At 41.6% G+C, this 251,318-nt stretch overlaps 6 protein-coding genes, 2 long non-coding RNA genes and 1 pseudogene across 17 annotated transcripts; 4 read left to right on the plus strand and 5 right to left on the minus strand.

Moving 5' to 3' along the window:
- Positions 1 to 34,320: 34,320 nt before the first annotated feature.
- Positions 34,321 to 45,153, minus strand: ZDHHC19 (zinc finger DHHC-type palmitoyltransferase 19). 5 transcript variants are annotated; one of them, XM_049629485.1, is made up of 8 exons: positions 44,869 to 45,153; positions 44,358 to 44,429; positions 43,712 to 43,851; positions 42,737 to 42,909; positions 42,227 to 42,332; positions 35,710 to 35,795; positions 35,163 to 35,362; positions 34,321 to 34,550 (listed from the first exon to the last, which is right to left on the minus strand). In XM_049629485.1, the coding sequence occupies exons 1-8, from the start codon at positions 45,056 to 45,058 to the stop codon at positions 34,345 to 34,347; spliced, it is 1,173 nt and encodes a 390-aa protein (XP_049485442.1). In that variant the 5' UTR covers positions 45,059 to 45,153; the 3' UTR covers positions 34,321 to 34,344. The 5 variants fall into 5 exon arrangements, with proteins under 5 accessions (XP_049485442.1, XP_049485443.1, XP_049485444.1 ...); XM_049629486.1 differs by having other exon boundaries at positions 34,321 to 34,514; positions 44,358 to 44,479; positions 44,837 to 45,074; XM_049629487.1 differs by having other exon boundaries at positions 34,321 to 34,534; positions 44,358 to 44,479; positions 44,837 to 45,074.
- LOC125921818 (uncharacterized) lies at positions 45,154 to 47,978 on the plus strand. Of its 2 annotated transcripts, XR_007457504.1 has the most exons (4): positions 45,173 to 45,262; positions 45,465 to 45,583; positions 46,345 to 46,504; positions 46,791 to 47,978. It is a non-coding gene; the product is annotated as an uncharacterized LOC125921818 (long non-coding RNA). The 2 variants fall into 2 exon arrangements; XR_007457503.1 differs by lacking the exon at positions 46,791 to 47,978 and having other exon boundaries at positions 45,154 to 45,262; positions 46,345 to 46,590.
- A 6,970-nt stretch (positions 47,979 to 54,948) lies between these two features.
- On the plus strand, positions 54,949 to 75,359 carry SLC51A (solute carrier family 51 subunit alpha). The gene is made up of 9 exons (XM_049629184.1): positions 54,949 to 54,986; positions 55,588 to 55,682; positions 69,085 to 69,239; positions 70,167 to 70,240; positions 70,666 to 70,824; positions 71,380 to 71,491; positions 71,786 to 71,932; positions 74,249 to 74,354; positions 74,891 to 75,359. Exons 1-9 carry the CDS (start codon positions 54,949 to 54,951, stop codon positions 75,097 to 75,099), a joined length of 1,095 nt encoding a protein of 364 aa, XP_049485141.1. The 3' UTR covers positions 75,100 to 75,359.
- A 4,452-nt stretch (positions 75,360 to 79,811) lies between these two features.
- PCYT1A (phosphate cytidylyltransferase 1A, choline) lies at positions 79,812 to 123,241 on the minus strand. 3 transcript variants are annotated; one of them, XM_049629489.1, is made up of 9 exons: positions 123,083 to 123,241; positions 106,076 to 106,202; positions 93,070 to 93,169; positions 87,670 to 87,786; positions 86,475 to 86,626; positions 84,123 to 84,201; positions 83,252 to 83,394; positions 81,380 to 81,568; positions 79,812 to 80,513 (listed from the first exon to the last, which is right to left on the minus strand). In XM_049629489.1, exons 2-9 carry the CDS (start codon positions 106,190 to 106,192, stop codon positions 80,307 to 80,309), a joined length of 1,104 nt encoding a protein of 367 aa, XP_049485446.1. In that variant the 5' UTR covers positions 106,193 to 106,202; positions 123,083 to 123,241; the 3' UTR covers positions 79,812 to 80,306. The 3 variants fall into 3 exon arrangements, with proteins under 3 accessions (XP_049485446.1, XP_049485447.1, XP_049485448.1); XM_049629490.1 differs by having other exon boundaries at positions 122,795 to 123,241; XM_049629491.1 differs by lacking the exon at positions 123,083 to 123,241 and adding an exon at positions 122,312 to 122,788.
- A 1,967-nt stretch (positions 123,242 to 125,208) lies between these two features.
- Positions 125,209 to 144,949, minus strand: DYNLT2B (dynein light chain Tctex-type 2B). Its single transcript, XM_049629503.1, has 5 exons — positions 144,742 to 144,949; positions 141,757 to 141,890; positions 137,124 to 137,193; positions 127,146 to 127,209; positions 125,209 to 125,358 (listed from the first exon to the last, which is right to left on the minus strand). The coding sequence occupies exons 1-5, from the start codon at positions 144,858 to 144,860 to the stop codon at positions 125,311 to 125,313; spliced, it is 435 nt and encodes a 144-aa protein (XP_049485460.1). The 5' UTR covers positions 144,861 to 144,949; the 3' UTR covers positions 125,209 to 125,310.
- Positions 133,346 to 140,671, plus strand: LOC125921816 (60S ribosomal protein L21-like; annotated as a pseudogene).
- A 4,220-nt stretch (positions 144,950 to 149,169) lies between the features above and the next one.
- On the minus strand, positions 149,170 to 153,161 carry TM4SF19 (transmembrane 4 L six family member 19). 2 transcript variants are annotated; one of them, XM_049629496.1, is made up of 4 exons: positions 152,811 to 153,161; positions 152,196 to 152,273; positions 149,771 to 149,936; positions 149,170 to 149,511 (listed from the first exon to the last, which is right to left on the minus strand). In XM_049629496.1, the coding sequence occupies exons 1-4, from the start codon at positions 153,009 to 153,011 to the stop codon at positions 149,324 to 149,326; spliced, it is 633 nt and encodes a 210-aa protein (XP_049485453.1). In that variant the 5' UTR covers positions 153,012 to 153,161; the 3' UTR covers positions 149,170 to 149,323. The 2 variants fall into 2 exon arrangements, with proteins under 2 accessions (XP_049485453.1, XP_049485455.1); XM_049629498.1 differs by having other exon boundaries at positions 149,767 to 149,936.
- A 13,158-nt stretch (positions 153,162 to 166,319) lies between these two features.
- UBXN7 (UBX domain protein 7) lies at positions 166,320 to 226,396 on the minus strand. 2 transcript variants are annotated; one of them, XM_049629481.1, is made up of 11 exons: positions 226,256 to 226,396; positions 206,966 to 207,113; positions 202,915 to 202,982; positions 194,576 to 194,641; positions 190,945 to 191,057; positions 185,188 to 185,334; positions 183,817 to 183,907; positions 182,817 to 182,944; positions 176,281 to 176,674; positions 176,064 to 176,143; positions 166,320 to 174,724 (listed from the first exon to the last, which is right to left on the minus strand). In XM_049629481.1, exons 1-11 carry the CDS (start codon positions 226,326 to 226,328, stop codon positions 174,563 to 174,565), a joined length of 1,470 nt encoding a protein of 489 aa, XP_049485438.1. In that variant the 5' UTR covers positions 226,329 to 226,396; the 3' UTR covers positions 166,320 to 174,562. The 2 variants fall into 2 exon arrangements, with proteins under 2 accessions (XP_049485438.1, XP_049485439.1); XM_049629482.1 differs by lacking the exon at positions 194,576 to 194,641.
- Positions 226,397 to 226,427: 31 nt separating this feature from the next.
- Positions 226,428 to 226,967, plus strand: LOC125921817 (uncharacterized). The gene is made up of 2 exons (XR_007457502.1): positions 226,428 to 226,652; positions 226,738 to 226,967. It is a non-coding gene; the product is annotated as an uncharacterized LOC125921817 (long non-coding RNA).
- The last annotated feature ends 24,351 nt before the right edge of the window (positions 226,968 to 251,318 follow it).

Here is a 251,318-nt window from a genome sequence, read left to right on the forward strand (position 1 = left end):
GGCTTCCTGAAGGATTCAGACTAAACCTAAGAAAGAATTTTGCCATTGGGATTGGCAAAATATGAACATGTTACACAGAAGTTTCTTCAGTACCTATTTAAAGGATTATCTGTAATGAATAGTCAAGCCCAGACCAGAGGGGTAAACTCTGTGACTTCTGGAAGACTGTCCCACCGATAGTTCATGGTGTTCTGGGTAGATCCCAGGCCAGGACACCCCGGTGTCAATACCTAAGTATGCTCAACTGAGAACAAGGCCAAACTTCAAAAAAAGGTTTGAAGAATAAAGATGAGGAGCTAAGTTCACTGCGGCCCTACAGCTCCCCAGGGCAGGCCTGAGCAGAGGGAAGAAGGGGATGCAGTCAGCCATCAGGATGGCTGGAATGCATCTTATCCACAGAACCCAGAGAGGTGGGTGGGAGATAGAATCCCAGAAGCCAGCACAGACTATGCAAAGCAGCTGGCTCAGCCTCCTCATTTTATAGACAGAAGACTGAGAAGTGACTCACTTGCCCACAGTCACGTAGAGAAGGGGAAGATGATGAGGCTGATAGATCAGTGACAGCTAGTTCAAGGCCTGAAGGTCTTTCACGAACTTCAGGAGGACGAAGGTGAGCCTAACTCTGACGGCTGCTGGAGTGGGCTTGAGGGAGGATTTGAGAAGCCCCTGTATGCCAAGCCCTGGGTCTGGAGCCGAGCTTTAGCTACAGCCTACAGATAGGGAGGCCTCTAAGAAGTATGGAGGAAGAATGGCTAACAGGACTCAGACATGGACCTCCCAGGGCCAAACAAGGGACCCAAAGGGGTGGCGGACGTCTCCACCCCCACCATTCTTCCCAGGCTCGCAAGGTTACTGCCCAACCCTGCCAACCCCCCAGGAGCAAAGCCCAGCCTGCTCACCACTTGCCTAGCCATTAAATAGGCATCCATGGAGCCCACTTTGGGCTGTGTAGCCCCTCCCTCCCTTCCATTCATATGGCTCACAGGCTGGATCCCTTGCCACGGACACCATAAAAGCCTCCTTGGTCACGTTCACCTCGCTCCAAGTCACCCCCACATTCACCTGGATACCCACCACAGCCCCCTCACTGGTCCTCTGCCTCCTACTTTTGCTCCTGCTGTCCTCCTCCACTTAGCTAGCAGCCAGGGATTGCTAAAACACAATCTAGACATCTCACTCCCCTAAAAGCTAGGCGTGGCTCCCCAGAGCCTTCAAGATAAAGCACCGTCTCCTTAGGAGAGAACACAAGTCCTTCAGGAGCGGGTCTTTCCCATCCCAGCCTTGCATCTTACCCTCTGCTCTAGGCTCTGCTGTGTTGCTTCCAGAACCCACCAAAACTTTTCACACATCTGGCTTTTGCACGTACTTGGCCTGGGAGGCTCTTATACCTTCTGGTGCACCTCGGATATCTCCCACTCATCTTTCAAGTCTCCATCCAAAGCTACTGCTTCTGGGAAGCCCTCCCTGATCTCCTCAGGCAAAGGCTGGCATTTCTTCTCTTGAGCTCCTGCACAGCCCACACTTGCCTCTCCCAGTATTCACCACATTATGTGCTAATTACCCCTTTGCCTATTGTGGTAGGCAGCCTCTAGTTGGATGGCTCCCATGATCCCTGCCTCTTGGTATCTCTCCTGCGTCACGCCCTCCCCTTGAGTGTGGGCTGGGCTCAGTAACTTCCTTCCAACAACAAGAATAGGGCAGAAGTGAAGGGATATTACTTCTGAGATTGGTTACAAAAAGACTGTCTGTGGCTTCTGACCTGGCTGCCGACCCCCCTCCCCCAACCCAGAGCCCTCACTCTGGAGGAAGCAAATTGTCACTTGGAGTAGTTCCTTGGAGGGGCCCATGTGGCAGGGAACAGAGGTCCCTAGCCAATAGTCAGTAAGGACTTGAGGTGAGTCCACTGCAGTGTGAATGAGCCAGAAGCAGATTCTTCCTCAGTCAGGTCTCTGAGGTGACTGCAGTGCCTGTTGATACTTGGTTGGCTTTGTTGAGTTAGAGGCATCTGGCTAAGCTGTCCCCAGGTTCTTGACCCATAGAAACTGACATAACAAATGGTTGTTGTTTTAAGCTTCTAACTTTTGGGGAAATTTGATAACCAATAAACATCTTCTCCACTGGCCTTAGATCTCCTTGGGGACTGACTTATTCATCTCTGGATCTGCTAGGGCAACTCACTGGGGACAATGAAAAGAACGTACAAGTTTTGAGGATGCCAAAAAAAATTACTTAAAAAATAAATTAAATAAAGGTTACATAAGAACGTTTCCTGAATCAGAATGACATCAGCCTTCTCAACAGCAACTCTGGAAGTTAGAACACAACGGAACCAGATCTTCAGAATTCTAAGGAAAATGATATCCAATCCACAGCAATCGAGTGTGAGTGTGAAACATTTTCAGAAGAGATCTCAAAAATTTATCTTCTGCGCACCCATCCACTGTCTCAGGAAGCTACTCAAGGGTGTGCTCTGCCCAAACAACAGTGTAAACCAAGAAAGAAGAAGGAATGGGATTCAGGAGCTGAGAGCCAATAAAGCGAGGGGGAGGGACTGTCTAGCTGATGGTGAAGGAAAAGCCCCAGACAACAGCAGTGGCCAAGGCCTGGAGGGTGACTAGTCCAGACCACAGCAGATCAGAAGGCAGATGAAGGGATGCGTCTGTTCTGGAAGCAGCAACTGAGAGAACAGCTAACGTAATGAGCATATTGCCTAGAGATCTACACACAAATGAGGGGATGATTGAGGTTGGATTAATAATGGACATAAGGAACACTAAGCAAATGAAAAACGTAAGGTAATTATTAACTCCAGCAAAAACAAAATGTTGTACAGGAAAAAGTCATTATAGTATACTACATAAGCTGTGACTAGAGTTTACAAGGCCAAAAATATAAACAGTGAATGCTGATCTAAAGAAAATTACATCATAACTCATTTAGGAGGAAGGGGGGGATGGGAAGTGTGTTGTGCGATGGGGGCAGGGAGAGCAAAATGAACTACGTCCTAATCTTCCATAGTGATAAGTAGATAGACAAGGAATTAGCTGAAAAAGTTGAAAGTGGCTCTGAGGAGTTGGAAATGGGGTCTAAGTTGCAAGAGACAACTGTTTTTTCTTTTTTTGTTTTTTTAAATGTTTATTTTTGAGACAGAGACAGAAAGTATGAGCGGGGGAGGGGCAGAGAGGAGAGAGAGAGAGAGAAAGGATAGAGGATCCAAAACAGGCTCTGTGCTGAAAGCAGAAAGCTCGACACGAGGCTCGAACTCAGGAAACGAGATCATGACCTGAGCCGAAGTTGACGCTTAACTGACTGAGCCACCCAGTCGCCCCAAGACAACTGTTTTTCATAACAAGTCTTACGGAACTATTTAACTCGTTAAACTACATGTAAGTATAATGCTTTTAAAAGGTAAACCTAAAAGTCTACCACAATTTCTACATACAGACGATTTTCAATAAGTCTCAATCTTTACTATTCCCTCTGTATGATGTCTTCATCAGCCCACTACACTTGCAGGTAGGTATGTATTAGGACACTTGACCACAAATGACAAAGCCCCAACTCAAACTGGTGAACAGCTATTGTGTCCTGTCACAAATGGGCTTTAGTCTTGGCTGGATCCAGTGTTCACACGGCATCAGCAGAGATCTTTCTGTCTCCACTTCTTGGCTCTTATTTCCATGTCGACTTCATTCTCAAGCAGGCTCTTCTCACACCTTGGCAAGCTCGTCTCCAGCACCTCCAGGTTTCTAACCTACCAGCTTTGTGATCCTAACGGATGGAGACAGTCTCTGCCTGGTAGGTGCAAAAAACCACCTGGGATAGACACTCATTGATCTACTTGGGTCACATGCCCATCCCTGGACAGACTGCTACAGCCAAAGAGATAGAGCACTGGGATTGGCTAAGCCTGAGTCACATATCCGTGCCTAGACCCATGGACAAAGTGCGGGTGAAATGGTCTCACAAAGGTTATCTGGATGCTGTTACTAGAAAAAGAGAGGCTAGATGCTGCAAAACCAACAGTTGTGCTCTTGCCTGAAGACAGACACGGCTGCTTGCCTTCATCAGCAGAGGAGCTGCTGGTTAGGAACCTCCCAGAACACTACATAACTGGCCCATTCCCTCTGCTTCACATAAGCTGTTAAATTTTTAAGATATGTCCCGCATTCTCACATCTTCTTGTGTCTAGGGAAACAACCTAGGTCCTTTGATTTTCCTTGCTTGACAGTTTCTTTTTTTTTGTTTGTCTGTTTATTTTTGAGAGAGAGTGAGAGAGCAAGAGGGGGAAGGGCAGAGAGAGAAGGACGCCCAGAATCCCAAGCAGGTTCCAGACTCTGAGCTGTCAGCACAGAGCCCAACGTGGGACTTGAACACATGAACCTCGAGATCATGACCTGAGCTGAAGTTGGAGGCTTAACCGATTGATCCACCCAGGTGCCCCTGCGTGACGGTTTCTAGACTCCTCACCTTCCCAGCTCTCTTTCCCCGGATGCTGAGTAGTGTCAAAAAACTAAAATGTGGTACCCAGAGTTGAATGAAGCTCCAGATGTGGCCTGACCAGCCCAAATGCCCATGGGTTGCTTGTCTCATTTCTCCTGGTCAGTGGAGCACCTGAAGGTGCATTGGCTTTTTTTTAGTGACTGCAGTGCATTGTTCGCTCACATTCAGCTTCCACCAACACCTTTCTTTATATAAGCTGTCATTAAGCCAGGAGTTCCTCATTCTGCATTCATGCAGTTGGTTCTTTGAACCTAAATAAAGGAATTTGCCTTTGCTAAATTTCAACTTATAAAATTTGGCCCATTATTGCAGCTGGTTGAGGTGTTTTGAATATGGATCCTGTCTTCAGTATAAGCATCTTTCCAGGTTTTGCATAATCCACCTATTTGATTGGTAGACATACTCTTTATTTTCATCCAAGAGGATAATAAGATAAATTTGGGTCAAGGATAAAGCCCTCTGTCCTACTGCCCAAGTCCACATGCTATCCTGTGATGATGCAATCAGCTATGGAGCAACCAAGTTGTTTTAGCTTCCCAGGGTTTCCAGAACCATTACCACAAACTGGTGGCTTAAAACAACAGACATTCATTCTCTCACAGTTCTGGAGGCTAGAGGTCCTAAGGTGAGGTGTCAGGAGGGCCACGTTCCCTCCAAGGACTCTAGAGAAGAACCCTTCCTCGCCTCTTCTTAGCCTTTCTTGGTGGTCAGCAATCCTTGACATCCCTTGGCTTTAGCTGCATCTCTCCATCTTCACATGGCATTCTTCCCTCTGTGTGTGTTTTCTATGTGTTTCTATGTCCAGATTTCCCTCTTCTTAAACGGATACCAGTCATTGGACTTAGCCGGCACCCTGATCCAGTATGAGTTCATCCTAACTAGATTATATCTGCAAAGACTCTATTTCCAAATGAGGTCACATTCACAGGTACCAGGGGTGAGGACTTCCAACATATCTTTTTAGGGGACACAATTCAACCTACTATACAACTGGCATCAGATTTCATCTCCCTTATCTCTTTCTTGACCTCTAAGCTCTATAGAGCATCTCTATCAGAAGTTTTGCTGCAATCCAGACAGCCATGGGATTCCATGTACCCTAACCACATAAATCAGTCAACTTGATCTACTAACACAGTCTAGAGTGCTGGTTGCCACCTGGAGCTGTATGTGGCTGCCCTGTCCCTTTCTACTTTTCAGAGATTCTGATAGACTCTCCCCCTGGGGGAGGCCAGAATCTCCTGAGGGTGGTGGGGACAGGGTAGTTAGAGGAGGGAAGCCATAGAGGGGCATGGTTAAGAGTTTGGACTTTGGAATGAGACAGACCTACGACTTTGGGCTAGCTTACTCAATCTCTCTTGCATCCCATTTTCTTCACCTGTAAAATGTGAGTGATAAAACTTACCATAATGACATCCCAGGATAGAAGTGGCTATTGCCATTGTTGCTGCTGCTGCTGCTCCTGTGAGCTGCTTGGGAATCTGGGTGAATGTAGATCTGAATCCAGATCTTCAGTGTCCCCCGAGGCATGTTCCTTAATGCAGCTAAACCCTTTTCAGGCTTCCGCATCTGTAAAATTGAGAAACCTGACTCTCAGGCTGCTGTGAACTCTGTGTATACCCAGCATAGAGCCTGGGGCACAAAGCAGCTTAAATGTTTGCTTCTTCTCCTTCCCTTCTTCTCCTATAAACAAGGAAAGTAACGTTAGTCTGGCATGACCTATTCTCAGGAAACTCAGGGTGGCTCCTTTATAATCGCTCTGTTTTCTCTGTCTTCGGCGAGACACCCTGGATTTAATTTTGAGCCTGATTTTATGAAGACTCTAAATTGTTTTTAAAAACAAATGCTAACTATATATTTCTCCAGCAGGCCACTTAGTTCGTTAGGAAGCCCTCTTGAGTCACTATGTTTATTTTTATGCCCATTTTACCCAGGCAGTAAGTGAAGGCAAGGGTTAATAATGGCCCCATTGCCATGTAGTAACAAGGGATGATAGGAATGGAGAAGGGCTTTGATCCACACTTTCAAACTCCAAGTCTTATGCTTTGCCTTTACACACAAAAAATTAGATTTTTAAAAATAAGCCTGGGGCACCTAGGTGGCTCAACTGGTTAAGCATCTGACTTCAGCTCAGGTCACGATCTCACAATTTGCGAGTTCGAGCCCTGCATCGCGCTCTGTGCTGACAGCTCAGAGCCTGGAGCCTGGAGCCTGCTTTGGATTCTGTGTCTCCCTCTCATTCTGGCCCTCTCCTGCTCATGCTCTCTTTCTCTCTCAAAAATAATAAAATAAAAAATACATAAATAAAAATAAGCTCAATTACATATGTAAATTAATTTCCTAAAAAATAAATCAGAACAGGGACTTAGCTGGTTAAGTGTTCAACTCTTGGTTTCAGCTTAGGTCATGATCTCACGTTTCCTGAGTTCGAGGCCCATGTCAGGCTCTGTGCTGGCAGCGTGGAGCCTGCTTGGGATTCTCTTTCTTTCCATCTCTCCCTGCCCCTCCCCTGCTAGCATGCTCTCTCTGTCTCTCTCAAAAATAAATAAATAAACTTAAAAAAAATCAGAACATTACTGACATACATTCTTTGTCCATCACTTTCCATTAGAACTTGTTCTTGTCTCCACATCCCCAGGAGTAACTATTATTTATGAGTTTGATATGTATGCCCCAGAGCTTTAAAAAATATAGACATTTCCATTCCTTTATATATAAGTCTACACAAAATACACCGTATTGTGTTTGAGGGAGTATTTTCACAGAGATGGCATCATGTATGGTTTAGCATCTTGCATTTTTTACTCCACATTTTGAGAGATCTTCTGTTGAAACGCATAAATCCGGTCTGTTCCTTCGGTCCGCAGTATTCCACTCAAATGTGCCATGCTTGATCGACCCTTCCCTTGTTGGTAGCCCCGTGCCCTTGCCCCATTTCCCAGTGCTTCTGAGGGCTGGAAGCTTTGTGGACTAGGCCCTGAGCTACTTTCAGAAAGCCTCCTGGGCTCACAGACTTACTCAGCTGGGGAGTTCACTTTGAAAGCAGAGGCCACCGGCTGACCTTAACTGTCTGGGTTCAAGATCAAGGGCTTCCCCCAGGCCACCTGCCGCAGAAGCAGGAAGGCCCGGCAGAGCCCCAGGGGCTTGCTGCAACTTCAGTCCCTCCCTGCTGGGCCAGCCCTCCACAGTGCTGCTGGCCAACAGGACCTGCTAACAGTGTAAGATAAAAAGAGAAGTACAATAAACACGTAACTGATAACTCTAACTCGGCTGTTACTGAGTAAATGGCAGCAGTAAAACAATAAAAACAAACTAAGTGATTATAGTGCAAATACAAAAACAAAGAGAGATTAGACCCTTTTTGATGAGGCCTTGATCTAAATTAGGACTCACCAAGAACAGGGCCTGAGGTTGGTGCCAGGGAGCACCTCTCCTTGGGAGTACTTCCTCTCTCCTGCAAGAATTCATCCTTCCTCATGGAATCGAGTCTGGGGTCCTCCTGAGCTGTAGTCCTTGTTTAGGGCCCATCGTGGCGAACTCCCAGCCCAAACTTCTTCTGGTTTGGTAGCGACACATTTGGATCACCCGGGAAGATTTAAAACAAACAAACAAATAAGCAAACAATTTCCCAGTAGTTGGGGGTAAATCAATTCGTGGGTGGGGAGCTATGAATTAATACTACATTAATTTGTAGTTTTTGCTTATTTCCATGGTGTAAATACTGCCCCCATGGCCCATTTAAGTTGCTCAACTGCTTTACCAACTGGCTTGCAAATTCATTCATTCATTGTTCAAGATAGTGGCATCAATTTAGAACCCTTTGTAGCTTTTCTGCTTTCCAAGAATTTCCAGTATACACCGTGATCACGGAAAGATCAACCAAACAAACTTCAAGAAGTTATTTATGGCCAAATAATCTATAAAGCAACTCTCTGAAATCTCTTTCAGAAAGTTTATAGCAGAAAATATTCAGTGTGGGCTGCGGGCATGTTTTACTGTGTTTGACATGATACACAGGGGCTTCCATGAGGAAGTATTTCCAGGGCCTACCAAGAGCACAGGAGAGAAGGCAGTCCTCACTATGGGGAGGCGGACAAAAGAAGCAGCCACTGGCCACAGAAACCCTCCTCTGCACAACCTTAGAGTTCACAGGGAAGGAAGCTTCCAAGATTCTGAGAGGTAAAGCAACTTGCTCAAGGTCAAATGGCCAGGTCCCAATTCAGGACTTCTGAACCCAGAATTAGGCCCCTTTCCAAAACATACTAGGGCACTCTTCATGGAGTCTGAGACCTCGACTCAGGTCTGGAAGCTTTAAAGTTAGGGTATTCCCTCCCTTTGCCCGTTTCTTGACCCTGAACCACGCGCTGCAGGGGCTGACCTGGCAGATCCCAAGTTGATCCCACCTGAGCCATGAGTGCCCAAGGTGGGGAGGGGCCTGTGAGCCCACAGCCACCTGACACCCAGGAGAAAGCCTTAATTACCCATCTCTCAGCCACACCCGTGCAAGGCTTCCCAGGACAGGAGAGGTGCCTGTGGGGCAGGAGTAAGGGAAACCAGGAGAGCGTTCAGACCTTCTGCAAAGGTGAGGAGGCGCGCTAGTGTGGTTCCTAGGGCAGGCCTACACACAGGGAGCTGTTTCCTGAAGCCCAAGTCATATAACCCAGTAGAGGTGGGCAGGCAGTCATTCCTACAAAGATGAGGGGATTCCCCCACCACTTGCAGTGAGCTACGTCCCCAGGAGCTCCTTGGATCACCCTTTCAGTGGCAAAGCTACCGTTTCCCCACTTCCTGCACTGGGGAGGGTTGAGGACTCTCTTGTGGTCAGGGTCTGCTCAGCTAGAAGTGCGGCATAGTCTCAGTAAGAGTGAACTTAGGCGGAGAACAGTTGATTCCCTCAAGTATCATCTACTCTGGCCAGCTCTGGGCTTGCTGGAGTGGGGGTGGGGCTGGGGAGGTATCCCCAAATAGCCCTCAGGGTGGCTTGGGAGTCCTGGCCTCCAAGGTCAGCATTGCAACTGAGAATCCTGGAGAGGCCCTGCTCTATACCCTCCTTGGCATGTTTCCCTGATCAGACCAGCTGGGCATAGCTGGGAGGAGGAAAGGGCAGGCTCCCTGTGCGCTGGTGAGGGTATCTGCTCCCTGTGGCAACCTCTCCTGTCTCTAAAATTATATGTGGATTAAAAACACTCCATCTGGCAAGAGCAGATGGAATCGGGCAGAAGCATAGTCAGGACACTGGATTTCAGATCTGTGGCTCTGTGTATATCAGGAAGAAAAATATAAAAGACAAAAAGGCCAGGAGAGAGGTATATGATAAGGTGTGTGTGTGTATGTGGTGTTTATGTGCCACATGATGTGCGGAGGGGACACTGACTCAGTGTGGGTGCTAGGAAGCTGATTTTGTGAGGAGGAGCAGATTCATCAAAGGAAATGGGAAATTCAAGTCAGAGCAGATGAGGGAACTGGAAAGCAGAGCAAACTGGGAGCGGTCAGAGAAAGACAGCAATGCCCTCCAGTCTCCCAGAGCACAAAACATTCTAACAAGTCTGAATAAGGAGAGGAGAGGTCCAGCTACACCAGTTCCTCAAGGGCCTAAGGGCATCCCTCCTGCCCTGAGACACAGCTCGCAAGAGTGAGAGCAGAAGGCAGTGCCAGTCAAGGATATGGCTGCAAGCAGCAGAAAACCTGACGTGCAGGCGCTAGAACAAATAGGGGTTCTTTGTGTCCCATAATAAAATATCTGAAAGTGGGTGGGTATGGTGCTCAATAGTATCGGGGCTGGCATCTCTGTGGTTCTCTTGGCTTTTCCTGTGGAAATATGGTGACTGTGGTTTCAAATATCAGGATCCTTTTCAAAATAGGAAGAAAGAGAAGGGAACGGAGCCAGGCAACTTCCACTTGCGTCTCATTGCCCAGAACTGGTCACATGGTCACCCCCAGTCGCGAGGTAGGCTGGGGAAGCAGAGCGCAGTGTTGCCATGGCTTAGCCCTGCGGGCCACTCTGTTGCCCAGGCAAAATCGGGGTTCTGTTAGCAGGGAAGTAGGGGAAATGGACATTGGGAAGGCAACCAAGCCCAGAAGGGACACCCTGAATGGCAAACATGTTCGGTAGGGACTGAGTTAATATTCCAAAGTTGAGCTGAAGAACGCTTTGAGACCGGCAGTCCAAGACCCTTGATAACAATCCCTTCAATCATCACTCATTGTCTCATTTAACCTTCACAGCAACCACACGAGGTAAATGCTCTTATTTCTCCCATACTACAGGCAAGGAAGGAGAGTTTCATACATTGCACATCACACTTGGCAGGAATACACACCTGAGTCAAGATTTCACAGGCTCTAATACTCCTCAGCTTTTTTTGATCCTAAACTATTTGCTCCGTAGAGGAAGCTGTCCCTCCCTACTTCACTAAGTTACTGATCTCTGACCCTTCCCCAGGATCCAAACACCAGTAAAGAGGTTTTCGAAGTCAGACAGACCTGCATGCAGATTTTGATTCTTCTACTTGTCAGCGTGTGGCCTTGGGCAAGCTACTGCACTCTCTGGGCCTCCTAAACCTTGAGAAGTGGCAGGATTAAATAGACGGTGGGTTAGGGCACCCAGCACAATGCCTAGAGACGGCAGGTGTTTGATAGCATCGGTGCTCTGCTAGAGATACAGCAACGTGGAAGTTCAGCCATGGACCACCTCTGGTTTTGCATAAACCAAGGTCACGTTGTTTCCCACACACTTTCCTGACAAAATCTAACTCTTTGTAATCAGGGGTCTTCTATTTTGTTTTCCTTTGCCACTAAAAAGCTGACTCGGCTTCAAGTCCTCAGTCGTTACTTCAGCTAACACTTACCAAGCATCCCCCAAGTGCCAGGCATTCTGCTACTTGGGGGCCGGGTCCTTGCCCACTGGGAGTTTACGGTCTGTGTGCAGAATGCCACATGCAGGCAAGTAACTCCAAAACAAGGCAGGCCGTAGGGAGACATGTGCTATGATCATTCAAGATGCCGGGACTTGAGAGGTGGCAGGGGCTATCTGGGCGTGGTGTGGTCTTGTCATTCCTTCCCTAGGGAGCAGTTCTCCAGGGCTGCGGTGGAAGTGGTTCCACCAGCACCAGCTATGTAACTTGCAGGGCAACTTGTAAAAACAATTTCAACAACAGCAGAGCCTTAAACCAAATGTGGGGCCCTTTTGAGCACAGGGCCCTTTGTGACCATGCAGGCCACATGCCCATGCAGTCGGCCCTCAGTGCCACCATTCCATGACCCCCACGCTGGTCAGTCAGATCCTGCAGAGACAGCAGCTGCTGCCTCTGGGAAAGGTGGGCAAGGGCAGATCTTGTGGGAGATAGGCCAGCGGGCCTCCTCCAAGCTACTGACTGTGCGTCACAGCTCCTCACTTCTGCTTGAGACTCATTCCTGTCTGATGAGAGTCAGACTATGGGGGTGACGAGAGGTTTCCACAAGCTGGGATGGACAGCAATTTCCCCAGCGTGAGAAAGAGCTGCCCTGCGATGGTCTCAGGGTGGTTGACAATGTCCCGTCCCTCGCTATGTCTTCTGCCTCCCCCACAAACACCAGCAGAAGTTTCAGGGGCTAGGAAAAGGGATGTGAGCCACTGACACTAATAATCTCAGATTAAGGAAGCTCCAGGAACACTCTATTCCCAGAGACAGATGCCATGGACAGAAACTGAAATAGGACATATAATAAACTAGGCTATATATACAAGTATTTATTTGATGCCAACATAAAAGTGATATATCAAGTGACATCTTGGACTGGTTGGGCCCTCCGGAGGTCGAGAGCCTCCAGTTATTTCAAGGCAAATACAGAAAGTTCTGTGATGTGGAGCATCGCTGGGGCGTCAACCACCTGGGAGGCCGTGTCACAGGTCTGAAGACGCACAGAGCTGACACTGCCGCCTCTTTGTACTGCTCTGCTGCCCACTTATGACTTATTTTGACCTTCCTCAGGGTCCAAGAACAGATCCTTGTCAACACCCCAGTTTGGTTGAGGACCTCTATTTCTGTGCCCTGCCTTTGGGACAAGCTCTGACTGAGGGCAACCCAGCTCCACTCCTTTGGCTTCGGCCCCAGACACCAGGCCAGAAAGACATAGGCTAGGCGTGGGATTCTCCTGGCAGCAATGCCAGAAGCAAGGAAACCATAAGTGTGCTGTGGTTAACCCTGGCTTGCCAGGTCAGGCCTGAATTTGCCCCTTTAAAGCCCTCGGTTACAGAAAGGGTTAGAAACCCTCCTCTAGGAGCGCCAGGGTGGCTCAGTTGGTTAAGTGTCCAACTTCGGCTTAGGTCATGGTCTCACGGTTTATGGGTTCAAGCCCATGAGTTTAGGATATGCAGCCAGGTCCCTCCAGTGGCATCCTCATTGATGGGTCGCAGCCAAGATAGGTCTCCTGGCTGGTTCATAAGCCCCAGGGAAACTGAGGCTTTGTAATGAACCTCTGTGTATCCCATCTGTGTGCTAAGCCCAGGTATCAGCATCTGGCACTCAGAGGGTGCAGGCAGAATTTCAGCTTGGCTTGCCCTCTTTAAAAATGACAATTTTTCGGGGCACCTGGGTGGCTCAGTTGGTTAAGCGTCCGACTTTGGCTCAGGTCATGATCTTGCAGTTTATGAGTTTGAACCCTGCTTCTGGCTCTGAGCTATCAGCACTGGAGCCTGCTTCGGATTCTGTGTCTCCCTCTCTCTCTGCCCCTCCCCCACTTATCTCTCTCTCTCTCTCTCTCTCTCTCTCTCTCTCTCAAAGATAAATAAACATTTAAAAAATTAAATAGGTACAATTATATATGCTACGTTTTCACTTAATGTATTATAAGTATTTCCCCAAATCTCCCATAACATGATTTTTAATGGCTTCCTGATATTTAATCATATGGACATAACAAAATTTGTTCAACTAGTGTTCTATTTCTGAACATTCAGGTTGTTTGAACTTCAGTATTTTAAACAATACTGTGATAAACATCCTTATGTATATACTGTTGTCCACATTCCAAGTCATTTTCTTTAAAGAAAAAATATTTTTAATGTTTATTTATACTTGAGAGAGAGAGACAGTGCGTGAGCAGGGGACAGGCAGAGAGAGAGAGACGGAGACAGAATCCGAAGCAGGCTCCAGGCTCTGACCTGTCAGCACAGAGCCCGATGTGGGACTCAAACTCACGAACCATGTGATCATAACCTGAACTGAAGTCGGATGCTCAACCTACTGAGCCACCCACGTGCCCCCCTCCCCATCCCCAGTCATTTTCTTAGAATCATTTCCCAGAGGTGAAGTTCTTGAGAAACAGACGGAGTGTGTTGGGGCAGATGGCGCACACTCACCAGGCCTCCTCTGATAACCCTGTTTTGGCTGATGGGGCCAGGACTCACCCAGTGCTCACACTGTCCCTTCCAAGGCTCCTAAGACCCCAGGCTTTCTCTCCTATTCACTCCTGCTAGATTTGACTTGTGCGGGTGCTGGAGAACTAGATGCTCTGGGATTTAGGCAAAGTGAAACAGGGCTCCTCTGTCTCAGTGGGTTAACTTTGTAGGTTCAACCACCATCTTACAAAAAGTCCAGAATCTATTGTGGGAAGGGACTTAGAGATGGCCTCATTCAACCCTGTCATTTTATAGAGCAGAAAAATTAGGCACACAAGGAGGATAATATTCCCTTTCCTTGATGGATAAACTGAGCTAAAGCTGAACTTGGTCTATCACCCCAGGGAGGTTTAGGATCACAGCAGAGAGTAAATTCTCCAGCTCACTACATCAAGTGCCAGGTTCCAGAATAGCTGTGGGGTCAGCTGGGGCCATCTTCTGACAGCCTGAATGACAACTGTCTTATGACTGTTCAGGCAGAGCCGATAAAACTCTCTCCAGGACAGTGGCTCAGACTCTTATACAGTAAACTCAGAAAACCAGGTCTCACATTTATAATGCAGGCGCCCTTCTGTGGCAGGCTTGTGGGTGCGTGGTCTGCACCTGGACAAAGAGAGGCAGACAGGACCCAGACTTGCCCTGTGTGAGAAATGGAACAGGAAAGCACAGGGAAAGGATGCCACTTTGACTGAGCACCTGCTGTGTGCCAGGCCTGTGCTGGGCACCCACTTCATTGCCCCAGTCCTCAATACCACCCTCGGAGGTAGGCATTAGCTCCTTTTTGCAGATGAGTCTCGGAAAAGGTAAGGAACTTGACCAAAGGTCAAACTAATAGCAAATGCAGTCAGGATTCCAGCCCAGGTTGACCAATCAACAGCTGCGGTCTTTTGTTTTGTTTTTTTAATGGGCTCATTTATTTATTTGTTTTTAATTTTTTTTCTTAAATTAAAACTTTCTATGGAAGTACAGTTGACACACAATGTTACTTTTGTTTCAGGCACACAACATAGTCTTTTTTTTATACAATTAAATTTATTGGTAAAGATCATCTTTATAATTTTTTTAATTTAATTTTTTATTTTTTTAAATTTACATCCAAATTAGCATATAGTGCAACAATGATTTCAGGAGTAGATTCCTTAGTGCCCCTTACCCATTTAGCCCATCCCCCTCCCACAAGCCCTCCAGTAACCCTCGGTTTGTTCTCCATATTTATGAGTCTCTTCTGTTTTGTCCCCCTCCCTGTTTTTATATAATTTTTGTTTCCTTTCCCTTGTGTTCATCTGTTTTGTCTCTTAAAGTCCTCATATGAGTGAAGTCATATGATTTTTGTCCTTCACTGACTGACTAATTTCACTTAGCATAATACCCTCCAGTTCCATCCGCATAGTTGCAAATGGCAAGATTTCATTCTTTTTGATTGCTGAGTATATACATACCTCCAACGTATATATATAGCACATCTTCTTTATCCATTCATCCATCGATGGACATTTGGGCTCTTTCCATACTTTGGCTATTGTTGCTAGTGCTGCTCTAAACATGGGGGGGGCGGGGCATGTGTCCCTTCGAAACAGCACTCCTGTATCCCGTGGATAAATGCTTAGTAGTGCAATTGCTGGGTCGCAGGGTAGTTCTATTTTTAGTTTTTTGAGGAACCTCCATACTGTTTTCCAGAGTGCTGCACCAGCTTGCGTTCCCAACAACAGAGTCTTTTGACAGCCCTATAGGTTATGCTATGCTCGTCACAAGTATAGCTACCATCTGTCACCATACAACACTATTGCAATACCACTGGGTATACTCCCTATGCTTGTATGTTTCATCCTCATGATACATTCGTTCCATAACATCTGCAGTGTTCTTACCACAACACTCATTACTCATGAGGACCCTGAACACACTTCAGCACGTAATAATAAAAGAGAGACACATGAGGGCACCTGGGTGGCTCAGTTGGTTAAGTGTCCAACTCTCGATCTTGACTCAGGTCATGATCTCACGGTTCATGGGTTTGAGCGCCACATGGGGATCTGCACTGACAGTGCAGAGCCTGCGTGGGATTCTCTCTCATCCTCTCTCAAAATAAATAAATAAACTTAAGAAGAGAAAGAGAGACACACGCACAGTTATGTGCACGTTGGGAAACTGGTTTCATATCACAGTAAAAGGACAAATGAAAGGGAAGGTCAGTCAAGTGTGTTAAGAGGCAGCAGTGTGGTCTCCACTAGCTCCAAGCTCTGTGAATCACAGAATTCTGGTAGGAGTTGAGGGACCAACACGAAGGCCAGCATCCAAGGAGCCTAATGATAACCACAAGAAAAAGGCAGCCACGGTGGGGAAGGACGAAACATGGTGCTGGGGGCGGAGGGGGGGCAGGGACCTCAGTGCCACTCGTGGCTGAGCCAGGCCCGCTGTGTCAGCCTGGGGGAGCCACTTCACCTCTCTGAACACCTCAGTTCTTCATGTGTAAGCTGGGGAAATTTCCCTCACGCTCCTCCAGACAACACCCCATTTCAGTCCTTCCTTCTACAGCAAAATTCCTCCAAAGTGTTGTCTACACTTATCTCCAAGTCCTTTTTTTCTGATTCTATTTAAAAAATTGCACTTACTATGAATTATTTCTTAAATAAAAAAACCAACATGTATCGTATGTTACAAAGAATATTCAAACAAACCTATGCACCTGCTGGTCAGCTTAAGAAATGGGGAATACCAAGGCATCTGAAGCCCCAACATCTTTCTCTACTCCACCCCAGGGTAAGCACTATTCCAAACTTAGCATATGTTATTCCCTTCCTCTCCATTAAATTTAAAAAAAAAAAAATTTTTTTTTTTTTTTTGAGAGAGAAACACAGCTCAAGCTGAGGAGGGGCAGAGAAAGAGGGAGATACAGAAATTGAAGCAGGCTCAAGGCTCCAAGCTGTCAGCACAGAGCCCAACACAGGGCTCAAACTCATGAACCACGAGATCATGACCTGAGCTGAAGTCAGAAGCTTAACCGACTGAGCCACCCAGGTGCCCCTCCTCTCCATTAAACTTGTAAGTATTTATGTGTCCCTAAACTTTATATTATTATAATGCATTATATATTATTAAACATTTATATATTATTAAACATTATATGTATCCTGCTGCTTTTTTATTTGTTGTGGATTGAATTGTGTCTCCCCCCTGCCCAAAAAGAACTATTGTGAGCCCTACCCCAGAATGTGACCTTTTTTGGAGACAAGGGCTTCATAGAGGTAATCAAGTTAAAGTGAGGTCATTAGGGTGGGCCTTACTCCAACATGACTGTTGTCCTTATAAACAGGGGACTTTGGGACACAGAGACACATGCACACAGGGAGAATGCCCAGGAAGACTGGAGTTCTGCCACCACAAGCCAAGGAACGACCAGAAACTAGGAGAGCGCCCTGGGTCACCTCCTCCCCTGGTGTCTTCAGAGCCAGTGTGGGCCTGTCAGCACCTTGATCTTGGACTTCTAGCCTCCAGAACTGTGAGAGAATATGTTTCCGTTGTTTAAACTGCCCGGTCTGTGGTACTTTATTATGGCAGCCCCAGGAAATGAATACATCATTCAATACGATATTCTTGAAATGCACTTGTTAATGAATGAGTCTGAGGGCTCTTCCTTTCCTCTCCATGTTCTGTTATATGACATACCACAATGTACCCATTTACTTTGAAAAGCTATATGGCTTGCTTACAGGTTTTGTGACATTGCAAACGGTGGCTGCCGGAACCTCCTGCACGGTGTGCCCTACGGGGAAGTGCCACTTGGGTCTTGACTGAATAGCAGCAATCAGAGTGGTAACATACACCGCAAGATAATCCTGGCTGCTAAATCCTATCACAGTCCAGTGGGTGTAAAATGGTATTTCCTAGTGCCTTCAATTTGCACTCTCCCAATTCCTAATCAAGTTAAGCATCTTGTTATGTTTACTGACAATGTTTTCTCTTGCAAAACACCTGGTTGCATTTGTCTTTTTTTCTTATTTATTTCTAGGAGTTCTTCAGGTATTCTGGACTCTAATTCTGCACTATGCATTGCAAGTATCTTGTCTTATTTGGCACCTTTGTGCTTTATTTATGGTGTCTTCTGAGGAACAGAAGACTTTCGTTGTTTTCTTTTTAAAGAGGCTATTTTTAAGGACACTTTCAGGTTCACAACAAAAGTACAGATGAAAAGTACAGGGAGTTTTACACATTTACAGACCCTGCCACTGACCCCCCAACAGCCCCTACTGGAGTGATACATGTGTTACAATCGATTAACCTACATTGACACATCATTATCAGCTTTTCATTTTAGTGAAGTAGAATGTAGTCAACTTTTTCTTAACAGTTAGTGCTTTCAAGAAATTCTTTGTACCCCAAGGTCATAGAGGTATTCTCCTACACTCGCTGCTTAAGGCTCTATCTGCTGCCTGTCACGTCCATCGTGGACCTGGGGTTGATTCCTGAGAGTGCTGTGGGGCAGAGAGATCTGTAATGGGCAGGAGCACCCCGCCCGCTTTCTCACAGTGTTGCTGTGAAGGTCAGAACAGAAAATGTGAGTGAGAGGGCTCTGAGGGCTGCTGCCCTTGATTTGCTAAAGAATTGGTGGCACGTTAGGCTGCTGCCATCCTCCTTACGAGGCTGGAGGATTCGTGTGGTCTTTGCAAGAGAGCAAGTTCCAGTAAAACAGCTGGGGTTGGTCTCCCCTCCACCCACACTCCACACTGCATCTGCCACCTCACGTTAGCAAATGAGGTTGCAAATATGGCCTGAGTCATAGAGAAAAGATTAAATTACACTCAGGAAATCCTGCTCACCAATGTGCTGGAGTAATGAGATTCAGAAAGATGTCTGTCAATAGCAGCAAAAAGCAAGTGTGGGTGCCTTGCAGGGAGACTGCTGCACCTCCCCGACCAGTGGGCACCTCCAGCCCGGCTCCTGATCCATCTGGAGAGGCAACGATAGCTATAGATAGGCCTGTGATTAGAGACCCTTGCAGTCCTCCTGGAAGAGGCTGCAGAACCCGAGGAGGGGTGAGGCCAACTCCAGAGATGAAAGATTCAGGAGGAGGCAGATCCATGTGATGGAGGGCTGGTGGAGGTAGAGGGCTGAGAGCTGGAGGGAGGAGAGGAACAGGCCCACGAGGGAGCTGGCCATGCCAGACAGCAGAGGCCTGGCTGCTGGAGGAAGCTGACAAAATCAAGCACACCCTCTGGCCTGCAGAAGGTGGCATTGTTCGTGCTCCCTGAAGCACACCATGACAGAGCCGGAGCTGAGGCAGGGCCCTGGCCAGGTGCCTGCTACGTGGGCCTGTGACACTGGTCGGAAATCCCTAGTTCCAGGATGTCAGCACTGGGCTAGGGCTGGGAGGAGGGAGGGATATGAAGTAAGTGGTGACACTTACTAGACTGTACACTTTAAATATGTCCAGTTTAGTTGGCTGTGTCTCCAGAAAGCTGTTACAAATGACAAAACAGCATGGTGGTCATTTTTATTACACATGCATATTGACAGGCAGAAGAAAGACTGGAAGGCTGTTCTCCAAAATGTTAACAATGGTTACAGTTCTGGGTTGTGGGAATTAACAGGGAACTTCCATTTTCTTCTCTGTGTTTTCCTACACTTCACAAATTTTCCAACAGAGACATGTTTCAGTTTTGTGGTCAGCAGAAAAAAGTGTTTACTTCAAAATAAGAGCAATCTCTAGGTTGCAGGGATCTGGAGAAGACTGGCAGCAGGGGGGCCACAGGCTGGGTATGTGGCCGGTGCTCGGTGCCAGGAGCCAGCATAACTGAAGCAACCAGCCTCAGGGTGAAAAGCCAGCACTGGAGTGGGCTCTGGGGTCACACCTCAGCGCTGCCATTTGCTTGCTGAGTGGCCTAGAGCTAGGTGCTCGGCCATCTGGTGCCTGGGTTTCCCCAGCTGTGATATGGAGATGACTACAGAAGTTTCTGAAGGTGGCTGAGGGATTCAAGTGGCCCGTACAGGTGGCCCTAAGCAGGCTTCCCACAGCGCAGCAGAGACTGGGCGATGGCAGCTGCCATTCTCCCCCCCCCCCCCCCCTCGCCCCCCCCCCCACCCCCATATTAGCCTCAAGGTATTAAAAAGAATAAAAGGGACTTAAAAGCTTTTCTTCCTTCCTTCCTTCCTTCCTTTCTCTTCCTTCCTTTCTTTTCTTTCTCTTTCTCTCTTTCTTTATCCCTCCCTTTCTTTTTTTCTTTTCTTTCTTTCTTCCTTTCTTTCTCCCTCCCTCTCTCATCTTTCTTTCTTTCTCTTCCTTCCTTCCCCCCTTCCTTCCTTCCTCTTTCTTTCTTTCTTTTTCTTTCTTTCTTTCTTCTTTCCTTTTCTTTCTTCTTTCCTTTTCTTTCTTCTTTCTTTTTTTCTTTCTTTCTTTCTTTCTCTCTCTCTCCCTCCCTCTCTCTTTTCTTTTTCTTTCTTTCTTTCTTTCTTTCTTCTTTTTCTTTCTCTTTATCTTTCTTTCCTTCTTTCTTTCTTTTCTTTCTTTCTCTCTCTTTCTCCCTCCCTCCCTCCCTCACTCTCTCTTTCTTTCTTTCAGATAAAAATAAAGAGAGTTGAATAATCTCTGAAACCAAAAGCTAGTTCTGGAATGGAAGGTTTTTGAGGTTTCTCTTAACTGGTACCAGAAATCTTTATCTCTCAACCAACTGTAACCACCACTGTGCCCTCCTCCCACCCACCAACAAATGTGCCGCTCTGGCTCCACTTCTCCCTCCCCTGACCCTCTCTTGTGAATAACCAGTCGCTCCTCCTGGAGCTGCACTTCCAGGACACCTTACCCTGCCCTTCTTTTATTTGTTATTTGTTCTCTCCCCCCAAATACCCCTGGAGTAACCTGTGTCCTCCCCGCCCTCCAGGCCCAGGCCAATCTTTGGCTTGACATCCTTTTTAGGGGTCTGGAAGCTATCCTCAACTGCTTTGGCCTGGTACACTGGGCAGTTTACCGTGCTTCCCTGAGCCTCAGTTTCCTCATCTGTCTATTGGGGCTGATTACTCCTGCGCCGCCCCCAGCTCATGGGGGAACGTGCTCTGTAATGTATGCATTAAGCTTTGCACAACACAGGTGTGCCCACAGCCTCCTAGGAAGAGGAAGCCTTCCCTGACACTCTGCCCTCCACCCGAAGGTGGTTCCAGCCCCTGGGAACAGTCATGCGTTTCCTTGAGACCACCTTTCTATGGTCAGTCAGCTTCAAGTCTTACTGAAGGTGGCTTACAGCTGACTGGTCAGTTTTCCCAAGCAAGCACCCTCTCCTGCCTCTCAGGGGCTCCAAGGGCCTCGAGGCCAAGGCCATCTCATTCATCTTTCACCCCCTCCCCATTCCTTTTCACCCAACAGATCCGTTCCTCGCACAGCAGTAGGCTGTCATGGGTGCTCATTACCGGTTTGTTTTATTTGAACCTGAGTTTACATCTCTGGCAACTACAGCCACGACACATGGCCATTAAACTTTATGGTGACAACAGAACAAAGGCAGAGGGACAGGTCAGCAACATGTCACTCTGAGGGTGAGAGCACATCCTAGGAGTTTTTTAAGAGGCACCAGGGCAAAAGATCTGTGATGGCTGTCCAGGTAGGAAGGTCCCCGACCTGAGTCACAGTGTGTGTTGGGGGGGGGCTGTAGTAAGGACAGTGTCCGGTGTCTGGGTGGATGGGAGTGGATGCATTTGCAGAGTTTATAGCTGTCCTTTGACTCAAACTCTTCTCACCTACTATCATATCAAGCTTTAGAAGCCTGTTGGAGGCCAACTCTAGGCCAGACCAGTGGTTAAAAGGCCCTCAGGGTGTCTTACTTTGTTCCTCCTCCACATTCTGGGTTCTGGATTCTTGTGGTGCTCAGCCAGGCAGGTCTCTGCCTGCCTTTTTGTCTCTGCCTGGTTCTCCTTCTGGTTGTCTCCCCTCCCTAGTCCCCCCCAATCAGCCTCGCTATCTGTGCTGCCACAGGCATGAGGTCAGCCAGTCTGATGCAACCGTTTCTGGTGCGGGGACAAGCCCCTGCCTGGCACAGCTCACCAACACAGGGGCGAGCTCTGAACTGTCAGCCCCGAGCTCTGCCACCCTGGCTCAGTGTCCTGTGCAGGAGCCCTCCCTCCAGGCCACGCAACCCCACTGAAGACTGGTCATGGCCATTGTTTTAACCCCTCCACTCCCTCACTGAGTGAGCTGGGGCAACTCGCCTCACCTCTCTGCACCTGTTTCTGCTTCTGGAAAGGGAGACAATGACACATACTCTCAGGACTGTTGTGAGAATTAAATGGAAAACAGCATTTCCCAAACTTTGGTCACTCAATGTCCCGTCACAGGTTTTTCCATACCTGCACATCACCTGCTTTACTTTTTTACTTGGTGTTTCTCATCAAGTCAGCTTCAAATCGTCTCACTTTGTAAAAAATATGCTTTGCTAAAGAACACAGGGCCCATGCAATAGATTAATATATGCAGCCTCTTCTGTTCCTTTTAAATGATGCATTTTAATTTTTTTTTTCATCGTTTTTTATTTATTTTTGGGACAGAGAGAGACAGCATGAACGGGGGAGGGGCAGAGAGAGAGGGAGACACAGAATCGGAAACAGGCTCCAGGCTCCGAGCCATCAGCCCAGAGCCTGACGCGGGGCTCGAACTCACGGACCGCGAGATCGTGACCTGGCTGAAGTCGGACGCTTAACCGACTGCACCATCCAGGCGCCCCTAAATGATGCATTTTAAAAACTCCTGTCGCGGAGCGCCTGGGTGGCTCAGTCGGTTAAGCGTCCGACTTCAGCTCAGGTCACGATCTCACGGTCTGTGAGTTCGAGCCCTGCGTCGGGCTCTGGGCTGACGGCTCAGAGCCTGGAGCCTGCTTCCGATTCTGTGTCTCCCTCTCTCTCTGTCCCTCCCCCATTCATGCTCTGTCTCTCCCTGTCTCAAAAATAAATAAACGTTAAAAAAAAAATTTTTTTTAATAAATAAATAAAAATAAATAAAAACTCCTGTCTCCAAATTCTTCCCTTCTTGGTAGGCCAGGCCTCTTTTGAGCCAGCTACAGGCTTTTCCAATAGTCATCACAATAAATACTTAACTATCAAATCCAAAGTCCTCTGGGGAAGGGACATGAAAGCTGTTGTAACATGATTTGGAAGACCCTGAGGTAAGAGATGGGCAGCTTGAACCCACCCCTCCCCGGGCAGGTGTGTAGCAGCTGTGGGTGTAGGGACTTCTGCCTGGAGGAGTCACTGGCCCTCTTGGAGGACAAGGACCAAGACCCCCACTGCCCTGCTAGGAGAGAGGGACACAGAGGACAAGGAGCCCTAGGGCCCAACTGTGAACTGAGAGGCCAGCTCATCTGGGCATCCCGGCCACACTGTCAGAGCACATACCTCCTGCCAGTTGGTGCCTGAAAACCCAGGGCTGGGGACCGAAGGCAGACACCCGCAGAAGGGTGAGGACAGATATGCCCTTCATTACAGGTCAGGTCTCTACAGCTATGTGGGCAGGCACAGCCCGACTCCGTGACTCCCGAGCTCGGTGTGGCCTAGTCTCACCGGGACTTAAGAGTTTGGGGACTGGAGCTTTAGCTCTTTAAAAACAAGTCAATTAAGCGGTGCCATGGGGCTTGCATGTAACAATCTCTTAATTGTGCTCTGCGCCTTCAGCATAGAAGGTGCTTTCACACTCTCTGCTTGGTACTTCACTGCCAACCTACAAGGTAGTCAGAGCAAGTCCAGGGCTGTGGCCCCAGTTCATAGATGAAAACACTGGGGTTCAGAGAGGCTAAGACACGAGCCCCCAGGGCAGTGTGCAGTGGTAAACAGCGTGGGATATTTATCAAGCACTCATTATGTGCTGGCATGTTCCCATACCTTACCTCATGTAATACTTAAAACAGTCCTATGACGTATGGACTATTAGCCAAATAAGCAAGGTTAGGAATCCCACCCAAGATGCAGCAGATTTGAATTTGTTACGAATTACAGGCAGCCCCCAATTTCCAACTAGATTATATTCCAAGATGTGGTCTAAAGACACTTGGCCACTGAAACAGGGTTATCATGGTATTCAGGTACTCAGGCTAATCCAAGGAGGGCCAATTAACCCAGAATACTCCACATTCCTGGATATGTGCAATGAATATTCAAAAACTATTACTATAATGCCAGCAGTCAACATGAAACAGTGAAAGCATTCGATAAGACAGTACTTTTTACTTATCTCAAAGCCTGCCTAAAATCTGAGGCCCAGATAGAAGAAAGGACATAATCTACCCTGCCCTCCTATTTTAGAATTTAAAGAAGAAAAACCAGTGGTATGGGGGGCGGGGGAGCAGGCTGGGGAAAAAAGACAGTTGACCAAATAAGGTCAAATAAGGAAGTTGTGAAAGCAAGAAGCAGGTCCCTGAGGCCAGCTCAACACGAGGGGGACAGCAGGATGGCTGGGGACCTTAACTTCTCTCCCATTCAGGAGCTTGTTTTCATCACAGAAAGATGCCAGAAGGTACCAGATCCACTGACTGCTGGGGAGTCTGGGAGACTCAGAGCCCGGAGAACAAAGAGAGGAAAAGCAATGCTGTCAATGGGATTTTCTAGGGAAGACAATTGGGTTTCCAGTGGGTCTAATCAGTAATGGATTCACCCCCTGCCACCACATACCGAATTCTGGCAGGGGGTCAGGAGTCAGGGTCTGACGGCAGCTGGAGACTCTCCACTACCCTTGGAAGAGCAGCCTGAGACTCTGGCTGCTTTTTGCTCTGATGCCAGGACAGCAGCTCACAGCTGTGTGACTGGACCCACGGTTTTACCTCTCACCTCCTCCTCCATGAGACAAAGGTGACACTCAAACCTCCCATCCAGGGCCACTGTGGAGAATGAGTGAGTCGGACAGTGTCTTGCACACTGGGGACACATAAACGATACGTTACCCCCTGGTCTGGCTGGTGCCCTCACTTCCTGACTGAAGCTTCAGGGCCATCAAGGCTGTGAAGGCGGCAGCTTTGTCATAGTCCCCTCTGTGCCAAGTTATGAGATGGCCAGAACTGAAGGGCTGGGAGGTGAGTGGAGGGTGGGGACGCTTTCATGGTTCAAACTAGGTGTGAACAGATGAGAGACATGATTCTAACTTGAGATCAGAGCCTGACAGCATAGCAGGCTGTGGGCCACTACCTCCCCTTTGTGGAGCCCTCCAGGAGAGGGGCCTGCAGTGGCCACAGAGCAGAGCAGCCCCAGCCAAGCCAGTGAAAGTGCCCATAACCCCCCTGTTCTCAGGTAACATCGGCACTGGAAGGAGTCACAGATCTTTTGGTTCCATATCATCATTCCACAGATAAGGGAACAGGTCCAGAGAGGGGAAGGGCTTTTTGCAGTCACACAAACCCACAGAGGAAGTGCTGGGCCTAGAAATCAGGTGTCCAAACACCCAGGCTGACAGTCAGAATCCCCCCTCCCCCCACCTCCAGCTAGGAAGCACTTGCTCATCCACCATAAGCATCTGATGAGCTTGCTTCCAGTCTTTTAAAAATACATATATAGGGGCACATGGGTGGCTCAGTTGGTTGAGCGTCTGACTCTTGATTTGGGCTCAGGACATGATCTCATGGTTCTTGGGTTTGAGCCCCGCATCGGGCTCTGTGCTGACAGCTCAGAGCCCAGAGCCTACTTGGGATTCTGTCTCCCTCTCTCTCTCAAAATTAAACATTAAAAAAAAAAATGTGTTTTAATGTTAAAAAATAAAAAAACAAAAACAGAAATACATATATAAGATTGAAAATTAACGATATGCCATCCATGAACACATTATTTTTTAAATCCAATTTCATTACCTCCTGGATACATTGTAGTTATTCAGTATTTGTTGAATGAATGAACTTTTAGCCCCACTATCCCAGTTCAGGCTCCTCCCTAGATGACATCACTAAGCTCTTGATTGGTTTCTCCTCTGCAAGTTCCTCCACCCAGTGCCCTCCCTCCCCATCCCTACTGGGGCTTACCATGTGGTCCCTACCACAGCAGGGACCCTGGGGACCAAGAGGGCAAATGAGGCTGCCCAGAGGTTTCCTCCCACCCTGCTCCTCGTTGGTCAAGGCCCCTCTTTTGGGACACCCTTTGGATTAGGCTTGGGAACAGGCTGGGACACCCAGACACCCTCTCCCACGGATCCAGGCCCTGGCACCCTGCTCAGCTGCTTCCTCATGCTACCCAAGCGCTCCTTTCACTCAATGGCTGGTTTTGTCTTTGCTTTCACTCCTTTCCCCACTGTGCTAGGATATGGAAGGACCCCTGAGCCTCCGGTAGGACTCCAAGGAAATCATTCAATCAGAAAATTAAGGCCAATTCAATGGGGAGAATCCTTCCACAATGTATAGAGATAGCGAATTATCATGTTGTACACTTTACGTACCTTATGATTTTATCTGTCGATTATAACCTGGTAAAGCTGGAAAAAAAGAAAAAACCTAAGGCCAGAGCCTGGGGCACTGGCAGGGCCCAGCACTGCTGAAGGCAAGGGCATGAGTTCTGCAAGAGTTCTGCAACAGGACAGAGCCTGGAAGTTTTCCTGGTAGGTGGTGAGAGGGAGAGTCATAGGGCAGGAGTTAGGAGGAGAAGCAAGTACGTCTGATCCCTGAGGTCAAGGATGAAAAGAGAGTTTTCAGGAAAGAGGGTATAATCAACAGTGCCAAAGCAGCTGAGGATGGAGGAAAGTCACATCCACTTCCTGAGCTGGATGTGCACAGACCCTCCCTGGGACCAAGTTTGGGGTCAGGATGTGCCAGGAGGCCCACTGGCTGGATCGGGTACTGAGGAGACCTCCTGGTGAAGCTGGATAGATGAGCTAGGTGGGTGTGGACCCACCCCCAAACCCCAGGGACACGTCCTGAGACCCTACTGAGCAGAAACAGGGTGGGACGGAAACTAAACAAATTGTGCCTTTAAAGTCACCTGAAATTTATGTCTCAGCAATGTTTGATTTTTGGCTTCTTTTTCCTGCAGCAGGATATTTAAAGAAAACAAATCTTTAAAAGCTTCAACTCCAAAGCAAAGAGCCCTCTGTGTGCCTACTTCTGGTCTCTGCTTTAGGAACAAACCTCCTTTACTCTTTGGTCTGAATTGTGTCCAAGGCAGAGTGAGCCTCTCGGCCAAGATGGGCGCAGCCCAAGTCTCTGCTGCAGGTTCAGAGTGAGCCTGGCCCAGCCAGACCTTGAGACCTTCCAGAGGCTTCCACTCCAGGGCACCCTGAAGCCAGGGATCCAGAGGAACTGACAAGGTGGTAGTACCAGTTGGGAGCAGAGAGGGTCACATCTCTGCCCCAAACCTAAGGCCGGCCAGCTATCCCCCTAGGGACAGATACTTGGTGGGGAAGAGAGGGAGCTGAGAAATCACCCAAGGAAGGTGACCAGTCTTTGTCTGGGATTTAAAAAGAGGTGGCCTGGGGCGCCTGGGTGGCTCAGCTGGTTAAGCGTCCAACTTCGGCTCAGGTCACGATCTCACGGTTGGTGGGCTCGAGGCCCATGTCGGGCTCTGTGCTGACAGCTCAGAGCCTGGAGCCTGCTTCAGATTCTGTGTCTCCCTCTCTCTCTTTGCCCCTCCCCTTCTCATGCGCTCTCTCTCTCTCTCTCTCTCTCTCAATCTGAATAAACGTTAAAAAAAATTAAAACAAAAAAGAAAAGAGGTGGCCCATTCTTGGCTTTGACCATTTCCAAATGATCCAAATCCAGAGCCGGAAAAGAAGGCCCAAGAAGGGGAAATGGAGACAAAGACTTGAAACCAAGTATGGCCCTCCTACTGCTCCTTTCACAGCAACCCCACACCTACTCAGCTGTGGCCTGTGCAAAGAAGTGAATGTCAGTGTCTTCCCATGGTGCACTGCGTGACCCCACAGTGCTGAGGAAGCTCTGCACGACCTTTAGTGTCCCTTTCACAGATGTAGGAACAGTGGCTCTGAGATGATAGGGGCTTTCCCGGGCCACACGACCAGAAGCAGCAAGGGCTGCTTTCCAACACAGCTCTCCTGATGCCCAGTCTGTGCCCTCTCCACACAGTCCCACCGTCCTGGCCAGGAAAAGGGCAGATAGGGCAGTCTTTCCATTTCTGTCAGTGGCTGAGGAACAGACAGATTTCTAGTGAGCACTGGGCAAAGGACTTTTCCAGCACAGATGGCCAAGGGTCCTGCCCAGGGATTAGTACCCTTGCTTGGTGACCTAATGCATCGCCTGCTACCAGGGGACAGATGAGGTTCAGGTAAAGGACCCTAATGGGTCATTCAATAAGCCCTGACAAAGTCCTGTCCACTTCAGGGCTTGTCCCCAGACTAGGGGCCCTCCTTCCTGGTCACTGAGTCATGGACTTCCAGCAGGTCAGGGTAAGAGTAGTCCCAGGGAGCCTCCAGAAAATTCTGTCCTCGCAGACAGGGAGATGGAGGCCAAGGCCTGCCCAGGATCCCATCCACAAAAGTAACAGCAGCACCTTCCCCACAAGTCATTATGAGGATTAAATGAGATAATGCAAAGAACGCAAAGCACTCACCCCACAGTTAGCACTCAAACAGATACTATTTTTGTCGTCATTGTGATTTTGCCTACCACACCCAAGCTACTAGGCCTCTAGGAGAAGAAAGAGTGCCTCCCGGTTTACAGTCCAGGCCTCTGACCCACCTGGTTGCTCACGGTGGCGTGATGGAAAGACTCAGAAGCAGGAGTTCTGGAACCCAGTCTCGCCTGGCCTCTACTTAGGTTTGTGACCTGGGGGAGGCCCTACTGAACCTCCCCCACTAGTGCCTTGGTTTTCTTCTCACTGAGAAGGAAACTAGATATTCAGGAGGGACCCTTCCAGCTTGGGAATCTCCAATTTCAGCAGCAAAACTGCCCTGACCAGAAAGCTGTGAAAGTGTGTGCCTGGCTGGGAGGAGGAAGCCCCGTTGGAGACAGACAAAGGCACCCTGTGCAGGCCCTGCCTCTGGCCTGGCCCAGAGCTCTGTGGGTTTCCACACCCAAGCCCAGGGCCTTCCAAGAATCACAGTTAAAAGGTATTACTTGAAAGTTGCCAGACAGTTAACTTTGAGTTCCTGGAAGCTGTAGTCCAGGAACAGCTGGGGGTTGGGAATGGTGAAGCGAGGCTGGGTGGGGGAGGTGAGAAGTGGGGAGCAAAGACTGAGGTGAGGGAAGGACTGGCCACAGGGAGAGGGGAGAGCAGGCAGGAGCTCCGAGCACAGCTCAAACACAGGGTTCAGATGACCACAGCTTTGACCTCCTTCAGCCTAGGACACTATCCGGCCCCAAAATAGAAACAACAGTGTGTTTTCTTAACAGGAAACTCTGTCACCATGCGGGAGGGCAGAGCCTTTGGGTGGTCATCCTGCTGTTCCCTTGAAGACTCTCAGGCCACCCCTCCATTCTCCTTTGGCCCAGAGCCACTGACATTGGTTGCTTTTCTCTAAAACATGACCACAAAATCTCCCCTCTGAAGCAGCACCCTTCACCTTTGCAGCCTGGCCATTAGGGAACCCACAGCAAACCGGGCAGAGGCAGGCTGCTGTTGCCATGGTGACCAGCATCCTGAGGCCACAGGAGATCACCAAGTCCCGTCTCTGGGCAACGCCTCTATCACATGGAGGCCATGATCACCGCCATCAATCAAGCACCTCCAGGGTGCCAGTGCTGAGCCCAGCTCTTTGCACGCCCTGCATGATGTACCCTCGGAACAGCGCTACGAGGGGCAACAGTGTATCTCCTTTCACAACAGGGGAAGCCGGCAGTCTGGCTGCCGAGCCCAGGTCTCAACCACAACAGCAGTCTGCCCTGATCCACGGTTTCAGTTACTCACACAGGGTCATCTGTGGTCTCGAATCAGACAAGCCTCCTTCTGAGATGTCGTCAAAAGGCCCACACTAGCCTAACACTGTGTCAAGGTGCTGATGCCGTTGTCCTCATTACAGCTCGACTGGTAGGCATCTAATCATCTCACATCACCACCACAATGGTGAGTACAGTCCAGCAAGAGCTTTTCAGAGAAAGACCACATTCGCATAATTTTTATTATAGTGTTTTGTTATCATCGTTCCAGCTTACTTTTAGTTGTTGTTGTGAATCTTATTGTGCCTATTGTATAAATGAAACTTTATTATCGGATATATAGGGCTCAGTAGTACCCCGGTCTCAGGCATCCATTGGGGGTCTTGGAGCATACCCCCGTGGATAAGGGGGACTACTGTAACAAACTGAAATAAAATATAACTGCTGGAGCACCCGGGTGGTTCAATCGGTCGAGCGTCCGACTTCAGGTCAGGTCATGTTCTCGAAGTCCACGAGTTCGAGCCCCGCATCGGGCTCTATGCTGACAGCTCAGAGCCTGGAGCCTGCTTTGGATTCCGTGTCTCCCTCTCTCTCTGCCCCTCCCCAACTTGCACTCTGTCTCTCTCTCTCTCAAAAATAAGTAAACATTAAAAAAATTTAAAAAATATATATAACTGCCTATAGAAGTACAGTGCAATGGTGAAGGCTAAAAGGGATGTGGCTGTGCCTCTTAGAAGTGTGACCCTGGGGAAGAGGCCTGTTTGCTTAGTGCTGATTCCCTCATCTCTAAAACGTGACAACTTCAGAGGATTGTGAGGATTAAAAAAGTACATACGCACCCCTGTCCCTGGGCAGGCCCCAGTGGTGCTCAGTGAAGGTTTCATCACCCATTACAGGGCCTGCCAAACCTTCAGCCCTGCACACTCTGCACACAGGAACTAAAGAGTAGGATGTGGGCACTGGGGGAGCATCACCTGGGTACGAGGCACTGGGCCAGGGGCCCAGGAGGGTCATTCGACCAGGGGCCTGGGCTCTGCGACACAGTAGGATTCTGGGCCCTGATCCCTCACTGCGGCAAACCTCCTCTGCCCCATCAGTCCCTACCCCACCCTCAGCCACCGGCAGTGCCCTCCTGGGTGGGGCAGGCAGGGCAGGGCAGGGCTGGGCATGATTATCACTCCCAGCTCAGGGCTGGAGACAGAGTTAAGCCAGGCCTTCTTATCGGCTCCCCAAGCACTATGCTGAAAGGCACTGCCTGGCTCTGAAGCTTGGGGGCTGGAAGGCGGGGCCCTGTAGTGGCTGCCCAAGTCCTTGCTCCTCTAGAATGGTCCCCGGAGCAAGAATGGAAGAGGCAGCCTGGCAAACAGAACTCCACCTGGCTTGGATACCGTGTCATCTTAGGCAATCCCTTCCCTCTCTAATCTCCATCTGTGAAACTGGGGGTGGAGGGGCAGCTGGAGAAGGTGACCCCTGAGTCCCTCGCAGCTTGAAAGAGTTGGGATCCTGTGACCAGCTGTGAGGTAGCCATGATGATTGTCCTATTTACAGACAAGGCACCTGAGGCCGAGCAGAGGGAAGAGACTCATTCCCATAGCATACTAGTCGGTGGCAGAGCTGAAGGACACCCAAGCCAGTGCTCTTCCCACACCACATGCCCTGACCTTCTAGCAGGCCCATGGAGGAAAAGTCTAGAAATGACAAAAGCACAGCTACTTCTGGGCTCCCCATCCCAGGTCCAAACCCCTCCACGAGGTTCCAGGTATGGGCTGGGGACCTCAGAAGAGCTCCAGGCCCGTGGATACCTGGCAGCCCTACGGAGTGAGAGGTCACTCCTTGGCTTCTGTCCAGGGAAGGCAAGGATGGCAGGGCTTTCTGGGTGTGGGGAGAGCTGGCCCCATAACTGGACTCGGATAATACCGCTGCTCTTATCAGTGGGCCAAGGGCTCCAAGGGGTATATCTGAGAATCAAGGGCAGGTTCAGCAGAAGTGGGGAGGGAGCACAGAGGCAAGGTGAGGGCAGCTCAGCTGAAGCTTTTAGTCTGGAAGGAAAGAATCTCTGAGGGTGGGTCTAAGGCTTAGGGGATGGGTGTGGGCGGAGTCACAGGAAGGGGCAAGCTAGGTCCACTTACCCTTTGAGGAGCAGAGGAACCTGATACAAAGGGCTTTCTAAAGAAATCCTAAAAACCTCAGTTTGGGATGGATGAGAAAGACCCAAAATCTATGCCCTGGAGCAGAGGAGTCATGGCTGCCTTTGAGAACCTAAGAAAAGTTATGCCCTTGCCTAATGGGGAAACTGAGGCCCAGGCTTTTGGGGAGATGACTCACACCTAGCTTAAGACTTGGAAGGCTCTGGGGCGCCTGGGTGGCTCAGTTGGTTAAGCATCCAACTTCAGCTCAGGTCATGATCTTACAGCCTATGAATTCGGGCCCTGCATCTGGCTCTGGGCTGACAGCTCAGAGCCTGAAGCCTGCTTCAGATTCTGTGTCCTTCTCTCTCTCTGTCCCTCCCCAACTCATGCTCTGTCTCTCTCTGTCTCTCTCTAAAATAAACATTTAAAAAATTCTTATAAAGACTTGGAAAGCCCTGTTGGAGAGGGAGTGAGTCCCCTGTACAGCTGGGCGCAGTGACCCAGGAGGTTCAGTCCTAATGACCAGTTGCCAGGCTCTGAACCAGGCAGGGCAGCAGAGAAACAGGCCATGTGGCAGAGCAGGACTAGGCCTTCCAGACCCTGGGGCCTGGCTTTCTCAGGCCCCGGCAGAGCTGGGGCTCCAGGCAGGCACCACCTGGGTACTCAGCCAGTTCCCTGAATATCCAGGCCTTGGCTCAGGATTCCTGGGCTCTCTTCTTCTCTGGCCCAGGCTCAGAGGACTCCAATCTGGGAGCAGGCCTGCAACTCTCCTCACTGCTGGGCAGCCAGGGCTGAGCTGTGCCCTCTGAAACCACCCAGACAGGTGATGAACACATACACCACATACACCCCTGGGGTTGGGGGCTCAAAAGGCCTCATGCCCTCTTCCCCTCCCCAGGCACCCCTGGACTACAGGCTTCCCAGACAGATATGACTGCTTCACCTTTATTTGTAAATGCTGGCCCTAAGACTTTTAAATGTGGCCACCGAAGCCATTTGCAACAAGGCCAAAACTAGGCTGCCTTTCTGTATGCCAGTGAGTACCCTGTACCCCTCCCAGAACCCAAGGTTAACTCTGAGTTAAGCAGGGGTGAGAGCTGAGAAAAGGCTTGAACACCGAGAGCGCTTGGCATGGGGACTCCATGAGACCAGGGCAAAGGGGGCAAGAAAGAGCTGTAGTCCTTGGGGTTGAGCAAGACTGTTCAGGGGCCCAGAGAGCCAGAGCCAGAGCCAGAGCCAAGGGTAAAGCTGGGGCTGGACAGGGAAGGGCCCAAAGCCACCATGGACATTCCAGGGAGGAGGAAGAAGGAAGGGCAGCAGCGAGAGGCACTCAGCATATAGAGAATTGAAGTTACGTCCTGCATTGTGGGTCACCCACCTCTCCAGGCTGGGCTGGCACCCCCAAAGGATGAGCTCCTGCCACCCCCACAATACACATACAGGCACACAAACCTCCATGGGACCCTGAGGTGTTCACCTGGTCCTCTGCTGACATGCCTTCCTCTCACCTTCACCACATCCTGAGCTCACCTGGCAACGAGGGTGGCAGGAAGCAGCGTGGTTAGTGCCCATCATCACCTCCTAATGTAGCAGTTCTGAACCTTCAGGGTGGCAGGAGCACATGGGGCACTTGACAAAAATTCAGATTCAGATTCCTGCCCTCCCTTCTCCTCAAGATTCTGAATCAGTGGTCTGAGGACCCAGGTAATTCTGAGAGGGTGGTCCTTGGAGAAATGCTGGGTGGTCTGCTAGGTGTTCGGTGGAGAAAACAACCATAAATATAACTGCTGCATTCATCGTGTGCCTACTGTGCACCTGACGTTTGGCATGAACCACCTTATTCTGTCCTTTGACACCCTTCCGGGAAAGGTGCCACCATTTCTATTCCCAAGGTCACACACTGCCCACTAGAGAAACCGCAATTTGAGGTAGTTCCCTCTCTCCCCACCCCCTTCCCGTCCCCCAGGGGCCTGCAGACTCACAGGGTCTGGGACCCACCCCAGGGACAGGACCAGAACCAGCATGTGACTCCCCAACAGGAAGGAGTGACCAAGGTGACACCAGTTAGTAAGAAAGATGTAGAATTGTACTGTAATGGAGAATACTCCCACCCCTCCACTTCCCAGGGATGAGACCGCAAAAGGGCCCACTCCCAGCCTGAGGGCCGCCAAGTCACCAGGGAGGCTCCAGAGTGGCAAGGCTGGACCTGGCTGGCTTGGCCAATTCCCAGGCGGCGGGCGCCCCCTGCAGCCAGACAGGGGAGTGGCAGGCAGAGGCCTGGACGTTCCCAGGGCTGACCTCCCTGGGACGGCTAGGTTTTCTCTGGTGGCTAGGTTTTCTCTGACATCGTCTCCGGGCCTCACTGTGGTCCTTATGGTTGCCCCATTTTAAGGATGAGAGAAGTGTTGAGTGTCTTGCCCAAAATCGCAGAGCCAGCCAATATGGGACCCTGGCTCCTCCCTCCCGGAGTCTTTGTCCCAGCCCCCCAGAGCCCCCCTCACCTCCAAGCTCCCTCGCCCATAGGACAGACAGGACCTTGTAGGAGGCAGGCAGTGGGTATTTAATAGGCTTTGGTGGAGGATCTTGACACTCCCACCAGGGAAGTGGGCAAGGGTGGGGCACAGACAGGCCTCCACACAGGGCTCAGGAGATGAGGTTCAGATGCAGGGGCTCCTGGCATCGCCGGGTGTGAAGGGGCGAGAGGTGGGCAGAGCCTCGTCTGGGGCACTCCTGCAGCAGGGGAAAAAACACTGGGCCTGCGTGGAGCTAAACACAGAGTGGAGGGATGGGGGCTCTCCCCAAGCCCCTGCCCCACAGCTCATGACCCTCCAGTCGGGGAGCAAGAAACTGTCCAAGCCACCAGCCCCACAGAGAGAGCAAAGGGAGTGGGCTGGTCCCACAGAATGTCACTGCAGGGGCCCTGGGGGAGGAGGAGGCTGTGGATTACACACCCCCACTTCATTCCTAATGGTCCACTTCCAGGCATTTCATATGTTGGGCTTCAGAGTAAAAGTTGCCTTTAAATAAAGGGCTCCAATCTCAGAATTATGAACCACTGGCCTAGTCTCAGTCACTAATAGTTGAGGAAACAGACACCCAGAAAGGGTAAGTGGCCTCAGGCCAACCAGCAAGTGGTCTTTTCTCTTTATGTCTCCAGGGACCCCTGCTGTATTCTGAGGACTGTGACTTTACTTCCAGCACTCCTCAGGTCTATGATCCCCCTCCCTCAAGCTCTGAGTGCTCCAGTCTCAGGGTCAGCCAAACATGGGGTGAGGGGGTTCCCCCCGACACTTGTAATATCCACAGAATCCCTCTCCCAACACACACAAGTACTCTCTCTCTCTCTCTCTCTCTCTCTCTCTCTCTCTCTCTTCTTACCTCCTGGAAAACTAGAGCCTCTCCCTGAGGGACCCTTCCCTGGTTTGTGGAGACTCAGAGGTTGGGGCTGGGGGCCAGAGCCAGGGTCTGAGAGGGCTGGGGGACTGAGCACCGAGGGGCACACTGGGAAGTGCAGGTTCTGGATGGGCACCCAGTCAGACCCCGCCACTCTCTGCAGCCAGACAGCTTCAGCCATGTACCTGGGGAGCAATAAGCCAGATGGAAGGGGTCATGGCCCTCCTGCCCTGCTCCCCCTCAGCTTGGGGAGCACACAGCCCAAGGCTTGGCCCTGCAGAGAGCTGCGGCCAGTCTCATTCAGGCTCTAGTGCCCCTCTACCACATTCTTAGGGTAAGAATCCACAAAGGCAAGGAAGTGAGGGTTCCAGAGGCTCTCACAATGCCCTGAAGGAAACCCCGAAAGAAGAACAGTGAGTATAAAGGCCTGGGAGCTGGGGCTAAGAGGTCAGGGGCGACGACCCGGCTTTATCCCAACTCCCCCTCCCCCCCACCACACCCCATCACTGGGTCCTCTGATCTGCAAACTCACTTGGGTCCCAGCGGTGCACAAATTGTTAAATACCAGTTGCTGGCACAGCCGTGGTCGAAGGGGTTGTATCCCTGCAGGTATCGGCACTGGAGGGAGGTGAGGGCCAAAAGAGGAACTCAGGTTCAGCATGACCGGGCAGCCTACCCTCTGATGGTCCTCCCTGAACCATCAGCTCAACACAGGCCCATGGCAAGACTCCAAGGGCAGAGAAGCAGGGCCAGTGAGCCAAGGCCTCCCCTGACTCACCTCTGAGTAGCTCTCTCCAGGCAACCCCTGGCCCTGCCCCCACCTCTCCTGCCTTCTCAGGGATCCTCCCCCATCACCCGTACTCTCTTTTGCAGCATCCTCTCCTTCTCTGTTTCTTTTGGCCACACCACATCCTCCTGCTACCTCCTTCTAGATACACTTTCAGATCTTTTTGTGGCTAAACTGGTCCAAATACAGTTCCATACCCCTCCCCCAATTTCCCTACCTTCCCAGTTCTCATTTTTTCCAAACTTGTGCTTTCACTGAATTTCACTATCTAGAAGGCCAATTGCATGGGGCCCAACCATATTTCCCTAGCAAAATAACTTGGCCCTGGAAATCTGGACTGAAGTTCCTGAACACCCATGCAGTGAAGGTCAAGCCCAAAGGTGAAGTCCTCCCGTGAATACTCTTAACCAAGTTCTTCCCCTCCCCTCCCTCCCATCAGCCCCGCCCTCCTCCCCTTCCCCAGCACGAGCAGATTCTCACCCTGACGTCAAGAGCCTTAGCTACAAAATGTCTGTAATGATCAAAAGTGGCCCAAGGGCACCTCTGCCCACCACGGGGAGCTCCCCTGTGTCCCATGCCCCTGTCACAAAGATTTTGACTTCAACACTATTCTCCATCACAAGGTCTCAGGACTCCATGCAGGGCAGCTGACACCTAGGGGAGAAAAAGTCAAGACGGCTCCACAATGTCCCATTGTTGACAAAAAGTGACATCGACCATCAAGACACTTTGAGTTCTAACGTTTAAAGCATTAAGGGAAACTGCCATTCTATTTGAAATTTTAATTAAATGGTTAGAAGAGTTTGATTATATTTACAATTAGAATTTTAAATTTAGAGAAATAAATTTTGATTGATTAGATGTATATGAAGTATACAAAAACAACTGTCCAACACTTAAAGGCATGATAATTGTCTGATGAACTCATTAGAACTCACTAGTAAACGACAGCACCTTCCTCTCCCCACATGAGAGCTTCTCGGATGTGAATGGAATCTAACAGCTCCAATTCCATGTCTCAAATGCTCCCACACTCCACAGGACAAAAATCAAAGCGGGCATCTTCTCTTCCCAACTCCTCCTTCCCAGGCTCTCTGCTGCCTCTGCTCTCTGCCCTTTTTCCCCAGGGATCAGGGCATCAGGCATTTTTCTCTCTCTTTCTCTCCCTCCTTCTCTCCCCAGGCATTATCAATTCCTTTGTGTAAAGACTCACTCATTCGCTCGGAAATATCTGGGGGCCTCAACAATGTCCTAGGCACAGCACTGGGGGCTGAGGACACAACCACCACCACCAAAGCCTGCCTTAACTTTCAGGCAGCTGGGGAGTGGGCAGGGCAGTGCACAGAAGAGCAGGCAGCCGGGGCCAAGACTCCAAGGTGCAGCAGCCCTGGAAAGCAGACAGTGGGGCCCTGAGTGGCCACGGCAGGGGCATTCAGCTTCCCTGATACTGTGTGCAGCCTGGAAAGATTAAGTCTTAGTGCTGCCTACTGGCCCCTTGGAGAGCACAGCGCCAATGTGACAGTGAGGAGAGGCCGGGCTGGAAGCTGGCTGAGGAAGGCAAAGAATGATACCGGCGAGCATAGCCAGCTCGTTCAAGAAATATGGCCCTGCTGGAGGGGAGAAGGCAACAGGTGGAGAAGAGGCTTGTGTTGTTAGGAGTGTTCTCTTTGTTCCTAAGATGGGAGAGACGCGAACACGTGTAAATGATGGGAAGGAACGGTAATAAGAGCAACAACAATATATAGGGCTTCTGCTCATACTGGCTGCTGCTCTCCATGTCTTCCACATATTAAGCCGTGCGGCCCCGTTTCACAGATGGGGAAACCAAAGCACCAGGTAGCTAAGTAACAAATCCAGTATCTCCCTGCTGATATGAAGCTGCGGTTGGAATTTATGTAGACTGGCTCCAGTGCCCTTGGTATCAACCACTGGGGTAAGTGGCCCCAAAAGACGTGGTTCGGGGATGGAGGTAGGAAGGGAATGAAGTTGAAGTGTGTAAAGAATGACTGAAATGGGGGGCGTCTGGGTGGCTCAGTTGGTTAAGTGTCCAACTTCGGCTCAGGTCATGATCTCATGGTTTGTGGGTTCCAGACCCACATCGGGCTCTGTGCTGACAGCTCGGAGCCTGGAGCCTGCCCTGGATTCTGTGTCTCCCTCTATCTCTGACCCTCCCCCACTCACGCTCTGTCTCCATCTCTAACAAATAAACATTAAAAAAGAAAAAAAAAGAATGCCTGAAACAGGTTCTGCTGGTGAGGGGACAGAGCCCTGAAAGAATGAGTCACACTCATCACAGAGTGCAGCAAATCACAGAGTGCAAACCCCATTTAGATTTCTGAAGACTGGAGATCACAGACTGGGAGAGCCCCATTCTGAGCAGTGGAGCAAGGGCAGGCCAAGGGCCTGACGTGGGGCTAGAAGAACCATGGGATGTGGGAAGGGGAATGCTACCCAAGGGAGGCTGAAATGATGGACTGAGGCTGGAGACAGAAGACACGCAGACCACAGAAGGTAATGAGTAAGGGATAATGGGTACTGAGCAAGAGGAGCTACCGGTGGGCTCGAGTGGTTGAGTAGTGACTGTAAGGACAGCAAGTGGTGGGCAAATAGGGTTCCTCTGTCCTGTCAGTTGTCTCAGTATCTCCAGCTCTCCCTCATCAATGTAGGCAACTACAATCTTCCTAAAACAACCTTCAGTTGGGGTGCCTGGCTGGCTCAGTCTGGGTAGAGCATGTGGCTTTTGATTTCAGCAGCTCCTAATCTCAGGGTATTGAGTGCAAGCCCCACATTGGTCATAGAGCTGACTTAAAAATAATAATGACAACAATCTTTAGCCAAGTCATCGTCCTGCTAAAGGAATCCCACGGCAAGGATGTTCACTTTAATCACTTCTACTCAACATTGCACTGGAGATCCAAGACGGTCAGTACAGTAAGAAAAGAAAAAGAAATAAAGCCATACATGTTAGGAAGGAAGAAATGAAACTGTCCTTATTCCCAGATGACATGATTTTCTATGTAGAATCAACAAAAATAACTATTAGAATAAGTGAGTCTAGCAAAATTGCAAGATTCAAGACCGATAAGCAAAAAATCCATTGTATTTCCTTATAATAATAATCGAACAGAAATGAAATTTAAAAACACATTTATGGGGAGTCTGGGTGGCTGAGTCACTTGAACATCTGACTCTTGATTTCAGCTCAGGTTATGATCCCAGGGTTGTGGGATTGAGCCCATGCTGGATCCATGCTGAGCAGGGGAGCCTCCTTAAGACTCTGTCTGTCTGTCTGTCTCTCTCTCTCTCTTTCTCTCCCCCTCTGCCACTCTCTCCCTCTTTAAAAATAAAAAAAAATAAAGGAAGCAAAAATAAAATAAAAACAGGGAGGGGGACAAAACACAAGAGACTCTTAAATATAGAGAACAAACAGAGGGCTACTGGAGGGGTTGTGGGAGGGGGATGGGCTAAATGGGTAAGGGGCATTAAGGAATCTGCTCCTGAAATTATTGTTGCACTATATGCCAACTAACTTGGACGTAAATTCAAAAATAAACTATTTAATTAATTTAAAAAATATTTAAAAATTAAAAAATAAAATAAATAAAAGTAGCACATTTATAATAACACGAAAAGCAAAATACTTAGAAAAGATCAGGGAGCCTGGGTGGCTCAGTCAGTTAAGTGGCTGACTTCAGCTCAGGTCATGATCTCACAGTCATGAGTTCAAGCCCCGCGTCGGGCTCTGTGCTGACAGCTCAGAGCCTGGAGACTGCTTCGGATTCTATGTCTCCCTCTCTCTCTGTCCCTCCCTGCTTGCCCTCTGTCTCTCTCTCAAAAATAAATAGACATTAAAAAAAAATACTTAGAAAAGATTTAACACAATGTAGGCAAGATCTATATACTGAAAACTACAAAACACTAATGAAAGAAATTGAAGAAGTACATGGAAAGAGGTTTGTGGCTTCAAAAGCTCAATATTGGTAAAATGTCAATTTTCCAAATTGACCTATAGGTTCAATGTAATCCACATAAAAATCTCAGCAAACGTTTTTGTGGAAATTAAGCTGATTCTAAAAGTTATGTGGAAAATCAAAGGAACTAGGATAACCAAAAAAACTCCCCAAAAGAACAAAGTTGGAGAACTTACATTGTGCAATTTCAAGACGTAATGTAAACCTACTAATCCAGACAGTGTGGTATTGGCAAAAGAACAGAGTCCAGAAATACACCCACAACTACATAGTTAACTGATTCTTGACACATGTGCAAAGGTAACTCAATGCAAGAGGACAGTCTTTTCAACAAATGGTGCTGGAACAGCCCATTTGCAAAAATAATACATCTTGACCCTACCTTGCATCATATACAAAATTTAATGCAAAATGAGTCATAGTCCTAAATATAAAATCCAAAACTTATAAAACTTCCAGAAGAAAATATAAGAAAATCTTTGTGACCTTGAGTTAGGCAAAATTTTCTTAATTACAACACCAAAAACACGGTCTATAAAAGGGAAAAACCAATAGTGTACCTCAGCAGAATTAGAACTTCTGATCTTTGGAAGGCACTGTTAAAAAAAATTGAGATGACATACAGACTGGGAGAAAATATTTACAAAACACATATCTGAATCCAGAGTACATAAAGAAGTCTTAGGACTCAATAATTTCACAAAGAAAAAAATGGGGGGGGGGGGCGGCGCCTGGGTGGCTCAGTCGGTTAAGCATCGGACTTCAACTCAGGTCATGATCTCACTGTTCGTGGGTTCAAGCCCTGCATCGGGCTCTGTGCTGACAGCTCAGAGCCTGCAGCCTGTTTCAGATCCTGTGTCTCCTTTGCTCTCTGCCCCTCCCCCACTTGCACTCTGTGTCTCTCTCTCTCTCTGTCTCAAAAATAAATAAACATTAAAAAATATTAAAAACGAAAAAACTGACAATACCAAATGTTAGTGAAGATGTAGAGCAACTGAAATTCTCACACATTGACTGTGGAAATGCACAGTGGGAATGCAGCCATTTGGGGAAACAATTTGACGGCCTCATAAAGTTACATGTACAGTTACCATATGACCCAGCAATACCACGCCTAAGCATTTACCCAAAAAGAAATGAAAATGTATGTTCACGTGCCTGTACACCAATGTTTATAATCGCCGAAAACCGGAAACAACCCGGATACGCTTCCATCAGCAAATGGATAAACAAGTGGTGGTATATCCACAAGTTGCAATACTGCGTGGCAATAAAAAGGAAGAAACTACTGATATGGGCAGCAACACAGATGCATTTCAAATGCAGTATGCTAAGTGGAAGAAGCCAGACTCAAAAGGCTATGATTCCATTTATATGAGCCACTGGAAGAGGGAAAACTATAGGGATAGAAAGCAGAACAGTGGCTGCGAGAGGCTGTGGACAGGGAAACTGGCTACAGAAGGCCGTGAGGGAGTTTTCTGTGGGGTGATGGAGCTGTTGTAACTCTTGATTATGGTGGTGGTTACAGGACAGGACTGCACGTCAAAACTCATATAACTGTGCACCGAAACAAGGTGAAGTCTAACGTTAAAAAAAAAAAAAAATCCTATCGTGGCTGCCAGGTTTCCACTGGACCAAGACCAAATTCTCTACCTGACTTTCTGAGCCCTTTCATTCCGGCCAATCCCGAGCAGTCCACTTGATTTCCCATGCCATCTTCTGCTCCAATTACCACCGTTTCCTCACCATCCTACCCACATTCCACAGACTGGCAGGCTTCCCTGCCTTTCTGCAGGCTGCGCCCCTCACATTTGCTCTCTCCGTTTTCTGATGGTCCCAAACCACTAAGCGGCACGCCCCACGCCACACAGCGGTCCTCCCAGAACTCAAGTTCCTCTCTGAGTCTGCGCTACTCAAAGTGGGAGAGGCCCTTTCTCGTAGCGTTCACCGGCGTCCGGCCGGTGTTATTCTGATTTCAGTTACCCTATCAACACAAGCGCAGGATGAAGCCTTACTCATCTCTCCGCCCAACGCTCAAAATTAAGCACACATGGCCTAGCACACAGTAGGCCCTCGATGCAGTGCACCCAGGAAGGAGAGTGACCACCGAACTCTAGGAGCAGGTGGATTTGAGGTGCGTCTAGGTCCAGAAGGGCTAATGAGGCGCCTTCGAGGCGGGTCAGGCCGTCAGGCACCAGGGCGGTGCACAAAGCGGAAAGGGCAGAGGTCCCGGAGGCGCAAGGTGACCACCCACAGCCCGGTATCCCCGCGTCCCGCTCGGCCTCGCGTACCTTACCCTCGCAGGAGCGCTGGGCCGCGCTCACAGACATGGCCTGGATCAGCAGCAGCAGGAAGAGTGGCACCAGGAAGCCGGCGGCGGGTACGCTCACCAGGATGCTGCGCACCAGCTAAGGAGCAGAACCTCGGGACCTTCCTCCCTGGCCCCGCCCCTCGTCCGACTCCGCCCCAACAGCCCCGCCCCCAACCGGGACCTTCCATCCGCTCCCCGCGCTCCGCCCGGTACACCTCACCCCACTACCGTCCCCAGGCCCCGTGCCACCTTTAGCATTCCCCATCATGACCCTGGTAGATTCTCAACTCTTCCCCGTCCCTTCTAGCCCCGCCCATCTCCCTGGTCCTGCCCACCCCCACCTAGTCCCTGGGGGTTCTCCCCGTACACCATTGGGGGGCGGAAGGAGGACGACCCCGCCTCCCCCCCCACCCCACCCCCGCTAATCCTGCCCCTCATCCCCACCCCGCGCTCTCCCCAGTGCTCTCTACGTGGGTCCCACGGCGGATACGCCATGGCCTTGTCCATGGAGAAGGGCAGGTGGGTTGTGCGCACCAGGAAGATCAGGCAGGTCACCAGCAGGGCACCCGAGTAGAGGCACAAGGACAGGACGAGCAGCATGAAGAAGCGGAAGTTGCGGTGACCGATGCAGTTATTAACCCATTTGCAGTGGTGGTCAAAGTCCTGGGCAAGAGGGAGGGGGCAGGCTTGGAGCACCCCTAATCAGAGGTTTTACCCCCTTTCCCAAAGGCCGCCTACCCTTGGCCCCTCAAACTGGCTCCCATCCCTAGGGAGAAACCCAGCCACAAAGTCCTTAATGCTGGCATTTCTATGGCTAGAGCACTGTTAAGTCTCCATGGCTCACAAGGTCATATATCAAGAGGCCTTTAGAGACAAGGCCTTCCTGGTCTTCTGTGGGACACATCCTGGTTTAACTTTGGGCAGGACACAGAATATTTCTGGGACTCTGTTTTCTCATCCATTGAATAAGGATAATAATACCCTTACTCAGGCGGCCTCCCCGGATTGTAAGGACCAGATAAGACAGCACATTTGTAAACCTGTGTAGCCTGTGCACATGAGACAGCTCAGTACTTGGACCCCAGGAGACCCTCTGACCTGGACATGCGAAGAAGACAGGCGAAGCTTCCCTGGCCAGGCCTACAGCCAGCCTGAGGGCCTTGGGCACCTAGTGTCAGCAAGCCTGGGGGAAGACACGAGTGTCTTTCTCCCCCTGGCCTGACCAGGTCCAGCATAGGTGTGGATGCCTCTGCGTGTCAGCACCTGCACAGGCAAGGGCCAACCTCCCAGGACAGGTGACAGGTAGTGACCTGCATGAGTGACCAAGAGTGGCTGGGAGTTACTGCCACCCTTGGCCTTTAGCGATCCCGGAAGTGGTTTCACACCTGCTACAGGAGCTGGTGTGGGTGGGCCTCCTGGGCAGGGGCAGGGTGGGGGCAGGTGGGCAGTCAAGAAGGGCACTCACTTCCACACAGATGTTGCACCAGGGACAGTGGTAGGTCCGGGGTGGGCGGTGGAAGCAGCACTTTTGGCACCATTGCAGACGGAAGGCCCTCTGGTTCACCCACACCACATGCACCATCATGGGGCCCTGTTCATTGGAGCCTGTCACAGGAAGAGGATTGGGCAGCAGTAAGAGGGCCTTCCATCAGTCTGCTGCTCTGGGGGTAGGGAGGCCAGCTCCCTATCATTACTGGGCTCCAGGAAGTGTGGGGAAGAGTTGGGCAGGGGCATCCCTAGTCCCCACTGAGCAATCTGCCCAAGCACAGAGAGACTGGCATTCAAAGGGAAGGTAAGTTTCCAGCCAGAAGTGTTCTGTGAGGACTCAGCCCTTTGAAACTGTGACTGATGCTTTAAGGAGTTTGTGCAGTGGGAAGGATGAAGGGAGAACTGAGTGGTTTCAAAGGGCTGGCTTCTCCCCCCACCCAAAGCAACTGGAAAACTCCAGAAATCTGGTTTTCCACATCTCCATGGCTTAGATGATGAAGTGCCAGAGGCAGGGCCTAGGAAAATGAGGATGTGCATTGAAAGGGTCCTGAGGCCCGAGGAGGGGAGATGGAAGGAGCCCTTCAGGAGAGGTTACATCCTTCTTCCAGGGACCAATGCCTCACCTTGATGCAAGATGCCCGGGTCTGAAAAATTGAGTGAAACGAGACTGAAGAAGGTGAGGACACAGAGGAGGCCTGTGACAAGAGGAAAAGCCCACTCCCCATTCTGGGCCAGCCACCTGCAACTGAGACCAGAGCAGGGCTCAGCCCTGATCTGGGGTAGGGGTGGGGAGGTGAAGTTCTCCCTGAACCTGGTCCACTTGGTCAGAACCCACATACCTTGAAGTCTGCTCTAAATATCCAGGCTGGTGACAGATCCATAGAGACTCCACCAAATGTCACCCAGTGTTACGGGCCACCTGCAGCTCCCAGAGGCACCAAGCACTATATACCCGTGCCTTTGCACATTCGATTCCCTCTGCCTAGAGTACCCTCCCTTCTCTTGCCCCTCTTCCACACTTCCCCTTCCTCTGCACTGTCATTGTCTGTCTTCCTTTCTGTCTCTGTAGGAAACCTGTAGCTTGTGTGGGAGGGAGACTCACGGGAATGCAAAGAAAAGGCCACTGAAAACTACCAGCAGCACCACATTGAAGGCAGCAAACAGGCTTGGGAGGATCCAGGGAAGCGGGGCCTGAGGCAGGGGATGGGGCTCCTTCATGAGGGGCATGGCGTCCTTCAAGACTGGCATGGCTGGACCTCCTGCACCCCCAGGGGAGATCAGAGTCACCAGGCTCCCTCGCCCCAGCTGGCTCCAGGAGCCCCATGGCCACAGCAGCCTCGGAAGCCACAGCCCAGGGTGGAAGGAAAGAAGCTCCAATGTGACATCATAGAGGTTGAGGAGAATGGAGGCTAGGGGCTCTTCAGCAGAACTGTCTGCAGCCAGTGACCAGAACTTCCAACAGCAACCCCCTCCCCATCCCCCCCCCACACACACTTGTGCCAGGGACTGAGCGGTCCTGCCCTATGAGGTTGGTTTTGAGACTACATGAGATTAGAGAGACACATGGGGAGAAGGTGGGCAATTCTAGTCATCTTTTCAGGCTCAGTGCTAATCGAAGCAAACAGTGCTTGTTGTTCACTCTATTTTTTTCCCCTCTTTTATTATTACAAAATTCCACTTTGGGGAGTGGAGGGGCAGCTAGATAATTTTCTAACTTCCCTCATTTCCAGGGCTGGCTTCATGACACAAGTCTGGTCAATGAGACAAAGGGGATGTCTGCTGAGGATTCTCAGAAAAGATTTGCCTTGTCCTCTTCTTCTGGTCTTGAACCTAGATGTGCTGACTGAAGGTACCACCTTGGACCCATTAGGCAGTATGTCAACAGGCTACAAAGAATGACATTGTTGAGTCACTGCCCCACACTTAAACTGCCTCCCTCTAAGCTGCTTATTATATGAGAAGATAGCTGGATTTTCTGTTACATGTGGCTGACATTGGTCATTTGTTTTGGCCATTAAGCATCTGAACCCCTCTGTTTTTGGAGGATTCCCTGCACTGTACCTTATCACGAAGGGCAAAGACTGGTCCCCATACCAGTTGGAGCTAAAACTGCCAGATAATCGCATTCAAAGCCTCTCCTGCAGCTAGCGCATAGCCCTGTGACCCAGCCACCACCAATTAGCTTCAGAACTGCTACCACCAACCGAGTGTGGGAGTCTTCTGAGATACAGGAGCTGCACATATTTTCAGAGCTCCCGCATGTAGAAGTGTGATAGCCATTTTGAATGTCACCTTAATTTCAACAGTGATTGTGCTGTTCTTCAACATGGATAAAATATGTAATTCTAAGAGTCCTACTTTGTTTTGTTTTGTTTTTTTTCTTAATGTTTATTTTGAGAGAGAGAAAGAGCGAGCGCACTGGTGTGCTAGACAGAGAGAGTGGGGGAGGGGCAGAGAGCGAGAGAATCCCAAGCAGGCTGCATGCTCAGCATGGACACTTAACCATTTAACTGGCTGAGCCACTCAGGTGCCTCTTGATGTTGCTATTTGCTGAAGCTGGGGCCCAAATTCAGAAGAATAAAATTGACTTTGTGTCTTTTTGACTGGTAGGTGACACCAAAGACCTGCTCTGCCCCCTCATGACCTGTGACATGGCACTACCACGCGTAGAAGGACGTTAACGCACAGATATAATTAACATGCTCCGTATTTTCTTATGTGCTCAACAATATTGTAAGAGCTGCCCTATTTATTGGGCCCACATTGTGGGGTAAGCTGATAAATAAAAAAGAGGATTAAATCTAATACCCGTATAGGTACAAGGTTATCAATATGAATAAATTTTTCAGTACTTTGGATACTCTTGCAGAGTGGGTAAAAATACATTTGAATTCCAGGGCAAAGCCCAATACATACTGTCAACAAATTGGCTTCTAAGAATATTTAATTCCTTAGTTTAAAACACGTATGTCAATTGGCAGCAATTTTGGCACACACTTTAGGTAACAGATTCGTCAGTGTTTTTCACTGTCCATTAATTCATTTTTCCTCCTCAGGTTAATTACCAGTCAAGTCTTCATGGAATAATTATGGGGACCCATCACTTATATACCTCACCCCAGTAGAGATTCCATTCTCCTCCATTCTGATAACGTTAGCTCCTGGAACAAGTTAATGTGCCTTGTCATCAACATATGGTTTCTCTGCTCCTTTCCGTTTTGTGTGAAGCTGCAGACCAGAGATGGGGTCTTCTGGAAGAAACATCGAAGGACATAAAGGGATACAGGGAATAGACACACGATTACAGACTTCCGTAGAATAAGCTGATGTGACCACGGAGCAGACACCTCACTGTCGGTCAATCCCTGGATTCCATCCCCCAAAAACCTCCTTCTCCCCCAGTGCTGTTCATCCCAGTCATCAGGACCATCATTCACCCTGTTGTTCAGATCAAACCCGTGGAGTCGCCTGACTCCTGTCCTTATCTCATCCAATCCACCAGCTCTGCCATCAAAATAGAATCTCTCAAGTCCAAGCCATCACCCTCTCTTGCCTGGATATTCCGATAACCTTGTAAGTGCCCCGTGCCTCTTCTGTCCTTGGCCTTTAATGGACTCTGTTCCAAATAGCAGCCAGTGCTCCTTTTAGAACTTAGCTCATGGCCTCTGGTTGGAACCTTCCAACTGCTTCATAGGTCACTCAGAGGAAAATCCAAAGTCCTTACCGTGGCCTTCAAGGCCCTCCCTGACCTGGCTCCTCTAACTTTCTGTCCTCATTTCCTAACACTCAGCCCCTTGCTCACTCCACATCAGCCAGGCACACTAGCCTCCTTGCTGTTCCTCAAACACACCCGGCATTCTCCAGTCCTGGGTCCTTTGCACTTGCTCTCCCGTTTCCCTGGAATTCTTTGCCACAAACGTGATAAGTGAAGATCTCGCTTCCTCTGTTCTTTTGCTCAAGTGGTGACTCTGCCTGCATCTCCGGCTGTTTCCTCAGTGTACACCCCTCACAGGTGCACTTTGGGTCAACAAATATGAATATTTAAAACACCTTTGGCATAATTTGCAAGATACTTGCCAGAAGGTTTGTGCATGTTCACACTGCTGTTATGAGCATAAGCATATGATAATACTAACACTATAATCAAATATCAACATAAAATAATTTCTCAAATTTTATAGATGACAAATGTTACCTTGATCATTTCATTTATATCTCCTTAAGCTGCTTATGAAGTTAAGTATTCTTATACACCCAGAGGTCATCTTATTGTAGTCATCTTGTGAATTGCCCTTTTCCATCTTTTGCTTTATCTCAGTGTAGAAATGTTGGGCTATTTTTCTCTTTTTTCATGGGTGATAAATGTACATAACATAAAATTGATCATTTTAACCACTTTCTAGTATCCAGTTAAGTATATTCACAATGTTGTACAGCCTTCACCATCACCCATTTCAGTCCTCTTCCATCATCCCGAACAGAAACTCCGTACCCACTACGCAGTGACTCCTCAATCGCCCCTGCCCCATCCGGTAACCACTGCTCTGCTTTCTGTCTCTGTATTTGACTATTGTTGGTCCCTCATATAAGTGGAATCACACAATACCTGTCCTCTTATGTCTGGCTTTTTCCACTCAGCATCGTGTCCTCAAGGTTCATCATTGGCCTTTAGCCGTCCTGAAAGTTGGTATGTTGCAGCAGGTGTCAGAATTCCCTTCCTTTTCCAGGCTGAATAATATTTCATTGTATGTATTTGCCACATTTGGTTTGTCTTGTTCACCTGTTGATGGCATTTAGGTTGTTTCCACCTCTGAGCTGTTGTGAATAATGCTGCTATGAACGTGGGGGTGCAAATATCTACTCAAGTCCCTGTTTCCCATCCTTTTGAGTACATATCCAGAAGCAGAATTTCTGGATCATATGTAGTCGTATGTTTCATATTTTGAGGGGCTGCCAGAGGATTTTCCACAGCAGCTGTACCATTTTACATTCTCACCAACAATGCACAAGGTTCCAATTTCTCCACGTCCTTGCTAACATTTTTTTGTTTTTTGTTTTTTTTAAATAATATCCATCCTAACAGGTGTTCATTTTGTCTTTGGTGGAAGCATTGGCTTTTTCTTCCTGATTTACAGGAGCTCTTTCACATAAAAAAAAATTTGACTGTATTTATTGCAAATATATTCCCAGTTTGTTGTTTGCCTTTTAATTGTGTGTGTAATTTTTCACATAAAGTTTTTGTGGTTTCTCTCTCTCTCTTTTTTTTTAGGTAGGCTTCATGCCTAGCGTGGAGCCCAATGCAGGGCTTGAACTCACGACCCTGAGATCAAGACCTGAGCTGAGATCAAGAGTCTGACTGAGCCACCCACGTACCCCCTTGTGTTGTTTTTATGTAATCAAATCTATTTATCATTTCCTTAGCATTATTTTACCTTACTTTTCCCCTCTCCTGTCTGATGAATATTTAGCTGTATTTCTTGTGTTCTCTTCCATTTAATTCTTTAATCTGAAACTAATGTAAGGATAAAATAGAAGGTAAAGGCCTGAAGTGTATTTTTCTCATATCATTATAATCGATTATTCCAGCAGTAGTTTTGAGTAAGCTTTCTTTTCTCTCTTACATCAGATTCTAAATTTTTCATATATACTATGATCTGTGGGCAGCACTGGGAGGTGCCTTCCAGACACCCTCAGGAATGAAGAACTTATCCCCCAGCTGCTAGAAGACAGACTCAGCTTTGGGGAGTGCCTCCCCTAGAGAAAGTGACCTCACCCAAGGTTCTGCCTCCTTCCATAGCAGTTTGCATCCAAGGAGTGAGCAATATACAGTATAAAGGCCCACACACTTTTCTCAGTGCACAACTACTCTCCGTGCACAACCATTCTGAAGGGCCATCCAGCCCCTGTGTGACCTATACCTTGGCTAAGGATATTGTTGGGCTCTTAACACAGGCTGACTTCTCCTCTGCTCAGTCCTGTTTCCTTTCCTTTGTTTTTACAGGCATTGATCCTAAAATTATTCCCTAATGAACATCGTGCATGCTAATCTCTAAAGTCCATTTGCAAATTTTTTGTTTTATCTATTTATTGAATTTAGCACCATATATTTTGATGTTTGTAGTTTTAGAATCCAGGGTTTGGAGGGGTTTTTTTGCATTTTTTAAAAATTTATTTATTTTGAGAGAGAGAGTTTGAACAGGGAGGGACAGAGAAGGAGGGAGAGAGAGAATCCCAAGCAGGTGCCCAGCATGGAGCCTGACGCAGGGCTCAAGCTCAGGAACCCTGAGATCATGACCTGAGCTGAAACCAAGAGTCAGTCGCTTAACCAACTGAGTCACCCAGGTGCCCCTGCTTCTTGCATACTTAGTTGTCATTATCTGAATCCCTAAATTTATGATGCTATGTAGTAAACAACAAATAAATGCAAAAGTATTAAATGATGAATAAGAAATGAGGCCTCCCTCAAACATCACCTTTCATTAAAACTAGCATCTTCTGGGGTGCCTGTGTGGCTCAGTTGGTTAAGCGTCCAGCTCTTGACTTCAGCTCAGGTTGTGATCTCACAGTTCATGGATTCTAACCCCATGTCGGGCTCTATACTGGCAGTGCTGAGCCTGCTTGGGATTCTCTCTCTCCCTTTCTCTCTGCCCCTTCCTTTGCTTTGTCTCTCTCTCAAAATAAATAAACTTAAAAAACTAGCATCTTCCTTTTCCGTTTCAACTGTAATGCAAAACAATGCAAGTACAATGCCAATTTACTACCAAGTAACACTTAAAATCTTGCAAAAAAAAAAGCAGAGTTTTATACTGATATAAGTGATATTGGAACATCATTTAAATCACCCAAAAGGTCATCAATCAATAAGGAGCTAGTCTAAAATAGCTAAAAGTTCAGAAAGGGAAAATCAACAAGGTTGACAGCCTAGTAGGCTCTTCAAAAAAAAGAATGGCTGATAGCTTCACTAGTAAATTCTATATGACATTAAAAAATGAACACCAATCCTCCTCAAACTCTTCCAAGAAACAGAAGAGAAAGGAACACCTTCCTACCTCATTCTGTGATGTCAATATTACCATGACACCAAAGCCAGCTGAAGACATCACAAAAAATCCCCTACAGACTAATATCCTTTATCAATATGGATGCAAAAATCTTTGGTGAAATACTAGCAAACTGAATCCAGAAGCATATTAAAAGATTATACACCATGACCAAGTGGGATTTATTCCAGGAACCCAAGAGCGGTCCAACACACATAAATCAGCGTACTACACCACATTAACAGAATGAAGGAAAAAATATATATGGTCATCTTAATGAAGAAAAGGCATTTGGCAAAATCCAATACCATTCCATGATTAAAACACTCCACAGCCTAGGAATAGAAAGGATGTTTCTCAAATAAAGGGCATTTATGAAAAACCCACAGCTAACATTACACTTAATGATGAAAGACTGAAAGCTTTCCTTATAAGATCAGGAACAAGACAGGGATGCTTGTTTTTGCCACTTTTATTTAACATTGTACTGGAATTTGTAGTTAGAGCAACTAGGGAGGGAAGGAAGGAAGGAAGGAAGGAAGGAAGGAAGAGAGGGAGAGAGGGAGGGAAAGAAAGAAAGAAAGAAAGGGCATCTACACTGCAAATCTCCAAAATCTCTATTTGCAAACACAATTTTGTATATAGGAAACCTTAAAGAACACACACACACACACACATGCACGCACACACATATACAATATCAGAGCTAATAAATGAGTTCAGGAAAGTAGCAGCATTATTCATAGCCAAAAAATGGAAATAACCCAAATGCCCATTCACTGATGAATGGGTAAACTAAATAAGGTATGTCCACCCAATGGAATATTATTCAACCATAAGAAGGAGCAGAGAACTGGTACCTGCTGCAACATGGATGAACCTTGAAAACATGTCCCATGAAAAAAGTCAGGCATAAAACGCCAAATTGTATGATTATATCTTTTATTTTTAGAGAGACAGAGCATGAGTGGGAGAAAGGGGCAGAGAGAAAGAGAGAGAGAGAGAGAGAGAGAGAGAGAGAGAGTCTCAAGCAGGCTCCATGCTCAGTGTCCAACATGGGGTTCGATCCCACAACCCTGGAATTATGACTCAAGCCAAAATCAAGAGTCAGACGCTCAACCAACTGAGCCACCCAGGAGCCCCCATATGATTCTATTTAGTAGAATCATTTGCCAGAATTGCCTATTTGCCAGAATAGGCAAATCCATAGAGAGAGGAAGTAGATTAGTGGTTGCCAGGGGATGGGAAGAAGGAAGAATTGGGAAGTAGGAGGTTTCTTTTTGGGCTGATGGAAATTTTCTGCAATTAGAGTAATGGTGATAGTTGCACAACATTATAAATACACTAAAAAACCACTGAATTAGGGGCACCTGGGTGGGTCAGTTGGTTAAGCATCTGACTTCAGCTCAGGTCATGATCTCGTGTTCATGAGTTCAAGCCTCAAGTCAGGCTCTGTGCTGAACACTTGCTCAGAGCCTGGAGCCTGCTTCAGATTCTGTGTTTCCGTCTCTCTGCCCCTCCCCTGCTCACACTCTGTCTCTCTCTTTCTCTCAAAAATATATAAATGTTAAAAATTCTTTTAAAAAACACTGGATTTTATACTTTATAATGACTAAACTGGTGAATTTTATGTTATGTGAATTTTACCTCAAGAAATTTTTTTTTAAAAAGAGACAATGGCCTTTAAATATCAAATGATTGAGGACCCCTGAGGAAAACTGATGAAATTTATGGGGTTTTTATACTATGATTTTTCAAAAATGATCCTTACACCAAGAGAACCAACATTGAAGTGATAGGTGTGTCCCATCATATAATCATGCAATTTTGTGAGACTATTTAAGCAAAAAAAAAAAAAAAAAAAAAAAAAAAAGAAGAAGAAGAAGAAGAGTGAGTCATTCTTCTTGGGTCTAAAATTCAGGGTGTGACAGCCAGCAGTCCGAAATTAGCAAGGGAAGAACGTGACTGGCAGGTCCAGCTCTCCTCTTGCCATATCTTAGCTAGGGGTGGGCTGGCCTTGAGTCAGGACGTCATTGCCCTGGACTATCCGTGGGTCACACTGCATAGACAGCCACCTAGGGATTCTGGGTGGGGCAGAAGTACCCACTCAGAGTGAAAGCCCTCCCTCTCACCAACACCCTGCCATTCCTCCCTCCCTCGTCATCGGACCTAAGAATTAACCAGTCTCCCCTGAGCCTCCCAGTCCCTGCTGCTTAGCTGCATAAACGCGGTGTCAGTCTTGGCTGCCATCCCTTCCTGACCCCCTCTGGTTCTTCGTCCCCCTCCCCCTGCCTCCCCCTCCCACCATTCTGTCCTGAAGGAATTTCAGAGAACATCTTCAACACCCTGCTATCTGCTCTAAGGAAGTCTAAAGTTCAGGGCTTTGGGCAATTAAGCTCAAGGCCTCTCACCAGGCTAGAGAGGAATGACCCAGGGAGCATTCCTGTGGCAACTGCTGAGGAAGCTGAGTCAGCCCTGTCTCTTGGCTTTGTCAGGGTGGAACCAAGGCAAGTGACCCTCTCCAGGTCAATGCCTTTGTTTTCCTTGCTGTGCACTTGCCTCCACCTCAGAAGGCAACCGAGTCCCTGAGACTACACTGTCCTGTCCCAAGAGTTGTACTTTAGGAGGAGAGCGAAAGAGGGAGAGAACTGCGCTTGACCCTTGGGGGATATTTTTAGGTGTGTGGGGACAGGAGTGGGTGTCCTCTTCACACCACATCACTGACTGCTTCCTCTGATTGTATCTCCTCCCCATCCCGGAATCAACTCTCTTGACCCTCTCATGGGCCCTTTTCTTACCTGAACCTCAACGGAGCTCCTAGTCTAGGTCCCTTCTGCCTCTCTCTACACTCCCATGGCTCTCCATCCAACCTGATGTCATAACTTCTCTGAGCCTCCGTTTCTTCACCTGTAAAATGTGAATAAAGACAGTACTTACTTTACAAGACTGGTTGCAAAGTTGCAGTGAGATAAGGAACATACTGCATTTTCTACAGCACCTGGTGCACCCCAAATTCTCAGTAAACGTTTGCTGCTGCTGTTGTTGTGCTTTTATTATTTCATCAGTCATGTAAGCGGTTCTTTTTTTTTTAAAGTTTATTTATTTTTGAGGGACAGCAAGCAGGGGAGGGGCAGAGAGAGAGACACACACACAGGCTCCAGGCTCCAGGCTCAGAGCTGTCAGCACAGAGCCCGACGCGGGGCTCGAACTCACAAACCATGAGATCATGACCTGAGCTGAAGTCAGACGCTTAACCACTGAGCCACCCAGGCTCCCCAGTCATGTAAGCAGCTCTAAAGAGCACTTAGGATGTATTAGACCCTATTCCGGGAACCTAAGGGTACTATGCTTGGATTCAAATACTTTTAAATCTACTTGGAGAGGGAAGAGAACATAGTTCTCTAATCAACACAATAGTTCAGAAAACATATCATTTGGCACAGCTTTTCAGAATCTATAAAATTTCTCAGAAATCTAACTCAGCAACTCTGCCTCTGTACCTTTGCTGCATCTTGGGCTGCTGTTTGGCCGAATACACCCATCATCAACATGAGCTGGGCTGAGCTTTGGGAAACCCACATGGGCCTCGCCTGGCTTTTCCAGCTCGTCCTTCCTTCTGCCTGACAGGCCAACAATGCCAGCACAGCACAGTCCCGGAATTGGCCCTGACTCTCCCATCTCTAGGGGACCAGAGACTGAGTTCCAGACAGGTCCTGGGAGAAAGGGGGCTGCTGACCAGTAGTATTGCATGGAGGATACAGAACTTTACTCCTATCATCACCCTAGAAGACTCCTTAGAGGAGGTGTAGGATGAGGGTTGGTAGCAGCAAAGGGTGGCTAAAGGGATCTGTGGGAGGGAGGAAGGAAGGAAGGACCACACCTAGAGAGAGGGAGGAGTCAGCAACTGGGGGGGGGGGGCAATTAGCCAGTTAAAAGGATCAAATTCCTCCAGGGTGAACTCTGAGATAGGTTCTAGGGATTTGCGGCACAGAAAGCCCGAGAAAAGGGAGTCAGAGACGAAGACTCTGTCACTCCACCTACACGTGGCCCAGGTCCTCTGAGAGAGTCCAGCAGGCAGCAGAACCAGCGGGAGCCGCCTCCTTCAGGGCGCCCACCTTCCTGCCCCTTCTTGCCCCTCAGTGCCTGCTGGAAAGCCAGACAGGGGGAGAAGACGATGGAGCCAGACAGGACTCAGATAAAACTTGACCCCAGGTGAGTGAGGGTAGCAGGCCCAGAGCCAGGAGCCAGTTGCTAAGCCGTGGAGGCCCCTATCTCATTGGACTGTCCCTCCCTCCCTCTTAGGTCCTTTGGCTCCCAGGACACAGAATGAGGCAGACTAATAATGGTTTGGCTGTCCCCAAGGTCCTGTGGGTTTGGGCCAGTGTGTGATCTTTCAGAGCCTTGGTTTTGTCCCTCAACTGGGAAGAGAAAAGTCTCAGAGGTAGGGGATGTGAAGGGCATGCACAGAGCCCCATCCAGCTGTGGACTCACCCCTGGTGCTAAGGGTCCACTCTTTCTGTGAGGCTCTGCTCTTTCTCTATTGTCAGCCACTGGACTGCTGCCCCAGTGGAAGTGGAGAGAGTGAACTGTGGGCCCTTTGGGCACCTAGGCCAATCCTGCCCCTGGCCTAGGCGGCACCTGCCTTACACACTAGCCTGGGCCAATTTCCTCTAAGAATCAGGCGCCAAGGGGAAATGTACAAGCAGCCCAAACTCAGGAGTGTTTGCGGGAGTGTCAAATAACTGATGTTCCTTCTGGTCCCTCCCTACCTCCCCAATCCTCATATTCTGAATGTAGGTTGGTGTCTCTACAGGTACACGGCAGATCTTCTGGAGGTGCTGAAAACTAATTTCAGCATCCCCTCTGCCTGCTTCTCTCTCGCTCCCACTGCTGCCCAACTTCTGAGAGGTAAGTCAAGGCCCCTCCCCAGAGAGAACCAAAAGGAGGACATGAGCACCCCGGCAGGAAGCTGGGACAGCTGAGGGAAGCTGAAGACAGGTGGTCCTGAGCTGGCCAGCCTGGAGAGTATCTACATATCATGGTTAAGGCCTTGAGGAAGAACAACCCCTTAAGGAGCCAATAGGCCAAAAGAAGGGCATGACCACCTAGCCAGGGAGACACAGCTGCATGTTGGGCCTCCCACAAACTCCAACCTCAAAGCTCATTCAAGTTGGGGACGCTGGCTTGGAACGTTTTTCTTTTTTTTTTTTTTTTCTTTTTTTTTTTTTAACGTTTATTTATTTTTGAGACAGAGAGAGACAGAGCATGAACAGGGGAGGGGCAGAGAGAGAGAGAGAGACACAGAATCTGAAGCAGGCTCCAGGCTCTGAGCCGTCAGCCCAGAACCCGACGCGGGGCTCGAACTCACAGACGGCGAGATCGTGACCTGAGCTGAAGTCGGCCGCTTAACCGACTGAGCCACCCAGGCGCCCCTTGGAACGTTTTTCAAATCCCGGAGCCATCCAGGGAATCGAGATGGTGCCTAAATGATGCAAGAGCCAACAAATCCCCTAGGGGACTGTATAAGAGCCGCTTTGGGAAAGGGTCTGCATCATTCTAGAGGGGTGGTTATTATGAATAATGTTCTTAACACTTAGGGGAACCTGTACAAGTACTCTGACAGTGTTGGACAACTAGATCTTATACTGAATCGCTTTTGAACGTGAAAAGCCATTTATTTCCTGGCCACCTAAAATATGACAACCAGATGACCCCAGCACCGTTATAGCAAATGTGGCTCCCGTCCATATTTTATTTTGTCTTCCTACGGCATGATTAACCACCTCTCAGACTTTCATGAATAGGAGTCTGTGTCTCTATGGAATCCTTACTGTTTTTTCCCCAGCCTCCTTCTTGATGTCGTCACCTCAGTGCACAGACTTTCCGAACAACAGGATGTGGTCAGTGTGGATTAGAAGGCAGACACGGGCATGTGCTTGGACAAAGCTCAGCCTTGTTTCAGAGCAAATGACAACTGCCGGGGTGTCCAGAGAGGCTTTGCAGCTGCTGTGGGGTTTGTGCCAGTACGTAGCTGCCGCGTCCGGCTCCAGGAACCTCTTGTTCAGAGTGCGGCTCTTCCCTTAGATGAGCAGTTGTCAACCAGAGGCAATTTTGTCCCCCAGGGAACTTCTGGCAATGTCTAGAGACAGTTCATTTGCCACAGCTAGAGGGTGCTATTGGCACCTGGTGGGGAGAGGCCAAGGATGCTGCCCCGAATACAAAGGAAAGCCCCTCACAGCAAGGAGTTGTCTTGGCCAAAGTGTCAATAGCGCTGAGGTTGAGAAACCCTGCCTCACACAGTAAAAATCGATCTCACATGGCTTTGCCGCGGAATGTGCGAATGGGAGCACCAAGGATGTTCAAAGTAGGGAGACCATACTGGGTCCGGTAGTCTTGCGAGCTGCCTGTTTGCGGGGGGAGGGCGTGGAATGTCGGAACGGGTAAGCAAACTGGAGAGTGGAGAGCAGGCAGTGGGCACTGCTGAGGTGGTGGTGGAGGCAGAATGAGCAGGCAGATTCTCCACACACTGAGGAGCTTGATCTGGCAGGATTCCAGGTTGCTGGTGAGGAGGCAGAGGACAACTGAGAGGGCTGGACAGGTGAGGTGGGGCCTGATGAGCGGCAGGCAGAGAAGTTGTACTTTATCCTGTGGAGAGAAGGAGCCAGTGAGGGCTCTAGACTGGGAGGGGCTAGAGAGTGCTTCAAGGTAATTAATCAGTAATCAGGATGGACTTCAGGGAAGAAGAGCCTTGAGAAGCAGGGGCGTAAATTGGAGGTTATTGCCCCAGCCCAGCATGAGGAATGAGAGTCTGAGTCAGAACGGTGTCAGGGAAAGGAAGGGAAGTTTGGAAGACAAAGGTTATCTAAAGAAAGAGCAGGCAATCTGGTCAATACCGATACAAGGTGAGCGAAGGAAAAAGAGACCGTGAGGGAAGCGAAGGAAAAAAAGACCTGGGGAGCTGGGCAGGGTGATGACATGACACTAAGAGTCAGGAAGCCAGGAAGAGGCACCCACTGAGGATGTGGCAAGAACCCTTCCTCCTCTGTTAGTAAACCGTTGCTCCTTAAATTCGATGCCATTTAAGAAAAAGCTATTTTGGAAGAACTGTGGAACCTTTCAGTAATCTGGGTTTTTTTAATGTTTATTCATTTATTTTTGAGAGAGAGAGAGAACACAAGCAGGTGAGGAGGCGGGGGACACGGAATCTGAAGCAGGCTCCAGGCTCCGAGCTGTCAGCACAGAGCCTGATGGGGGGCACAAACTCATGAGCTGTAAGATCATGACCTGAGACGAAGTTGGATGCTTAACCCAATGAGCCACCCAGGTGCCCCCAATAATCTGTTTTTGAAATGCCTGTGATATGATTGCAATTGTAATCCCTACAGGATTTTTTTTTTTTAATGGGCTGATCCAAACATTTATGTGAAAGAGTGAAAGGCCAAGAAAAGCAAGACAATTTTGAAAAAATGCAAGGAGCGTACCTGCCCTCCCAGGGATTAAGGCTTACAAGAAGACTAAGCCATGAGGCAGTAAGTGCAAGGGTCCAAACAAGTGGAAAGTGGAACAGAACAGAATGCCCAGAAAGAGAGCCCACTGGGGAATGTGCTCTATGACAGGACATTACACACCTCAGCGGACAGAATGGACTCTTCAAGAAGTCACCTGGACTATGTATCTGTCCCTATTGCAATATAGCTCCAAAGTATCTTCAATCCACACAGCTTAAATACCTAAATGTAAAATGCAAACTTTTTTACAAAAGAAAATACAGAAAGGTATCTTTATGATTGGAAGTAGAGAATTTCTTAAATAAAACACAAAAAAGCACAAATGATCATGGAGATTGGCTACATAAACAAACAAACAAACTTCTATATAACTATAAACACTATAAACAATGCTAAAAGCCAAACCATAGACTGGGAGAAGATATTTTCAAGCCCTAACCAACAAGGGATAAGTAGTCAGTATAAGAAAAATTACCCAATAAAAGTTGTGTAAAATATGTGAACAGATAGTTCATAGCAGAAGAAACACTAATGACCAATAAATATACAAAAAGATATTCTATTTTGTTAGGATTTAAGGAGCCCTGAATTAAACAATAGCACGTCATTTGACTACAATGAATTTGAGGTAACAGTGAGCACTTGTGGGCCGCTGGTGGGAGTATAATGGGGACAACCACTGTGGAGACTGATTAGCTCTCTACAGCACTGAAGATGCTCATCTCCTCCAGCCCAGAAATTCTGATTTTAGGTGTATGCATAAAGGAACTGTCCTAGGGGCACCTGCATAGCTCAGTCTGTTGAGCATCCCACTCTTGATTTCAGCTCAGGTCATGATCCCAGGGTCTTGGGATCAAGCCCTGCATTGGGCTCTGCCTTGAGTATGGAGCCTGTTTGGAATTCTATCTCCCTTTGCCCCTCTCCCTGGCTCACTCTTTCTCTCTCTCTCTCTCTCTCAAAATAAATAAATAAATAAATAAATAAATAAATAAATAAAATAAGGGAACTCTCCTATATGTGCTAAGGAGACATGTCCAAGAGTACATATTGAAGCATTTGTTTATCATATGAGAATAATATCATGAAAATAATGTGTGGAAAAAAGCATTTTGCAGGATGATGCCATTTATATAGATTTTTAATTAATTAATTAATTAATTAATTTATTAAGTGGGTTTCACACCCAGTGTGGAGCCCAACACAGAGCTTGAACTCACAACTCTGAGATCAAGACCTGAGCTGAGATCAAGAGTGGGAAGCTTAACCAACTGAACCACGCAGGCACCGCCATACAGATTTTTTTAAATACAAAGCAATATAGTATGTTGAATATGCACATACGTTGTGAAAAACTAAAACGTAAATGAAAAAGATATACACTAATTTCAGAACAGTAGTTAGCTCTGAGAGGTGAGGTGCAGAAGGGAAAATGATCCAGGGGGTGTGTACAGGGGCCTTCAGATACATCTGTAATGTTTTTTTTTTTTTTTCTAAAAATAACTTTTGAGGCAAAATTGGCAATATTGTAACACTCTTTAAAATGGGTTATGGGTATATTCATGTTTGCTCTATTCTCTTTATTTTTGAAATTTTTGTAATTTAATAAATTATTTTAATTTATAAAAAATCATTTTTGACAGGCTGTGATGAGATGTTCGTTTTAAAAGTATAAAATTTTATTATACTATAAAATTATACTATTGTAGTAATATAATATGTATGCACTTTAACCAGGGTGTTTTTTAAAGCTACTTTTTATTGAACAAATACTACATGCCAGGTGCTGTGCTAAGAGGTCAATGAGAGAATGAATAACCTGTCCAAGGTCAAGAGCAAGTAGTAAGTGGAATTTTTCTCTGAACTCTGATTCCAGAGACTGTGTTCTTAACTTCCATGAAAACAAAATGCAAAAATGAAAATAACTTTTGGTTAGGAACTAGCTGGAATTATGGATCATACTCTTCCAAAATTTTAATGTCCTTATATTGTTTTCATTATTAAAAAAAAAAAAAGTAATCTTCACTATTTCAGAGACAGTGGGACATTTGCTAGTTGCTAAAGGTATAATTGTATTCAAAATGGCCAGTTAGACAAGCATTTCCCACAGTGTGTCCCTTGGAGTACTAATCTCAAGTAGTGCTTCATGAACACAGAATCTACAAAAATAAGTTTTGTAAAATCTGTATTCTATAACCTCCAGTAGGAAATTAACAGTGTAAATCAGATTAAAAAGTTGAGTATGGGAAGAAACAGGTTTAATTTTGTTTAAGGCATTTCCACAAATCCTTTGGCCATAGAACACTTTTGTCCCATAATATCCGTTAAGATGCGAAAAAATAAGATCGGGGACGATCTTCAAAGAAGATATATGAGTTTCATGGAGAGCAGGAGCTCTCTTTCTTAGCTTTTGTGCTGCGGCAGTGGATACAAGAGCCTGCAGATGGCACAAGTATGAGAAAGAATATAAAGTGCCGAAGCCAGCAGTTAGAAGAGATTGCAAAAGCATTTGGGTACTGAACAGTCAGAATATGCCCCCAACCCACCTTCATAAACTGAAACAACTTTTTAGGGTTGCATTGGATCATTTATAGCACTCCACATTCCTTTCCATAGTCATGTGAACACACACCAAGAGTCAATGTGGGCCTAGCCAGAAACCCCTGGATTGAAATCCCAGCCCCATAACTTCCAGGTTGTGTGACCATGGCCAAGGTGCTTGACTCTCTAAGCCTGGTTTCCTGGAAAAGGCTATAAAAAGGGGATGATCCATAGGAATTCTCATGGGGTTATTTCTTTCATTCAACAAATAGCCACAGTTGCTGTTCCAGGCACTTAGAGATGGAACAGAGAACAAACAAGCTTGACAAAGTCCCTGCCTTCTTGGAGTTTACACAGTTGGGGGAGGGGCGCAGGAGAAGGCAGCAGAAAATAGGCAAGTAAATAAATATGTAAATAACTTCACCGTGAGAGGCAGATGGGGACAATAGCACACTCAGAGAAGGCTGGCTGAGAAGGGGCATTTGAGCGGAGAACTCATGGAGGAGAAGCCAGCCACTGGCAATACAGGGAGAAAAGCTGAATGGGCAGAAACCAAGTGCTACCAAGTTCTGGAGGTGGGCACAGCTTCTATGGCTATTGGGAGGCTGAAGGAGGGGTAGGGAAATCCCAAACCTCAATAAACAGAGAAGAGTTGAGCTGATGTTTGAGATTGGAAAACACAGGGTGTGGGAGAGGATGAGGGATCAGTGCCCGAGACCTAGGGACAGAAGTCAGGAAGGGGACCGTGGTTCTGGGCGTCAAGGTGGGGCAGATTTTCAAGGAGGAGGGAGCAGTCAAGACAGTTAAGACTGGGAAAATTAAAAAAAAAAAAAGTGGTGGGGGGGCGGGCGGTGCATCAGGGTGGCTCAAGTGGTTAAGGGCTGACTTCGGCTCAGGTCATGGTCTCATTTATGACCATGGTTCGTGACCAGATTCCTGAGTTTGAGCTCTGCTTCAGGGTCTGTGCTGACAGTTCAGAGCCTGGAGCCTGCTTTGGAATTTGTGTCTCCCCTTGTCTCTGCACCTCCCTAGTTTATTATCTGTCTCTGTCTCTGTCTCTCAAAAATAAATAAACAAAAAAAAAAAAAAAAAAGAAGAAGAAGAAGAAGACAGTGAAGACTGGGAAGGGCTTTGGCCTTGAATGGCTTTTGAAAGGGCTCTCCCTGAGCTGGTGAGGACAAGGTCAAGGAGGGGTGAGGAAGTCAGGCCCTGAGCGACCTCCAGAAGTGACTTACCTTTCCAACAACGGACCTGAGTTTTTAGAAATCTACTGAATTAATTTTGGTATCTGCCTATCTGGACTTTATCTTTTGTGAGTATTTTTTTTTTAACATAAATATTTCCGTTGTAAAAAATAATTCAGATTCAGTAAATCTGAAAATCCAGAAAAGTAGAAGGAGGAAGAGCCATCTATACTCCTGGCACTCAAGAGACAGGCACTGCAAATACGTTGGTGTTAGTTCCCCCCCCCCCTTTTTTAAATGTTTTATTTATTTTTGTGAAAGAGATAGAGAGATCACAAGCGGGGGAAGGAAAGAGAGAGAGGGAGACACAGAATCCAAAGAAGGCTCCAGGCTCTGTTGGAGCTGTCAGCACGGAGCCCCACATGGGGCTGGAGGAACAGTGAGGTCATGACCTGAGCCAAAGTTGGCCGCTTAACCAGCTGCACCACCCAGGCCCCCCCAGTGTTAGTTCCTTTTTCCATGCTTTTATTTAGCATTAGTTGAAATCATGCCATACCTCCAATCTTATGTCCTGTTTTTAGAAGCATGACATCATATGAGTTTTTTCACATTATTATATATTTGACAAAATGTGCCCTTTTAAAAAAACATAGTTTTGTTATAAAATACAGATTTGTTATTGAATAATTGAAAACGATAGAAAAGAAAGGAAAATTCACCTATTCTTGTCACCCAAAGACAGCATATTTAATATTTTCTTTTAATATTTCTAGGCATTTTTCTGTGAAATGATTTTTTAATGTTTTTATTTTATCAATGTAGTATGTGAACATGGTTAAAATTTCTAATAATACACAAGCGCTACTAATGCAAATCAATCAGTCCTCTGCTCTATCCATTCTCATTTCTAGTCTTCCTCCTTTTTCAGCTAATGGTTCTTCTGATAGTTACCTTCCGATCACCCATATGTGCACACCATTGTTTCCCGGAGGATCAATTTTGGGCATCAACTGTGGCTGCCTCTACGATACATAAGGCTTTAGCACACACAGCACGGACCTTCTCCCATTCTCTCCATACAATTATCTTAATATTTTTGGTTGGTTATCTTTCTAGATTTACTATCCATTTAGTTTATTTCTTATTCTGCCAACCAGGGCAGTATTTCTTGATTTTCCATTTTGTGAGATAAAGATATTAGTGCCCCACTCTTTCTTCCAACTCTTTTCTACCTTTCTCTCCCCAAACATGGTTATAATTTTACTGGGCTAATTTTGCAATCTTCTTTGCTGACATAAGATTTTTTTAGGTATAAGTTACATATAGTAAAGGATAATGATCTCAAGTATGTAATATGATGCATTTTTACTTATGTGTAAATCTGTGAAACCAGCATCTTGGTCAAGAAAATGGAACCTTCCAGCATCCAGTAGGGTCTTTCGTGCTCCCTCCTTAGTTCATATGCCTTCTAATACTACTATTCTTTTTTTTTTTTTTAATTTTTTAAAAATGTTTTTATCTTTGAGAGAGAGAGACAGAGCACTAGTTGGGGAGGGGCAGAGAGAGAGGGAGACACAGAATCCAAAGTAGGCTCAGGGTCTGAGCTGTCAGCACAGAGCCCAATGCAGGGTTAGAACTCAGGAACGGCGAGATCATGACCTGAGCTGAAGTTGGACACAACCGACTGAGCCATCCAGGCGCCCGCCTGAGACCACTATTCTAAACTCTACCTCCTCTATGGATCATTTTTCCCTATTCCTCAATTTATATAAACAGACAGTTTACCAAACAGTATGTACTCTTGTGTCTGGCTTCCTTCCCTCACCATTATGTTTTTAAGATTGATCCATTCTGGGGGCGCCTGGGTGGCTCAGTCGTTTGGGCGGCAGACTTCGTCTCAGGTAATGATCTCACGGTCCGTGAGTTCGAGCCCCGCGTCGGGCTCTGTGCTGACAGCTCGGAGCTCGGAGCCTGGAGCCTGGAGCCTGTTTCAGATTCTGTGTCTCCCTCTCTCTGACCCTCCCCCATTCATGCTCTGTCTCTCTCTATCTCAAAACTAAATAAACGTTAAAAAAAAAATAAGATTGATCCATTCTGTTGCCTGTATCAGTTTATTCTTTTTAATTGCTGTGTGATATTCTATTATGGGAATGTATCACAATTTGCAATTGACCTTTGAACAACATGAGTTTGAACTGCATGGGTGCACTTAACACAAGGATTTTTTTTTTCAGTTTATTTATTTTGAGAGAGAGAGAGAGAGAGAGCCAGGGAGGGGTAAAGAGGGAGGGAGGGAGAGAGAGAAAGAGAGAGAGAGAATCCCAAGCAGGCCCTGCACTGTCAGCACAGAGCCCGATGTGGGGCTCAAACTTAGGAACCATGAGATCATGACCTGAGCCGAAACCAAGAGTAGGATGCTTAACCAACTGAGCCACCTGGGCGCCCTTATGAGGATTTTTTTCAATAAATATATGTATAGTAGTGCATATATATTTTTTCTTCCTTATGATTTTCTTCATAACATTTTCTTTTCTCTAGGTTACTTTATTGTAAGAATACAGAATATAATACACATAACATACAAAATAAGTGTTAATTAACTATGTTATCAGTAAGGCTTCTGGTCAACTGTAGGCTATTAGTAGTTAAGTTTTGGGGAAGACAAAAATTATACGCAGATTTTCAACTGTGCATTGTTCAAGGATCAACTGTATTTATTTGTATTCTTGTTGAATCAATATGAGCTATTTCCAGTTTGGGCCATTATGAATAATGCTGCTCTGAGCATTCTTCTGGTGATTTTAAGCACTCATTTCTATTGAATAGGTGTCCAGAAGTGGAATTTCTGTGTCATAGGGTAGGTTTAGCTTAAAGGCATACTACCAACTGCTTTCCAAAGTCATTGTGCCACTCCCAGCTGAAATATATGAGAGTTCCATTTTTTCCTTATCCTCATCAGCACTTGGAATCATGAGTCCTTTTAATTTTAGCCCTGTTGGTGGGTATATAATGGCATCTCGCATTTGTATTACCCTGATGACTGTTGACATTTAGCGCCTTTTATGCTTCTCAAACGTTGAGGTACTTTTTTTTCGTGAAGTAACTGTTTAGGTCTTTTTTCTTTTCTTCATTTATTTTTTTTTTTTAATGTTTTTATTTATTTTTTAAGGAGAGAGACAGAGCATGAGCGGGGGAGGGGCAGAGACAGGGAGACACAGAATCCAAAGCAGGCTCCAGGCTCCGAGCCGTCAGCACAGAGCCCGATGCGGGGCTCGAACTCACGAACCGCGAGATCATGACCTGAGCGGAAGTCAGATGCTCAACCGACTGAGCCACCCAGGCGCGCCCCTCTTTTCTTCATTTAAAAACATTGTGTTGTCTTGTTCTTACTGATAGGAATTCTTTATATATTACAGATACAAGTCTTTTGTTGGATATCTGTATTGCAAGTACCTTCTCTCAGTCTGAGATTGTCTTTTCATTCTCTTAATGGTTTCTTTCGACAAATGAAAATTTTTAATTTTAAGAAAGTCCAATTTATCAATTTTTAAACTTATGGGTAGTGCTTTTGTGTCCTATTTTAAAAGATCTTTGCCTAGCTCAAAGTCATGAAGATATACGTCTCTGTTTTCCTCTAAAAAATTTATTGTTTTAACTATCACATTTAGGTGTTTTTGTATGATATGAGGGAGCAGCCAATGTTCTTTTTTATCCCCCAAAGGATATCCAGATAACCCAGAACTCTTTCTCAAAAAAAAAAAACCACTCTTTTCCCCATGAATTGTAGTGGAAATTTTGTCGTAAATCAGATAACCATATATGTGGGGTCTGTTAATGCATTTTTTTTTGTTTTTTTGAGTGTTAGTAAGTTATTACTCTTCTCAAGAATTATTACATATTCTTTACAAAGATTTTTTTTATGGCACAAATTTTTCAGATCTCGATAATTAATATTCATTTAGGTACTTTATTTAATAATTCCAATATTGTTGGGCACTTGAGTTGTTTATAACTTGGGGCTATTAGTCAATATATTATAAACATTATCTTTTAATGGAACAAAAATAATATATCACAGTTATTTTGCTCTTATCTGATGACTAAGCAGATTGACTATTTTCCCACATGCCCTGAACTGTGTTAATATCTTTTTCCATTTATTTGCAAGTGTCCTGTTTTTGTTATCAGTTCTCTTTATCTAATAAAGATCTTAAACTTGAGTACACATTTATTAAAAAGCTTTTTCCCTCAGTCCGTTTGCTGTCTATTTCTTTTAAACACTTAGAAAGAAGTTTACACACTTTATATTAAATTTGACCATCATTCTCTTTGCGATTTCTCAGATTACTCCTAAGCTTAAGAAGGTTTTTCCTCTCCAAAATCTTCATGAAAATACAATTCTCTCTCTTTTTTTTCTCTCAATTTTTCCAGTTTGATTTTTTTTCTTTCTTTCTTTTTTTTTTTAACTTACATTCAAATTAGTTAGCATATAGTGCAACAATGATTTCAGGAGTAGATTCCTTAGTGCCCCTTACCCATTTAGCCCATCTCCCCTCCCACTACCCCTCCAGTAACCCTCAGTTTATTCTCCATATTTAAGAGTCTCTTATGTTTTGTCCCCCTCCCTGTTTTTTTTTTTTTTCAACGTTTTTTATTTATTTTTGGGACAGAGAGAGACAGAGCATGAATGGGGGAGGGGCAGAGAGAGAGGGAGACACAGAATCGGAAACAGGCTCCAGGCTCCGAGCCATCAGCCCAGAGCCTGACGCGGGGCTCGAACTCACCGCGAGATCGTGACCTGGCTGAAGTCGGACGCTTAACCGACTGCGCCACCCAGGCGCCCCCCCCCTCCCTGTTTTTATACTATTTTTGTTTCCCTTCCCTTATGTTCATCTGTTTTGTCTCTTAAAGTCCTTATATGAGTGAAGTTATATGATTTTTGTCTTTCTCTGACTCATTTCACTTAGCATAATACCCTTCAGTTCCACTCACGTTGTTGCAAATGGCAAGATTTCATTCTTTTTGATTGCCGAGTAATACTCCATTGTATGTATATATAGCACATCTTCTTTATCCATTCATCCATCGATGGACACTTGGGCTCTTTCCATACTTTGACTATTGTTGATAGTGTTGCTATAAATATGGGGGTGCATGTGTCCCTTCGAAACAGCACACCTGTATCCCGTGGATAAATGCCTAGTAGTGCAATTGCTGGGTCATAGGGTATTTCCATTTTTAGTTTTTTGAGGAACCTCCATACTGTTTTCCAGAGTGGTTGCACCAGCTTGCATTCCCAATCCTGTTTGATTTTTAAAGACATCCCTTTAATCTATCTAGAATTATCATGATATATGACAGACTTAATGGGTATCTCCATGAGTGTTTGAAGTACTCGTTTTTGTTGTAAAGGGTAAAATCATATTTAAAAATCCTCTGATGTTTATATTTTAAAAGTTTTGAAGAGGAGAAGGTAAAGTCTTTTTAGTAAAGGACTGCAACGAGTTTTTTAATGTCCAAACCTTGCAGGGCCTTCTGGAACAGTATCCAGAGAGATAACTGAGGAAGAGGCAGCAGAGCTAAACAGTAACAGCAAAGTCAAGCCAGTAGTTGAGTCACTTAGTATCCTGACTAAGCGGAGGTGGGTGGAGGAAGGGCTGGGTAGGAGGACAGAAAAATAGCAAAACCCTGTCTTTTATGGCCTGTGATAGAAAAAGTTTACTACTGACTTTACAAGTCCAGCTTGGGAGCTAGAGTCTAAGGGCCACCTCCCCCATGCAGGTCCTCTGGATTGGTCATTCGACCTAACTGTGGTCAGAGGTGAAGGGCCTCTTCTGGATAAAGCAACAGAGAGAAAAATGTGTGCCCTAAAATAAGAGCAACCAGGATCGGCGTGGTATTTTTTGACAGATTCATCCTTGTCCTGGTTGCTCCTTGTGGTGGCACCAGGCATGGCTGATCCAGATGACGACTCAAGCTTTTACTGTGGTGTGGCCTCCTTCCTCCCTGCTTTGGTTTCATCTCTCTGAGCTGACCTCAGTCATCAAAACGTAGGGTGAACCAGCCAATGTCTTCCTCCTACTTTACTCCCAATGCACTGGGACAACAGACTGGGCTCTGGCAGTCTTCTTTTCCCCCTTCTTCCTCTCATCAAGACAGGTGGTGGGAAAGAGGGTCAACCAACTAGGGAAGAGACTTAAGATAAATGAGGGTCAAGGCTTAGTCACCAAAACACAGAACCCTTTTTTTAAAACTAATTGTTGCACAGATGAATCACGTAGTCAGAAGCACGTATCGTGCTGATAATGGTTTTTCCTGTTAGCAAAAGTGAAGCCGGAGGAGTTTCACCAGTATTTTTCAAAATGTTTGCTATCCTCTGACCATTACCAGGTGAGCTTGTTGAAAATGCAGATTTCTGGGTCCATCCCAGATCTATTAAAGCAGCATCTCTGAGGGTGGGACCCAGACATCTAATTTTTAACAACGCCTCAAATGACTGCAAGAAACACTAAAGAGAGCTACTGGACCACATTGAAGACTAATTATGAGGCCAACATGAGCCAAATGTCCTTGGAGTCTTTACTTGTATCCGTTTCTCTTTTGTTAAATTCCCATCCTAACGTCCCAGTTTCGTGACATAATTTTGAAGTCAAATTTAAACGGCTCTAAAGTATATACCATTCATTACATTCTGCTTTAATTATAATGTTAATTGGTCCATGTTTGCTAACATGACACCGTTTACTGGAAGTAGTAAAGTTGAATAGGCCCTGCCAACCTCCTAATTCAAAATTTTTGCTCGTTATGTAAAAACTTGTTTGGTGTCTATATCCTGGTTGAGGTAAGCCTTACCATACCTAGAATCATCTGGTCTGGTCTCCCATCCATTCAGAAGAATGACTACTTTTTAGCTACATGCTCAGGTCTAAGAAAATGCCATTCTTCTGCATGGGCGGAAGCCTAGACCAGATAATTCCAGATATGGTAAAGCAATTTAGATCCAAGTGAGAAAGCCCACACCTTCTGCCCCTCATCCCTGGTCTTTAGTTAACAAGAGTCTGCCTTCTCTTTCTACTTTAGCCTTGGGCCCTGCAGAAATTGCCCTCACAGTCATTATGACTCTGCTTGCCCTGGGCTCGGTCACCATCTTTGTGGAGGATGCTGTCTACCTGTACAAGAACACCCGTTGCCCCATCAAGAGGAGGACTTTGCTCTGGAGCAGCTCTGCACCCACGGTGAGGGCCTTGTAGCTGCCCTTTGGGAGGGACTAAACAAGAGACAGGAACCGTTCTGCGAATTCCTCTAAACTCAGCATTTCAAGCCAGCAAAGGGTTGCCTCCCTCTACCCACTTAGGATGGGGGTTTGTAATGCGATCTCCATTTGCAGTCAGGACACCCCGCCTGGGTCAACAGGCAGTGGGACACAGCTTGAATTCTTGAGTTCTTTGAATTCTCAGAGACAGCTAGAGAAACTGCTCACCCCACCAGCAGCCCCACTCACTACCTCCCCACCACAGTATCATTGTTAAAAGCAAGCTTCCTTCCTACACAGGCAAGCAGTGGTTCCTCAGACGGGAGGGAGGCAAAGAATTTTCTTTCCCATGGGGACAACTCAACTCTATCCTTGCATTATAGACCTTTATAACCCACTCTGATAGCCATTGTGTAGGTCTCTGACTTGTTCCTAGGCCATAAGATTAGACTTCCGTTTCCTTGTGGTAAGGTCTGTGTGTGTCTGGAGCGGAGAATGGAGCCCTTGAGGTCCTTTTCTAGCAGATGACACCTGCCTGGGCCATCTCAAGTCATCAGAGATGCTCTAGTAACACGTGGCATTGAACAGGAAGGGCTGGATCTTGATCCAGTTCCTCCCAAGGATGAACTCGCCTACTCCTACTCCGGGGATATGGGATGAGATAGTCTTCAAAATGACATTTTGACTTACAGTGACCAGCTGTCTCTAACCCTAGATACAGAAGGAACTGACTACTAAATTAAAAAGAAAAATTAGTTGATTTGATTGTTCTTCCAGATGGCCACTTTTAAGTAATGCTGCCTCATGTGTTCGGGTTTTGCTTCCTTGAGCTTTTGCCACAAAAATTTGAGAGGGTGAGCACAAAGACTCCCTTCTTGCCCCAACCAGCTTCTTGCTTGTCTTCAAGCAGGTCGTGTCTGTGTTCTGCTGTTTTGGTCTCTGGATCCCTCGTTCCCTCATGCTTGTAGAAATGGCCATAACTTCGTGAGTGTCCTGCCCCACCCCCAGCTCTGAGGTGGGTACCCTTTTGCTCCCCACTCACCCAGGACTCCAGAGTCTGCATCTTCTTTTATCCCCTATCCTTTCCATAAATCCCTGAAAATCAATTGATCATGAGTCTAGCCCCTTTCAACTTGTGCTAATCCGGGTCTCTTGAACTTCTGGTTCTCTTCATCTTCAGTCACCATTTTGTTCACATAGGCTCAAATTCCCCTCTTCCTCAGCCCCTGGACCCTGTCCTCTTCCTCTTGCTGGCTCACACATTCCAAATGCCTGGTCCCTACTGGACCCCCTCAGTGAGCCCCACCTCTCCTTCACCCTTTGCAGTCTATATGTCTTTGGCAACAAAGGGGTATCCCCTTTCCTGGCCACCTCCCCCTCTGTGAAGCTCACCTCTACTCCCACTCCAGGTTTTACTCAGTATGCTTTTACCTGCTGATGCTGGTCATGGTGGAAGGCTTTGGTGGGAAGGAGGCAGTAATAAGGACACTGAAGGACACTCCGATGATGGTCCACACTGGCCCCTGCTGCTGCTGCTGCCCCTGCTGCCCCCCACTCATGCTCACCAGGTAAGGTGGGAGGGAGAGGCAGAACTGAGGAACAGGTTAGCCTCTCTCTTCACTCTCACAAGAGTCTCTGTGGCTCCCTCAGCCCTGCTTCAAGCCTCTTGGAATCAGGTTTGTATGGGACAGAGCCAGTGGCGAAAGGGCGGGCATCCCGCAGCCAGCACCCACACATTAGGCACCCACCCAGGGGTGAGGGAAGCAGAGGAAGGAGAACTCCAATTTCCATCACTTAGGCTCACTGCTGCCCACACACTTTATCACACTGGACTTTGGGCTACTTACTTGTCTCTTATGCCCATTTTGGTTAAAGAGGTTGGGGTCAACTTTCTGATAGTCCTTGCTCAAAGGGCAGCATTCTGGTCAGATGAGTGGGAGGCAAGAAGAAGGTTCCCAATGCTCTCGACATTCTGGCTTCTTCCTACGTCCCCATCCATTTAGCCATTTTGGTGTCTATTATGACAGACAAGCTTCAGCCCAGGATCCCAGTGAGGGAGCTGGAAGGTCTTCTTGAGGTGGACACTTTATGGGTTCATGTTCCCAACCCTCTTCTTCCTTTAGGAAGAAGCTTCAGCTGCTGATGTTGGGCCCATTCCAGTATGCCTTCTTCAAGATAACACTGAGCCTGGCGGGCCTGTTTCTCATCCCTGATGGCATCTATGACCCAGCAGATGTAAGCCAGGAGTAAGGGGCAGCAAACTCTAAGACTCAGTTCCTCTGAGCTCTAAAAGGAATAGTTGGAGCCAACATCCCCTGATCCAGGGCTCCACAAACAGGGTAGTCCCGGCAACAGTGTGGCCACAGAAAAGGTAGAGGCTTGGACTCTGGTGGGGAGAGGAGAGTGGAATAGGCCAAGGCTTTGGGGCTTTTTATTTATTTTTTATTACCTTTCCCACCATGGAAGAGGAGAAATAGAAGGAGAAAAGGACTTGCCTTCCTCACTGACTACTTTCTGATCTGCCACCAGATTTCTGAGGAGAGCGTAGCTCTGTGGATCAACACTCTCCTCGGTGTGTCCACCCTGCTGGCCCTCTGGTCCCTGGCCATCCTTTTCCGTCAAGCCAAGCTGCACTTGGGCGAGCAGAATATAGGAGGCAAATTTGTTCTGTTCCAGGTAACTAGAATTGGGGTTAGGAGGTGAGACTAATAAAGGCAAAGAGCGGGTCCGAGAATCTTGTTAAGCCTAGGTTTCCGGTGAGACCTGGAAAAGGATCCCTGCTCCTTCGCAGTTTTTGCTTTTCCTGTGCTGTAATAGTTTCCTAGCGCTGCCCTAACAAAATATCACAAACAGAGTGGCTTAAAACAACAGAAATGTATTGTCTCATAGTTCTGGATGCTAGAAGTCCAAAATCAAGGTGTCAGCCAGGCCACGTTCCCTCTGAAATCTACAAGGGAGAATTCTTCCTTGACGCCTCCTAACTTCTGGTGCTTTGCCAGCAATCCCCGGCTTGCAGCTGCATCACTGATTTTGCCTCCGTTATGACATGGCATGTGTCAGGGTCTTGTGTCTCTTTTCCTCTTCTTCGAAAGACAACAGTATATTGGAATAAGGACCCACCCTACTCCAGCACGTCCTCATCTTAACTGATGGCATCTAACTACACCAGAACAATGATGCTCTTTCCAAATAAGATCATATTCTGAGGCCCTGGGGGTTAGGACTTCAACATATCATTTTAGGGGACCCATTTCAACTTGTAACAGATGTATTACCAACCTTGAATTCTTCTACTTTTTCTTTTTTCTTTTCTTTTCTACCCAATACTTCCTAAAACTCTGTATCCCACCACCACCACTAGCTTCAGCATTATCATAGTTATGAACTACCTACACCACATGCTAGGCACTTTTCATACATTACATTTGAATTTGCACAACAATCTTTGGAGTCATTATTATTTCTATTTTACAAAGGAGGAAACTGCGACCCAGAGATATTATTGGGCTTCCTCCAAGGCACATATGTATGGGGCTAAAATTTAAACTTAGATCTGACTCCCAAATCTACCCTCCTTCTCATTACATTGTCTCTTCACCTTCACACCTCTTCTGAAAATTCTCTGCAAAGCACATTTGTTCACTTTTTACACTTTCCATTCTCTTAAGCCCAGATAACTTCCACCAAATACAATGACTTTAAATTTTTTTAATTTTTTTAATTTTTTTTTTTTTTGTGAGAGAGAGAGAGTACAAGCAGGGGAGGGGACAGAGAGAGAGGGAGACACAGAATCTGTAGCAGGCTCAGGCTCTGAGCTGTCAGCACAGAGCCAGACGAGGGGCTCAAACTCACAAACTGTGAGATCATGACCTGAGCCAAAGTCGGACATTTAACTGACTGAGCCACCCAGGCGCCCATAAATACAATGACTTTTAATCCAATCTTGTTTTCCTTCTCTCCCCATTATTTCTGTCTCCTTGCTAGGCCCTTCTTCTACTCCCAAGGCATAGTGACTGCTTTGTAGTCAACAGAGTGATTTCACATAAATTCTCATTTGATCTAAGCGGATGCCTCCAAAATGTGAATTTCCAGGCACATGAGAGGTAGAATTGAAGGAGAGGCCAGCAGAGCCTGAAATGGAGTCAGGGACTGAAAGGGCAGAAAGGATCTGGGCCCCAGAAGCACTTAGGGTCATGCCACAGGGTCAAGGCCCTATGATTGCCGAGCCTGCCTGTGATTATTGTGGGACATGCTGAGTCTGTCTTTAAAAGGATGACGTTTCATAAAAGTGCAGTCAGGGAGGGCAAGTACTAAGGCAAATGGTGTTGCTGGAGCCTCTGGACAGAGATTTTCTTTTTCTTTTTCTTTTTTCTCTTATTGTATTAAAATATACATAACATACAATTTGGCATTTTAACCATTTTTAAGTGTACAGTTCAGTGGCATTAATTATGTTCACATTGTGGTGCAATCATTATTAGCACCATCCATTTCCAGAACTTTTTCATCTTCCACACAGAAACTCTGTACCCGCTGAACGTTAATTCCCCATTTCCCATGCTGCCCAGCCCCAGGCATGGCAGAGATTTTTCAAAGGGCACCTTCATGGCTAATTGTCCATCATTCTAGGAGCAGGGATCTCAGATACTTGAGCCAGATGGAAATAGTCTCCTCTAACCATCCATCCTTTTCATCCATCCAGTGCTTGTTAGTATCCGTGGCTGAAATGGGGAAATAAACACGAACCCCCAATCAGTTCTTGTTTCTTGTCTCAAACGTTCATAAAATATTGGATAGAAGACAAGATTGTAATTTGCCTAAAGATCAAAACGCCACAAAATTTTACTCGGGTGAGTTTCAACCCTCTGCAACTGCACAGATCTAAAGGTCAGCCGAGCGTGCAGTGGAAGAGCAAGCACAGCGGTGGGCCAGCTGGCCGCAGTGCCACCGCCGCCGGGCCCAGCCTGCCCTTGTCTCTCCTCTGGTCCACAGGTGCTCCTCATCCTGACTGCCCTGCAGCCATCCATCTTCTCAGTCTTGGCCAACAGCGGGCAGATTGCTTGTTCACCTCCCTTTTCCTCTAAAGTCAGGTCTCAAGGTGAGCACACAGGGATTCCTCTCCCATTCCGGGATGGGCGAGAAGGGAGGGCCAGGGAAGAGCGGACCTTAGAACAGAGGTTGGGCCATCCTGGTTTCTATGCAGAATACTCAGAAATGGATCTCCCAGAAATCCTAGTGAGGCTTTCAGGAGAGAGTGACTTCTCTGACCACACAGAGGAGAGCTATAATCCCAAAGCTTGAGGCCAGCCCTGGTGGCCGACCCAGGAAGCCATGCGCTCAATTGTTAGCTCCTGGGAGAGGAATGGCTGTGGTTTGGAAGCAGAAGGTCATACTGATAAAACACACACAAAAAAGGGTTTAATGTTAGCCTCAGACTGCAGAAGGTAGAGAGCCAAGTTCTGGTTCTGGCTCTACCATTCATCTGGTACGTTATTTACGACAACTTAATATCTCTAGGCTGGGTTTGAGGATAAACTGGAGAAAGTGTTGCTGAACTCATATGCCAGGGCTGCTAGTGGGATACCACCTGTACCATTTAGCATAACCTACATTATATTTCACTCTACACTGCAGTGATGAATTGCCACCTTCTCATACTGGAGACTTTTGTAATGACTGTGCTGACACGCATGTACTACCGAAGGAAAGATAACAAGGTTGGATATGAGCCTTTCCCTTCCCCAGACCTGGATTTGACTTCAAAGCCTGAGGTGGACGGTTTGGACAATGAGCCTGTACATATTAAACGGGCACAAGATTTCCTCACTATCCCTCAACCTTGACCAAATGGGGATGGATTCCATCATCAGCACAAGCTGGCAGATTACATTTGACTATAGGAATGAAGGAGAATTATGGACTAGGATGCAATTATTTTGGATCTTGCCTGGAGAAGGTATTTTAGGTTTTATAATAAACAGGATAGAGTTTAAAACTCTGTAACTGGGTACATTGCCTCTGTGGGTGACACTATTAGCTCTTGAAGCTTGTATATTGAAAGGTCACTCCGAGTTTTCCTAAAGCCAGTGAAAAGGAGGAAAGTATATGGTAGTTTGCCTAGTATAAGAACAGGAGTAGAACTGAACCAGGCACCCCTATGTTTATTGCAGCATTATTTACAATAGCCAAGACTTGGAAGCAACGTAAATGTCTATCAATAGATGAACAGATAAGGAAAGTATGGTGTGTGCATGTGACTGTATGTGTGTGTGTGTGTGTGTGTATATATAAGTATATATATATATACACACACACACACACATATACACACACATATATACACACACACACACATATATATATGTGGAATATTACATGGCCATAAAAAAGGATGAGATCATGCCATTTGAGACAACATGGATGGGTCTACAGGGTATTATGCTAAGTGAAATAAATCAGACTGAAAAAGATAAATACCATACAATTCCACTCATAAATGGAATAAAATAAATAAATAAACGAAAAGCAGAATTGGAACTATAAATACAAACAACAAATTGATGGTTGTCAGAGCGGAGGGGGTGGGAGGTTGGACAAAATGGGTAAAGGGGACTGGGAGATACAGGCCTCCAGTTGTGGAATGAGTAAGTCACAGGAATAAAAAGCAGAGCATAAGGAGTATATAGTTAATGATATTGTGAACACAGTATAATGTATAAACTTGTCAAATCACTAAGTTGTACGCCTAAAGTTAATGTAAGATTGTGTGTCAACTAAAAAGAAAAAAAAGAACTCAACCAGGCAAAATAGTACAAACCCAGTGTCCAATAAACCAGGCTTCTGAAGAAGAGATGGAAGCCTGATGGATTCTGAATGACAGATGTGTCATTAGGGCACTGAGGACATTAGACCTCATAGATCTGGACCAGCCTCCCTTTGTGGGACAATAGCTTCTGTGCAAAGCTGAAAAAGGATTTTCCTAATAATATGGTCATGGGACAACTTTGAGGAGACAAATCAGGATGCAAAGGCAAAGAAATTGAGAGCATAGGCAAAAGCCCCAAATATATAACACATGTTACACACATGTATACCAGGTCAAAAACACAGGAAATGGAATATTAGGTAAAACCACTTTGCCTTTATTTGGCTAAATGACAAAGGCCAAAATAACTCTGAACAAATTAGTAACACTCACATAGGAAAACAATATACTGAACACCGATTGAGGAAACATCCTGTGGGTTGCTGGCACTGGGGATGAGGCTAACATTCATGCCAAGGCCAGCATTTCTTCCCAACATGACTTTTTCTTTTCAGCATCCTCAATACAGGACAACCCAACTGATCGAGTCTCTGTGTTTAAAACAGTCGGTGCCCCTTAAGAAGGGTGGGAAAACCCTCTTTAAACCTAAAGGGACACAACCTGAGTCATCCCAGTGTTAAACCTAGCACTTTTGTTCTCTACCCCAATCTGAGTATTAACATAAAACTTTGGCAGACAGAAAATCTTTCATTCTTTTAAAGAAAAATTAACATTTAATAATATAATCCCAAGGACATGTTCTACTTATTTGGAAAAAAAAAAGCTAGGGACCACTCTTTATCTCATGACAATCTATTCTATGAGAGAAAACAAGAACAATCATTGTATGACTTTGCAAAATACAACCTTTAAAAATACTTATATTGGTAAGCTTAAAAAAAATACCATTAGTTAAAAACATTATTAAGGGAGTATTTTTTCCTACCTGTATTAGTTCAACTTCTGGTGAAAGTGTGTGATGACAGAAAAGGTAGAAGCTATGGCTTTTAGGGAATTAAAGAGAAGCAGCAAAATATAATTGATTTGGAAAGATTTTTGACATGAGATCTAGAACAGAGTCAAAAAGGCAATCGGCTCCAGAAAAACAGAAGCTACCCACAAACCAAGATGCTCTGGCGAAGCAAAAGCACTGTGAAGAACCACTGTAGAGGGACCATCCAGAAGGTGCTTGACCAGCTGTGTGGTCACAAGTAAAAGAAGAATCTAACTCAGGTGCCGGGTTATCGGCAATCACAAAAAGTCAAAAGTTCTCTTGACCTCCTTCATGTTTTTTCTCATTTAGGATCTTCAGCCTCCTCATATCCCCACCCTTCTTACCTAACTGAGCCTCAGCAAAATAATGGTCTTTGGCTCTAGCTATCAGAAACAGCCACAGTAGTACGAATGATCCATTTCTGTTCCTCGAAAGTTTCAATCTCTGTTCCTCAGTGCTCCTGAGTCTAGTGTAGGAAAAGAGCAAACTTTCTGCCCAGCCATCTCAAGATAACTGCTGCAAGCACCTCCTCGGCACCAACTCCTGAGCATCTGTCTCCATTCTTCGGTCTTACGCACTGCGCTCTGAAGCCAACCAACTTTTAAGGCTCTCCCATCTCTGCTACATTTGGCCTATTGCTTTGTGTGTGGGATTCAGGGAAACAGCTAATTAGAAACTAATATTACCAGTTAATATTAAAATTAATATTCAAAGATTTACAGATCACAGGCATGGTCATGGTAGGCAAACAACTAACTTCATTGAATTAGGCACAATCAAATAATGCATCATCCCAACAGCTTCCTCCCTCCACCCATCCTTGTCCAGCACTTAGGATCACATTTATCCCAAAGAAGCAAATATGCCACACCATAAAAGATTTTGCTTAAAGTCACAATTATTTGAAGATGCACTGGTGTTAGGAGACTGAGACTGTAGTCTTGTCAAAAGGGGCGAGAGGGCTTTCCAAGAACACGTGCATATGCTGGCCCTGGTAGTCTCACAGAGCTTCCCAGCACAGCTGTTATATTCCAAGAGCAGGGAATGTGAAAAAGAGCGCACTGATAGAGCAGAGGAAGAGGTCCCAGGCAGTATGCTTGAGAGGACTGACTGCAGGGAGGAAAACCACATTCTGAGCATCTTCCTTGCCAAATACATTTGGCTAACGTGTACTTTGAGGGAACACATAGGTGAGCCTCAGTAATGACTTCGTCACATTTCTATACCAGGGAGAATAGTAGGCAAAATTCCCAAAGAAGGAAGACTGAAGCAGAAAAGTTAAAATATGTGATCCTATGAAGCTGGCTAATGCAGGAAAACAGTAACTTGAACTGTTTCAAAAGAAGGATTCTAAGCCAAAGCTCAAGTAAACCAGATTTGATAGCACAAATAGCACTTCATGAGAAGAGTCAGAAATGCAGTTTTCATAGGCCGTCATGACAACAAGAGATTTCCCTCTCTTTGTGTCTCTACTCTGCCTCTCTGCATGATCAGAATTTTAGGAACCAAGGTAGTCCTGCTGTGCAGGCAGGCAGTGATTCTAGCCTCTGATCCTCAGGCAGAAGAGCAGGTTTTATCACAAAGTATTTAGAGAGGAGACTATGAGATGCTCACAGCCCTAGCACAGGGGCAAGGGAAGATAAAATGTGGTTTTCTAACACTGAAAACATCAAAATTCCACCCCCACAAGGGGTATTTATGAGTGACAGGGTGGGGCCTGGACATAAGCAGTTTTCCCCTGAACCCAGCTACAGGACTACTGAAGATGACAGTCTGCTAGGTCATGTAGCTGTAGAATGCTAGAGGTTTCAAATGAGCTCACACTCAACTGCAAGTGTTAAGCTTCAGCATCTCTGATGGGAAATATAAGTGGTGAATCCCCGTGGGCAACCTAACAGGGGAAATGGCACCATAACCAGCAGGCACACGTGGAGAAGAGAGAGAACCTACCATACTCTTGTAATGTGAACCCATGCTTTGTGGCCTGCTGGAGGGGCAGGGGAGGGAAGTCCCCACCAGCTGCAACTCTCAGAGGAAAAGGAACACTACCTGGAGCACTAGTTCCAGTCAAGAACTTTAAGAAAAAAACAAACAAACAAACAAACAAAAAAAACCCCCCACAACTTTCTTAAGAGGGGCAGGGTTCAAGATAAGGCTTCAGAAAGGGGGGTGTTTCCTTACGTTTCTGTGTTTAAATTCTGTGCAAAATTTCTCCAAATATTCAGTATGGCTTTGAGCAACATGGATTAACAGATCATGTTCAAACTGCAGACATTTACAAAGTACCCTTTGCAAAAAGCTAGGTAATAAGCATTGAAATAGGAGTATCAGGGCCAGGGACTTACTCCTGTCTGGGAAAATTAACCTGAATCGACCCCGTATAGGATTGAGTAGTGCCCCACTCCCCTCCTCAATCACAATAAACCTGAAAGCGTTCCTTCCTTCAAAGGTAGACTGCAGGAATGAGATTGATAAGAGCTCCCAAATAACTGGGCAACAGAATCTTCTGGGAAGATGAACACAGCAGGAAAACCGCAGACGATGCCATGTGGTCTGGTTCCATCCCCATCAGTGTCTTCCGTGGACCCCATTGGGTCCAATACGAAACTCCTCAGGGAGTAAGAAAAGTTAGGCTCAGATCTCCTTCTTCTCAAGCCACATTGACACATGTGCCAGCAGTACATTTAGGTGATTTGTGGCTGAGCTTACTCAGCTTTTAGCTTTTTTTTTTGAGGACGCCAAAATTATGCTATTTGCCCCTCCCCATGAAATCACTCATAAGCAGGTCATTGCTTGAAGGACTTGGCAAGCCACTTTGCCTCAGAACAGAAGGCAACACTATAGTGTATCAGGAAGAAAAGGCCTCTGGGTAATACACCACTTCCTTGTGCCCACTCCTCAGGGGCAAAAAATCAGTTTTACTTATAACATTTGAAAGACTGATTTTTAAAAAATTACTAAAAATGACAATTTCCTGTCAAGATCACATGAGCATAAACAGTAAAGCAAAGTCTGTAAAGAGGGAATATGGATGCAGAACAGGCTTCTAAGGTGTACTCAGCCTCCTTCTTGGTGTGAATGGGTGACGCCTCTTGGAGGATGGGCTGATCCCATCCTAGGTCCTCCTGCCCCAACTTTCTTTCTTTTGTAGCTGTCCTTAGGTTTAGTGTTGGGATCACAATGTGGAATTCAACCGAGAGCTTCCGAAGGTTATGGACAGAGGGAAGGGAGAGGAAAGGAGGGATGAAAACTTAGTCTTCTTCGTCCTCACTGATGTCATAAGTTGCAGCCTTGTGCCTGGAGAGGTTTGCTGGGGAGGACGGCGGGGAAGTCTTGCCAGAGAAGGGCCATCGGAAAGACGGGGAGGGGGAGCGTTCCCGAGTGGGGCTGCTGCTGGGACTCTGCTTTGGACTGATGGCCTGCAGCATCCGGCCTTTCCCCTCTTTCAGCATATGTTTCTGGGGAGACCAAAAGGTAAAATTAGAAGAAACCTATGGATCCTACTAAATCACCACTGGAGGATCTGAGACTTCAAATTATCACAAGTGCCCTGTGCAATATCATAAGTAATTGAATAAGCTAGGGGAGGGACACAGCTATAAGTTTAAGTAATTTTCTCCCTAAAGTAGTCCATGCTATGCAACTTATCTAAGGGTTCCCACATGCTATCACTCAATCCTTGACTTCTATGTCAAAGGAATTCTTAAATGGCTACTTGGTCTGCATTCCAGGCTCCAGGCAAAAACAAAGGAACTAACTCAGACAAAAGCGTACCTATTCTAGTTGTAGAGCTCTCTGAAAAGGAAATTCTATATTCTCCCTGAATAATCTATTCTGGTATCAAACAGTCTCACAGATCCTTCCTGATATCCGAGGGCTTACTTGCTAAATTGCTACACTTCACCTTCTATTTGGCTTGAAAAGACCTTGCTACTCCTCAAGGGCAGAATTCTCACCTCACCCAGCAATTCTGCAGCGGCTGTTTGTAGGGGAGGCAGCTTTCTTTTTACTATTCTTTGTTCTTTCCTTTCCTTTTATTGAAAACTATAGTGTAGAAGTAAGTTGGGCAAGGTTACTTACTTATCACCAGATTTGGACAAAGAGTTGGCAAAATTATTTAGGAGAATATATAACTTCTTTCTATGAACATTTTAAAGAACTTTTTGGGGATAGTCAAAAGATAGTTCTGCCCAATACAAGGGACAAATTAGGTAACTACTTAATGTTGATATCTCTTTCTATAATTCTGTAATTCTTTCCACAGCATGAGAATTCCCTATATTTTCCTAAAATTCCCTAAACTGTCCATCAGGAAAGAACATACCAGTGCTCCTTCTGGACCAAACATTTCCAGGAAACTTCCAATGAATTCTCGGGATTTCTCCTCCCATTTCTGAATGAGGTCAATGCTTTTTTCTTCAACCTTCTGAACAAATTCTTTTGACTTCTCCTCCACATCTTTCACTTTCTTCTTTACTTTGTCAACCCGCTCCTGTAAGTGGTATTTCTTCTCCTAAGTAAAGAAATAATTGTTTTGAGAAATAATACTCACTCTGACCTCCATTCCAAAGGGAAAGAAGAAAATGGTCTGGCACTCTACTGACACTATTTCCAGCCATGAGAACTTCACTTCGCTCTAATGTATCCCATAGTTCTCTATCATAGTAACATAAAATATACTCTGGATGGTCATCTTATACAAAAATGTGATAACTCAAACATTGTGGAAGCCTAGACTAAACTAAATATATAGAGTGGGCTCAGTAACAGACAGACACATAGCCAAATGCATCCGATTTTTTAGAACAAAACATAAACTTGGAACATAAACATGCCCAACATAACCCAAACCCCATTCTAGATGAAGATGTAAAGGGAGCCACAAGATTCTGCACAATACCACCAAGAATTATTGGTTGCAGTAGTGCATCTTTTACTTAGTTTACTGTGCTAGATGTTTTCCCCTCTATCATTGGCTTATTCTATGATTTTAGAAGAGCTATTTATTTTAGTTTTTGGTATCTGGAGGTCTGTTTACTCAGTTGCAAAAGGAAGAGGATACTCTTTGGTCCTACAAGCTTCCCTAAAGAGAAGGGAAAATGGTATGAACCCTCTAGGGATGGGGGGGTATGTTTTGCCAAATGAAAAGTATTTTCATAATTTCCAGATCACGAAGGGGAAAGGGAATATATTTAGGATTTTTAAACAACTGAACATAGAGATTCTGAAGTAGGTGGTTAGCAACAGCTAGGGCTTATCCGCATAGATAAATCATATTTAGATGAAACCATTTCACCTATTGATAATTCACAGAATTAGAAACAGGTAAGAGAGCACAGTAAGCTACTTGTGTCGAAGATAGAGTTAGCAGCTTCCTTCTTTTAAAACCAACTTTATTAAGATATAATTTCCAAATAAAATGTATAGCCATTTGTTTCTTAAAGGCAATATTAAGCTAAGATAAACTTTGCTTTCATAAATCAAATTTTAAAACCTAGGTCCACATGTCCTGAGAAACTGCATGCAAAATGTTGTGTGTCACTATCCACAGAGGGAATAGCTTTCATTAGATTTTCCAAAGACCAACCAAAATGGTAATAATAATAATAACAATAATAATAATAATAATAATAATAAAAATAAATAAAAGGTTAAGAACTACTGTTTTAAATATAATTGATATAGAGGGTATCAGGGTGGCTCAGTTGGTTAAGCATCCAACTTTTGGTTTCAGCTCAGGACATGATCTCACAGTTCCATGGGGTCAAGCCCTCCATTGGGCTCTTCACCAATGGTGCCGAGCCTGTTTGGGATTCTCCCTCTCTCTCTGCCCCTCCCCCATTTGCACGCTCTCTCTCTCTCTCTCTCTCTCAAAATAAAACTTTAAAAAAATAAAATGTAAATAAACATAATTGATATAAATACTGTACTAGGTAAGTTACATATTTTTATTTATTTATTTAGCTGTACATCTTTATATCAATGTGTTGATAGTAAGCTATAAAGGCAGAAAATGCCTCTGTTTTATTCTCTTTGTAAATAGCTTAGCATAGTGGTATCAGCAAAGAGGCAATCACTGAATTTTGGAGGTGATAATTATAACAGACTGAAAAGAAGCAACTTCAGCTTAGATGAAGTGGGAGGCAAATGTGTGTCCTATCAGGCCATGGAATTCTGGGATGAGGTTGGAACTCACATTGATAAAGCTGACATTGAGCTCCTTTGCCGTGTAGCCCCTCTGTAGGTTCCGTCTGGCATACACATCATAGTCCCGGACAATTCGGGTGATGATGTCTGATGTTGAGATACCTTCTGTCCTCTGTGTTGGAGCAAACATGCCTAATCCAAGAACACATACAAACACTGTGACATTCTGGTTAACTTAAACAGTAGGACTAGATGAAAACTGGGAGCAACACCGTTTTCCTCAAAAAGCAGAATCTGCTATTATTAAGTGAAATCTGGAGATACTGACAGATAGGAGGACTGAATTAAAGGCTAGGGGCAAGGAAAGCAGGAGCTATATGGTCCTAATATTAAGAAAAATATGGGGTGGGCACCTGGGTGGCTCAGTCAGTTAAGCATCTGACTTCAGCTCAGGTCATGATCTCACACAGTTCATGAGTTTGCATGAGCCCCACTTCAAGTGAGCTCGAGTCCCACTTTGGGTGAGTACAAGTCCTGCTTCGGGTGAGCCCCACTTCTCTCTCTTTGCCCCTTGTTCACTTGTGTCCTCTCTCTTTCTCTCTCTCTCAACAACAACAACAAATGTATATGTGTGTGTGTGTGTGTGTGTGTGTGTGCACGTGTGTGTGTGTGTGTGTGTGTATACACACACACACATATAGCTGAAATTAAAAGAGATATCAAAAGTAGATGTTTAGACTGAGAATTGATGGATGTCAGAACTATGCTCACCTTAACCTTTTATCTGAAATGAAGTGTGACCAGAAAGTAGATGTTGAATTTCTAAGTATATACATTTTCCTCTGTAAAGTAGATGTTGTTGAATCTCTGTCACTGCCCCTGAAACTCCATAAAGTGAGGATATACATCAGCTTACTCACCTGCTTCCTTAATGTGCTTATAAACATCATCACTCCCAGCAGAAGAATAAGGAATGTCATCATGGGCTACGAAATCAATCTGAAATAAGGAAACTTCATTTAAAACCCAGGATAACTGCCATCAGAAAGAACCAGTAAATACTCTCCCAGACCCAGATAAAGGACAAGGAGAGGCCAGGCCTCGAATGGACTTTTTTTTTCTTTATCTCTCTTTGCTTTGCTTCATACATTCCGTGATTCATTCATAAGCCACCCAAACTAATTATTTATCAATCATAAACATGAAGTTGGCCAGTTTCTATTTTTAACTATTTCTCCTGATATACTGGAAGTGCTACCCTCACACTGCATACCAGTCATCATACTATAGTAAATAGGACTGGAGAATTTGCTGGTGTGTTAGCTAGTGAGTGGAGCCAAGGAAAGAAGAAAGGAAATCTCCCCATCCTCCCAGGTCTATAAGGGTTGGTCAAATAAGGGTTTCTAAAAATATGCAAAAGAGGTTATTTCGTTGTTAGCTGGTTTCTCTCTCAGTCCATGAGATGAGTGGGAATATAAAAATAGCAGGCAAGAGCCCTTTTACTAGAACAGATACATCTATACTCCTGAGAAATGTAAAACTCAAAGCCATAAAAGACCTTTTGGTCTTAGGCTCTATCACTTTACTACTGTCAATACCTCTTGCAACAATGAGAAGAGAACAATGCCACTGGGATCAATAATCTTTCAGACAGACATGCTAACCTTACTTAGTCATTCCTGAGCAGGCCAAATGGCATTTACTAATATAACTGCTAACACAACCATACCCAGTTCCAGAAGCCACTGTAGTATGAACCATGCCCAGGACTGTGTCAGAGACTCTCGGCTAACATCTTGGTTACTTACGGACAATTTATCAGGGGTCAATAGGCAGCAAAGTGAAAATAAGAATAGTGGGCAGGGGCGCCTGGGTGGCGCAGTCGGTTAAGCGTCCGACTTCAGCCAGGTCACGATCTCGCGGTCCGTGAGTTCGAGCCCCGCGTCAGGCTCTGGGCTGATGGCTCGGAGCCTGGAGCCTGTTTCCGATTCTGTGTCTCCCTCTCTCTCTGCCCCTCCCCCGTTCATGCTCTGTCTCTCTCTGTCCCAAAAATAAATAAAAAATGTTGAAAAAAAAAAATAAAAAAAAAAAAAAAGAATAGTGGGCAAGTAAGACGGCTGGTTGAGGATACACTGCTAACAAGGAGAAAAGAGAAGTTAGAAGTTCCTCTACCCTCTTCTGCCTGGGCCTGCCTGGCTGTGTTGCTGAGAATAATCTTGTTCATCACCTTTGGTACATCAGCTGCCAAGTATAGATATAGAAAAGCTAGAGAATTATAAAAGGTCTGTCACAATCCTAGTTTTAACAAACATCACTCTTGCTGAGAACTGACAATATTCCTCAAGCTTGAGGGCCTCCGACCTGATCTGATAGACCCTTCTCATCTTTTATACTCACCTTTTATAGGAAACCTGTTTCTCTAATGTGTAAGAATTAAAAGAAGGTAAGGGGTTTTATAATACTAACTCAATGAGTAAAAGTGAGAAACCCCCCTGGTTTCTGATCTCACACAACATCTAGCCCAAAATCAAAGCCCTGAAACTAGATTAAGTCAATACAAAAGAAGTCTATGTTTATCTGTCTTATTTCCTGGAACTCCTGAGAACATGGCTGAAGCTCTGTATATTCTAAAGGACTGGTATATTAGGAGGACGGGCACATCCATAGTGAGGGGGGATAAATATCACTTAACTGAAGAGTTCAGTTTCTAGCCCTGCTACTGTGTATCCTAGACCAGGTTATTTGGTCTTTCTGGCTCTGTTCTCAGATATAAAGTAGAAACCATAGGGGCACCTGGGTGGCTCAGTTGGTTAAGTATCCAACTTTGGCCAGGTCATGATCTCATGGTTCATGAGTTCGAGCCCCACATCATGCTCTGTGCTGACAGCTCAGAGCCTGGAGCCTGCTTCTGATTCTGTGTCTCCCTCTCTTTCTGCCCCTCCCCCACTCACATTTTCTCTCTGTCTCTCTGTCTCTCTCTCACTCAAAAAATGATTAAACATTAAAAAAATTTAAAGTAGAAACCATAACTACCCAGTAAGACTGTGGGGAACAAATGAAATATAATGGATGTAAAAGTGCTTTTAAGCCACCAAACCCCATATAAATGTTAGGGATGACTAGTAGTAAAATCACTGTCATCTCCTCCATGTGAAATTTACACAGAACGTATAAGTAAAATAAGGCTAGTGGAAAACTAGCCTGAGTCTTGGAAGTCTTGAGAGTCGAGGGAATTCCAGGAGGGGAATGGGGACATGTACTCAGTCTCTTACCCGGTGTTCCGCGAGGAACTCTGGCGTGAGGGTCCAGGGGGCATTCCTCACCACCTCATCCACATAGCGGCAGTGCTGCACGGCATCATAGCGCTCATTTTCATTCATCACTGTGAAGCCTTTGAAGTTGTGTGTGAGCTCATCACTGCAAACTGAGTTCACCACATCATAAAGTTGTAAGTCAAAGTCCCCTTTGCTTAACCATTCCTCAGCCACCCACCTCTCCCATGGACTAGGAGTAACCGATCTAGGTTACTAGGACTGTAACCGATCTCCCCACATGTAGAAGTATTTTCTGGATATAGCTCATTCTGGGTAGCAATGCTTTTCCTAATCCAAGATATACCTTCAGGAGCAATACACACTAAACAGTATGTTCACACTTTGGAGAAGACTTCGAAATTAACCTGCTGTGAATTTCTACAGCAATTAAGTTTTTAAAAATATTTTCTTAGGACACCTGGGTAACTCAGTCAGTTAAGTGTCTGACTTCAGCTCACGTCATGATCGGGTCTGTGGGTTCAAGCCCTATGTCGGGCTCTGTGCTGACAGCTTAGAGCCTGGAGCCTGCTTCGGATTCTGTGTCTCCCTCTCTCTTTGTCCCTTCCCTGCTTGCACTCTGACTCTCTCTCTCAAAAGTGAATACACATTAAAACAAATTTTAAAAATGTTTCCTTATTACATTTCTGTAAGACTGTACTGGATCACATAACATTTGCTTAACAGACTTTCATACTTCAGTTGATTCAAAATGACAAACTGGAATCTAGTAAATACTGTTCTTAAGTAGGCAATAGGGGTCACTGTTGCTCTCCAAACTGTAGAAACTCAAATGAAAACAGTGAGATAAAAACTAGACATCTCTGGGATACCTGGCTGGCCCAATTGGAAGACCATGTGACTCTTCATCTCAGGGTCGTGAATTTGAGCCCCATGTTGGGTACAGAGATTACTTAATAAAACTTAAAAAAAAAAAAACAAAACAAAACTGGACATCTCAGGTCAAAGAGCCTGTAGTTTCTTTCACCAGGTCTGTATACTTCATGTACTTCATATACTTCATGTTTTAGAGAGGCTGCTCTACATCCCTCATTGTAAAACCAAAATAAGAGCCAGGGCTCAGGTTATGAAAGGAGAAAAATGCTACTATAATTTTTTTCTGGAAATCACCTAAAGTTATCAGATATTTTCTTACCTCCTACAATAAGGTATGTATTAGGGAAAAGGTTCTTTGCTTGCATAAGAGCCCGGGCATGACCACAGTGAAATAAGTCAAATATTCCATCTGCATAAACTCTCACAGGCCGGTCACCTAAATCCAAAGGAAAGAATTTATCAAAAAAACACATCGATTCAATATCTCATATTTGATAAGTGGAAATGGCACTGTGTTTCCACCCTTGCATGCCCCTCTCTTGTTTTCTGAATATTCACCCTAATTTAGGGGTAGACTGGGGTTGTGAGGAATAACATCAGGCTTCCTTGGCTACAAAGACGCTTTTGACATCACATCCATTGACTCTGTTACCCTGATTTCACCAAACTGCTCATGTAACTGGATATCATGATTGCTTTTTCTTAAAGTTATTTTAGAAGTAAATGGGAAGAGTTACATAACATATGTGTCCTAAATTTTAAAATCCTCACCTTCAGCTTATGTTTAAATTTCAGTCATGTTTAGAGTATAGCTAAGGTATACTCTGGCTGCTTGCTCTCTCATTTTCAGGCTGCCTTGATTACTAATAACTAAGCTTTGCTATGAAAATAAACTTCCCTCTGATTGCCCAGTGAGTAAGGAGTGATCCAAAGAGGTGAGACTGAGAAAAAGGGAAGGTTAAGTACCAGTTATCGACTTACTGCTTCTCAATCCCAAATTCACCTTCAGCACCTGCTCTGTGATAACAGATAGGATTCCTTCAAGTATTTCTCCTTGGCAGTGAGCATGTTATACTTTCTCAGTAGAGGGTGATATACTAAGTATTTGAAAGTCAAATATAAATATTATAGGACTTTATATTAGAGCTTTTCCTCTTCTTTCCATTGGTGAAAATGATAGAGAACAGATTGCCAATTTATTTTCAGTGGTGGTGGACTATGAAAGAAAAGCCAGGAAATGATCTCTTTGAGTACAAGACTAATTCCAAAGCCTAACAAACACACTGAGAATGGAATTGACATAATGGTTCATCATACTTCAAATAATAAATCTAGTAAGTCCTAGTAATATATTCCTATATGTAAATAAAAGAAGAGTTATTTCACTGCAGCAGCAGCAAATAACAGTAGGAGCAGCTACATCGTCTGGGAAAGAAGGGCCAAAGTCTCATCAGATATACCATACTGAAGGTAGGCGTAAGATACAACACCCTTGTCTTGAGAACAACAAATCAAGGGGGAGAAAATTGGTTCCCAGGAGGTTTATGGACTTTTCTTTCCAGATAGGTTTATCCATAAATAAGTAGCCTTTTTAAAAAGATCATTTATTTATTTTGAGAGAGAGAGAATGCACACAATCAGGGGAGGGTCAGAAGGAGAAGGGAAGAGAGAATCCCACATACGCTCAACACTCAGTGCAGAGTCTGACACAGGGTTCAACCTCATGACCATGAGATCATGACCTGAGCCAAAATCAAGAGCTGGCTGCTTAACTGACTAAGCCACCCAGGTGGCTTTAAACTTTAAACAAGTAGCTTTTAAACTAAGAAATAATAGAGAGTGCCTGGGTGGCTCAGTCAGTTAAGCATCAGACTTCAGCTCAGGTCATGATCTCACAGTTTGTGTATTTGAGTCCTACTTTGGGCTCTGCGTGGACAGCTTGGAGCCTGGAGCCTGCTTTGGATTCTGTGTTTCCCTCTCTCTCCCTGCCCTTCCCCCCTCCTCAAAAATAAATAAACATTTAAACTGAGAAATTATATACTGGTGTTAGAAATATAAACTGGTACAGCTTTTAAGAAGGGTAATTAGATAATATCTGTCAAAAGACACAGAAATGCTTATACCCTTTACCCCAGCTATTCCAATTCTAGTAATTTATTTCATACATATATTTGTAAATATGCATGGTATTCATTGCAGCATAGTTTGTAATAGTAAAAGTTTGGAAACAACTTAAATTTCAACGGAAGACTGAACATACTATGATACACCTACTAAGGGTGGAAGGGAGAGATACTGGGTGGCTGTGAGATACTAATAGGAAGACTTTTCACTCTATACCCTTAATGTATTTTGTAAATGTTAGGCTATGGAAATGTATTGGTTTTGTAATACAGGAAATAAAATTTTTAAATAAAATAGATACACCAATACAATGAAAAACAACATAATGGATTTAAGAGTCAAAAAGCTTATAGCTCAAACTTAACGACCAGCCTCCTTCCTCTATAATCTTAACCTCTTTAACACTCAGTTTCCTCATCTATAAAACAAAGCAAAACACAACAAAACCTGAGGAGCATAATCTTTCTTCTACATCTTAGAAATCCATCTTTCCTAAACAAGTCCAGAGTGGCTATGATCTCATTTTTTTTGATCCTAAAAGACAAAGGATAGAACACAAAGATTAAGAATACTTTGTTATTGTTTCTTTGACATTAGCATACAACAAGGGCAAAGTGAGATGAGGGGGATTTAGCGCCATAAACACATTTCCAGGATGGTGGAAGTAGTACCAAATACTGTTGATCAACGGGCTGTTTGTCAGGGTTAATCATCCCATATAAGGCCAAGTCACCACCAAACCCCTTCTCGGACCAACTCCAGATGTGCTCCTTGCTCTCTTCAGTGTTTTCTCAGCCACCCAGCCTCTCAATTCCCTATGACTTACCCCCAAGTCTTTGGCAAACCTGGGCGGGTATAGTAAGCAAATGGCCAGAAAGATCACTGTTAATGAGAAAATCTGAGGACTAAGTACAAGTTACCCATTCTTTTCCCAAGTGGCTACTGGCCAGGATAACCAAACCATCTGATTTACATCTGTTGTTTCAGCATATTAATAAGAGCGACTCCCTTTCACTTTCAAAATGGTCCTGGTTTTTAATATAAATTATAGTCTTTGCACTAAATAAATATATGTTCTCCTTACGTAGAACAAACGTGGCTTTCAATTTATTGTGTCTTTTAATATATTCTCTCAAATACCTATCCCCAAAACATTTTGTTTCTAACAGATTCTGTTGCCCTTCCAACTTTGACTTCTTTTCCTTTCTCCTAGAAAACACATTGCTGATTTTTTTCTTTCATCTTCCTAAAGGAATAATCTTCTCTCAAGCTATATTTGTTTTTTTCTCTGGGTAGTGAGTTTTCTCCTAGATTATTACAACTCCTTTCTTAAGGGAGTCCTTAACCTCCCTAATGAAAACATGGTGGAGGGAAGGATGCCCCCCTGGCTTACTCCTTGTCCAATACTGGCATGAACAGTCCCTTGGTTATTTAACATAAAACTGAACAGGCAGAATCAGATATAGGAGAAATACTGGAGATCAAACTAGACCAGCAAACTTTATAAGCAAATGTGTGACTATCTGTTCCACCTAAAATGCAGTCAGTTTGCCGATGGCCTTCTATTATTTATAACTAATGTCTACAAAGAGCAGCACCACTCCAGGGTAAAAAGAACATGAAGATGGAAAAACTTAGGTTTTAGTTTCAATTCTATCACTAATTATTGGTTTTACTACAGGGGACCTTTCACTTCTTAGTTTCTATGGACTTTAATTTCTTCATGTATATAATGAGATGATAAAGTAGATGATCTCAAAAATGACTTATAAAATTCTATGAATTAATTCTAAAATTGTTAAAAATTAGTGCATGTGAATTATAAGCTTCAAATACACATACATTTTATTGACCACAAATGATTTGTGGGGAGACTAACAACAAGCTGGGTAATGTGAGGTACTACATTCTGAATGTGTGTTATTAGAGAGCACATGAAAAGTTCTTGCCTTCAACATGCTCTACTATCACATCTGAACATGATCCTTGAACTGTCTGATGGCATTTCGAACTCTGATCTGACACCACTATGCCTTGTTACACATACCCTGTTTTTCCTTGTTGTCATTTTACCCTGCCCCATCAACCTGCTTGCTACTCAAGGGGAACCAAGCCTAAAATGCTACATCATGAGTCAGAAGGGCTGTGATCAACATGAGACATATACAAACACTTTTGAAAAAAAAAAAAGCATTATCTGGAATTCTGAGGACTCAAAAACTATGTTTCATATAGCCATGATTTAGCTAAGGAGTACTGGGCTCCCTGGCCTGAAACTGTCCAGCATCTATATCTATTCATATTTTGCTACTCCTCCATTACAACAGAGAACAAATATACTAACACTATTAAGAAGTAACATCTTCTACATATTGGAAATGTATACATTTGTGGCTGTAACTGCCTCTTATTCCTTAGTGTTTACCTGGGTTTGAGTCTAGGCCCACATTTACAGAGTAGACAGAACACTTACCATAGTAATGGAAAGAACCAAAAAAGGATTGAAAAAAAGAATTGGAGAATTTACAGATAAGTAAGGACAGCTGCCTATATTTGTATTTCTAACAAATACCCAAGGAAGCTTCTCTTTAAAATAATCCCTAAAACTGGGCCACCTGAGTGGCTCAGCTGGTTAAGCATCTGACTTCAGCTCAGGTCATGATCTCACAGTTCCTGAGTTTGAGTCCCACATTGGGTGAGATCAAGCCCCACCTCAGGTGAGCACGAGCCCCACTTGGGGTAAGCATGAGCCCCGTTTCAAGTGAGCCCCGTTTCTCACTCTCTCTCTTGCTCTCTCTGCCCCTTGTGGGATTCTCTCTCTCTCCCTCTATTGCCCCTTGCTCACTTGCACCCTCTCTCTCTCAAAAATAAACAAATAAATGAAATAACTCAAATTAAAAACAAAAATCTCTAAAACCACTTGTCCAAAACAGGAAGAGTATCTAGAACACATATTAATAGCTATGTAGTCAAAAATTGCTACTTAATGATGTAAACTAAGCACACAAATAAAGAGTATAGGGTTTAAAAATAATACAGTGAGTTTTTAAAAAAACCTAAAAGATTGTATCAGTAAAGATAAAGTTAAGTGATAAGCATCTCCCCACTTAGGATATTTTATCCTCTAACATTCCGCGGTGTCTAGCAAGGGTATTAACTTATAGAAAGGGAGATCTGGGGGACAATTCTGAAGGCTATTAAAAATGTGACAGCCTGACATAGTATTCAGACCTCTGTAAAAACAGACAAGGTTATAATCCAGCTCAGGCTAATATCCTATTGTCTCTGTTCTACTATACCTCATAGTTGTGACAACAGCCCAGGAAGCAAGTATGTACCACTATATCTCACAGCTGTAACAACATCCTAGGAAACAAGCTTAAAATGATAAGAAAAAATGAAATCTTATGGAATGCAGTTATACTCCCAAATAAAACAGCTGGGAGATAGGAGGAAACCCTCTCCCAACTACCCTTTTTATACCCAGTTTATAGGTAAATTGAGGAAAGAATATAGAAAGTAGGTGCATATTTGATAAATACAACTGAATGCTAAAAACAGAGTAAAACAACAAAATAATTAAGCATTTACTTACAAGGAGTTCCTCTGCTGGCTTCTTCCATAGTTACCCTGACATAGGGCTTACTAAAGTCTACTTCAATTTCATCAGAAAAAGGAGCTGGCTGCTGTAAGCCCTTAAGATAAGGAAAGTGAAGGAAAAGAAAGTTAAATTCAATGGTATAGACTGAAATACTCAAAAAATGGCAGCTTTAAAGAACAATCAGTTATTCAATATGCTGGTGATTAAATTCCTCCTAAAACCTCGTAACATACAAAAGAAAAAAAGGCATTCCAAAATGACAGGTGAAAGTTGCAACCTTTTACCAAAGAGGTAAATTGCTAAATCATGATATGAAAGATAAATATCTTGGGGCGCTTGGGTGGCTCAGTTGGTTAGTGTCCAACTTTGGCTCAGGTCACGATCTCACTGCTCGAGAGTTCAAGCCCCTCATGGGGCATTAGCTTGGAGCCTAGAGCCTGCTTCAGATTCTGTCTCCATCTCTCTGCCCCTCCCCTGCTCTCTCTCTCTCTCTTAAATATAAAAAATAAAACATAAAAAAAAATTTAAAAAAAAAGAAAGATAAATATCTTGCTGGTGATTTCAGGATAATATTGAGCGAGGTGGTTGGGAACCTAAGCATAGTCCCAACTAACTGGGTCCAGAATGATGACTCCTCCATCACATGGCAGAACACCCAACTCTATTCTATGTGATGAAATTGCCAAGCTTCTATTGTGTATTTTTCTATCACTTCAACTAAGGGACTGCGAAGGCAAACAGCTCCTGAATGCTTTATTAAGTATGATTATCTCTGTATAATGCTTTACATTGTAAATATTTTTTTAAATTTTTTTAATGTTAATTTTTGAGAGAGAGAGAGAGAGTGCGTGAGCAGGGGTGGGGCAGAGAGAGAGGGAGACACAGAATCTGAAGCAGGCTCCAAGCTCTGAGTTGTCAACACAGAGCCCGATGCGGGGCTCAAACCCACAGACCGCAAGATCATGACCTGAGCTGAAGTTGGATGCTTAATCGACTGAGCCACCCAGGCTCCCCAACTTTAAATATGTTCTAATGCTCATAACAGCCCTGTGAGGCAAGTAGTACAACAGTCAGTATCCTCAATTTACAGATGAGGAAAACAAGGTTCAAATAAGTTATATCAGTTATATGCAATTACTCAGAGGCAAAGCTAAAATAAGAATGCAGGAATTCTCTTTCCTCTACAGAGTTAACTCTACTACTTAAAAGTTTTTGTTAAATTGTTTCATAAGTATTTTATTCTATTTGATGCTATTATGAAGGGAATTGTTTTTCTTCACTGTATTTTTGGATTGTTCCTTACTGGTATATAAAAATGCAAGTTGATTTATATGTGCAAATGTGTGTCTGTGTGTGTAATTTCAGATGATTTTTGTATATTGATCTAATGTCTTGTGAATTTGCTAAACTCAATTATTAGTTCTAGCACTTTGGTAGATTCCTTAGGATTTTCTACATTTGAGATCATGTAATCTATGACTCAAGACAGTTTTACTTACTCCTTTCCAATTTGGATGCCTTTAATTTCCTTTTATTATCCCTTGTTGCCTTAGTTAGAATCTCTAGCACAATGCTGAATAGAAGTAACAAGGACAAAGATCTTTGCCTTTTTTCCAATCTTAGGGGTGAAGTATCCAATCTTTCACCATTAAATATTATGTTAACCCTAGATGTTTTGTAGATGCCTTTATCAGCTGAGGAACCACCCTTATTTTTGCAATTTGTTTAGAGCTTTTATAATAGGTGTTGGGTTTTGTCATATGCTTTTTCTGTATTACTGAAACATGCATATTCTGTTTTTGTCTTTTGTTACTTATAGTGTATTAGATTAATTGATTTTAGGATGCTAGACCAATCTTGCATTCCTGAGTGAAATCCCTCTTGGTCATGTTATATAAATCTTTTTAAATATTCCTGGATTTAATTTGTTAATATATTGTTACAGATTTTTGCATCTAAGCTTGTGAGAAATTTTGAACGATAGTTATCTTTTCTTGTGCTTTTTTTGCCTGGCTTTGATGTTTGGCTTCACAAAAGGGGATAGAAAGTATTTTCTTTTCCTCTATTTTCTGAAACCATTTATTCAGAATAGAAAGCTATTACTTCCTTAAATGTTTGAAAGAATTCACCAATGAAGCATCTGGGTCTGGACTTATCATTGTGGGAAGATTTTTAAAGACTACTTTTTTTATTTTTATTTTTTAACTTGGGATACGTCATTCAGATTCTCTATTTAATTTTGGGTCAGTTTTGGCAATTTGTCTCTTTCTAGCAATGTCTGTTTCATTTAAATTGTCAACTTTTTTTGGCATTTAATTTTTCATTACATTCCCTTATAATTCTTTTAATTTCTGTGGGTTATAGTGATGTTCACTTAGAATTTTAAATTCTAAACAAATCGCATCATGACTGGTCTGAATCCAGGGACTGGGAAAACATCACTTTGATTTGTTTTCAGATAAGGACAGATTTTTAAGATTAGATTTTAAAATTAAAACATACTTCTTTTTAAAAATCCCTTATATGGGGCACCAGGGTGGTTCAGTCAGTTAAGTGTCCAACTTAGGCTCAGGTCATAATCTCACAGTTTGTGAGTTCAAGACCCATGCCGGGCTCTATGCTGACAGCTCAGAGCCTGGAGCCTGCTTCAGATTCTGTGTCTCCCTCTCTCTCTGTCCCTCCCCTGCTCATACTCTGTCTCTGTCTCTGTCTCTCTTTCAAAAATAAACATTAAAATTTTTAATATAAAAAAATAAAATCACTTATATAAGCTTAGTTAAGATATGCTAAAGCTATAATAAAGATAAGTGAAAACACCCATTTTTAGGAGACGTGTGCATATGAATGTTATCCTTAAGAACTTTTTTTTTTTTTTTTTTTTTAGTTTAGTGTTTTATTTTGAGAGAGACAGAGAGAGCAGGGAAGGGTCAGAGAGAGAGAAGGAGAGATTGAGAATCCCAAACAGGCTCATGCTGAGCCACGCAGATGCCCCTTTAAGAACATTTTATAAAAGAGATAAGAATAGACCAAAGACACAAATATACAGTTTTCTGTAGTTAAGAGAGATTTCTCTACAGATTAGATAAGACAATTTATCTTCTAAAAGTCAGTATTCAAATGAGTTGCTTAACAGTAGTGTGTTTCTAAAAGCATATGCTATTCACAAAATAATATACTCTATGATTCCATCTATATAAAGGTAAAAAAAAAAAAAACAGGCAAAGCTAAATCTATGATGAATAGAAGCCAGAGGAAAAAGAGGAAATTGGGGAAAGTGGATACTGATGAGCAGGGACATGAGAGTCTTCTGGGAAGACAGGTATACATATGTAAAAATTTATTGAGCTGTACACTTAAGATTTGTGCACTCTATTGTATGTAAGTTATATCTCTAGAAACAAATGATATTTGGCCATAAAAAGGAATGCAGTACTGATACATGCTACAATATGGATCTTGAAATCTTGAAAACATAATGCTATATGAAAGAAGGCAGTCACAAAAGACCACTTATTGTATGATTCCATTTATATGTAATATCTAGAATTGGAAAACTTATACACAGAAAGTAAATTAGTGGTTATACTGGGCTTGGAGGGTTAGGGAGAAATGGAGAGTGACTGATAATGGGTACCAGGTTTCTCTCTGGGATGATGAAAATGTTCTAAAATAGATATGATAATGGATGCACAACTCTGAATAGTCTAAAAACCACTGGATTGCACATTTTAAATGGGCATGTGAATTATAATGGTATGTGAATTACATCTCAATAAAGTTTATGTATATATATATACATAAAAACAGGCAAAAATACATCAAACAAATAGAAAAAATTATGTTTATTAACAATAGTACATGTAGATAAAAGATGAGCTTTATTGTGTCTCTGAAAGTTATTATCAATGGTGTACAGAAGCTGGTTGTTAAAAATTCAGGAATTATGTGGGCCATTTATTAAATCATTGGTAGTCTGAACTTATTAGCCACAGAAATCAGCAAGTGCTACATATCAGAGGGTTTTTCCCCCAGTAAGCCAGTTTACTAGAACACCACTGGTTATTTGCATACTTAGAAAGAGATCAGTTCTGAGGTTATTACAGGGAGAAGAAAATGGACTTACAGATTTTCCCATAAATGTTGCAGTGGGAGTAGAAAGGGTGGCAGATTTTGTGAAGGAAGAATAGGTAGGACATGGTAAAAAGAAAAAATACTGTCACTTGAGAAAAACAGGCATTTTAGAGTTGTAGAACTGAAGAAAATTAGATTGTACTACTAGTGGCAGGAATGGAGAAGTTTTTAAAAAAGGAGTTGAGATCAAAGAAAATGAGAAGTGAGAGAAGTCTTTGAGCATGGTGATTCAAATGATCATTAGAGACCTTTTAGAATATTAATGAAAGTGAGGACACCAGTGCCTTTAAGAAAATTAGAAGAAGGGGCACCTGGGTGGCTCAGTTGGTTGTCAGACTTCCGCTCAGGTCATGATCTCACAGCTTGTGAGTTGGGGCCCCACATCGGGCTCTGTGTTGACAGCTCAGAGCCTGGAGCCTGTTCCAAGTTCTGTGTCTCCCTCTCTCTCTGCCCCTCCCCTGCTCGTACTCTGTCTCTCTCTCTCAAAAATAAATAACAAATATTTTTAAAATTTTTAATAAAATTAACATTAAAAAATGAAAAAAAAGAAAATTAGAAGAAAAGGAAATAGATTAGTAATAATTTCTCACTAGATATGTGTACCCATAAACGGAAATGAGAAAAACTGCAAGGTATCTAAAGGAGACAGAAAGATAGGTGGCAGGTTTGGGGAGGGGGGGGGTTGTTGTTGTTTTTATTTGTTTGTTTTTAAGTTAAGGAGATCTGGGCATATCCAAGACAGAGGAAAAGGATTCAAAGAGATGGAAAATACTGGAGAAGGAATAAAATAGATAATAGGAAGAAAGAGTCTAGAGAAATGGCAGGGAATGGTTTCAAAGGACAGGACGGGGGAAGGTATTAGCCCTAGAAATAAGAATGATCACACTTTTCTAAAAGCAGAAGAAAGGGAAGGTGATAAAAGGCCAATGTTAGATGTAAAGGAGGAAAGATGTACAAATTTATAACCGATGCCCTCAATTTTCTCAGTATAGTAAGAAGGACATGAAATTACCATTAAAAACAGAGAGGTATGGGGGCGCCTGGATGGCTCAGTCGGTTAAGCGGCCGACTTCGGCTCAGGTCATGATCTCGCGGTCCGTGAGTTCGAGCCCCACGTCGGGCTCTGTGCTGACAGCTCAGAGCCTGGAGCCTGTTTCAGATTCTGTGTCTCCCTCGCTCTGACCCTCCCCCGTTCATGCTCTGTCTCTCTCTGTCTCAAAAATAAATAAACGTTAAAAAAAAACAAAAAAACAGAGAGGTTGGAATGAGACTGAAAGCTTGAGGAAAGCAGAAAATATGTGGACTAGCTGCTGTGGGAAGTATACCAGAGCATCAGCAAATACTGGGCACTACATTAAGTCCAGATCAAGCTAGCAACATTAATCTATAGAAGGCCAAGTTAACAGTCCAGGAAGAGAAACAAAGAATTATCAGAAACTGAAAGATCTAGGGTTAGGCCATGATGAATTGCAGGGAGGCAGAAGGGGGCAGTCAAGAGTTAAGGAGGCAAAGGGATCTAGACATTTCTCCAAAGAAGGTATAGTAATTGCCAAAAAAAAAAAAAAAAAAAACCACATGGAAAGATGCTCAACAACATTAGTCATCATGGAAATGCAAATCAAAACCACAATGATACTACTTCACACCCACCAGGATGGCTATGAGCAAAAAAGACAGGCGGTAACAGTGATGGCAAGAATGTGGAGAAACGAACCTACATACACTGCTGCTGTGAATGTAAATTGGTGCTCAACTTTGGAAAACCGTTCTTTAAAATGTTAAACATATAATACCATATGATCCAGAAATTATACCCATGGGTATGTAACCAAGAGAATGAAAACACAGATTTTTAAAATTTATTATTATTTTTTAAGTAGGCTTTACACCCAACGTGGGACTTGAACTCACAACCTCAAGATCGAGCATCTCATGCGCTACTGACTAAGCCAGCCAGGTGCCCCTGGAGACACATTTTTTTTTTTTTTAAAACCTGTACACAAATAATATTAATAACAGCATTATTCACAATAGCCAAAAAGTGTAAACAATCCAAATGTCCATCAATTCATGAATGGATAAACAAAACAGTATGTCCACATGCAATATTATTCACCTATAAAAAGGAATGCAGTATTAATACATGTTACCACCTGGCTGGACCTTGAAAATAGTATGTTAAATATAAGAAGCCAGCTACAAAAGGCTATTGGGAGGATTCCATTTATATGAAACGTCCAAAATATACAAACACCTGGAGATAGAAAGTAGGGTTGCTAGGGGTAGGTTGGGGGGATGGGGAGTGATTGTAATAGATACGGGGTTTCTTTTTGTGGTGATGAAAACGTTCTGGAATTAGATAGTGGTGATGGTTGCATAACACTGTGAATATACTAAAAACCCCCGAATTGTACACTTTAAAATGGTTTAAATGCTGGGGTGCCTGGGTGGTTCAGTTGGTTAAGCATCCAACTTTGGCTCAGGTCATGATCTCGCGGTTCATGAGTTTGAGCCCCGCGTGGGGCCCTGTGCTGACAGCTCAGAGCCTGGAGCCCGGATTCTGTGTCTCCCTCTCTCTCTCTGTCCCTACCCTGCTCGTGCTCTGTCTCTCTCTGTCTCAAAAATAAATAAACATTAAAAAAAAATTTAAATGCTTTAAATGATAAATTTTATGTTATATGAATTTTATCTTAATTTAAAAAGATACATTAAAGTATCCTATCTTTTACAACTATTTCTTCAATCTTTTCTGATTACTGTGTACATTCCAAGGCAAAAGGCAAATACAGCTATCCCTCCTGGCTAGGGTTTCAATTCCTCCTAAGTATAGAAAGTGAAACCAAAGGTTCTTTGACTACAAGAGATCAGCAAAATCTTTATCTCTCTAGATGTCTCCAGCTAGAATGAATAGTATTTTTAAAAACATCTTTCTAAAAAAGCATCTAGAAGATGCTTTATAAAAGTAGGACTAAGTATTTCTACCTATATTCTCCTAAAACATACCTCCTTCATTTTAACCTCAAGGGAATGCTACAGAATAGTATTATTTTCAAGTCGTTTGACTATCTGGTTGTGAAGCATAAATGAAAAAGCATGGATTTAGAACTTAAAAAAACTTAGATCTAAATCCCAGCTCTATCACTTAATAGCTGTGATAGCACAGCTTTCATCTTCCATAAAATAGAAGATAATACTGGCCCCACAAGGTTACTTGAGAGTTAAATAAAATAGCATACGCAAAGTGACTAGCACAACTTTTTACATATGGTGGCACTCAACAAATTAGGTCATCATCAACAACATGAGTTCATTTTCTTTTTTTTAATTTTTTTTTTTAACGTTTATTTATTTTTGAGACAGAGAGAGACAGAGCATGAACAGGGGAGGGTCAGAGAGAGGGAGACACAGAATCTGAAACAGGCTCCAGGCTCTGAGCTGTCGGCACAGAGCCCGACGCGGGGCTCGAACTCACGGACCGCGAGATCATGACCTGAGCCGAAGTCAGCCGCTTAATCGACTGAGCCACCCAGGCGCCCCCATGAGTTCATTTTCAATTCCATTTTATGGAACACAGGATTTCATTACATCAACAAAATTAACTAAATTGTATTAATCTAAGAGGTTAGCTTCTAGATGCTATATGAAGTTTCTAATTCTATACAAATTATAACTAATACTATTATAACTAAAAATTCTGACTATTAATGATCATCTCCCAAATTATGAATGGTCTTCTAAATGCAATATTGCTTTCATGAAAACTTTTCCTGATTATGTTCACATATATTAACGCACTATTCCTCAAAATTCCAGTCAAAGAGATGACATTCTGGTGTCCTTAAAATAGGGAAATGGAGGGGAGCCTGGGTGGCTCTGCTGGTTGGGCGTCCAACTCCTGATTTTGGCTCAGGTCACGATCTCACAATTCGTGGGTTCGAGCCCTGCATCGGGCTCTGCACTGACAATGTGGAGCCTGCTTGGGATTCTCTCTCTCCCTCTCTCTGTCCCTCCCACACTCATGCTTGCCCTCTCTCTCTTTCTCTCTCTCTCAAAACAAACAAATAAACTTAAAAATTAAAAAAAAAATAGGGAAATGGAGATAACTCAGATTAAGACCATAATTTGATACTGGCTTCCCAGGATTCTACTTCTAAGGACTCTTAAATATTTTTCAGCAAAAGCTTTCAGAATGACACAGAGAAACATTTCCCTTTTACTCAAACATGCGGCACAAATGATAACAAGTGTTCCTGAGATCCAAATTATTTCCATAATACTAGACGAAAGGCTATGGAGTCAAGAGGAATACCACATGGTGTGGTAAAGAAGGGATAAAGAACAGAGCTGAGAGATTCCACTCCCTGGGGATAGGAAAGGAAGGAAGGAAGGAAGGAAGGAAGGAAGGAAGGAAGGAAGGAAGGAAGGAGGAAGGAAAGAAGGAAAGGAAAAGGAGGAAAAGAAGAAAGGAAGGGAGAAGGAGATAAGGGGAGAGGGAGAGGGAGAGAGGGAGGGAGAGAAGAAGGAAAGGAGGAAGTGAAAAAGAAAAGTAACAATTTTCTCAGACTCTTATTGCCATTTCAATGAATGGAAACAATGAGCTCATCTATCTAACTACTATTTGGATGTTTCCTAGACCTTTTAAATTGAACTTGTATTAAATTAAACTTATCATCTTTCTGCTAAACCAGATCTTCTTTCTGTATTTATTTAAGAAGCATCCCATATACACAATCTACCTAAGACTCAAACTAGAAGTCATCTTTAACACCTCTCATCCTTTACATCCTGATTTCCAAGAATTATCTATTTTACCTCTTTTTTTATTTTATTTTATTTTATTTTATTTATTTATTTTTTTTTTTTGGGACAGAGAGAGACAGAGCATGAACGGGGGAGGGGCAGAGAGAGAGGGAGACACAGAATCGGAAACAGGCTCCAGGCTCCAAGCTGTCAGCCCAGAGCCTGACGCGGGGCTCGAACTCACAGACCGCGAGATCGTGACCTGGCTGAAGTCGGACGCTTAACCGACTGCGCCACCCAGGCGCCCCTATTTTACCTCTTAAAAACTTAAAATTTTAGTTTAAGTCCTCATTATCTTCAACCTGGATCATTACAACAATCTCGCAACTAGTTCTCTGGTTTCTATCACTGTTTCAGCTCATCTTTTCCAAAGCAATCAGGATGATCTAAATTACAAATCTGATCACATTGCCCACAGGGTAAAGTTCAACTCTTTAGCACAGCACACAAGATCCTTCATTAATCAGGTTGTCGCTTGCCTTATCTATTGCAGATTATTTTCTGAACTTTAAACTCTAATATTACTCATGGTTTGCTAAACGTACTATTATATCACACTTGAACTTGTATTCTATCTCTTGTCCATTTCTTGAATTCCTATTTATTCTTCAAAGTTCAGCTCAGAAATAATCTCCTCAGTGAAGCTTTTCCAAAACCACTGTCCCCACCTCTAGGTCAAAGTTAATCTGTTGTTCATCTAGGCAGCCATTGTATTTCTAACTTCCTTCTATCTGGCCCTTTTCATTCTATATCTTAATAACGTATCTATTTCCCCTATTTGTCTGTGAGCTTCTTAAGAGCAAGGTCATCTTTTCATCTTTGCATCTCCAGTGTATAGTAACTGGCACACAGGTGTTCTCAATATATGAGGTTGTGATATCTATCTCCATTAGCAGAACTGTTGCCAATTTGTGACTTAACCATACATGTGCTAAATACAGATATAGGCTAAATGTCTTATTCTTCATAAATATTTTTGTGATTCTTTTTGAATGTATCTTTAGAAACATCTGTATCAGTAAATTCTTTTTTTTTTTTTTTAATTTAAATTCAAGTTAGTTAACATACAGTGTAGTATTGGTATCAGGAGTAGAACCCAGTGATTCATCACTTACATATAACATCCAGTGCGCATCCTAACAAGTGCCCTCCTTAATGCCCATCACTCATTTAACTGCCCCCCCAACCCACCTCCCTTCCAGCAACCCTCAGTTTGTTCTCTGTATTTAAGAGTCAGTAAATTCTTTATACTTACAAACAAACTAGCCATAAAGTTATCGCTTCATTTTTCCCCAATTCTTTTCTCTCTTCTTTCTAATTCATCCTGACCCACCAATGTAGCTACCTAATACTAAATGATCCTTCCAATTTCTCTCCACCCTTGCAAGGAAAAAAATTCTTCTGAGCTCTGAGCTATAGAGTTCCCCATTAGGCTCACATCTCTCAAAGGGAAGGTCCTATTTACTTTTATACTCTTAGCACCTAGTGGCTATGCTGGACATTGTGTGTGATAAAATCTTGTTTGCTCAACCCAAATGTCAACTAATGTGTGGACACATAAAATGTGGTATCCACATTTTAGATACATAAAATATTCTAAAATTAGTTGTGGTGATGGTTGCACAATTCTAAATATACCCAAAATCATTGAATTGTGCAGTTTAAACGCGTGGGTTATATGATCTCAATAGAGATTCCTGTTATAAAAACAGGAAAAAAATATTGTTTGCTTTCACTACAAAGTTGAAAAGGGATCAGAGATAGAAAGTACAAGTGTACAATGACAGACAAGTTTATTTAGCGGACACTCCTCACTAGGGCTGGTACAGCCTGTTGAGTGAATGAATCTTTGACCATTAGCCCATGCTAAAGAGCCAGTGTGTTAACTAGAGAGGAATGTGGAGTAAGTAGCAAGTCACTCAATTGATCTGTGACATGAATATACGAAGCAAAGCAATTTAAAGCACTGAAATTCCTCAATTCTAAGGACTGAGAAATTTAAGTCTTCTCAGAGCCCATTCCACCATTCCACTTGCCTTCTTTGCTCTATTCTTAGCTCTTGTGACTGGTGAAGAGTATCAACTACATGGTTATACCTTGTCCCTCCTCCAAGACTGATTGCTGAATTGGTGCTTACCATCATCCTCTTAACCTGAATTCTCTAAGAAACATTCAGAAATTAACAATGTTCTCCTGTTTTGTTGACTGCTGAGTCATTTTCTGAGTATACCTGGTATGGTGTACAGAATAATGGCTTCCTAAAGCCGTGTCTACATGTTATTCTCTGGAACCTGTGACTATGTTACCCTACATGGCAAAAAGGGCTTTGCAGATATGATTAAATTAAAGGATTTTGAGAAAGGGTGATTATCCTGGATTATCCAAATATGTTCAATGTAATTACAAGGGCCTTTTAAAAAATTTTTTTATGTTTATTTAATTTGGAGAGAGAGACAGAAGGAGGGGCAAAGAGAGAGGAAAACAGAAAATCTGAGACATTCTCTACACTGACAGACGAGAACCCAATGTGGGGCTCAAACTCACAAACCACGAGATCATGACCTGAGCCACAGTCAGACACTCAACCGACTAAGCCACCCAGGTACCTTATCATAAGTGTCTTTATAAGTGAAAAAGCAGGTAGGAGAGTCAGAATCAAAAGACATGTGATGAGGGGCACCGGTTGGCTCAGTTAAGTGTCTGACTCTTGATTTCAGATCAGGTCATGATCTCATGGTTCGTGAGATCAAGCCCCATCAAGGCCTTGTTGGGCTCAGCACTGATAGCACAGAGCCTGTTTGGCATTCTCTTTTTCCCTCTCTCTCTCTGCCCCTCCCTGGCTTGTGCTCGGGCTCACTAGGTCTCTCTCTCTCTCTCAAAATAAATAAATAAAACTTAAAAAAAAAGAAGAAGAAGAAATGTGATGACAGAAGCAGCAGAGTGATGTGATTGCTGGCTGGCACCATGAGCAAAGCAATGGGGGCAGCCCCTCAAAGCTGGAAAAGACAAGAAAACAGATTCTCCCCTACAACCTCCAGTCCTATCAACACTTTGATATTAGTCCTCCAAAATCCATTTAAGACTTCTAACCTCCGGAACTGTAAGACAATATATCTGTATTGTTTTAGGCCGCTAAATATGTGGCAATTTGTTAAGCAGCAATAGGAAAGGAATATACTTGCCCCTACCAATATCATCGATATCAGGCCTAAATCATAAGCCTCCTATTGGTGGAGTCCAGCTGGTTTTACTGATCAAGATAGAGTACTGGTTTAGAACAAATGTTATTTGTGTCAGAGTAAAAATGCTTTTCCCTTTGCACTATATGAAGTTCCAGAACTAACCAGTGGAAATTGCAGTTTGATCAATGGCTAACAGTCAATATAGGTAAAGAAAACACAGAAATATATAATCCTTTCACTGGAATTTTAAAACATGGATTTCATAATAATATTACATACCAATAATAACTTCAATTGTACATGTGTTCATTGACATGTTTTTTAGGGGAAGCTTTAAGAAGGGTACCAAACTGAGACAGGATGAGCAGTTTGGAATGGGGTGTTTCATTGACAGCTTGGCAGTGGTTAGGAAATACAAGATAATGTCCCAGGGATAAAGGAATATAAGGTAGGCAGTAACAGAAAAAGGCTCTCATCTAAGATATAGCCAGTAATAGAGTGAAGGCATGATATGGCAGAAAAAAAGTAAGACACAGAAAACTAAACACTAAGAGATGATACTAAGATCAGATGACTGCCTAGAGCTCAAATTTCTCTATTTCATTCACTTTAATTTAATCTTTAGCTTAATAAACTAACTTAACAACTTCCAAATTTTCCTAACATTCTTTTTCCAGTTCCAATGTAAAGCTTTTGCAAGTTAGCTGTGAACTTCAATTTGATAAGAAAGTAGAACATTTCCAACAACTGTGAAAATACTATTCACACTTACTATTCATTCTTTCCATCATTTAAGAAGATTTGTCATACTGATATCACTAATTTTATATCACTGTTTACCATCCCCCTGCCAGGTTAAGTGTTCAAAAAAGATATCTCTTCCTTACAATTGCACAGCGTGGCATTTTTGAAGAAATTCCATCTTCTTCTGTTGCCCCATTGGGTCCAGGTACCTCTTTCCTCCTCTTTCTTGTGTTGACTTTGGCTGAACTCTGAGCATCCATCTTCTTTTAACTGGTCATAGAAAGTGAAAAAGAATTTTTTTCTCATTGAAGTGGAGAAAAAGTCTGTCACAAGTATTTCAGAGATGTTAACACAGATACACTGAGCAAAAGATCAATTCCATAGCACAGATCTCACAAGATGAGCCAATTGCATCTGGCAAAAAAACAACAAAGCTTCACAAAACACATGCTCTAGTAGAAACACTGAAATGCCTCTCTGTGAAACAATGGCACCTGACCTTGGAAATTATTACCCTGACCAATGCAGCCTGTATACCAACTGCTAATTTCATATCCTGTCTAAATGTAAAAGATTGAAATAACTTTGTTGAGAAAGTCAGTTACATAGAATTTACCACCCTCCCCTAATAACATCCCTGATACACCTGGAGATATGACAGACACAAGGAAAAGTGAAAGGTATGTCTTTGGTGCAGATGGAAAAAAAAAGAGCCTTTTTTTAAAAGAGACAGCCATCACCAATTCCTGGTTTAACAAAACATGTATTTCTTAACTCCTAATGCTCTGTAGATTTCAGAGACCACTCCATCAGGGTTATCTATGAAAATTGTAAAGTAAGTATATTGTATCTTTTAAATGTCCTTCCTTTTCCTGGTCTAATACCCATTTCCCCTTCCTCTTTCAGAGTTAGCACCTTAAGCTATTCAAAGCGCCAACTATTAAAACCTCACCCTGGCTTCTCCCTCCCCCAGTGAAAACTTATAAATTACTCTCTCACTTAGCAGAAAGCTTCTAGCAACTAGCTACCACAGAACAGCTCTGAATATTTGATGTTTATGTTTAGATGTTGGCTTGTGCTACCTCTCCAACACCCTGCAAGGATATCTGCATTTTTCTTGGGTAACATAATTTGCACAAATTAATTGATAATGATAATGATAATTGATAATGATAATTTCTGGCATCAGCCAGAAATTGGGGATAGAGGAACTTTAATGGTTAACTGTCATTTCTGCCCAAGATATGTACAGTGAAAGGTGGAAAAAATATCCTCAGAGCAGAGATAAAAAACAAAACAAAAAAAAATGCCAGGGGCACTGGGTGGCTCAGTTAGTTGAGCATCCAACTTGGGCTCAGGTCATGATCTCGCAGTTCATGAGTTCGAGCCCTGTATTAGGCTCGCTGCTGTCAGCCTGTCAGTGCAGAGCCCGCTTTGGATCCTCTGTCCTCCTCTCTCTACCCCTCTCCCACTTGCACTCTCCCCAAAATAAAATACTATTTTAAAAAAATGCCAGACAGAATGAGGACATTCTACTCCACCTTTCTGTCTCTAATTAGCCCTCCTGAATAAGATGTTCATCTAAACAACTGCAGTTGAGCCTTATTTTCTTTCCTCCAGCTAAATTCCAAGTGGCAATATGACAAGATCTAAGAGAAATCTGACCTAATTCTTAAAGAGTGAAGGTGACACCCATGAGTCATGGCTAAGTATTAGGCTGACATGAAAAATGTCAGAGTCCAAAGTGAAAGATGAACACCACCCAGAAACTTCCTTTCATCACGAATGCAAATTAAAATGGAATAAAGGTGCTATACATTTAACAAGTTTTCCGGTGATGATCAGAGCTTTTCTTCATTATTGTTATCATATGTTTGAAACTATCCAGAGATTGTATTACTACTCCTATCTCACTGGTCTGAGGCCTACTAAAAACACCTAATCAGTGCAATTAGTGACCATTTCTAATTTACACACAACAGGACTTTTGCTTAAGTATCTGTTAACTTCTTCTCAGGGTAAGTAGACAAAATCCATCATGAAAAATGTAATGAGCAATCTGGTGTCAGGCAGCTGAAGGTCAGGCAGTCACTAATAGTGGGAACTTACTGTGTACAAGATACATACTTTTTGAAGTAAACTATTTTCTCAAGAAGACTTTAATTCAGCTGAAGAAACCACATGTTCATGATATAAAAGTGCTCTTTAGGATTCTAAAACCACTGGGGGAAATTTGCTAAAGAACAGGATATTTAGACAGTTTCAAAGTATCTCCATGTATTTTGAAGCAATTCTCATAAATTACTTATTAATTACAAAGGGAAAAGAGTTAACTTTATAACGAAAAAATTTCTTAGCCAAGTGATCCAAGTTAACTAACATCACCAATAATGTCTCCATCACCTGCCCCAAATGCGTAGCCTGTATGGATTTATAAGGAACGAGCAAACAAACCTCAATTAAAAGACATTGTAGGGGTGCCTGGGTGGCTCAATTGGGTTAAGTGCCAGACTTTGGCTCAGACCAGATCTCACAGTTTGAGCCCGCATCGGGCTCCCGGCAGTCAGCACACAGCCTGCTTCAGATCCTCTGTCCCCTTTCTCTCTGCCCCTCCCCAGCACGTGCTTTCGCACACATTCTCTCTCTCTCAAAAAAAAAAAAAAAAAAAAAAAAACAAGATTCTACAGGGTGCCTGGGTGGCTTAGTTGGTTGAACATAGACTCTTGATTTTGGCTCAGGCCATGAGCCCCCCATTGGGCTCCACGCTGAGCATGGATATAGATAAATAAATAAATAAATAAATAAAGCCTGTTACTCTTCAAAAAATGTAAACCATGAAAAACAATGAAGGGCGCCTGGGTGGCTCAGTCGGTTAAGCATACAACTCTTGATTTTCGCTCAGGTCATGATCTCATGGTTCATGACTTCAAGTGCTACATTGGTCCACACTGATGATGTGGAGCCTGCTTGTGATTCTTTCTCTCTCTGCCCCTCCCCAGTTCAAGCACGCTCTCTCTCTTTCAAAATAAATAATAAATTCACACACACACACACACACACACACACACACACTGAAAGGCTGAGGGATTGTTCCAAAGAAATGACAACAAAATTTCATTTCTAGGCTGCAGGAGAAATTGTTATAAAGGATAGTCATTAGGACAATCAGTAAAATCTGAATATGGACTGTGTACCAAATCATAATACACATCAACGTTAAAATAAACTTCCTGGGGCGCCTGGGTAGCTCAGTCAGCTAAGTGTCCAACTTCAGCTCAGGTCATGATCTCAGAGTTCGTGAGTTTAGGCCCCACATTGGGCTCTCTGCTGTCAGCATAGAACTCACTTCATCTCCTGTCTCTCTCTCTGTCCCTCTCCAGCTCACACACTCTCTCTCTCTGTCTCAAAAATAAATAAACATTGAAAAAAATAAACTTCCTGATAACTACACAATGTTATGTAAAAGACTATCCTTGTTTTAAGGAGATAAATGCTGAAGTACCTTGAGGTAAAAGGGTCATGATCTCTGCAACTTACCCTCAGCAGCAGCAATAGCGGTATAGAAAGGAGGTGAGAGAAGGGAGGGAGGGAGGAGGGAACAAAGGAAGGGGATGGAGGAGAAGAAAGGGAAGGAGTGGGGGAGGAGAAAGAAGAAAATTGTGTACACTATGTTATATATAAAAAAAGGTAAAGCAAATATGGCAAAATGTTATCAATGTATGCAACTAGATGGGGTATAAAGGAGTTAATTTTAATATTCTTGCAACTTTTCTATAGGCTTTACACTTTTCAAATAAAAAGTTTAATTTTTAAAATGTTCTGTAGCAATTTTCCACATAGATAGGCTCTCATATAAGATTGTCTTTCAGATTCTCTAGAAACATATTCCTTCTCCTTCCTAATTCTTTGATTTAGTATACATGATACAAATATTCCAAGAAGTATATGTTCTCATAATCTAAACATCTTGCAAGGAAGTAAGATCATAACAGCAACAATCATAATAATGACTATCTTTTTTTGAATATTTACTATGTGCCAAGCACTGTGCTAGGCACTTAATACACATTATTCTCATTTAACCCATACAACCTGAGATGCAGGTATTATTAGCCCCAACTTACAAATGAGAAAACTAAAGATCAGGGAAGTTAAGCAACATAACCAACAGATCACACAGCTGGCCAATGGGAGAGCCAGGATTTAAATCCAGGCTTGCCTAATTCCCAAGTCTTCACCACTATATTGGGCTATCTCCTAGAATCCAAGGTTTTTACTTACTTACTTACTTACTTACTTACTCATTTATTTATTATGTTTGTTTTTGGGAGAGAGAGAGTGAGTAGGGGAGGGGCAGAGAGAGAGGAAGACAGAGAATCCAAAGCAGGCTCTGCACTGAGAGCAGACATCGGATGCCGGACTCAAACTCATGTCAGATCATGATCTGAGCTGAAGTCCAATGCTTAACCAACTGAGCCACCCAGGTGCCCCAGAAATCCAAGACTTTTAAAAAGAAGCTGTCTCATCATCAATACTGTTGCTTCCTTCTATCAAGAACATTCTCCTTACGGCATGGGTCCCTTAAGTTCTTACTGATGTAAATCAGTCTTAACTGCACAGAATAAAAGGTCACAGTTACTTCAAAGGTAAACAAGGCCCCACGACCAATCAAACATAACTGACATGGCTATTGGCCTGATTCAGAGGCAGTCCAATTTGTCAGCTGTACAGATATATAGATCTTCCCTATTAGTTTTGCTATGATTTTTCTAAGCTTTCAACTTAAGCAATAAAGAATTCTTGGGGCACCTGGGTGGCTCAGTTGGTTAAGCTCCCTCCCCACTTTTGATTTCGGCTGGGGTCAATGTTCCAGAGTTATGAGATCGAGCTCCACGTCCAACACCAAGCTGAGCATAGAGCCTGCTTAAGATTCTCATTCCCTCTCTCTCTCTCCCCCACACTCGAGTTCAGTCTCTCAAAAATAAAAAATAAAAAAAATTCTTTAATCTCTGTTCTTCCCTCTTCTGACATTACAAATAGGTGGCACTTTCCATTCGTGATATAAAAGAATTTTAAGGGTGCCATAATAAATCAAGGGAATAAATGTCATGTCATATTTTCAACAATTATTTTCCATAACTTACAGTTAAAATTCTTTAGTGTTTAACAGAAAAATACTTAACAGGTCCAAAAACATGTTTATAGGAATTTCTCAGAAGTCTGCTCTGTGTGTGGGGGGTGGGGTGGGGAGTAAGAGGAAGGGGGGGGTAATGTGTGCTACAATATTTTTACAGCTTTATTGAAGTATAATTGACACACAACAAACTGTATTTAAAGTATATAATTTAATGAGTTTTAACATATCTATACATCTGTGAATCATCAAAATTAAGATAAGCAACATAACTATCACTCTCAGGTTTCTTCATGCCACTCACTTTATAATCTATCCCTCCCTCCCCGACTTCAACTTTGCTTTGCTTTTTTGTTTGTTTTACATTGTGGCAAAATACACATAACATAAAATTTGCTTTGCTTTTGAACTGCTTACTTCTTAAAATACTGAATCATCCTGTCATATGATTCAACTTAACTAGACAAATCATGGTGGATATTATTATACTAGAAAGAAGCAAAGGCTCTCCTTCCAAGAGTTAAAATATTGTCAGTGTGGTTTTAAAGACATTCTAAAGCCAAATTAGTATCTGGGGTGGTTGGACCTTGTGACACTGGATCTATTTCACTAGATTAAAAAACCACAGGGGTGCCTAGGTGGCTCAGTCAGTTAAGCATTGACTCTTGATTTTGGCTCAGGTTATAATCTCATGGTTCGTGGATTCAAGCCCCATATGGGGCTCTGCACTGACAGCATGGAGCCTGCTTGGGATTCTCTCTCTCTCTCTCTCTCTCTCTCTCTCTCTCTCCCTCCTCTCCTCTCTCTCTCTCAAAATAAATAAATAAACTTTTTTTAAAAAATCATACAAAAAATATAAAATATCATAATGAGGACTCAAGGCAAGAGAAAGGATTTGTATGATTAGCTAATTAAAAAGCCAAAGTAAACTTCACAAACATAAAAAGAATCAAGGCAACCATTGTTATTAATATGTTACAAAGCCCTTTGGTAAATAATAGTAATACTAATATATTTTACCTGTATTTCATTTGAATACATACAACAAAATCTCTCCATCTGCCTTATATAAACACCTTTAATCAAATGTGTAAGGCAGTGTTTCTCAATATTATTTATCCATGCTCCATTTTAAGAAATACAGAAATCTTAACCTCGCTTCGTCAGCATAGTGTAGTGATTAAAAGAGTTCAGGACCTAAAGTCAGATTACCTAAATATGAATCCTATCTCTACCACTTATTAGCCATGAGAACTTGGAACAAATTCCTTAATCGTCAGAGTTGCATCACCTAACAAACGAGGTTCAAATGGAGTAATCCATGTAAAGCCTTAATCGGTGCTTGGCACACAGTAGTGCTTGTACACATTTTACATTTTAATGTAAAAATATGGTAAAATATTAAATATGCTATATCTCCTGCTATATATCTCCCACTCCTACCCCATTTAAGAACTACTGCTGTAGCAAGAACTCTTCTAGAGTCTGATCTTTTTTTTTCTCTAAGGTTATTTATTTGAGAGAGAGAGAGAGTGTGTGTGTGCATGTGAGCAAGGGGCAGAGAGAGAGGGGGACAGAGAGACTCCCAAGCAGGCTCCATGCTGCCAGCACAGAGCCCAACTTGGGGCTCTATCCCACAAACTGCGAGATCATGACCTGAGCCACAAACAAGAGTCAGACATTTAACTGACTAAGCCACCCAGGCGCTCCTTCTAGAGAGTCTGATCTTAAGCTGTGATGAAGAAAGAAATGTTACCACCACTACGCTAACAGTGAGCACTTATATAACACCTGTATACCTAAATACTTAAAAATATTTAAAACTCCCTTAATTTCACAATCCTTCGACATAGTTATATTGTTTTTTAACACTATTTTTACAGATGAGAAAACTGAGGCACAGTTAAGGTCACATAGCTAGTAAGCTGAGAAGCTAGGAATCAGATTCAGTCAGCCTGGCTGCAGACTACACACCCCTAACTACTATAGTATACAATATGATACAATTCTATACTATATAAGAAGGTACCTGATAACTATCTCTAAATATCTGAATGCTTGTCATGTTGGATAGAGCAAACAGTTGTTCTGTGAGAGTCGACCAAAAAATGCATCATTGGTTGGAAGATGCAGAGTTATAAATTTTAACTAAACATAATAATAACCTTTTTAGGAACAAAAGAGTTATCTGAAATGGGACTGGGTTACCTCAGGAGGCATTTCCTTTTGGCACACCAGGACATTCGAGCTGAGGTTGTATAGAAACACATTTATTCCTTTTGTTGGTCATTATCCTGTTAAAGTCCATTTTGGTTGATCTTTTTGCTTATTCCAGTCTGTTAAAATAATTTCAAATTTTGACTGCCATCTATAATATTAGCTATTTATCATAATTTTATGTAGTCTGTAAACTTGAAAATGTTTTTATGTCTCCATCGAAGTCACTGATGAAAATATTGATCAGGATTGATATATGTCATCATATGCCAACGTGACATACCACTAGATCCTTTCCCCCTTGTGATGACCCACTCTTTTTTAATGTTTACTTATTTATTTTGAGAGGGAACACAAATGTGCAAAGGGAGGAGGGGCAGAGAGACAGAGGTGGGGAGAGAATCCCAAGCAGGCTCCCAGCCAGTAGCACAGAGCTTGACACACAGCCCAATGTGAGACCTAATTCCATGAACTGCGTGATCATGACCTGAGCCAAAATAAGATCCACTCCTAATACTCTAGTTTAATACAATATAAAACATGGCAGAGTTTATCTTTAGAAAACAGAATATAGAATATATTTAAAATTCTTAATGATTAGGGTATTCAATCAGATGTAAATCTGTTTCACTGCATTATCACACAATCCATATTTCTCTATCATAATACCAAAGATTATGATGATAATAGTGATGATAATAATTATAGCTAACACTTACAGAATACTTTCTATGGCCAAGAACTTTCAACTTCTGCATATATTAAGTAATTTAACCCTCACAACAATCCTATAAGGTAGGTAATACTATTATCTCTATTTTGCAGATGAGGAAATTAAGGCACAGCTACGTTAAATGACGGACATCACACACCTAGGACAGGGCAAAAACAGGATTTGAACCTAAGCATTCTGGCTCTAGGGTCTGTGCACTTAACAACACTATGCTACCTAGTATATAAAATGGTCATATATGAATTTAATCAAAACCACTTATTATATTCTGTCAGACAGGAATTTACTGTCATCTTTCATAAACAGTGGGCTCCCTTCTCACTGGGCATATTGATGGCAGACTACTCAAGAACTCTAGGGACTTGTTTTGGTTTGGGCCAAAACAGAAGAGTAGCGAGGGCGCTAGACTAGGAATCATATCATATAAACTGAGATTTAATTCTAGCTCCTTCTAGTACCTTAACTCGAGGTTAAGGTAAGTCCCTTGATTCTAAGAGTTTCTTCATGTGATTAAGGAAGGCTCTATTAAAATGTACTTAATTTCTAAGTCATGCTAAGGGTTAAATGAGAAATTAGACTATAAACTCCCTGATGTAGTGGAGATCTGTTGTTTGTCTTCCCACTGTTCAACCCTCCTGCTCCAAAAAGAGCCCATTTTCATTTGGAAATTCGCTTTCATTTGGTCTGTGTAAGCTTCAATCTCAAACCCTAGCATCAGATAACATGTGCCCTAAACCAATCAGCACATCACTCTCCCCTGGCCAGAGATTGGGGGAGGAAGGGAGAAGGGATAGGCAGTAATAGGTGACCTAAGCCAGTCCAATCAGAGTAAATTTAGAACTCACCAGATGGGAATGCTTGGACAAAGATGATCACTTCTTTCTCTGTGGATGTGAACCTAAAGACACGGCTTTGGGAACCATCCTGTGACAATCCAGTGCCCCATCCTATCACCAGGAGGAGAGCCTCTTTTGAAATTGTCAACACAGACACAGAGAAAGCAAGCTAGTGATGGAGAGAATTCAGATCCTCAACTGTCTAATTGTGCCAACCAATACACTCTCCTTTTTGCTTAAGTTAGTTAAACTGGGTTTCTTATCACTTGAAACCACAAAAATCACAATTGATACATCCAATACCTATCAATGAGCTCTGGCACAGAGTAGGCACTCAATAACTATTTAAATAAATATACTAAGTATAGAAAACCACTCTGAAATTTTGAAAAGCACTTTCTTTATACATTACTGTTCTGTTTTGATGGAAAGGGGTCAAGTTCTTGTCAGTTTATAAGTGTATCAAAGATGACACAACGCAAGTCCCATCCTGTTAAAAATATTTTTCCTTACCTGCCCACATTATTCCTTTTTGCATACAGTTCTTCTGTTTTCTAAAGATGATTTTTGTGTCTTACATTGTATTTTACATTATACTTTAAACTGAACATTACACATTAGACTTAAACTCAGGTCTTAAGATCCTATGGATTTGGAACAAACACACCTAATACTTTTGGTGTTTCACATAAAACACTTCTGTATCTTATCTCCTTAGGAGATGGAGAACACGAAGGTCACAGACATTCCATAACAATAACTCTAAACGAATTTAGAAATCATAGAGATTAACCCTCATGCTTTTCCTCTAGAACTACTACTACTTTTTAAATTCTGACTTTGTAGATTTCTGAAGAAACCATTTTTCACTGGCTCTCTCAGACCATCCCCATCCTCCCTCACATCCACTAACCTATACACCACAGAAGCATATAGAATAATTTTATAATTAGTGCCTTATTAGGGAAAAAAAAGAGTTCTTTTAGTTATCAATGCCTTACTGGAAAAAATTACCAGTTCCCCAAAAGTTACAACAGATGCCTGCCAGGACACATCAAGTTTGCTATTGAGAAAAGGCATGTGGGAGGATGAGGACATACTGAGGATAGTAAATACATGTTGGCTTTTAGTTATTAAACTGAAACTTTGCTGCATCTAAAGCCACATCACCTATACCACATTCACAATCGCCCAGTAATTGAATACCTACAACAGTGAGGAACAATACTTCCCAAACTCTTCATTTATGATAACTGCACCTCTGTAATCAACCAACACCATTAAGTAAAGGTGCACATTCTTTCTGGAAAAGGTGGCTTTAAAACATCTACATTCCAGAAGGAGAAAAAAATACATACACAGGCTGCCTTAACATAACAGGTTGTCCAGAAGGCAATAAGGCAGGGAAAAGAACCAATATGGTATAAGATCAAAATGGGGATGGGGAGTGGGAAATTACCTAATATTTTGCAGGTGGATTCTGGCTTCCAACCATAGCATCCACATTAAGCTGGGATGAGTGAGAATGAAAGTAGCTGAAGATAGAATACATAGCCTCCCTTACGAATTCATTGCTGTGTGCCAACACTTCCTGTTTCTTTAGCGGTTTATCCTACAAAAAATTTCTTTGTCAAAGGAAGCTGACAGTGAGAGTGCAGCATTTGTAAGGCCTCATTTTTCCAATATTGCTACCTTTTCAGTCCCGAGATTAGTCACCTTATCTTAGTCAAATTCTCCATTCATGCACAAATTCTAAATATAGACAACTGCCACCACCACCAGACCACCACCAAGCCTATTAAATGAATTAGTGTCTCAAATTGCTTTCAAGATACAGAACGTAGTATTTTGCCTGCAATTTTCACTCAGATTCACAAAATCTGGCTCCATTTCTGCTGACTCACCTCCCAGTACACACTGCTTGTCTTGTTCTTCAATGTTCCAATAAATGCCTGCTTGGATGCATCAAATTTGCTACTAAGAAAGTACAGAGAAGTGGAAATGTGTGTGAGGTGGGAAGGGTAGCAAGGAGAAGATTCTGAAGATAACTCTAGTAAAGCATTTTTTCCAATACGTACCCTAAGGCAGACAAAATCTGGGTACTGGCATGCATATGCTTGTGTTTTAAAGATGAAAGGCTCCTAAAGTGCAGCTTTAAGGACTCCCACTCAATCCCTTCTATTCTACTTCCTTATTGTTAACAGATCTAGTAAGCACTCCAACGTGAAAGAGGAGGTAGATTCTGTTTCCTAACCTATGCAACAACCTAAGTAATAGCAAGTTGCGATCACATACATTCTTCAAGTTTCAAAAACTGAATTCAAATTTGCCAGAGTACTGCAGAGAACTATCTGCAAAAAGAGGAAACATGAATTTTTCCTTTGTATTCTATTCCTGCTTCTCCCATCTCTGGGAGATTTCCCAGAGATTTCCTCAGTAAAACCATATGCCCAGTAATGGTTTACTTTTTACATTATGTTCAGTTACAAAGCTGAGTAAGCAAGCATACTTTATATTTGGGATCTTTACCTGCTTCTACCATTGTGGAGCTTAATAAAGTGGTGCTCTTTTATTTTTTTTAATGTTTATTTATTTTTGAGAGAGAGAGACAGAGCACGAGCGGGGGAGGGGCAGAGAGAGAGGGAGACACAGAAACCGAACCCGGCTCCAGGCTCTGAGCTATTAGCACAGAGCCCAACATGGGGCTCAAACCCATGAACCATGAGATCATGACCTGAGCTGAAGTTGGACGCTTAACCGACTGAGCCACCAAGGAGCCCTGATAAAGTGGTGCTCTTAAGAGGCAAACTCTGAACTCCTAGGTCAAAGTGCATCTAATACTCTTGGCATTAATCACTTCATCTGCTGTACATTCAGGCCTTTCCGAAGAATGCAGTCATGTCATCGCTTATATAAAGGCCTTTGAAGTTAGAGAGAGGGTATGTCTAACCCATAGTGGGGAGGAGGAATTGGATTCAAGAACCAGCAGACCTCCTAGATCAGGAATTAACAAAAAACAGCCCACAGGCCAGAAATGGCCCACTGCCTGCTTTTGTAACTAAAGTTTTATTGGAACACAACCACACCCATTCACTGATGTACTGTCTATGCTGCTTTTGTGCTACAACTGCAGAGATGAGTAGTTGCAACAGACACTGTATGACCTATAAAGCCTAATATTTACTATCTGGTCCTTTACCCAAAAAAAAAAAAAAAAAAAAAAAATCCAACTCTTATCCTAAATGAAGACGGAGCCAGTTTTATCAGTAATTTGGAAGAAAATCCTACCTAGATTATCGAAACAGCTGTAAAGTAGAAGTTAGTGCTAGGAATATGATTATTTCAAGAAATTGTACTATAACTTTCTGATACAGGATTACTGCAGTTTATATCACTGACCTGTATGTACTACTACACTATATAGAATAAGTCTTAAGTATGCCTGATGTAGGAAATGCCAAATGAAAAAGTAAATGTCACAACATAACCTACACTGACAGATTAGTTTTAAACCAGAGCTCAATGCTATGCCTCAATATCTGAAGCTTGTAAATTGCCACATCTAATATCTTATCTTTGAACTTGATCTCTTCTCTTTAATTTCTTCAGAGAAACCTTTTTTTCAACAGACATTGAGTGGGTACTTACTCTGTGCCAGACCCTGGGTTCTCCATGGAACAAAATAAAGCTTATATTTGCACGTGGCCGTATAATAGAACTTTTTTGGAAAGAGATTATACTAAAAACCACAAGGAACACTTGTAATAATTCTTACGGTTGAACGATTTTGCTCCACCACTTTTCCACTACAAGATTCAGTAAGTAAACACTGTATTTAGATTCTGCTCTTCCTAGAGTGAGTTACAGAATTTATATCTCTAAGGCAGGGTCTACAATAGATTCAGGGAGTCTGGGTTGGACCAAAAAAAAAAAAAAAATCATATCTTCACTTTTACTAACCTCTGGCAAATTCACTACTTCCTTCAGTTATGAACATAAGCCACAACATAACAGTAGACTTTGTTACCAATTGAAATCTTAGATATATTTAGACATTATACTTATTACAAATATCTTCAAATATTGTTTAAACATATGATCATTTTAAAGTAATTATGGTTAGGGCCACCTGGGTGGTTCAATTCGTTAAGCGTCTTAGGCTCAGATCATGATCTTATGGGTTTGTGAGTTTGAGTCCCGCATCTGGCTCGGTGCTGACCACGCAGAGTCTACTTGGGATTCTCTGTCTCTCCTTCTCTCTGTCCTTCCCCCACTCATGTTTTCTCTCTCTCAAAATATATAAACTTAAAAAAAATAAAGTTATTATGGTTATAAGATCCATTGATAGTAAACATTTACTATGTTAATAAAAAGCATATATAGCATTGTATCACACATATTAAAAACATTTTGATAACTATTTCAACAGTTTCCTTTATAATTATATTTTGTTTTTTGCACATAAAAATATTATTCCAAAAGGGAATACACAAAGCTTCACCATACTGCCAAAGGCGTCCATGGCACAAAATGATTTAAGATTTCTACTCTAAAAAAAAAAAAAAAGACTTCTACTTTAGGGCCAGAAAATAAACAAGGATAATCACATCTAAGGTAATTCCCTTTAGATAAGAAAAACCACCTAAAAAAAAACCCAAAAACTACCTGCTTTCTGTTAAGTGCTACACATACCATTTGTTCTCTAGCATACAGCAAAGACCATATGTCACTATTTTTTTTTTTTTTACCAGCCTTCACTTCACAGCTGGTTTGCAAATAGTTGTGAATGTGATCTAACAGCCAGGGGTTCCCCTAGCTCATTGGCAATCACTCTAGTACAAATATAGAAAGCTTCAAACCAATCTAACTTTTAACAAGAGAGTTATCCAAAAAAGGGATAAAAAGACAAAACAAAAACCAAAAAAAGCCAGCTATATAGCTATCTACTAATCTTGTTTGCAAATAGTAAAATACAAGCAATGCAATTATTTATGTTAATGAGATAATGCATGTAAACAAACCTAACCCAATGCCAAATATTTGTTAGAGACTCACAGTTCTTTTTTTTCCCCCCTGCTGGAGTGGAGCTTTGGCACATACTGCAAAATAGAGTTGTAAAAATGTATAGTCCCTGAATTTACTGACTCAATTGTAGAAGAGGGAGTTCTCTATTAGTAGAAGCGCCAAAAAATCTGACTTCAGATCAGAGTTATGCAAATACGTGAAAAGCATAAAATTACAATTATTACTAGATATTTTTGTCATTACTCGTCATTAACAATAGCAAATTATTATTCTTGCTTTCTCTATATTTTATAAATTAATTCTTATCAGCATTTATAACACAGAAAAATTATTCAGCTCCCTAGGGTAATGATGTCTAACCTGGAGATTAGACAGTTCTATAGGGGAATCATGAATGGGGTCAGGTGGTTTACAAATGCCATGAGATTGTATACAAGATTTGTAAGTGTGCGTATGTTTCAGATTATTAAAGGATTGTTTAAGCAGAAGAATAGCAACCTCTGCCATAGTTAGAAAAGCTGAAACAAGAAAAAGCAAACAATTCTTCCCATACTCACAGAGTGAGTCAGTGTTAACATCAGATAAAGTAACCTGGGATTTCTGAATCCAAGGCTCTGACTAGATTATTTTCCCTAAGGGATCACATATCCAACGAGAAGGTCCCCGAGAAAAATAAAACCTCAACTGTTTATTGGAAGAGAAACCATAGGCTAAGAAAAGAATAAAGTTCATTCCTTATCAATCAGGACATAATACTGGTTTTTGAAGGGAATTTGCAAAACAGGCCGGTCAAAAAGAATCCTTTCATTCAACAAACACAAAGGACCCCAGAGGCAGTAGTGCAGTCCCCAGGCCTAAATGTCTTCTCTTCTAAGTCAGTTACCTTGAAGCATATAAAACTGACCCTTGAACAACACAGAGATGAGGGGCACCGCCCCCCAACACACACATGTTGAGAATCTATATATAACTTCTGACTTCTCCAAAACTTGACTACTAATAGCCTACTGTTGACTGGAAGCCTTACCAATAACATAAACAGTTGATTAACACATTTTGTATGTTATATGTATTATATACTGTATTCTTACAATAAACTAGAGAAAACAAAATTTTATTAAGCAAATCATAAGGAAGGAAAAATACATTGACAGCATTGCATTAATCGAAAAAATATCCACGTGTACATGGACCCACGCAGCTCAAACCTGTGCTGCTCAGCCAACCATATTTGGTTACAGAGAGAAATTCTTGAGTAGTTCCTTTTAGTTATGTAGAATGTAAGCCAAATAAACATCTAATGTTTTAGAAAAAGGTGTAACTAGCCATTTTTTAGCTAAACAAAGGCATTATTCACAACTCACTACCACTCAAGAATCTTTCTGAACTCCCTTCCTGTATCACAAAGTGTACATGTATAGGAAGTGGGGGTGACTATTAGGTTATCAGATAAATGCAGTGTCAGATAAAGTAAAATTACCTCAAGTTTCTTCTATTAGATTTCTTAAAAAACCACCAGGTGGTACAATCAGTAGCACCTTCTACAAAGGTTTGTAGAGAGGGGGTAGTGAAATTCACTTTAGTTCATTTCATCTGCATCACCAGCCACCCTCACAAATGGGATCAGCAGGAATAAAAACAGCAGCTAAACCGTTACCCACAGCATGGTATCATTTCCAGTATGCCAGTCTTGGCCTCCAGTGCACAAATCACTGAGCTGGACAGCTAAATATATCAAAGCCTCTCTGGTATGGTATTCCAGTCACCACTGTTGACTTTCTAAGCATCATCCTTTCTTCCCCATCATGGTCACCATCTGTTTACCATTGATTACTGGACCAATACCATTCTCAACTAATATCTTTTTACCAGCAATTCTTGGTACTTACAGAATCACTAAATGTCAAGATTGAAAAGGGCCCTGAAGGCCATATCTCCCTACTCCCATTTTATTCTTGGCAGAATGTTTTCTGTCTCTGTCTTCAATTCCCTTCCTAAACCTTGTTCCTACCCTCCTCAAACCTTCCTCTTTCTCAATGTCTATTTCTAGCAGTTTTTCCTATCACAAACCCCTGTATCCTCACTGTCTCTGTAAATACCACTGTCTCTATTGCAAAATGTGAGTTCTAGTTCTCCCAACTGAGATTGTGAGTTTCAGTCCTCCATCATAACCGGTCATCTCACTTATATTTGGGAAGCCTTTGCCCGTTAAGTCAATCTGATGGAGGCTATGCCCCAGCCAGAGCCAGTCTTTGCACATCCAAACAGTCTCCTAAACATAGAATCATGGCATTTTAGGCCTGAAAGAAAAGTCAGAAATAACCTGGTCCAACATTTTTACTACATTTCATACATTTTAAGATATATGAAATCCATTTGACATCATAATCTCATACACGGATAACTGAAACAAGTTTCATGAAACAATACTTACCCTCACTATGTGAACACACTGAAAATTTCTATTGTATTCCATTTTGTTTTAAATTCAGGTGCTATCCACTAAATGGACTTCACAACCCAATAATAGGATGGAATCCACAGTCCGGGAAATATTAATCTAGTCCAAACTTCCCATTCACTGATGAAGAAACTGTAGCTCAGTCCTGAGGTTACGTTTCCCAGCCACAAGATGGTTGTCCATAAAATTAAACTCGGGCCTGATAAGTCCCAGACCAGTGTTCTTTACACTAAACACCTTCTCTGCCCAGTCATGACCACCCAACCACACCCAGTGCCCAGACATAACCCTACAGTACCATGTCCAGTCACTGAGCCCACACTGCTGTCCAAGCCAGCCCCTCAAAGTAACTGCTGGTCGATCCCCCTGCAGCCGTTCCTTCAGTTCCCTTAGATCAGAGTCCCCTCACAGTCACTATCCATCGACCAGAGTCTCCTCCAAGTCATTGCCTCATACTTTCTCATTCGTAGTCCCTTCGCAGCTTCTGCCTCGCGCTCTCCGAGGTCAGAGTCCCTTCGCATTCACTGCCTCTGGGTCGCACGCTCCTCGCAAGCAGCTACATCTCGGTCACAGTCCCCTCGCTGTCACTGCCCCTCTGGGTCACAGTAGCCTCCACAGCCCCTCCTTACACTCCCTTCGCTGTCACTGACCCACTCCTCTTTCAGTCAGTCTCCTCGCGGTCCTAGCCGCACAGTCTGTTCTCTCAAAGACAGCCGCAAGGATATGCACACACCGGGTCCTCACCTGCAGTGGTGAGGTCACGCTCCCCCCGGCCCCCGTCCCGTCGGATTTCTCCCAGGCGCCGCGTCACGGACAAGGGAAGTTGAGGAGGTTGCGGGGAGACGCCCGGGAAAGGCAGCTGACGGAACAGCGGGCCGGAAGTCCCGCCTACTGCCCGCCCTCTTGTCAATCCGACCGCGACACTTCCCTGAAAACCACGACCCCTGACACAGTAGTTCCGCCTCCACGGAGGCCCTTGGGGTGGAGTGGCTGAGCCGGAAACTCCAGACGCTAGAGACGAAGTGACTAAGGGTCAGGTTCCATGCGGAACTGCAGTTTGCGGTAAAGACGCCTCCTCGCGAGGAGATACGACTGTGAACTGTCGCGCCTGCTCCCTGGCAGTCAGTCAAGATGCGTTAAGCCGACGGCTTCCCTTTCGCCCCGCTCCGGGCCAGGTTCCTCCGGGGAGGACCTGTCTGCTCTGTCTCCAGCGTCTGGTGCAGGGCAGATGGCCGTGACGCCTTCCACCGGAGACCCCTGGGCGACTGCTACAACACGGCACCACCTTTGCCCTACTCGGTCTTGTAGGGAGAATTCGTGTCCGGCAATCAAGTCCTGTAGTAACCTGTAGCTGGTCCCAAAGCTGGTTTTCCTCCTGTTATTTCTGACCCAGGTTGGCTCACGGAAAAATGATCAGTAGGAATCAACCGAGGGCTAGTTGAGCAGGAGCGGATTCAAGGGAGGCCAGCTGGTAGGAAATCACATGTAGGAGGGTATCTGGTGAAGAAAAACGTTTTCCTTTGCTAGAATGAACCTTTGGAGGGGTCCCTTTTGATTCCACAGATGTAAGGCAAGCATATACCCAATGTCATGAGAGAAGAATGTAAAAGAACTTTTTGATGTATTTATTATTTTTTGTCTACATGCTTGACTTGAAAGTGGCTGAGAAGTGGGTAGATACTTATGCCTCTGCTGAGGAGCCTCCAGGGAGAAAGAGGATTAACTGTAACCCTTTCCCTTTTGAATTTCAATTAGTTATTTGAACATGGCCTACAGACTAAGGTGCTCCAAATAAGGACTGACTGCTAGCTGGAAAAGACATCAGGAACTACAAGGAAGGGGGCGCCTGGGTGGTTTAGTCCGTTGAGCGTCCAACCATCAGGTCTTGATCCCCCAGCTCCTGAGTTGAGTCTGGGATGGGGCTGTAAACTGTCAGCACGGAGCCGCTTTGGATTCTCTGTCTCACTGCACTCACACTCTCTCTCAAAAATAACATTAAAAAGAAAAAAAAAGTAGGGGCGCCTGGGTGGCTCAGTCGGTTAAGCGTCCAACTTCAGCTCAGGTCATGATCTCACAGTTCGTGGGTTTGAGCCCCATGCGAGGCTCTGCGCTGACAGCTCAGAGCCTGGAGCCTGCTTCAGATTCTGTGTCTCCCTCTCTCTCCCTCTACCCCTCCCCCACTCACACTCTGTCTCTCAAAAATAAACTTTAAAAAAAATTTTTTTAAGTAATTACAAGCGGAACATCACCACAAAGACAGTGGGAGTGTGGGTAGTAACAATAATCTCAGAGTCTTAAAGAAGGGCTAATTTCATACAGAACTTGGACAATGTCGCTGACACTGTGGGCAAACCCTGGAAAAAAATCAATGTGTGTTTAACCTAATAAGCTGTGTAAGGTGTAGAGTCGCAATAGCTAAGCAAAAATACTGGATGAGAGATAAAGACAATAATTCAAAATGTATGAAAAAAACTTGATGCACAAATAAATTCATTTCAATGTTATTTATAATAGTAAAAAATTATAATCAGTCCCTTACAAAGGAAATGGCAAAAATAACCAATGTATAACCTAACAGACTAAGTGCAGCTATTAAATTATGCTTATCAAAATCACAACAATGCAAATAAAATGACATGAACCCTGCACATGACACTAGAAGTGAAAAATCAGGGTGCAAAATTGAATATATGATTTTTTTAATCCTGCAAATATAAAAAACACTGGTAGAAAATATACCCAAATATTTACAATTTGGTACAATGTTTGAACAACTGAAATATGGATTCTCCCCACTTTGCAAATACAGTGAGAACATATTACAACAAAAATCAAAACATGAAAATATAAAGCCTAAAACTCAGACTCAGTTGCCAAACTGCCAAATTATCTTTATTTTGTTGAGATATTTAACAGTATAAAAAAGTTCATATTTCTTCATGGTCATTATCTTTATCCAACTTTTCAAAGATTCAATAGTAGAAACAGCCGAATGCCGCTACAACACAGAATAAACTGTCCTAAAAAGCAAGCAAAACAGAAAACACACAAATCCAGAACATTAGTACTAATGAAGGGCTAAGGTAGCATAGGCAACTGAAATTAACATCATCTCAGATCTTTGCCAATTTTCAATCATGAAGGTTTTTTCTTCTTCAATAGACAAAGGGTTTCCAGATTAGAGCCATAAACTTGCTTGCCTCAGGGTAACTACAAAATTGCTTTCTCAAAGGGTAGGATGGGTAAAGAATTAGATTTTTTGAAGGTAGAAGTAAAATGCAAACTAATAAACTTTATGTAATTCGTATTTATAAGTATTCCCATTTTCCCTGATTTATCACAGAAATAAACAATGTATGAAATACCTTGAGTTTCTTGGAGTAAATGCATAACTATATTATAACATCACAGATAAAAATAACAGCACCTTGTCATAAATTCTGGATAAGGGCAAATGGTTTCTGGGTGTCTATTCTTAACTGATAAAATTCATTTATCCATCTTTAACTTGGAATCACAAAATGTTTTCCAAATCCCAGTTAAACTTGTTAAAACAGCTTTTAGGTAATGATTACAGGAGATCCACCTGCCTCAGCAACTCCTGACCAACAAATCTCTCCTCCAGCCTAGTACTACTGGCAGAAAAACAATCTAAACTCAAGTATCTGATTATTAACCAAAGCAAAATTCTTTGGTTAGCTCAGTTCTCTGCCTCCTTGGGTAGAATAACTATGAACTGTGTTCTACAACAGTGCTATCTGTGGTGAGAAATTTGTTTTTGCTTTAATTTTTCGGGCCCTTATGGACTGATGCTTCTGTAAAATACAATAAAAATTAATAAGCACGAAAATGAAATGAAAAAAGAAACATACAAAATACAGCCTAAACATTTTATTATTAGATTTAATCAATACAAATTGCTTTGTCAAATTTCTGTAAGACTTTCTAAACTCTTACACTCTATTTATGTACTTGTTTCATGAAGGACCTGGAAACAGGACAAGGACTAGCACTGGTCTGCGGATCCCACTTTGGCCACTGTTCTACAGTGCCGCCCAGAGTTCTCCTGAGACCCAGTCCAGTTATCCACAGCAATTATAGGCGCAATAACATGTACTTTTCTCTCTCCTGTCTCATGTCCTCATCCTCTATCAGTGCTTCCTGGGATCTCCCCCCAAATAAACAAAATAAGCTCTGAAAATGAGACCTAAATATACACTTGACTCAACAAACTGGACTAAAGATATAGCAGACTAAGTCAGCACCGTAAACCAGGCTCCGAAAAATTATTTTTATTTATTTTTAAAAATGATTCGTAGACATCTATCCCACCAATCTTGCACTCTAAAAGCAGATCCTGGTCATCTTTATTAAGTAATAACTGAAAACTAAAGTTTTAAATTAATTATTTGTTAATGTGAGTATTGTCTGACCTCCCACTGGTTTATAAGCTCTCTACAAGCAGAAACCATGCCTGTCTTATTCATCATTTTATCCCTAGCACCTCTTCTTTGTAGTTAGCCAAGTGCTATATGTCTGTTAGCACTGAATAAACAATCTGATATTCTCAAAATCACACTTATGAAGAGTTATGTCATCAGCACAGCTACAAATCTCCTGGCCTATTAGCAGCACATTAGGTTTCTCCTGCTTTAGTAACATAGTAAAGGAACAGTAAAATCATCTCATCCAGGACTTTAAGACAAACATCTAAAACTGACGTGTCCTCATATCTTAATAATATTAATTGGATTTGGAATATCCACATGTCCTTGGAAAGGACAGAAAGGCTTCCAAATGGACTTACATTCATGAAAACATCATGAATATAGTTGTCAGTGTCAGCATCCCAGAAACAGCGAGCAGCCATGCTGAAAAGTCAGAGAATGAAGAATTATAAACAATATAACAAGGATCTGACTTGCATATATTTGCCATGAGCAAAAGTTTTCCTTGATACATTCTTGTAGATCAGTGTTTCCAAACCCTTTCACAGGTTGGCACGCAGAAAATCCTATTTGTATACAGCAGAACATACCGGATAAACCAAGAGGGACAGGAATCATAGATGTCACTGGAGGTGACAGCCCATGGGCTCTCACAGCCTCAGACTCTGGCTGCCTGAAAGCTTAAGGGGTCAATACTTTTAAGTCCTTGGTGTTCTGGGTGGGAAGCTCTGTTATAGATTACTTCAGCCAAGATATTTTTGTGGAACTTTAAGAGGAAATTAATACCTAAGAATTATGACTGAAATGAGCTCAATCCTGCAAAATAATATTAAAAAGTAGGTCTAGGAAGGACCAATAGATTATTTAATCCAACCTGATCATTTTGTAGAGTTCCAGAAAAGGACAAACTCTGAACTAGAACTCAATCTTCTAACTACTTCTACACCCAGTATTGTCTGTATTGTCTCTACAGAATTGCTATGCTACCTCTGAATTCTCAAATTGGCCATTCTCCTCTACCCAAATCTTGAGTAAGAAAGAATGTTAGGCAAAATAAAAGCCAATTAAAAAAATGGAAACAGGGGTGCCTGGGTAGCTCAGTAGTTAAGCATCCAACTCTTGATTTCAGCTCAGGTCATGATCTCACAGTTCATGAAATCAAGCCCCACGTCAGGCTCTGTGCTGAGCATGGAATCTGATTGGGATTCTCTCTCCTTCTGCTCCTCTCCCGTGCTCATGCACTCTCTCTCTCAAAATAAACATTTTTTAAAAAATGGAAACAACTATGGGCTGCCTGGCTGACTCATTCAGTAGAGCATATGACTATTGCTGTTGGGGTTGGGGGTTCGAGCCCCATGTTACATGTAGAGATTAGTTAAAAAATAAATAAAATTTTGAAAAATAAATAAATAATGCAAACAACTTAAATGCACAGTAGTAAGTGGTCGATGAAATTATGGTATTTCATGGTAATGAAATTCTATGCTACCAGCTGCCATTAAAGAGACATTTTACAAAGATCTTTTACAAAGATGTTTACAAACTTTACAAAAATTAAAATACATTCACAATATAAAGTGAAAAAACTAATTATAAATGTTTTACATTTTTATTAACTGTATATATATGAGTCATCATTACCATTTATTGAGCACTTACTTTGTGCCTGCCACTAGTCCAAGTGCTTCACATGTATTAACTCATTTAATCCTGTGAAGTAGGTACTGTTATTACACTAATTTAGTAAATATGGAAACTGAATATTAGAGAAATTAAGTAAACTTGCCCAAGGTCAAACAAATAGTAAATGACCAAGTCTGGCTTTGAACCTAGGCAGTTCAGCTTCAAGTTATAGAGAGAAAGATAACACAGGTACCATATTAATATTGGTTCATTTTTGAAAGTGCTTTTTTAAAGTTTTGCATAGAAGAGTCTCCCATCCTAGTGTTCCACACATTCTTTTTTTTTAAATGTTTATTTATTTATTTTGAGAGAGAAAGAGCACCCGCACAAGCAGCGGGTGGGGCAGAGAGAGAAGACAGAGAATCCCAAGCAGGCTCCACGCTGTCAGTGTGGAGCCCAATGCAGGGCTCAGTTCCACCAACCTTGAGATCATGGCCTGAGCCGAAATCAAGAGTCAGACACCTAACTGAATGAGCCATCCAAGTGCCCCTCACACATTCTTAAGTGAAAAAAAGTTCCATCTCTTTCCAAACTGCAACAGTAACAATGTGAAATATAATTAACCTACTTAATTCATCACCAACAAGTATCTATTTAGCAGCTACCATATGTCCAAAAGGAGAAAAATCTGTGTCAATCCTCAAATAACTCCCAATTTAATTAGGTGAAAAAAATTAACACACATAAAAAGAATAAGATAATGTATGGTTGATGCTAATTTATCAGTTATTAGGATTCGAAAGTATTGTAAAGTCTGTTTATTCCAAGCCTAATTGTCACATTTGTACTAAATTTGTAGAAGTGCCACAGACATTTAGAGAATTTAGATAGGAGAAAAAGCCAAAAAAGAGTTAATGAAGGATGTGGTACTTAAGCTAAGTAGCCCCAAAGAAGGCAGGAATATAAACATTTACTTAACAAACGTTTATTGAGGGTCTATTACATATGAAGCAAAGTGCTAGGTACAAATGATAAAAAGATGCAAAAAACACAATCCTTGCTTTCAAAATTTGGTCTATATATCATTTGCCAATAAAAGGAACTAGGGACTTCTCAGAGAAATGGCCAATTCTAGGGCCTAGGCTAGAAATGTATAAGACAAACCTGGGACTTCAGGGTCACACCCAAACCCTGGGCTATACATACATACATACATACATACATACATACATACATACATACAGACATACAAAGCTATATTTAAGTGTAAGTATTTGTGTCAATAGGACTGAGAAGTATGATGGAACAGTTTGTAGAGGCCTATGTTCCCCCCAAGATCAGTTAGTGAGGCTGGATTAAGTGAACCAGAATGCAGCTGAAGCAAGTTAAGACCAGGGGAGCCAAAATTCCAGAGAGAGGTGAACTGCTAGGAGGTAAGCGGATATCCTGCATCAGAATTCTCCCTGGGGCATTTGCCAAGTCCAGGCACAGGACTAAAAGCTAAGAAACCAGGCTTTTCCCAGCTAGAGAACCAATTACTGAGGGAAAAAGAAACCAGCAGGACTGCTGGCCCCTAAGAAGATAAAACTGGAGACTTGAGGAACCAAGATCACTGTGAAAAAGGAGAGAGTAGAACTGAGCCTGTCACATGATAGGTTTTCCCCTCAAGACAGGTGCTGAATTTTGAAACTGAAAGCCACGTGTGGTAGGCAAAATAACGCCCTCTCACCAAATGTATCTATGTCCTAATGCCCCAAACCTGTGAATAGCTACACTATACGAGGAAAAAACTCTTATAGATATATTATTAAGGATCCTGAGATGGGGAGATTATCCTGGATTATACAGGTGGGTTCAACGTAATCACACGAGTCCTTAGAAAGGAGGAGGTGGGAGGGTCAGAGTCAGAGAAATATTTGAAGATGCTATGCTGCTGGCTTTGAAGATGGAGGAAGGGTTTACAAGCTAAAGAATGCAGGCAATCTCTAGAAGTGGGAACAGGCAAAAGAAGGGATTCTCCCCTAGAGCTTCCAGAAGGAATGCAGTCTTTCCAAAGACTGAATTTTCACTGAATGAAACCCGTTTTGGATTTATGATCCCCAGAACTATAAAATAATATTTTTAAGCCACTGGGTTTGTGGTAATTTTTTTCAGTTTGTTTATTTATTTATTTATTTATTTATTTATTTATTTATTTTAGTAATTTCTACACCCAACATGGGGCTCGAACTCACAACCCCGAGATCAAGAGTCGCACACTCTTCCAACTCAGTCAACCAGGCACCTGTGATAATATTTTACAGCAGCAATAGGAAGCTAGTACACTAAGGCAAAAACTTTTGAAGTAAAGAATAGTTTTATGCTGAGGAGACAAGTAAAGAAGTCAGTACCTGATGGGGGTGGGGTCCCATCTGGACGGCTTCTTCAAGAAAGAAGGGTGAACTAAAGGCAGAGGGAGCCTCATCAAAAATGCAACCCAACCTCAACTCTGGTTAGTACCTGGCTGGGTTAAGGTAAGCAGTTCATAGTCTATCTGAATGAAAAAGGAAAAGAGTAAACCCTCTCTGGAAGAAAATAATATTATCTGGAGGTTCTATAATTTTTTGACACAATGTCCAGGATTTAAACTAGGCATGCTAACACAGCCACATGAAGGATTACCAAGAAAAAAAAAAATCAACAGAAACAGAATCACACATGATCCAGATACTGGAGTAAGCAGACAGTGACTTTAAAATAACTGCTATGACCAAAATGTAAAAAGGGAGGAGAGAGGAAGGATGAAGAACTGGATAAAAAAAAAATAATTCCATTGGCCTCACTGACCACTACCAGAGAGGTGCTGGAATGCATGGTGCTACTGGCTGGCAGTCAGAGCTGTGACCAGGGCATTTGTGAAATGCACTGAACTGCAAAGAGGAACATGAGTACACTCGAGATGAATCAAATTGCAGCTGCCTCCCAGGAATGCAGCTTAAAGTACCAGCATTCATTGTCAATTTAATTCAGTGCCAGGTGTAGTTCACCAGGAAAGCACTTGCAGATGTAGTTACCTATGAACAAAAGACTTTTTTTTAATGTTTATTTATTTAGTTTTGAAGGTGGGGGGAGGCAGAGAGAAAGGGAGACACTGACTCTTAAGCAGGCTCCACACCCAGCACGGAGCCCAATGCAGAGCTTGATCTCATGACGGGGAGATCATGACCTGAGCCAAAAGCAAGAGTTGGACAGTTGAGGCGCTCAGTTGGTTAAGTATCTGACTCTTGATTTTGACTCAGGTCAGGATCTCACAGTTCATGGGGTCAAGCCCCATGTCAAGCCCTGTGTCAGGCTCTGCGCTGACAGTGTGGTGACAGGAAGGATTTGCTGCTGCCTTGAGTGACGGGAAGGAGCCTGAAGGCATATTTTCCAGAGTGGTGCAGTATCACGGAGGGGGGTTCCAACACTGCCTGCCCTTCACAGCTGAGTGTCTTAGGAAAAGGTTTCTTCCCCGCTGATGATCACAATAACTAAAATAGGGGCTAGAAATTATTTGCCAATAGTGTGTAAGTTTGATCAGCAATTATATTAATTTACATTTTAGTAATAGGAGTGAGAGCAAGGCCCCTTCTGCCCTTGTGACAGATTCAGAAATCTCTTTCACAGAATGTGCAAATAATGCTCGTGTAGTATTAAAAAATAATAATAATTTCACTAGAGAATTGGAATCTATAAAAAAGAATTAAAATGGATATTCTAGACCTAAAAAATATAATAACTGACATTAAGAATTCAGTCAGGGGCAAGGCACCTGGATGGCTCAGTCGGTTAAGCGTCCAACCTCGGCTCAGGTCATGATCTTGCTGTTTGTGAGTTCGAGCCCCGCTTTGGGCTCTGTGCTGATAGCTCAGAGCCTGGAGCTTGCTTTGGATTCTGTGTCTCCCTCTCTCTCTGCCCCTCCCCCAATCATGCCCTGTCTCTCTCTGTCTCAAAAATAAACATTAAAAAAAAAAAAAAAGAATTCAGTCAGGGGCACTTGGGTGGCTCAGTCAGTTAACTGTTCAAGGTCAGCTCAAGTCATGACATCACGGTTCGTGGGTTCAAGCCCCACATCAGGCTCTGTGCTGACAGCTCAGAGCCTGGAGCCTACTTCAGATTCTGTGTCTCCCTCTCTCTCTCTGCCCCTCCCCTGCTTGCACTCTGTCTCTCTCTCAAAAATAATTAAACACTGAGAAAAAAAAAAAAAAGGAATTTAGTCAGTGAGTTGAATATCAGATTAGATACAACAGAAAAGAGAACACATTAACTGAAAGACAGGTCAACAGAAAAATATCCAAAAGCAGGGCACCTGGGTGCCTCAGTCAGTTAAACATCTGACTCTTGATTTTGGTTCAGGTCATGATCTTACAGTTGTGAGATCTAGCCCCTCATCCGACAGTGGAGAGCCTGCTTGGGATTCTCTCTCTCTGCCCTTCCCCCACATACTCATGCATGCACCTACGCACACACGTTTTCTCTCTCTCCCTCTCTCTCTCTCTCTCCCTCCCAAAAAAGAAAAAAGAAAAAAATATCCAAAAGTAAGTACAGAGAGAAAACACAAAAACTCAGAGAAGAGCATAAAAGACATGTGAAATACAGTAAAAAGAGGATCTCCCTCTATACACAGGTAATTGGAGTCCAAAAGGGACAACAGAAAGCAAACAGAGCAGAAGCAATACTTAAAAAGTTAATGGCCACACTTAGCACCCAGATGTTAGTTTCTAATGCTATTCTCCATAAAATGAACCAGAGCTCCTTGGACAAATGGCTAATTCTAGGGCTGGTGCAGGGAATGAATAAGATGAAGCCGCTTACAGTGCCAGTAAGTAAAGAAGTGCTCAAGAAACCCCATAATAATAGTAGGGTGTATCAAAGGGACACAGGAGTCAACTGAAAGAGCTGCCAATGGCCCGAGCTAGAACACTGAGTAATAAATAAGGTACAGTTAGTAAATGCCAGAAAGTAAGTAACTCTCCAGGAAAAAACAAACCAATTTCTTTAACAATTAAATGGCAATATAAAAAAAAAAATGAGAAAATGAGATAAAAGAGGGAGTAACCTCCTAGTAATTCGCCAAAATGACCAACACAAAAGGAAGGAGGAGGGGTACTCGCTATATGTTCTCTAGGCCTTTCAGAAAACATGGAGTTGTTCCTTTGGCAACATACATGCCAATCTACAAGAAAGGTGATATTGTGGACATCAAGGGAATGGGAACTTTTCAAAAAGGAATGTGGCACAAATGTTACTGTGGCAAAACTGGAAGAGTCTACAATGTTACCCACCATGTTATTGGCATTGTTGTAAACAAACAAGGGCAAGATTCTTGCTAAGAGAATTCATGTACATATTGAGCGCATTAAGCACTCAAAGAGTCAAGACAGCTTCCTGAACCGTGTGAAGGAAAATGATCAGGAAAAGAAAGAAGCCAAGGAGAAAAGCACTTGGGTTCAACTGAAGTGCCAGCCTGCCCCACCCAGAGATGCACATTTTGTGAGAACCAGTGGATCGGAGCCTGAGCTCCTGGAGCCCATTCGCTATGAATTCATGGCATGATAAATATATTAAAAAAAAAAAAGACCTCAAGACTAAAAATGTTACTCTTAATTGAGTAGAAGTGTGGTGTCCTCTCCCCCAAAGAAATATTCAAAGCAAACTTTGTGTCCAAATTCATTGGATGATGTCTTTATTCAAATTTGGTGGGTTTTGGGGCACCTGAGTGGCTCAGTTGGTTAAGCTTCTGACTTTGGCTTAGGTCATGATCTTGCAGTCCATGAGTTCGAAACCTGAGTCAGGCTTTGTGCTGACAGCTCAGAGCCCGGAGCCTGCTTTGGATTCTGTGTCTCTCCCCCGCCCCCCACCCCCCGCCCCTGCCCTCCCCTGCTCATGCTCACTCTCTCTCTCTCTCTCAAAAATAAACATTAAAAAAAAAGAGAGATGTATCAACTAAATGCAATGTGTGAACTTTATCTGAATCCTGATCTGAACAAATTGTAAAAAAAAAATACACATACATAAATACATACACTTAAATACATATTCATATATGTATACAGTGACCCTTGAACAACCTGGGCTGAAATGCACAGGTCCACTTATGTGCAGATGTTTTTTCAATAAATACAGTACAGTACAGTACTGTAAATGTATTTTCTCTCTCTTATAATTTTGTTAGTAACATTTTATTTTCTCTAGCTTACTTTATTATAAGAATACAGTATATAATACCTATATAAAACATGTGTTAATCGACTGTTTACGTTATCATTAAGGCTTCCAATCAATAATAGGCTATTAGTAGTTAAGTATTGGGGGAGTCAAAGTTATATGCATATACAAAAAGTTATTTTTGATTGTGCAGGGGTTGGCACTACTAACCTCCACATGGTGCACAAGAGTCAACTATATATGAGACAACTGGGGATATTTGAACACTAACTGAATATTTTGTAATATTCAGGACTGGCAATATTTTAGATGTGATATTTTATTATGTTAAAAATGGTCTTTAGGGCATCTGGGTGGCTCAGTGGGTTAAGCATCCTACTCTTGATTTTGGCTCAAGTCATAATCTCATGCTTCGTGGGTTCGAGCCCCGCATTGGGCTCTGTGCTGACAGTGCAGAGACTGCTTGAGATTCTCTCTCTCCCCCTCTCTCTGCCCCTCACGCTCTCTCTCTCTCTCTCAAAATAAATAAACATTTTAAAAAAATAAATAAAATAAAAAGGGTCTTTAAATTTTAGAGATATCATATATTGTTGTATTTACAAATGAAAGGTATGATGACTGGAATTTGCTTCAAAATAATCTGATGGGACAGGGAGAGTAGGCAGAGGGATAAATAAAACAGTATCTGTATGGGCTTATAAACGTTGAAGCTAAATGACAGAAAAATGGGAGTTCCTTAGTCCCTGTACTTCTGCATATGTTTGAAATTTTAGATGATAAAGGTTTTAAAAAAGGAGGGAGGGAGGCCTTGAATGCTACGCTTTAGAATTTGGCCTTATCACGTTTAACAAAGTCAATCACAACCAGTTCAAGGAGTTTATACCTGACAGGGTTTAAAATAAACTCTAAAGAGTTCATGGAAAGAAAATGAGGTGTACTCCTGAAAGACTGCTCTAGCTGCAAAATGAAATGCAGAGGAGAGAGATCAGAGTCTGGAAATGCTGATAAGGGGTTGCCAAGTAACCCTGGCATCCAGATTACAGTGCATACAGTAGGAGAGACTAACGGCTAAACAAGACAAAAGAGGACTCCGAGGTTTTAAGCCGGAGTCAACAGAACCTTGGTAATACTGTGAAAGAGAAATTAAAATGTCAGGTTGACTAAAGGAGAAGAAGGGAGAAGAAATTTACACCTGTACAACAAGTTGAAACTGGCGAGATAAACTAGTAAAGTATTTCTTTATGTCTTGGAGGTGAGAAATTCTCCTGAAGCCTTTTGACCAAATGGTAGAGGACACCACAGTGAAGAGTACTGCACCATGAGCCAGAAAGCTAGGCTCTATTAGTTAATCTGACACCAGCCAGATAAATAATTTTGGGCAAAATATAGTGATCCTCATAAGTGTCATCTATAAATTCAGGAGAGTGGACAGTAGAAAATATCCATAGTCCCTTCCAAATCCAACATTCCATAGTAAAAATTCTCACTCATAATATATACAAGGGTTTTTTTTTAATTCCTTTAACAAATATTTTAATTTTTTTTTATAAAATACTATACTAAGCACTGTTTGCCAAGGGAAATGTGAGATTAACACTTGGGCACAGGAAAAGAGAGGAAATACAGATTTTGAACTCACTAATACATGAACGACAGTTTGAGGTCATGACAATGAATGAGTTCATTGAAAAAGCATTGAGAAGAGCCCAAGAACAAGAAGTGAGCCTTGAAGAAAGCTCACAGCTGGCGATGTAGGGGAGAAAGGAACCAGGGAAGGAAAGACAATAATCAGTTAGAAAAATAGAAGAGAAACAAGTTAGCTAAGTGACATCAGGGCCAAAAAAAAGAAAAAAAAAAAGAAAAAGAGTGAATTTTAAGAAATAAAAGCTCAGGGGCGCCTGGGTGGCTCAGTAGGTTGAGCATCCAACTTCGGCTCAGGTCATGATCTCACGGTCTGTGAGTTCGAGCCCCGCATCGGGCTCTGTGCTGACAGCTCAGAGCCTGGAGCCTGCTTTGGATTCTGTGTCTCCCTCTCTCTCTGCCCCTCCCCTGCTCATGCTCGCTCTCTCTCTCTCTCTCTCTTTCAAAAATAAATAAACATTAAAAAAAAAAAAAAGAAAGAAAGAAATAGAAGCCCAGGCCAAGAATAAGAGGTAAGAAAGGGTTACCAGATATGCTAATAAAGAGGTCTCAGACAATGTTAAAGAAATTAATTTAGGAGAATGATAGGAAAAAAAACAGGCAAAAAGCAATTTAGGAAGAAACATGTATACATGTTCCCATACTCTCTTTAGGAGCATATAAACATAAACCCTATAGATACGACACAAAGTGTTACCTCACGGAGCTCACCCAGACTTGTCAACCCCACTGTTCAATACCCGGATCTTTTTGGTTCACAGCTGCATTTTGTAATGCTGCCTTTTCCTCTCACTCTCACAAAGACACAATCTTTCTGAATTGTTAGGAGGAGGAATACCTAATAAACATTTAAGAATAAAAACAAGAAGGAAAAACCAACTACTCACAATACTCCTTCACCTCTTTGTTCTCCAATCACTACTTGCACCACCATTTTATATCGGTCAAATCCCATTTCTAGAAAGAAAAATAAGAAGGTTATCTATAAGTAAAAGTGATAAAGTAAAAGTGATAAAGGCATAAATAAAAGTGATAAAAGTGATAAATATGATGGTATATTTGCCTAGAAATGGATATAGGCATTCAGTCTATAAGCACTGACTGAGTGGGTTGATAATTTGGGAGTCAGAGAGACTAGAGGGCAAATTTTACTTGGTGAGTAAGTCAGCTTACCAAGTGTGTAACCTTAGACAAGTTATTTACCTTCTTGGCTTAAGTCTTCCTCATCTGTTAAATGAAAAATATTATTACCTACCCTGGGGGTACACTGTGAGGTGAGATGAGATAAGATATAGTACACTGACCTTAAAAACAAAACTGTCAGTTATTTTACCAGCAAAAAAATGAGTCTATTCGTGAAGGGCACAGAATTACAATTCAGGACATGAAAGCTACAGCAAAACCATTTGCAAGTCCAGAGAACAAAAAAGTCAGTTCTTTTGTAGAGGAAAGGAGGTCATTGGGAGAGCTGTTATAAACAAAAAGTTCATTGGAGTAAATGGGAGTTGAAAGTATAGTGGCTTTTCATTGCCTGAATTTTAATGGTCTCTCATTGGCTGGTCTGTTGCTAGGCAAGCAGAAAATCTTTCTGCTGCTAGGGTAGTAAAGTATAGGCTGATAAGGAACGGTATGGTATTAGAGCTCCCCCTTCTGGCCTCCCAACTCCAACATTTTAGTGAGGTTTTGCTTTAGTAATTTTCACAATATGTAAAGCATCTACAACAGTATTGATACATACTAGTTTCTCAATAGATCGCAGCTCCCTTTGTTTCTCTCCTACTCTAAGACAGGTGCTGGTAGGTCCTCAAAACACTGAAATAAATAAGACACTCTTCTTGCCTTAAAGAACTCACAGTAGCTGGGAAGGCAAACATGAAGAATAAAATAAAAATGCAATGTATTAATAATTCCAGGAATGGCATGTCTTTTAGGAACACAGGGCTGGCAGCTCCTTCCTTTGTTTGGACAGTGGGGAAGGGATGACCAGAAAAGGCTTCTTGGAGGATGAGATACACAAGCTGAGTGTTGAAAGACGAATGGGAATTTACCAGGCAGACAATGTCTCTCCATTTTATGGAGAGGGAATATCATGTGCAAAGGCATAAGCTATGGGATATTCATTTTATTTTAATGTTTATTTCTTTTTGAGAGAGAGAGAGACAAAGTGTGAGCGGTGAAGAGGCAGAGAGAGAGGGAGACACAGAATCCAAAGCAGACACAGAGCCCGACTCAGTGCTTGAACTCACAAACTGAGAGATCATGACCTGAGCCAAAGTTGGATGCTTAACTGACTGAGCCACGCAGGCACCCCTAGAGTATGGGATATTTAGAAAACTGTAAGCTGTTCAGTAAGGGAGAAAAGAAAATAACAGTATAAGATTCTGAAGTATAATGGTGTGGCCTAGCACAACTCTGCTGCTTCCCCAAAAACTATACTGCTAAAGCAGCAAAATCCTGAAAATTCTCCCTAACACCAATGGAAAGAAGAAAACTGAATGGGCATCTTTATCTCCCTGCTCTTTTCTAACCAAAGACTAGTGGAAACAGTTGGGGAAAAAAAAGGAAAAGAAATGGGCAAAGTTGAAACAGAGCCAACTCTGATGAAAGTCTCCAGGATTATATAGTAAATTAGGCAAACAATCTGAAGACCACAGGTCTCCTCCCATGTGAAACATGAACCCTAATTCAGGATACTTAACAAAATCTAGGAGACAGAGCCCAAAACACTGCAGACAGTTCCATGGAACTTCCTCTTTTCTCTACTCATTTCTCTTCCTCCTTTTCTGATACCCACGCAGCTAGAATATTATATATACAGCCCTTAAATCATAGTTCTGAGGGAAAAATAAAATAATCTCAGATATAGTGGGAGAGTACAAAAAAAAATCACCTATATTATGTCAAAGCAATTATGAAAAGAGCAAATGAAAAGATCTGAAAACCACACCACATCAGAGTAAAATGGAAAGAAGCCAACTGGCAATATGCAATGATGCAGCAGCAAAAACAAACAAAAGAATAACAAGAAAGAAACACACTGTTTAAAAGACAAAAAAGGGGGCACCTGGGTGGCTCATTCAGTCGGTTAGATGTCCAACTTCAGCTCAGGTCATGACCTCGCAGTCCGTGGGTTCAAGCCCTGCGTCGGGCTCTCTGCTGACAGCACAGAGCCTGGAGCCTGCTCCCAATTCTGTGTCTCTCTCTGCCCCTCCCCTGCTCGTGTTCTTCACAAATGATTCACAGTATAGAACAAAATTAGCTCATAAATTCAACAAAATAAGAACTTAATCAGATTATAAACAGCAGAAAAATGGAAAGGAAGATCACAGCCTGAAGAAACAAACTGAATCCTCACACAGTATCAGTGCAGGCCTAATAAATTAAAAGTGGCAAAGGACAGAACAGACACAAATGAAAATTGAATAACTGGCTTAAGATAATCACAAGTAAATATCAAAGGAAAGGCAAGAAAGTATGGCACAGAAAAGCTAATAGATATGGAAGATAAAGAACATTCAACATATCAGTATTTTCCTAAAGAAGAGAATCTAATAAATGCAACAGGAAATGTTTTCAGAGATAGAAGAAAATTTTCCTGACATGGAAAAAATAAAATCTGCAGATTTAAAGCTATAAAATTTTCACTACCAAGCCATATTCTAAAAAAGCTATTGAGCATCAAGGTTAAGGATGGGATTCTTTAAGCAGAGGACATCAGGTGGCCTTAGATTTCTCTTCGGTAATATCCAATGCCAGAAGATAATGAAAAACAAGTCTACAAAATTCTCAGAAAATAAGTTATTACCTCAAAATATTATATTCATCCAAAACTATTCTGGTTTAAAAGCAAAAGGCAGACATCGTCAGACACGAAAAAAACCAGAGAATGTAGCATTTCTGAGCCCTTCCCGAAAAAATTTACAACAAAATCTCATCAGGTAAGAACTGAACCAAAATAAAGAACTCAGCAATGGAAATGGCATGATAAAAGGACTAAATAGTGAGCAATCATTTCATTTAAATATAGAACAAATGCAAAAAGAGAGAGAGAGAGCGAAAATGAATACTATACCACTATGTGAAATAAGTCTAAGGTATCCTACTGTTGTTAAAGTATTTATTTATCTGTATATATACATAGAAAAGAGTGTGATATGTTCACCTGATATTAATGATTATCATTAAATATTGATATTTAATGTGGTGGTGGCATTTGGGATGATTTTCTAATTTTATGTATTTTTCTATACATTTAACTTTATTTATAATGGACATGTATCTTTTTTTATAATAATTTTAACAGTCAATTTTTATTAAAAAGTGAAAATAAAGGGGCACCTGGCTGGCTTAGTTGGTACAGCATGCAACTCTTGATTTTGAGGTCATGAGTTCAAGCTCCATGTTGGGAACAGAGATTACTTAAATGAATAAATAAATAACTTTTTTAAAAAGTGAAGGGGTGTCTGGGTGGTTCAGTCAGTTAAGAATCTGACTCTTGATTTTGGCTCAGGTCATGATCTTATGGTCGTGTGTTTAAGCCCTGAATCGAGCTCTGTGCTATTAGCGCAGAGCCTGCTTGGGATTCTCTGTTTCCCTCTCTCTCTCTGCCCCTCTCCCACCCATGCACACATGCTCACTCTCCCTCTCTCTCTCAAAAATAAATAAATAAAACTTTTTTTAAAAAGTGAAATAAAAATGCTAATATACAAACAGCAGTGATAGAAATCCACAGAATTTCTATTTTCTTCTTTGTACTTTTATATATTTTTTAATTTCTAAAAACTGAAAAAAATTAAGAAAAAGAAGAAAATACACCAAAATACTAAATAGTAGCTACCTTTGGGTAATGGAATTTTATATAATTTAAAAAAAAATTCATATGTGTATTTTTCTAGACTGTCTAGGTTAGTACAATGAAATATAACTGTTACATAGACATTTCCTTCCCTCCACAAAATGTTATATTTTTAAAAAGGTAGACAGAAAGGACTTTTCAGATGGTATAACATTATTAACAAAAAAAAGACAGAGACAGAGACCAAGGGAACAGGGAGAAAAAGCACAAGGTGTGCTCTGTATACGTAGAGCTTAGCAGGAATGGAGAGTTGAGTAGGGCAACTAGTTAATGATTGAGCTGGAGAGATGGGCTGAGGTCAGACAGTGAGGGTATGAACGCCTGCCTAAGAGGCCTGCCTAAGGAACTGATATGTTGGTGAGAAAAACAATCAAGAATGATGGAAGAAAGGAGCACTTGTAACTTCTGGTCTTTCCCATACTGGAATTTCTCAGACAGTGCTTGCCTACAATGTTTTATTTTACATCTTTACGCTCTCCCATTATCTGCAAAAACCCACATGCATAAAAGTTACCAAATAACTGAGAAGACTAGACACTGAAGAGAAATTTGTGTTTAAAAGAATGCACAGTGTATGACCCTTGTTTAAAGATGGGGAAGGAAACAAATAGGTAAAATTGAATGTTTGAAGGGAACATATCATTTCCAATTACCATCACAATTACCTTTTAATTTATCTTTAACGGTTTCTGATAAACGTTTTGTGAGTTGAGGCATTTCTTCCGGAGAGTATTCAGCATTTGCCAGTTCCTCCTTAAGCACGGCATGGATACAGTCTTTAACCACAGAGGGTCTGAACCTAAATGAAACAGTTTGAACAACTAATTGGTAACTCCAAAACTCCAATTTACCTTCACAGTCCAACTGCCCCCAGCTCTTTGCCACTAAAACAATGTAATCTTCCATTTTCATATTTTTTATTAAAAAAGTGATACAAGCAAATTAAGAAAACAAGTCATATTCCTGATTTATACTTCCAGCCCGGACCTTTCCCCTGAACTTCAGACCACACATTCCAACACATATTCCATCTGGATGTCTAACAGACAACTCAAATTTAATATATCCAACATTAAGTGGTTTTTTTTTATTTGTTTAATGTTTATTTCTGAGAGAGAGAGAGAGAGAGCATGAGCGGGGAAGGAGCAGAGAGAGAGAGAGAAGGGGAGACAGAATCGGAAGCAGGTTCCAGGCTCTGAGCTGTCAGCACAGAGCCCAATGTGGGGCTTGAACTCATAAACTGTGAAATCATGACCTGAGCGGAAGGAGGACACTCAACTGACTGAGCCACCCAGATGCCCCCGACATCAAGCTTCTGACCATCTCCCCTCCCCAGAATTGTATCAGTCAATGGTAACTCCATTCTTCCATTTGTTCAGGCCAAAAACCTTGATGTCAGTCTTGCCGTCTTTCTCTCTCACAAAACACATCCTGGTTCATAAGCAAATCTTGCTTAAATCATAAGCAAATCTGAAGCAGTTCTACATTCAGAATAATCTGAAATTCAATCACTCTCACCATCCACTGCCACCAGCTTGGTACCTTTACCTCCTGCCTGGATTACAATGGCTCCTAACAAGTCTCTCTGTCTCTGCGTTTGCTCCCAGATCCTGTTCTCAACATAGCAACTAGATCGGTCCTGTTAAAATATATGTCAGATCATGGCACTTCTCTATTCAAAGATACCCCAGATATTTCCCACCTCACTCAGAGTAAAAGCAGCATCCTAACTATGACTTGTACAGTCCCATATGTCTACCCTACCAAACTCTGACCTTGTTTTTTACTACCTTTCCCACTAGTTCTCTCCACTCTGGCCACACTGGCCTTCCCTATGTTCTTTGATCACACCAGGCATGCCAACTTCAGTGCTTCTGCACTTGCTGTGAACCTCTGCCTGAAGTGCAAGTCTCATTCTATATGCATAGCTACCTCCTCACTTCTTTCAAGTCTTTTTTTCAAAAGTCACCTTCTCTAAAACTTCAAATTGCCCTATCACATCACTTCATAGCTCACTTCCCAGTACTGATTACTATCTCATACACTGTACAGTTCACTTCTGTGTTTATTTTGTTTGTTGTCCTTCTACCCAGCTAGAACGTAAACTCCATGCGAGCAGAAATTTCTATCTGCTTTGTTCACTGTTATATCCCCATTTTTCAGAACGGCACCCAGCACATAGAAAATAAATACTTTTTGGAGTAATGGATTACTGAATAAATGAAGACAGAAAAAAAAAATCTCCCCTAATTTCACCACTGTAACAATACCATTAACATTTTTATTGTATTGATCATAGATTACAGCAGTAGGTTCATTTTCTGGGCTATATATTCTATCAGTTGATTTATCTATTACGTCCAAGTGACCAGAATGTTTTAGGTTTTGAGCTTATAATGTGGAATAATATTTGGTAGTATTGGTGGCCCCTTATTACTTCTTAACATTATTTTCTTTGCTCTCTTGCTGGTTATTCTCACAGATGAACTTTAGAATCACTGACAAACTTTCCAGGACTTGATCCGTTCAAAAAGGGGTCTCCCTGTTATTAATAAACATACCATATCTGGTTCTTTTCCTGAAGCCTTTTTCATTCTCAGTGAAATGTTAAAAGTTTTGTTGAAACAAGTCACAAATAATCTCATAGGATTATTCCCACACAATATATATTTGTTAATCTTGTTCTGCTTTTGTTCCGTTTTACAACAGAAATGCAGGCAAATGGCAATCAATGCATTTAGATACTTCTACCAAGATAACTTAACATACAGTTTTATATGTCCATTCGACCCACCATAAAAATGCTGCATGAAATTTTTTATCACATTATAACCAAAGTTCCTGGCTTTCAGTATTTGCCAAGCATTTGATCAGCAACCTGGGCTTTTTTTTTAACGTATATATATTTTCTCATCTTGTGAAAATGAAGCGAGTGATAGAGTCTACAGCCCTAGCAGACTCTCCCCTGCACTAGACTGTGTACTTCAACTCTGGGAAAGTATCGCGGTGGTGGGCCTAGAACATCCGGATACTATCTGGGTAAGGCTTTATATACATACAGGTCCCGTACCCTGCAAAGGAGTAAGCGTATTCTGGCACACGTTTGCACACAGGAAGCGTGTGGCTGAATGGTATTCTATGCAAGGCTCTTCTTTACTGCTCTTCTCTCTATTCCATCCATCTCCTTTCCTCTGCTCACGTCCCAGGTCTCCTAGAGCCAACCATTCCCACTGCGCTAGCCTCAGGCGCTTCCGACGCCCTAACACTGCAACCGGAGACCGGGTCTTCAGCTGCCAGTAGCAGCTGAAAGCTCAAGAAAAATAGCTTCCCGCCCTTCCTCCCCGCCCACTCCCCGGCTTGCCCTTGCGGCTCCAGACCCAGCCCCTCCCTCCTCTGTCGACTCATCTCTGTACTCCAACCTAACACCTTCTAAGTCCCAGCTCCGCCTCGCCCTCTCCAGCCCCGCCTCTCCTTCTCCAGCCCCGCCCCCCCTCTCCAGCCCCGCCTCTCTGCCCCAGCCTGCCCCCCCAGCCCCGCCCACTTTGCCGCTCCCCGCGCCCTTTACCGACGCTGAGGCTTCCAGGCGGGCTCTGCCTGCCTGACCTAGCAGTCTCGCAGGTCGCCCCCACCACAACCCGTCCGTTACCCGCCTTTGCTGGAAAACGGGCCGCAAAATATAGGTATTCTCGGACTCCCCTGCGTTCTTCTCGGTCTCAAACAACCCATCGGCCATGCCTATAGACAAGGACGCCGCGGTCTTCGAGGTCATGGCTAGGGCTTCTTGGCCCAGTGTGTCGAGATGAAAGCCTGGCTGGTGGCGGCGCGGGGCTGCGAAACCGTCGCCAGGGCGACAGCACCGCCCTTGGCCCTGACGTAACGCTGCTGCGTGCTCCCAGCGGAGAGGCCCTCCCTTCTCTGCGGGTCCGGCGGCCCTCCCCAGCGCCTGCGCACCAGCTGCTGGGCGGAAACTGGCTGAGCTAAGGCGACCCTAGCTTTGGCGCAGGGCTGTTGGAGCCTGTGGGGATCGCAAAGCGCTTCGAAGTTTGTCAGCGTTTATTCACCGCGCTACAATTTTAGGGAATTGACGCGGAACCTGAGGTTCATAGAGATCCAAGGATATAAGGCTATTGGGCGGCAGGGCTCTAAAAAAAGGGCATTCTCACTGTGGCCTGTGGGCAAGGCCAGCCTTCATTTCATTATGCAAGTCTTGTGAACGGGTTTTATATTTTTAAATGATCGAAAAAAAAATCAAAAAAATGTTTCGTGACGCGTGAAAACTACACGTGAATTTAACATTTCAGTATCTGTAAAGTTCTGTTGTAACGTAGCTATGCTCGCTTGCACATGTGTGGCCGCTTTTGCACTGTATTGATCGAATTGAGCAGTTGCAACAGAAACCATATGGCCCTTTACAGAAAAAGTTTGCAGTGCCCTGCTCTACTCCATAACTGCCAACTCACAGTTCCCCTAGCCTCACCCACACCATACTCTCCGTGCAAAATTCAGAAAGGAGTAGACATTAAGGTGTATTCCCCACTTACGAGCACCAGTTTCTGGTCCTGTTGTAGAAGACTGTAGTATCTTGGCCTCTACCAGCTTCAAAAACTAAGAAAAGAATTTCCCCCAGTATCCATTCAGGCTTCCTATTGGTTGGATTAACAGATTCCAGAACTTCCTTCTATAAGATGCAAAGGGAGTATTTCTATAAAAGTATACCTTTGCAAGCTCCAGTAGAGACTAATTTTACTATTCCAAGTTTTGGTTTACAATGTGTTTTCTTGATAGTATAGCCTAGATTGGTCTCCCCGAGTCTGGTAAACTCCCCTGAACTTCACCTTCCCACTCCACCCTTCACAGTGCCCCCAGAATGGCTTTCCTTTGTCACTGCTCTGCTTGAAATCTTTCAGTGGTTCCTTAGGACCATCTCCCCAGCATTTGCTGCAAATAAGACCTTTCATGATTTGGCAGGGTTGCTGAACCTTCCTCCTGGCACTGACCAGCAGACTGGGGTCTGTGCAAGGGCCACAAGGCAGCTCAGTGCTGCCTCAACCATGCCCTCTTTAACTGCCCCTTGATTCAGCAGCGCTAGCCCCATCTTTGGCTGGGGTCATGCATCCACAGACTAGCCTTGCACAGAAATTCAATGTCTCCTAAGGGGCAGAGAGTGTTTTTCTCCTTACTATTTCACCAGCCTTAAGAAATCATACCCCTAGGAGCACCTGAGTGGCTTAGTAAGTTAAGCGTCTGACTTTGGCTTGGGTCATGATCTCACGGTTAGTGGGTTTGAGCCCTGCATCGGGCTCTGTGCTGACACTCAGAGCCTGAAGCCTGCTTCAGATTCTGTGTCTCCCTCTCTCTGCCCCTCCCCGGCTTGGGCTCCGTCTCAATCTCTCTCTCCCAAAATAATAAATAAACATTAATTTTTAAAGACATTTTTTAATGTGTTATTTATTTTTGAGACAGACAGAGACAGAGCATGAGCCGGGGAGGGGCAGAGAGAGAGGGAGACACAGAATCCAAAGCAGGCTCCAGGCTCTGAGCTGTCAGCACAGAGCCTGACGCGGGGCTCGAACTCACGGACCGTGAGATCATGTCCTGAGCTGGAGTCGGACGCTTAACCGACTGAGCCAGCCAGGTGCCCCAACATTATTTTTTTTTAAAAAGAAAGAAATCATACTCCTAGTACACCGACTTTTCCTCCCTTTTTATGATTTCTTCAGCTATATTTCTCTCACCCTACCTACTCCAGTCCAACTAAAAACACAGAAGATTAGGTGTGTAATTTAATTCAATAAACATTTTATTATTCCATCTGTGCTAGGGGCTGGAGATACAAAGGTGAATAAAACCCAGGCCTTGCCCTAAAGGGTGAACAGGAAAGCAATGGGCTAAACTTGTTACTTGTTACTACCTAGAGTGCCAGTTGCTACAACAGAAAGCTGAAGGCCAGCCAACTTATTCCCAAGATGGGCCCACTTTTCTCTGAGCAGGATCGTAAACAAGGCAACATCCTCTTCTTTCCAGGATGATATTCAAGAAGGCATTCACAAAGCAAGGGACCGACAACTTTTCTTCTTAACAAAATGTTAGCACTGTCCTGATGAACAGATTAACATAGGCCCTCCTGCCTAAAACCTGGTTGGAAGCCAAGCCAAGAGCCAGATGTAGCTTTCATTTGAGGAGAAAAACCCAGGGTGAAAGCCCATTCTGAGGGTGAGGTAGTCCTGGGATGGAGGGAGAAGGAAGGGGATGCAGGTGTCCTGTGGAATCCCACAGAGGGCAGCCAACAACCAGGTGTGGAGGGCTATGGAGCCCATGGTAGAATGAATGCAGAACTCCCTCTTCTCCCTTTCCCCTCCCCTCCCCTGTTTTCCTCTCCTTTCCCCTTCCCTCTCCTCCCTGGTGACAGAAGAATTCCTGTATCCTGGAGGCATCTGGTGCTTCAGTGGCTCCTCCCTGACGGGACAGAGCTGGGGCCCAGGGGACTGTGGAGGGGATACAGCAGCCCCTGGACCCACATACTCCCTTCCTGGCTTTGTCCACTCTGTGGCTCCAGAGCCTGGGGTTCTCAAACTCATTCCCTGGACCTGTCCACTTACCTCTTCTCTTGCCAGTACCCATCTTCTTCCCAGAATGCTTCTGCCTGCTTCATCTTGTTCCCTACCCATCAGGCTTTCCCATCCAGATCTCCTTTATCCCACTCCTGACTCTGCTCACCATCTGACACCACCTCCTGACCAAGATCCTGAGGTGGGAGGGAGGGGAGTCCTCTGCTTTCCTCGTTCCGCATGAGAAACAGCCATGGCTCTGCAGTTCTCCACACGCTCTATCCTGTGTCTCCCCCCCATGCCTTGGAGTGTGCTGTTTCCTCTGCTAGGGAATCCCTTTCTCCTGTCTTGCCGGGCTATTTCAAGAATCAGCTCAGACACAATGGAAGCCTTCCTTGATCTCTCACAGACCCTCTGCTTGGCGGTTTGCTGTTCCTCTGAGCTCTTTTCGTGTCCTGTTGACCTCTAACATGGCCCTTACCATATGACATTTAAATTGCTGGGAGATGTGTTTGTTCCCTTAACCTGACCATGAGCTCTTCAAGGACAAGGCAGGGTCCAAGGTCAAGGGCCGTGTCTCGGTCATCTTTGGATCCACTGCGTGCACAGCAGAGCCAGCCACACAGTGGACACTCAGTGTATACCACTTATTGAACTGCACTGAACACGAATGAAAAGAACACTGGTGGATTAATCAGCTCAGGCTGCCATAACAAAACACTAAAGATTGAGTGGTTCAAACAACAGACATTTATTTTCTGGAGGCTGGAAGTCCAATATTAAGGTACCAACAAGGTTGGTTTCTATTGAGGCCTCTCTCATTGGCTTGCAGACGGCCACCTTCTGGCTGTGTCCTCACATGGCCTTTTCTTCTGTGCTTGTGTGGAGAGAGAGATTTGGAATCTCAGCCTCCTCTTATAAAAAGATGCCAGTCCTGGGCGCCTCAGTGGCTCAGTCGGTTGAGCATATGACTTCGACTCAGGTCATGATCTCACGGTTCGTCGGTTTGAGCCCCACATCAGGCTCTGTGCTGACCGCTCAGAGCCTGGACCCTGTTTCGGATTCTGTGTCTTCCTCTCTCTGTCCCTCCCCCACTTGCGCTCTGTCTCTCTCCCTCTTTCAAAAATAAATAAGCATTTAGAAAAAAAAAGATGCTAGTCCTACTGGATTAGGGTCCTACCTTTATGGCCTCATTTAATCTTAATTAGCTTCTTAAAGGTTCTATCTACAAATATAGTCACATGTGGGGGTGAGGGCTTCAACCTATGAATTTTGGGGACACACAGTGCAGTGCATAACAACTGGTGAACTTGAATTTAGAAGATAAGAGCTCAAGTACTAACTTTACCTGAACCCAGGTGAGAGCTTTTAGGCATCAAGTCCGTTATGTTCTAGGAACTTCAACTGCTATATCTGTGACCTGTGACCAATTTTACAGGGTTGTTGAGAGGCTGAAATGAGGCCATGGCTGGAAGACATTTTATGAACCATAAGTTCCTACACAATAATAATGACTTGCAGTTTACAATGTGATTCAAAATTCACCAATATCATTCAGCCTATGCTCAAGGAATCATTGTTACAGGCACACCTAAAAAGGAAGTTTGTTTACAATCCATACCCACTTCTTACAGAAGGGATTCAAGACAGTTTCTGAGGAAAACTCTCTCGCATGAAAGGGCATTTACCTATCACTTCTCACAGAGGCTGCAGAAAAGTCCCAGGAAGCTGTTGATGAAATGAATGACCACCAGGAGAATCTGGAGGAGGCTGATGCACAGAAGGGTGGAGAAGAAGGACACGTGCCAGATGACGGCTTTAGAAGGCTCCAGGCAGACAGAGTTCCAGAGTGAACGGTCATACAAATAATTCCTATCCCCAAAAATAAGGAGACCAGGGTTTGAGGAAAAAGAAATAAAAGCCAAATAAGCAACCTCGATAGAAACCTGGTGCCTCCCCCAGCCAAGGTCATAGGACTAGACTTTTGAGGGTAACTATTGTTGCTGCATCTGCAAAATTCTGAGCATCTTCCCAGAGAAAGGAAATGCTAGAATGTGTGACCAAAAGGAGTTTGTGTGTCTTTCTGTCATCTTTCTCTGCCTCTGTGAAAAGACTCCATCCATTTACCTGTTATGCAAGTCTTTGAATGGGTAACCATATTTCCAAGCTTGCATCTGATTGAAGGATGAGGCATCGAACATGCATAAAGGGCCATCTTTCAGGGCTACACCAGAAGTGATAAAGCAAATCAAGGCTCCTAGAAAAGCCAGGCTACTGGACAGCAGAGCAGTGAGCATCTGTAGAGGGAGAGAAGAAGCCATAAGGTGAGATGGGGTCGTGACCAAGTGGTGGGGTGATGGGGACAAGTCTAACTTCTCTGGTGCTCAGGCTTCCCCCCATCATATCACATGGGGATAATTCTGCCCCTGGCACCTCCTTTAAAGGATAACCAAGGCAAAGGTGACTGATGTGGGGTCAGTGGTAGAGCCAGGAAGTGTGGGGGGTAGGGAGGGAGAGAAAGCACTGAGAAGGGGGAAGCAGTAGCACATGGACCTGGGTCTCCCTGACCCAGCAGGCTCTCCAGAGCTTCTCAGCAGGTTGGCATTAAAAGCTTTTATACTCAGACTGCAACCATTCAGCCTCTGGGTTGAACGGTTTGATTGTCATTTTTCATATGCCCACTTCTGACTCTTCTAAGGGAAAGCTGTGTTCTCAAAGGTTCCATACTCCCATCCCTGATTCCTCACTTTCTCAAATCAAGCAAGAAAGGAAGCAGGGGAGGAAAGAGGGAAGGAGGGGAGGAAAGAAAGGAGGGAGGGAGACAGAGACAGAGAAAAATGACAGTCAACTCTGAAGTGACTCCAGTGCTGTCACTGCACTTTTCTAGTCTTTGTACCACTCACTTCCCTCCCAAAAGATAACAATGAGTTGGCAGGATTCTAGCTTACTTTTATTTTATTTTTTATTTTTTTTTTTAATGTTTATTTTTGAGACAGAGAGAGACAGAGCATGAACGGGGGAAGGGCAGAGAGAGGGAGACACAGAATCGGAAACAGGCTCCAGGCCGTCAGCCCAGAGCCCGACGCGGGGCTCGAACTCACAGACCACGAGATCGTGACCTGAGCTGAAGTCAGACGCTTAACCAACTGAGCCACCCAGGCGCCCCTCTAGCTTACTTTTAAATTGGCTTCTTTCTCAGGATACTAGGTCATTTTCTCCCTTGCAAAGAATACATATTTTAAAATTTTAAATAAAAAAAAAATATGTGTATATATATACACATGTATATACATATATATAGCTTTTATACAGAATCACGGAGTCATTTTATGTCAAGCCAGTTTGGAGCTTGGGAGGGGCCAGGGAAAGGCGCATGGTCAGTTTTGACTCTAAGTTAAAGATTCGAGGTGAACTAGTCTGATGGAAGCCTAGGACAGTGGTTCTCAAAATGTGATCCCTGTCCTGGCAGCATCACATCACCTGAAAACTTGTTAGAAATGCACAATTTCCCGCTTCACCCCACCTCTGAATCAGAAAATATGGGGGTGAGGCCCAAGAATCTTTTTTTTTTAATTTTTTTAATGTTTACTTATTTTTGAGACAGAGAGAGACAGAGCATGAACGGGGGAGAGCAAGAGAGAGGGAGACACAGAATCTGAAGCAGGCTCCAGGCTCTGAGCTATGAGCACGGAGCCCAACATGGGGCTCGAACTCACAAACCGTGAGATTATGACCTGAGCTGAAGTCGGATGCTTAACCGAGGCACCCAGGTGCCCCCCTGGTTTTGGTTTTAACAAACCCTTCAGGGATTCTGATGCAGGCTTAAGTCTGAGAACTACCCACTCGCCTAGGGGAAAACCAGGAGAGACTGAGAACAGATTGTGAATGAAATGCGTGGGTGTTGATATTTAATTCTTTAGCATATAATTCTGAATCAGAGGAATTCCCAGTACATGGGCTGCAGATAGCAAAGCAGGCTGTAGAGTTACTGCAAGGAGGCCACAAGTTCATGTGTCTGAGACTGAATAAGCAATATATCTTATACTATGTATGTACTGAGATTTTTCAGAAATGCCACTGTAATTAATAAGTGCAGATTTATTCTGGGCCTCAGTTTCATTATCTGTAAAATGGAGGGGTTAGACTAGAATCTAGTCATTAGATGATTTCTGGAAATTTTTCCAACTCTAAGAAAAGTTACACAAAATAGCCAGGAAATTTTCTATCAAAGACACATGATTGCAGTGCACTTAAATCGTGTCCATATTGTTCAATAGGCTAAAAATAATAGTAACAGTTCCTACATGTTTGTAGACATTTCTGGCTCATTAAACACCTACTCTGTTGACTTGATCCTGTTCACTCCCATTTTACAGAGGAGGACCTGAGGCTCAGAAAGGTTAAGGAAGTTGCCCGATAGCTTAGGATTATTAAGGGATACAGTAAGCACCTGACTTCAAGCCCCAAGACTGACATTGTCTCTTTACCATTCTGCCTGTAGAGTGACAGAATGTAGGGATATTCTAGGTGTTAGAAGAGTAGAATCTGGTGCTTACACTTTGACAGGGCCCACTTTCACTGAAGCAGCCATATCTCCAGCCCGTCAAGGAGATGAGGGTAGCTGCAATGAGTACCTGGGAAAGGAGAGAAGAAAGGTAAAAAGAGATTGGGTAATTGACATTTCTAGCTGCCACCTGTGGCTGTTGAAATAGATTGGCTGGGCACCTCACATGGACTTGATTATCCTATCTTTCCCAGAGGGTTTGGCTTTGACTATCAGGACCCAGTTGGGTGACTAGCCTGATCTGCCTCTCTGGCCGGCAACGTTTACCCCTGGCCTGCTAGTCCCGAGCCAAAGTTCAGCCACAAGACTTGACAAGTCTTCCTAGAGTCTCCTATTCCTCGGAACTGATATACAACTGAGACCAGCTTGCTAGGTCAAGCATTCTTTTTTTTTTTCTTTAAGATTTTATTTTTGAGTAAATCACCCAACATGGGTCTCGAACTCACCCTGAGATCAAGATGGCACATGCTGTACCCGTTGAGACAGCCAGGCGCCCCCAAGATCAAGCATTCTTGCAAGGAACCAAAACATGACTCCCCTACCACCTCCCTGTTCCACCCCGAGGGGTGTCTGGCAAAGTCACACCTGGGGAACTCAGAACACTTACCATGAGGCCTCCTCCCCAGAGCCCAGAGCCCAGCATGGCTTGCCTGCCAATGAGGCCTCTCAGCAGGTAGCTCACATCCCAGTTGGGAAAGAGGAGCACTGTATTGGCTCCAGCAGCAAACAGGGCAGTGGTCCCGAGGCTCAGCCCCAGGATGCGGGAGCAGGTCCGTGAGCATGCCATCACACCAGGAGAGGACAGCATCCTGGAACCAATGGACGGAGGGTCATGGTGGCTCTGCTGCTGGGAGCATCAGGAAGGAGAACACTCATAGCAAGGGTGGGGTGGGGGAGACAGACTACAGATACTATGACCTCCCGGGGCACAGATCAAGAAGAGCCAAGGAACCTGCTTTGAAACGCTGCCTTTTATAAATATGCCCCAATGGGTAGGATTTAATTGCTCCATTTTCTGCCAACCCCCACTCACATGCACACACTCCTCATCCCCTCATGTTTTCCTGTACCTCTGTTACAGCTAGTGATTATTTCTATTTGGTACAGAAAAAAATGTTTAAAGGTGTCACCCTCTCTCTTTAAAAAATGCCATTTTAAAGATGTCTACTCTTACCACTTCCATTCATTATTGTGCAGGAAGTGCTATCCAGTGCAATAAGAAAATAAAAAGAAGCAAAAGCCATACGGATAGGAAAGAAAAAAGTAAGGTAACATGATTATCTATGTAGAAAATCCAAAAGAATCGGGGAGCCTGGGTGGCTCAGTCAGTTGGGCATCCGACTTCGGCTCGGGTCATGATCTCATCGTCTGTGGGTTCGAGCCCTGCATCTCCGCATCAGGCTCTGTGCTGACAGCTCGGAGCCTGGAGCCTGCTTCAGATTCTGTGTCTCCTCTCTCTCTCTCTGCCCCTCCCCCGTTCAAGCTCTGTCTCTGTCTCTCTCAAAAATAAATAAATATTTTAAAAAATTAAAAAAAAAAAAAAGAAAATCCAAAAGAATCTATCAAAAAGTTACTAGAACTAGTAAGTGAGTTTAGCAAGTCACAGGATAAGAACTTAATACACAGGGGTGCCTGGGTGGCTCAGTCTGTTAACCATCTGACTTTGGCTCAGGTCATGATCTCATGGTTTGTGAGTTCGAGCCCCCATCAGGCTCTCTGCTGTCACCAAAGAGCCTGCTATGGAACCTCTGTCCCACTCTCTTCTGCCCCTCTCCCACTTGCACGGGCTGTCTCAAAAATAAACAAACATTAAAAAAAATTTTTTAATTGAAAAAATGAATATACAAAGATTTTGTTGTATTTCTATACACAAGCATTGACAAATTGAAAAAATTAAACAGTATCATTTAAATAGCATAAAATAGGGGCGCCTGGGTGGCTCAGTCGGTTAAGCATCCAACTTCAGCTCAGGTCATGATCTCACGGTCCATGAGTTCGAGCCCCGCGTCGGGCTCTGGGCTGATGGCTCAGAGCCTGGAGCCTGCTTCCCATTCTGTGTCTCCCTCTCTCTCTGTCCCTCCCCCGTTCATGCTCTGTCTCTCTCTGTCTCAAAAATAAATAAACGTTAAAAAAAAAATTAAAAAATAAATAAATAGCATAAAATAGGGGCACCTGGGGGCTCAGTCAGTTAAGCATCCAACTCGTGATTTTGGCTCAAGTCATGATCTCACGGTTTGTGAGTTCAAGCTCCACATCAGGCTCCATGCTGATAGTGCAGAGCCTGCTTGGGATTCTCTCTCTCCCTCTCTCTCTCTGCCCCTCCCTCCCTCACTCTGTCTCCTGTCTCTCTCTCAAAAATAAATAAATAACTTTAAAAGATTAAAAATAAATAATGGCATAACATAGAAAATACTTATGGATAAATTCAACAAAAGATGTGCAAGACCTGTGCACTAAAAACAACAAAAGATTCCTGAGAAAAATTAAAGACCTAAATAAATGGAGAGATATACAACATCCATGGGTCAAAAGACTTACTCTCATTAACATGTCAATTATCTCTAAATTGATGTTTAGTAGAGGCATTTGGGTGGCTCAATCTGTTAAGCATTTGACTTCAGCTCATAATCTCGCAGTTCTTGGGGCTCTGTGCTGACAGCTCAGAGCCCGGAGCCTGCCTTGGATTCTGTGTCTCCGTCTCTCTCTGCTCCTCCCCTGCTCTCTCTCTCTCTCTCTCTTTCTCTCTCTCTGTCTTTCAAAAATAATGGATTTTTTAAATAAACATTAAAAAATTAAAAAAAATTGATGTGTATATTCAATGCAATCTCAGCTAAAATTCTAGCAACATTTTGTTGTAGAAATTAACGAACTGAATCTAAATGTAGATAGAAATGCCAAGGTCCTAGATTAGCCAAAATAATTTTGAAAAAGAACAAAGTTGGAGGACTTACACCATGTGATTTCAAGACATTATAAAGTTACAGTAAAGGTACAGAAAGTAAAGTGCTGGTGCATAAAGACATACAGACCACGAGAACAGACTAGAGAATTCAGAAATAGACATACACAGATATGAGCAAATGATTTTTGAAAACGATATTATTTCAGTGGGAAAACGATAGTCTCAAACAGTGCTGTGACAATCTATGTGCAAAACAATATACATATTATATTATATCATATATATATGATATACATATATATATATATATATACCATGACTATTACTGCAAACCATATTTAATAATTAGTTAGAAATGAACCATAGGCTTAAACTTGCAAAAATTTTAGAAGAAAACAAAGAAGAAAACATTGGGACTTGAGTTAGAAAAAGATTTATTAGATAAAACACAAAAAGTACAACCCATAAAAATGAGAAGTTAAACTACTGCAAAATTAATTTGTTCTACAAAAGACACCATGAAGAAAATAAAGAAGCAAACCACGGACTGGCAGAAAATATTCACAACATAAATTTTGTAAATGTGTATGTGAATAAGAGTGCATACACATCTGATAACACACTGTAACTAGATTATATGAAGAACTCTTACATCTCTATAATAATAAGACAGGTTGATTTAGAAAATGGTGAAAGGATTTAAACAGATATTTCATTCCATCTCACAGAAGAAGATATATGGATGATAGCTAAGAACAAGAAAAGATGCTGAACATCATTAACATAAGGAAACACAAATTAAAACTAAAATAAGATCCTATTGCAGACCCAGCAGAATTGTTTCAGTTAAAAGGTTGGACTACACCAAGTATTGGGGGGGATGTGGAGCAACCAGAACATTCATATGTAGCTGGTGAGAATGCAAATGGTACAAACCACTTTGTATTTTATTTTGTTTGTTTTTAAGCCTACTTATTTATATGAGAGAGAGAGAGAGAGAGAAAGAGAGAGAGAGAGAGAGAAAACACACAAGTGGGGGAGGGGCAGAGATAGAGGGAGACAGAGTACCACACAGGTTCCACACTGTCAGCATAGAGCCCGATGCAGGGCTCAAACTCAGAACCAAGAGATCATGACCTGAGCCAAAATCAAGAGTCAGTCACTTAACTGACTCAGCCACCCAGCGCCTTCCCCCCCCCCCCGCACCCCCCCCCACCAGACCACTTTGTAAATTAGCTTGGCAGTTTCTTATAAAGTTAAACATTTAACTTACCAAATGATCAAGTAATTCCACTTCTACATGTTTATCCAAGAGAAATGAAAGTACACATTCACACAAAGATTAGGACTTGAATGTCCATAGCAGCTTTATTCATAACAACTACAAGTTAGAAAATTGGGAACAACTTAAGTGTCCACCAACAGATGAATGGATAAACAAAATGTGGCATGTGCATACAATGGAATATTATACAGCCATGAAAAGGAAAGAAGTTCTGAAGCATGCTACAACATGGATGAAACTTGAAAACATTATGCTAAATGAAATAAGCCAGACACTGAAGGATAAATATTGTATTATTTCACTTACGTGAAATATCCAGAGTAGGCAAATTCAGAGAGACAGAAGTAGATTAGCGGCTACCAGAGACTGAGGGTGGAGGAATGCGGAGTTATTGTTTAATGGTTACAGAGTTTCTGTTTGGGGTGATGAAAGAATTTTAGAAATAGATAGAGGTAATGGTTACACAATATTTTGAATGCAATAGATGCCACTGCATTGTGCACTTTAAAAATGTTTAAAGTAATAAATGTTATGATATATACATGTTACCATAATAAAAAAAAATTAACTGAAAATGAGAAATAACTCAAATGTTCATCAATAGGTGAATAAATAAATTGTGGTATATCCATGCAACTGAGTACCTCTACCAGGCAATAAAATACAAGGTTATTGTTTTTTAATTATGTAACAATGAACTTGAATATTACATGTCTCAACTAGATCAGGTGAAAAATGCCACCTCGGCACCTTTACTTATAGCCATTTCTCCTTTTTACATTTTCACTGATACATGCGCTTCTTGTTGTTTTTCTAAATGTGAATTAGAATAAGGCTGGTGAGATTTGGTAGACTCCTGTCAATACGGATCTGAAAAATATCAGTGCTTTGACATTCCGAAGAAGTTGCCTGTTGCTGCTTTGCAATTTAGCTGAGTCCATCTCACCGTGAGGCTCTTGACACTCCCCTCCTAACACATTACTCTGCACATAATCAGAAAATATGTGTGAATCAGAGACCCGCTTCTCTCTTTTACACACATACATACACATACATACATAATAAAATATCTCAGAGTTAAAAACATTAAACACAATGTATATACTTATAAGTTCTATGGAAAAACTAAGCAACATCCATATAAATACAACCAGCTTACAAAACAGGTCGCTACCACTAATATTATTGAAACCCTATGTGTGCCTATCGATCCTACACTTTTTCTAGATTCCTTCCTAGGAAAGACTATCCTACATTTTTTATCATACCTTTTTAAAAAAAAAATTTTTTTTAAGTTTATTTTGAAAGAGAGAGAGCACGCACGCAGGGTAGGGGCAGAGAGAGAGGGGAGAGAGAATCCCAAGCAGGCTCTGCACTGTCAGCACAGAGCCCAGTGTAGGGCTTGAACTCACAAACCATGAGATCGTGACCTGAGCCAAAACCAAGAGTCAGGCACTTAACCGACTGAGCGACCCAGGCACCCCTATCGTACCTTTTCAAAAACAGCTTTGTGAAGTGCCTGGGTCACTCAGTCGGTTAAGCATTTGGACTTTGGCTCAGGTCATGATCTCACGGTTCGTGGGTTCAAGCCCAGCTCTGCACTGACAGCCTGGAGCCTGCTTTGGATTCTGTGTCTCCCTCTCTCTCCGCCCCTCTCCCACTTGTACTCTGTCTCTCTCTCAAAAATAAACATTAAAAGAAAAAAGCAGTTTTACAACTTACAAAGTCAGTTCTTAAAAACAAAAACTTGATTGGCCCAGCATTTTGTATTTGTCCGGCTGCAGCTCATGGTAAAGAGTTTGGTGCCAGACACAACGCTGAGCAGGACTTTGCGTTGGGGGTTATGTTCCTGTGCCCTTCCCATCATTCCCCAACCCCTGCAGCCCCTAGGGACCTTTGCTTCCCCTAATCTCGGAGCCCAAGCTTGCCTCCTGCAACTCTTCCCAAGGGAGAACTTCCAGCTGCAGGGGCTAGTGTTTAGGGTGGAGAGTTGTCTCATTGTGTGCCCTTGCCCCAGGGTATTTGCTCCTGAAGCCATTTTTCTCACAGTGGATAAAAGAACTTGCCCCTGGATGAAAGTAAGTTCAGGCCTCCAGGGAGAGGGAGTTGGAGGTAGGATATGGGGGAACAGTGACCCTTAGCCCAGGGATGGGAGGAAGCTGGAGGGAAGGGTGGGGACCAGGGATCAGGAGGGATGCTGTGGTTTCTTCCCACTGCCCTCTCCCAGCGGGCCCACTGCAGGAGGCCTTTAGGGTGATGAGCTGGCCCTGCTGTCGGGAGACAGGGCACCTGTAGGAAAACAGTTCTCCCCACAGTCTGCCCACCAACCTTCAGGATGTAAGTGCGTGTCTGGGCAGCCTCCCTCCCAGACTGTTCGGTCATTGAGTGCAGGGCTCTCAGTGCATCTCCGTGTCGTCTCGAATTAACTCCTCAGGGGTGTTAGCAAGTAACTTTAACCCGCACGCCCTCCCAGAGGACTGACATCTTGTCAAGGGCCCAAGTAAGGACCAGTGTGTGGTTGGACTTTCAAGCATGCGCTGTAGACCACGGGCTGGGAGGAGCTTTTGTTCAGGAATTCGTTGGGCCACCTTTGAATCCACCTGTGACTAAGGCCTGTCTAGACTTAGATAACCACCCCCCTCCCGCCCGGACGATCCCTTCTGTGGAAATATTTCTATCAGGAAAGAGGTTTATAAAGGAAACTAAAAAAATATAAACACGCAGAGGGAAAATTAAGAAGTTGAGCACAGCCTTTGGGATGAGTGGAATTCAGAGAATCCTGGCCGTCCACTAATCTAAAAAAGCATTTGCTGGGCTGCCTCAACTAATTCAGATTAGTTTGAATTTCACTCCTTCTCCCTGACTCTGTTCCCCAAGAAATCACAACATTCTGAGAAACATTTCCACAACTCTGAGCCAGAAATTAGCAAAGAGTTTGGCCAATTTGATCTCTGAAGAGAGAAGCAGGTTCATAAGGTGAAACCTTAAAACCAGGCTTTCAGGCAGGCCCTGTTTTATTTTTATTTATTTATTTATTTATTTATTTTTTAACGTTTATTTATTTTTGAGACAGAGAGAGACAGAGCATGAACGGGGGAGGGTCAGAGAGAGGGAGACACAGAATCTGAAACAGGCTCCGGGCTCTGAGCCGGCAGCCCAGAGCCCGACGCGGGGCTCGAACTCACGGACCACAAGATCATGACCTGAGCTGAAGTCGGACGCTTAACCGACTGAGCCACCCAGGCACCCCAGGCAGGCCCTGTTTTAACCTGTGATCCTGACTGGGTAAACAAATCACTGGCCAGATGTCTAGGCAACAACAGAAGTGATCCGCTAAGTCATATGAAGGAAAAGACTGCATATTCTCTGTGTGTCTATCTACCTCACTCATCACCCCGACAGCCTTTTCTTTCATTCCTTCAGCAGTCAATATTTATTAAGTGTAAGTGACTGCTTTCTGGCAGTCACGATGCTAGGAGCTGGAGATACCATGGCGAATCAGAGACGGTCTCTTCTCTTGAGGAGCTTAAAGCCGAATGGGGACAATGACAGGGCAATAAACAGGTGCTGAGCAGAGGCGTCCAACCGAAGGTGTAATGGAAGCACACCAGGGACCGCCTAATCTTGTCCTGCAGAAGTGAGGTAACACCTACTGGAGGAAGTGCTGACCAAGCTAAGACTTCACAGACAACGAGGCATTAGGCAGGCAAAGTTGGCAAGGAAAAGTATTCTAAGCATGTGGAGAAGCCCAAAGTTGACAAACCGAGGCAAAGAGAAGTGACGTGAATTGCCTGAAGCCACACAGCTGCTCTGTGGCACAGCCAGGTCTCATTCGAGTTGGAAGTTTGTGCCCTTAACTGTTAGGCCATACTGTTCCCTGGCTATCTCCTCACTGAGCCCTTTCATCTCTGCTTACCTGCATCCAGTGGCAAGAATCAGGATGGGAGACAAAGAAGCTGGAGAAGGGCTCTGTCTTCAACGTAGGCCTGTGCTCCCACAGCCCTGGCTGGGACTGCGACTCCTGCAGGGCAGGCCAGAAGCTCCCGTTTCAGAACCCTCCAAGAGGGCAGGGTGGCTCTGTATATATGGAGAGGTCACCCAGGCAAGCGAGCCTGTGAGTGTGCATGCGCCCCCACACCACTGCCCACAGGCCTCCATTGAAGGAGTTTTCTCTTCTTGGTGAGCCCTCTCCTGATGACCCACCCTCTGCTCATTCTCATGTGACCTTAAGGAAGGAACCAGGAGCCATGGCCTCGTGAGCTAAAGTGTCTCAATGAGTCAGACAAGAACCCGTGAGAAATACCTTATCCTCCCGTCTTGCTCAAGCAGCAATACTTTTTCACATACTAGCAGCCCGTATCTTTCACTCATTGCAGAATTGGGGCTCTTTGGAAAACCAGCACTGGACAGAGGAGCCACCATGTTTTCCTTATCACCCTCCTTACTTTGCTGACTGGATATGTTGCATGGTTCCTTTACTAGCCTCCTAACTTTCTTGTTCAAGCCCCAGGCCACCATCATCTTGTAGCAGTCACAAGAGAGTGCTGAGCATTTTGTGGTGCTCTCTGCATGGGAGATCTCTCACCCCCTTCTGACAATCTCCTATTCAAGATTCAGTTCAATCATCCCCCGGAATTCTTCCCCGATTTCTTCGCTCAGAGTTAGGCACTTCTTTCTCTATGTTCTCACTGTACTTTATTATTTTTTAAACTGAGGTATTTCATACACACAATAAAATATGCCACACTTTTATTTTTTAAAAGATCTTTTTAAAATAATCTCTACACCCAATCTGGGGGCTCAGACTTACACCCCCAAGATCAAGAGTCACATGTTCCACCAACTGAGCCGGCCAGGCACTCCCACAAATCTCAATTATAAAACTTAATGAATTTGTATATGTGTACCCAGGGTAACTGGGTCATTACAAATCAAGATATGGGACATCGCCAAAATCTCCAGAAGATTCTAGTATGCCCCTCTCTTCATTATCCCTATCCCCAGTGTATTTATTTTGGCTTTTATCACCAATTAGCTTTTGGCTATCTTTGAATTTCATATAAATGGAATCATATAGTGTGCACTTTTTTGTGTCTGGCTTTCTTCACACAATATTGTATATATAAGATTCATCTTTCATATAATTCATTCTTTTTTATTATTCCATTATATGGAATTATATTACAATTTATTCTACTTGTTGATGGACATTTAAATTATTTCCAACTTTTACCTATTATAGATAATGCCACTACAAATATTCTTATACATGTCTTTTGGAAAACCTATGCACTAATTTTTCTAGGGAATATACCTAGGAGTGGGATTGCTGGGTCATAGGGTAGGTGGATATTTAATTCTAGTAAATGATATTGTTAGTAGCCCAAAGTGGTCCTGCCAGTTTACACCTCCCAGCAACAGTGTGTGAGTTCCAGTTACTTCCCATTCTCACCAACATTTTTAATTTTAGGCATTCCAGTGGTTTAGTAGTTTCTCATTGTGGTTTTAATTTGAATTTTCTTGATGAGTAAGCACTTTTTATACACTTACCCGGCCATTTGGAATTCCTTTTTTGAGAAGTGCCTGCTCAAGTCATTTGCTCAGTTTTTATTGGTTCTTTCTTACTGATCTGTGGGAGTTCTTTATAACTCCAGACATGACACCTTTGTCAGATGTATGTATTATGAATGTTTCCTCTCGTCTGTGCTTTGCTTTTCTGCTAATGATGATACCTTTTGATGAAGAGAAGTTCTTGATTTTAATTAAGTCCCATTTATCAGTCTTTTCCTTTACGGTCACTGCTTTTTGTTGCCCACTTCCAACAGCATTTGATTTACCTGTGCTGTTTTTATGCCTCTTCTCCCACAACTGTGAGATCCCTGAGGGCAGAGGCTGTATCTTACTCTGTTCTGTATACCCAGAACCTACCATAGAGCCTAGAACTTGGTAGGAGTTCAGGAATCACTTGGTTAATGAATTAGTTCATCCACCAGACCAAGTAACACGCATAGTCTCTGTGCACAGATTTTACTTCTAATGATGAAAACAAATAATCCTGAGAAAACCGTTGATGCATGTATATGAGAAGGGATAATTATAACAGACTATTACATTTTTTTAAAACTACATACGAGCTGCTTTCTATGTATGCAGATGTACATGTGCCTGAAGACAAGCTGGTAAATAACTATTGAAAAGTTCATTAAATAGAACCAGTTTTCATTTTCACTGCAAAAGGGAACCATTTAGAACCTAAATGAATTCTTGTGTCTTTCCAGAGAACTGAATTTTGATAAAAGATACTAGGCTGAGTATTCACAAAGCTTTATAGTAAGAAGAAACATTTATTCACCTTATACAACACATGTACAAACTATCTCATTAGATCTTTACAACAGACTTACAGCAAGTAAAATACATGTTAGGTTAGCTTTATTATGCAGATGAAGAGATTCTAGAACAGAGGAATTTGACTTGCTCAGAGTTAACAGTGAATGAGATTGGGGAAATGATCCTGTTATCTGAGTGTACGCTCTACACAATTCCACACATTCATGCTTGAGTTTTGTTTTTGTTTTTGTTTTTGTTTTTTTGCCCCCAACCCAGATTCCAACCATCTTAAAGTATTTCTTCTTAGAGGCGGTACTGTGGTGCTTGGGCACCTAAGGGACCTGGGTCTCAATTCCTGTCACAAATACCTATTAGCTATGTGAACTTGAGTGGTTTACAGAGCCCCAGTAATAATCTGGGCCTCAGTTTTTCATTTATGAAACGATGCCTACCTTGTAAGTTTATTTTGAACATTAAATAAAATGTGAGATGCCTAGAATGAGTTAGTCCCCTCCCGCTGTTCTTGGATCTCAGCTTAGCAAAAGGATTTTATATGCATTAGCTGTTAGAAATCTGTTACTTGAGCCATTAGAGTGATCTGATGGCTAATTGCCAGATCTCGCTCAGATTTTTAGAAGGGGTCTCTGTTCCCAACTCAATGGCTTATCTAACAGCTGACACTCTCATATGGGTATCATTAAAATGGTGCTTGTGGAGCAAAGGGAAGTGATGGAATTTGGCTTTAACCCCTGAAAGAAAGTACCAGACTTCTTTGGGGCTTATGATAGCAGCTGTAGGTTTTTGTTCCTTAGGGTAAATGTGTCACATTTCAATGATCAGTCTTACCGATAAGATACTTCTTTTAGAAACGGCATACTTGCAACAGTTTTACTTAGTAAGGCCAGCTTTAGTTCAAATTCTTCACGTCCCTGTAGGAAGCCTCTATGGTAACGGAGGCCTGGACACGGCCACAAAAGAACTACAGCGTTACCTTTTTACCGATGTGTTAATAATCTTAGAATTTGGCTCCACTGGAGACACATCTACTAGTTACCACTTTGGTGGTGACATTTCTAGGGAGAAGCAGATGGGAGTCTAGGAAAGGCACACATTAAGAACGGGGCTTGGGTGGGAAAATAATTTGCCTAATGCCATAAACCAAGACTGAAATGCTTAGGAGAACAGGAGAGACAGATGTTCCATTCTGAGGGATACTGGGGGGTCTGGAGGTGGGGTCTGAGCAAGGAATAGAGGAAGCTGAGAGCATGGAATTCACTGGCAGAGGGAAGGGGAAAAGATGATGACCATCAGGCCAGTCTTCCCCAAATAAAAGTGACAGACTGTCAGCTTCCTTGTGGGTGGGCTCCGACCTCAACTGACAGCTGACTAAACAGGAGAGCACATTCCCTTAATTGGAGGGAGAAAAAAAAGGAAGATAGATGTTGAAAGAATTGCCATTCATACCAGTCCACTGAAGAGGAAGTATTGTTTTTCTTTTTATTTCATTAGTATACAAATATTACAAACGTCAACCCACTCCAATTAGGCTTCTGTTTCCAACACCACACTGAGGTTGTTCTTGGTCTCCTCAGTGACTTTTTGCATCTAATAAACACTTCCCTGTCCTTTTTACTTGAGCCTGAGACAGAATTAGACCTAGGTGGCCTCTAGAGCCTTTTTGAAATTCTCGCTCTTCACTCCCTTGACACCTCACTCTGGTGTTTCTCTTCTCTCATTGGCTGCATCCCCTCGACTGGGCCTCTTTCTGTTGGGTGATCTCCAGACCTGGATTCTGGACCCTCTGCTTCAACTTTGTCCCTAGGTGACCTCACTCTTTCTCATGGGACTAATAAACTCTGTAATGCTGATGGTTTTTCAGATCTCTAATTCCAGTCCACCTCTCCTCCAAGCTTCGCGTTCACATGTCCAACTTCCTGTACTACACCTACCCTTGGAAGTATCACAGTGAACACGTCCAAAATGATCTCTCCCCCGACCAAACCTGCCTGATCACATCTTCCTGCCTCAGTACCAACACCGTTACCTACTCCCTGCCGGAAACTCATGATTGATTTCGCTTTCCTTCGTTCCTCCACATCTGATCCGACAGTAAGTCTTCCCATGTCTACTTTGATGATGCATCTCTAATCTATACACTACTTCCCAGTTCCACTCTCACTCTTTGGTCCAGGAGACCTCTGTTTTGCTGTTTGATCACTGCGACAGTCTCTGTTCTTGCGCTCTTCCAACTCACTGTCCACATGATAATGTCTTCTCATTACACCTGGAACATGATCTGGGCTCCTTACCAGGGCCTACTAAGGCCTTATATGACCTGGCTCCTGTGCGTTTTAGGCCACTCCCTTTGCTCACTACATACCAGACCCATTTGCCTTCTCTCGATACCTCAAGTACATCCTGTTCCCCAGCTCTTGCAGTTGTTGTTCTGCTTGGAGGTTCCCCTCCTACTCTTGGCATGGCCACCTTCGCCGCATCCTTCAGGTGCCAGCCTAAATGTTAACTCCCCAACATCTTATTTAAAGCAGAATTCTCTATCTGCTTTTCTATTTTTTTCACAGTATTTGAATCAAACCTTTGTCTTTAAATTTGTGTATTGTCTGTATTCATTGAAAATACGTTCCTTGAGGACAGGGCTGTGCTTGTTGTGCTCATCCCCATACTTCTATTATTTGGCACATAGTGAGGTCAGTTAAGAATAAGTATCCTGTGGCTGGAGGAATGGGAGACACCCCCTCTCAGTCCAATTTACTATTTAGGTCCAACCCTTGGCTGACCCATGTGGCCAGGGAGACCTAGTCTTGGAAGAAGATGGCAAGTCCCATCAGGATAGGTTGCTGAAGTGTGGGGATGAGGAATAGTTCCTTAAGAGCAAGAGGCAGGGGCACCTGGGTGGCTCAGTTGGTTAAGCGACTAACTTCAGCTCAGGTCATGATCTTGCAGTTGGTGAGTTTGAGCCCCGTGTCAGGCTCTGTGCTGCCAGCTCAGAGCCTGGAGCCTACTTCAGATTCTGTGCCTCCCTCTCTCTCTGCCCTTCCCCTGCTCATGCTCTATGTCTGTCTGTCAATAATAAATGTTAAAGAAAAAAAAAAAAAAAGAGCAAGAGGCATTGCACAAACTGGTTTCTGGGGTTACCATGAGCTAGGCAGTGACCTCAATTTCTATGATATAATACAATCATATCTCCTGGTTTTTCTCCCATTAATTTAGTAATTCTGTTTTTCCTTTACTTGTTTAAACTGAGTCCTTAATCACTATTCCTGGTCTGAAAGATTACATGCTTGAATTGCCCAAATATCGAGTTATAGGATCCTACTTTCCTAAAAGGCCAGCTCACCCAAAGATTTCATGACAATTTCACTAACATTTATACAGCACTTACCATAAAGTTTCGACATACTATTAAAAGAGAAGCTAGCAAACATTATCCTTGACAATGCGACTATGAACTAACCTCTGTCAATAAATACTTCAGGATCCTAAACATGAGCATATGAGGGCAAGCTTTTGAATCCTGAATGATATTAATTAAAAGTAATATCTAGAGAGAGTCTTCTCTCACAAAAACAGTAACAAAAAACTAATACTGAAAAGTTTTTGATTTTATTTCCAAGATCAAATATTACAACAGGACATTTACATGTATTTATAAAAAAATGCAGCAGTTGAATTTATAGATCAGAGGTTTCCTTGAGTTTGGTCCCTCTCTCAGCACAGTGAGCTGATGTCTTCAAAAGACTGATCGTCCCACTCCCCTCCCGCCCCCACCCCAAATGTCCCACCCCACCCGCCCCGTTCAAGTTGCAGTACCAATATAAAGCAACTGGGTACAACACAGCAATATTCACAATTTGGTACAGCCAAAACCAGAGGATCACCAACTGAAAGACCCCCATTTTGGAAATTATTTACCTATAGACTATGTGTATCTATAGATACATCACACCCAGTTATCTAAGATTTCCCTGGTTTTAGAGCAAGTGGAAGTTCCATGGAGTCTTAGCCAGCAGTCACAGCTCTGCTTTATCTAATGGCATGGTTTTTTCCTCCTCCAAGTTTAGATTTGCTATCGCCTCCATGTGTCTTCAAATTTAAGGCTTTCCCTAGCACCTTAATTATCACTTGCTAGATGTACAGGAGGGTCTCTAGTGTGTCGTGAACAAAACAATTTAGTGGATGATCCAGTTGCCCCCTTGCTCACTGGTCCCGAACCCTTCTTCCCACTTTTGAGAAGAGCTGCAGAAACAAATATCTCCTAGCACCATGGGATTAAAAACCCAGAACACAGAGAACTCTATGTGCCTTTTAAGGAGCACTTGCCAGAAACGCTACAATAGGAGCACTGTCTCTGTCCATTATCTTCTTGGATTCAATAACAAAGTTACACTACAGATTAAATTTAGAGCCTGTCCTGCATTAAAAATGCAAATCTCACTAAGACCACCACTTTGTCCAGAATAAGGATTCCCAGGGAATCTCTAAATACTCTTAGGAACTGCTTGAGAAACACTTTAAAGCAAACACCCCAAGCTGACCTCACTCAAGTCCCCAACCCACCCCCATCCCTATTCCCCAAACAAATTTCATTCCTTGATTAACCTCTCTGAATAAGATGGGAAGTGAGGTTTGGGAAATGATGTGAAAAATGTTTAAAAAACACAATTAGTGAAGACATGCCAGAATTGGGACATCCCAGATGATTCAAAACGCATTATTCAAACTGAACTCATACAAAGCATGCACAGAGCCTACAAACACTCCTGAGAGTATTCATGGAACAATCAATACCTACTCGAAAAAGGACTTTTCTTAAAGGGTTAAAAAAAAAAAAAAAAAAAGAAAGAAAGAAAGAAAAGAAAGAAGACACCAGATGCTTAGAAGTTGTTAACAATCAAAAGGAAAACCATTCTAGAAAAGATTTTTAAAGGAGTGAAAAAACTGTATATAAAAGATTCATGGCAAAGCTTGGATGAAAGCCCCTCAAAGTCTAAGTATCATGTTAGCATCAACTGGTACTCATTTCTCTATATCTAAGACTAGAGGATTATATCATAGCTTTACCGTCTGTTTCCCAGCAAGAGTTTTAAACAGGCTTTCCAAAATTGAAGGGATAAACGGAAAAAGTAACAAGGCCCAAGGCCCAAGTCCCAAAATGGGTAAGATAAACAGCCCCTACTACAAGCTTGCTACACTCCTTAACTAAAAAGTGGAGGTCACATACTACTTTCATTCTAATTAGCAGGTAAAAGGGGATTTTCTGGTGGCAATGGTAACTTCATGTGAGGTTTAATTTACAGGGCAATAAATCATCAAAAAGTTATTAAGAACATATGATTAGGGTAAAAAACCTATTTATATTTTGAATCACATAATTTATTGATATTTTCCATTATTAAGAACACAGAAGCTCCAAGAAAAGCATACTATAAAACCATTTTGTTGAAAACATTCAGATACCCAGTTGAGCATCAGCATTCCAAAGTCATTAACTTGAAATAGAACCTGGTAACATGTACTCTTCTAAAGCTAGCAAGCTTGACAAAAGGGAAAAAAAAGCAGAATGGCAGGGAACAGTTCCAGATCAAGAATCTATCCCTTATTAGTTAAGATGCTCATACTGAGTCTATGAAAAAAGCAAATAAAAGATTTTAAGAAGGGGAGAATTCAATTCCAGGTCAGAATTTATCCAATGATTTGAAAGGTCTCCCATTTTATTTATTTACATCTAATAAATGAATGATTCGTGGTAGCCCAGTTAGATTAATAACTTTTTTTGATGCAGATAAAATTTTTCACGTTCAGTCCAGCGTAGTTTGACTATTCTTCCTATTTGAAGACTCAAGTGACCCTGTAAAAGAGAAAATCTCAGGGCATTTTGGTCTGTATATAGGAAATACCAGACAACAAAAACTTGCTATTTGTTGCCACAGAATTAAGTATAAGAAGGCAACTTCTCGTATTAAGACATTAATGTGGGATTGTTTAGGCAAAACACTACCATTGGTATTTGTATCTCTAATCCAAGTAAATCTGGTCATCTCTTGAAAATACTTTTCAGAAATGCTAAATTGTTTTACTGAAGTAGTTCATATTGGATTGCCCACCTCTGCTTTTAGATCATATGGCAAATAAAGGCTTGAACCAAAAATTACCATGTTTATGAGAATGACTGAGATTCTAAGCAGTACAGAACATTCTGTAGCACAAAGAAGGGAGGAAGGGTATCATGGAGCTAGCCGTTCTATATACAGAATAAGAGAATTCTTAGGTGCAGAGAGAAAATGAGCTATAAAACCATTTGCTTCAAATTCTTCCCTTATATATTAATTTATGAAAAATTAAAAATGTTATACATTCAAACTTAGAAATGGAACTTCTTAAACATAGCTAATTTCATTAAAAGTCATGACTAATTTTCAGAAAATGGATATCCAAAAAATAGAGAATAGAGAATGGAAAAGTAAAAGAGAAGGTAGGATAAAAAGACTTTCTAATTCACGGCCTCATAGTCACATCCAATAATTTAGTCACAAGTTCACTTCATGGGAAAACGATCAAAGTCATCATAATCTCTATAAAAAAATATTCTTGATTCTAAACTGTCTCTCTAGCAGAACTGACACACGGTTGAGTCAAAGACCAAAATAACCAGCACCGAAATACCAAATTTCTACATAACAAGAGAAATCAAGATAGTGCCTTGGTATTCTCTGTTGGTTATTTTCTGTACTAAACATTCTTGCCACTAATCTAAACTGTGCACAATGCAATACTAAGTGTCAAGGCAAGACAATGATTGATATGCTATGCAAGGCAAATCAATGAAGTTGAATATTCATAGGACACAGCTGTCTTCAAGTAACCTTTTCATCAAGGCTTGTATTACTGGGAAACTGCCATGTTCATCAGTAGGGTTGGTTCTTCCTATCTCATTTAATTTTACACAAGCCATCACTTATTCAGCAACCTGCATCCCATGATTTACTATTGAGTAGTTAAGTGAAAGAGGGCCAGACTGACAGAGAGAGAGAGAGAGAGAGAGAGAGAGAGAGAGAGAGAAAATATGAACAACATAACAGAGATGCACTCTTGTGGGATAAGAAATATTTTTAAAAGTTGGTCTAATTAGAACTTGAAAAAGTTGTTTCTGCTAAAACCAAGTGTAAATTTTACAACTTAGTCAAATCAATTTCCTAACAATTGCTCATCCAGTAAAGTGCTTTAAGCACACAGGTAAAATAAAATTTAATTCTGGTGTCAGTGAAATATTTGGTTCTCATTAATTACATTTTAGTCCTACTTAACACTGATTCAAAACACAGCATGAAGTTTTTAAAATTGATGAATTGTGTTTAAAAGATCATTACTAGGTCTAGAACTACGATAGTCTCCTTTTTGGAGATTTTGGTCACACAGTGAGGTTAGATGAAGTTACTGGGAAATCTGGACACAGAAAAAAAGCGAAAGAACTGATTAACAAGTAAACTTTTAATTAGCCTAGGGATAATATGTAATAAAGAGGAGAAACTAGAAGCATAAAGGTTTAGAGTGGAAAGGACTTCAGAGGTAATCTCATTCGGTGGTCTGCAATCTGTGGGTTCCTAGAGTTTTTGCAAAGGGTCTGCAATTTCATATGCACATTTTCTCCAGCTATGGTCTTAATGTTATTAATATGTAACCCCACAATTCCCCACCCCTGCCAAACTTGAATAAGTCCTTTAACGTGAAAAAACAGAACTACTGATCCAGTCCAATTCTCTATTAGTATAGCAGAGCTGTTACCCGAGTGCACTCATGCCTACATACAGTGCCCCTCTATATATTTCATTCGTACTTGGGTAGAGAAATTAAATCTTTCCTTCACTTTCCAGCTGCTAGTGGCTCCCTCTGGTATTTTCCTAAGTGTCCAAGTGAGATCCTTGCTAGCTAAAATCTCTAGTCCTAGGATCAATAATCCTTTCCTACTTGGGTGCTGGATATACACTACCGATAAACGTTGTGCCCTAAGTCTAGCAGTTACAAAAGGTGGAGCTAAAGAATACAGGTGAGTCAAAAACTCTGAGCTACAGAGTTTGCCACTTTTCAGTTTTAGTTTTCTGTGGCCTTTCCTAACGAAAGCCTACACAAGTCTTTCCCTTTTCTCAAGTTTTATTGTAATTATAGTTCAGCCCCAGAAAGGTAAACATTTACATGTTCTTCAATTATCTCATGTGTAGTGTGTCTTTCCAACTGGATAAAACAGGAAGAAACCAGGTATTAGACTTCAAGACATTTCCAACTTTGATTAAGGACTCAGTAAATATTTGTTGACTTCTAGAGTCAAGGAAGTAGAATTTTATAGAAGATTTAAAAATATACACATAGCTCAATTTAGGTATGGATGGGACAAAGAAAACTGTATCTTTTCCAAAAAATGGTTTAAAAAAGATAAAATTATTTTTTAGCCTTTCCATCTATTCTTGGCAAATAATGCCACATATTTTCCTTTCACATTTTTATCAGTGCACCGTTTTAAAAAAGGAATAATCAGTCCCTCAAAACAGTGGTGTAAATAAGAATTTACAGGCATAGTGCAAATCCCACAAGCTTTAAAAGGAAACAAACCAAACGATAATTTACAGAGCCAAACACAGGAAGAGAACCTTTTGGGTAAATTGATTCCCCTGTTGTGGGCGACTACAGCAAGGGAGTAAAAAAAGCATGGATTCTGGATGCCTATTTTGATTTTGTCAATTACTAGCTGTGACATCCTGAGCGGGTTCTATGAACTTCACTTTCTTCCTGCCTACAAAATGGGGAAAGTGTGTATTTTGTAGAGTTCATAAGAAGATTAAAGGAGAAAATGCACATAAAGTACCTAGCACATGCTAGTTACTCAGAATTAGTTCTGCATTCTTCCCTCTGTTCTTTCTTTGGCTGTTCTTTCTCTTCTCTGGTTCCTTTCTAAATCAAATTCAAAAGATGTTTCCTGTCACTTTTTTCCCCCACTAATTTTCATTCCATCTCCCCATCTTTGTTTCTTGTCCTTCTCAAAGTCTATCTTGTCCTTTTCCTCCCCATCTTTTCTTTTGAGCTGTTTCCAATACCTGTAAGGAATGACTATTTTTAACTAATCTTACTAGCCTCATTTAATCTATTCAGTAAAATCTTTCCTCCAAAGAGCAAAGGAATTTGCAGAGCAAAGAAGAAGACAAACTGGAGGAAGCATACTCCTTTAGTGAATTGAGTTCATGAGCGAAGCAGTACTCCTTTTTATACTTACTCTTCCCATGTATAATCCATAATCCCTCCCCCATGGGCTTCTATATCAAGCCCAGGATAATTACACTTCTGCCTCAAAATAAAATAAAATCCTCTACATCTTGTACTCTAAAAACACCAACTGTATCTAAGTTGGATCAGTATCTCATGCCCTAAGTCTTTGATATGCTTACTTAAATCACTTTATATTTACTCGGTCATCTCACAGTTATCCAAGTTGAAAAAGTCACTTTGGTTTCTCATAAATGGATATGCCACGGCTGACCTCATCAAAAAGAACTACATCCTATCATTAATGAGCATGTCTCGGATTCTTGAGATACGTTTTATAGAGAAGTTAGTAGGTAAAAGAATGAAACAGAGTCCCACAGGGAAAATTCTTGACTTCACATTTTTGACAGATTTGGACTTTAGCTGTGACTTTGCTGAGAGTGGAGATGGGTGCCAACACAGCACCAAAGCTGGGCATACCCTCAGTTCTTACCCTGTGCCTCCCTGAATTTTTAATTTCTGACTTTGTCCACTACCAACAATTTTTAAACCTTCTACTGCACCTTTGCTAGTATATAGCTCTATTCCTCAGATAGCAAGTATATTATCCAAGTTCAGAGATACAATTGAGGAATTAACATGAAAACCATGTTTCCTCAATAAATGAGAAGCTGCTAGTTAGCCTCGAGAGCCTATGAGAAAAACACCGAAATGGTATTACTCAGTCACCAATCTAAAGAGAGAACTTTGACTCAAGGTATAAATGAAATTGTAATTATATAAATATATTTATAAATATTTATACAATTATATACTTATACATAAGCACTTACACAGACTTAGAAAAAAATGTAAGAACATTAATTCAAAAGGACTCACTGAAGAATAAACAGAATTTTCCATGATTTCCTTGAGGAGATACATACTCATTCTTTAGGAAGGGTCCCTCAAAATCCAACCATTAGAAACCATATTCTCTAATTGTGTACTAGCAACACAATAAGCATCTTTTTTTTAATCCCCACGTTGCCGAAAGAGTGATCTTAAAGTAGATGGAAACCTAAAGGTCTCTGAGCAATAGCAATTTATATTCCTCAAGTAGAAGAATCAATCAATCCAAATCCCCAACTGACAAAATAGGTCCATTCTATAGAACAAGTTAAAGTTCTGATTTTGCCACCAGAATCACTACTACCCCTTCAGAGGACTCTATTTAAAGCTCAAAGTAAGAATTGAGCATATGGTGAAGGTGATAAGTCAGACAGTATTACATAGATTCAAGATGGCCTCTTCTAAATAATACTGAAAAAAGCTTTCACCAGCTAAGTCTGAATGTGGCTTTTGTCGGCAGAAGAACCCCACATCTGAAGATTACCGGTAACCTTCTCCACCTCCCTTACTAAATGTTGTCTTATAAACTGAATTTAAAGGTCTTTGCCTTAGAGAGGCTTTCAGTTTTGATACCTTTTGCAAGAAAACGGTAGAGGAATTAAGCTCATTCAGTCACCAGAACCTTTTAGGAATTGTTCCAACCAGGGGTAAAAAAATGAATCATTCTTTCTAACCGTAGGAACATGGTTAGCAACTCTCAGCTGCATCTTTTTCTCCCCCCCCACCCCCCCGGGACATACATAAGTATGCCTTAAAGCACATAGGACAATCAATTACCATAGTGGTTACAACCACAAGCCACTGTACTGCATGATTAATTGAACAGTTGCTCTCCTACAGATCACTTGTGGACCCAAACAATGGAAGGGCCAAAGGAACTAATATGCTGTACTGGCAGAAACAGCAAGCACCTTCCTATCCCAGTCACCAAAATCGCCTCACTAAACGTCCGTTCCAGGACTAGCAGGATCAATACAATTTATAAAGTAATAATGAAGAAAGCTGTTTCAGGCTAGGATATTGAAAGCCACTCCATGCTACTCACCCTATATTTAACACTCAATCTGCCAATAACACATATCATGGAAAATAATTTTAGGTGGGAACATGGGAATCCTTTGAAAAAAATTTTTAAATATAATGAACAATAATTATAAGGGATGCTTTTTCCATGTAAACAAAAGCCTGAATATTTTGTTACGTGATATTTCTTACATGAACAACAAAGCGTTATAGAATTTCTTTTCTCTACCAAAAATAGGGCTTACAAAAAAAAGGAGGTTGTTCTTATTCTGAATCTAGCCATTCTTTTACCAAAGGAGCCTGAGGAGTAACATTATCACTTGATCCCAAAAAAGTGCTGTGCAAGAGACCACTTATTGGAACATGCATTTCCTGCAGCCAGTACTAGGAGGTCTAATTCTTTCACTTCCATTTGGTCACCAGATTAAGTAAGAAAGAAAGAATAGTAGGAAAAAGAAGAAAACAGAAGAGGAGTGAAAAAGGGGGTTGGGGGAAGAGACTGAATATAGGAGAGAGCAAGAAATAAAACAGAAGGCAGGTGACTTGCTTGCCCGACTTTGGCTCTATGGTCCTATGAGCCAAAATGCATACTTAGTGACATGGTATCTCACAGGAAAAGGGATAAAAGGGGTAAGCTGAGAGAGGTCAGGCCATGATGTTAATTTCTTTCCTGTACAAAGACAGTCTCTTGAGGACAAAGGCCTGCCTCTTGTAATGTAATGTCATAGTCCAGATGAGAGAGTTTCCTTCGAGGGAAGTTGGTGAGAAGTTCAAAACGTTCATTTGGATATCCTTTAGACTGGACATGCTTCACCAAAGCCTATGAAAAACAAGAGAAAAGACAAAAGCTGTTAGATGGAAATAAAAAGAAAGAATATATTAAGGTATTAAATAGCCTATGTTCATTTTTATCATGTCAGATGAGATATCTGAAGTTTAAGTTATTCTTTCACATAGCCAAAGCTTACCCTTGTGGAAGGGCCAATATAACTCTTTTGATGGGGAGATAATAAACCTGTATCCAATAATTTAGGACCATTAAGTGATACTGAAATATACAGGATTATGTTTGTTTCTCCAATAAACCCAATTTCTATTTGTAAAATTATTGTCCTCTTTTTAAACATTTTATCAATTTCTTTTCTTTTCATCAGAGAAGATATGTCCTTCAGTCTACCTACAATCTTGCCTCCAGTGCACTGAATCCCTTCTTGCCTTCTTAGAAACTGTGCCACTACAGAATATTCCTTTGCAAGTATCTTCAACATCTCCCTCTCTACAGATGCTTCCCATCAGACTTACACATGTTCAGTCTTTCCTTCAATCATTTTTTTTCCTCTGGTTATTGCCCATTCTCCCACTAGCTTCAAAACCAAACCTCTCAAAACAGTGATCTATACTTGCTCTGTTCATTGTCTCGTCTCCCATTCCCTTCCAAATGCTAGACCAGGGAGATAGCTCTGGGTATCAGCACCAGTGGCCACAGCCTACTTGTACTCATAGTCTTGAAGAATCAGATTAACTATCTCCTGCCACAGCAAGCAGCTAGGTATGGACACTTGATCTAAGGGGGATTCACTCATACACTAGGCTAAGCCAGTCAGACCCATTCTCTTTTCCAGGGGTTAGAAAACACAGAGGAAAGGCCCATTAGCTGTGGACTTCAGAGGAAAAGGCCCTCAAGCATCACTAAGATGAACCATGTACAAGCTGAGAGGTAAATAAAAACCACCAGTATAGAGAGAAGAATGGTGTGAAGCAGAAAATCACAAGAGGGAAACAAAACAAGCCCCATGAGAGAGACATAGGAAAACAATCTTGGTTCTTAACCCCTTTGCAGTTTCAGCTACTAGGAAACCCAAGAGCCCCACTATAATGTTCAAAATAACCACCCCACTCCCCTTTGCTAGGTAATAACTTCAGCTGGGTTTCTATCCCATGCAGCCACGAACAGAAAATCCTTGACTGGACAGACCCTATGTAACTTGCCTAAGATAATTCAAGAAGGTAATAAAATACTTAGAATTAAGATTCACCACAGTAAGTTTTCAGTTAGGGGCCAGACTAAATACCATCTATTTCAAAGACTCATAAAGCCAATTATGCCAATTAATTAGTTTCTCTGCTTCAAGTAAACACTTCCAATTAGATATACTTACCAGCAGTTTAGCTTGCTCTGGAAGAGTGATCTGTTCCCTTTTTCCATCTGGATACCGCAACATCAACTGTGCTTTTGGTCCTAAAGAAAGAGTTTAAAAAAAAAAAAAAAAAAAAAAAGATACAACAGCTTAAGACAGAAGACTAATGTAAACAAATATATAAACCCCTCCAGTAACATTCAAGTTTTAAGTAAAGCAGGTCTAGAATGTAACTCACCATTTACATCTATGCCCTCCACTATTCCATCTGATTTTTCAGGTGACATCTCTAGTATTTCTGAATCCACGGCTGGCAATCCTTGGTGGTTTGTGGCTGTTCCAGGCTCAGTTCTGGCTGGGGGCTCAGTCAGTGGCCTTCTATTCTCCTCTTTTCTATGCCCCAAATCTTTATGGGGAGATTTTCTGGACTTGGCAAGATTCTCTATCTCCTCTTCTTCATCAGAGCCACAAACGGATATGAACTCCTCACTGCCAGAAAAAAGTTCAGATTCAGATTCTTCATCTGAGCGGCTATCCTGTTTTGTCTGTGTTGAATCAAAGTGTGTCTCTTGCAAGGAGGCTCTGATGGCAGCTTCTAGCTGGCTGTCTTCACTTGCATCTATAAGGCTCTCCTGCAAGTTGCAGTCATAAAACATGGGTGGAAAGAAAAAGAAAACAGTTAAACCCAAAAATAGATAAAGTCAAACAGGACATGAGAAATATAACAGCTTGCCAATATTATTTTCTGCTGAATGTTTCTCTTTACTAAATTTTAAGCTATTTAAGTGCAACAACTTTGTCTTACACAGCCAAGATGGAATGTATATTTTAAAAACAAAAATAAAACTGTGCTACGACCTGCCACAACGGTGCTGCAAGCACAAGTTTTCTTTACATCAAAATTAATAAAATCAAGAAAACGGTTTATTCCTGGCCCAGAAAAATACAAGAATTAAGGTTTTAAATATAAAGCCAAACACTAGTTTTTAAAATACTCAGTACAGAAAAGGATGTCTACCTTGCTCCTTATTATATTCTTCAACTAGCACTGCTCTGACACAGAGAGGATAACAACAACTTGGTAATCATCATTTTGCAAAAAATCTAACAGATCTGTAACATTCAAACCAAAATAAAACAGCATATAATAAATAGGGAAAAACAACAATTATATTTTCCCAAGCTTAATTACAATGAAGGTTTTCATTGTGATCATGAGAAAAGCAAATTCCAACAGTTTTCCACTAGGTAAAGTTCTGTCACAAGTATCGCTAAACTGATTAAGTTACAAAATATGGGTTTTTTTTAATGGAACTTATTTAGATCCTAACTCAAATCATTAAAAAAAATTTTAGGGGCGCCTGGGTGGCTTGGTCAGTTAAGCGTCCGACTTCGGCTCAGGTCATGATCTCACGGTCCGTGAGTTCAAGCCCCGCGTCGGGCTCTGTGCTGACCGCTCAGAGCCTGGAGCCTGTTTCAGATTCTGTGTCTTCCTCTCTCTCTGCCCCTCCCCTGTTCATGCTCTGTCTCTCTCTGTCTCAAAAATAAATTTAAAAAAACGTTAAAAAAAAAATTTTATAAGTTAACAAAATTTTGTAAATTTTGTAAGCTGAACAGTAGACATCTCCTGATATTAAAGAATTGCTGTTAATTAAGGACGTGTTACTGGCATTGTGATTGTGTTTCAAAAAAATAAAGAGCCTTTATTTTTTTTGTTTTTTTTTTCTTTTTTTATTTCTTTTTTTTAAGAGTCTTTATCTTTTAAAGATACATGCCAAAGCATTAATGAATAAAAAGTGAATTCTTAAGATTTATTTCAAAATAATGTGAATAGGATGGAATATAAATGAAACAAGACTGGCCACATGCAATAATTACTGAAATTAGTTAATGGATACATACAGGCTCAATAAACTCCTACTTATGAATATGCTTAAAATTTTCCACAATAAAAAGGCAAAAAATATATGGGTCAATAACAAAAAACTAAAGGAACCTCATTTTGGCTTTTGTATCATATAACAAAAAAAATTAAATCATATAGCAAAAAAAAATTAAGGAAAAAATGTTGAATAAACTTAAGGCTAAGCTACCACCAAAAAAAGGGTAAGTACGTGACCTGCAATGGCTTTTAAGTGGATTGCAGGTTCATAATAATGACGGTGCACAGCATGCAGTTTGATTTTAAAGACTGTCTAACATGGCAGACACTACAGACTTCCTATCCAATATCCATTCTCCTTTCTTTCTTTACTTACAGAATCCTAATCATGTCTATAAAAGAAAGCACACCCAGCTAAAAAATTCCATTTATCAATTTCCCTTTCATCTAGAAAAAAATTGTGATATGGAGCTAGAGAAGCACTTACAGAGAAATTACAGAACTCAACACACATAATAGAAAAGTCTGAAATTAATGACTAAGTTTCCATCTTAAATAAAAAAAGTACCCACACAGAAAAAGAAAATGAAATTAAATCCAAACGGCAGAGAAGGAAAGAGAAAGAACAAAAATCAACAACCTAGAAAACAAAAGAAAAATTATTAAAACCAAAAGCTGGTTGTTTAAAATCAGTAAAACTGATAAGCCTCTAATCAGATTGTCAGGAAAAAGAAACCACAAATTACCAGTAACAGGGGATTAATAACAATCACTATAGATGCTACAGGCATTAAAGAGAATAACAAGGAAATATAATGGACAGCTTTATGTCAATACATTCAACACCTCAGATAAAACGGACAAAGCCTTGGAAAGACAAAACCTACTAAAAAGCTCATTAAAGAAGTAGTAGATACTTGAGTAGTCCTATATCTATTAATAAGTTGAATCTGTAGTTTAAAATTTCCCACAGACTCCAGACCCAGGTGGCTTTATTGGTGAATGTCATCAAACAATAAGGAAGAAATAAAATCAATTTTACACAAATTCTTCCTGAAAACAGAAGCAGGAAAAAACACTTCCCAATTCATCAAAAGGCCAGCATTAACCTAATACCAAAACCAAAAGAAGGCATTACAAGGAAGACAAAACAAATGACAAAGAAACTATAAACCAATATTCCTTGTGAACATATAGACCCAAGAATTCTTGACAGAATTTTAGCAAATCAACTGTATCCATAAGGAACATATAGCTAACATCAAAGTTAATGGTAAAAGAGTGAATACTTTCACCCCTACACCAGAAGCAAGTTAAGGATGTCTAATCTCACTACTTCTATTTATCTTTGTATTGGAGGTCCTAGTTAAGAAAAAGAAAAGGCATAGAGATTGGAAAGGAGGAAGTAAAATAAGTCTTTATTTGTTGATGACATGACCATCTATATATATATAAAAAATTCTAGGGACGCCTGGGTGGCTCAGTCAGTTGAGTGTCCAACTTCGGCTCAGGTCACGATCTCGCAGTTCACGTCGGGCTCTGTGCTGACAGCTCAGAGCCTGGAGCCTGCTTCAGATTCTGTGTCCTCCTCTCTCTCCGCCCCACCCCTGCTTGTGCTCTGTCTGTCTCTGTCTTTCAAAAACGAATAAACATTAAAAAAAAAATTCTAAGGGATCTACAAAAAAGCTACTAGAACTAGTAAGTAAATTTAGGAAGGCTGCAGCCCACAAGGTCAATATACAAAAACTGTAAAATATTGTTCAGAGAAATTTAAGACTTAAATAAATGGAGAGATACATGTTCATGGATCTGAATACTCAATATTGTCAAGATGTCAATTCTCTCCAATATGATCCATAAAGCAATGCAAATCCAATCAAAATCCCAGCAGCTTCCCTTGCTAAAAGGCAACCAATAGAATGGGAGAAGATATTGCAAATGACATACTGGATAAAGGGTATTCAAAGTCTATAAAGAACTTAACAAACTCAACACCCAAAAAACCAAATAATCTAGTGAAGAAATGGGCAGAGGACATGAAATAGACACTCTTCCAAAGACAATTTCTGGATGGCTAACAGACACATGAAAGATGCTCAATATCACTCATCATCAGGGAAATATAAATCAAAATCACAATGAGATACAACCTTATACCTGTCAGAGTGGCTAAAATTAACAACTCAGGGAACAACAGAAATTGGTGAGGATGCGGAGAAAGGGGAACACTTTTACACTGTTGGTGGGAATGCAAACTGGTGCAGCCCACTCTGGAATAGTATGGAGGTTCCTCAAAAAATTTAAAAAAAGAAAGTGACAAACTGATTCTAAAACTTATGTGGGAACACGAAGGATCTGAAATAACGAAACAACTATAAAGAAGAATAAAGTTGGAGAACTTACACCACGCAATTTCGAGATTTACAAAGCTACTATCACTAAGACAGAGAAAAGTGCTGTAGAGAAAGACATAACATAATCACTGGAAGGAAGAGTCCATAAACCCACACATATATATGATCATTTTTTGACAAAGGTGCAAAGGGCAATTCAATGGAGAAAGGATAATATTTTCAACAAATGGTGCTGGAACAAGTGTACAGCCATATGCAGACAGACAAAAAGCCCCAACTCAACCCTATCCCGACACCATATACAAAAATTCATTCAAAATGGATCACTGACTTAAGAGCTAAAAATAAAAAAAACATGGGATAAAATCTTGGGTTAGGCTAAGATTTCTCAGATAAGAGACAAAAAGCACAAAGTCTAAACGCTGATAAACTGGATTTCATGAAAAATTTAAAATTTGCTCTTCAAGGGGCGCCTGGGTGGCTCAGTCGGTTAAGCATCTGACTTCGGCTCAGGTTATGATGTCGCGGTTCATGGATTTGACACCCACATTGGGCTCTGTGCTGACAGCTCAGAGCCTGGAGTCTGCTTCAGGTTCTGGGTCTCCCTCTCTCTCTGCCCCTCCCCCACTCATGCTCTGTCTCTCTCCCTCAAAAATAAAAACATTAAAAAATTTTTTTAAAAAGCTGTAACTTTTTTTATACCTGGCTGGCTCAGTTGGTAGAGCATGTGACTCTTGATCTCAGGGCTGAGAGTCTGAGTCCCACATTTGGTATAGAGATTAAAAATAAAAAATTTTTTTTTAAATAGCTATAACTTTTCAAAAATAAAATAAAGGCTAACTTATTACAAACATAAAAGCAAATAGATATGCCCACATGACATGCAATGGCTCTGACTGCAGATAATGACACTCTGTACCATGTATGTTGATTTTAAAGAATGGCACTATATCAGACACTACTAGTTTCCTATCTCATATCCAGTCTTCTTTGCTTTCTTAACAGGACCTTAATTGTATTTGTGCAAGAAAATATGTCCAGCTAAAATAAGCAGAACTCTTATCTGTATCTGTTTACTTTTGTACAGAGGCACTACCCCCATCTTCCTTGTCCACGCTTGGATATAATGCCTGGGAGCAGAGCATCTATATTGTGATTGTGTGAACAAGCCAGCAGTAAGGATGGGGGGATGGGAGGGAGGAAGAGGAGAAATCTGGTTTCTTGACATCCACAGAAGTCACATTCTAGACTGCCTGCCTCGACTTCTTGTTGAACAAAGTAGATGTCTTCTTTGTTTAAGTTGAACAAAGTAGATGTCTTCTTTGTTTAAGTCATTATCTGTTGGTGTTTCTCTTGCACACAGTTGATCAATATTTGTAACATTCATAGAATTGTATCAGAAGTGGGGTCTGAGGTACTGGTCACCCAAATCATCCCTATGTATTTGTCCAATGTTATGGTCCCATTCTTTCCCACTAAACGTCTTACTTTTCATAAGAGACCTGGTGAAGTTGTTAACTTAATTTATGTTGTTGTAATTCAGCAACTCACAAGCTCAAGCTCTGGTTTTTGAAAATATCAGCCTTAGGTATGACTGCAAAAGATAAGAAACTCCCTTAGGGCAATTATAAAGACTCTTTGGGGTTTTTTTGCCTTAAAAAAGAATTCTACCTTAGCCAAACTTCTCAGAATAATGAAAAAAACAAACAAAAAAAGTTGAATCAATGTTTTAGTTTTGTACTACTGTAACTACCTCAATAAAAATTCTCTACGGGGAAAAAAAGAATTCTATACCACTCCTTGGCAAGCATGCATCCCATTCTGTGCCTGTGTACTTTATTCTAGGTGATAAACTTAAGGAACAGTTTCATAACTGCATTATATGGACTGCTAAAGTCATATCCTCTAAAACTAATTTTATTCTCACTGCCATCAAACCCAAATAGCTCCTACCACCAAATGAGAGTCCCATTATCTCTGAAGGTCTCTTACTCACCACCAATCTTGACTTTAATTATCAAACAGGTCTGCCCCATAATAGCATATTATAGAAATTAAGTACAGAAATAATCTCTGGGTGGGCCAGGGAGCCAGACCCCAAAGCTATATAACCAGTACTAATGTCCAGCTACACTATGAAAGCTGTCTAGGAAAAATACCATTTCTACTGCTGCTTAGACTTGGATACCAAATGCCTGACATGCTACCCCTGAAGAAGTGGATTCCTCTGTCACCGGGCTTGCTGTTATCAGTTCTCCTACCTACCGGTACACATTCACACTGTTTATTTCTAAATCCAGGTCTCCGGTCACATGCCCTTACCCTAACTGCAAAGGAGACTAGGAATATGAATCTTATAATCTCACTGAGAAGATAGAACACCTATGTGGGAAATTATCAAAATATAAGGAGGGTATCTAAGATGTGCAGCCACAAACTTTAAACTTTTACATTATTACCTTTACTCAAACATTTTTCACAAGATATTTATATGCAATTACACTTAACTGCCCATCACCACTTCTCAGTCATACTTACTGAACGGGCACATTTTTTGGGGGGACTGCTAGAAAGTCCATCCAGTTGCCCATGTTCACCCAGAAATCCTGTCACTTGGTCCAAGAAAGAAGATACATCTAACTGGTGCCACTCTACTAGCTTCTGACCTAAAAATTAAAAACCAGGGTATATAATAAAATCAATACTCTTTCCAAATATTCTCTCATTAAATATTTCTTTTGGTATATGCATAATTAAATTACTGGGAACACACTCCACCCCTCACCAGCCTAAGTTACATAGTATGTTCATAAACTAGAGGATACATTAATTATAATCAATCTAAGAGATTCCTGGCCATCATGACAGGGCAGCTACTTTACCTGCTGATATCATTAACTGCTATTTAGGAAGAGGTTCAGACAAAGCAGTATCTGTATGAAACTCAAATTAATAATAAAACTAACTCTACCCTCTGCTTCTCTGATGGGATTACAACAGCCACTGAACAATCTTAATATTTTAATGATAGAAAACCAAAGGAGATTCCTTATAAAATAACAAGAAAGAAAAAGTTATTCTTTCAAAGGACAAAACTATACAAAAATATAAAAATACTACCATCTCCCAAAGTTACCAGAAACAGACTCCTAAATATATACTTCATAGATATTTAAATATTTCTCAAGGACATGAACAAAAACCCTTCATCTAAAGTATTACAAATAATTTTCGGGATGCATGGGCGGCTCAGTCGGTTAAGCATAGACTCCTGATTTCGGCTCAGGCCATGATCTCACAGTCCAGGGATAGAGCCCTGTGTAGGGCTCTGCACTACAGTGCAGAGCCCACTTGGGATTCTCTCTCTCTCTGCCCCTCCCCTGCTCATGCTCTCTCTCTCTCTCTCTCAAAATAAATAAATAAACATAAAAAAAACCAAATAATTCTGAAACTGGATCCAAGTCAAATATTAAAGGTCAATTATTTAGATAAGTGAAAGAGAAATAAGTTAAAGGCTGTAAGCTGACATAAATCTTACCTGTCCGTGGATCCAAGATAGAAACATAGGGGAAATCCCCTAGCTTATAAAACTGTATGTATCTCTGACCTTCTTCACTGTCGTGATAAACCTGTTAAGTCATTGATATTAAAAAAAAGTGTCAACTATATCTTTGTTAAATATACCAACAGCAATTAATTATCCAAATACGCCTTTGTTAGATATATGGTTGGTATATGTTGGTATATGTTAGATTTTCACTCCTGTCTTAGATAATTAAAGTCATCTGATGTGAACTCCCTCAACTTCCTGCCTTCAATGCCTCTGGAAACTTGTATAAACATATCACTCTGTTCTTTCTCTCTTCCCAGTTCAGAAGAGGTATTGCCCTTCCTGTTGTTATCTGTCCATCCATGTCATTCCTGACTTTCAACCATATACATCTTAATAAATCACAATGTACTATATATTACATGGTTCAAGTGCCTGGCATAATGCTAGGCAAAGAGATAATCAACAAGTGCTGAATAAAAGGTTACCATTCAGAAAAATCATGTTGAATTTAGGGGCCTATAACACATGAGAACAGGCAAATCAATAGCATATCTTGCATTGGGAAAAGAATTAAGTTCATTCAGAAGTTTTTATTTTCAATTTATTTTTCATAAAATAAAAAACCAGAGCAAGATCATCTAACCTTAGCTTGGATCATTTATATAAAAAGAAACTAGAACCAGTAAGACCCTAAGTGATAAATGTAAGGACACACAGATGGGAGTATCAAACTCAAGCTAAAATCTAGGCCTTGGTCAAATGTTTTTCCATTACTTCAAGAACTTCTATATCAGTACTGTCAATTATAGTAGCCACTAGAACATGTGGTATTGAAGCACTTGAAATGTGGCTAGTCAGATACTGGTTAAATATAAAATACACACCAAATCTTAAAGACTTAACACCAAAAAACAAACAAACAACACCACTTCATATTTTAATATTAGTTTTATATGAGAGAATGTGACTTTATAAAAATATATTAAAATTAATTCCACTTATTTCTTTTGACCTTTTTAAATGTGGCTACTGGAAAAATTACTTATGTAGCTCACATTATATTTCTGTTGAATAGTATAGTTGTACATTCTATTGAAATATATCAACTCTTCTGAGATATAAATACTACATGGCTTACATGGGTTGGTTCTTTTTCCTCCTTCCCTTAGGAGTTCTTCATTGCTGACCTTATTTTCACTTGTCCTTACTACTTCAGCCATTATGGGTAGTTTTACTTTTTCATATATCACAATTTAACTGTTAATTTTTTTCCCATTTTATAACCTACTGCCTCCTCCCCAACATCTCATACTACAATAGTAAAATACTACAAAAATTTTGATTAATTCTCCTCACCTGCCAGAAAATGAAATGTTCCCGGATAATATTCTTCACAGCTTCATTGCTCCACACATCACGGTTGAGGCACTGGCATGCAAAGTCTTGTACATTTTGAATGTTTATCATTAGCCACTTATTTTGCATCTGGCCGCACTCTTTGGCCTGTAGAGTAAAGTTATATAACATTTGTCAGAAACACTTTCCATTTGGTAACTGATATGTTTCAGAATTCAGAAGCTGTCCTCATATAAATACAAAATTTTTTCTCAAATATGACATCTAGAGTTTTCAGTATCTATACATTAATTTGAGTATATGTATGTAATTATAAGGTTCATTTTCAAGCATTTTTCAAATTTAAATGAACTGCTTTTCATTTATACACTGTTATTATTCTAATGGCTAGATTTTTTTGTACATTAAACATCTTTACCTAAAAAAGATTCCACAAACTAGGTCAAAAAATCATGTAATTCTATCATACCATCTCTTCCAATCCTTATCCACAAATATCTCTCCTTTTAAACAAATGTAAGCAGTATGTGTCTATTGCTATTTTATAGAACTACCCTAGACATTTCAGTAAAAGCTGTTGAGGGTTTCTTCTCTTGGGGTTACTATTCCTAAGAATGGGTTTCAAAAATGAGATCACAGGATCACAGACTATTTCAGAATGATCTCCAAGACTCCCCAATGTATAATACAAATATCAATCTTGAGTATGTACTTTTTGCCTCACAGTTCCTCATTATCACAAAGACCTAAGAAATGTTGATGAACAGGAAAAGAATGGCACAAAAGCAAATGAGCAAATGCTACCTCAAACCTCTGCACAGGAAGTGAAATGAAAGCCATAGTTTTGAATAATTTTGTCCTGGAACAATATTCTTTTCCTAATTAATTTGACATGGGAAAATCTTAAGAATCAATTAACTCAGATTAATAACAATTGAAAAACATAACATTTTGAAAGTATCATAAAATGCAAAACTAAGAATATCTTCTGTTTTAAGGTTTATGCAATCTTGAAAATACTATTATCCTATTGTTTTGTATGAATCCCCCAGAGAAAATCATTTTCTAATATTCACTACTGATTCCACAAGTGAAAACCCAAGTTCTAAAAAGAATTATCCATGTATTTGAGTCAGGAAGCTGTATTCAAAGGCTTAAAGTATATAAATATAATAACTCCTTGCTCCTAGGACGTAGTAGTGCCCCACTTACTTCCTTACCTATAGCATGCATACAGATTTCATAAATGAGTAGTAAGTAATTATACTGTTTTAATGGAAGAAAAACTATTTGAGAATAAAGAAAAAATTAACACACAAGGTAAATTTACATCTGCCTCGACTACAGCACTTGACAAGGAAAAAAATGTGTAACGTCAAAAATAATAAAAGTCCAGGGGAGCCTGGGTGGCTCAGTCGGTTAAGCATCTGATCTCAGGTCAGGTCATCACAGCATGGTTCATGGGTTTGAGCCCACGTCAGGCTCTCTGCTGTCAGTGCAGAGCCCGCTTTGGATCCTCTGCCTCCCTCTCTCTCTCTCTGTCCCTCCCCAGCTCGTGCGCTCTGTCTCAAAAATAAATTTTAAAAAGCTCAGAGTTTAAAAATGATGCATTCATTTGATTTCTATTTTTCAAAAATTCATTCATTCACATTCATGCTTTCATTAGTTCAGATTCATTCATTCACCAAGTATTTGAGTATCTACTATGTTTCAGGTACAGTTATGGATGGTGGGTATAGTAGTTACCAAAACACAAAAACCCCTGCCTTCTTGAAGCTTACATGGGGCAAAACCTTGTATCAGCCAAAACATCTGAAGATCTGTTAAGAAACTACTGCTAGAAGGAAGGAACCACAGAAGATACAAATTTCATGCAAAGCAACATCTGGACTAACTATAAGAGAGTCTTAACACAATCTCACTTAGTATACAAATTATATGAGTCAAGGGCTAGAGGTGTAAGTGGACCATGGGACAATGATGATCTTCCCTCTTGGAATCTATTAGGCTGTTCTGAGTCAATATTTAAAAGCCATTACAGGGAGACGCAAGGGTAAATATGGCTACACCAAATAGGTATGTGATGGGATTTATCATGACAAGGCAGAAACAGTAAAGACTAACCTCTCTCTCAGTCCCAGACAGATCAGGAAAGTATGAAAAACAAGGATATAGAGGAAATTATATATATATATATATATATATATATATATATATATATATATAACACTAAGAAGGAATATACACAGTACTTTTTTATGGAAATGTTAATTATTTTTATTCACATTTATAGCAAGTACTTTTGAAATTACTCTTAGTAATTAGGACTAGGTGCACGTGTAACTGAATGGCAACTTTAACAAATATGCATTAAGGAATATCAGGGAAATTGTTCTGACTCTTTCTGTACGATGTACTCCAGATTATGCCATTCAATCATTTAACACAGATTTAATGAGGGCCAACCATGTACCAGAAACTCTCCCAGGCACTGTGGAACAGTAAATAAAACAAAGTCCCTGTGTTCATGGAACTTATGGGCTAGTGGAGAAATAAGAAAACCTAAGAAATGTTCTGTTGCCCAGGTCAGATCATTCATCCTAAGTGCTATGCTCACTCAGTTCCAGCTACACGGGTTTTCTTGGCTGTATCAGAAATAGGCCTAGATATTTCCAATATCAGTACCTTTACACTTAACTATTTTGTCTGCTCTTCCCTTGGACATTCCTATGATTCATAGTCCTTCACTCTATTCAGATTTCTATCAAATCTCATCCTTTCATAATCTTCCCTGATCTTACTATCTAAAATAGTTCTATCACAATTATAGACATATGTGAAATTTATGAAATCAATCTTGCTTTTAATTTCCATTAAGCACATTTGTACCTTTAAAAAAAAAAAAAGTTTACTTATTTATTTGGGGGGAGAGAGAGAGAGAGAGAGAGAGAGAGAGAGAGAGAATCCCAAGCAGGCTCCGCATGCATGGTCAGAGCAGAGCCCAATGCAGGGCTTGATCCTGTGAATTGTCAGATCAGGGCCTGAGCCAAAATCAGGAGTTAAGACAATTAATCAATTGAGCCACCCAGGCACTGACAGTGCAGAGCCTGCTCGGGATTCTCTCTCCCTGCCCCTCTCTTGTGTGCACGCATGCACACGTACTCCCTCAAAAATAAACATTAAAAAAAAAAAATAGCCCTCTCTCCTTCCCTTATTCTATTTTTCTTTCTCCCAGCAAGTATTATAACCTGAAATTTTTCTTCCTCTCTCCCTCCCCTTCTGCCTCTCTCTCTCTCTATATATATATACATACCAAACATACATATAAAATATATATATATATACACTAAATATATGTTATATATTATGTTTTTTATTTGTTTATAGTCTGTTTCTCCCCCTAGATTATAAACTCTTTGATGGCAAGAACTCTGTAGAGCTTGTTTATCACTATCTCCCTATGGCAGAAACTGCGTATAGGTACCAAATACCCATTTTCCCCTTCTCCCTCTTAGTAACAGAGCCTCCAATTTTTGCTAAGCATCTGGATTTCCTAGTGTCTCTTACAGCTATGTGTGGCTATGTTGTTGAGTTCTGTTTAATGGGATGTGAACAGAAGTGAAATGTACAACTTTTAGGTTGTGCCTTTCAAGGGAAAAAGTGTGCCCCGTCCCCCCCTTCATGCTGGCTGGAAAGCAAACAAGGTGGTGAGCTATCTTGAATCATATGAACAGAAGCAAGCAAGACCTAGGAAACAACAGTGAAATGCAGAAAAAAACTCCACTCCTAATAACTTTATATAGCAGAACCACTAACAATCTGGACTTCTATCTTGTTTTAAGCTGTTTTTTTTCTTCCTGGTCTCTCTCATATGCCGTCAAATCTTTATCCCAACAAATATAATCCCCATTACCTAGAACAAGACCTTGTAATAGAAGGCTTTGATAAATAGTTACTGAGTGAACAAGTGAATTAATCCATTTCTCATTTGGTTAGCATGAACCAGAACACTTGAACATACTCTACCTCTAGTTACACTAAGAAAGTCCAGTTTCTGAACCTGTAAAACTGTAGCTCAAATCTACATCTAAAATGGTTCCCAAACATATGGCTTTTGCCTGAGCAGCCAGTGTCCCTCTAATTTTTAACATTCACCTCCTTAATCTTCAGTGACTTAATTTTGTATATTACCTCCCTAATTTTTATAAAACTAATGGATTTACCACTAGCCATAATTAAATGCCTACCTTTTGTGGGAGTGTTTATATCATTTAAAGACTTGTAAACAATAAAGCTTAATATTATCAATAAATAAAAGATAAGATTGCTGCGAATAATATAGGTCATGAAATACAAAGAAAAACAGGTCATATAATAACTTAAAAGTGAATCAAACTTCAGAGGACAAGATCAAACAAGATTCACATTTTCCCTCAACGAACAAGCATCAAAGTAACTGCTATTATGAGCCCAAAGTGATCAAACGAAATCAAACTCAGAGTTATTTCATTCAGCCCTGAGCAACTCAGAAGCTACTAAAAATGGGAAACATGGCAAAACAAACTCAAGTCCTTTTTGCCTTTTATATTGCTGCTATTCTCTCAATGGCTGAATTATCACCAGAACAGTAGAGAGGATACACAGCTACCATATTAAGATCACAAGGCAAAGAAAGAAAACATCTTTGAGCTGACTAATGAACACCAAAAACTCCCTCAATCAACTCTAGTCTTCTTTACACGACAAAAAGAAATGCTTGTTTGGTCAAATCACCATCATTTGGATTTTCTGTTACTTGCAGCCAAACACTCTGAGATTTTACAATTCAGAAAATTAAAACTGAAGAATGGGCTTACAGTTAAATTTTTAATCCTGAGTATTTCATTTAGGCCACTATACGAATATGTCAAAGTACAAAATCTTTTTAAAAAATCAAGCATAACTCACTTCCAAATATGTAGCTACAAACTTCATTTTTGTGATTATTGTTTGACCCACTTTATCCTAACAGATAAGACTTACCTAAAATTTAAGTGATTTACATCTATGGAAATGCTATTCTGATTCAAAAGAGCATTAACATGCTAGTCAACACACAAAAGCAGCTGTTTGAACACTTCAAGAGAAGGATATTTAAAATCCTAACTAAACTCATTTGTTTAACAAATACTATGTTTCTATAAAATACCATAAGCTGGGTCTCAATGATTACCAAAATAAAAAGAAACATGTTACCCCTGCCCTCATTAAGCTTATAATTTAGCAGACAATCAAATAAACCTGCTCTGGAAAGTTTTTCTTTGGCGTTAGCCAAATTAAAACCAAGAACTGAGGGAGAATATATTCTGCAACTACATAGATACTCTTTTAAAATATAATAAGATTCCCATAGAAATATGGGCAAAAGATACCTAAAATTCACAAATGGCCAATAAACACAGGCACACTAGTCTCAGTACTAATCAAAGATACACACAAACTAAAACACATTAAGATTTTTTTCAAAAGCTACCAAAATGGCAAAGATTCTAAAGTGATACCACACAAGGGTAATAAAAGGATTTTTATCAAATCATCTCATTTACTGCTGGCATAAATATAAATCATGTAAACTTTTAGGTATCTCACACTTGTGTCATACTTATTAAGATGCCGATTCTCTATGTGCTGGAAACTTTTTTGTTCTTAGAAAGAAAAAAATGGCATTGAAAATGCAAAAGGATTCATACCTAAGGCTTAAAATTTCCAACAACTTACTGTTTCAAAGCTGCCTTTATGCATCAAATCAATGGGTGGCCGGAAAAGATCTGCAAGGGTAGTCAGTTTCTTATCTATTGCTCCTCCATTTCTTAATTCCTGTTCTTGCCGAACTGCAGCACAGGAGGATAAGGAAATTTCAGTTAGCCAGAAAATAAAAGCCGTGCATCTAGAAATATAAAAAACATGCATCAACTGCAAGAATTACTGAACAACATGCCTGACCCCAAATGCAAGTGCAAATATCTAATGCTGATTCTAAAAACAAACAAACCCCAAAACAAAGCAAGGTGGGGAGGGAGTCTTAAGACTTAGCTGGTGCTCTCAATCCAAATGTAAGGAAGGATAAAAGCTGAAAATTATAGTAGAGTCACACAATGAAAATATTTCCTTTTCATATTCCAAACCAAGTTTAGCAGAGGAGAAAACTCCATCTCCATTTATCCAGTTCAATGATCCTAATGTATCTGCCGTTTCTAGCTACATTCCCAATCTTCAAAGATTCTGACAGTAAGAGAACACCACCACCTGTTGTCACCTTCTCCTGGAAGTGCACGGGCTTCCCTGATGACCAGAGTTAGTCTGGGTTCCCCTTCAACTCTCTCCAAAGTTACAAGCCCTATCTGTGCTTCAGTGAGCTCATTATAAATCAACTACAAAATCAAGCATGGTCTAATAGTTTTTCACATATTCTCTAAACAACTTTCCTTTTAAGATTCCATTGCTAAATCAGTACTAAATCCTCTAAAAGAATAAGGCCAAGAATCTCATTCTGACTTAACTCCACAGAAAGATATAAACCTATTCCAAAAAATTATAGCCAAAATGTTAATAGTGGCTGCTTTGGGTGGTGTGGCTTTTTCCTGTTCTGTTTTTCAATACACTACAATAATCCATTTTCATTATGGTCATTCCTTTAAACTGACAGCTATCGGGATTTTTTTTTTTTTTGGCCAATTATTCAATTATTGTTTTAAGTTGAAATATAGTTGACACATAATATTCTTTTACTTTAAGGTGTGTAACACTGATTCAACAATTATATACATTACAAAATGCTTATCACTGTAAGTGTAGTTACCTTTGTCACCATACAAATTATTACAGTATTAACTGACTATATTCTCAATGTTGTAGTTTTCATCACCGTGACTTTTCTGAGAGAGAGCGAACAAGTGAGAGAGCACACCCACATGCATGAATGCAAGCAGTGGGTTGGGGAGGAAGGGAGAAGAGGGAGATGGAGAATCTTAAGTAGGCTCCACGCCCAGCACAGCCTGACATGAAGCTTGATCTCACGACCCTGGGATCATGGCCTGAGCCAAAATCAAGAGTCAGACACTTAATGGACTAAGCCACCCAGGCGCCCCTGTATCTCTTAATCCTCTTCATTTATTTCACCTATCCTCCCATTCCCCTTTGGCAACTACCAATTTATTCTCTGCATGCAGGAGTCTCTTTTTGCTTGTTTGTTCATGTTTTTTTTTTTAGATTCCACACGTAAGTGAAATCATATGGTAGTTGTCTTTCTTTGACTTATTTCACTTAGCATAATATCCTCAAGGTCCATACATGTTGCTATGAATGGCAAGGTTTTTTTTTTTTTTTAAACGTTCATTTATTTTTGAAGGAGAGAGACAGAGCATGAGTGGGGGAGGGGCAGAGAGAGAGGGAGACACAGAATCTGAAGCAGGCTCCAGGCTCTGAGCTGTCAGCACAGAGCCCACCACAGGGCTGGAACTCACAAACCGTGAGATCATGACCTGAGTTGAAGCTGGATGCCCAACTGAGCCACCCAGGTGCCCCAGTTTCATTCTTTTTTGTGCCTGAGTAATATTCCATTGGTAATACCGTATCTTCTCTACCCATTCATCTATTGATGGGCACTTAACGTTGCTTCCATATCTTGGCTACTGAAAATAACGTTGCAATAAACGCAGGGGTGCATATTTCTTGTTTTCTTAGAATAAATACCAAGAATTAGAATTACTGAGTCAAATGGTATTGCTATTTTTAATTTTTTGAGAACCTCCATATTTTTTTCCATATGCTGCACCAATCTACAATCTCATCAACAGTGCACAAGGGTTCCCTATTCTCCACATCTTTGCCAACACTTCTTATTTCTTGCCTATTTGGTACTATCCATTATGACTGATGTGAGGTGAGATATCAAGACCTTGGGGGAAACCACCTTTTTCTTTTATTATAGTCAACATTTAAGTGCTCGTTCAAAAGCTGATTAACTTTGTAAATTACCAGATTTCTTACATTTCTCCATCACTCTTATTATTCTATCATCAGTTAGGTTAGCATTTGTAACAGTTCAGCTCAAGGGGAAGTTAGTAACAATCACAGACTGAATTCACAATTTCCTTTTAAAATAAGGTATTTCAGGGGCGCCTGGGTGGCTGAGTCAGTTGGGCGTCCAACTCCTGATTTTGTCTCAGGTCATGTTCTCACAGTTTGTGAGTTTAAGCCCCATGCTGCTAGCTGGCAGCACAGAGCCTGCTTGGAATTCTATCTCTTGCTTTCTCTGCCCCTCCCCTACTTGCTATCTCTCTCTCAAAATAAATAAAAAATAAACATAATAAATAAATATATAATAAATAAAACTGAAATGAAATAATAAAATAAAATAAGGTGATTCCTGGGATATCTGGGTGGCTTAGTCAGTTGAGCATCCAACTCTTGATTTCGGCTCAGGTCATGATCTCACAGTCATGAAATTGAGCCCCAAGTCAGGCTCTGTGCTCAATGCAAAACATGCTTGGGATGCTCTCGTTCTCTGCCCCTCCCATGCTCTCTCTCTAGAGATTATTCTATTATCTCTATTATATCTCTCTCTCTCTATTATATTATATCTCTATATATTATCTATAGATAATATCTATATTATATATATATAATATAGATATAGATACTATATAGATATATCTCTATGTCTATAGATATCTATATTATCTCTCTCTATATATATCTCTCTATTATCTCTATTATATCTCTATATATTATCTCTATTATATCTCTCTATTATCTCTATTATATTATTACTATTTTAGAAAATAGTAATAATAAAAAAATAAATAAAAATAAATAAAATAAAATAGTAATAATAATAATAATAATAATAATAAGATAAAATAAAAATATTTTTTAAAAATTTAAGGTGATTCGTGGGGTGCCTGGGTGGCTCAGTCAGTTAAGTGTCCAGCTCTTGATTTTAGGTCATGATCCAGGATCGTGAGATCAAGGCCCATGTTAGGCTCTGTGCTAAGCATGGAGGCTGCTTAAGATATTCTCTCTCCCCCCCTCTCTCTCCCTTCCTCCCTCCCTTCTCTCTCTCTCTCTCTCTCTCTGCACCCCCCCACCCCCTCCCCAATTCACACACACTCTCTCTAAAATAATTTAAAAAATAAATAATAAAATAAGGTGACTCCTTTGATTAATCATCTTTTTCCTTAAAAAAAAAAAAAAAACACCTATATAAAACAAACCAGGATCTTGACTTGTAGCAGAGTGTATGGGTGCTTTTCCAACTTGTGGTTTTCTATGTGGGAGAGTGAGGGGAGAGGACAGAAGAGAGAAGAAGGAGGAAGAGAGAGATAATAAACTGGCCCAAGATACCTACTAGTTTCAGTTTGAAAATCTCGGAAACCATCAAATATTGAACGTGCAGGCCGTCGTCTTTTAGGAGCTTTAGGGGAAAAAAATAGAGTTGATACAGAAATTTAAACCTTTATTTTGAAACAACTCTAAAAACTTCCTTATCTGTACATCTTGCTTTAAAACACTCATAGATTTATAAAGGTGTCCTCTTCAAAAAATAAAATATCTTAAAACCTTTAAGTCATTCATACACAAAAACTCAACCATCTTCAGCCCAACCATTTTGTTTTACAAATAAGAAAATTAAGGCCCAGTTAAGAGACTTAACCAAACTTATGTAAAAGACAGGAAGAAAGAAGATTTTGAGGAGGACTCCCCCTGGTGATGAAGCTATATACGTGCTGCAAATATCTAATTTAGGTTAGCCTAAGGAATCGGACTACCCTTTAGTTGACATTTAAGTACCTAACTTCTAATCCCTAATATTATATATTCTTAGTGAGTGGATTCACAGAATTATAAACACCAAAAACATTTTTAATTTTGGAAAAAAATTTTTTTTCCAGTTACACAGTGGTTTAATGAGAGGAAAGTGAACAGAACCAAGGTCTTCTGATACTCAGTCTATATTACCCAATCCTTAAGTATTTTATAGATGAAGTTTAGAAAGCAATAATAAAAATGTTATCTTCCTATATGCATATGTTCAAATAATTTGCCAGATCATGTATGTGCATTACAATAAACCAGATCATTTATATATAGTAAACAAGGACACTTAACAATTCTTAAAATATGGGTAACAATTATTAAATTGACTTATGGCATGCTTGGCCAGCATGTAAACAGAACAATGCTTTGCGTTAATAAATGATAAATTGAGCAGTGAGGTTAGATACAAAGTATAAAAGTCCTCCACCCATGTCAAAGCATCTTTCCCAAAAGTCTGTGTATGTCATTATATAATTCTCTCTAAGAGCAATGGAATAAAAAAGCAAAATGCAGAACCATATATTTTAAAAACTCGTTTTTGTTTAAAGTATTATTTGTCTGTATATAATTTATGTACTTTTGTGTATTTATGTTAAAAAATCACAATATTATTTCTAGGAAAAGAGATGTGATTAAGAAAAGGAGAAAGAAACTTCCATGTTTTAGTTCTGTATTGGATTTTATTTATATTGAATTTGTTTTAACCAAAAATTTTAAAATTTAAATACTGCAGTATTTTCTCCTCCCTTCAAGCAGCAAGGAATGTTATTCAATCTTGGAACTATTTTTAATCAAGAGTTCCTATTTCAAATGTATGTTTCTGGCAAGAATAATATGGCCTGTCAAATAATGCCTTCTTAAAACTCATTATCAGATACTTTTTAACCATAACAATTAAGAAAGTAAGGGTATCAAAGGATAAGGCATAGAATGGCTGCCTAAAAAGAGCATATTCTGATTGGGGAGGTAGCATATAAAAGATAGTTTTCTTCTACTTTTAAAACTGCCAAAGGCAGGCCACTCAATATTCTACACTATTTCACACACACATACCCACTCTCTTCCCATTTTAGCCCGTTTCTGTTAGGCACCTGATGTCTCCTACTTCCTCTTTTGCTAGCCTTGAACCCCAACCCCTTTGATTTCTTGCGCTCGTTATCTGCTCCTATTTGTTTCCTCCTCATTTATGCTAAGTCTAACCTAGAATCTGTCCCCAGAAAAAAAATAAAAGGGGCGCCTGGGTGGCTCAGTCAGTTAAGTGTCAAATTCTTGGTTTTGGCTCAGGTCATGATCTCAATGTTACGAGATTGAGCCCTGCATTGGGCTCTGCACTGAACATGGTGTCTAGTTACGATTCTCTCTCTCCTCCCCCTCCTGCCCTCTCCTCTGGTCACCCTCTCTCTCTCTAAAAAACAAAAACAAAACCCAAAAACCGAAGAACCTCTCCTCAGTCCACACACAACACACCTCTAGTACTAGGATCATTATTATAGACATACCTCAGAGATAATGTAAGTTTGGTTTCAGACCACCACAATAAAGCAAATATCACATTAAAACGAGTCAAATGAATTTTTGAGTTTCCCAGTGCATACAAAATTTATGTTTACACTAAAGTGGACCATAGAATAATACAGAATTGAACTACAAGGCTCTTATATGCAGATATTTTTCAACAAATACAGAAAAATTTTTCTTATGATTTTTTAATAACATTTTTTCTCCAGCTTACTTTTTTGTTAAGAAAACAGTATATGATATATATAACATACCAAATATGTGTTAATCAACTGTTTATGTTATTGGTAAGGCTTCTGGTCAACCGCAGGCTATTAGTGAAGTTTTGGGGAGAGTCAACAGTTATATGCATATTTTCAACTGCTTGGGAGTCTGCTCCCTTAACCCTTGAGCTGTTCAAGGAACAACTGTATACTGTAGTCCATTACGTGTGCAATAGCACTGTCTTTAAAAATGTACACATTAATTTAAAACATTTTTCTTGTTGGGGCACCTGGGTGACTCAGTCAGTTAGGTGTTCAACTCTTGATTTCAGCTCAGGTCACAGTCCCAGGGCCATGGGATCTAGCCCTACATTGGGCTCTGTGCTAGGCATGGAGCCTGCTTAGGATTCTCTTTCCCTCTGCCCCTCTACCCCAATGGCACCCTCTCTAAAATAAAATTTTAAAAAATGTATTGCTAAAAACTGTTAACCATTGTTGGAGCTTTCAGCAAGCTGTAATTTTTTTTTGCTGGTGAAGGGTCTTGAATCTATGTTGATGGCTGTGAGTGATTACAGTGGTTGCTGAAGTTGGGGTGGCTGTGACAACTTCTTAAGATAATAAAGTCTGCTGCATAAATTGACTCTTATTTTCACAAATGATTTCTCTGCAGCATCCAATTTTGTTTGACAACATTTGAGATGAACTTCTTTCAAAATTGGGACTCAATCAAGGGGCGCCTGGCTGGCTCAGTCAGTGGAGTGTGCAACTCTTGATCCTGATTGAGGTTGTGCGTTTGAACCCCATATTGGGTGCAGAGATTCTTTAAATAAATAAATAAATTTTTTAAGAACTGGAGTCAATCCTCTCAAACCCTGCTACTGCTTTATCAACTAAGTTTATGTAATATCCTAAATCCTTTGTTATCATCTCAACAATCTTCACAGCATCTTCACCAGGAGTAGCTTCCATCTCAAGAAACCATTTCCTTTGCTCATCCCTAAGAAGCAACTCCTCATCCATTCAAGTTTTATCAAGAGATTGCAGCAATTCATTTACATCTTCAGGCTCTACTTCTAATTCTAGTTCTCTTGCTATTTCTACCGCATCCGCAGTCACTTCCTCCACTCAAGTCTTGAAGTCCCAAAGTCGTCTATGAGGGGTTGGAATTAACTGCTTCCAAATTCTTGTTAATGTTATTGTGACCACTTTCTATGAATCATGAATGTTCTTAATGGCATCTAGAAAGGTAAATCCTTCCTACGAGGTTTTCAATTTACATTGCCCAGATCTATCAGAAGAATGACTGTCTATGGCCTTATGGGATTCATTTTTTTAATAGTAAGACTTGAAAGTAAAAATCACTCCTTAATCCATGGGCTGCAGAATGGATGTGTGTTAGCAAGCAAGAAGACAACATTAATCTTATTGGACATTACCATCAGAGCTCTTAGATGACCAGGTGTGTTGTCACTGAGCAGTCATATTTTGAAAAGAATCTTTTTTTCTGAGGTCTCAACAGTGCGGTTAAATATTTGGTAAACCACGTTGCAAACAGATGTGCTGTCATCTAGGCTTTGTTGTTCCATTTACAGAGCTCAGGCAGAGCAGATTTAGCATAATGCTTAAGGGCCTTAGGATTTTCAGAATGGTAAAGGAGCATTGGTTGCAACAAGTCACCAGCTACAATAGCCCCAAACAACAGAGCCAGACTCTCCTTTGAAGATCTGAAGCACTGACTTCTCCTCTCTAGCTATGGAAGCCCTAGATAGCATCTTCTTCCAACAGAAGGCTGTTTTGTCAACACTGAAAACCTGTTGCTTAGTGTAGCCACCTTCACTAATTATCCAAACTAGATCTTCTGGATAACTTGCTATAGCTTCAACATCAGCACTTGCTGTTTCCCTTTGCATTTTTATGTTATGGGGATGGCTTTTTCCCTTAAACGTCATGAACCAACCTCCGCTAGCTTCATATTTTTCTTCTGTAGCTTCTTCACCTCTCGGCCTTCATAGAACTGTAGAGGTAGGGCTTGCTCTGGATTACACTTTGGCTTAAGGGAATGTTGTAGCTCGTTTGATCTTTGATCCTGACACTAAAACTTTCTCCATATCAGCAATAAGTTATTTCCCTTTTGTATAATTTGTGTGTTCAATGGAGTAGCACTTCTCATTTCTTTCAAAATTTTTTCCATTGCAGGGTGCCTGGGTGGCTCACTTGGTTAAGGTTCTGACTTGATTTCAGCTCAGGTCATGATCTGTTTGTAAGTTTGAGCCCTGCATCTGGCTCTGAATCGACAGCGTGGAGCCTCTTGGGATTCTCTCTCTCCCTCTCTCTCTGCCCCCTGCCCCACCACCCCCCACACACGCTCTCTCTCAAAAGAAATAAACAAACTTAAAAATTTTTTTTTTTTCCTTTCCATTCGCAACTAGGCTAACTGGAATAGGAGGCCTAGCTTTCGGCCTATCTCAGCTTTCAATATGCCTTCCTCACACAGCTTAATCATTTCTGACTTCTGATTTAAAGTAAGAGATATATGACTTTTCCTTTCACTTGAACACTTAAAGGACATTGTAGGGTTATTAATTGGCCTAATTCCAATATTGCTGTGTTTCAGGGAATAGAAAGGCCCAAGAAGAGGGAGAGACAAGGGAATGGCTGGTTGGTGAATCACTGTATCAACCAAGTCCACCAACTCATAAGGGTATGGTTTGTGGTGCCCCAAAACAATTACAATAGTACAAAGATCACCATGACAAATATAACAATGAAAATGTTTGAAATATTGCAAGAATTACCAATATATAACACAGAGACACGAAGTGAGCAAATGCTATTGGTAAAATGGCACTGATAGACTTGTTCAACACAGGGTTACCACAAACCATTCATTTATTTAAAAAAAAAAAAAAAAAAAAAAGACAGTATCTGCAAAGCACAATAAAAAAGGCATGCCCATACTCCCACTTGCCTCTTCCATATGTGGTTTCCTGACTCTTCCAAACCATCTGCTATACAGCAAACATCAGTCCTTTGTATTCTCACTCTACTGCCCACATACCAGGAGTGCTGGTCACTGAGGTCAAAGAGGCTAAGCTATAAAAAGCTAATAAAAGATTCAAGAGGAGCTTCATAGAATAGGGGAGTGGGACAGGTAGAGAATAAATATTTAGTAAGAAGAGTGGCACTGCACACATTTCACAAATCCTTATTAACAACTGACTTAAGAGAAGATATCTGGATTTTCAGATCCACTTCTGCATTCTATCTGTTGTTATTCTCAAAGTTCAAATAAATGAAAAAAATTAAAATTCAACCTAACACAGATACATAGTTGTAAGGGGAGGAGTATTTTAATAGTGTTTTAAGATCATTGTGAATATTCTCCTTTGATACTCAACTAGTGGTAGCTTCTTAAAGGTTAGTTGCAGCATGGAATCTAAAATCTTATCAATGAACTTTTCATTATCTGTTGCAATAAAATCCACTGGTCTATGTGGTAAGCAGTCTCTAGGATGGCCTCCAATTATCCCAATCTTTGATATTCATAACCTGTGTGTGAATATCTTGAATATGGGCAGGATGAAATAGAATGTGGCAGAGGTGATGTGATGGGAGGTCACTTCTAAGATTAGATTACAAAAAGATGGTGGCTTCTATAATGGGCTGCCTTTTATTGCTCTCTCATTTGCTCTGTGGTAAGGAACTGATGTCTCCAGCCAACCAACAGCCACATGAGTAAGCTTAGGAGATCCTCCTCTATTCAAGCTCTGAGATGATTATAGCTCTGGCTGACACCTTGATTACACCCTGTGAGAAAGTCTAACCAAATACACCCAGCTAAGTCACTTTTGGATTCCTGGACCATAGAAACTGTGAGATAACAAATGTTTGTTGTTTCAGGAAGCTAAATTTTGGAGCAATTTGTTATACATCAATAGATAACTTTTATGCAATCCATCTTACTGTCTGAATAGATCTTTTACCCATGCACAATTTTGTAATATGGTATACTGGTCATTTGAATATATTCGTCACAGCTCTTTCTGCCCATGGGTCCTGTCCCTGTGCTTTATTAAAACCATCCTTTTTGCACCAAAAAAAGAAAAAGAAAAAGAAAAAGAAAACATTTGTTTACTGAGTTATGCAAACATTCCAAACACCAAGCATTTCATTATACAATAATAATTTAAAAATCACCATCTGTTAAGGCCACCACTACTCTTATCAGAAAGCTTTTAAGTATTGGGAAGCTATCAAGCTCATAATTATGGATATCAACTTGCTAAAATCCTAATTTCTGCCTGAAAGCTCTTTTTTTTTTTTTTAAATAACTGGTAACAAATAATGTCAGTTGTTTGTCTTAAAGCAGTAATAGGCTTTTATTCACATTCAAGAAAATGTCTGCCAAATGCTGAAGTCTAAATCACCATAGTTTGTCAGGAATTTTTCAAGTAAAAATAATGTTCCATGACAGAAGCAGCTAGTTTAGCTCACAACTCAAACAACTATACAAGTGCTTTTCCTTAAAGTAATCACAGTACTTTTCAGTATGCAGAAGTGCTTTATGCATACCCTATTTCATAAAACAGAGTGGTTTAAAAAATGTATACTCAGGGGTCAAGATTTAATGAAATTAATTTATACTGCTTCATCAAGCAGTACTGCTTTATTTATTATTAAATAAAATAGGAGTTCTTTTTAATTTTTATTGTGAGTATATAGCAGTGAAGACTTTACAGTTTGGTGCCACTGTCCTGTTTCAATTAAGATGCAGCAGTTTGATTCATCATTGCTTTTGAACCATCAGTCCAAATGTCAATAATGTAAAAAAGGCAAATAACTTATGAAAATAATTTTGACCTCACACACACCCAGACCACACTTGAAATCAATACTGTCATAAGAAGAAAACAGTACTCCAAAGACCTTTATCAAGTTAATAAGGTCTAATATGAAAGTTAGGACTAACTTCCTAACTATATAGTCATTCTCATCCCCTGTTTGCTGTGTATCAAACCTGAGGGAAAAGAAGGAAATGGTTCCAAATGGAACTCTTTGGCCTCTCTACAATGGTAAAACAGCACAGAAATTTATTTCCTGTAGTCTACCCCACTCAGAAATCCTGCCTTATTCCTTGCAATAAAGAAACGATAAAGCTTCCAAGGGCATCACCCCCTCAATTCCAAAATCCATTCATAACATTTATATGAAAAAAATCATGAACAATATTTTATTACTTCTGGTATATTAACAGCACAATGACTGGCTGAATCAAAGTCCAGAAAGCCCATTCTTACAGTTTTCTTCCTCCCATCTTTATTTCTGAATCTAGACAGTACATTGTTATTTCTTACTACAGTAAACTCCAAAGCTGCCAAGTCAAAGATTGCTTTAAAAAAAACTCCAACTAAGGTGTTTTTTCAAATCAAAACATATGGTTTATATCATTTTGTTCATCCTTTTCTTATTTATTTCTTCTCCTTTATTCTAGTTTACCTACAAAACTTTATATAGGTCTATTTCTCTGCATCACTGTTCTCAATATGTACAATATACATTTCTATGACTTTGCCTGCCCAGATTATAACTTTGTTTTCTATTTTTTAATATACCTATTAATACCTAAAATATTTGGCATGCAAAAGGTAAGTGTTTATTAATCTAAAACTATAAATTTTCTTTAATTCTAATTAAATGTACCATTTTCTATAGTCTCTATATGCACCCAGATTGATATCACAATTTTTTGCATGGATAAGGTATTACTTTCTCCTTTCAAAACAGGAAAAGCGCTTCTGGAAATTAAGAAAGAGTAAAGATGGATATGGCAGTCAAGTAAGTGCCCCCCAAAACAAAAAATACTCGGAGTCTTTAAATGATAGATTTGTTCCATTACAAGGTAGTAGTTCTTTTTGCTAATTTTCCTCTTTTTGGCCTTCCACAACAAATATCAACTTTTTAATCTGGTTCTCTCCTTGGAGACAACTATGCAATTTTGCTGGAGGGAGTACAGAATTATAAGATAAGAATTGACTCTACACTTGAAGTAATAATCTCTGAGTAAGCCTTCATATCATTTGATAGCTTTATTAAAACTCTAAAGATAACAACAGAGTCCAACAAACTAAGGAAAAAAAGGTGAACTTACCACCAAACAAAGGTTCTGGTTCCACCAATATTTCCTGTTTTTGAGGAATTGGGGCACGAACTTCTTCTCTATCAAAAGAAGTAGGAAAATATCAAAAGGAAAACTGTTTTCTGCTACATGTTCTCTCTATAACTATTGTGAATGCATTCAAATTAACAAGTAACATGAACATCAAACTTAGTGACTTTTAGGAACCATGGTGTTAAATGACTGCTAGATGGTTTCCATACAGAGGTCAACTAGAATAAAGTACCTGGCATAGATGGCTCAAATGATTTCTAAAAAAAGAGAACAAGGGTGTCCGGGTGGCCCAGTCAGTTAAGTGTCTTGACTCTTGATTTTGGCTCAGGTCACGATCTCACGATTTGTGAGTTCGAGCCCCGCATCGGGCTCTGTGCTGGCAGCGCAGGGCCTACTCGGGATTCTCTCTCTCCCTCTCTCTCTGCCCCCTCTCTCGGTCATGCGCCCTCTCTCTCTCCCTCCCCCCCCTCAAAAATAAATAATAAACTTAAAAAATAAATGTAAAAATAAAAAAGAAAACAAACAGAAAAAAAAAATTTTTCCCCTTTCCTCCCAAGGTCTTTACCCTAGATTCTTTTCAGAAAAAAAAAAAAAAAAGGGCGTTTACCAAAAACAAAACAGAAAATCAGACAAAAAAATTAATGGAGGGGCACCTGGGTGGCTGAGGTGATTAAGCATACAACTCTTGATTTTAGCTCAGGTAATGATCTCATGGTTCATGACACCAAGCCCACACTGGGCTCTGCACTGACAGTACAGAGCCTGCTTGGGATTCTTTCTCCCCTCCTCTCTCTGCCCTTCCCCTGCCCAATTGAACACACATGCTCTCAAAATAAATAAACTTTTTAAACTAATGGAAAAATATAGGCGTAATAAAAGCAGTATTACATTACTACTGCATCAAACAATACATCACACAGATATATTAAAATAAGCTATATAAACAAGCAGTGAATTTTATGCTAGCTATAAAGATGGTTAACATAGGTATTACCTTGGATTATTTATTAAGTAGACTCTAATACATAGAGCACAGAAAAATTATTAATCTTTTAAAGGCCTATAAACTCTTCAACGTTTATCTCCAAAGAGTTTACTAATAACCTATCTCTTCCAGTAAAAACTACTCATTTAGAAACACTGTAAAAATGGTGTATACTCCTTTAAATATATTTAACTATTTTATAGTTCAAACTCAAGTTTTTTTAATTTTTTTTAAATGTTTATTTATTCTTGACAGAGAGAGAGAGACAGAGAGAGAGACAGAGAGAGAGACAGAGAGCCAGCATGAATGGGTGAAGGGCAGAGAGAGAGGGAGACACAGAATCTGAAACAGGCTCCAGGCTCTGAGCTGTCAGCACAGAGCCCAACACGGGGCTCGAACTCACAGTGAGATTGTGACCTGAGCCGAAGTCAGATGCTCAACTGACTGAGCCACCCAGGCGCCCCTAAACTCAAATATTAATCTCTACTTATTATTTTCACAGCAAGGAAAAGTGAATTCCCAATTTATTATTGTCCTATTTACGATGTTAATTTAAGTTAGGCCTATGTTTTTCATTCAGGTGTTTCTAATAGAAGTAACTGAGCTTAAGGCCCTGCTTTTGATATCAAAGAACTGGAACTCTAAAACATACTTTATGAAATAAACTATGAATACTCATTTGTCAACAAAAACATCCAACAACAACAAAAAGAACAACTGGCTGGACAAATACAATAAGCCAAATGATGGATAAAGGGCAATTCAAAATTATGTTATGTGTATCAGTCACTGCTCACACAAAAAATTTAAATCATCTGAAGTAATAGACAATGCATCTATAAGAGGAAGAGGAAGCTCTATTAACCCTCTTTCATCAAAGAGAATTAATCTATTATCTTAAGAAAATTAAGAATTTAGAAGACCTCTTTTACCTAAATAAATCTTTCCATGATTGCTATCATTTTACAGCATAAATAAAATTATCTCAATCTAAGAGAGAAAACAATTACTCAGAAAACAAACCTTAAATCTGATGAAATCCATCAATTAGGGGATGGATTAAGTAGTAGTCCCTATACAAGAAAACTTGGTTACTACATGTTTGAGGGTATCTGTTCCAAGACTGCTAGCTACCTAACAAAATGAAAGAATGGAACAGAAAAAGGTAAACTGTAAAGAGTGAAAATTATAGTTTAGGAATTAGAAGCCATTATCAAGTGTTAATCAATTAGCAATACAAATAATCTAAGTCAAATTATAATGTAATTCAGTAGGAAAAGACATTCATCTATCAAAACTAGTTTTATTTTTATTTTTAATTAATAAATTAATTTTTTTTAGGTAGGCTCCATGCCCACTGTGGGGCTTGAACTCATGGCCTTGAGATCAAGAGCTGCATGCTCTATTGACTGAGCCAGCCAAGCGCCCCATATCAAAACTATTTTTAAACACATTTAAGAAAACATGTTTTGTATAATGAGAAGTTATATTCCCCCAAATGAGCTGTGAATACCTGTTACTCAAGTTTCTGTAAACTAATCATGTTTTCATATTGATTTCCATGAAAAATCTGAGCTATGTTGGGGGAGAATGGGATATCAACATCTGAAATACATGGCCAACACTGCTAGGAAAAAACTTTATTAAGTATTAATAATGATCCCTAAAGTTCACTCTTCATGTGGAAACAATTATTAGTCTAGAATCTGGAGCTAGAGGCAACTCTGTCTTGAATGTTATTTAGATTTTTAAATCTATCTCTAATTTAAAAATAATATCCATCCATGTCTTTAGTCTATTCCCTTGGGAATTCCCTCTAGGAATCCCTAGAGGATTCCTCTTGTCTAGTATCTCATGTTGTAAACACCAAGAGTTATAAAGAAATCTAAGTATTAAAGTCTTATTTAAGGATCTGCATAATTTTGTTTCAAAAATCAATGGTTTTCCTCGAGTAGCATTCATCCCTAGTATCTTCCAAAGACTTGGAATTTTGCCTATAAGGTATTCATTTCAAATGCTCATTGGTATCAAATGTAAAGGGCAAAAAATATCCAAATCTGTTCACCATTAATTCTCAGTCTCTACAGACTACAGTTCCATATGTTAAAGATGCTTCTAATTTGGGGCGCCTGGGTGGCTCAGTCGGTTAAGCGTCCGACTTCGACACAGGTCACGATTTCGCGGTCCGTGAGTTCGAGCCCCGCGTCGCGCTCTGGGCTGATGGCTCAGAGCCTGCTTCCGATTCTGTGTCTCCCTCTCTCTCTGCCCCTCCCCCGTTCATGCTCTGTCTCTGTCTCAAAAATAAATAAACGTTAAAAAAAAAAAAAAGGTGCTTCTAATGATTAACTACATGTAACTATCTTTAAGGTATAAAGGATTGTAATTATTTTTCAAAAAATTTTCATGGCAATGCAAAACTCTCCTGGAACAATGTAAGTAAATCTAGAATTGGGAAATCTGAGCTGTAGTGGGCTTTAGTTCCATCCCTATCTGCGAAGTAATTACTGTGTAGCTTAGGAAATTGGCTATGCCTCTGCTTTCTCATCTGTAAAATGTGGATAATAATGTTATCCTATAGGGTTCTTCTGAAGATTACGGGGGTGCCTGGGTGGCTCAGCTGGTTGAGCGTCCAACTTCGGCTCAGGTCATCATCCCGAGGTCTGTGGGTTTGGGCCCTGCATCGGGCTCTGTACTGAGAGCTCAGATCCTGGAGCCTGCTTCAGATTCTGTGTCTGCCTCTCTCTCTCTGCCCCTCCCCCACTCACGCTCTGTCTCTCTCTGTCTCTCAAAGATGAATAAATGTTAAAAAAATAATAATAAAATAAATAATGACATCCTATAGGGTTATTTTGAAGATTAAATAATAGACATGACTGTGCTCTAGAGAATTTAAGGTATATAAGTATAAAAATTTCCACATGACACTTTTTCAGATGCTTTCAACTTTTAATTTTTTCAAAACCACAGAATTAACCTAACTGATAAAAATGCAACTGCGCAATTTAGGCAAGGGGTAGCTCCTAACAATAAATAATAAATTCATACTCTGTGTGAGGTCTGACTGTGGAGACACTTGCTGAACTGGTACTGGGCTCTTCAGCAATTCCTCCACCATCCAAAAACATAGTAACTGCCATCTCCAGATTATTGTTGCAGGCTTCGAGCATATGTTTCCCTACACTTTCACTTGCACCTGAAATAGCAAAAAGAGAGGGAAAAAGTTAAAAAAAGAAAGACACCTTCTTATTATATTCAGTTCATGTTAGAATACAGAATTCCCAAGCAAACTAACAGTACTTTTTCCCTTTTAGAATGAATGACTTAAAAAAAAAAAAACAAATAAACAAACAAAAAAACCCACCTTATTTACTTTTACAATGGTGGCTGATTAGTAAATATACAAAGCTAGAAAAGAAACTAACAGCATTAAAATAGTGGTCTTCCTTTACAATAAAACCACACTAAATAAAGCATGTCTTTAAATGGACCAACTACATATTTATTAATAAACTGAAAAAAAAAAGAAAGAAAAATGAAAGACTACATTCTAGAAAATGAGAAATATTTTGTTAGAATGGATTTCAGTCAGTTAGCATTTCTGTTTCCATTAAAAAGAAAGCCTTTTTTTAGTAACAACGGAGAGAAGTGAGATGGGATATTTTTGTCAATAATATAACCAAGTCAAAATCTGGTAAGCAATGTCAATCTTCATCATTTAAAACTGGCCCTATCACACATTTATTTATTGGTAAAAGTAAAGCCAGCATAGTCTCTTAGATGCGATATAAACTGGTAAAGCCCTTTACAAAAATGTTTACACAATTTTACATGTATCAAAAAGTACTCCTTCCTTTTTGACCCAGTAATTTGGGCTTTCTAGTAAAAAAAAATACCTATTCTTTTATTTATTCCACATCAAATACTACATGTATAAACACGTCCATATACATGTCTAGTATTGTTTCAGTACTGAAAACTTGGAAACATAAATATACAATAGTACTAGAGTCTAAATTGTAGAATTTATTTGCTGGAACATTTCGTGACCATTAAAAAGCATCTCAGGGGGTAACTAGGTTTCTCAGTTGGTTAAGCGTCTGACTCTTGATTTTGGCTCAGGTTCCTTATCTCACAGTTCATGAGATCAAGCCCTGCATTGTGCCGTGGGCTGACGGCATGTTGCCTGCTTAGGATTCTCCCTCTCTGTCTCTCTCTGCACCTCCCCTGTTCTCTCTCTCTCTCTAATTAAATAAACATTAAAAAAAAAAAAAAAGGCATCTCACGTTTTCCATCTGGGATGACTTTCCTTCTACCAGAATCATGTCCCTTATAATTTCCTTCTGGGGGGTGTGTATGTGTGTGTTGGGTCTGAAAACATCTTTATTTTGCTGTCATTCCTAAAAGACGGTTCTATTTGGATATTCTATTTTCAGGCTGATAGCTATTTTCTCTCAGTAAAGACAGCATTCCAATGTCCCCCGGCTTCTGTTGTTGCTGCTGGGAAATCAGTTGCTAGACCAGAGAAAATCATTTTTATGGCAATCTGTTGTTCCTCTCTAGTTGCTTTTAAGATTTTTTTCTGTCTTTGGTCTTCTGCAGTTTCATTCTGGTCTGTCATGGCTGATTTTGTTTTTCTCCTTGGGATTCACTGCACTTCTACCATGTTAAGGAATGTTATCTTTGATCAATTCTGAAAAATTCTCAGCTATTTCTATTTAACAATTACCATACTCCTTCATTCACACTTATTTCTTTCTGAAACTCCAATAAGATATATGTTAGAACTCTTCACTCTATGGTGTGCGAGTCTGGTTTTTTTTTTTTTTTTAATTTCAGTTACTTTTTTATAATTAGAGTTCTGTTTTTGTTTTTTTCCTAATATGCCTTACCATGTTTCAGAGACCCTTCATATTCACATTTCAATCTTTTTATTTCTTCAAACATATTGACCAAACTTATTGGAATTACTAAGAAAAAACAAACTTTCTGCAGTCTATAGAGGTCATCATCTCATTTCGGCTGGTTCTTGTCTGTTTCTGGTGGTTCTTGTCTTGTGCCATGGTTTTTGTGCATTCTGTGGTTTTTTTCCCTGTGATCTCTTGTGCCTTGGATTTTTAAAGTAGTAGTTGAAGATAAATTCCTCCTAAGAGGATGTGATTTGATAGTGAGTTTTTTTGTTTTGTTTTGTTTTTTTATTGTCAAGTTAGCTAACATACAGTGTAGTCTTGGCTTCAGAAGTAGAGTCCCATGATTCATCACTTACATACACACCCAATGCTCATCCCAACAAGTGCGCTCCTCAATGCCCATCACCCATTTTCCCCACCCCCATCAACCCTCAGTTTGTTCTCTATATTTAAGAGCCTCTTAAGGTTTGCTTCCCTCTCTGTATCTTATTTTTCCTTCCCTTCCTCTATAGTCATCTGTTAAGTTTCTCAAATTCCACATGTGAGTGAAATCATGTAACTTTCTCCGACTGACTTATTTCACTTAGTGTAATACTCTCCAGTTTCATCCACGTTGCTACAAATGGCAAGATTTCATTCTTTTTCATTGCTGAGTAATATTCCATGGTGTGTGTGTGTGGGTGTGTGTGTGTGTGTGTGTGTGTGTGTGTGTGTATCACATCTTCTTTATCCATTCATCAGTTGATGGACATTTGGGCTCTTTCCATACTTTGGCTATTGTTGATAGTGCTGCTATAAACATTGGGGTGCATTGCCCCTTTAACTACATTCTTTTTATTTTTTGTTAATGTTTATTATTTTTGAGAGCAAGACAGCATGAGCGGGGAGGGGCAGAGAAAGAGGGAGACACAGAAACAGAAGCAGGCTTCAGGTTCTGAGCTGTCAGCACAGAGCCCGACATGGGGCTTGAACCCACGAATGGTGAGATCATGACCTGAGCTGAAATCAGATGTTTGACTGAGCCACCCGGGTGCCCCTAAATATATTCTTAAGTTGGGTAAGACCACATGGAAAATGTGACCCTATAAAAGACCCTTATTATAAATTCTCAGTGACAATATCTCCTGCCACTCTCCAACTGCCAAGGTTGAAACAAAGTCTCAGCTTCATTAAGGGGAAGGGTCTCCTTTCAGACTCCTTTCCTTAGGAAGGTCACAGGCTTTGTTTCCCATTTCCTGTGGCCTATGAGGCTATCAAAAGAGAAGTTTAAAGCCATTCAATTTGGGCAGTTTCCACTAGGGTGAAGGCTTGCTTTAAATCTAGCTAACATCTGCATTCCCAATTTCATTTCATTTGTAGCCTCAGAGTATTCCTTATTTTCTCACCAACCCAATGATGTATTTTGAAAAAAAATTTTAAATACTCATTTCATTTAGGATTTTTCTCAGCAAGAGGGTTATTCATGTTATCTCTCTAGTTTACCCCTACTGCCCGGCAATGGAAGTACTGACTCTACTTCTTAATATCTTTCATTTGTTTTCTCTTCTCCACTCTTCTTTCTAAGGCTTTAAATCAAGCCTATAACATTTCTTACCTGGATTACTACAATAGACTCCTAATTGATCATCATCTTATCTTCCACCTTGCTGCTGAGGTTATGCTCCAAAATACAAGTCTGATTCTTATTCTTCCTCTCCCTCTCCCTCATCCCCCACCTCCCCTCTTTCTCTCACACACACACCCATTTAAAACTCTTTAATGGCTCTCTGACACCACAGTATACAGTATAAATCCCAAAGCCCTCATGATCTGGAAAGTCCATTCTGATCAAACCTCAGCTCATCTCTCTGGTTTTGCCTCTCCTCTTCCCTATCCTACACAATTCAGTACAGTCATACTGAATTACATGCTTGGAATGTCGTTATCCTCCTCATCTCACCTTCATCTAGTTCATCCATTTTCAAGAATTACCCTAAATGTTACTTTGCCAATTTGTGTGCTACGCATTCTTTACACTACCTCCCCACTCCCATCTCTATGACACTCTTCTATTATGTATGTACATGAATATACTAAGCCTCAGAGTATTCCTATACTGGTTTACTTTCTGGCTCCTCAGAAAGAGTAGAAGCTTCTTCCACACAGGGACTGGCTTCTCTCTTGGTATCCCCAGCACCTAGCATTGTGTTTGCTTCCATAAGATCAATGTCTAATATTAAACTGACTTTGAACTATCTCACAGTACTTCAGCTCACCAGTTAATACACCAGAGACAGAAAGGTCAGGCTTCAGCCAAAACAATGCTTCCATATCCTCTGAATTTTATACTGTGTGCATATGTTTATGCTTTAATTTTCATTTATAAAGCAATATGGTTACACTGTGCAAATCACAAAGAGCAAACGGGTACTTAAGATATGTGTTAAGATTAAATTTCCAGTGAGAGAATTACATACAAATTTTAAAAGTGCTCAACCTCAAACAATGTAAGGTGAAAATCACATGTTCCAAAAATCTGTCAGATGATACAGCAGATATAACTTTGTCAGATAGCTGACAAAGACATATACCTAGGATGCCAGTGAAAAATTATTTCATGAAGGGTTCATGGGTGGCTCAATAGGTAGAGCATGTGACTCTTGAACTCAGGGTCATGAGTTCAAGCCCCAGGATGGGGGTTGAGTTTACTTTAAAAAAAAAAAGTAATAGTAAGACATGAAAAAAAAATTTCATGAAATACAAGTGAAAAAAACATGAATACATAATATTAGGTTTTAATGTTAAATCAGTAAAAAAAAAATTACAAAAAACATCTGATCATTTCACTTAGATCTCCAGAAATTTACATATTTATGTCAGCAACAAATCTCTCTTGAAATTAGACAAATAGAGGATAGCCTTTCATTTGGGGTTTGCCATATATCTGGGTATATATATATGGTCATTTTAGTTACACAGAGGCAGGGACGCTTTTTCCTTTAAAAAGGCTTCATATATTATTCAAACTTAAGAAACTTCCAACCCTTCTCTCTCCTTCAACTGCAAACATCCCATCAGTCAACCGAAAACCCCTACAGGTTCCATATAATTGACACCACTCCTAACCATCCTGTTCACTCTGTGTCCATTGCTATAATCTTAGTTCAAGCCTTCACCTCTTACGTGAACTAGTACATCTCTCTGCTCTTTGTCATGCTCCCTTTGATACACCTTCTACACTGCAAAATAATGTAAATTTGATTGTCTTCCTCTGTATCAACAGTTCTGCACTGCTGACTGGAAGTTTTCATCTCTCTCAAGCTGCCATTAAGATCTGGTCCTCGTTGGGATGCCTGGGTGGCTCAGTTGGTTAAGTGTCCGACTCCTGGTTTTGGCTCAGGTCATGATCTCATGGTTCATGATTTTCAGCCCTGCATCAGGCTCTGCACTGACAACGTGCAGCCTGCTTGGGATTCTCTGTCTCCCTCTCTCTCTGCCTCTCCTCTGCTCATGCTCTCTCAAAATAAATAAACTGAAAAAAAAAAAAAAAGATTTGGCACTTATTTATTACTGCTTTCAAATGATACCCCTCCACTCTCTCTCTCACCCTATACTATTCCCTCCAGCCACACAGGTGGTATATCCTATCTAGCAGAGCCCTTGGTGGTACTTTTCTTTGCATAATATGGATAGTGATATCATCAAATGAGTCCCTTCATTTTTCTTAGAAACACACCAAATAATGACCTTTCTGATAAGTTTTGGACCCTCCCACCCCTCCTCACCCTGAAGTAGATACAAATAGACACTTTTCCATTCAGTCTCAATCTCTATCCTTGTCTCTGTTAGCTTTCCTACCTTGCAAACTTTAAAAACTCACTGAACTTGCCCAGTTCTCACTTTCTCATACCCGTTACCTCTCCCTAAGTTCCCAATCAAGCTGAACTAGAAATTCTCCAGTTCTAGTATGTACAAATTTACCTTCTCACCAATTAATAAGCACACTTTTAAAAAATGAAATTTCAAAACACAAACAAATGCAACTTTTTGAGGGGAAGGAGGAGTTCAAATATCCCAATAGCCAACCTTACATTAGCTAATCTCAGGGCAAACCCAGCACAAATCTGATGAACAATTTCAAGACTCATGTGCTTCCATATTTCTCATAAAACCCAAGGCTTTGTTTTAGTGCCTTCCTTATATTTTTCCATTATGTCCAGTTATAGTGTGTTGTATTAGTTATACTTCTTAAATGCTAGCCTATAAGTTCAGTATCTATTGTACTCCATTTTAATTTACTTACCTACGCAGGAACTTCTAAAAGTTAAAAGGTTCCTACAAGTAGACTCCTCTGGCTGCTTATTCTAGCAAAGAGATGCATGAACTGTTACATTATCTACTAATCTTTTCCTTTTCAGAGAACGAAATGGCTGAGTTCATATCATTTTTGGCTCTTGTCTTTCTAGGTGCTCACAACAAACTAAAGCACCATAAAAAGCACAAAGAACTTGTTGGTGGGGGAGTGAAACTCCCTCTACCATAACCCAACCAATGCTCGCTGCTTTCACCCCTTCTGAAATGTGTTCATAAGGAAATTCAACTTAAAAATGACCACTGCATACAAATAGTTGCCATCCTCTCCACCACCCTCCAGCTATCACAACTCCAACGCCAATGACATGGGAATCCTTTGGAGAATTTGTGGGCTGTGAAGTAAAATAAAAGATGCTGTTAAAATTGGGAACTTGTAAAGCCAATCCTCAAGTAAGCTAGCCTGTCAACAATATGGTCTGCCTATCCTAAAAGTCTTTTCATAGGTGCCTAAATTTTTCTTTTACTTTATTATGCTGCCTAAAATGCAACCACCTAAGTAAGAGATTACAAACATGCTTTTTAAAATGATAAACACCTACTCAACAATTAAGGATGTATCAATTATTTTACAATGTGAATTAATTCAATCATATTGCTTCTCCCTAAAACTCACTAAGAGATGAAGGTTAAGACACCTTCAGGAAGCTGGGTCAGGAAAAAAGAGATATAAGTAGCTTTAGCATCCCAGGTACCTTTTGGAGGAGAGCTAAGAAAGGTCTACATGAAGTGCCACATAGGGATGGGAATAAGATACTCGGTACCTGGAGACAGAGACACCAAACAGCTGTAATAAAGTTACCAAAATTTTTCCTCTGGCCAGTCCTAGAGAATAACATTTTTTTTTTTTAAGTTTATTTGCTTATCTTGAGAGAGAGAGAGAGAGAGAGAGAGAGAGAGAGAGAAAACACGCACATACACATACCCAAACAGGGGAAGGGCAGAGAGAGAGAGAATCCTAAGCAGGCTCTGTGCTGCCAGCATGGAGCCCGATAAAGGGCTTGATCCCACAAACCATGAGATCGTGACCTGAGCCAAAATCAAGAGTTGGCCACCCAACCAACTGAGCCACCCAGGCACCCTGAGAATAACATTTTTCATATTCCCTTTAGTTCTCAGGCTAGGGAGTATAATATAGATATTAAGAGCCTAGATACTACTCAGATAAACCTGAATTTGACTTCTAGTTCTTTCATTCACTAGTTATAGGACTTTGATCTAGTTACTAATTTCTCTAGCTCTCAGTTTCCTCAGTTATAAAATGAAGATATTATCAACTTCATGAAATACTTGTGTAGATTAAGAAAATTCACAGAAGGGCACCTGGGTGGTTCAGTCGGTTGAGTATGTGATTTTACCTCAGGTCACGATCTCACGGTTCATGAGTTCGAACCCCAGGTGGGCTTGCTGCTGTCAGCCTGTCAGTGCAAAGCCTGGTTCACATCCTCTGTCCCCCTCTCTCTTTGCCCCTCCTCCGCTTCTGCTCTCTTTCTCTCTCAAAAAATAAATAAAAACATTAGAAAAAAAGAAAATTCACATTAAAGAACTTGGCACAGTTCTTTATTGGCAAACAGGCAGGCAGAGTAAGAAATCTCACAGTTTTCTTTCCCTCATTCATCTGATGTATGAACATGTACTTCACTCATGTTAAACACTCATTTTTTTTAAAGCAGGAGTAAAATAAGAACTATCACTCTAGAAAAAGTGAATGTTATAAAGAATGAAACAATACCAAAAGAGATCTGCTTTAAAGAAATTTATAACATGGGGCACCTGGATGGCTCAGTTGGTTAAGCGCCTGACTTTGGCTCAGGTCATGATCTCACGGCCCGTGGGTTCGAGCCTCACATTGGGCTCTATGCTGACAGCTTGGAGCCTGGAGTCTGCAGCCTGTTCGGAGTCTGTGTCTCCCTCTCTCTCTGCCCCTCCCTGCGCCCCCCCCACCCCACGCTCTCTTAAAAGTGAATAAAAACATTAAAAAAAAAAAAAAGAAATTTATAACTATGCAGCATTCTAGTATGACTGAGAAGCATCAGGAGCTGATATAGAAACAACAGAAAACTTAATAAAAGTATAGGTAAGTATTCCAAAATCTCCTAGGTCCATAGGTTTATTGAACTTTATTAAAAGGGCTTCTAAAGGGAATTCTTTAAAGTCATTCTTAAAGGGAGTGACTTTAAAACACAAAAATAAAGCCCTAATAAAGGAAATATAACTGTGATATTTTAGGGGCAGATGGTATCAACACTTGAGGCCTAGAATTGCCATCCTATTTATAATCCTTACTTAACCATTTGATGTTAGAATCTAAACTGTAGGCAGCATATCCCAGAGATGGCCCTATCATATCTCTGCTAACAATCTGACAGGACAACCTGCATCACTGGAGCTTGTCAGGATAGTGACCTGTAAGAGTGTTTCAAAAAAAAAAAAAAAAAAAGAGGGGCCTCTACCCATGAATATTTATTTTTTAAAGGAAGTACATGCTAAATCCTGGCAAGACTGAAGAAGGTAGTATTAGAGAGGGACCAAAGAAACAAAGTACACCATTCACTTTCTGAAATAAAGCCAAATTATCTGAGTCATCTTGCTCCTATAATCATTCTTGGTGTATCACTTGTATCATTTAGTGTATCATTTTAGAAACAGAAGACAACAGAGAGATAATTAAAGGTTCCAGTGGTTCTTTATGTTGGGAAGTAGTAGAGGTATTTAGTAATGTGAGAGACCATTTTTGGTGTTTCATGACTGGAGGCTGGGGGAGCACTACTGGCATTTAGTGGAGAGAAGCCAGGGATGTTATAGCATATTGAAAAATGCCTCCCCTTCCCCAAAGACTGCTCACACCTTCATTTCAGACTTACCACCTCCAGAACTGTAAGAGAATAAATGTGTGTTAAACCATGCAGTTTGTGGTAATTTGTTATAGCAGCCACTGAAAACGAATACAAATGCCAAATCTTCTGCAACAGATGGAACAATCCTATACAATAAAAAATTGTCCCAGCCAAAATGCCAGTAACACTCCCACTGAATTAAACAGAAGAATACGAAGAAGTGAAGGTTAACTGAGAAGGCAGAGGAAAAGTATGGAGGACTAAATGATACATAGGGGAAAGAAACAGTAGTCAACAAGTTTAATAAAGTTGCAAGTTTTACCCATATATTCAGAGATAATAACTATTTTTGATGGGTCAGCTATAAAAAATGTGAAGCTTATTACATTCAGAATAAAAACATACCTTTTTTAAAGGGAAGGGGAACTAATAACGCAAGTTTGCAGATTTTTTTTTTTTTAAGTTTATTGAGAGAGAGAGAGAGAGAGAGAGAGAGAGAGAGAATGAATCCCAAGCAGACTCTGTGCTGTCAGCGCAGAGCCCAACACAGGGTTCAACTTCACAAACCATGAGATCGTGACCTGAGCCAAAATCAAGAGTCAGACATTTAACTGACTGCACCACCCAGGCACCCCACAAGTTTGCAGATTTATATTATCTGTATAATTGTTTAAATAGGCTTATTTTGAAGTCTCAGTATTATAGATAGCAACAGGATAGTTTAATCTAACCTTGCATCTTAGTGTGTTTGGGTTGCTATAACAAAAATACCATTGACTGGGTGGCTTAAACAACATTTATGTCTCACAGTTCTGGAGGCTGGGAAGTCCAAGATGAAGGCCCCAGAAGATTTGGTGTGGGGTACAGGTCCGCTTCCTGGTTCAAAGACAGCTACCTTGGGGCGCCTGGGTGGCTCAGTCGGTTAAGCGGCCGACTTCGGCTCAGGTCACGATCTCGCGGTCCGTGAGTTCGAGCCCCGCGTCGGGCTCTGTGCTGACAGCTCAGAGCCTGGAGCCTGTTTCGGATTCTGTGTCTCCCTCTCTCTGACCCTCCCCCGTTCATGCTCTGTCTCTCTCTGTCTCAAAAATAAATAAACTTTAAAAAAAAAAAAAAAAAGACAGCTACCTTGGGGTACCCAGCTGAGTTGGTAGAGCATGCAACTCTTGATCTGAGGGTTGTTGAGTTTGAGCCCCATGCTGGGTGTAAAGATAACTTTAAAAAATAAAAGAAATTGGGGGCACTCGAGTGGCTTAGTTGGTTAAGCATCTGACTCCTGATTTCAGCTTGGGTCATGATCTCAGTTTGTGGAATTGAGCCCTGTGTCGGGCTCCGTGCTGATGGCACAGAGCTTGCTTGGGATCTCTCTCTCCCCCTCTCTTTGCCCCTCCCTGACTCACACACTCGCTTGCTCTCTCTCTCAAAATAAATAAACTCTAAAATACATAAATTTTTAGAAAACATATATAAAAAAACAAAAACAAAAACTGTTGTCTCCTTACTATGTCCTCACAGTAGGGGCAAGAAGGCTTCCTGAGGTCTCTTTTTTTTAAATGTTTATTTATTTTGAGAGAGAGAGACAGATCATAAGCGGGGGAGGGACAGAGAGAGAGGGAGACAGAGACTCTGAAGCAGGCTCCAGACTCTGAGCTGTCAGCACAGAGCCCGATGCAGAGGTTCAAACCCACGAACCGTGAGATCATGACCTGAGCCGAAGTCAGACACTTAACCAACTGAGCCACCCAGGCACCCCTCCTGGGGTATCTTTTTTAAGGATACTAGTCCTCCTCATGAGAGCTCCATCCTCATGACCTAATCACTTTCCAAAGGCCCCCACCTCCTGATACCATCACACTGGGGGTTTAGGATATCAACATATGAAATGTTGGGGGGCAGAGGGAACACAAAAATTCAATTTGTAATCAATGGCAGGAGCCCCACTCTATTGTTTCTCACTACATACACTCTTTTTATTATACCCCTATCTTTTCTTCCTTCTATCTATTTTAAGCTTACTAATGGCACCAAAGTACATTGTTTAACCCATCCTATGGTACACAATTTACCAGTCCCCATTTCTTTGCTGTGGCCTCTTAGTTCACACTCTCTCCATTACTGTTATGATATGGGAAATAGCCCTAACGCAGTCCACATCTCCACTACAGCTGGAAGAGTCAAGAGATTCTTCAAACTATAGTAGTCCCTTATGCCTCTTTTCTACATTACTTTCCAGTGCCAAAAAAATGACAGTCTCTCCACTACTATCAAGGAGCCAAAGTATAGCAGTCACAGAGATAGAGACAGATAAAAAGAAAGAAAAGAAAGAATCCCTCTATAGAGCCCTTCTTATCCCAGAAGGATAGAGAAGAGAAATGACAGAGACACAAAGAGACTCCTTTTTGGTTCTACAGTCCCCCAGAAATAATAACAAAATAAGCTAGACTGTCCACCTAGGAAACGGGAGTGGGTGATAGTTGCAAGAAATACGGTGTCTCATCAGTATCCCATCCTGAAGTTCTTAAGCATTCAGGAATAGAAAGCATTACAAAAACCTTTATACCCAGAAAACTAAATTTACTGAGTATAAGAGGAATGAAATGATTAGGTTCGGGACAGATAAACAAAGATAATTTTTGTTGGATCAACAAAAAGGAAAGTAGAGTGAGGTAGTAGTAGTGATATGGTGAAAAATGCATGGGCCTAGGAGTAAAGACACCAGAATTCTAGTCCTTGTTCTGCCATTATCTAAGACCAGTGCTACTCAAAGTGTGGGCTTCACACCAGCTATCTCTAGTCCATGACAAGATTAAAACAGAAATTCCAGTGCAAGCATTTAGAAATTTTTATGACAATTTGATAGAGTAATTTTATGTCTGTGGAATTAAAAGTTCAGGCTTGAAAAATTTATGGATGGCAAATTATCATATGAAAAAATGCCCAGTATCATTAGTCACTAGGGAAATTCAAATTAAAACCACAATACTATACTATTATACACCTATTAAAATGACTACAAAAAATTAAAACTACCAAATGGGTAACTGAACTCTCATATATTACTGATGGGAATGCAGAATTGTAATCATGACCTTGGAAAACTGGCAATTTCTTAAAGTTATACACCTATCACATAATCCAATAATCCCACTCTAGGTATTTATCCAAGAGAAACAAAAACTTACATTCACACATTGTACACTAATGTTTTTAGCAGCTTTATTTATAATCTCCCAAACTGGAAACAACACAATTACCCATTTACTTAATGAATGGATAAACAAATTGTAGTACATTCATTCAATGGTATACTATTCACCAAAAAAAAGGGGCAGGAACTACGCATACCACAATGATATGAATGAATTTCAAATGCTAAGTGAAAAGAAGCCAGACTCAAAAGGCTACATAATGTGATTCCATTTATATTACACTCTAGAAAAGAAAAACAACAGACAAAAAGATTAGGCTACAGGTGGGGGGAAGGGTTGACTACAAAGGGGCAGGAGAAATTTTCTGAGGATGACAGAATTGTTTTGCATCTTCACTGTGGTTACAGAATTGTACACACTTATCAAAACTTATAACCACACACTAAAAAGGGCAGATTGTACTGCATGCAAATTGTACCTTAATTTTGGAAAGAATTTGGGCTTATATTTTGTATGTGTTTTTATTTTTATTTCATTTTCGAAGCCATTAATTTTTATTGTATTTTATAAAAGTGCTGGTACACAAAGATTGGAAATTTTTAAAAAAAGGTCCTTTCCTCCAAGTAAGTTTGAGGAGCACTGACCTAGACATATAACCCCAAGTCACTTTACTTTCATTTGATAAATTCAGAAATGGGTCAAGATGGTTTTTAATATATCTTCCAGCCCTGACCCCCCCCAAAAAAACAACAAAAACAAAAACTATGAATGTTAAATGATTTTTGGTTTCCTCAAATGCCTACATAATACGAGTTACTTCCATACTCCTAATGTTGGAAGCACCATCACATTCTCCTGGTTTTCCTCCTATACCTTTGGTTTCTTTGGAGTCTTCTCTGTACTTTTTCCTTTGCAGTGCGTCAGAGTAAGTGTTCCTTCAACTTTGGGTCCTGGAGCCTACTGTTTCCTCACAGTACACTCTCCCCTGCAAGAAGCTATCTACTTTTAATAGCTTCAACCGCCATCACTATGACTCCTCAGATGTCTCTTCTCTTTCCAGACCAATATTCATTTGCTTATTGAACAGCTCTACTTGGAAGTCCATCTAAAAACGAACTAATCATCTTCTCCCCAAACCTTTCCTACTATCCCGTAACATTCACAAATAGCACCTTTATATACCTAGATGTCTGAAACAGAATCCTAAACTTCATTCTGACTCCTGTGACTTTTTCCCATCTTTCTTCCCTTATCTTCCACTTCTCTGCCACAACCTTATTTCAAGACACCAGTATCTTCCTTGGATTAATGCAACAGTCTTCTACTCATCTCTATGCCTACCCCTTCTCCACTATAGGCAAGTAGCTCTTTTTCCAAAAACAAAAACAAAAAAAAAAAACCAAAATCTGGTTATGTCACTCCTCCAATTAAATTTTTCATGGACTCCCCCTACACTTGGAATACAGCCAAGATTTCTTAACATGGGTTACAGGCCTTTCCTAATCTGGCACCTGCCCTCTTATCTCTTCAGCTCAATTTACCGCATCTCCCACTAGCTATGCCCTATTCATTTGGAATTATCAATTCCCTAAACCCACTGTCTCTCCTTTCTTGTCTCTGTATATGTATATATCTGTCCCTCTCTCTTTCTGCCCTTCCTCCTTCAGGCCTTTGTACATGTTCCTCCTGCCAGAAACATCTCTCCTCTAGGTTTAGCTAAAAACTTATTTCTTCTAGGAAGCCTTTCTTTACCTCCATGTTTTGTGCTCCCATAATAGCTCCCTACCATGCTCCAACTGTATTGTAACACCTATTTGTGTCTGTATTCTCATTAACTTTTATGCTTTTTGAGCATAGACACCTTGTCTTGCTCACAGTAGTATCCCCCAGATCTGAACCATGCCTGGCACACAGCAGTCTATCATATTAAGTTTATTAGTAAGATTCCATTCACAACTCAAAATTTATTTTTTTTTATTTTCATCTAATGTTTTATTTATTTTTGAGAGACAGAGAAACAGAGTGTGAGCAGTGGAGGGGCAGGGGGAGAGGGACACAGAATCCAAAGCAAGCTCCAGGCACTGAGCTGTCAGCATGGAGCCTGACACGGGGCTCAAACTCCCGAACTGTGAGACCATGACCTGAGCCAAAGTCTGACGCTCAACCGACTGAGCCACCCAGGTGCCCAAAGACACTACTACTTCTTTTATTTATTTTTTTTTAAATGTTTATTCATTTTTGAGAGAGAGAGAATGTGAGTGGGGAAGCAAAGAGAGAGAGGGAGACGCATAATCCAAAGCAGGCTCCAGGCTCTGAGCTGTCAGCACAGAGCCTTACATGGGACTTGAACTCACGAACCGCAAGATCATAACCTGAGCCAAAGTCAGACACTTAATCAACTGAGCCACCCAGGTGCCCCCACAACTCAAAATTTATTGCCTCTCTAACTTCTGCTCAAACATAATCACCTTCTGAAATAGTTTTTAAAATTCCAAGAGCTGTCTCTTGATATCTAGAACACTTACAACCACCGTTCCTGACAGAGAAACACATTTTAATATTAACCAAAGAGAAATAAATTGTAGAAAAGAGTATGTATAGAAATTAGCCAAAAGCCAAATACTACACACATCAGTTTTCTAATTTCTGTAACTAATATGCATTCATTCAACAATTTTAGAGAGAGATTAAACTAAGGTCTCTTCTATAACTGAGATTCTATAGTTTCATTAAGTGGAGCACAAGGGTGGCTCAGCTGGTTGAGCATCCAACTCTTGATTTCAGCTCAGGTCATGATCTCAGAGTCGTGAGATAGAGCCCCCCTCACCTCCCCCCCATGCCCCCTGTCAGTCTCTGTGCTGAGCATGGAGCCTGCTTAAGATTCTCTCCCTCTCTCTTTCTCTGCTCTTCTCCCCCACTTGTGCGCCCTCTCTCTCTCTCTAAAATAAAAAAGTATATAAATTTAATTAAGTATGTGAATGCCTACTATGCACAAAACTTTACAGAATTCTATCCTAACAACCTTTTGTACTCTCTCAGCCTCCACTTTCTACTCCCTCACAGTTTGTCCTTACCTTCTATTGCCTGTTTATTTCTTCACCAATTCTATAGCATCTACGTATCCTTCATCTAATGAAATTATTCTGATTACATCTGTGCATTTTGTCTATGTGTGCCTGAATGTTAGCCTAAGCTGGTGTTAATGGGATACTGCCATGGTTCAAAACATTTTTTTAATAATTATTTATTTATTTATTTAAATTTTAGTCCTTTTTAAAAAAAGTTTTTATTTATTCATTTAAGTAATTTCTATACCCAACATGGGGCTCGAACTCATGACCCTGAGATCAAGAGTCACACACACTTATGACTAAGCCAGCCAGGCGCCCCAGTTCAAAACATTTTTAAAAGTTGTTCTTTTGGAGGGCATGGGGGGGGGGGGCGGGCCATGTTGGGTATAGAAATTACTTAAATAATTTTTTTATTGTTCTTTCAGATTTACCTTCAGATCTAGCAGCACATTCCTTCCTCATGTTTTGAGGACTAATGTGACTTTTGAAAGCAGTCAGCTGTCATTCAAACCCAACTATGATGAATATCAAGAGAGATCAAACTGAATAATACTGCAAAATGTAGTAGACTATAAAGTAACAGGACTGGTTTTCTATGCAGCTTCAAATGATTCCAACATCATCAATGGTAAAGGTATATAGTTTCTCAATGTTGATTATTTTCAAAGACTATCACTTCCCTTGGCTACTTGGTTATCAGAGTTTGATCACAGAAAAAATGTTTATGATGTAATATTAATTGAAAATCTTACAATTCTAAATTATGTATACTATGATCTACAATATAAAAATAAGAAAAAGTAAAAATAAAAGTATGCAAACAAGATTTGGAAGTTAATATGTAAATAAATAATAATGCTGCTGTGAGAGATTAGCTTTAACCTCTTTCAAAATCATTTCATGTTGTGATTTTTTGTGTGTGTGTGATTTTGAATTTTTTTAATGTTTATTTTTGAGAGAGACAGAGCATGAGTGGGGGAGGGGCAGAGAGAGAGAGAGAGAGAGAGGAAGACACAGAATCTGAAGCAGGTTCCAGACTCCACGCTGTCAGCACAGAGCCCAATGTGGGGCTCGACCTGAGCTGAAGTCGGACACTTAACCAACTAAGCCACCCAGGCACCCTGTGTGTGTGATTTTTTTTAATATATTTTTTTTAAAAAGTCAGAGTCAGGGTGCCTGGCAGGCTCAGTTGGTAAAGCATGTGACCCTTAATCTCAGGGTCACGAGTTCAAGCCCCGAGTTGGGTATGGAGCCTATTTAAAAATAAATACAAATTTTAAAAATAAAACAAAATACTAAAAACAGAACAAACTGAGGGTTGATGGGGGGTGGGAGGGAGGGGAGGGTGGGTGATGGGTATTGAAGAGGGCTTCTTTTGGGATGAGCACTGGGTGTTGTATGGAAACCAATTTGACAATAAATTTCATATATTTAAAAAATAAAATAAAATAAAATAAAATAAAATAAAATAAAATAAAAACCAGTCATTACACCCGACGCTAATATAATGTGCGTCAACTAAACTCAGAGAAAAAAAAATTCAGAGTCATTATTTCATACCCATATATCATATACATTTGTTCTTCTTAGTAAGAAATAAGACTTAAAATTCTTTCAGTTTTCTATTTCTAAATGCCACAGGAAAGGTACGGCTCACATTTTTGAAAATATATTGCTTTAACCAGAATGTTGAGCATCCAGATAAGTAAAATCTTTCTGAAATCAGAGCATAAGCTCTTAAGGTCAGTTTAATTCATTCAGCAATGAAAAAATATCAAATACCCTTTTGTCATAAATACTACAATTTAAAATATATGTGAACAGAACCCCAAACTATTTTTTTAAAATATATCGAAAAGGCGGCGCCTGGCTGGCTCAGTCAATAGAGCTTGATCTGAGGGTCATGAGTTTGAGCCCCACATTAAGGGCAGAGCCCACTAAAATAAAATAAAATAAAATAAAATAAAATAAAGTAAAATAGAAATGTGAAAAAGACTAAAGGGGTCAATCATGTGTTTCTAACAGTTAATTACTCTCTTGTAAAAAAAAAAAACAAAATTATTAATAGAGATTCATAATACATCAAGGACAATCTAAGATATTTTCCCTTCTGCAGACTTCCAGATACTCTGTTTACTAAGGATCTCCAACATAATTCAGGAATAGAAAGGCCTGTGACCAAGAAATAAGCCATGTGGGCTAGCAAACAGAAACAGATTTAAAGCAAATAAGTGAGCCATTTTATCTCACCACACTTTGGGTTTTGTCCCAAAAAGTTCCATTAGAAGTAATAACATGAGGTTCTGAGTTCCTGAAGGGGTGGTTGTTACTATAAAAACAGTCTGAGTTCCCGAAGTGGTGGTAATTAGCATAAAAAACTGAAATTAAATAGGTGGCATCTTAAATCAACTCCATAAAAATCTAAAGATTAATAATAATTACTTCCATATCTGACTCACTACGAAGATTTTTCTATGAAAACATAATGCTGCAACATTAACTTATATACACAATAATTTTCTAATTTTCCCAATAACTGTGATCAGCTTAGACATTGGGAAGTGTATTACATCTTTAACAGTCCAATCACAAAAGTTTTAAAACATTAAGAAAAGATGATCATTCCATTCCTCATCCCAATTTTATTCAAATCTTACTTTACCAATTTTGATGTAACGTTTCATGCCCACCAGCTAGATAATGTATGAAACATCTAGTTGTCACTGCAGAGCAAAAGATAAAACTAGCTTTAAACTGTAAAACGGCAACCTGCATACAATCTGTCTGGTTAGAACCATATAAAATTTTACTTAACCAGATCTTATACGTCAAACTCTAGGTGCATTAACAGTAGAAACATTGTCTGAACCTAACAAATAACCAGATAAAGTATAGATCTGCTCAGGGAGGGAACTAACATTCTAACCTCCTTCCAAAATGACAAACTAGAACGGCAAAATTACACTCAGGCACATGGAGTACTCTTCTCTCAAATCACTCCACAGAGAACTTCATCATTTGCTCCGCCCTCTAATAACTCATGCAAAAAAAGTTCAGCACCATCAGAGGGAAACAAGGCATAGAGAATTCATAGAATGGCTTAGGGCCTTTCCTCCAGGCGGTAAGAGGATCTGCGTGTGCCCTTCGCAGGGGTCCAAAGAAAAAGAATAACTGGGGGCTTGGGGAATACTGACACCCAGAAACTGACTTTCTCTCCAAGAAGTTTCTGCCGCCATCCCTATTTTATCAGCAGGAGGATCCGGCGCCATCGTCCCAGTCTTTATGATTTTATTATGGGGAGGTGGGAAACGCCACCCAGGATTCCTCCAGGCCTTCCCTCTTAAGGTTGGAGGGGGAGGGGGGGCTCCCCCTCATTCTTTTTCTTTAAACCTCTGTCTTGAAGGTACTCCTCAGCACCCCTCTTTACAGCGGCCTATCCCCCCAGGATCGGTAAAGGCGCTGTCGAAGCCACCATCCTCGCCGTTAAGGCGGGAGGGCCCGAGCACGCCAGGGCCACGGCGATGGCTCTGAGGGGCCCAGAAAGGGGAAGGGCAGGCCAGGGACTAAGGGAGAATGACCTGACCAAGGAAGAATGGAAAAAGGAGGTGAGAAGATGCACTGCACCCCAGGGCTGCACAGAGAAGAGAAGATGATGAAGAAGGAGGAGGGCGGTGGCCCGGGTGCGGCCCCCCACCTCTCCCGCCCCCAGGTCCCCGGACCGGCGGGGGCGGATGGGATCGGCCCATTCCCCGGGTCTTAGCTGACAAGGGGGGGTGGTAGGGGGGTGGGGGTGTCTCCCTCCACACTGCGAAGAGACCGAGAACAAGGCATGGGGTACGCGGGGGGGCTGTCTCCCGCCTGAACCCGGAGACCCGACGCCGTCGTCGCCTCTTCCTCAGAAGGGAGGACGGGAGCTATGGGTAAAGCCCGAGGGAGAAATGCATGAAGGTAAGGGGAAGCCCAGGGCGGAACGGCGGTCCGCTCCAGACCCCACTCTCCACCTTCCGGTAACCGCGTCTCTTACCGGTGATGGCGGTGAACTGCTGAATTAACCCCTTCAGCGCCGAGGACGCCGCGGAGCCCCCGTGGGCAGCCATCTTACCGCCGCCGCCGCTGCCGCCGAACAACAACACAGACACACACGGACCGCCCTCCCCCACCTCGCCGCGCGGTTTGCGCAGGCTCATTGACCGCCCCCAAACTCCGCCCCTCCCGCCCCGCCCCCCCCGCGGCGGTCAGCGCAGGCGCACTTCCAGGCCCGTCCGGGAGCGCTCTCTGCTCTCCGGGTTGGCTGCCCGGTTGCTGCCTGCTGGCTGCATCCTTCCTTGCAACCTCTGGTGCCTTCCTCTCCAAGCTCTAAGGCCGGTGTCACAGATGCGATATCTGTTCCTGGTTTCCGAAATAAGCTGAGGGCTCGGCAGGTAGTAGGCTCTTCGCGTTTCAGTTTCACAAGGTTTATTGACAGACCCAACTGCCGTTGACAGTTTTTCCTTCTTTTTTTTGCAGCTCTACAGCCCTCTGCTAGGTTTCCTGCAGCTCCTGTCAAAATACAAATCCTACCTCATCGCATTGAAGCGACTTTCGCACCTGCTTGCCAACCTTTAAACTAATTGTTTGGCTAACCTGGTGCGGCGATCCATCCAACAGAAGTAAAATCCCAGAACCCTTCTGTGCCAATAAAGCACTGGACGCAACAGTCTGACATATAGTAGATTTAAATAAATGATTGTCCAGTCCACTTTCCTTCAATACATTCGTCAATCCATGCCTCCCCTCAAGATTTCACTTAGTTTCCTGGCCTATAAAACGAAGAGGTGTCATTTATGTAAAAAGAAAACGTGTATATGTATACACACTATATGTGTATATGTATAGAAAGGGCACTGGAAAGTTGTACACAAAACGTTACTGGTTACCCCTAGAGAAGGGAGCAATGGGGGGGGGGATGGCAAAAAGAGACTTTGAGGGCTTTTTATCCTTTGTTTTCAAACAAAGATAATATTAGTATATTATATTTTTAAAACAATTATAGGGATGCCCGCAAATCTGATTATCCTTCCCTTTATTTATGAGAATAAAATTAAGGAAACTTATTTTTAGGGTCTAACCTCCCACCCACATACTTTGCAGCTACATAGGAAAATGGCCCTATAAAAGATGAGTCGTCTGGAGAATTGACCCACCCTGAGTCTAAATGTGCTATTGGGGTGAATTAAGAAATAACCACGTCTAGGGCGCCTGGGTTGGCTCCGTCGCTAAGTGTCTAACTCTTGATTTTGGCTCAGGTCACCCTCTCACCCTCATGAGAGTGAGCCCCATGTTGGGCTCGGCGCTGAGTATGGGGCCTACTTGGGATTCTCTCTCTACCCCTCTCCCACTCGTTCTCTCTCTCTCACAAATAAACATTTAGAAAAGGTTTTTTTTAAAAAAAGTTTTTTTTAAATGTTTATTTGTGAGAGAGAGACAGAAAACACGGGCGAGGGACAGAAAGAGAGAGGGAGACACAGAATCTGAAGCAGGCTCCAGGCTTTGAGCTGTCAGCACAGAGCCTGATGCAGGGCTCGAACCTACCATTGGTGAGATCATGACCTGAGCTTAAGTAAGATGCTTAACCAACTGAGCCACCCAGGTGCCCCAAGATAAATAAACATTAAAAAAAGAAATAAGTCAAATCAAGATAACTATAGAGTTATAGCTGCAGGAAATATGACTGATATGATTGAAGCTATGACTGCTGTGATATCAGGAAACAGGCTCCTGAAGTGCCTGGGTGGCTCAGTCAGTTAAACATCTGACTCTTGATCTTGTCTCAGGTCATTATCATCCGGTTCATGAGATCAAGCCCTGAATCAGGCTCTGTGTTGACAGTGGAGAGGCTACCAAGATCTGTAGATTTATTTTCAAGGTCTTAGAATTCAGTGATGTGATTTTTAGGTTAATCTTGAGAAAGTGGTAAAGATTATGCTATCCACAATTCTAAAAAATATTTTGTAGAGATTAAAAAAATAAAAGATAATGAGGCAGGAAGTTAATAATACAACTTTGAAAAGCCTTTTTCAGGGCACCTGGGTGGCTCAGTCAGTTAAGTGATTAAGCATCTGAATCTTGATTTTGGCTCAGGTCACCATCTCACAGTCGTTGTGTAATTGAGCCCCAAGTTGGGCTCTGACTGAGCATGAAGTCTGGTTGGGATACTGTCTCTCCCTCTCACACTGACCCTCCTGCACTTGCACTCTCTTTCTCAAAACAAATACACTATATTTAAAAAGCCATTTTGAACTAACATATGAAAGATCTTTAGAATCATAAGAAAATACCTTTAAATACATTCCTCAAATCATGAAAATACGTTTTAAAAAATGGGCTATCCTCAGAAAATAAACTGCAAAAATATTATATATTGAATAATGAAAAACTAAAATTTTAGATAACAAAGTAAATATCCCAAAGCTAAACATCAGTTACTATTTGAATTATTTCACCAAATTACACTAGGATTTGTTTTTAATTTTAGGTCTAGGTTTAAGACTTCCTGTCCCAAAACAATTTGTAACATGTTACTGTAATTTAATGAAACTGGACAGAGTAAATGAGCTAGAAGGTACAGTCAAAATAATCTGATTCAACACTTGGCTTTTATCATGACCCTCCTGAGATTCAGAGTTTGAGTTGTTCAAGGTTATAAAATGGTAGGGTGGATCCTAGAATCCAAATCTCTTGAATCCTAGACAAATGTACTATACTTTGACTTTAAATGGCAATATTTCTTTTGTTTAAAAAACATAGAATTATAGGGGCATCTGGGTGGCTTAGTCAGTTCAGCATCCAACTTCAGCTCAGGTCATGATCTCACAGTTCATGGGTTCGAGCCCTGCATTGGGCTCTGTGCTGACAGCTCAGAGCCTGGATCCTACTTTGGATTCTGTCTCCCTCTCTCTCTGCCCCCTAACCCCCCCCCCCCCCGCCCCGCTGCGTGCTCTCTCTCTCTCTCTCTCTCACTAAACATTACAAAAAGTATATATTTTTAAACCAGATAATTATATTAGATAGCTTTTAAAAATTCAACTGTTGACACAAGGCATAGCTAAAACATAAGGATAAATGTTGAAGGGAAATGTAAAAAAGACATTCAGAAGTAGTATTAAGGAAATGAAAGCCAGAGTAGATTTTAAAGAAAAATGTATCATTAGAGATAAAGAGGATCACTACATAATGACAAAAAGAACAACCAGAAAGATAAAATAATTCTAAACCTGTATGCACCCAATGACATGATCTCAAGGGCGTACAAATAAAGTTAATGTTTAAAGAAGAAATTTGACAAATATGCAATTATACAACCCCTTTCTCTCAGGTAAAAGTAGTAAAGATACAGAAAATACTTTTTCTAGTCAAGCATATGTGGCACAAAATAAAAATTGACCACAAGAAAGTCTCAACAAATGTCAAAGAGCCATTATAATATAGAACATGCTCTTTAAATACATATCAATTAAAAAATAATAAATAAATGAATATCAGTTAAATTAGAAATTAGTTTTAAAAAGGGCATCTGGGCAGCTCAGTCAGTAGAGCATGTGGCTCCTGATCTCAGGGTTGTGAGTTCGAGCCCCACATTGGGTGTAGAGATTACTTAAATAAATAAACTTAAAAAATTAGTTTTGAAAGAATAACTTAAGCTCATATACTTGGAAAGTTAAAAACAAACTTCTAAATAATTTGTGAACCAAAGACAAAATAAAAATGGTGTATCATCCAGAGTACCAACAGATAACAGATTAAAGGAACAAATTATGAAGGTGTGGGTGGGATATGCTGGAATCAAGGCACAGTGGAGGATCTGCAACTTGCAACAGCAGGATAGTCACAATCTCTGGGTCCAAAGGGATGAGAGAGGACTTCCTGGAATCCCAAAGGACAGAGAATCATATTTGTAAAGTAGGTCACCTTTTATGAAGCAGTGACCTGTCAAGGGTTGTAACCAGCTTGAGGCAATCTCATGGAAGAGACCAAGGGAATAAATACCCTGACCTTGCTCTCCTCCTTTCTCATCTGCCAGGAATACCGACTGGCAGAACCCAACAAGAAAGCAAGAGGGCACAGCAGCCCACTGATGTCTCTACAGACAGTCTGTGTGCCAGAGAGCAGGGTAGAGAAAGGAGGAAGTGGGTCTGGAGGGGCAAAAGGAAGTCGATAGGCACAAATAGAAAGTGGAAAATATTTAAAATGGAATGATCTTGGAAATATGTATCAAAATTTGTGGGATGCATTTTTCACAGTACCTTAAGGAAAAAAATGTAACCTTAAATGTTTACATTAGAGAAGATTAGAAAATAAGTAACTCAACATCCCTAAACCTAGGGAAATTTGAAGGGGGAAATGTAGGGGAGCTCAGTGGGTTAAGCGTCCGACTTCAGCTCAAGTTACGGTTTGTGAGTTCCAGCTCTGCATTGGGCCCTGTGCTGACAGCTTAGAGCCTGGAGCCTGCCTCGGATTCTGTGTCTCCCTCTCTCTCTGTCCCTCCCCAACTCACGCTCTGTCTCTCAAAAATGAGTAAACATTAAAAAAAAATTTGGAGCCTGGGTGGCTCAGTTGGTTAAGCATCCGAATTTGGCTCAAGTCATGATCTCATGGTTCATGGGTTCGAGCCCTGCATCAGGATCTGTGCTGACAGCTCAGAGCCTGGAGTCTGCTTCCAATTCTGTCTCCCTCTCACTCTGCCTGTCCCCCACTTGCACTGTCTCTCTCTCTCTCTCTCTTGAAAATAAATAAAACATTATAAAAAAACAAATATAAAAAAATAAAATTAAAATTAAAAAATTTAAATAAAAGAATATTATGAGCAATTTTATGCCAATGAATTAGGAATAGATAAATGGCAGTTTCCTGGAAAGATATGATTTACCAAAACTGATTCAACTATGAGTAGACTTATGACAATTAATGAAATTGAATCCACCATACCAATAAACAATCAGGCCCAGATGATTTTACAGGTGATTTCTATCAAAAGAATTAAGAAACAGATAATCCCATATGTAATTATTATGCATATATAATATGCAAATTATTCCAGAAAGAGAAACAAATGGGACAAACAGCTCCTTCTCTGAGGCTAAGATAACCTTAATATCAAAACCAAACAAAACAGCAAATGAAAGCTCAGCCTCACTTAAGGTTACAAAAATAAAAATATTAAAACCAAAATTTAGGAAGCCAGTTATACATGCACATGTACATGCATATATGTATACATTTTTAAAAATATAATTTATTATCAAATTGGCTAACCTACAGTGTGTAAAGTGTGCTCTTGGCTTTGGGGGTAGATTCCTGTGGTTCATCGCTTACATGCAACACCCAGTGCTCATCCCAACAAGTGCCCTCCTCAATGCTCATCACCCATTTTCCCCTCTCCCCCATCCCCCCTATTTTTTAATTGGATTTATCTCAGGAATGCAAGCATAATTTTACCGTAAAAAGGTCTTTCAATGTAATTCATGATGGTAGAACAAATAAGGGAAACTATTTGATCCATTTGATCAGATACAGGAAAATCAATGATATAAAACAATATCGCTTTGCAAAACAATAGCAAAAAATACATAATAATTTAGGTAGAGAAAGAAGCTTCTTCAACCTAATGAAGTGTATTTACCAAAAGCACAGAGTAAACAGCACTATACTTAATAATAAAATATTTATTTGAAGTATGCACTCTATCACTATTTTTATTCAACCAGTATGCTGGAAATTCTAGCCTTAGCAGTAAGATAAGAAGGAATATGTAAAAGAATTTTAAAAGAAATTAAAGAACTGCCCGGCTAGCTCAGTCGGTAGAGCATGAGACTCTTAAAAGAAATTAAAGAGTATTATTATAGACTATATGATTGCATAGAAAATCTAAGAGAACCAACAGACAATCTTTAGGACCAACAAAAGAGTTCAGGTATATTTCTGGATATGAAACCAATATACGCATTTTAAAACTATATTCCTAAACATGAGCAGCAAACAGTTTGAAGCTGCAATTTTAAAAAACCCACTCATGGGGTGCCTGGGTGGCTCAGTCAGTTAGGTGTCTGACTTCAGCTTAGGTCATGATCTCATGGTTCGTGAATTCGAGCCCCACATTAGGCTCTCTGCTGTCAGCACAGAGCCCCCTTCGGATCCTGGTCTCCCTCTCTCTCTGCCCCTTCTCTGCTAGCTCTCTCTCTCTCTCTCTCTGAAAAATAAATAAACATCAAAAATAAATAAAAATAAAATAAAAAACCCATTCATAATAGCAACAAAAAATGTTTACATGAGGTATATACCTAAGCATAGATTTAACAAAAATGCAAACTTTTATGAAGAAAATGATAAAAGTTTATTGATAGGCATTAAATAAATTCTATATTCATGTCTGAGAAGACTCAGCATTATAAAGTTGTCAATTTTGTATATATTAATCAATAAATTCAATGTAATTCCAATTAAAATCCCACAGAGTTTCTCAAGTATTTTAATAAGGTTATTTTAAAATTCAAGAACAGGGGCACCTGGGTAAACATCCAACTTTGGCTCAGATCATGATCTTGCGGTTCATGAGTTCGAGCCCTGTGTTCGGCTCTGTGCTGACAGCTCAGAGCCTGGAGCCTGCTTCAGATTCTGTGTCTTTCTCTCTCTATCCTTCCCATGCTCCTGCTCTGTCTGTCTCTCTCTCTCTCTCTCTCTGTCTCTCTCAAAGATAAACAAAAACATTAAAAAATATTTTTTTATTTCAAGAATAAAGGATTAACAATAGTCAGGACACTTTTGAAGTAGAACAAGAAGGAAGTTTTACTCTACTAGATACCAAGAATTATTATAAATGTATAGTAACTAAGTCTGCGAGGGATTGGTGGAAAAGACAAATAGAGTACAAACAGAGAGTTCAGAGGTAGACACAAACATATATGAACACTACAGAAGGGACTACAAATCAGTGAAGGAAAATATGGACTAAAGGATGGCCATCAGTGGCCATGGGACGAAATAAAATAGGTTCCCAGCTCCATGTAAGATACAAAACTAAACTATAGATTGATTAAATATTTAATTAAGAAGAGCAAAACTTGACAATTTCAGAAGAGAATACAGGGGCCTATCCTAATGATTTTAAGTAGGACTGCTTTGCACCAGTTAAGGAAGGGATGCCACGCACTTTGTACACCAGGGGGCGCCATTCACGTGAAACACAAGGTGATTGGAGGAAAGCCTTCAAGTGGATCATAAAAGTCCTGATCCAGGAAGGGGAAGATTTGTTAAAGAAGATATAAAAATCGCAAACCATAGAGGGAAAAAGTCATACATTTGACGACATTAAAATTATAAATGTCCGTAACACCAGGGGTAAGACTGGAATTTAGACCCAAACGAAAATGAACTGACAGAAATGCTAAGGAGTGGTGTGCACAGCAATTATAAAAAGAAAATCCAAAGAATGAAAATATTTCAGTTTTTTTTTCAGCGTCTTTCAGGTGAGCCCAGTATTACTGCCATGAACAAGGTATATTATTGTGACCCAGGCATTAAGTCATTTAGGATAGTATGTATTATATCAGGAAACCCTAACTCAGCCTACTAAATAATAAGGAAAGTTAGGGCGGGGTCTATATCCCAGGACCATAGGGCTTCAGCTCTGCTTCTGTTTTGACTTCCCTTCATCTGTCTGAGCTTTGCCCTATGCTGGTAGCAAGATAGAAACAGCAGTTCCAAGCATCACATTCAGATACAATGACATCCAGGGGAAGAACTACTTGCCTTATGTCTCTTAACAGGTCTTTTTTTTTTTTTTTTTTTTGAGAATTGTTTTCTAGAAGTCCCTTGGGAGACTTCCCTTCAAAATTTATCAGTCTGAATTGAGTCAGAATTTTGTTCCGAAAGCCATCCCTGCCAAGGGATGTGAGATAAACATAACTGGTTTAGTAAAGCATATGGTGTTGTGGAGGAAGGTGGATGTCTCCTTAAAGTCTGATGCTTTTACGGAGAGAGAAGGAGGGGAATAGAATCTGCTCCATTCATAAAGATTCACCCTGAGCACGATGAAATATTCCTCCACTTCCCTTTTTTCTGATTCTACCTTTACCTAGAACCTTTCTTTTTTTTTTTTTTTAATTGATTTATTTATTTTGAGAGAGAAAGAGAGAGCAGGGGAAGGGGCAGAGAGAGAGCCAGAAGGAGAGACAATCCCACGCAGGCTTTGCACTGTCAGCACAGAACCTGACGTGGGGCTCAAACCCACAAACTGTGAGATCATGACCTGAGCTGAAACCGACTCGGATGTTCAACTGACTGAGCCACCCAGGCGCCCCTCACAGCTATTTTTAAATCCATGTCTGATAATTCCAGTATGTATTCATTCTGTCTATTGTTTACACTGTTTTTTATACGTAGTGCCTAGGTTTCTGTGGGTGTGCTTAGTTTTTTATTGTTTTTACATGACGTGATTAGTTTTTGCAAAAGTATTTATGGCAATTCTTCGAGGTCTTAGGTGGAGGCACATTTCTCTAGAGGGGATTTACCTTTGTTCCTGCCAACCATTTAGGGGCACTACCATACTGGGACCAATCTAAACTAGATATAATTTTGATGCTTTCTGAACCATACAAGTGATATGAATTTGGACTACAAATTGACATGTGGGAGCTGGTCTGGGGCTACATGTTCTCACAGACAACCCCCACTCTCCATGACGCATCTCCAAGGCAAGTTTCCATACAGCCCCACGGTGACAGGAGGTAGAAGGGTTATTTACTTCTGGTTCTCTCTCTTAGCAGAGGGGTCTTAGTGTTACAGGGAATGTTTCATATTGTATTCTTTTTATGGGCTGAATTGTGTCCACCTTCCTGCTAAATTCCTATGTTGAAGTTCTGACCCTTAGTACCTCAGAAAGTGACTGCATTTGGAGATAGGGCCTTTAAAGGGGTGATTAAATTAATTGAGGCTGTTAGCATGGGTCATAATCCAATCTGACTGCTTTTCTATATGAAGAGGAAACGTGGAAACAAAAGGAGAGACCAGGGATGACTATGCACAGAGGAAGGGCCATGTGAAGGCACAGGGAAAAGGCAACCATTTGCAAGCCAAGGAGAGAGGGCTCACAATTAAACCAAACCTGCCAACAGCTTGACCTTTGATTTCCAGGTTCCAGGGACTGTGAGGCAATAAGTAAATGGTTTAAGCCACCAAGTCCAGGGTATTTTGTCATGGTAGTGCTGGCAAACTAATAGAACTCCCCACTTTGCATGGCCCTGGCCTTTGACTTCTTTATTCTACACCCCAAGTCACTGTGAAAATCATGGTTCAAATGTGCCAGATTTGGTATATGCCCTCAAAGAAAGGAGACTTCAGTGTTCCTTTTCCTTTCTGAGATTCTACACTCTCTTTGACTTTGGCCCAACAATTCCTTATAATCTTTTGTCAGTTCTTCAGTGGTTTTAAGAAGTTGTGTTTTAAAATAGAATCCAGGATTTTTAGTTGTTTTCTCTAACACAGAGTATCCAAATACCTCTCTACTCGGATCAGCTCTGCTGGAGCTACAGCTCCATCATGGTGAGGAGTTAATGTAGTTAATGTAAAGACACCCACAGTCCCAATACTGGAAGACTTCAAGAAGGGAAGAGGAAGGGAGGTGGAGGGGAAAAGGAGGAAGGGATAGAGGGAGGCAGGTATAGAAAGAAGAAGGGTAGAGAGTAGGAAAAAGGGAAAAGGAGAGGGAGAGAGAGAGCGCGAGGAGAGAAAGAAAAAAGAAGAGTCAAGAAATAGCACATCAGACATAAGATATAAATAAAAGAGAAAAGTGAAGGACAACCTCAAATCTTCAAGCAGAGGAGAAGAAAATGATGGTTTCCATCAAGAAAGTTAGAAGAAAAATGACTTTTCAGAGAAAATGACCACGAGTACTGTTTAGAGTGATAGTAAGACATCAAAGGATAAAACAGGAATAACATCTTCAGTCAAATGAGAGCTACCATATAGTAAGTATAAATCTTAGTGCACTAACTCATGTAACAAAAAATGTAATTTTATTTTTCCATAACCCCATTTACTTTTTATTACTTCCAGACCAGGGGGTCTTCAGGTATTCCAGAGGTAGAGTAATCTGGTTACTAATCGTCAGTTAATCTCCTAGATCTATACTCCATGCTGTGCGTGTTTTCTTGTTTTTGTTTTTGTTTGCCACCCTGAGGCCTAGGTTTTAAGATTCAGAAGCCAAGGACGGACTCAATTTCCTTTTCCTGCTTTCTACCATGTCACTGGCATTAATTAGGAATGGTTTTGGCTGTCCGTAACAGAAAACTTGAATACCATTGGCTTGAGTAATAGAGTGCTGTTTTCCTTACATAACAAGATATCCAGAAACAGGCAGGCTGGTACTGATTCAGTAGAGACAGGACTGATAACATTTGGCCTTTTTCTCATACTTGGGAGATAGCTTTTGTAGCTCCAGACATCACACCTATGTGTGGGCAGGAGGAAAAGGAAAGGCAAAGCAAAAACTTGCCCAGGAACCTCCAGCAGATTCTTGTATTTTTCTCATTGGCCATGATTGTGTTATAAGGCATAATCACAAAAAAAAAAAAAAAAAAAAAGACTTCTTATCCAAAAGTCCCTGACCTTCATGATGAGGGGACTTGGGTGTTTATCCCAAATTAAATTCCACAACATAGAAACTCCCTCGTACAAAGTAGCTCAGGGCTGTGTTCGTGATACTACCTGTGGTGATTGTTAAAAATATCTAGAAACTCTTTGACATACCTCCCTTCAGAAAATGGCAACTAATTACTCTCCTCTTTAGTGTGGGCCAGATTAATTAATTAATTTGTTTATTTATGTAGTGTGGGCCAGATTTAATGACTTGTTTCTAATGACGGCAGTGGCACTACAAGATTTCCAAACCAAAGTCATAAAAGATACTGCAGCCTCTACCTGGCTCCCTCTTGGATCACTTGCTTGGGGAAAACTAGCCGCCACATCATGAGAACACTCAAAACAGCTCTGTGGAGAGACTCATGTGGCAAAGAACTGAGGCCTCCTGCCAGCAGCCAGCACCGATGTGCCAGCCTCAGTCAAGTCTTCAGATGATCGCAGCCTCAGATCTTGACTATAACTATAGCATTGAGCCCTAGACAGAACCACCCAGCTAAGTCACTCCAGAATTTCTGACCCACAGAAACTAGGTGGGATGATAAATGCTTATTGTCATTTTAAGTCACTAAGTTTCAGAGTAATTTGTTATTGGTTGCTAGTGTTTCAGCTATGCCTTCTGCCATCTTCCTTCTCACACTACGTAGGCCAACATCAGGGCCTAGGCTATCTACCTAAGAGCAAAAATGGGCCCTAACCAAATTAAGTATCGTGGAGACTCTCGGATTATTTTCTAGCTTCTGAGACAGTGTCTTCCCCAAGGCATGATTTAGCTTCTGCATTCATAGCTGAGTTCTGCTTGTGAATTGTCCATTTTAACAATTCCTAAAATGTTAGTAGTAGAAGTAGAGGGAAAGAGAGAGAGGTGTTTGCACTTCCCTAAACTCTTAACAGCAATCTTTTTTTAAAAATATTTTTTAATGTTTATTTATTCTTGAGAGAGAGAGAGCGACAGAGCATGAATAGGGGAGGGGCAGAGAGAGAGGGAGACACAGAATCCAACACAGGCTCCAGGCTCTGAGCTGTCAGCACAGAGCCTGATGCGGAGCCCAAACCCACGAATGGTGAGATCATGACCTGAGCTGAAGTCGGACACCCAACTGACTGAGCCACCCAGGTGCCCCTTAGAAGCAATCTTAAGGTTCTAAATAATTCCTCATAAGTCCACTCCTGGGTGCTGGGAGCTAGACAGTGCTGTAGAGACTAGCCTCATCCTCCAAAACTCAGGCCACCATTTTTACAGCAGATTAAGAGGTGTGCCAGTTTTGAAAGGTTTCTTTTGGGGTGGGGTCTTCTCTACTTTGGCAGCTGGGGTAGATGCCATTGAAATTACTCTTACTTTCTTAACAAAAGGTTCCGTATTTTAGAAATTTATCCTGAGACAAGGGTTGCATAGTGACTGTATTAGATTCCTAGAGGTGCTGCAACAAAATACCACAAGCTGGGTAGCTTTAAACACAGAAGTTTATTCTCTCACAGTTCTGGAGAATGAGTAGTCCAAAATTAAAGCGTCAGCAGGATTATACTTTCTTAAAGTTTCCAGGGAAGAATGTATGCCATGTCTTGCTCTTAGCTTCTAGTGTTTACTGCCAGTCGTTGGCATTTCTTGGCTTACAGCTATGTAACTCCAATCTCTACCTCTGTCATTACATGGCATTCCTGATGGGTGTCTCTGTGTATTCACATGGCCATCTTCTTATAAAGACATCAATCATATTAGATTAGGGGCCCATCATAATCCAATCTGACCTCATATTAACTAATTACATCTGCGACGACCCAATTTCCACATATGGTCACATTCTCAGGTACTGGGGGGTTAAAACTTGAACATATCCTTTTGTAAGGGAGATTCAGTTCAATCAATAATAATGACCTTACTCATTTATGATTTAGGAAATTTAATTGTGAGCCCAAACTCTAACATGGGTGCCTTCACCCTCCTTTATCAATCATCTTATGTACATCTAGGGAATCTAATCATTCTGTAGGACTCTTCATGCTTGTTCTTTATTTATTTTATTTTACTTTGTTTTATTTTATTGTATTTTATTTCATTTATTTTATTTTATTGATTTATTTTGAGAGAGAGCGAACAGGGGAGGGGCAGAGAGGAGAGAGAGAATCCCAAGAGGACCATGCTGTCAGTGCAGAGCCCAGTGCAGGGCTTGAACCTACAAACCTCATAACTTGAGGTGAAATCAAGAGTCGGACACTTAATCCACCGAAACACCCAGGCGCCACATTTCATGTTTGTTCTTATCACTCTCCACTGGTATTTCTGAATCAGCAAAGATTGCTGAAGGGTCACATTAGCTCTACACAACACATTTCCAACCAGATCATAGACTTTGTCTCAAAATGACTTAGCTTTAATCCTGATCTAGGGTTAGTATTCAGTCTTCAAGCAGATATAGGCTACCCCAGAATTCTGACACCTGGATGAGCCCCACAAATAGCCAATACTTAGCATGAACAAGAGGTAGTTGTGCTATAGTTTTGCTCTTCTATAGTTCAATTTAATTCCTATTGTGAGCCCCTGTCATTTGGGGCGGCAAAATTTATTTTCACCTAAGTTGTTAAGTTGGTTTCCTCACGCTCTACCTAAATTGTGCCTAAGTCTTGCATTAAGCCCCCTGGGGGATGTATATGGTCCTTGCTTGTCATCTCTCTACACCAGCATCTCTGAGATATTGGCACAGCCTTGCTTAGTGTTCCCTCAGGCACCATGGGGTTCTCCCTTGTTCCCACTTGCAGGATTTCTTTGGGCCCAAAGACCATCTGGGCTACATGTCTGCATCACTTTTGAAAACACAGGAAATGTTTTACTGCTCCCATCCCACAAAGGGGGCAAAGGAAGCTCTAAGGTTGTCTTTTATGTTTCCATGTTGTTTTGAAACATGTTTCTAAGGGGCGCCTGGGTGGTTCAGTCGGTTAAGCGGCCGACTTCAGCTCAGGTCACGATCTCGTGGTCCGTGAGTTCGGGCCCCGCGTCGGGCTCTGGGCTGATGGCTCAGAGCCTGGAGCCTGTTTCCCATTCTGTGTCTCCCTCTCTCTCTGCCCCTCCCCCGTTCATGCTCTGTCTCTGTCTCAAAAATAAATAAAACGTTAAAAAAAAAATTAAAAAAAAAAAAAAAAAAGAAACATGTTTCTAAGACATGTAGGGGTCTGGGGTATCTCTCTTCCTAGGGACACATATTATGCCTGCACTTGTAATACTTCTTCTCCCTCTCTACCAGCCCAGAGATTCTTTAATCTGAGAACAGCGAATGCTGTCTTACACATGTAGGGGAAGAAAGAAATTTTTCCCTCTATCCTCTTAGTTCATATACTTGGGCCATGTAAAGTAAACTAAGATGGCTGCCTGGGTGGCTCAGTCAGTTGAGTGTCCAACTCTTGATTTCAGCGCAGGTCATGATCTCATGGTTCCTGAGTTTGAGACCTGTAAGATTCTCTTTCTGTCTCTCTCTCTCTGCCCCTCCCCCCTGAAAATAAATAAACATTTAGACAAAAATAAACTAAACTGACAAAAGACAGATTAATGAGACAAAAAAAGAGCTTATTTACACGGGTAACACACATACATGCTAGAGAATTCAGTGATGAGTAACAACTCATAGGAGGGGTTAGAATTTAGGGCTTCTATACCATCTTTTTTTTTTTGTAATTTTTAATGTTTATTTGTTATTTTTGAGAGACAGAGACAGAGTGTGAACAGGGGAGGGACAGAGAGAGACACACACAGAATCCAAAGCAGGCTCCAGGCTCTGAGCTGTCAGCCCGGAGCCCGACACAGGGCTCGAACCCACAAACTGTGAGAACATGACCTGAGCCGAAGTCAGACGCTTAACTGACTGAGCCACCCAGACGCCCCTATACCATCTTAATAGGTAAAGAAGACTGGGAAGAGAAGCACTTACAGGAAGATAAATGACTTTTTAGAAACATAAAAAATGTTTGGGTTTTCAGGAGATGAGAAAGTTGTAATAATGCTTGTCTATACACTTACGAGTGGTCTTTCTGTCTTTTTCAGAGCCATAAAATTTCCCTGGAGAAGGAATTTGGGATAAACTTTATTCTTGTTCTCTCTTCTGGGAGTAGATCTTCCCTGAAGAGGTATTTATGGCAGCCTTATTTCCTAGATGTTGTTGCTTTTAGTCACATAAGGGCTTTCTTATGTGAAGACTATTTTTCTGCATCTGTTGAATCTCAAATGTCTTCAGCTTAAAATAATCTTTATACTAAGTGGTATATTTTAGGGTGGCATATTCTGATCTCTCTCACTCAGCATTAGGTATTCTTACAAACCTATTGTTCTTGTGTTGAGTTCTCTGTGGCGGCTAGGTTTTAAGACTCAAAAGCATACAACTAACTTCTTTTTTCCTGTTTTTCTTCCTACGCAAACTTTCCCAGAAGAAATAAATGTAAAATAGCCTCAATGACTAAATGTGACCAAAAAAATGCAAGGACAGAGTAAAATATTCGTTAATATTTTAAAACCCGATCCTGCCATATAAAATCAATGCACAGAAATTGTTTGCATTTCTATACACCAACAACGAAGCAGCAGAAAGAAAAATCAAGAATCGATCCTATTTACAATTGCACCAAAAACAATAAAATACCTAGGAATAAGCCTACCAAAGCGGTGAAAAATCTATACACTGTAAACTAGGAAGCTTGTGAAAGAAATTGAAGACATAAAAAAATGGAAAAATATTCCATGCTCCTGGATTGGAAGAACAGATATTGTTAAAATGTCGATACTACCCAAAGCAATCTGCATATTCAGTGAAATCCCCATCAGAATAACACCGGCATTCTTCACAGAGCTAGAACAAACAATTCTAAAATTTGTATGGAACCAGAAAAGACCCCGAATAGTCAAAGCAATCCTGAAAAAGAAAACCAAAGCTGGAGGCATCACAATTCCAGACTTCAAGCTGTATTACAAAGCTGTAATCACCAAGACAAAATGGTATTGGCACAAAAATAGGCACATAGATTAATGGAACAGAAAAGAGAATCCAGAAATGGACCCACAAACGTATGGCCAACCAATCTTCGAAAGAGCAGCAAAGAATATTCGATGGAAAAAAGACAGTCTCTTCAGCAAATGGGGTTGGGAAACTGGACAGCAACCTGCAGGAAAATGAACCTGGACCACTTTCTTACACCATCCACGAAAATAAATTCACAGTGGATGAAAGACCTAAATGTAAGACAGAAAGCCATGAAATCCTAGAGGAGAAAACAGGCAACAACCTTTTTGACCTCTGCCACAGCAACTTCTTACTTGACATGTTTCTAGAGGCAAGGGAAACAAAAGCAAAAATGAACTACTGGGACCTCATCAAGATAAAAAGCTTCTGCACAGTGAAGGAAACAATCAGCAAAACTAAAAGGCAACTGACAGAATGGGAGAAGATATTTGCAAGTGACATATCAGATAAAGGGTTAGTATCCAAAATCTATAAAGAACTTATCAAACTCAACACCCAAACAACAAATAATCCAGTGAAGAAATGGGCATGAATAGACACTTCTTTTCCAAAGAAGACATCCAGATGGCCAAAAGACACATGAAAAGATGTTCAACATCACTCACCATCAGGGAAATATAAATCAAAACCACAATAAGATACCACCTCACACCAGTAGGAATGGCTAAAATGAACAACTCAGGCAACGACAGATGTTGGTGAGGATGTGGAGAAAGAGGAACCTGTTTGCACTATTGGCGGGAGTGCAAACTGGTGCAGCCACTCAGGAAAACAATATGGAGGTTCCTCAAAAAATTGAAAATAGAACTACCCTATGACCCAGCAATTACACTACTAGGTATTTATTCAAAGGATACAAAAATGCTGACTCAAAGAGGTACGTGCATCCCAATGTTTATAGCAGCACTATTGACAATAGCCAAAGTATGGAAAGAGCCCAAATGTCCACTGATGGATGAATGGATGAAGAAGATGTGGTGTATATACACAATGGAATATTACTCAGCCATCAAAAAGAATGAAATCTTACCATTTGCAACAATGTGGATGGGACTAGAGTGTATTGTGCTAAGTGAAATAAGTCAGTCAGAGGAACACATATATATTGCTTCACTCATATGGGGAATTTAAGAAACAAAAGAGAGGAACATAGGAGAAGGGAAACAAAAATAAGATAAAAACAGAGAGGGAGACAAATCATAAGAGGCTCTTAAATACAGAGAACACACTGAGGGTTGCTGGTGGGGTGTTGGGTGGGAGATGGGCTAAAGGGGCGATGGGCATTAGGAGGACACTTGTTGGGATGAGCAGTGGGTGTTGTAAGTGAGGAATCACTAAATTCTATTCCTGAAACCATTCTTACACTCTACGTGTAAGTGTAAGAATGTGTAAGTGTAAGTGTAAGTGTAAGAACTAACTTGGCTCAAAAAAAAAAAACTTATCCTGCCTACGTATGCCATATCATTGCACCTTTTCAGCAATTCTGTGAGGAAGAGTTTGTTGTCTGTTTTTTTACAGTTGTGGAAACACTCAGAGAGATTAGGACTTCACAGCCAGAAGGCAAATTTGAATCCACATCTATCTGATTCTAGAACCCTAACCTTGTCATCTCACCATACACTACGGATAGGCATTCGGAAGTGTAACCTAGAGGCTCCGGGCCTTATCAGACTGTGGGTTCAAACGAGGTCACCTTAGCACTTACTCAAAATTTTGCTGCCAGGTCACCCTTCACACAGGATCTCAGCCTGCTCAAAGTGTGTCCCAGGAAGATTCTTCTCAAAGATGTTCAAGAATATGTTTACTTTGCTAAGTACTGCTGCTATCTTGTCTCTTCTCCTTGGCAAGGAGAACTGAGAAACTTGATGCTCATACTGCCTGCTGTGCCGTGAATAATGAGGTCCTTTTTCTCTGACCCAGCAATCTCAGGGCTTCTGCCAGCATCAGTGAAGCAGTAATGGGCTAACTTCTTAGCTTGTAAGTAGGGTAAAATCAAATCGCAGACCAGACACGTGGCACGGGCCATGTGACCAGAACTATGTGGCAGCAGTCACACAGCAGCTCAGAGCCAAGGCAGAAATGGTTGCTGTAGCAGTGGCTGGAATAAGAGGCAGGTAAAACCCAGGGAATCCGAAGAGATGATGACGTGTCCCCTACTATGGCTCTCTCTCCCCAGATCTTGTAAGCCACCCTCCCTGCTCACTCTCAGCTGAGAACGTGAAAACTGGAGCCATCGGGCAAGAACTCCATTGACCTGTAGCCACTACACCCACACACGTACATGCAACTTCACTCACCCTGTCCTCTCTCATGACAGAAAAGCCGTCTCTCCTCTTGCCCAAGACTTATCCCTTCTTTTGCCTACCTGTGTAGAGGAAAATGTTCCCTCTCGACTGGACCTTCTCTACTGGCACTAAAATGTGTCCAGGTGTGCTTCCCCCCCCCCCCCCCCCCCCGCATACCTACACCCTAATCACTCCTACCTCCTTTCAAAGCAGACTTCCCTACATCACTGTCTACGTGACCATCTCCATTTTTTCCCCTCCTACTCAATCAGAAACTGCTCTGTTCAGATTTCTTCTCACACTCCACACAATCCGCTTTTACTAGGGCCCCTAAGACCTCAAAGTTGCTCATTCTTATAGATGTTTATCAGTCTTTAGGTTCACCGAATTTTTGGTAGAATTTGGCATTTGCTTACTCCTCCTTCTCAGAAGTCTCACTCTTGGCCTCCAAAACACCATCGCTGTGGTTTCCCTGCTGTCTTTCTGGTCCTCCTTCTCCTCTGCAGTGTGTTCTTCTCTGGCAGCCTTTTACTGTCCTCGGGACTGCTCAGGGCTATCCCCGTTTTCCTTTGCAGGACAGGAAGTCTTCCTCAGCTTTAACACCAGAAATAAATGTGACTTACATACCTCAGGTGTATTAGAATACATTAAGTCCTTATATTTATTTTATATAATTTATAATTTAACAAGGCGGCACATTTTGCTTAAGAGAAATGGGCTTTAGAATCTGATCTGGATACAAATTTTGCCTTTTTCCACTTACTATCAGAATCCCTTTGGGAAGAGTTAACTGCCCGGGTCTCAGGTTCTTCCTGGGGCATACCATCCCCTTATTAGGTGTCTGGAACAGCACACAATCCCTTGCTTTTTTCCTTCTAAATTAGATCCTCACTTATTTCCTTTCTGAGTAGAATAGAATCAGAGAGTCCAGTCTCTGAAGTCAAGTAGTCCTACATTCAAATCCTTACTCTGCCTCATTCTTTCTATCTGGTCTTGGGCAAATTACTTAATCTCTTTAAGTTTCAGTTTCCTTCATCTGTACAATAGGCATAATGATAGTATCTACCTCATAGAATTGTTGAAATTATTAAATGAAATGTTAAGCACATAGCACCACACCCTAGCCCATAGTTAATTTTCAATAAATGTTAACTCTTAGAAATATTATAATCTCATACACTTAGGCAGTCATATTTCAGTTTTGATTACTTGAAACTCTAGAATCATCCCCAAACAAGATGTAGTTTAGAGGTGATTAATGAAACTGGATATCTTGAAAAAGTTGGCACACCTTTTACCAAGGGTAACACCAGAATAAGTTAGGCTCCTGAGTGTGACCCAGCAGTATCTTAATCCAAAACTCAGACAATTGATGCCTGTAACTGGGACTTTTTTTACATATAATGATAAATTAATCTTTAAAATTAATTAATTAATCAATTTTTTTTTTTTTTTGTTTTGAGAGAGAGAGAGAGAAAGAGAGGCAGAGAAAGAGAGTCTCAAGCCCGACGTGGGGCTTGATTCAATGACCCTGAGCTGAAATCAAGAGTCGGATGCTTAACCGACTGAGCCATCCAGGCACCGCTGTTTTATTTATTTAAGTAAGCTCTATGCCCATTGCTGGGCTCGAACCCATAACCCCAGGATCAAGAGTCAAATGCTCTACCAACTAAGCCAGCCAGCCACTTCAGTAAGTTAACTTTTTTAGAGTGAGGGTGGAGGAAGCGAATAGCTTCTGAATGTAACATCTTTGTACCCCAAAGCGTGTGCTATTAGCAGTGGTGTCCTTGGCTAATGTCCTTGACTAATGTCCAAGTTATAATAAAGACCGACACATACAAAGATCACATGATGTCTTTCTTCCTTGATGCTGCTCCTGTGCCCCTCCTAGAGCCCCATTACCACAGGAAAACTTTCTAGACGTTTACAAGAACCTGGGGAGGCACAAATGGGAAGCTGTTTTGAAAAGCAGAGAAAATTCTGGAAAAAGTGACTTGAGAGTGAGAATGGATGGTGGTATCATCCCAGGCAATGTCTCTCTTCAACAGCATTTTCAGAAATGCTCTTTTAATTTGTCTTCAAATTCCTTGTCATTGAAATGAATGAAAAATATTTTGGACACAATAGGTAGTCACATAATAGTGCCTGTGAATATGTTTCCTTTCCTCTTCACTACTGTTTTAAAATAGCTAAAATGAGGGAAGGTGGAGAGAGAGTAGACGATAGTCTCCAAATTTAAAGTAAGACTGTCATTTACTAAGATCTGTATACAGGAAGGAGAAATAGAGAAGCACACATACAGGTAAGGTTCAACTGTCTTATCACCTTAACACTATAAGCTTTAAACAAATGTGCCTTTATTCAGAACAAATATGTGGAACTACTATAATAACTTGAGGAAGCCATGAAGATTTTTTTCCTCCCTGTTAACTATTTTCCTATGTGGTTCAGGGATCTCTTGAGATACAGGGGAGCATGTAGGCAGGGGTCCCTTGTGATATGGGAACTATCCAAAGGATCATTGTGCGACCCACAGAAACCAACATGCTTGGGTTAACAGATTTCACGGACTAATTAAAACAAATTTTTTTAAATGTTTATTTTTGAGAGCGAGAGAGACAGAGCATGAGCAGGGGAGGGGCAGAGAGAGGGTGACACAGAATCCAAAGCAAGCTCCATGCTGTGAGCTGTTAGCACAGAGCCTGACCCAGGGCTCCAACTCACGAACTGTGAGATCATGACCTGAGCCGAAGTCAGATGTTTAACTGACTGAGCCACCAAGGTGCCCTCATGGACTAATTTTTTTTTTTTCTAATTGAGATATAACTTACATGGGATAAAATGCATACATTTTTAAGTGTCTTGTTCGATGAGTTTTTAAGAGATGGAACATCTCCATGATTTTCAGTAACTGGTATGCTTCCTAGTCTAGCTAACAGTACCACTTAGGGGCCTGGCAAGAGATAGATGGCTCAGTTAAAACAAGATAATTTGAGAAGAGGGATTATTTATAAAGGCGTGGGCATGGTGTGGGGAAAGCACAAGATGGTTCCCTGTAGCAATGCCAGAGAGCTGTTACCACTCCTAGATCAGAAGGGTGGAGAGGAGGAAGCAGTTACCAGACCTACAAAAGGCAGGCTGTGTGGTTGGTACTTCCTTCCAGGAGCTATGACACAGTTGAGAGGCACTGCCGGCCAGACTGGGGTGATCCTGCAGAGGGGTGAGGGTGAGAAGTGCTCCAATCATACTCTCCCCTCTCTCTGGTTTCCTGCTAAATATAATTCAACTAGAAGTCAGGGGGTAAGCAAGGCTCCTTACTGGTTATCTTCTTGGGGCATTCCTAGGATAAGAGTGAAAAGTGGCATCTGGAGGGGCGATCAGACACTATGTGTTATACTGATAAATGAGTTTAAGGAAGAAGTAGCAAGACCTCTTATGGGAAGGTTTGGGGGGGGCAGGGGTGGTGAATGGGGAGGAAAGTCCATTTCAAACTCAGCAGTTTCTCAGGCCCTATGACCTATATCGGTTAACTATTGATGCATAACAGTGTAACCATGGTGTCTTGAAACAACAGCACGTATATTACATAGTGGGAACTCTGGGCACCGCTTAGCTACATTTTCTGCTTAAGGTCTTAGAAGGCTGCTGTTGGAAGCGTTGGCCAGGGCTGGGTTCTCATTTGGAGGCTCCACTGGAGGCAGGATCTACTTCCCTGATGGTGTGGTTGTGGACAGCTGTAGCACAGAGAACTTTGATTTTTGCTGACTGTCATTTGGAGGCTATCCTCAGCTCCTAGAGGCCACTCACACTTCCTTGCTACATGAGTTTCCCCAGTAGGGTTCCAAACACTCTTCGCGAGAACAACCAACCAGGAAAGCCAAAAATGTGCGGCGGATCTCGAGAGTGCAATTGGGCAAGAAGGGGGAGGTGCCAAGGGGTCCGAGAGGTGGCACATCTCAGAAAAACATCAGCAAACATTCATCTTGAGAAGGCAAGCTTCCCTGTGTGCAGAAGAACTTCTGTGTGCAGATCTGGGAATAAACAGGGCCAGGCACAGGCATTGCATGGGGAGGCCGGGGAGGCAGGTGGAGAGGCAAGATGCAAAAATGTGAACTAGTGATGGCGAATTTGAGTGGGAATCTTTGGAAAGCAGAGGCAGTCTCCCTCAGTAGCAGCCACTGTGATTGAAAGAAAGGGAGTGGTTAGAGGTGAGAAACCACCAGAAACAGAATGGGATCCTAAGTTGATATGGGAAAAGAAGAAGAATAGGCAGGATACTTTCTCTATCATAAAATTTCAGTTAACTAAAACAGTGTGCTATCAACACATCAATGGATAGCATGGCAATGAAACACAATAGGAAATCCGGACATAGACCCTAAAGCGTTCAGCATATGATAAGTAGGCATCTCAGATTAATGGCAATAATGGGCTTTTTACAAAAATGGTGATGGTCAGGGGGGCGGGGGAGAGGCAGCTGGCTGGCTCAGCTCTTGATCTCAGGTTTGTAAGTTCTAGTTCTAAACACTTAAACAGGGGCGCCTGGGTGGCTCAGTCGTTTGAGTGTCCAACTCTTGATTTTGGCTCAGGTCACGATCTCAGGGTTTGTGGGTTTGAGCCCCTCATTGGGTTCTGTGGTGACAGTGCAGAGCCTGCTTGGGATCCTCCCTCTCCCTCTCTCTCTGTCTCTCCCCTGCTCTCTCTCTCAAAATAAATAAATAATCTTAATAAATAAATACATAAACTTCAAAAATGGTGATGGGAAACCTGGATAAACAATGGGGAAAAAAAAGTTGGACCATACTTACTCCCCTACACCAGGTTAAATATCAAATGAGTCAAACATTGAAATGTAAAACATACACGCATATTTAGGAGGGGGGAGGAACGTTAACAACTTTATACCTGTGGAGAAAATCCTTTTAACAAAAACTTCAAAATTTGTGGGTTTTTTTAATGATTGAAAAATTAATAAAGATAAAAAATTTAAGCATGGCCAAAAAAAAAAAAAAAAAGCCAATTTGTCTAGGATAAATTGGTGTCAAAATATAACATCAACATTAAATAACTAAGACCCCAAATCTGAGTTTATTACTTATGAAAGGGGCAGCTATGCAGGTAGGTGATCAGTGATCAGCATTTCACAAAGCAAACTGCCAATCTCATATGGGGAAGTGTGATAGTATTGACTGTGTTGGAAAGTGTTTACTGGCATTAGACCACCAATGATCAGCTGACTTTCAAAGCATGAGGCTGTCACTGATTGGTTGGTTCTCAGAGGTGTGTTCAATGAACCAAGTTGTCATTGATTGATTAGACAGGCTTATAACCTGTTCTGGTAAGGTTCTTTGTTACCATGGCTATAGAACAATCAATCTTTTTTCTCAGAGTGCTGGGACTTTTTTTATTCCCATTGGGAATTTTTTTTTGTAACTTATTACAAAGAAAGGGTCAGTCTTCCCAATACATAAAAAGCCCCTAGAAATGGAGAAGTCCAACAACTCAACAGAAAAATAAGAAAGCAAACAAAAATAAATACTGTTCTTAGAACATTAATAAAAAAAAAACAAAAACACCTCAACCTTATTCAAAAAAGTATTTTCTATAGTAATTGCTCTTAAGACCCTGGAGAAAAACACAAACTACATTCCATAAAATTAAGGTGAAATGTCAAAATAACTCTTTGACATTTTAAAGACAATTTAATGCAAAAGCCACCAAACTTAGAATAAATGTTTCAGAAAAATACAAGATAGATACATCAAAGATTTTTTTTTAAGCCAAAGAAAAGAGGTATAGTTTGGTTCAGGTCTCATTTTTTTGGTTTCTTTCACTATTATGCAACATTAAAATTGCTACTTTTCTCCCTCCCCCCCAAAGACTTGGGTAATTAGGCCTCTTATCTATTTTTTGTTTTGTGACCTGCTCTTATCAGCACACCTCCAAAATTCTCTGCTTTAAAAAATAAACCAATTAAATTAATGTCATTTTAGTTTATACAAATAAAGGCTTTAAATAAAAGTTTGCTAAACATTTGCCAGTAGAAGGAATCAAGTAGATTTTTTTTGTTTACAAGATGCTTTTTTTTTTCTAAATAGTAAATCATTCTTGAAATCCTGAGAGTTTTGAACACTGTTTTCAATACAATAAATTTAAAATACAGTTGTATAAACTACAGCACTTCTAGTTCTTTGGAAGTGGAAAAATTCTGTCACACGTTAGAACCAAAATTGATCTAGTATTGTCTTAGTGTCTCTTGCTAAAATTATATAATTCCTCTGTCATCTTACTTTTTTTGCAATCTAGGTTTACCCCGGAGAGTTACTTCATTATGATCTACTTCAGTTACTCAAATGCCCTCCTTATAAATTTTATCCAGGTGTTCTAACTCTATTATCTCTGAGATGTACCCAGAAATACACTCCTAGGAGCTCTGGGAATTTAGTGATGATGCCTGAGGCCTCAATTTTCTATATAAGAAATGTCAGAGAGGGGTTCTTGGCATCCGGATAGGTGAGGAACTGGAAAGCTTGTAGGGAGTCAGGACAATGGTGGCTTTAGGTGAGGTTAGTCTGTGTGGAGTGGCACACACAAAATTTTGAATTATCAACTCTGATCAACATGGGGGACATTCAGATATCATCAGGGTGATAGAAACTGAATAATTGGGAGGGCTTTCCTCAGGTACTTGGGAAGGTTGTCCATAGTTGTCTTCCATAGATCCTTAACGAAGTTTTACTTCTGCACATTTGCATGTAAGCATCATTTTCCCACACAGTTTACTCCATCTTGTCAGGATAAGAACTTTCTACAATTTTGCCTTAGAAAATTCAAAATATCAAGGCTGGCTCAGTCGGTTAAGCATCCGAATTTGGCTCAGGTCAGGATCTCATGGTTCCTGGGTTTGAGCCAGGCATCGGGCTCTGGGCTGACAGCTCAGAGCCTGGAGCTTGCTTCAGATTCTGTGTCTCCCTTTCTCTCTGCCCCTTACCCCACTCATGCTCTCTCTCTCTCTCTCAAAAATAAACATTAAAAGAATAATAATAAATAGGGGCACCCGGGTGGCTCAGTTCGTGAAGCCTCCAACTTCTGCTCGGGTCATGATTTCACGGCTCATGAGTTCAAGCCC

Source organism: Panthera uncia, chromosome C2, assembly GCF_023721935.1.
Source record: "Panthera uncia isolate 11264 chromosome C2, Puncia_PCG_1.0, whole genome shotgun sequence".
Lineage (NCBI taxonomy): Eukaryota > Metazoa > Chordata > Mammalia > Carnivora > Felidae > Panthera > Panthera uncia.

Coding starts and splice junctions, on each gene's coding strand:
- ZDHHC19 (XM_049629484.1), bottom strand. CDS start 44,982: ATGCCAGTCTTGAAGGACGCCATGCCCCTCATGAAGGAGCCCCATCCC. Junction 42,910..43,711: donor GGTGCAACATCTGTGTGGAA/GTGAGTGCCCTT, acceptor CCTCTTGCCCAG/GACTTTGACCACCACTGCAA. Junction 35,796..42,226: donor AGCGCTCCTGCGAGGGTAAG/GTACGCGAGGCC, acceptor ACCTCCCTCCAG/TGCCGATACCTGCAGGGATA.
- SLC51A (XM_049629184.1), top strand. CDS start 54,949: ATGGAGCCAGACAGGACTCAGATAAAACTTGACCCCAG. Junction 54,987..55,587: donor CAGATAAAACTTGACCCCAG/GTGAGTGAGGGT, acceptor GTGTCTCTACAG/GTACACGGCAGATCTTCTGG. Junction 74,355..74,890: donor CTCTAAAGTCAGGTCTCAAG/GTGAGCACACAG, acceptor TCTACACTGCAG/TGATGAATTGCCACCTTCTC.
- PCYT1A (XM_049629489.1), bottom strand. CDS start 106,192: ATGGATGCTCAGAGTTCAGCCAAAGTCAACACAAGAAAGAGGAGGAAA. Junction 84,202..86,474: donor AGTTCCTCGCGGAACACCGG/GTAAGAGACTGA, acceptor TCCTTATTTCAG/ATTGATTTCGTAGCCCATGA. Junction 83,395..84,122: donor TAAGCACATTAAGGAAGCAG/GTGAGTAAGCTG, acceptor TTCTTGGATTAG/GCATGTTTGCTCCAACACAG.
- DYNLT2B (XM_049629503.1), bottom strand. CDS start 144,860: ATGACCTCGAAGACCGCGGCGTCCTTGTCTATAGGCATGGCCGATGGG. Junction 137,194..141,756: donor CGTTAAAGATAAATTAAAAG/GTAATTGTGATG, acceptor TTTTCTTTCTAG/AAATGGGATTTGACCGATAT. Junction 127,210..137,123: donor CAAAGAGGTGAAGGAGTATT/GTGAGTAGTTGG, acceptor CTGACTTTTCAG/CATGGCTGCTCGCTGTTTCT.
- TM4SF19 (XM_049629496.1), bottom strand. CDS start 153,011: ATGCTGTCCTCTCCTGGTGTGATGGCATGCTCACGGACCTGCTCCCGC. Junction 152,274..152,810: donor TCTGGGGAGGAGGCCTCATG/GTAAGTGTTCTG, acceptor CTCCTTTCCCAG/GTACTCATTGCAGCTACCCT. Junction 149,937..152,195: donor AAAGTGGGCCCTGTCAAAGT/GTAAGCACCAGA, acceptor CTCCCTCTACAG/ATGCTCACTGCTCTGCTGTC.
- UBXN7 (XM_049629481.1), bottom strand. CDS start 226,328: ATGGCTGCCCACGGGGGCTCCGCGGCGTCCTCGGCGCTGAAGGGGTTA. Junction 202,983..206,965: donor ACAGTCAGACCTCACACAGA/GTATGAATTTAT, acceptor TTCTTTTGATAG/AGAAGAAGTTCGTGCCCCAA. Junction 176,675..182,816: donor CCAAAAAATGTGCCCGTTCA/GTAAGTATGACT, acceptor TGCAACTTGCAG/GAGAGCCTTATAGATGCAAG.